This window comes from Phodopus roborovskii, unplaced genomic scaffold (genome assembly GCF_943737965.1).
Source record: "Phodopus roborovskii unplaced genomic scaffold, PHOROB, whole genome shotgun sequence".
Taxonomy (NCBI): Eukaryota; Metazoa; Chordata; class Mammalia; order Rodentia; family Cricetidae; genus Phodopus; species Phodopus roborovskii.
The window spans coordinates 24679909-24963780 of record NW_026125397.1 but is presented as its reverse complement, the minus strand read 5'-3'; the positions used below and the strand labels follow the sequence as shown (position 1 = coordinate 24963780).

At 46.3% G+C, this 283872-nt stretch overlaps 3 protein-coding genes across 3 annotated transcripts; 2 read left to right on the top strand and 1 right to left on the bottom strand.

The window, feature by feature from the left end:
• Nucleotides 1-9694: 9694 nt before the first annotated feature.
• On the bottom strand, nucleotides 9695-35590 carry Snx3 (sorting nexin 3). The gene is made up of 4 exons (XM_051175578.1): nucleotides 35345-35590; nucleotides 15053-15148; nucleotides 12239-12363; nucleotides 9695-10415 (listed from the first exon to the last, which is right to left on the bottom strand). Exons 1-4 carry the CDS (start codon nucleotides 35504-35506, stop codon nucleotides 10310-10312), a joined length of 489 nt encoding a protein of 162 aa, XP_051031535.1. The 5' UTR covers nucleotides 35507-35590; the 3' UTR covers nucleotides 9695-10309.
• A 17570-nt stretch (nucleotides 35591-53160) lies between these two features.
• Afg1l (AFG1 like ATPase) lies at nucleotides 53161-174641 on the top strand. Its single transcript, XM_051175577.1, has 13 exons — nucleotides 53161-53320; nucleotides 69860-70083; nucleotides 80191-80242; nucleotides 88792-88893; nucleotides 89821-89951; nucleotides 97216-97315; nucleotides 108244-108302; nucleotides 133682-133764; nucleotides 147575-147645; nucleotides 147902-148002; nucleotides 172379-172519; nucleotides 173231-173344; nucleotides 174504-174641. Exons 1-13 carry the CDS (start codon nucleotides 53182-53184, stop codon nucleotides 174627-174629), a joined length of 1443 nt encoding a protein of 480 aa, XP_051031534.1. The 5' UTR covers nucleotides 53161-53181; the 3' UTR covers nucleotides 174630-174641.
• Nucleotides 174642-204153: 29512 nt separating this feature from the next.
• Foxo3 (forkhead box O3) lies at nucleotides 204154-277975 on the top strand. Its single transcript, XM_051175576.1, has 3 exons — nucleotides 204154-204393; nucleotides 205399-206128; nucleotides 276549-277975. Exons 2-3 carry the CDS (start codon nucleotides 205511-205513, stop codon nucleotides 277944-277946), a joined length of 2016 nt encoding a protein of 671 aa, XP_051031533.1. The 5' UTR covers nucleotides 204154-204393; nucleotides 205399-205510; the 3' UTR covers nucleotides 277947-277975.
• Nucleotides 277976-283872: the final 5897 nt, after the last annotated feature.

The following is a 283872-nucleotide window of genomic DNA, read 5'->3' as shown; positions in this document are numbered from 1 at the left end:
TGCAGGAACAAAATGCTAGAAATAGACAGCTCAAGAGAGAAAGGATTTATGTTGGGCTCATGGTTTCAGGTCATCGTTGTGGTCCATGGGGGCTGTGGTGAGGCACGATGTCATGGTAATGGAGTGTATGGCAGAGACTACCCACCTCATGGTGACAGGAAGCACAGAGAAGGGAACAGACTGGGAATCCAGTACAACTTTCAAGAAGATGTTCTTATGAATGAACCTCCACCACCTCTCAAGATAGTGCCACCAGCTGAAGGACCAAGTTTGCAACCCTTGAAGCTGTGGGGGACATGCCAAAGACAAGCCATGACACCCCCAAGTCTGGAATGGTGCATCTGTAAGTAAAACAGGATGGGTTCCAAAGCAGGCTTTGAAAACACAGACACCATGAACAGACAGTGTGGGCACTGAGCACTGCTCTGACTCCAGCCAGCCTGGCCAGTGGCTTTCAGAAAAAGAGGGAGCTATTCACCCCATCCAGAACCTCTGAAGAAGTAAGGCAGGGACCAGATGGATACCTCTAATGGCCCACCCTACATTTCCTTGGCCTTTCAAATACAAGCCATAGGGAAATTTATAAATGATGATGAACATCACTTTCAGCCTGGACACACACACACACACACACACACACACACACACACTCACTCAGGTTTCAGCTGGTTTCTAAAGATAGGAAATGAACCTGTTTCCCAATCAGCACCACATCCCTCACACTGTCTTAATTTCACCTACTTTTAGTTTTCACTCTGTCTTAATTGCTCATTATTGCAACTTCAAGGCACAGCAGAGTTCAATGAGGGACTGTCACATTTTGAAAGCCTGCAACTAAACACACCATCTCTGAGAAGTCACAGGGTTTCTCTCTAGAACTTTAGGCCTTTGGTTTGGGAAGGATTTCAACAGAACTGTTAACTTGCCTACAATCTACACTCTCTTTGAATAAAGTGGAACAGACACTGTGGGCCTGCAAGGTGGCTCGTTGGGGAAGGGCACCTGCTGGCTAGAGTTCGATTCCTGGGACTCTGCTTGGTAGGCAGGAACCTTCCTCTGTGGGTTTTCTCTCCCCTTTGCAAGTACATCATGGCATGTGTGTCCCACCAACAGATAGTGTAAAACATAGTTATTATGCTTACGGTCACCTCTCTGGGATGCTTTGCTGGTTTCTGGGTGCTAGGGGGTGCAGGAGTAAAGAGGGAACATCATGAGAGAGCCCGAGGTTCTGGGGACAGAGCTGGTCCTTTACTGGTGCTTCCTTCCTCAGGAGAAGGCAGGCAGGGTCGACAAGCCCCGAAGGCAGGGTTAGCCAACTTGAATTTGTGGGAAGATCACCCTAACTTCCTCTTCCCTTATGAACTAGGTAGCCCAGTCTTATGGATGCATTTTCTCAATTGTGGTTCTTTTTCAAATGCCTCTAGCTGTGTTGACTTGACATAAAACGAACCAGCACAGCCACCAAGTATTGATACTTGAGCCTATGGGGCCGTTTTCATTCAAATTACCGAAGACCCCCATCTCACCTACAGAATCGGGGACAGGGAGGTTGGCTTAAGGAGTGTAGCAGCACATGCCTGTGATTCCAGCCCTCAGGGAAACGGACGCAGGGAGGTAACAAGTTCAAAGCTTGCCTGGGCTACACAGTGTGGAACCCTGTCTTCAAGCAACTGGCTTAAACCACCAAAGACACTTCGGGCTGTGTTTTAATATCCCAAATTCTCTTCCCTGCCCTTTCTCACATATGACATGCAGGCAATCAAACTCCCTGAGTTCTGTGGTGAAGAGCCCCGGTCTGTGACAGTGAGGCCACAGGCTTGCTTCTGAATGGGGGAGATGGAGGGCAGAACGCCTCAGGAAGCGCTTCCTAATCTTCGGGGGGGGGGTGCTAGAAGCAGGGAAAACTGGGAAGTGTCAATCACTGAGCCACACAGGCCTTTGACTGGGGTGGGGCATGAAGCGACTTGCGCGGCTTCTTCAAACCCACAACGCGCCATGGATACTGGCCACAAATGTGGGCAGACAGGCAGGGTGCTAAGGCTCGGCGCACCCAAAGCTGTGTGAGACGGAGACGTGCAATACAGGGCAGCAGAGCGACAGGCACCCCAGCAAAGGACAGCGGTAGGCTGCTGCCCCATCGATCCTCAGGGATCAGCAGTCCTCAAGAGCTGACTCAAGGCCCAGTCGTCCAGGGCCACCACAGACTCTGATGAAACTGGAGACCAAGCCACCACTCATACCTGGATCTATGCTCAGTACCAACACCTGCTGGTGGGTACCACCCAGAGGCAGGGACATTTTCCTAGGACTGTGAGGTCAATGGCACCGTGCCTGAAGACCTGTAGCTTTCCATATAGCCAGGAACATATGTACTGTATAGCCTTAATTATGGATGACATCTTTGGAACATCCCTTCGAATGGCTGTTTTAACCACCCAGATACTTTTTTCTCTTAAGTAAAGTTTATGACCAGGTAAACTTGTAGATCACCTTAAAGATCGGTGAGGACGTTATTTATTTGACCCTCTTGCTTTAGTTCTAAAGTGCTGGGCAAGTCATCTGGATTGTGAAATGACAAGTTAAAAAAATAAATATTTGCTGGGCGGTGGTGGTGCATACCTTTAATCACAGCACTTAGGAGGCAGAGGCAGCTGGATCTCTGTGAGTTTAAGGCCAGCCTGGTCTACAGTGAGTTCCAGGACATCTAGGGCTGTTACAAAGAGAAACCCTGTCTTGAAAAATGAACAAATATTTCAGTTGGGTGCAGAGGCATACAACTTAGGCAGAGGCAGGCAGATCTTTGTGACCAGCCTGGTCTACATAGTGAGTTCAGGCTAGCAGGAGCTACCGAATAAAACAGACCATCCCCCAAACCAAAATAGATATTGCCAAATAAAACTGTATAGGGAAAAATGGTGGGACCCGGGTAGGTTATTTTGTGTCTGTTTTTCAAACAATCTACTGTGTGGAGGGAGGGAACAGAGGAAGCCATGAGTGAGCAAAGTCTTCAGGGACAAGGGCATGGCCATGTAGAGGACTTTAAGGCCTAAAAACCTGTTACCTTGTGGGCCAGGCTCAAGAGGTGGCAGAGCTTTTCCTCAGGGGACTTGAGTGTCTGTGATGACTGATACCAAATAGCGCTCTCCTCTCTTTTACTTACAGCCTATGTCTTGTTAGGGGGCTACAAAGACTCTTGTTAGGGCAGACTGTACCATGTCTAATGATGACCTGAGGGTCCCAGTTGTGGGCATCTGTGTGCCCTCACTGCTCCTAGTCAGAGTTCAGGACTCAAGTCGTCAAACATGTTTTATTTTTATTTACCTAGTAGCTTGATATATTTACTGCACTTATATTTATGATGGTTTACATTTTAATACTTTAAAAATCAATTGATTTAGTGTTGCATTTGGGCAGTTTCCAGGTGCTGGAGGTCTAAGAGATTTGCATAGTCCTTGCTTGCAGCAACAGTGGCTACTGCCTTCTTGGGAATCCCAGTGCAAGTCCCAGGGAAACCACCTGTGCATAGTTGTCCCTATAAGAAATATTTGGCAGCTAAAGAAAGGAGTCTAGAAGTCAGGTGGTGGCGCATGCCTTTAATCCCAGGACTCAGGAGGCAGAGGCAGGTGGATCTCTCTGAGTTCGAGGCCAGCCTGATCCACACAGTGAGTTCCAGGATAGCAGGGCTGTTACATAGAGAAACCCTGTCTTGAAAAAATAAAAACAAAGAAAGGAATTTGGGAGGAAGAAAGTAGAAGGAGAAAGGCCCCTATATACAGCCCCGTTTGCCAGTGGCTGTTAGATGGGAGGTGTGTTTATCAGCTCTCACCTTTAGAGCTGCCATTTAGCAGCTCTGGGGACAAAGGAGGGTGTTCCCACCCTGCACGCCGCCCCGTTCCCTTCCTCCCATTCACCCTCTCTCTCTCTGCCAGTACACCTACCGGGAGGACGAGGGGTATCAAGCATTTTATTGATTGACTGATTGATTGGTTATTTTTAGAGACAGGGTTTCTCTGTGTGATTTATAGAGTGTCCTGGAACTCACTCTATAAACCAGGCTGAGATCCACCTGCCTCTGCCTCCAGAGCGCTGGGATAAAGGGCCTGTGCCACTGGCTTCAAGCACACTTTTGTTTGGTGTAAAATTAGACTAATGTTTCCCCCAAAGAGAGTTAGTTGTTGTTGCATTTCTGACTAAGTACAGATCACAGCTGGAAAAGCACTTGCTTTTGTGAATGGGTTTTTAGGCATTATTCATAGCATTTATACTTCCACAGAGAGCTGCTTTTTTATTTCCTCCCCCCCACCCCCCACACACTTTTGGTTTTGTTTTTTTGAGACAGGATTTCTCTTCGTAGCTCTGGCTGTCCTGGAACTCTTTCTGTAGGCCAGGCTGGCCTCGGATTCGCAGATCTGCCCGACTCTGCTCCCCGAGAGCTGATATTAAAGGTGCTGCACCACCACTGCCCAGCTCCTAAAGTTTTTTAGAAAAGATCTATTTCCAAAGTATGTGTCTGTGTGGGTGTGTGAGTCCAGGTGCCAGCTCCCTTAGAGCTGGAGTTACAGAGGGTTGTGCGCCACTCCAAATGGGAAGCGAACCTGCGTCTCTGAAAGAGCTGTCGCCATTCTTAACCTCAGAGCCATCTCGCCAGCCCTTCATGTCTGATTTTTAGAATCAGTTGCTAATGTATACGAGATTGATGGATCTTAAAATACTATGATAGATGAAGCCAACTTAGGCTGAATGTATCAGGACTGGTTTGATCTGGTGAGCTTCCTCGAAGGTGTTGGGGGAGAACTGCTGTCACCTCCATGGGGGACAAGTTGGCCATAACCATAAAGTGATATTCATAGTTATACTTTTTATTTCCTGTAAGTGTTAGCTGGCTGAGGTGGCAAAGAGCAAGGTCCTGAACAAGGGGCAGCTACATGGTTAACATTCCTGACACTAAGGGCCACTGTCCTACTCCGGAGAGGCAGAGGCCATTGTCTTGGATCCACAGCACACAAAGGGTCAAGCCTGTACCGCAGGTCAAAGTGCTCAGATTACGCCCAAGAAAAGCTTTTTGCAGAAAGACAGCAAATCCCCCGTCAGCTGAAAGGACAAACTTTCTTCACCCCAGAGTCACTGCAATGAAATAACCGGTTAAACATGGTCTGGGTTTACCGAGCATGAAAACAACTGGATTAAAGCATAATCTGGCTCGAAAGGAAATGTACCAAGAAAGCTAAGTAATGATGAGGCCACAGTGAATGGCCATTCCAGTCTACATTTCAGACCAACCCTGCCACCCTCCCCTCGCTTCAGAGTCAGTGCAAAAACTCTCAGGGGTACTGCCTGGAAATGTCGACTCTGTCCTTAAGGCACTCATCTCCTTAAGAGCTCATGTTGGTGCATCCTGGCCAAACTGCCCAGTGCACCTGTGTTAGGAGGCAGCGCCTGCCTCCTGCAAGGCACAGGTGCAGGCTTGAGCATCACCAAGACTAGGGTTTCACTTTCTACTGGCTGTGCGACCTTCGTCAAAGTAAAATTTGCCCCAGCTCTTTTCTTGGCAAAATGAGCAGTCTAAGTTCTGCTCTTTGCATTACCCATGGGCACTTGAGTGTTAACCTACCTTTTCCAGGAGAACACTTACAATCAGTGACTTCTAACTGGTAATCCTAAACACCTGTGATGCGCCTCTCTGGTTTTGACCGGTTTATCTCTCCAGACTTCTTTCTTCTGTCCAGGCAGGACTTGTCCCTTTTGTCAGAGAAGCACTGGGTAATACAAACTCAAGACAGGCCGTAAGAGGGAGGAATGGATGGCAATCTGGCCAGAGTTGGACTGCTTCGCCTTCCTCTGGTGTCTCTGTTTCTGCCTATTTTAGGTTTACCTATTAGTCCTCAACCACCGTGCTTATCCCAGAGCACCACAGGTGTGAACGACGCAGGGAAAGGAACACCATATGTCCAGGTGAGAGCTCAGTATTTACTGGGTTCCTGCCACACACAAACGTATCTCCAAGGTTAAGTGGGTTTTAGGTCTGTGGCCCTCACTCCCCTCCCTGGCTGCAGTTTTAACCCCTTGTTGACAGGAAGGAGGCTGATGGGGAGAACAGGGCGGTGCTGGAGGGGTAACTGCACCTGTCCCTACTTGGAATAAGGCTGTGAAATCTTACTTTGAAGGCCAGGGAAAGGAGAGGTCTGGCTGTTATTTCACGACTATTGTTTTATTTTGTTCTGTATCTTTGCTGTGTCTGGTGGGTTCCTGAACATCATCTTCACACCCCATACTCAGCCCCCATCTGCATTCTCTTCGTTAAAAACACACAGACTCCACTCTTGCATGTGGCTGCACACATGGTGTGGCGCACACGTGTGGGGAACGGAGGACAATTTGGGAGAAGTCGGTTCTCCCCTTCTACCCTGGGAGTCCCTGGGCTTGAACTCATGTACTGAGATTTCGAAGCTAGCTCCTTAACCATGCTGAGCCCACCTGGCTCTGATATGAACCAGGTTGTAGCTCCCTGACCCCTCCCAGCAATCTGGACAGCAGCTGGTTCTCTTAGACGAACCAACCACCCTGAAAGACCCCTTGGGAGCTGTTTGCTCTGTAACCCGACAGCTTTTTGTTTTGCAGTGTGTATTGGAGATCATGCCCCCACCCTTCCCGAGGATTGCCAACCTCATACTCCTCAGAAATAGCACACCTGACTGAACGGCCACCCCGTCCCTCTTCCTGAACCCCGAGTTCCTTTCTGATCCTCACATTTGTGTTATGTTTTACTGTGAGTTTTGATTGACAGTGACTCAAGACCGACTTTGATGAAAGGGCTGGCGTTTGACCTCTCTCGCCCACATTGTCATTGAGTTTACGGGACCACTTCCACCCACAGCACTGACTGACAGTGAAGGCAGCTCTGAATGTGCTTTCGGATTGTGAAATCTGCTCCTAGCCTCCAGGCCAAGGGCATATTTTCCCTGAGTTCAGAATTTGAGAACATTAACAAAAACAATTTCACAAGGTCTGATAATACTTTTTCTTAATTCCCTGTTTTTTATGGTTCGGATAGGCTCTCCTCTCAGGGGGTTTCCTGGAAAACTTTAAAAAAGGCCCTTGACTCAGTCTTAGAGATTAACTGTGATGTTTACTTTCTCGAAGCCAACCTTAAACCCAAACCCCATTCATTGACATCTTTTTCATTCACATTCAGCTGCCACCTTCCCCAACAACTGCATGGAAAGCGTGGTCCTTGCCCACAGGACAGGTCGCCAAGCGTGGGCCCCTTAGATGCAGACATCTTCAGTTATCCATCCCGAGCCCAGTCCATGAAACCTGGGAGGCTGTGTTTTCATCTGTCGAGGGGAATGCTACCTACATAGGATCCTGCACTCACACAGAGCACACTGGGAACACGGGAAACGCACGCTCTATCCACCCAGTTGCAAACTCAACCCTAGGGTGTTGTGCTAATCAACCCTAGCAAGCACTGAGTGTGTAATCTTCAAACATAGCACACTGAACTTATCTGTCCTTCCAAGACACCGATGTATTTTATCTTTTCAATGGCCTTTCTTCTTCTGCTCCTACAGAGGGAGAGTCCTTCAGAGTGACCCATAGCAAAAACACCCTAGGTCACAACCACAGGGCCCTGGTGATAAAAACACCCAAGAAGCCAGGTGCCAACTACACTTGTTATTCTAGATGCCCGGGTAGCAAGTGGCTACAAGGTCAGTTACCAGGATGCAGTCCAGGACTTCCCAAGTTCTAGGCCAGGACTCCACCAACTGAGCAACATCTCCAAGTCCGGCATTAGGTTAGCTACGAGGACGTTTTCCACATCCCAAAGCGGCTGTCCCAGAGACTCCCACAGCTAACTCTGTTAATTATATTTGTGTCGCCAGAACCAAAGGTCTGCAGAGAAACAACTTAAGGGCTAGAAGGGATTGACTTGTGGCTTCAGGGGCTTCGGTCTGCTGCACTGGGGAGGGCACGGTGGTGCCTGGCAGCAGCCATCACAGTGCTGCTGTGCAGGAAGCAGAGCTCAAGTAGGGGCTGGCCCAGTGACCTTCTAGAGCAAGCGCTACTGACTTACTCCTACCAGCTAGGGGTTCACTTCCGGAAGTCTCCTGATCTCCCAACCTACCCAAAACCTCCAATACCCACAGCATTGGCCACACATACCCCTGTCAGTCCCTAAGGGCCCTGTGCTAGGACTGTGAAGTGGACACAGGCCTTTCCTCCCTCAGTCTCCCATCCCAGGCTCTGGAGCCCACGCACCGTGTGCACCACCATGCCTGGCTACAGTCTGGATTTTTAACCTCAAATTTTGCCTGTGTTTAGATGTGAACATGAGGTCAGAGGACCACAGGTGGTAATGAACTCTCCTCCTCCACGTAGGTCCCAAGGGTCAAACTTAAAGACTCCCAGGCTTGGCAGCAAGCACCTCTACTTGATGAGCCATGCTGAGAGTGTCCTTCCTGTAAAGACAGCCTTGATGGTATCACTCCGGCTCACTGAAATCAAATCTGCACGTTCTTTTTGTGGTGTTCGTGTGTTAGATCTGTGTATGGGTGCACTGAGCATTGTGTGTACACATACACCCAAAGCCAAAGCCTGGGTCCTCTTTACTACACTATTTACATACATAAATATGGCATGCTTTCCAATTTCACGTCCTGTGTGCTGGGGTCACTGGCCCCCTGGATTTTCCCTGGGTTCTCGGGATTTGAACTCTAGTCTTTGTGCTGGGGTACCAGGCACTTTACCCCCTTCCCAGTTGCCTTACTTATTTTGTTTTTTATCTTAAACCATGTGTCTCTGAGGGGTTATGCACTTGAGTGCAGCCATCCTTGGAGGCCAGAAGAGGGTGCTGGATTCCCTGGAGCTGAGCTGCTGGATATGTGTGCTGGGGACTGGACCAGGGTTCTTTGTAAGAGCAGCAAATGTTCTTAAGCCATAGAGCCATCTCTTTAACTGTTATTGAAACAGTTTTGTTATGTAGCCCAGGTTAACCCTGGCACTCAATATAATTATCAATCCCCCTGCTTCTGCTCCTTTAAGCTGGGTTACAGGTGTTGACCGTGCCTGGCTGCTTCATACTGTCTTGTAGTGATTCGAACACTACTGTGCTGGTAGATGCCTGTGATCGCAGCATTTGGGAGGCCGAGGCAGGAGGATCACAGTTTGAGGTCAGTCTCCCGAGAAGATGCCCGGGGCTGGAGGACAGCCGATCATAAGGGGTCCCACACTACCTCATGTGCAGATGTGTAGACTAAGACTGGTCGAGACACAGCTATTTTCTGGTCTTGATTCTCATATAAGTCAGCCCCCCCCCCCAAGTTAGAGAGCTCACACCTGCCGCTCAGTACCCTCGCTAAGTTCCCGCAAGTCATTCAGATGTGTGGGGAACATCCGCGGCGAACAGGGCACACTGCCTATCTTAAAAGGCCCTGAGAGAATGACTCGACTCCAAACACTTCTCAAACACAGCCCTTCCCAACAGGCAGTAAGCCTGAGGAATGCTGTTCATGCATCCATCCCTTCCCTGTTGTTTAATGAAAAGGTGCTGGGGCATTTGATATCACCACCCTTTAAAGAGGAGCGGGGTTACGGGAAGGAGAAGTACATAATTAGTTCATAATCCCTCAGTGAGTACAAAGCCATGGAGGAGAAGACAGGCTCTGCAGGCCATGCAATCAGTGTACACCAGAAAGGCATTTCAACTTTTATTTGAAAACAACTTAAATTTTTAGACAAATGATTTTAGTATATAAATTTGAATTTGTTTTTATACAGAATATAAAGATTTCCCTCATTAATCTTCCATGTGAAGGAAATCACGGGCCAGAAGAAAGACACACTCTGCACACTCTGCACACAAAGTACACCTCATGTGTGTGGCACAGCAGCCACCTGGTGCCGCGCACCTTTAACCCTGCACGTAAATTAGGGTCGAGTGGTGACGTCACACACTGAGGGGTTGGGGGGAGAAATATTCTCATCAGTCAGACTCAAGAAGCAAGCATGACACAGAAACTGCAAATAAGACCAAGTCGGCAACTTTAGTTACAACAGTGCAGGTCAATGGGGCTTGTGCGGCTACGGCGCACGGACACATTGAGGAGGAGCTAAGAGAGAGAGGCTCGACGGGGGTCTTCACTAAAGCGAATCAACTTCTTGTCAACTGCCAAAAGGAAACAGGAGAGGAAGGGAGCGTTGAGTGTTAGTATACCCAGGGCATGTTAGACCCGTGTGTGCACAGCATGCTGCGTTAGCTACAACTTCTTCATGGTGTGGATCAGTCACTAACGGTCTCGAGTTTCCAAACTCAGGCGTGCCTTATTTTAGATGGAGTATAGCTTTTATCTATTATTTCATCCTGTAAAAACATGTGGAGACAACGTTCATTCTGGGCCAGAGGATGACCAGCGACCCTGGGAATAAAAAAATACAAACTTTTACTCCCGTGTTGACTAAAGATGGTGTACAAAACAAACACATTTTAAGGTTAGGAAATATGTACAATTTTTAAGTATTATTTTCAAACTACATAAAGCTACAACAGTCTTCTCCTTTGGTCCATAAATGATTTTTAAAATTTTTAGAGGTGGTAAGAGGGTGTAGCAGCTAAAGGTGCTTTTGGCCAAGTCTGATGACCTGAGTTCAATCCCCAGGACCGCACATGATAGAAACAGGAAATGACTCTGCAAATTACCTTCTACAAACACACAAGTAAACATAGTAATAAAAAATAACTCTTAAGACTCTATTTTAAACATACAGGGTCCAAACCAGCAGCCAGCCCATGCCTGTAATCCCAGTACAGGGGAGGCTGAGCAAGGAGGCTCTTAGCTTGGGCAAGCATAAAACATAAAGTGGAAGTAAAACAGGGTGTAGAGTGCAGGGGCTCAATAATAAACAAACACTAAGAAACAGTGTTTCTCTCTGTCTTCCCTCCTAAGTTTTCTTCTGTAACTGGCAACCCAACCTGTATTCAGTCCAAGTTCAGCTTTGCCTTCTCAAAGAGAACAGAGAAGGCTCACAAGAAGGGAACTGCAGGGGTGTGGGGTGAAAGCCTGTCATTTCAGCATCGTGTGGAGAGTTCAAGGCCAGCCTGGGCTACACAGTGAGACCTGTGTGCTACAGTAGGTAACACCTGCTCACCACTCACAGACACCAAACCATCAGTTAAAATGGATGTGTGTGCTCACATAGCAGCATCTGCTAAAATCTGGCTAATATGATAGAACCGAACCCTGATACAGAATCACAGTGGGCACACTTGCTGCCTGCCACAGCCCAGGTCAGAGACAACAATGAGTAGTGCCTGAGAGTTCGTCTGTCCATCTGACTCCCTTCCCTCCTTGACCCTTCTCCTTGCAGACCCAGCTGGGCTTGACCTGAGAGAGAGAGAGAGACAGAGAGACAGACAGACAGAGAGAGAGAGAGAGCCAGCGAGCATACGCACGCGCACGAGCTGGGCAGGTAGTGGTGGCACACCCCTTTAGTCCCAGCACTCAGGAGACAGGTGGATCTCTGACTTTGAGGCCTGCCTGGTCTACAAAGCTAGTTCTAGGACAGCTAGGGACACATAGAGAAACTGTTTCAAATAAGACAAAAACAAAGAAACAAAAAAGAAAACGATATTGGTTTGAGCTTATCAACAGTGAGTAAAAGGCAAACAATACCAAATTTTCTTATACTTTTTCAGAAAACATTTTTCCATGAAAAAAACTTTAAGGTATACTTTTACATAAAACATGCTGATAATATTGCTACTTGCAATAAAAAAAATGATTGCAAATGTATTGTACATTTTATTACTTACACGAGAACATACCTTAAATCAGACAGAGTAAAACAATTTTCTGAATGCCATTTTAAATGTAATTTGCATAAATTATTCAAGAACAACAAATATAAAACACAGGTTAACACAAAAGCCCTCAGTTCAACCACTCAACATGGCGTTCAACTCGCAGAGACTTGTACAAGTCAGGAAATGGCCAGAATGAAAGGCAGCATGGATCTAACAACACTTAAATGACAAGTAGTCTAGGTTGAAGAGATAGCTCAGCAGCAAGAGCACTGGTTGCTCTTGTAGAGGACTTGGGTTCAATTCCCAGTTTGCATGGGGAACAGACACACATGCAGGCAAAACATCCAAACACACAAACTAAACAAACAAACAAACAGTGGCTAGTAGTCATGGAGTGCTGTTCTCTCCATTCCTGGAGGAACGGCAAGCACTACTTACTTGTTTATAAACTGCTCCAGCCCTTGCTTCCTTTCCTCGATGAAACTGTCATCAAATATTCCATCGTCTCCTCTAAAAGGAAGCTGCCGCAAAAACGCTTTCCCAGGGAGCGGGGGAACTACAACCTGCAACAACACGGACACAGTGCGCTCCTGCTGAGGCAGCTCGGGCTTAGTCATTTCTGCGCAGGGCCTGTGTAGCCCAGGGTGGCCTCAGATGCACCATGTAGCTAAGGATCCCCCCCCCCCCCCCCCCCCCCGCTTCACTTCAAGTCTCCTTGCTGGAATCACCATGTGTGCTGCATGCTGGGCCTGTCAGCCTGGGAGCTGGGCTAAGTCAGGGCTTTGTGCAGCCTAGGCAAACACTCTAGACAGAGGGACATGTCCTCAGCTAACTAAAGCTCTTATCAATTTACAGCCAGGAGTAGCAGGGCACACCGTAACTTTAATATGTAGAGGTAGGAGGAAAAGATCTCAGGGTTGTCTTTCAGTTATATATAGTAAGTCTGAGGCCAGCCTGGGCTACGTCGTGACACCGTCTGGAACAAAGAGTTCTTACATTCAAATGTGAGTACAAGAATATGCTTGCACGTGTGGTAAAAAAGAATGGAGAGTGTCTGTTGAGTGTAATGTTGAAAGCTAAAGTATGTTAAAAACAAAGGCTAAAGAATCAAACCATAATGACAAGTACAGGTACTGAATGTCTCCTAGCTTCTAGCTTCTAGCTTAGGCCTTACTTAAAATACAAACACATAGCAGAATAACCCACGTGCACTACTCAAAGCACAATGGTATCGCTCCACAGTGATAAACAAGAATAATAAATACAGAGGCGGCCATGGAAAGCTGCAGAATGTTCACACTGCCTGCAGGAATAATGCAGGTTACAGCTGCATTGGTACAAACGACCACAATCTACAGCCTCACACCGGGCTTGAGACGATCACTTGTACTTGGGAGTTCAAAGGCCAACCTGGGCTACAAGGTGAGCTGAGGCTAGTCTGAGTTATATAGACTTAACTTTCAAAGAGAGTAGGATCAGGAGGCAAAGGCACTTGCTGCCAAGCCTGATGATCTGAGTTCAATGCCCAGTGCCTGCATAGTGAAAGGAGAGCCCACTTCTGCAAGCTGTCCTATGATCTCTGTGGCTCTCATGACAGCATAATACATGTATACACGCACCCAAATGTAGTAACAAATCTAAAGTCATGCGATTCACCAACGTGATGTGATCCTAGGTGTTTAGTCAAGAACAGTAACAACCTAACCATCAAATGATGAATTAATTGGTACAGATTGTGGAAGGGCACTCTTTTATTGAGGTATGAGGCCACTGGGTGCCACTCCTGGGCTTAAAAGGGTAGGTCACCATGCCTGGCTTCATGCTTTTTATTTCTGACTTGTTTTATACAGTTAGAGCTTTTATCTGCAATTAACAATAACCATATGTTGCATTTCTCAATATTTACCCAGATGTTTCAAAGTCTTTTACTAACCTCATTTCCTCACTGGTGGGTATTATGTAGTTTTTGGTAATGAGAAGACTGACTGGCTCGGTACATATTAAACATGTACTCTTCCACTGAGATACACCCCTGGTCTCCAATCATGTTTTTTGTATACATTAGATCTCCTATAAAAACATAAATTAAGCCAGGCATAGTCGCACATGCCTTTAACCCCAGCACTTGGGAGGCAGAGGCAGGTGGATCTCTGTGAGTTCAAGGCCAGCCTGGTCTATAAGAGCTAGTTCCAGGATAGACTCTAAAGCCACCAAAACCCTGTCTCAAAAAGACCAAAACGGTGTGTGTGTGGGTGTGTGTGGGGGGTAATCTTAGTTTACTCAGAGCAGCGTGTGTGTGTAGCTCCCAGGACAAACAGGGTGAGTCTCCATGCTTTACTGACTTCATCAGTCTTCAGATGACCCTGCACACCAGGCACACGTGTGTCCTGATTCCACCTCGCTCTTTCATTTCCTTTCATTTTTATTTTACTGAGCTTCAGAAAGTAACACAGTCTTCACTTACTTCAGTCAACTTTTTCCTGCTACATTCTAGTAACAAAATAAACTCAAAGCTCTTCCAAGAGAAGACAATTCTCAGCAAGATGGACAGTGGCGTCTTTGAAAGTACAGGCAGGAGGGCACTAGTGTGTCACCGTCAGCCTTTAGAGTCTGGGCTGGGGACGTCGCCCCTCATATACAGCACACGTCCTGCTTGTGCCCAACAGCACACGTAAGTAGGTATCCGGCATTCAGGAGGTAAGAGACAGAAACCAAGAGAGCAGTGTCACCCTAAGCTACACAGAGGCCATTCTAGGTCACACAAGACTGTTTAAAAAAAAATAAACAAACACCTGATGCAGGGGCCGGGTGTAGCATGAGAACTTGAGTTCAGATTCCTCACAGGTCAGGTGGACAGCGATGCCAGAGGAAGGCATGGAAAGCCGACCTCCGGCCTTCTTAAGCACACACACACGTACATTATCTGAATACTGACGTATCATATAGTCAGATCAACATTTCATGAAGCTTCTACACACACGTGAGATTATAATAACATGCCCACTGTGAGTCAAACAGAATTGGAAAATACACTGACCCTGAGGAAGAGGAAGGAGGGACTGCATGAAGGCTGCACTACTGAGAAAGAAGGGAACCAGCCCTTGTACTCTCCTGTGCGAACTTACACCAAGTCCTACACCAGCTTTCACCCACTCTAAGATCCCTTCTGGAGAGCTTCAGTTAGAGCTGGCATGTTTTGCTTTCAAGTTACATTGTAACTAAAAGAATTGTTACATTATAAACAAGTCTTACCTTGCTCTCTCTTTCTAGTTCACTTCGAAGCCATTCAAAGTCACTGTATCTTCTTCTAACAGTGGATTCCTTCAGCTTGAAGATAGGAAGATTTGTCTGAAAACAAAACAGTCACTCCTAAGTTAAAGCACATTAAGGCATTTCTGAAAGGGAGGAAGATGTCTGCCACACTGATAACGTGACAAACAGTGACTTCAGTTCTTTTTAAGGTAATCAAGCACACCACTACCAAGCTGTCTCCAGCCCTCCTTTCTGAGATAATTTTGAGACCAGATCCACTAAGTTCCCAGGCTAAGCCCTAACGACCACTCACGGCACCAAGAGTCAGGCCTTGACCTTGCTATCACCCAGGCGGGCCCCACATTAACTCTCCTCTCTGCAGAGCTGGGAATGAACACACAACACAGCTTTGCATGCTGGGTAGAGCCACAGCTCCAGTCCAAAAACAAAGTCTTTTTTGCTTTATCCTTTGAAATTCATGTATCTCGAATGTGTGAGAGGTGGGTGTTCGTGTGGGGGTCTTAACACAGCATCTTTCCTTCTACCTCGTCTGATGCAGGAGGCTCTTGTTTTAGCTTCTAAACTGTCTGTTCCTGACTATCTGGCCTGCACGTTCTGACAGATTCTTAGGGCCCAGCCAGGCCTGCCACCACATCATCTGACTTTTAGCATGGGTTCATGTCTTCAGGTTTGCATGACAAGCACTTTTATTTGTTGAACCATCTCCCTGAACCTCAAATATCTTTTATTGGTTTATTTTAAAATGCCAAAACGGTCAGGGGGAAGTGTTGTGATCTCTGTACTCATCACTAGTAGAAAATTAAGACCCAAACAACATCCCCAAAATAAAAACACCTCCCCCAACATAAACTAGGAGGCTGGAGAGATGGCTCATCAGTTAAGAGCAAGCACTACTCTTGCAGAGGACTCAAGTTTAGTTCCCTGCACCCATTCTGTAAGGGGCTCCAGTATCTTCTTCTGATCTCTGTGGGCACATACCCATATTCACACACATCTTTAAAAGAGGCAAGTAAGGGCTGTAGCTCAGTGACAGAATATGCTCACCCACGTGAATTAAAATTAACTTACAGTGGGTAAGCTAGGCTTACAGAGATGGGTCTTTACAGGAAGAGAACATATTTAAGGTAAGAACTAACTACTGAAAGCTGTCCTCTAACTTCCACATGGGTATTTGGCATGTGCATGTATGTACACACAAATTGGCTGGGGAGCAGCTCACTGATAGAGTGCTTAACTGGAAAGCTAAGGCCCTGGGTTCAAGTGCTAGCAGGGAAAAAAAAAAACCAAGCTACTAAATCCATTAAAATGATTTATGATTTAAAAACTAATAGAAGAAAATTAATTATTTTTAATGTGCATGTAAGAATTAAAATTCTTGTACTCAGGAGGCAAGGCCCGCCTGACATCCACAAAGATGCCTGTCACAAAGTTTATAGAGTTCAGAAATGATTTAATGTAACAAATGGCAAGCTCTATCAAAATTCCACTTAATATTACCCACTTTCTTGGGTGAATTTTATTCTTAATTCAGTATTTGCACTTGGGGAACTATAATCTGTTGAAGAAAGCCTTCCTGCTTTGGAGATCAGGGCATCATGTTGTAGCATCCACTGCTAAGAAAACACTCTTCCTTTGCTAGCCTTAATGCTACCAGTAAATAAATAGCTGTCACTCAGCAGAAGAAAGGTTTTCTATTCAGGGCCTTAAGTTCATTCTGTAGTGGTGTCAATTTTTCCATAGTGTATTAACTTCTACCTTGTATAACTTCGAGCATGGAGCCTCTACAGATGCTATTAGGCATAACAATGTATAGGTTTCAAGCATGAAACCAAATCTCACAAGAGGTTTAAAAGCACTTGAGTTTTCTTTCCCAGGTAACCACAACATTTGTTCATTGTATTAATGACTAGGAGCAAAACTGCACCTAACAAGACTCTTATTATACTAAAAGTCAAACTTATATTTAGAGACTCTGGCTAGATATACAGAGAAGCATTCTCATTCCTCAGAAGGAAAAAACTCTCCCCTGGAGAGCAGGGTGATAATTCCCAGAAAGAAAGCACTGGATTATTTCTCTCTAATTTCACCCATTGGCTTTTTAACCAGGTTCACCCTTCCGCATTAAAATATTAAGTCTTTGTAAGTGTCTAAAGACAGAAAGGTCTTTACAGAGCTGAGCGCTTTCTGCAGGTGAGATTTTACATTCTGAATTCCCTCCTCTCAAATTACTTTACAAAAGGGATTAACTGCTCTCTTTATTCAGTACGTTAAGATCAAGCCTGTGAAAAGAGGTCCCCAAGAATTTTCATACTTCTGGGTACGGAAGTCTATAAAGTTAATCTCTGAAACAACATATCAAGCTTACAGGTACAGTGTTGAGGGGACAGTGCCAATTCGGCTCATTTTCCCTTCCATTCTCCCTTTTGAACTTTTGACACAATCATGATTATATCTGAGTCTCTCTAATTGAGTGAGGAACGGGGGGGGGGGGGGGAAGGGGGGCTCCTCCCTTCTATGTTAACTAGTAGTTTATATATCTAGAAGGGGATCTTTTAGGTGTACTCAGCTGGGTATAATTCTCTTGTACAAGCGCTACTCTGGAGTTCTGACGAAGTCTGGCAGGAACAATGGGCTAGGTGCAGCCAGTGATGGGCGCGCACTTGCACAGTATGCACAAGACGCCTGTAGTGCTCTGAAGTCAAGCACTGAATTCTTATTCCCCACTACATTTAGAATACTGAGCTTGAGTGAGATGCTTGCCAAAGGTTTCCCTAATTAACTGTGGTGGCATCTAGCAATCCCAGAATCAGAGGGCAGGAAGATCAGAAATTCAAAGTCACCCTCAGCAACACAGAAAGTTTTGGGCCAGCCTGTTCTACATGTCTCAAAAATAAAGTTTTCCTGGGGCTGGTTAGATGGCTCAGTATTTGGCAGCACTGGCTGCCCTTCCAAAGGACGCAGAGTTGGTCTCCAGAACACACATGGTAGCTCACAGCATTCTGTAATTCTAGTTCTAGGTGACCCAGAGTCCTCTTCTGGCCTACGTAGACAAATGGTCCACACATGGTCCACACACTCACATGCACATGTATGTGTGAGTGTGTACCCACACACACACACACAGGCAAAACAATCATACATATAAATCTAAAAAAGAAGTTGCCTTGATCACTATTAAGATCACTTTAACTTACTTGATCAAAAGAAAAAAATTGCCAGGTTTTTGTATGAACCACCGAGCTATCACTATTTGATTGCAAACGTTTGGCTACTTTTAAATTATTTAATGCTTATAAATGGCCTGAGTAGGGATAATCCCCCATCTCCAAGTTTTAGAAGACTCGTCTACTGTTTAGCAAGCATTTGTAAGATAACAGTGTTAATATGAATTCGTTATTTAAAATGGCAGTCCTGGCCCTCAGGAAACACCAAGAGAAACAGAAGATAATAATATAAAACTCTGAATGTGTGTGATTAAAACACCCCAAACAGGACTGGGAAGTTGAGTTCACTGATGGAACCTTGCCAATATGTTCAAGGAAGAGATCCCCCAATATCCACACCAAACTACCTATACACAAAAAAAGTTTTAAGGAAAACAACCACAAAAGCAAGAAACTGAGCAATTTGGCCAGGATGATGACAACTGTGACAGGGACTCACATCCGTAGCCCAAGTCAGTTGTGAGTCCTGCTCAGAGCTCTCATCCCTCAGCTCCCTAGTCCCTAGTGTGTGTATTCATTCTACAAGTTCTGTTCTTCTAAAGAGGCCTGGCTAATACAAGGTTATTAGCATGTACCCAGAAGCCAGAGGTACTGGATTTCTTAGTGCCGGAGTTACAGGCAGTTGTGAGCTTCCCAATGAGGGTGCTGGGTCTTCTGGGAGGGCGTATGTGCTCTTTTTTGTTTGTTTGTTTTGTTGCTGTTCCAGACAGGGTTTCTCTGTGTAACTGTTCTGGCTGTCCTGGAATTCACTCTGTAGACCAGGCTGGCCTGGAACTCACAGAGACTCACCTGCCTCTGCTGGGATTAAAGGTGTGCACCTGCCCCCACCCTAGACTGGCACACTCTAGACGAGACCCAAGTGTGTAAGGGAAAGCTGGAAGGCTGGTGTAGGCGTGCACAGCCCTGGCCTTTGTTAAAGACACCTCCTCAAGAGCAAGGGCAGGGAAGGCTGCTCCTTCAGTGCAGTGTGACTGCCAGGAAGGAGCGGCTAGACACATGAAATGATCATGAATGTTTCCCAGGAAAAAAAAGATTAATGTTCGAGACCTGTCTAAACTGATTTAAATACTGGCTACTAACACACATTAAGACATCATATCCACTCAATGATATTTCATTATGCAAAGTTTTTGTGGTTTTGAGACTACATAGCCCAGGCTAGCCTCAAGCCAGTCTGAAGCCCTGGGCTGGTCCTGAACCGTTATTCCTGCAGCAGCCTAAGAGCTAAGATTACAGATGTGTACACATATCTGACCTTAGTATGTGCAATTTAAAGTACTGGGCACCCACTGTCAGCCAAGCCTGGTGACCTGGTGGTGGTCCCTGAGACCCATAGGCAGACAGACAGACAGACACACAGAGAACCCACAGCTGTCGTCCCGTCTCACATTTGTCATGTCACACATGATCACATGTGCATGAAAGCATTGATGCGTGCACAGCAAATAAAAATGTATTAAATTTAAAAAAAAAAAAGATGAAGACAAAGATGGATTGTATCTGCCTAAAATTATGCACGCTAACACAATGATTTAGGGATGAATCTGCCCATGTTACATAGCTCCTATCTTTACTTTGAGAGGCAGCTTTTATGTTTTTGTTTTTTCCTTAAGCAGATTCTGTCTTGCTTTTATCAAATACATTTTTCTATTACCTAAAGAACATCTAGGGTTTCTAAGCACGCAATTCTTTTCTCTGAAAGTCTGTGGTGGAGACAAGCAATGTGCCTGTGTGAGAGACCAGTGTCAGCTTTGGTTACCTACCTCCATCTACTTCCATAGTATTTACTGAGGGGGTGCTCTCGCTAACACGTGGAGACCCGGCCAGCCAGAATCTCCACCACCCGCCTGTGGCTGCCCGTCAGTGCTGGGCCCAGGACACTATCACCACTTCTAGTTCTTTGTCTCAGGTGCTCACGCTCTCCAGAACTTTACCACTGAGCCATTGCCTCCATCCCAATGTGTGTCTGAGTACACGACTGCTGAGGGTAGCTCCATGGCTGGGAGAGAGTCTGCAGGAGCATTGGGAAGGTAGTCTGTGATGCCGCTTTTACATGCTTACTGCACATTTTTAAAGGCTACCTTAAATGTCCTTCCCCTATAATGAGATTGATGACTACCTTATATGCCATCCTAGAGCCTTCATCCAGTAGCTGATGGAAGCAGAAGCAGACACCCACAGCTAAACACTGAGCCGAACTCCTGGAATCCAGTTGCAGATAGGGAAGAGTGATGAGCAAAAGTATTAAGACCATTCTGGGGAAACGCATAGAAACTGCTGACCTGAACAAGGGGGAGGTCATGGACTTCAGTTTGATAGTTCAGGAACCTGCATAAGACTAAACTAGATCTCCTGAACATGGGTGTCATTTGGGGGTGCTTGGGCCGTCTATAGGGCCACTGGCAATGGAACCGTATTTATCCCTAGTACAGAAATGGGCTTTAGGAACCCATTCCCTATGGAGGGATGGATACTCTCTCAGTCTAGATACATGGGGAGGGCCTAGGCCCTGCCCCAAATGATGTGACAGACTCTGATGGTCCCCCATAGGAGCCTCACCCTCCCGGAAGAATGGATGAGGATGGGATGGGGGTGGGAGATGGGAGGATGGGAGAGAGAGGGAACTGGGATTGGTATGTAAAATAAGATTGTTTTAATTTAAATTAAAAAAAAATAAAAACCTGTTCTTTATATTGCTCAAGACTTACGAGAGGACAAAATGACTTCTACTTATCGACACTTTGGACTGAACACAGGTTCTTGCATGCTAAACATACATTTTAGTAATTAGTTATACCACCATATCCATGTGCCTGATTCTAGACACTAATACAGAGAACAGTTTTTACTGCAAAAGGGGCACTCTGCCAGACACCATGTGAATAAACACTGTTTTATGTTCACAGTCTGCTGATTCGGCATATGGTACATGAAGAGGTCTCTGAGTTGAGCGGGCAGAGAAAAGGAAATGGGTGTCTTCCCTGGCCTAGAGGAAATTCGGGTGATGTGCATGCTTCTATGTATTCACTTCCAAGCTGAAAACTGAATTCTTCTTAGATGGTGAAAAGGTGGACTAGATTACAAACCCACAGAACAGAGAAGAAATCTAGGAAAGAAGGCGGGGCATGGTGTTGCATGCCTACAGTCCCGGTGAGGAGTTCCAGGTGATCCTCGGGTGTACAGCAAGTTCAGCAAGTCTGAGACCAGTCTGGGCTACATGTGACCTGTCTCAAAGACCAAGAGAAAACGAGAAGAGCAAGAACAGAAGCCAGAAGTGAATTGTGCAGCACTGCCTTTTGCAGCTAAAGTGCTTCAAACAACACCAGAGAGAAAATGGTCACCATGTTAGTAAAGACCTATGTGCTCTGGACTTTTAATTTGCTGAGGGAGCGTGAGAGGGACAGAAAGTGTATACAGCCACTTTCCCCCACAAAAGCTGTATTATTAATCACGTGGATAAGATCATCGGGACTCTGAATGGAGAGTGGCAGGACAAATTTTTGAAACCACGGTATAGACAGAGATCTAATACAAGCACAGTACGCTGCCCATTACTGCTCTTACTTACACAGGCTGACCTATTGAAGTCAGCAGCTCTCACACACCCTATATGTAACCTGATGATCACTGATACCAAGCAGAAAACCCAGCTTTAAAGTGCAATCAGCTGAATATAGCTTACCAACAGAGAGCAGAAAAATGTTTACCGGGTGTTTCTAGTATTTCTTCAGACAGCGTCGCGTGTACATCTGAAAAGACTGGCAACCACATCAAACGTGCACTTGAGGGACCGCACTATTCAGCCACTCCTAAGAGATGTAAGCGGATGCCGCTCCAGGCTCTCACTCAGCAGTCCCATCTAGAGATAAAGGCTCAGCTCAAGGGCTGAGCTGCCACCTCGCCCTGCAGGGCTCTTGGTGCTTGCTTCCCCCAATCTGGAACCGCATGAATGACCAGAGATATGGTTTATAACCTAGATGAACTCCTAAATATGGCTGGAGAGAAGTCACCTAAGTGAAGAATAAGCTTTTAGTCTGAAGAACCTTTGAAATGGAGATTGTGACTACGCTGAGGTATTTAGTTTCTTTCTTCTTTGTAAAATCTAAGGACATGGCCTTCAGTGATACGATTCCTCGTTATTTTAGGGAAGTATCCTTTATGGTATAACTTCCAAAAAGGACAACAGAGTTTTTTGAACTAGTTGAATGCATTAAGCAAGTAATTCCATAAACCTTTCCCACTCTGTTTATATTCTTCATTTGTGAATTCCCAAGAACACTCATTTGTGAGAAGATGGTAAGGTTTCCTGGGAACAACTTTTAACAGAAGTGTGTGGTTCCACTGTAAAAGAAAATCATGTACACGTTTACAAACAAGCACACAATTCTACAGACTTATGGTGGGAGAACAGGCTACTAATTAACAAGCTAGTTACTATTCTAACCTTCTTTCACATATTTTATATGTGCAAAGCTTTAAAATTTGTATTTAATATGTATCTTTCCAACTTGCCTAACCCTAAGAATAATACCTCAGAGTGACTGCCACCTAGAATCACATTCAAATGGTCTTGGGTAGTGTAGTAGCTACTTTTCTGTTGCTGGGATAAAACACCATGACTAAAAGCAACTTATGGAATAAAGAGTTTGTTTGGGCTTAGGGTTTAAGAGAGCCAAGAGTCCATCACGGCCGGAAGGCTGTGGTGGCAGGAATGGGAATCCTCCCTTTCTGTCTGTCTCCTGTCTCTTCTTGTGTAGACAGGGCTCACAGGGATCGGACTGCCTCTGGCTCAGTGCTGGATTAAAGACACCTAGCCAGAGCTCACGTCAGGGGCCACAGAACAGGGAGAACAAACAGGGAGGGTCTTAAAGCTTTAATCTCAAAGTTCACTCTGGACAGCATGCCTCCTCCATCAAACCTGTACCACCTAACCACCCCGAAAGGGTGAAGTCTGCAAATGCCCTGGGGAATTCAAACCACCAGAGTCGGACTAAGTATCAGCATTTTGAAGGAATGCTAGAGTATGCCGGAGTTGAGAACTGCCAGCCTGGGCTCGCTATATGAAATACAGCAGGGGCCCATGATGCAACTGATTCTGAGAGCGAAGATGAATATGAACAATGTTTTACCTTGGTGAGGACAATGGTCCAGAACACAATGACAACTGTGAGCTAGGAGTGGCATGCAAAAATCATTGCAAGTCTATGTACGATGAAAGAAATGGGTGAGAATATTAGTTAAGTGTCTCTCCCTACCCAATAATCTTAAAATTCTTAGGGACCCACAAAAGGCTTTGAATAGCTAGTACAGTTCTGGAAAAGGGAAAAGTTGGAGGCAACCCACTTTCTGACTTAAGTAATCAAAGCTGTCTGGGATGACCACATAATTCAGTGGGTAAAGGCACTTGCTGCCCAAACCTGACCACGGGAGTCTGACCCTCAGAACTGATTCAGTAAACTCTGACCTCCACATCTGTGACATAGCTCAGGAGGTCAGAGAACATAAATATTTTTAAAAATTTTAAAAAAGGGGGGAGACAAAGAGGGAACCCAGTAAATAGAGCCCAGAAATAAATTTAAAAATATGGTCAAATATTTTTACAAAGGGCAAAAAAAAAAAGGAAACATAGTATAAATAAGTCTAATAAACTGCCTGAAAATTTGGATTTGTTTATTTAAAAGAATGAAACTTAGCCGTTGGTGGTGGTGCACACCTTTAACCCCAGCAATCGGGAGGAGGCAGAGGCAGGCGGATCTCCATGAATTCAAGGCCAGCCTGGTCTACAGAGTGAGTTCCAGGACAGGCTCCAAAGCTACAGAAAAACACTATCTAGAAAAACCAAAAAAAGGAAGGAAGGAAGGAAGGAAGGAAGGAATTTGCCTGGCAAGGTGACTCAGTGGGTAAAAGCATGTTCATGGAACTCTCATGTAAAGGTTCTAGGAGGAGGAAACAGACTCCATCAAATTCCTTAGCTACACAAGTGAACATGGCATGTGCATGCTTCCACATAGAGAGTAGATGGTCCTCTTCGGGCTCCCCTGCACATGCTTTGGAACACACTTCTTCACACAGGTGCACAGATACACCACCCACCCACCAAAAACAGTATGAGTAAGAGCTCTTATCTTCAAAATATGGAGCATAAAAGAAATGTAAAAAATAAAAAGGCTGGGGTAGATCGTAGTAACAGAGCAGTTGCCTAGTACAGGCCTTGAATTTGATCTTTAGTATCATAAAAAGTAGGCAAGAGTTAGTTATAAAAGGGTCAGTTGTAAAACTGCTACAATGCTAGAGTGAGCTGGCCTTTGGAAATTGAGTGAAGGCATAAACAAACTGAAAAGCATTTATCCAGATAAACTACTGGCTGGGCATTGTAAATACTTATAATCCATGTCCTTAGGAGGCTGAAGTAGGAGGACTTGAGGTCAATGTCGACTACACAACATCTGTTCCAACAACATCTCACAACTGATCTACAAGTCAGAAGAGAGAAAGTATGGTATTTTACATTAGGAGTGTCACTACCATCACCATGTCCCATTTGAATCCAATAGTGGCAGGGAAAACAATAAAGTTGCATTTGCGGTATACTCTTAAAAAAAACAAATAGTGTTCTTCAGAACAGAAACTGGGGCGGGCCAATTCTGCAGGAAACCAAGATTGCAGTTCTAAGGCAGTAACAAACCAACAGACCTGCTCAACAGCAGGGAAGCTGGAGTTAACACAGGCACAGCAAGCCTTGGTGAAGTTTCTAACTTGGGTGGCTGGAAAGGCTGTGAGCTTGTATAAAAACATGATAAAGCCTGGAAGTTAGGAGCGTTGGTTACCTACAGAACTACAGTTAAATATGATTCCACAGACAAAGGGTTGAAAAAGACATGAGAATCTTGCTATGTAAAGGCTAGGGGCAAGTTCATGAATTTCCTGAACCTACACGCTGATGATCTCCAAAGGCAGTTTTCCCAGCTCCAGGTATTTAAGTGTAACCTTTGATCAGTGGCTAAACACTAGTGTTAACATGGCCAGGAGACCAGGCTTAAAACCTCTTAAGAAAAAACAAATAATATCCTGTTCACAGAAACAGCAGTTTCTCACTACAGACTTACAGACAAATCCCTAAAATAAATAATGTATATATAGCAGCACTGGGCACGATGTGTCTCTGTTAACTGTGAGGTACCTATGGGGTGGGTTTTCTCTGCCCACAGGCTGGCAATGCTCTGAACTTTGATCACAGGTTGCTTCTGCACTGGGAAGGACACACTGCAGTGGTTAAAAAGAATTAAGAATAAAGGACTGTGGTGATGGTACAAATCTTTCATCTCAGAGCCTGAGAGGTAGAGGCAGGTGGACCTCTGAGTTCCAGGACAGCCAGAGAGAAGAAAGGCGACTGCAGAACGGGCGTGGGTGGGGGACGAAGGAGCTCAGAGCACCATGGGAAGGGTGGGTGCGGGACGAAGGGCTGAAAGGAAGAAGAGGACAGTGTTTAGGAATGCCACCTTGCTGGCACTGATGGCCCTGCACTCTCCCACTCTCAGCAGGTTTGAGCATCAACCTGTACAAGACTGGGTTCACCAACATTCCATCGTGGAGCAGGAAGTCATGAGGCCCTGTATTCTCTGAGGATTTACATGTAGGTAGCTAACAACTGCTGGGGTATGGACAAGGTTCATGAAACCCATCACTCCCCGAGGATCTTTAGCAGTTAATTAATGGCTGCCGAGGAAGGCAGACATTTCTTTGCAATGTGCAGCCAATGGTATGTTGTCCATGTTCCTATAAAGAATCCTTTACCCATGCTCTTGTAAATACTAATTAAACAATAAAATAAATCAGAACAGGAAAGTAGAATGGGACCTCACTGGGAAAAGAAAAGAAAAATAAGAGGGAGGGTAATAGAAAGTGAGTATGATCAAAACATGTTACATATATATGTAAAATATATCATGAAACCCATGATTTAGTAAAATTAATATATGCCAATAAAAATTTTAAAGATAACTGGGTATGGTGGCACATAATTTTAATCCTAGCACTTTGGAGGCAGAGGCAGGTGAATCTCTATGAGTTCCAGGTCAGCCTGGGCTACATAGTGAGATGCTGTCTATGAAATTATAACCTACTGGTGAGGGTCAGAGATGCAGCTCAGTGGTAAACAGCTTGGCTAACTGAGGAAGTCCTTTAGTTTGAGAACTTACTACCCAGCTTCTTATTAGCATTTCCACTAAGCTCAAGAGAATTCAGGTGCCTGGTCTAGAGAGTTAGGCAAGAGAAAGAAAGAAGAAATAGAAAAATAGCAAGCAGGGTGTCCAATCATTGCTATTTGCAGATGACACAGTCCTACTTAAAAGGCTGTACAGTCTGCACCAGGAAGCTCAGATAACACTTTGTGAAGGACAAAATCAGCACACAAAAATAAGTGGCTCCTTAGTACAGCAATAATGAACCCACTGACAAGAAATCAGAAACAAAACCTCACTTAGGATTGCTTAAAAAACCAAAACAAGCCAACTTAGGAATAAGCTAGTTAGCCAGACACACACACCTTTAATCCCAGCACTCTGGCGGCAAAAGGGAGCAGAAGGATCTCTGTGAGTTCAAGGCCAGTGTGGCCTATGTAGTGAGTTCTAGCACAGCCAGAGCTACATTAGTGAGACCCTGCCTTTAAAAGAAAAAGGTGTGTGTGGTGGTGGTGGTGGTGAGCTAGATAAAGATTGCTACAAGAAAACTTTGCAACACCAAAGAAATTGAGACCACCTTTGTTCACAAACTGTCATAATATTGTTGTGAAAATGGTTCTAGTACCAAAGCAAACTACAGAGTTATCAAAATCTCAAAGACAATCTCCACTTCACACACAGCATGAACAATCAGCAACAGTTAAAGCCATCCTTAGTACAGTACTGGACCTTTCCTCACACCAAAGTGACAGAACAGCAGCACCACACCAGCACAAAACCGGACATGCTTCCCATGGGATAAACAGGAGCAAGACAGCCCCACAGCCACACACTGGAAAAAACAATGCTCAACAAACGATGCTGGGAAAATGTATCAGGTATGCACGTGTAACAGATGAAACTCTCTCAGCCTGCACAAAAAACAACTCAAAACTGATCAAATATATTAGACCTGAAACTCAGAAACTGCTAGAGCAGTGGGCTGTGACACAGGCATGCACACGCGCACGCACACACGCACGCACGCACCTGGGGTAGGGGGCAGGGTAGGGGGTGGTGGGGTGCAGAATGAATGCTCTTTCACAAGGGTTTCCTAAGATCATCTGCATATCAGAGAACCACTACACTACAGCAAACACCTGCTAAACATTTCAAGTTCTAGGCAGACACAGACTTTCTGGAAAGGACTCCAACAGCTCGGGAAATGATTCTAATAATTGGCAAGCAGGAGGGAAAGGCGTTGAGAACGGTCTGTAGAATATTTTATGTCTACGTGTATGTGTGTGCACCACACGTGTTCCTGGAGCCTCTGGAGGCCACAAGAAGGCATCTGATGCCCTGGAACTGGAGTTGCATGCACTTTGTGAGCCGACAAAGGGGAAGGAAATGGAGACAGCTATTCAGAGCAATGCGTATGGGAACTAAACTGCACTCCCTGAGGGTGTATTCTTCCTCTGTTGCAAAATTCTGGAATAAAGTAGCAGGGTCCCTTCACCTTTCCCCTGCTTCTGGAACACACCAATTCTCTCATCATCCTCCATCTCCAGCTTGTGCAGACCAGATCTGTTCACTGAGTGGTGTGTACATGCCTCTCAATCACGAGAGCCACAGAAATCTCTGCCCCACCTTCTTCAAGTCAGTACAACCATCACTCCCAGTTCTGACTCTTTCCACCACTCTCCCTCCCTAGAGGAGGCTTCCCAAAGACAGACCTGGTCCACAATGAAGCAACCTTGAGGCTGCACCAGGAGAACAGGAAGTGGCAGCTCTAGGCACATGTCCCACGCCCCCAGTCTAAGAACTCCAATAGTTGAACACCAAAAAGCCAAATCAACCAATCAGTAAAGGGTCAATACACTGGAAAGCCAGCTCCCGTCTCAAAGAAAGAAATATGAGTAACAAATGAAAGAGTTCATCATCCTTAGCCATCAGGAGACTGCAGAGTAAAAGTGCTGAGGGGCATGGGGACGGCTCAGCAGGTAAAGGCACCTGCCCCCACGCCTGACCACCTGCCTTTAATCACCGGAACTACGCGGCGAAAGAAGAGAACAGAGACCTGTAAGTTATCCTCTGACACGCACAGGCAAACCATGGCATATGTGCCCCAAAACCCACATGTGCATTAAACAAATAAATGCTCTGAGATCCTGTCTCACCCCAATCAGAATGGCTGTGAACCCCGGAGTAAAGCTGAGCCCTTACATAGTGAGGGTAGGAATGTGGACGGGTGCAGCCGTACGTGTGTTAGCACAGGGAAGTTCATCCGGGAAGTGAACCAGAAGCAGCTGCACACCCACCCCTGTCCACCGCTGCATGGCGCATGCCTGCTAGTGCGCAGACCCAGCCTAGGTGCACACTAACAGAAGCAGGATAAAGAAATAAAGAAAACGTGGTACTTTCAACACAACAGAATCGAAATGGATTCACAAAGACAAATACCACATTCTCTCACATGGACAACCGAGACCTAAGCCTATCCACGTGCACCTAGGTGGGAAGACGGGAAAAGGGACATCGAGTACAAGGAAAAGGTCTTACGGGGAGGAGTGAACAGAGCGCAGTGGAGAGGCTAAAGGGACCATTCTTCAAAGGGAAGAGAAAGGGAAGGGGACCAAGGAGAAGGAACCCAAAGAAGCAAGGCACGCGGTGACCCAGGCAGGTCCTAAAACCAAGGCGCTGGCAGGGAAGGACACCAGAGGTGCTCCCTCTACTGGCCCACCCCGGCGCTCACCACACTCTGGCCACGCCCACACCACCTCCAGTCCATAGAGTATGTGCGCGAGCTCAGGTGCATACGGAGGCCAGAGGTCAATCTTTTTGTTGTTTTTTGTTTTATTCTAGACAGTTCCTAAGGAGCCATCCCCGATGGAGACAGGAGTCTCACCGGGACCTAGGCCTCAGGTCAAGCTGAGCTGCCCGGTGTGCAAGCTCTAGGGCTCTTCCGTCTCCACCTCCCCAGAGCCATGACGACTAGCATTCTCATGGGTACCAGAAGGCTAGTTCAGTTAGGTACTCTGAGGATGAAGGTGTACAGGGGCCAAGCTTTCTGGGGGCTACGCATCTTTGAGTCAAGCATCTAGCTAATACAGTAACTTGTCAGAGAACTTATACATGTTCATCTACTGGGTGCCTTGGGGGAAAGAAAACTGAGCAATCCAGTCCTGTCCTGTCCTGTCCTAGAATGGTGTAAACTTTAGATAATCTCACTGAACAGCCCAGGCTTGCCTACAATTCACTGTGTAGCCCAGGCTGGCCTCAAACTCCTACCAATCCTCCTGCCAACCTCTCAAGTGCTAGGATTACAGGTTACAGCTGCCATGTCCAAAATGGGTGTGAATTTAATGCAGCAGGCATGCCTTATTTAACTCAATATTCTAAGCAGTCAGTCAAACCGGCCCACAGAAACTTCTTAAATCTAACGTTCTTTTCTTAAACATGAATCTGTCTTTTCTTGACCTCTAGCTTACTTTCCTGACACAGAATAGGCATGCCTAGAACCAAAACCACCTGGTTTAGGTGAATAGTCTATGTCTCTCCTTCTCAAATACCCAAACTGTAGAGGCTGACATTTTTTAACCTAGTGTTTAAATTGCCTCTCCTTCAAAACAAGTTTTCTCTATCTTTGAAAATCCTCCATGGTTTTCTTCACTGTTATTAGGGTCTGCCATTTTTCTTTAACATATTTAATACAACTGTTCCAGAACCAAGGCTTCATTGTACCAGAGGCTGATGGATATGTACACATGTGTACACACACACACTCAGCCACCTCTTCACAGCACAGAAGCTCATCACCTTTACTGCTGTTTTCCTAGGCACATCTTACCTGCTGATGGCAACTTCTCTGTCCCAAGCATGCCAACACTGGAATTAGGGTGTGGATTTAACAAGTTGAATGTATTTTTAAAATAGCCCATTCCAAAATACGTAAAATTATAACCATAGCAGTTCTTGTGCATCAACTGGACAACTTGCTCTGCGTAGGAGACACATTTTGTGCCTCTGTTTCTGAATAATATAGATCTGGGTTTCTAATTACCCAACATAAAGTAACAGGGCTCCTTTTCAACTGTCATCAACTTTATCACTCTTAAGGCCATGTTAGGTCCAATCCCAATCTTCTACCACCCCCGTGAGTGACTCCACTGGATGGAGGTCCCAGAAAAGTCAACTGCAGGGCTGAAGAGATAGCCCAGTGGTTAAGAGTACTTAATGTCCTTGTAGGACCCACATGGCAGTTCACAACCATCTGTAACTCCAGTTCTAGGGGATTCAGCGATCTCTTCTTACCTCTGTGAACCCCAGGCAGGACAGTCACACACAAGTCAACTGCAACTAAACTCAAATGTTCGTTAGAAAATGGACCAGCTGAGTGTGGTGCCACGCCCCTTTAATCCCTGGCCTCAGTGGGCAGGGGGAGGAAGAACCTCCGTGAGTTCAAGACTAGCTAGTTCCAGGACAGCCAGGTCTACACAGAGAAACCCTGTCTCAAAAAAACCAAACAAAAACAAAAACAAACAAACCCCGATTTTCTAAAATATTTTCACCAGGCATGGTAGTGCAGGCCTGTAATATGCCACTTCAGAAATGGAGGCAGAAGGATCAGAAATTAAAAGCCATCTTCAACTACACAGTAAGTTGGATGCCGGCATGGTACACCATGTAAGACCCCGTCTCAGACATCATAATATTAAGTTGATCCTTTAATATAATACTTGCAAATCTTAAATTTTCAAATTTAGTATTAGAAGATTGTTACCCCTCCCTCCCCCAAAAAACCACCAACCTGCCTAGCTGTGATGGTGGTGCACGCCTTTAATCCCAGCACACGAGAAACAGGCAGGCAGATCTCTGAGTTTGAGGCTAGCCTAGTCTACTCAGAGAAAAACAAACTCCCCCCACCCAAAAAGGAGGGGGGGGAATCTTTAGAATGGTGAATACTTATTTATCAAGCTGCTTCTTGAGATAGGATCACACTAAGTAGTCCTGGTTGACCTGGAACTCCTTATGTAGACTAGGCAGCCTCTAAAGTGCTGGGAAAAGGCATGCTGAAATTTAACCACAAGCATCTCCCTTGTTAAAACTCTATCAACCAATGTCGGTATTAAGCTTCAAGCTTGAATACAAGATTCTAAACCTATTTGGTTAGAGGTACTAATCAGTCTGGCTTCTTTTTTATATCTCACTTGCCTCAATGAAGGTATACTTCCATGCCAAGTGGTCTTTTTGATAAGATAATCCATTTTAGCAAATCAACTTACAAGTTAACACACACACAAAAAAAGTAGTTGCCTTTGACTTTCCCTTTAGAAGACATTTATATTTAGAAAGGGCCAGACGTTGGGTGAAAATTGGATGACAGCCATTATAATATCCAATCCTGGAAGGTAGGTGTGACTATCAAGGACCCATTTCATGGGAAGGAAGTACAACTTTTTTTTGTATGTAAATTGTCCTGCTAGGAAATGGTACTTACTCTTTTGACCCCAAGGCTAGCTCAAACCTCAAGAACCACATATCTATTCCTGCTTGATACAATTGTCTCCATGTACTATAGTAGATCTTAAATAACTGAAAAGCCCAGAGTACTAACATAAACTTCATAAGCAGTGGCTGAATTCAATTCTCAATCCTCCACTTAATATGCCAAATAATCCAGACCGAGAGCTCTCCCAGACCTTTAATCATTTACCGTGTTCTCTGCCATACCTACCCATTAGAACAATTTTAAAAAACATTAACACTGTGCCAATTATTTTCAGAAGCTGAGAGATACTAATCAAGTGATCCTAATAGTCTTAAACACTATTCTCAAACGAGGAAAGAAAGATAAATGGAGCTTGGGAAACTTGTATTCTAAAGTGCCACCATCTAGATAAAATTACCCTGTGAATTGGAGCAATTTCAATCAGACCCTGTAAAATTGAACATTTTTCTCAAGACTAGAATTAGAGTAACTATATAAGATAGTTTAAGGACCTGAACTCTGAAAAATAAAAGGGTTTTCTACATGGGAAATTCAATCCCAAAGGCAGTGGAAACTACGGAGAACATCAACAGTTTAGAATAGTAATAAATAAAATTACAAAATGATAGATGTATTCATCTCATGGCCATTCTAACTTTTTTTTTTTTTTTTGTATCCTGGAACTTACTATGTAGATCAGACTGGCCTCAAACTCAGAGACCTGCCTGCCTCTGCCACCCAAGCTCTGGGACTAAGGGCGTGCGCCACTGGTTCATTCTCCCTTAACATGAGGTCATAATTACTTTCAAACATTACACCCTGCTTAGAGAAACCCTTGTGTCTTCCTACTTGGTGTCCCGAGTATTCAGTCAATACATTACACGCTAGAAGAAACTCCAACAGCATTTCTAAGCATTAAAATTCAATTATGTTTTATTATTGGGTGCCAGTATTTCCATTAGTCATTAACACACAACCAAGTGGCTTATAATAAGAATAAACCAGAGTAGGTGTAATTTATCTAACTCACTAATCACTCTTAAAATGACTGTTTTCTATGTACCTGGCCAGGCCATTAACAATTATATCCAAATGTTATGCCCACTATTTAGTAATAAGGTCTCACATATTTTTGGAAAGAGAATTATCACACTAGGACCCATTTAACAATGCACTCAGCAAGATGAGCACTAAGTTATTAAGTGGAGGAAGTGTAGGCGGATTCCCTCAAGTGTATGACAGGAAACGCTAGTTATGGAAGTTTAGAAACAGGAATACCAAGTTTCATGCTAGCGCAAGGGAAAAACATGCTGGTGAGTAAACGTAAAAGAGGAAGTTCTTTTTAGTGACAGGACATATGCTAAAGACAAAAAATTGTCCCCTAAGTTTAAAAAAAAAAATCACCTTAAAAAAAGAATTTCTGAGAGAGAGAGAGAGAGAGATTAAGGAGGACGAGAAGAGGGCATGGAGTTCCAGGTGGTTCCATCATCTATGTGGGTGCTGGGGACCAAACTCAAACCTTCTGCAAGAGCAAAGAGTCCCTAACCACTGAGCCAGCCTTCTCTCTAGCCCCTACAATTACTCCCTTTTAAAACAATCTTGTGCAAGAGTGAACTCCCCTGCAAGGCCCGGCGAGTCTTCTTTAATCCCAGCACTCGGGAGGCAGAGGCAGGCAGATGTCTGTGAGTGCTAGGATAGCCAGAGATTTAAACAAAGAAATCCCGTTTCCAAAAAAAAGAAAAGAAAGAAAAAAAAATTCACTAGTTGTACTACAGCCTGAATTTTGAAGTTTGTAGAGAACAATATATGAATTTGGCTCATATTTTACACATCTGCAGGATGTAAAGAGTAGCTTGAAAGACTGGGCTATTAATTTTAATTTTATAGCCTTGCTGATACACCAGAGATAGTGTACTGGACTCTAATCCCAGCAGTTGGGGCCAGCCTGGTCTACATATGAGCTGGCCTCATGAGCAGGGTGATTTTTTTGTTGTTGTTGTTATTGTTTTTGTTTTTTTCGAGACAGGGTTTCTCAGTGTAGCTTTGGAGCCTGTCCTGGAACCTGCTATGTAGACAGCGCTGGCCTTGAACTCATGAGATTCACCTGGCTGCCTCCAGTGCTGGGATTAAAGGTGTGTACCACCCACGCCCAGCTGGATGATTCTCTTTTTATCCTGGTCTTTATACAAGAATCAATCTTTAGCCTGGCGGTGGTGGTACAGGCCTTTAATCCCAGTACTCCGGAGGCAGAGGCAGGTGAATCTCTGTGAGTTCAAGGCCAGCCTGGTCTACAGAGTGAGTTCCAGGACAGGCTCCAAAGCCACAGAGAAACCATGTCTAAAAAAAAGTGTAAGTTAAGCAACATAAGTATATGTAACACTACTGAGTCACACAACTTAGAATTGACTAGGCTGGCAAATTGTTTACCACAGAAAACGTGCCAGCATTAATCATTAATGAGGAATTAGTTCACTTAAATGCTATTGGTTATTTATTATGATTCCTCTAAAGCCAAAATTATCTTTTGGTTATGGTTATAATTTTTTAAAAAAATAATTTAGTGTTTAGTGGTAAATTGCTACAAATAAAAAAAAAATTCCAAATGTGGGCAAAACCTTTAACCTGAACTGCAGAGAAAATACGGCAAAGCGTTATTTTCATTTAGCATCTTTCAAATCATCTAAATTACTTATTGCCAAAACCCACTAGCTAAGTGGATCTTTCTAGTTCGGCTGCTTCCTTCATTCGGCTTAAGTGACAACGTAGAAATTAAGAGAGCACGACGTTTAAATGGGCAGGTCCCCCTCTCAGGCGCTTGCTAAAAGGTTGCTGAGGTAGGTGACAGTCCCCACACCTAGGCCTTCCACAGGCCGGTAGCCAAGAACGCTAAGGTCAACCATTTCCCGGTGAGTGCAAGCGCTTGGTTCAGCCCTACCCCCCCCCCCAAAAAAAAAAAAAAAAAAAAGAAAAAAAAAACAAAAAAACCCTGCCGGGCTTTCGTGAACTGCCGTCAAGTTGTGCTCGGGCTAGCGTGCGACCCCGGCTGGCGGTCCTGCAGCCCGAGAGAGGCCTGGAAAGTGCAGCAAGCTGGCTTGACCACGTCTTGGTAGGCATCCAGGAAAAAAGAAAAAAAAAAAAAAAGGAGAGGGAGGGCTTCAACTTTGCACACCACCAGCACGCCCTTCCCTCAGTCACACCTAGCTTCCTTCTCCGAGCAGGAGGAGAGCGTTCTGGAAAGATCTTCAGCTCAGACGCCAAGCCCAGAGCAGCGGCTTGGGAGGCGAGCAGAGCTCAGCCCACGCCCTCAGCTTCCAGCACCTTCCCTTCCCTTCCCTTCCCCGCCCGGGGAGCCTGGCTCGCCCCGCGCCCGCCCGGTGGGGCCCGCGGCCGCCGGCCTCACCTTGACCCTGATCTCGTAGGTGGTGAAGCGGCCCCGGCCGACCCCCACGGTCTGCGGGTTGCTCACGTCGATCTCCAGGAAGTTGCTGGGCGGCCCGTAGGCGTCGTTCAGGTTCTGCGGCTTGGTGATCAGCCGCCGGGTGTCCGCCACGGTCTCCGCCATCTCGCTGTCTGTCGCCGCGGCAGCCGCGGGCCCTGGCCTCCGCCTCCGCCGTCTGCCAACGCCGCCGCCGCCGCCGCCGCCGCCCGCCGCGGGGACTCCGGGCTCGCGCGCAGCGCACCGAGGCGAACGAGCACGCAAGGCGGGCGGGCGGGCGAGCGTCCGCTCCCGACGAAGCTCCGCCCCAGCGGCTCGGGCTTCCGCCCTCTGCCCGCGGAGAAGCAGCTGACCGGCCTGCACGCCGCGCCCCGGAGCGCACACCCCGCGGCCGCCTCCGGGCACACACTGCGGGGTGGGGCGGAGGCGCAGCGGCGTCACGGGACTGTGTGCGCCGGAGCGACGGCCGGACTACAATGACCACAATGCACCGGGGGGCGGAGGCGCGCCGCCGCCGCCGCCGGGTAACGCGCAGGCGCGGTAGGCAGAGGCGCTGGAGTGAGTTCCGGTCTCTCGGAATCGGCCTCCGCCGCCGGCGGGGAAGGGACTCCGGAAACGGTTTTAGCTGTCCTGGCGCTTTGAAGGCAGTGGTTGGAAGTGCAGGAATGAAGGACACAAAACTGCGTACACAGCGAGTCCAGTGCCTCACTGCGGTCCCTGGAAAGTCTTTAGTAAACGTCTGTAATCCTAATATTTTTGGGAGTTGGAGACCAGACAGTCAGGAGTTCGAGGTCAGCCCAGGCTATACGAACCCCTGTCTCAAAAAATAACAACAACAACAAAAAAAATCAAACAGGGAGCTGGTGATGTGATTCACTTGGTGCGTTGACTGCCTAGGATTCTTAACGTCCTGGATTCAGTCCCCAGGAAGGACATGAATCCTGGTAAGCTGGTTTTGTTTTTAAATGGCAAATGTGCCTGTATTGCCATTGGGATTCAACTTGGATAAGCCTTTGAACAAAAATGGGGGGGGGGGAACCCCACAGAACTCTGGAGGTAGTGAGGAGGAAGACGGGAAGCTAGGGGAGTGAACCAATGCTTTGTGTCGTCATCCATGGCACCTGAACAAAGCCATTATGTCTCATAGGTAACTTCTCAGACATTCCTTAGAGATCCTTCAGGCCAGCTTACAGAACAATACTGTAGCACGAACATATAGCTAGCAAGTTCCAGACTTAGTTTATTTTCAGAGTGGAGGAGATCTGGAAACATGGTTCAATGATTAAAAGTACTTTCTGTACAAGATGAGGGCCTGAGTTTGCAACAGACTAGGCTTGCCAGTGGCACCCCTGACTACAGCGATCGTGTGTGTGTGTGTGTGTGTGTGTGTGTGTGTGTGTGTGTGTGTGTGTGTGTGTGTGGTGGGGAGACAGGAGAATTGCCAGGGTAGGTTGGCCCACAGCCTGGGTGGGGGGGGGGGTGCATAACAATGAGCTCCAGGTTCATGGAGAGACCCTACCTCAAAGAAATAACCAGGATGTTTGTACAACGTGTTAGTTTACATCACACACATATACACAGTACTCACAGAGGAAAAAACTAGAATTAGAGAATATAGTGGCTGGATGAATAACAATTTTCTTTTTTGTCTTGACAATGCCTAGTTATAATGGAGATGGGAAAAAGTTAAAAGATGCAAGCCAAAAAAGAAAAACAATAAATCCTCATAATTTAATAATAATGACCAACATTATTATCAAATTCCAAGACTCGGAGGGAAAGGGAGATGTATCTAGACTTCAAGGCCAGCCTGGGGTATATATCAAATTCCTGAGTTTACAAAAGACCTTTGCCCCAAAAAGGTGAGTTCAAGATTTAAATGTCAGAAATTAAAGACAGGATCCGAGGTACACGTCAGTGGGTGGAATACCCGCCTAGCTTATAATGGAGCCCTGGGTTTGATCCTAGCAGCACATTAAATGGCTGGAATCCTAGCAGTCAGAAGACTGAGCTGGAGACCGTTGAGGACCAGCTTGAGATTCTATGGAGGCACTGTCTTAAAGGAAATTAGAGAGAACTGAGAAATTGTGTAACCCTGGGGGAAGAGTACATACCTTAAATGATTTGGGAAACAACTGTATCAGTTACTCTGATTTTTGCTGTGATAAAATACCCAACGAGATTCTGGGTGTTGGTGTTGGTGCACGCTTTAATCCCAGCACTAGGGAGGCAGAGGCAGGTGGATCTCTGTGAGTTTTCTAAATGTTGAATGCCTGTGAACACTTTTTACAATTTTACGAACCATTCATATTTCTTTTTTCCATTTGTGATCTATTCAATTTGTTTGTCTTTCCAGACAGGGTTGTAGCCCTGGCTGTCCTGGGAGTCACTCTGTAGACCAGGCTGACCTCAAACTCAGAGATCCTCCAGTCTCTGGCTCCCAAGTGCTGGGATTAAGGGTGTGTGCCACCATCCAACTTATTAAAAAGTTTTTGCCTTATTTATTGAGGCAGAATTTCACTTTACAGCCCTTGTTGGCCTGGAACTCAAGAGCTCTACCTGCCTCTGTACCCAGAATGCTGGGATTAAAGGTGTAGGACACTGCCCTGAAATCTTTTATAGCTTTTGGATTATAAGAAAATGACAAGGACAGCCAAAAAAGAAAAAGACGCTTACTGTTGCACGAGGAGTGTCAGTGTGAGGTCAAACTAAAATGCAGCAAAGACAAGCGGGAATTTACAGTCAAGGAAGCAGAGTAAGGGTGTCAGGGAGTGCATGGATGTCACCGAGAGGAGACGTGGAGCTATGGACACTCCTGCAAGGCTCAGCAGCAGGGTCCTTGCTGTCATCAAGCCAAGGGTTAGACTTCACAGGGAATGACGAAGCTGACCAGGTATCAGGAAGGCTGAGGATCCCTACGCTGACGTAGCAAGGGGTGTTCCTCGGGAATGGGCATGGAAAGCCAAGCTGAGGGCCAGCAGAGAAGAGCTCAAGGATGTGGGGGGTGGTCTGGTTGTGACATCGGTCACTCCATTGGTCACCCAGGCTGGCTTGGCCAATCTGGCTGGCTGGGCGGATGTGCCCTTCCTCCCTCGTTGCTAGCATCCCTCCTGAAGTTGCATGCTGGGTGGAAGAGAATGGCCTTCTCTGAAGGAGGTTCTTCTGCCAACAGTATACGATTAGCCATGACTCCTACCTGAACCTCCAGATAAGCTCTTAGGAGAGTTCAGTGGGGCCTCTCTATAGTTTGTTCACTGCAAGGGGCACTCAGGATTGTTAGAAAGGATGCCCCAAAGGACCCCGAGTTTTAAGGAGCAAGCTCAGGGTTTTCTCTGACCTGCCCCTCCAGTCTCAAATCCTTCCCAAAGCACAGAGACATAAAGGATCTGGAAAGATTAGCCAGCAGAGAGAGAAAAGGCTAAAGGTCTCTTTCTTGTAAGAATAGCTCCAAGAAATCACCTGAGAGGTTTTATCTACATAAAACAACCTTCTGGGGGGAGGGGGTGGAGGTGGGGAGAACCAGATGCCAAATGTTCCGGCACTCAGGAGGTTGCAGCTGGAGGATCATGAGTTTGAGGCCAGTTTAGAACAGCAGAGTAAGTCTCCCGACTCAAAGGGGGTTGGGGGAGTGGGGGGAGCAAGGGCAGATATATTTGGTTAACTGGTGAGATGTGGGGGAGAGTTCCATCTTGTAATCTCTCTGACCGAATAGAAATGTCCTTGTCACAAGAGAACAAAGAGAGACCCTATCTCAAACAAACAAAACAGAAAAGTCCTCCGTAGGACGTTTGGATCCTGTTGGTCATTTTGTAAACAAATATGTAGTCAGCAGACTGTGAGAGTGGGGTGGGTGTGGGCAACAGGAGGGAGGGAAGAAGACACAGCCTGGTCACAGGGACTGAACGGTGAGGCTGCCTTTAATCCCCCAGCACTTGGCTGGGGCTCCTGGACGATTGGGCTTCTAGTGAGTTGGAGGCCATCCTGGGCTACCGAAAACCTGTTTCAAAACCATCAGCAATAAAACAATAAAAGCCCTGTCAAGACTGTGATAAGAGCCACATAGCACAATCTTGAGGAGGGGGTTCAGAACCAGAGTCTGGTATAAACTTGAGCATTTACTATCTCCTGTCCCTGGAGTTGGTTGACTGGTAAAGTGCCTGTGATTTTGGTGTGTCTGTATGAGGGAGAAACATTCCAAAGAAAGGGATTCCAGAATGTAATGGCACACAACTTTAATCCCAGTAAGGGAGGCAGCAGAAAATGACATCTGAGAGTTTGGGGCTGGCTTGTTCTACATAGTGAGTCCTAGGAGAGCCACAGCTATGTTAAGAGACCCCTTCTATAAAAATAAAAAATAAAATATTACAGGAGGCTGGCTTGGCGGTCCACACTTAGAATCCAGTGTTCAGTGTCAGCATGGGTTACTTGAGACCGTGTCTCAAAAGAGCAAACCAGAATAAACCAGCAAATAAAAGTGTGGCCTCTAAGCCTGATGAGCTGAGTTCAACACCTAGGACGAGGTAGAAAGAGAGAGACCAACTCCTGCAAGCTGTCCTCTTACACACACCAACCTTGGCACACATATGCTACCATAAGCAAATGTGTAACCAAAACTAAACCAACTGTGAGCAAACGTTACATTTTACATTTTAATTACCATCCTTTAGAGTTCCATGAAACAAAACTGCCTCTAATCTGCAAGCCCTTTGCCCAAGGACAAATAATAGTTCCTGAAATGCTGGAGACTATTGTTTATGGGAGATAACAAGCCACATGTTTTTCATTCCCCTAAACAAGTTTGCTTGACACACCTACACCGGATGTGCTAGATCACACGTGGACAGGAGGTTCATAGGCTGGAGGTACTTCAGGATGTATGCTTGCCCCTGATTGGACCTGATGGGAAATGCAATGAATTTTGGGTCATTTCCTGGGAACCTGGGTATGGACCTGGTCAGAGCCCACCCACCTGGCCAGTATTTAAAGTTTGCTTCAAATTGGCTTTAAATGATGACAGTGATCTTATTCTTGATGGTGGGATTAACACAACCAAATCAACTAAGTAGCAATATCAACAAAAACTCAAAGTAAATGTATTAGGCCACACCAAAAAAAAAAAAAAAAAAGTAGTAGATCTTGCTAAGGTAATCATGCAGCCAAATTCAAATTAAGCTGCTTATCTAATCCTCCGAGGAACTAGGAAAAAGACCAGGCATAGTTATGCCAGCCCTGGGACGCTGGGATAAGCAAACTGAAAGTTCGAGGCCAGCCTGGACTGCACTCTGACCTCATACTCCTGACTTTCTTTTTAAAGTTGACTTGGAGATTTGTAGAGTTCAGAGCACTAAGAGTTAAAGGGGTAGGGGAGGGGGAAGATGCTCAATTTGAAAGATATGCTTGGGAATGTTGGTGTGGGTTTCTCAACAGAGAGTCACCTCGCCAAAAATCCTCCTAGAAAAAAAAATAAACAAGAAATAAAAACAGTCTAAAGTAAAAAGAAACAAGATGGTGGTGGTACCACGCCGTTAATCCCAGCTCTAGGGAGGCAGAGGCAGGCAGATCTTTGAGTTCAAGGCCAGGCTGGTCTACAGAGTGAGTTCCGGGACATCCAGGGCTGTTTGTTACACAGAGAAACAGAACAAAAGTAAAAAGAAGAAACAATGCTAATTCCAATTACAGGTGTGCTTCATTACAGGTGTGCTTCACTTGTTGCAGGGAGCTGGGATTTGAACTCGTGTCCTTGTTCTTATACAGTAAGAGTTATATCTCCTGAGACATCTCTTCAGCCCCAATAACGACATTCTCTATACTACAGTTCTTTAATAAAAACAAGCTACGCCAGGTTACCAGCTGTCATCTCCTTCGTGCTCTGTCTCCCATCTCTGCTTTGTGAGGAAAGAAAGTAATTTTGAAATAACCTGTTTTTTGTCCATATTCTTGTCTTTCCTGTCTATAAAACTGAACTTCTGTTTTCAGCTCACTGGAACATGTATTCTGTTCTGTGGAATGAAGTACTGCCGATTCTATAACGGAAAAGACAGCCAAGTATTACGGCTAAAGAAGCTTCATGTTTATGCTAGGCACCCATCTTGGTTCCCGTGAGGATTCAGGCATTACGCTGGCAGAACGCACTCAGGCAGTACCGTGGTCAGCTCAGGGGTCCATAGCTGCTACATCACCAGGTAGCCTGCACGCAGGTACAAAGGACCCTTTAAAAAACAACTCCTTCCACTTCGGTCCTCTCTTCCCGCTGGGGCAGACGGGAGTCTCCCTCTTCTCTTCTGTCCTGTATGGTTCTTTGTCCCAGCAGGTTCCGAGGCCCTTGAGCCCAAAATAACCACACAGAGGCTATGTTGATTATAAAACTGTTGGCCTATGTGCATGCATGCGCACACACACAGCTACATTTAATAAAGACAGAGGCATTGTAGAGGTGGCTCAGCAGATAAGAGCCCTTATTGCTCTCGCAGAGATCCTGGGCTTGGTTCCCACACGACAGCCCACAACTCTGAGTTAACTTCAGTCCCGGGGCATATGACCCACTTTTCTGGCCATTTTGGGCATTAGGCATGTACAGGATGTATATATACATACATACATACATACATACATACATACATACATATATATATATGCAGACAAAACACTCATACACACATTTAAAACAAAACAAAACAAAACAAAAAACAAAAACAAAAAACAAAAAGCGGGCGCCCAGTGTTGACCCTGGTCTCCACGTGCAGATGCACAGATGAGCACATACACAATGAAATAGCTAAATAAATTAACAAAAACAAAGGCAGGGAGGTTAACAGTGTTACTCGCAGAGTACCGAGACTTGCGAGCTGTTGAGAGCGTTTGACACTGGAAGTGTCAGACTCATAAGACCTGTATAGACGGCAGAAGAGAAAGGGCGTACGTACACAGAATATGGCTTTGAGGTTATAAGTTGGGGCCTGATCCGCCGTGATTGGGGGTGACCATGGTGGCGTTCAGTGGGGCCCTGAGAGGGATTCCTGAACCATAATGGAAAACAGTGCTAACTTCTTCTGACCCTAACAAAACCTGAGCCTACATCTGATGGAATGTTGGGATACCCCTGGTTTATTACAGAGGTTTGAGGTTCAAACCAGGATTTTTCGTAAGTATATCAACTGGTTGCGGTGCCAGTTCCCGAGACCCCAAAGAAAGACGTGTCCTTAAAGGTCTATATCACTACAGTTTGCGTTAAAGAAAGTCAAATTTTTCTAAATGTGGTTAGTTTCAAAGTAATTTTTTTTATAAATCAACTTGAATACTGCAATGTGAGTAACAAGGTTAAATAAAGGTTCTAATAAGACAAACAGTGACAATTTAAATAAATCAGATGTTTTTGTGGAAGATTACTCTGTGATTTTCTCCAATTATTCATGACATTTCACCCATTCATATTGTGATCTGCTTTAATAGTGGAAGGAAAAAAAAAAAAACTCTTGTCTCCTTGTTTATTCTTTGTTCTCAAGGAGATAAGCTGTTTATAAAGACACGTTATTTGTTATTTAAATCACTTTTACTGAAGTTGTTTATTTCCTTGTTTCAGTTTCTAAAAATATTGCAACAATTGTAATGCTTCTTAGAGATGTCTATTCAGAGTGATTTGTACTGAAATTTTTGCTAAATGGGCACAGGTGCTGGTCTGTAGAACATACTAGAGTGAGTCAAACCCAGCTTGCTGAGGACGGTGAGAGAGACCGACAGTGTCAACTTTTCCAATCGACCTTTTAAAGAAAGTCTTACATACTTGAAAAGGTCTAGTGCTATATGTCCCATTTTATAAGTATTTAATAATAGTAATACTAATAATGATAATAATAAACCAGGCCTCATGCTAAAACCATAAGCAGGAAAATTGTGTAATTTAAATCCAGAAATCTATTTCTTAGAAAATGCCCTTTAATCACTTTGCAGACTTTCAAGATCATAATTATTACATGAAAGTAATTACATTAAAAGATAATTTACCTGGTAGTAAAGTATCAAATTAAGGCTCAAAAGCACCACTTATAAACAGAATTAAATACGTATTTTTAAAAATTGTTGAACAGCAAACATGAAATTATATCTCTCCTACTTCTTTTCTCCTAGCTGTGCACAAAATTACCACCAAGATTAATTTTGGCGGTACTAAGAGGCCACATGAGAGTATGTCATAGAGCCGTATCACACGTTTTACACATCAAGCTAAACGATGGCTTTTCTTAGGTAAGCAGCAGGATTGATGTGTGAAGTCAAACCAAGTGGGTTTGATATCACAAGGGACTTCTGATTATTTCCAAGAAGAACAGTTCCAAATCCAGCTGGGTTGATTTGTCTAAAAAGAAAGTGAAGCCCGCTCTCGTAATTTCCAGTCTGCGTCCCTGCTGAGTGAGCCTGGGTACCGCACACTCGGGTCTGTGGGTGCACGTCTCTCCCTTTGAAGCTGATGAGAATTGCTTGTGCTGAGTGAGATGCATGCTGAGAAAATTGGGCCCTTACGTTGGTGTGTGTCCACATTAGCGGTCTCATGACACTTTCCTGATCTGGTCCCTCCATTTTCCCGGGTCTTGATTTTGGCAGGAGGTGCTCAGCTTTGGAACAAACATTCCTTGAATAACACAGTGTGTGTGATATTCAGGGGTAAAAGTTATTCAGGGTTTGTCATCCTAGACTCTGGCTTGAGAACTTCTTCATGATCTGTGAAGTTGGATAAATAAAACTTCCCCGACTTAAATCTTATCTAAATCATCTCAGATGTCCGTTTGAAAAGCAAAACAAAACCAACCCCTCGTGATTCCTTTGAAGTCTAGGCCAACTCCCTGCTGATTCTGAGTTTAGCCACCTATAGCCAGGAGTATGCTGGGTTCATGAAGTTTTATGATGAGTTATGAAGACTGGCAGCATTTCAGGCTGGCTTCAGTTCCTCTGCATACAGAAAAACACTCAGTTCTTTTTATTACTTGGGGACATCCATTAGATATAAAAATCAGTAAAAACTATAATAGTTACTTTATCAGGGAGCAGTTATCACATTGCATGGTTGTTTTTGTTAAGGGCTTTTTTGTGGTTTGAACCAGACATATTCAAATATTCAGGTTCTGGTCCTCTCTCCCTCTCTAAAATTGAGATTGAGACAGGGTTTCTCTGTGTAGTCTTGGCTGCTTTATAGCTCACTCTTGTAGACCAGGCTGGCCTCGAACACACGGAGATCCGTCTGCCTCTGCTTCCTGAGTGCTGGGATTAAAAGCGTGTGCCCCAGGTCTTGAATCTTGTCCTCCAGCTGTTGGTACTCTTTTGGGATCTGCAGGGCCTGGGCACACAGGGCCTGGCTGTTGGAAGGACATCTTCGGGGAGGCCTTTGAGGGGTGCTGCCCTGCTCGTCCTCTGCACTAAGCTTTTCCTCTTGATCTACTGTCAAGTGAACAGTGAGGCCATGCGCGATCCAGCCACCACTGAGAGAGCCTGTCACCCTGTTTCTCTCTGCTGTGATAAATGGAGACTTCCAAATCCATGACCTAAGCTGAGCCTTCCCTCTTTTAAGTTATCCGGTCTGTTACCTTTTCACAGCAGCAACAAAGTAACGAGTACAGTCTTGCTGTGTAGCCCTGGCTGCCTGGACTCAAGCTCCTCCTGCCTTAGCCTGTAGTTGTAAATGTGTGCCCTGGACCACCCACTTGTTGAAATCTATTTAAATCCCACCGTAGGGTTGGCTCCGTGGTTACCTGAGTTCAGTCTCCAGAACACACATGGCAGGAGGAGAGGACATATTCCAGCAACTTGTCTTCAGGCAACGGCACACAGGTAATTTCAGGAGTGTGTGGGCCCATGTGGGTGTTTGTGAACACACCCACACACAACCACACACATGTTCATAAACACGCTCACACACAAACAAATGTTTCAGAGGAAGAAACGAACTGGGGCTGGAGAGACCGCTCAGCAGTTGAGAGGACCCATTGCTCTTCCAGAATCTTCCAGAAGACCGTGGGTTCGATTTCCAGTACCCACATGGCAGCTTACAACTGTCTATAAGTCTGTCACTCCAGTTCCAGGGGATCTGGCACTGCGACACACATATGCATGTGGGCAAAATCCAGCTGTTGTTGTTGGTTTTGTTTTGTGTGTGTGTGTATGTGTGTGTGTGTGTGTGTGTGTGTGTGTGTGTGTGTGTGTTTGAGACAGGGTTTCTCTGTGTAGCTTTGGAGCCAGTCCTGGAACTCGCTCTGTAGAGCTCACAGAGTTCAAGGCCAGCCTAGTCTACAGAGCAAGTTCCAGGACTGGCTCTGAACTCACAGAGATCCACCTGCCTGAAATTAAAACCACCAACTCCCAGCAAAAACAAATAAATTTTAAAAAGTTAGAAAAAAAAAACCCTCAACCTAAAATACACTGTTGTGTGATTTCAGCCTGTTTATATACTTACATTTTCATACTGTCTACTCAGAGCAACCCAGAAGCAGCGTGCACGCCTCCTGGTTGCTCCCATCGCAAATGTTTCCCATCTTTCGCCTCTTCTCTGGGGCAAATATAGATACACAAGCCATACACACACTTTATATCATCTGTCCGGATTTTCAGTATGAAAAGTATCCCTACAGTTTATTTTTAGATCCATTTATCTTATGTGTTCTGTCTGCGTGTATTGAGAGAGCCAAGCAAACACCATGACAACAGACCCTTAATACCCCGGTTAAAGAACTAGGCTTCAGTTCCAGCTTCCTGAAACCACGCAAGCAGTTTCTAAGGAAGCCACAAATAACAAAATCAACCAACAATACCCCAGGGAGTAGGGAAGTGGAGGACTGCACTGTAGTATCTCAAGGCAATGATCAAATAGGGACAGATCTTGTGACTTATCCAAATATGCCCCCAAATGGAAGAACTGTAGCCCTAGCCAGCCCATGTTAGCCCTGGCCAATCAGAAATGTATTTATGTAACTGTGGCTTGCTTAGCCAATCATAGGTAGGATAATCTAACTGCCCCAAACACCCCTTGGCTATGCTTCAAAGGGGCCTGCCCACTCCTTTGAGGGTGGTCAGCATTTTGTACAGGTGAGTGACCCTGCGTATGCTGGTATATACTACATAAACACTTGCTGATTGCATATGTGAATGGTGATGTCTTGTGGGACTATTCGTAGACCTTAACTGTATGTGTGTGCCACATGCCTGGTGTCCACAGAGGCCAGAAACAGCATTGAATCCCCTAGAGTTACAGAAGTTACAGACGGTTGTGAGCCCCCAGGTGGGTGTTGGGAATTAACCCTGCGTCCTTTGCAAGGATAGCAAGTGCTCTTAATTACTCAGTGGTAGGGGGAGTCATCCTATGTAACAGCTGCTCCCACAAACTTCATATTAATTGTAAATGCTCAGCCAATCAAATTGCTCAGGCGTGTTACTAGATAACTCTTATATTTTAAATTAACCCATATTTCTTTTTTTCCCCCAAAGGGAAGAAGAGATAGTTTATTCTGAAGCCAAACATGAGTCCCGTAGCCTGGGAACACAGATTTATCAGATTGTTCCAGAAAACATGTTCTGATGTGGAATTAGTTTCATGAAGGTTTTATGTAACAGAACAAAGGAAGTCATACATCAAGCCATTTTAAAAAACACATTACTGGAGACATTAGGTAGGCAGATTACAGCAAAATGGGGCCATCTCTGTCATGGGCCTCGGATGGCACTCAGCCTATGAGTCGGTGGGAGCCAAGGGTCTACTTGCTAACCCATTTTCCTTCTCTATTCTCCGCCATGTAGGTTGGTACCTTTTCTCAGGATGGCATGCCCATTTGCTTCTCCAGACTCTGCCCTTCTTCCTTCCCGCATCCTTAGATTGGTTATCCCCATCTGTACTCCCTGCCTGGCTCCTGGCCAGTCAGCTTTTATTAAACCAATTCAAGTGACAAATCTTTGCAGTGTACAAGAGAATTATTCCATAACATCCGGCCATCTCTCCAAACCCTGAAAAGGATTCTTTCGTCTGCCATAGTACACATGCTTTTCAATTCTACTTATCTTCACTGTCGGTAGTTTTCGGAAACTTACCCTGGGCCCTGGCTCTTTTCTGCCTAACATCTATTTTGTTCCCCTTTGATAAGTCCTCCCAAACTGTCCGGGCTGTCCTGGGTCCAAACAATCTCCTGTTTTGCTCCTCAAGCATCCATGAATGTAGGCATAGAAGTCTGAGCCTGGCTTCTGGGTAGCAGATATAACAGCTTATTAAATCATTTTATCTCAGAGATTCCTAGGTTTCTGAGTTTTAGATTGGACTACTATTCTACTGTCCTACTTTTCCTGGGATTATAAATGTATAGAGGCTCATAAAAACAAGATAGTTGGTAACCCACTAATGACATTTTTCAAGACCAAATCATTGAGCCGAGACAGGAGCCACAGCTTGCTTTTATCAGACCTGTTATAAAGAAATTGTGATGGCTCACACCTTTAAATCCCAACATTCGGGAGGCAGAGGCAGGTGGATCTCTGTGAGTTCCAGGCCAGCCTGGTCTACTGAGCAAGTTCTAGGACAGCCTCCAAAGCTACAGAGAAACCCCATTTTGAAAAACAAAGCAAAACAAACAAAAAGACAATAGGGCCAATGCTGTTGAGAAAGGATTAGGTGTGAGGGTTGAGAATCAGAAATTGATTGAAAGTGGCTCCTGGCTTCCCTGTCTGAGCTGGAGTGCATGCAATGAAGGTTGCATGTAATCCCACCCCATGGGAGGCTGAAGCATAAGGGTTACTGCAAGTCCAAGGCCACTGTAGGCTGCATAGCACCAGGCCAGCTAAGGCTACCTGGGGAGTGGAATTACAGGAGGTTGCCGAGTGGGCAGACAGGTGCAGGGCTGGTGAGGTCATGGCTGGTGGAATGCATAGCTGAAATTCCTAGGTTCATCATGGTGAGTCCTTACACTACACACACCATGGGAAGTCCCACTGCCTCTCTGTCCCCTGGTTCTACGAGACGACTAGAAACACTACACGTTGTGTTACACAAGCTGCACAGAACCAGAGGGGCTGGGAGGGTGGCAGCTTTCCAGAACAGGAAGCCAGAAGCCGGCGCAGGGAGCTCAGAGGATAGCGGCACTCTGCGATGGTGATCCACAGATAACGCTGGGAAGAGATCACGCTCAGCTCACCGCTCCTGCTTCTTCCCATCAGTGTCGTGGTGAATCACGGGCGACTCTACAGCTTTCCAGTTGTCCCTAACAGCTGAGAGCTCTTGGGGGTCTTTCAACAATACTCTCTGAATTTTTTACTGAAATATCTCACCCAGTTTTCAAAACATATTCTAATAAGCTAGACTTTATTCCAGGTCCAGGGATTTGGCTGTGACCGGAACAGACACCGGGAGATTAAATTCTAGGGAGAGCAGATAGTAAGCTCATACATTAGCAATGAGGGTACCGTGCTGAGGTGTGGGGCCCAAGGGCCACAGCTGGCCTGGTGTGCACTAGATCAGTCTCCAGTGTTTAGACTGCACTGGGCGTAAGGAGGTGAGTGTGGGTGACATTACACTTTTATGTGAGAGCTAGTAGTTAGTCCTATCCGGGATTCACAAGGAATAATGACACGGGGAAGTAAGCCAAGTAGTCATTTATTTATTACTGAAAACTAGATTCTCCTCTCATACAAGGCTTGCTTGTTTTTTAAGACAGAGTCTCATTATGCAGACCATGCTGACCTTGAACTCACAGAGCTCTGCCTGTTTCTCCCCCCCCACCCCATTGCACCTGGCAGATACCTTTTTTTGAACATGCTTTATTATTTGTATGTTTGCGTGTGTGCGCGCATTTGCCACGGCAAGTGTATAGAGATCAGAGCACAACTTTCAGGAGCTGGTTCTCTCCATCCTACGTGGGTCTCAAGGATGGAACTCAGATCATCAGGCCTGGGAGTAGGCGCCTCCCAACCCCTGAGCCATCTCACCAGGTCTCCCGGTTAGGTATCTTGAAGCGAAGAACATTCCAGGAAGAAAGGCCAGGGCACTGCAAAGATTTAGCTTTAGGAGGCAGGCTTGGTGAACTTCAGGAGCTACAGGAGAGCCAACATAGGGACCAAGAGAGGAAAGCAGGATGGCTAGAGATGAGGACAGAGGACAGAGTATGGGCTCAGAGGGCAAGCAAGGAGACCCGTGAAGGAGGAAAGATTATCTCGGTGATGGGGGCGGCAAGGAATCCCACACCAGGCAACAGACCTCACTTAAGAGATTTATTGGGGAGGGTGCAAAATGGCTGCTTGTGAGTGAGATGGAGACGGGCCAGGCCGTGACGGCAGGCTTTACGGGGATACAGAGCATGTACACAGGGGACCCATGGCCATAGTGGGTGGGGCATGTCATGTCACATTAGCCATTGGTGATGGTCAGGAAGTAGGAAGGGGTGACTTCTGAGGTTGGAGCTTTCTTTCTTTTTGTTGTTAGTGCTCTTAATCACTGAACCATCTCTCCAGCCCCCAGGACTGACATCTTATTAACTTTCTTACTAATAGGTTTTCTGTCTCCCATTAATAGGTTTCTCCACCGACACAGTAAGCCGGAGCAAGCTGAACTGAAAAAAGTATAAGAACAGGTTTATTTGAGCAAAGCAACTCCTGGGTGCGATCGAGGCCGGAGAAGCCACATGCCTGAGCCAGCAGGGAGGTTTGTAGAGCCTGTGCCTGTAGATGAGATGTGATGACATGTCTGCCACAAGCTGGGTTTGTGCCCAAGTGTGAATGTGCCCAGTGTGAGCAGAAGTTGGAATGCTTAGGTGGGGACTTGAGCTGCTGGTAGCAATGCGGAGCGGGGTTGCAATAGTCACTAGGAAATGCTGAACTGGGTGTTTTAGTGCCCTTTCTTTCTTGGAGAGTTTCTGAGAGGGAGGAGTTTGGAGAGGGACAGATAGAGATGGGGCTTTTCGGGTCATACAAGGTCGAGCTGGAGGTTCTAACCAGATACTTACAATGGTTACTAACTTTCTTTTTATTTTATGTGTATGGGTGTTTTGTCTGTCTGTGTGTCTGCATCATGCTTACCCTATGCCCAAAGAGTCCAGAACAGGGTGTCAGATTCTCTGAAACCGGAGTTACAGATGGTTGTGAGCCACCACATGGGTGCTGGGAACTGAACCAGGGACCCTTTTGAAGAGCAGTCAGTGCTCTTAACTGCTGAGCTTGAAAGACAAAAAAAGTAAAGTTAAAGAAACCCCTCACTTGAAATAAAGGACTAACCTGGAAATCAATATCTGTTCATTGGAATTTGCTAACTTCCCCTTACAAGGCCCTGAGATAGATATCAGGATACCAAGAATTCACACTGCCCCTCCTTTCCGTGAATCAGCAGGTGGTAAAATAGGGTCCTTAGGAAACAAAGAGATAGCTGCAACTCTAGATTCCCCAGACAAAATTAATTAGCACACCCCGAGGCCCTAAGGTCTGCTGACCCTAACAGACCATCTGGCCTCAAAGGGTCACGTACTCAATGGACAGAGAGGGTCACACCCCCTCCCTAAGCTTGTGGGTTTGCCTTTAAAAACGCCTGTGCCCCCGGGGGAGAGGGCTTCTCTCTGGCCTGCATGCTGAGGGAGCCTGTTTGTGCAAACGTTTCCTGTTCATTAAAGCCTCTTGCGTGTTGCAGCAACTGGACTGGACATTGAGTTCTTGGGGGAACCGACCGAAACTGGGAGACTCCTCATTCTGAGGGTCTTACAAGCTGTCACTCCAGTTTACAATCTAGTTCTTCAAAATGGACTTTCACTTCTCAGAATACACAGGCACACTCACGCATACTTGGTTTTCTACAAAGTGTCACACAATAATTAGTAATGTTAATGCAGGGAACAGAGGCACATTAGGGAAAGCTAAGCCAAGGTGTGGTGCTGCCTATCGCTGACCCTTCATTGTCCTGGCTCCAGTATGTTCCACAAAGTGGTCTGGCAAGCTATCAGAGCTGTGTGAAACCTCTTCCTGAAAGAGTTTCCTCTCTTTCCTGTTTGGCACTGGGCTTCAGCCTTTTCCTTCTCCCAGCATGAGATTCTTGGGAACATTCCAATTTTAGGGACCATTGTTTCCATAGTATAATGGCCAAAGAGAGGGACGTAAGTGTCTGTCTTTAGACTATCTTCATTTCTGGCAGGGTGGGTACCTACTTTGACAAATTAGCAGGGAAAAGTCTCAAAATTACTCTGCCACATAGACCTCGCTTTTTCCTGTTTCCTTAGAATTCCTCTTCTGGTGAGTGTGGTCTGGCTGCCTGGAATTCCTCTTAGTGTTCTCTTTTCTGGTCACACAACTCAAACTTTGTTTCTCCTTTCTGTACTCCAGACTCACTTTCTTCCTTTTTCTGAGACAGGGTTTCTCTGTGTAGGCTGACTGTCCTGGAACTCACTTTGTAGACCAGGCTGGCCTTGAACCCAGAGATCCGTCTGCCTCCGCCTCCTGAAGTGTGTGTCATCATCACCTGACTGCTGTATACTTTCTTGTTTTCCATAATCCCCTGCTAAAAGATGTGATCCATGGTTGAAGAGTTTTAAATGTATTTTTAAGAGTCTCATGTAGCCCATGCTGACCTATGTTACTATGTAGTTGGATTTCTAACCCTGCTGTAGCCACTTCCTGAGGGCTAGGATTACAGACACGTGCTATTCCTTACTAACCTGGAATCTCAGGCTTCAAGCAAACTGAACAAACACCCTACCAACTGCGCTACGTCTAACGCCCTCCTGGGAAGGTCTTTATCTTTAGTTAAAGGTTGATCTTGTTTAGGCGGGAGAGATGGCTCAGCAGTTAAAAGAATGTAACTTTTGCAGCCAACAAGAGCTTGGTTCCTAGTACCGTTGTCTGGTTCCCAGCCTCCAGCCAGCTATAGGGGATCGATGTCCACTTCTGACCTCCATTTGCAATAATATATATATCTCTTTTTCAAAAGTTAAATCTTCTGGAAGTTAAATCTTACCATTTGTCTGTTGTTGCGTTATTTTCCATCTATTCTAAAGGTTGCCAACCTCAGATGGGGCGATCACTTAGAAGTTTTCCTTGTTTACACCATCCCATGACTGTCCCCAGTTGCCCATCTGGGGCCATTGGCCTTCTTGACCCATTTATAAGCTCCTTCTAAGCATGAGAGCGTGTGCTGCACTGAAAATTAATTCTCCTGTTCAACATGTCAAACAGAAAGTGGCAATCACATTTCAGGTACTCTGCAGAAACCCGTGTTGGACACTGAAAGATCTACGCATTTTTCACACTTAGAAGGTCCAGGAAGCCGGTCCTTGGTCACTCGGGAGGCAGAGGCAGGCGGATCTCTGTGAGTTGGAGACCAGCCTGATGTACAAGAGCGAGTTCCAGGACAGGCTCCAAAGCTACAGAGAAACCCTGTCTCGAGACAGACAGACAGACAGAGACAGACAGACAGAGACAGACAGACAGACAGACAGACAGACAGACAGACAGACAGACAGACAGACAAGGTTCAGGAATTGTTACTAGCTACAGCGGTTTCTTCAGTGCAGGGCGGGGAGTTGGTCCCGGATGGCTCGCAGTGGGGGCGTGGCCTCAAAGCTCACATACCCGCGCCTGTCGGGCTCCGCCCCCTCGGGCGCGCTGCCTGTCGGGGCTTGTAGTCCCCGGCCCCACCGGAAGGCGTGAAGGGCAGGCGTTCGTTCCTGCCCTTCTGCGCTGGAGGTCACCTCTCCGTCTCTCCAGCGCTGCAGTCGTTCTCGGGCGTGGCCTCCAGGAGCGCCACGGCCCCCGGCGGCTGCTCCGTTTTCAATAAAGTTTTCCTCCCGGTGCGGACGGAGCTCAAGATGGCGGCCTCCTGGTCGCCCTTGGTTACCCTGCGCTCCGCGGCGCGCAGCCGGCTGGCCGGGAGAGCTGTGGGGCGCGGGCCGCGGGCAGTTCGAACCCCTCCTCCGGCCCCCGGCCCCGGGCGACCCCTTTGCAAAGGTCAGTGACCGTGCCACGAGCGGGCCGCGCAGGCTCTGGGGTCACCCCGCTCCCCGATCGTTCCCAGCTGCACCAGCTTCGCGGGTTCGAAGGCTCCCGGAGAAGACCTCGTGTCCCTTGACCTTTTTACATTTTTATTTATTTATTTTGATGCCTGGTCCCGAAGGAGCTCTGAGCACCCCAGGTTCCATTCGGGCGTCAGAGGTCAAGCCAGGGGTCGCCCAGGCAGCCGCGAGCTGCAGAGCTCAGGTGTGCAAATGCCTGGCGTGGAGCGAAGGGTGAGCAAGTGTGGCGTGGGTGTCTGGGGGCCCGGCCACCCAACGCCACCCAGGTTCTCATGGCTGATAAAGGGCTTGGCAGCTTCGCCGCCGACCCTGTGGCCCCTCCGGGCTCAAACGAGCACCAGAGCCGCTCCTCACGGTCACATCCTATCCCGAGGTTTCTGTTTGGTCACTGGGCTTACGTTCATTTGTTGGACTGTTGTGTGTTCGCGAATGAGCGGATTGTAGTTTGACTAACCTAGCCCATGAGAATTTGCCAATTGGTTGTTCGAGACGTGGTCTCAGTGTGTGGGCAGGCTGGCCTGCGACTGAGGTCCGCCTGCTTCAGGTTCCCAGAAGTAGCCACTGTGTGCGCCATTGCTTCTCTAGCTCTTAGGGGCCCGATGCGTGTCTGATGGGCTGATGGTTTAGAATGAATGAAGTTACTCTCACGGCCTCCCCGATCCACAACTGTGCTTTTCCTTTTCTCATCTCCAAGTCCCTCTTTGTGTAACCTAGCACGTTGATACAATTTAACGGAGTATATACGTTAATACTGACTTTCATCGTCTCAAAGTAAGCTTCCTTCAGTCACTGAAATCAATACTAGAACTGTTACCCTTAGAGCCTGAGTTCAGTTCCCGGGATGCATATGGTGAAAGGGCAGGGCAACGTGTCCTCTGACACACTCACACACACAGACACACTCACATACACAGACACACACACAGACACAGTCACAGTCACACACACACGCTCACACACACACACACACAGACATTCTCACACACGGTCACAGACACATACACTCTCACACACAATCACACACTCACACACACAGACACTCACACACTCACACACAGACATTCACACAGACACACTCACACACACGGTCACAGACACAGACACTCTCACACACAGTCACACACACAGTCATGCATACACTCACACACAGACACAATCACACACACAGACACATTCACATACACAGACACAATCACACACACACAGTCACACACAGACACATTCACACACACTCACACACACAGACACTCACAGACACATTCACACACAGTTACACACACACAGACATTCACACAGACACACTCACACACACGGTCACAGACACAGACACTCTCACACACAGTCACACACACAGTCATGCATACACTCACACACAGACACAATCACACACACAGACACATTCACATACACAGACACAATCACACACACACAGTCACACACAGACACATTCACACACACTCACACACACAGACACTCACAGACACATTCACACACAGTTACACACACACAGACATTCACACAGACACACTCACACACGGTCACAGACACAGACATTCTCACACACAATCACACACACAGTCACACACACAGCCACACACAGACACAATCACACACACAGCCACACACAGACACATTCACACACACAGACACACTCACACAATCACACACACAGTCACACACAGACACATTCACACACAATCACACACACACAGTCACATTCACACACACAGACACACACTCACACACAGACATACTCACTCACAGACACACACACAGACATACACACACTCACATACACAGACACACACACTGACACACACAGACACACTCACACACACAGACACACTCAACATGCACTCACGTGCACACACACAGACACACACAGATACACACACACATACATAATGCTTACAACTTGGCCTCTGACACACATACAACACTACAACTTGTCCTGTGACAGACAAACACACACACAATGCTTACAACTTGTCCTCTGACACATACACACATACACACTCACACAAACACACACTCACACACAGGTTTTTTAAAGTAAAAACTATTTCCTTCCATTTTCTAAACAAGAGAAAAAATGAAGTTTAAATCTTACCCTTTGAGTCCCCAGGGGGTGGTGGTTATTTAGGATTTACACTTTTATTTTATCTCCATTCATTTTTTTCTCATTTGAAGTTTCATTTAGAAAAAAATCAGCCTAAACAAAGGAAGGACATAAGTGATGGAAAAGAATATAAGGAAAGGAAGGGCAGGCTTTTGCTCTTTGTTGGCACTGCTGTGCTCGAAGGCAAGGTCTCCTGTGCACTAGGCAAGCCCTGTCCCGCTGAGCCCGTCAGTTCTTCTGTTTTGAGATGGGGTCTAAATTGCATCCTGGGCTGGCTTTGAATTCACTCTGCAGTCCAGGTGGGGCTTGAACTCCTCACTCCTGAGCATCTGTATGAGCCTTTGCCTGCATGTGTGCATGTATCCACTAGTGCCTGTAGTGGTTGGAAGAGGGTGTCAGTCGCAGACAGTTATAAGCTGCCGTGTGGGCACTGAGAACTAAGCCTGAGTCCTCTGCAAGAACAGCCAGTGCGCTTAACCATAGAGCCATTTCTTTACCCCCCCCCCCTTTTTTTTTTTTTTTTTTTTTTTTTTTTTTTTTTTTTGAGACAGGGTTTCTCTATGGCTTTGGAGCCTGTCCTGGAACTAGCTCAGTAGACCAGGCAGGTCTTGAACTCAGAGATCTGCCTCCCGAGTGCTGGGACTAAAGGCGTGTGCCACCACCACCTAGCCAGTTTTAAACCTCTTAATGGTTAAAAGGAAGGAGACGTTTATTAGACAGCAGAGTGGCTGTCTGCTTGGGGGCACAGGTGGTAATGGTAACACTTGTTGCCTAATCATAATATCACAGCAGGTTTGAGCCAGCCTGAGCTACATAGTGAGTTCAAGTCCATCTTTGTCTCAGCAAACACCTAACAACAACAACAAAAATCATATTGGTCAGGGTATGGGTAGAAATGTGACAAGTCTTATATTAAATGTAAGGAGATGTGGGAATAAACTGGATCCTAGCCCTTGGAAGGGAGATGGAATTGTGACACGTAACATCTGATAGTTAATTTGATAGCTAGTATGTGAAGAGTTCCCTCCCCCCCCCTTTTTTTTCTTAAAAAAATTATACACAGTCACACACATATATTTGAACCAGGGTCTTAGCTGGAGCTGGCCTGGAACTCACTTGCTATGTAGTTCACTAGGCTGGCCTCAAACTCACAATTCCAGCTGTGGTTACAGGTGTGAGCCACCAGGCTCAGCTGAGCCTTTTCTGTATTCTACGCAGACGGCCAGGCCAGTCGTTTTTCTTGCACTCTGAGTTTCGTTTGTTTGTGTTTTCAGCCAAGTGTGGGAGGAACCGCCTAGGACCCTTCCTGCTTTGTATGGTTCTGAGGGAGAGCAGCCAGAGTCGAAGCTGGGATGGGGAGCTGCCATTGGTTTCAAAGATTTCAAAGAGCAGCTGATGCCAAGGGAGCTGTCCAAGCCTAGAAAGACTCTGTGGAACTTTGGAAGAAATGTGGTCAGATCTGTTTCAGCACCCTGTGCTCCCGGGGGTGGGGTGGGGTGGGGTGGGGTGGGGTCGGGTGGGGGTGGAGGGGTGAGATAGGGCGGGAACTTGGAAGGAAGGTAAGGTCAAGTAGTTGACAAGGCAGTTTGACTAGGCCTAAATTATTGCGTTGGTGAAAGACGGGAGGGACACAGAGATGGCTGCTTCTGCTTGGTAGAAGTGGGAGTCTTGCAGGAGATATGGAGAATCTGTTACCATCAGTGTGCAGTTGCTAGGTTGGGTGCTTAAGGGAAACTGAATCAAAACCGGAAAGGAGCCCAAGAGGAGCAATTACATTTTCTGGCTTTAAAATTTCTTTACAAAACAACTCTGGTCTAAGCAAACACTTAGAACCGCTGAGCCCATCTATCTTCCCAGCCCCAAGGCTCGGTTCTGACTCATTAAACTTGGGGTGTTTGTTAGTGCTTGGCAGATGAGCCTGGCTGGGGCGGGATGCCAGAGGGAGGAAGAAACAGGAAGCAACGTAAAGCAGGATGGAGGCCTTGCCCGGGCAGGTTTGTAGCGTGGAAAGCGGGAAGTCTGAGTCCCAAGGAAGCGTGTTATGGAAAGAATTGGGTGCCAAGAAAAGCAGAGAAGTCATGGAGAGCTAGGGCGCACACCAAAAGGGAGGGCGCTTCTAGGTTTTCCAAAGTATAAAACAATTCTGCCTAAAATCCTGCTTTATTTAAGCTGGCCTAGGAAAAGCGTGTTTCATAGCTGTGTCATATTCAGATCAGAGTGTTTATTCCGTAGCCTCATCCCCATCCTCTGACTCTCACATCTTTCTGGCCCCTCTTCTCTGATGTTCCCTGAGCCTCCTTGTGTATTTGCGAGTGGGTAGGAGCTGATACAGGCTGAGCACCTAACAGTCCTGATCAGTTAGCTGTGCTCTGCACTGACCACTATCCACTGCAGAAAGACGCTTTTCTGACCACGGTTGAGGGTAGCACCAACTTATGGGTATAAATGAACATACTCAGAAGGCAGTTTGACATGGCTGCCTAGCGAAACAACAGCAGTAGGCTCTATCCCCGCCCGGCCGTGGCGAGCCTGCCCCTGTATCTCTTGACTAGACCTATATATAGCGCCAGGGGTGAACTCCCTCCGGTGGAGCCCGCCTCAACTCCGGCAAGGAAGCAGTGGTTACTCCCATGACAGCCGTGCCAAAAGCACTACACCCATCGCATCTCGCCTGGCAGGTCGGTATCGAAGGATTCGGTCCAGCTGTGGGTGACGTTGTTGATGTCTTTCTCCCTTAGTGGCTGGTGTAGCCTCCAGCACTAGTGAGAGCTAGCTGGCAGGGAGGAAGTTTCCTGGTCAGTTGCAATACTGTTTTTTTCTTTTTCCTTCCTTTTTTGTCCTTTTAGAAACTCATTTTTACTTGTGCACAGCTATGGTGTAGAGCGCAATAATTGGACACATGGATATAGTGTGTAATGATGATGTCAAGACAATTACCACTCATTTCTGCTGGGAACCTTCCAACTCCCCTCTGTTACATCTTAATGTGTAGGAAGTTGTGTACTGTAGCCACCCCGCTGTATTTTGATACCCATTACCTGGTTTTCCTATCTCCCTTCATCTCTCGCCTATCAAGCGCCAACTGTTCAACTCTGTGCTTCTGTGGAAACCAATTTTAGCCTCCATGTGTAGGGGAGAACATACAGTAAGCAGTACCTGTCCTTCTGTGCCTGGCTTGTTTCCCTTAGTGCAATGTTATCCAGCTTCGTCCCCGAGCATGTAATTCTCACTGTAGCTCTCTCACACTCCACGTTAAAATCTTCCCTTACCTGTGGATAAATCTATCCAGTTAAAATGAACTTGGTGTAGGAATGTAGCTCAGTAGCCAGACTGCTTATCTAGCATGCACAGTGCCCTAGGTTTCATGCCCCACAAAGACAAAAGTGGAGGCCCACACTTGTAACCCCAGTGTGCTGGAGGCCCACACTTGTAACCCCAGTGTGCTGGAGGCTCACACTTGTAACCCCAGTGTGCTGGAGGCCCACACTTGTAACCCCAGTGTGCTGGAGGCTCACACTTGTAACCCCAGTGTGCTGGAGGTGGAGGAGACCCGAAGCTCACGGTTATAGTCAGCTACAGGGTGAGTCTGAGGCCAGTCCGGGTGGACGATAGCCTGCCTCAGTCAAGCAGCACAACAAAGACATCGGTCATTCTCTTTATTAAGTGAAAGAAAAGAGATCTCTTTAGACCTCATTATCAAATAGTGAGTGAGCAGGGCGAAGCTAAGGAGTTACTCAGTATGCTGGGCCGTGCCCATGATTACTTCAGAATGGTTTTATTCAGATTTTGAGGCAGGATTTTACTGTTTTTTATCATGAAATTTAAAGTACTGTTCTTTTTTTTTTTTTTTTTTCCTTTTGTAACATTGTACACATTGGCACATTTAACATTAACTACCTTCTAGAGGAAAAGAATGATAACCAGGGAGCATTTAGTTTTAATTTTCATAATTTTTCTATTTAAATCAAAAGCAGCCTTTTAAAGACCCTAAATCAGCCTTTTATAAATAAAGTAAATCATCTTGTGATGCATTCCTTGATGATGGCTTATGTTGTTTTTCTAAAGAAAGAGTTTAATTAAGATTTGATTTTCTTTATTCTGCACCTTGTTTACTCATCAGCAAATCAAACCAGGTCTTTAGTGTCACCGAGAAGGCTTGACTTTTCGAGTCCTCATGACCACCTCAGTTCTCAGAAAAGAAACTGAGTATCTATCTTTTGGGTATGATTAGTACCTAACGGAACAGGAGGAGCTGCCTCTGACCCAGGTTAAGCTCTGCCGCCGTAGCAGGACACCGCTGGTCAGTGGCTACTGTTGACAAGTCTGCCAGAATCAAACAAATGTACAAATAACGAAGGGATAATTTGTACACAGTATTTGAATGATGTTTAATAAATATGCATTAAAAATCTAATTACAGTAATGAAGTTTACAGCTGAAATTTTAATCCAGCCCTTTAGAAGTATTAAACGTGCTTTTCCTGATTGTGCATTTTTTTTTCTCACAGCAGTTGGGTAAACATTTTAAACTGGAAATCGAAATGCCTTATAGAGTTTTGATTTCATTTAACTTAGCATGTATTTTTTTTTTTTTCCCTTTGTGGAGAACTGAAGCTTTATGACTCTTTAACTGGTATTTTGGAGAATTTTCCACTGGTTCCGACTTGGGACCAGTGGACGTATGTGCTCCCAGGTGCCTGCTAGCTGACACCTGGCCTGGAGCTTTGACTGACATCTTGGTTCCACTGTGGGTCTATTTCCTCTTCCTTGGAATGGGGCTGGGCAGTCTTTGCCTTTCTTGTTGATCATTGGCTAGGCTCAAACAGCTGTCTTATGAGAGTCCTTTGGAAGCCGTCAGAAATGTGTGGCTGTGCCAGCACTACTGAGCCTCTGATGGCGAAACCCCGGGAACAGTGGCCTCCCCATGCCCAGTGCTGGATCACAGCTGGGAACCACCTAGCTTAATTCAGTTTTTCTCATATCATCCATGGAGCCTCTGTAGATAACCTGGAGAGAGAGAGAGAGAGAGAGAGAGAGAGACTGGCAGACCATCACAGACAAAGACAGAGACTCTGACTGGGAATGCTGTGGGCTTTGGAAACCTCAAAGTCTGCTCTCAGTGACACATCTCCTCCAACAAGGCTACACCACATTGTGCCCAAATGTTTCCTCCAAATGGGGCCAAGCATTCCAATATCTGAGCCTCTGTGGCCTTCCTCAGTCACAGCACCGTCTCAATAGGAGGACAGCTGAGGAGACCATTCTTAGCTTCGGGGCTGGTCTGTTAATACTTTCCAAAAGGTTTTGCCTAGTAGTCATAAGGATGCAGGTCAGACACTGAGGAGGGAACGAAAGATAACCCATGATAATCCAGCTCTGGAACTTCAACATTCCAGCTCTTCTGCAGCCACGAATGAGTCACCCAGCTTTGCAGAATCCTATGTAGAGGTCTGGCCTTTTCCCTGGGAATTCCAGGTCACAGGACTGAGGTTGAACACCTTTGCATATGCTTACTGGACGTTTAAGTAGGCTCTTTCATGATTCATGACGTGAAATTTGCTTTTTCTTTTCTTTTTTTTTTTTTTTTTTCGAGACAGGGTTTCTCTGTATTACTTTGGAGCCTGTCCTGGAACTTGCTCTGCAGACCAGGCTGGCCTTGAACTCACAGAGATCTGCCTGCCTATGCCTCCTGAGTGCTGGGACTAGAGGCTTTTGCCCATTTTCTTCCTTCCTTCCTTCCTTCCTTCCTTCCTTCCTTCCTTCCTTCCTTCCTTCCTTCCCTCCCTCCCTCCCTCCCTCCTTTCTTTCTTTCTTTCTTCTTTTTTCTGTTGCTTTGTCTAAACTCCTGTGTAACCCCCCCCTTCTCTTATAGGGTCTTACCATGTAGTCCTGGCTGCTTTGGAATTTGAGAACCTCTGACCTTAAACTGTAGGGTACTGGGTGGGCACTTGTGTAACAACACCCAGCCTAGTTATAGTTCGTTTGTTTATTTTTGCTGTAGTGGGGAAACCCCCAAAGGTCAGAGCTTTACCTTTATACCCTGCACAGACCTTTTTCTTAGCTCAGAGCTTCCTGTGTGTCCCAGTCCTGGTCCCCCAGTGCCAAGGGATGGAGCATAAACAGCAGGCTTGCATCGCAGCGGGGAAACCATCTCTCTTTGGGGTCTTCAAACAAACCTTCCCAACCTTTGATCTGAAGAGAGAGGAGATGCTAGACTAGAACCCTGCCCTCTGCTTGGGTGGATAATCCTTTTGGCTTTGGTGGTCTCTATCATAGCAACCCTGATGTGTCAGAAAAGACCCATGGCAGTCTGTAAGCTGGGCACTGACAGACTGAGCCCTACGGAGTCTACAGACCTCTCTTAGAGAAATAATCACATATACTTGCCCAGGTATAACTCAGGTCTCTTGGCTTAGGGACAAGCACCTTTACCTTCCAAACAAGCTCAGCCCAGAATAGAAAACCTTATCACTGTGGGTTTTTTTTCTTTTATCAATTTGTAACTACACATTTGTTATTCATTTAAAAAGTACAAGAAGGTACCATATCTGTATAACTCGCTGTTTACCAAGTATCTACAATGCCCAGTAGAGGCAGAATAGACACGATAAGCACACATTATTTGTTGAGTGAGTGAAGTAAGCCTTGGGAGCAATAGGTCATTTGACAAGAAGCAGCTCATACTGGAAACCAAGACTTTAGAGTATACCCCACCAGACACCAACACAACTGCTAGATACTTTGTTTGTGGTGGCTTGTTTGTTCCAGGATGGGGTAGTATATAGCCCAGGTTGCCCTCAAACTTACTAGGTAGCTAAGGACAATCTTTAGCTGCTCATTCCCCTGCCACCCATCTCCTGGGATTCTAGGTCCATGCCACCACATCTAGATTTAATGTAAGTATTTTAAATTCAAAACAAACAGGGAGGCAGGGGTTCTGTCGGCTACCTTCATTCCTCTCTACCGTGTTTTGGAGGCAGGGTCTCACTAAACTGGAGCACATCCTGGCTAGGCTGGCTGGCTGTTAGCTCTTGGGGTCTGCTGGCTCTGCCTCCCCAGCCCTGGGGTTATAGTTTGTGCCCCTCTGTGAGTCCCTCCCTCCCTCCCTCCTTCCTTCTTTTTCATTTTTAAAGACGGGGTTTCTCTGTAGCTTTGGAGCCTGTCCTGGAACTCGCTCTGTGGACCAAGCTGGCCTAGAACTCACTAAGATCGCCTGTCTCTGCCTCCCTCCTCCTGTTTACGTGGCTGCTGGGGACCCTGACTCAGGCCCTCATGAGTCCCTGGAGGCACTTTACCAATGGAGCTGTCTCCTCAGCCCCTGCTTTTCGTGGAAGTATTGATTCTGTAATTAGTTGGAAATAAGTGGTAATTTATAATGCTTTACCTTTCCTTCCTATAATATGCGTCCCTTCTCATATTTTGCTTATGCCTTTGTGAAACATTTTGATGTTTCTCATATAGACCTTGCATAATGGTTGACATTATTTAGACTTTGTTTTTGAGACAGGGTCTCACTATGCAGTCCCTGGCACCGCCTTCCATTTGATTCCAGAGCCACACTGGACTCTGCGTCCACACCCTTGCCTGCGTCCCTGAGTCCTCTGGCTTGCCACTGTGCCTCCGCCGCCCTTCCTTCCCCTGGCGGAATTCCTTCTGGTCCCTTTGATCTCAATAGAAACCATCACTTCCTCTCACCCGCTTCCTTAACTTCCTGACCTGGGCTGCTGTCTTTGCTCTGTGCCCCCCCCCATCCTCCCCCCAAACCTCTGCCCTTCCCCTTGCTACGGTCTTTGTTCAAGTTTGTTTTTCTGAGGGTGCTGTCAATCTCTGTGTAGCCCTGGTCTGTCACCCTGCTTCAGCCTCCTGAGTGTTGGGGTTGTAGACGTGTTCCACACTGGTCTCCCAGCTAACTTCTTACAGTCAAATGCTCAGCAGTTAAGTTCCATGTTGGCAGGTTCCTCCATTTATTGTGGCTACTGATCCTTGGAGTGGCTCTCGTGATCTAAGCTGACATGGTGTCGGCTTCACGGTGGAGGACGGTGTCATCTGTATTTTCCTCTGGAATCTGCAATATGTATGTATTTCCATATACATCAGATTACCCTCCAATTCTTTCACGCCAGCCGTGTGCATAGTCTCACGAGCAGTTCCTCTCTGACCCTGACTCTGGACTTCTAGTCCACAAAGCTGCTCTGGTGTGCTGGAAGAGGTTTGCTCAGCAGTGGTGATGACCCATGACCCTGCTGTGTTACAGGAGACAGAAAGCCAGGTGCTGACTGAGCAGGAAGCCTAAGCAGGGGCTGGGTGAGGTTTGTGCTGAATCAGATGGGCTGAGACAGACTGGGGCTGTCTGTTGTCTGCACAGACTGGTGGCTTTGCTGAGGTGACTGATACCTGCGGAGCTTCCCAGGTCCACATCCTGGCTGGGTCTCTGCTTTGCTGACCTTTTCAGTTGTTTTACTCTTCTGGTGTGAGGAAACCCCACCCCCACCCCTCAGTTCTCTTGTTCTTTGTTTTGCAAAGTCAGAAAATAATTAAATCTTAAGGGTTTAGTTGGTGATTATTAATGCTTTCTTCCACCTTCCAGAATTCCTTCACCTGTGATCCTGTGTTCTTTTTTTTTTTCTCCTTCAGGTTTTTCGAGACAGGGAGGGTTTCTCTGTAGCTTTGGATCCTGTCCTGGAACTTGCTCTGTAGACCAGGCTGGCCTTGAACTCACAGAGATCCGCCTGCCTCTTACTTCCAAGTGCTGGGACTAGAGTCCCACCACATGCGCCACCAACCATGGAGGCTTTTTGTTTATGTTTTATATCTAGGAAAAGAACCCCAGGGTCTTCTCCCCTGCACTGTGGTGGTTTGGATAGGAATGGCCCCCATGGGCTCACAGATTTGAGGGCTTGGTCATTAGGGAGTGGTGCTAGTTGACAGGGATTGGGGGTATGGGGTATGGGAGAAGTATGTCACTGGGGGCAGGCTTTGAGGTTCAAATGCTCAAGCCAGGTGCAGTGCTATTCTGTCCTCCTGCTGCCTGTGGAGCCAACTATAGAAGCCTCAGCTCCTTCTCCAGCACCATGTCTGCCTGTCAGGCTTCCTGCCATGATGATAGTGGGCTAAACCTCTGAACAAGCTAGCCCCAATTAAACATGTTCCTTTACAAGAGTTGCTGTGGTCATGGGATCTCTTCACAGCAATAGGAAATGACCATGGCGTGTGTTTTTGCCTTGCTTCGTGGTGGTCTACGATGCCAGTTGAGGTTGTTAGCATAGTGAAGCCAAACTGGCAAGAAGTGAGCAGATTATTCTGCCATTTTTCCACGTCTTTGGGCTGTACGTCAAATCTAGGGTCACAATATTCCACACTAGTACAGCCTGCCATTTTCCCAGCTCTGTGATCATCACTGATTTCAATGATGTCACCATGCTTCATCACTAAGCTTAGGAATCCAGTGATGACCTTGGGTAAGGCCTGATGAGGACCCCAAGTTTGCCTCTCAGTGTTGATGCTTTTGAGAGCATCTGCCAGCAGCTTCTCTGTTCTTCTGTTTCTTCTTTGAGACGAGGGTTAATGTGGTCCAGGTTGGCTTTGTGTTTACTGTATAATGGAGGTTGCCCTTAAACTCCGGATCCTCTTACTACCTCCTCCCAGGTGCTGAACAGCCCAGCAGTTTCCTTGTGGTTGTGAAGGTTGAATGAGCTGGTATACGGCGGCAAGTACTCAGTAAAGGTTGGCAGTTGTGGCTGCTGCTGCTATTAACTACATGGTCTCTGGCAGTTTGCTTAGCCTTCAGTACTTAGGTACTGTAGTTTTAATCACCCCCTCTGTTTCTGCGCCCACCCCCCCTCCATGTAGCTGAGATGACAGGCATACACCACCTCTGACTAGCTGTGGGGTACTGCGAAGGCTTCCAAACATTTAGCTTGCAGAAAGCTGTGTGTGGCAGAAGATACAACGTTGAGGGCTAGAAAGAGCAACACGGATAAATTAATGGCCCAGAGACTGATACTGGAGTTCAGGCTTCAAGCTGAAGTTCAGAAAAGCAAAGCAGCGGCTCTCTAGCTCTCGCCTCTAGCTCAGGCTGAAAGGGCTGATCCATGCACGAGCTCTTCACCAGGTCTCAAGCTGCTGCCTCTCCTCAGCGTGGCTGGAGAATGGATGCCTCTCTGAGGCCTTGCTTCTGTCTTATATACTTCCCTAATGTTGGGATCAAAGGTGTGAGCTATGATTCTCTTTTAGACTGATTCACTCTTGTGTAGACCTGGGTGGCCTTGGACTCACAGAGATCTCTCTCTTAATCCTGAGTCCTAGGACTAAAGGTGTGTGCCGCCACCTCCTAGCTCCTGGCTGCCGGGATTAAAGGTGTATGCATGGCTTCTATGGCTTGTGGTTGACTTTGCTTTCTGAATCCTCAGTCAAGCTTTAATAAATCATAAATAATACGTCACCACTCTCCCCTTTTTGTTTGTAGATCAATGTACGGAACTTCAGAATGGCATTTCCCCACTGTCCATTTGCAGTACAATAAGACAAATTAATACAAATCAAAATAGTATGGTAGCAGCCTGTCACATAATTTGTGTATACTGGTGCAGGGACAGATTTAATTTAGTGCAGCTTTGGCACAGTCTTTTGTATTTCAGTTTATACAGCTGCTCTCCAAGGCGAGGCTGGCCAGCCGCAGCCGCAGCCTTGAGCGTCTTGCAGAGAGAATCTTTGTTCCTTGGGTGACTAGCTGTGTTCACCTCTTCCTTCCTTAGCTCTCCGCCATTTTCTGTTTCAAAAAAAAAGGGAGAATGTGTACGCACGCATAAGCATGACTGGTAAGTAATAATGAAAGCAATAAGGGATGCTAAGCTTTCCAAAGCTGGTGCCTTGTCTCTAGGCCTTCCTATGGGCAACCTGTGGAAGGGAAATAGTTCACAAATCAAACTGGGGATAGGAAGACCTCGGAGTGGCTGCTGAATCTGGTGATAGTGAGCCCTGGACGGGGGTGGGGGCTTGCCAGAAGCCATCTCATCAAGGTCTGTCATCACAGGCTCAGAGTGAACAGGATGTCACTAGTGGCTGTGACAGGGAGGTAGAAGGTCTTTTGTTGTTATTTTTATTTTTTTTTTTAATAGATGGGAGTTGAAGGATAGGAAAAAAGAATGAATAGAAAGCCTGATGTGGTGATACACACTGCTGAGACTACTTTCCAGCCTGGTCCCGACACCCTTCAGCCTCAAATAAGCACACGGCCACTCTCTTAGTTATAAAACTGTTGACTGATGAGTAGGGCTTCTTATGGGCTAGCTCTGTCATGATTATTAACCCATCAACCCATTTCTACTAATCTATGTATTCCCTCGTGGTCCTGACTTAACGGAGAACCCCTGGTACGTGCTATCCTCCGAGTCTCTCCATGGTGACTCTTCTGGCCATGTCCCTGCCTCCTTTCCCAGAATTCTCCCTGTTCTAGTTTCAACTATTTTCCTGCCTTATTGGCCACACAGTGTTTTATTCATCAACCAACAAGAGAAACATACAGAGAAGGACACCCCCATCACACGCACTGATGATCCCAGTCTCAAGGAGGAGAGCAGGGGGATTGTGAGCTGGAGGATGGTCTGTGCTACATAAGCCTTGCTTCAAAACGCAAGTGAAAGGGAAGAGAACTTCTATTCTCGATTCTTCTTCTAAATCAGCAGTAGGAAGGAGACTGAAGAGATGGTACGGTAGTTAATGAGAGGACAGGAGATTTGAAAAGTTACAAAGACAGAAGATGTGGTGCTGCACACATCTGATCCAGCTCCAGGGAGCAGAGGCAGGTGGAATTCTGTGAGTTCAAGGCCACCCTGGTCTACAGAGTGACACACGGCACATGTGTGGAGGCCAGAGGACAGCTTCCACTGGGCACTTTCTGGGGTCAAGCACACATCATCAGAGTTGGTGGCAAGGGCTTTTGCCAGGTGAGCCATGTTGTTGGCCCAGCATAAGATTTTATGGCGATGGTCATATAGCTACATGTTGCCTAACACATACCAGATTTCTGATCAGGTGAAGGAAAGTAGGTATTCAGTGGGCGACATTGTTTATAGAGTGACACTTTACTTTTTTGGTTTCTGTGACCCTGTCCTCCCTTCCCCCCTCAGTAACTCAACTGTTGCCAGGAGCCTGTCTTGCAAACAGGCATTTCTGTGGATAGGAGCCCCAGGCCTGCTGTGTTAACTAACCTTTGCAGGCTGTGTGCACTTAATGTAATCCTAGAAGGTGGGGGGACGTGGCCAGGGGGATGTTGGGAAATGGGAGTTATATATGGGCATAGGCAAGCTCCTCTCTTCCCGCTTGCCTTTAATAAACTGAGAATTTCAAACTTTGTTATTACGTGTGTGTATGATGTGCATATATGGGGAGGTCAGAGTTCTGGATCAAACTCAGGTCGTCAGGCTTACCCACTAAGCCATCGTGCTGGGCCTAACCTGTATGGAAGAGTTTTGTATATAAAAAGTTGGCAGTATGAGAAATCTCTCATTAAACAGAATGTCAAAGCTTATAGCAGGTCGCTTTTGGTTTTGTTTCTGGTTTCTTCAACACTTTATGAAACCAACCTCCTCTGCCCAGCCCACTGGAACACACACTGAATTTTATGGAAAATTGTGTTACTCGATTCTAGAATTGCAGAGACAGGCATTGGGTAGGCTGCAGTTTTGTCTGTTACCACAAACACTATGGTGATGGATTGCATTGGCATTGGTGGAAGTTATTCTAGGTAGTGGACGATGGTGAGGAGATGGGGGGGGGGGACAATGGCCACCACCAAACAAGAGATGATCAGAGTCCCAGCAAGGGTGTTGTGTGAGGAATGGGTGTGGAATTAAATATTCATAAGGGAGCCCTGTGTAGCCCTGGCTGCCCTGGAACTCACTCTGTAGACCAGGCTGGCCTCAAACTCAGAGATACCTGCCTCTGCCTCCTGAGTGCTGGGATTAACCACCACCTGGCTTCTAAAATCTTTCAATATCAGCTGCAAGTCCAAGAATCAATTAAATGCTGACACTGTCTACTGGGAATGAAGAGCAGATTCCTAAGTGAAGTTGAGTTCTGTTAAGTGGCTTCTTTCATGTGCCAGCTGCAAATGGGGTGCTCTGGTTACCCACACCCCTGCCTGGCAGGTATAGATTCGAGGACTTCTATAGCCTTTCCCACCTTAGGTTTGGTAATTACCTAGAATAGCTCACATAACTCAAGCTTATGACTCACACAGCATGAAGGTCCAACCCCGGGAAGTGAGAGAGAGCATTAGGCAGGCAAACCGCCCTCTCAGAACATAGTTGTGTTCAGTGACTTGGAAGCTCTCAGGCTTCTTTGCGTATGAGTAAATAATTATGAAGCTCAACCTCTGGTCCTCCTGCCCTCCCCAGAGTTCTGTGCACGGGGTTGAAAATTCTGATTGCTCCATCCTTTTGGTTTCCACCCTGTGTGGAAGCTTTCCAAGTCAGGAGGGGATTGCTGTGAATAACTTAAGACATACCACTCAGGGAATTCTTTTGTAAAAGATGTTTTAAAAACAAGAAGCCGGGCGTTAGTGGCATGTGCCTTTAATCCCAGCACTCGGGAGGCAGAGGCAGTCGGATCTCTGTGAGTTCAAGGCCAGCCTGGTCTACAGAGCGAGTTCCAGGACAGGTTCCAAAACCACAGAGAAACCCTGTCTCAAAAAACAAAAAACACACAAGCAAACATGTATGCAGGTGTGCCTGCATTAGTTTATGTGCGGGTTGAGTGTGCAGGTGCCTATAGCAGCCAGAGACTGTTGAATCCCCAGAAACTGGGGTAACAGAGCATTGTGAGTGGCCTGCAATAGACGCTGGGAACTAACCTTCGGGTAGAGCAGTTCATGCTCCTAACTGCTGAGATACTGCTCCTGTTTCGAGACAGCCTTACTTTATTTCTCTGGCTGGCCTAGAACTTGCTATGTAGACCAGGCCAGCATGAAACTCACAGAGTCCTGACTATGTCTGCTTCTTGAGTCCCGAGATTAAAGGTGAATACTACCACACTTGGCCCCTTTAAATTCTTTTAAAGTTGGGTGTGTATGTGTGTGAATTTGTGACTTCAGTGCAGTACTGTCAGCGGCCAGAAGAGGGCATCAGATTCCCCGTCCCCTCCCCTCCCGGAGTTACAGTGGGTGCTGGAAACTTGAGTCGGCTCAGCACTCTTAAACCGCCAGGTCATCTCTCCAGCCCCTACTCAGGCAGGACATTCGAGGCAAAGCTGCCGTCAGTTACGCAGGGAGTTCAGCTGCTACCCGAGACCTCGTCTAAATGAATGCGCGAAGGAATGAGTGAATGAAGTCTAAACTCTTGCACGGTTTTGTTTACAGCCTACACGGTCCAGACATCCGAAGGTGTCCGCCCAACAGCGGCTTCCGAGGCGCATTCAAAAGCTTTGAGTGTTTGCCGCGGACCTCTGGACCACTACGACTTTCTGATCCAAGCTCAGGAGCTGCGGGACGATGAACATCAAAGAAGAGTCATTCAGCGCTTGCAGAAGTTACTGGAGGACCTGAAAGGGTACAGCATAGAGGAGGAAGGGCTCTTCTCAAAGGTGAGGCTCTCGTGTTCTAAGATGGGTTCAGCGCTGCAAGGGCAGCCCCGAAGCTGCCTTAGCTGGGTGGACCCTGTGATGTTCGAACGGCTTCATAAATCGTGTAGCCCCGGCTAAATGAAGCTTCTGTGCGGGTCCCACCCCCCCCCCCATCCCGGAAGGAAGGTGGCGGAAGGAAGGGCTTGCGACCATGACTCCTCCTCTGCTTTGCTATGCTTCTGAGGGACAGAGGAGGGACACTTTGGTGGGCTCCCGAAGCCTCTCCTGCCGACTTCCATGCTGTCCCATCCATTGGCTCAGCCGCCTCCTTGTGACTGGGCAAACACCTCCCATCCCTGCCTTTTGCTGAGCCCTCCCTCCTGCTCCGAGCCCTTTCCCTCCCTTTCAGGACGCTCTCTCTGAACCCGCTTTATGGATCCAGTGAGGCCACGGGTGTATGGGATTTTGTTCCTAAAACTCCTGTAGCATGGAGTGCTTTAGTTACCCTGGATTTCTTCTTCTCTTCTTCTTTTTCCTAAAAAATCAAAACAAAAAAGAAAAACAAAACAAAAACGTGTGTCTGCATGTTGTGTAGCGCATGCGTGTGGAGGCCAGAAGAGGGCGTTAGAGGCCCTGCAATTGGAGTTACAGGTGCTCAAAAGCGGCCGTGTGGGTGCTGGGAACAGAAACTAGGTCCTCTCTAAGCTAAGAGGGGCCAATGCTCTTAACCGCTGAGCGGACTTCTGTGGGCAAGAAGGCACCTGATTGATTCTGTTTCTGAGGCTCAATGCCAGCCTCGCCTGCAGGCTGTCCTGCACCCCGCTGTGGGAGCTGCCTGCAGCATCCCTCGTTCAACTGGAAGGGGGGGGTCACTCATGCTCAGCCCTAACCTTTGGGTGCTTCTCCTGGAAACCCTCCCTGCACTCCTTACCCAGCTAACAACTTTCTGCCTTGATCACTCTTTGGTTTTAAGGCTGCTTTTGCTTTTTTTATTTCTCAGTAGTTAGTTAGTTAATTAGTGGGCAGGGTCTTGCTGTGTAGACCATGCTAATTTCAAACTCTTAGACATTTTTTTCCCCTTTTGGTGGTACTTGGGGATTAAACCCAGGACCCCACACATGCTAGGTAAGTACTCTAACCACCGAGTACCAGGCATACACCTCCACGGCAGGGCTGCCTGTGTGGGTGTAAGCTTCTCCTGGAGATGGATGAGCATTTGCCTCCTGTTCTCTGCGGTGAGGTTTTGCTGAAATTCGGCCACAATAGGAAAATCCATGCTGTGTCCCACTGTGGAAGCCAGCATCGTCGGATGAAGTCTCTTTAATAGTCGCAGAGCTGTACACCCGAGAAAGTTTCCCCAGCTCACTGGCCACCACGCTGATGCTTCCCATTACCCAACCATTCTTTTGTTTAAGGTTATTAGGAAAAGAGTTACGTGTAGCTTGTTTAAATCTGATGACGGGGCTGAAGAGATGGCTCAGTGGTTATGAGCACTTGTGGTTTTCCCAGAGGACCTGAGTTAGGTTCCCAATCCCCTTGTAGGTGGCTCACAACTGCCTGTAACTCCAGTTCTGGGGGGATCTGATGCCCTTTTCTGGACTGTGAGAGCACCTTCTCACACATGGCATGCATTGGTGCAGTTACACACCTGAACATAAAACACACAAGAGCAAACAAAAATCCCAACAGACAAAAACAATAACAAACTTAAAAGAAAACTCCAATGAAAGTAGATTTATTATTTTTTATTTATTTAAGTTAAACTTCCTTCCTTCCTTCCTTTCTTAGACGTGGTCTTACTACGTAGCCCTGGCTGACCTAAAACTTGCTACATAGATCAGGCTGGCCTCAGACTTACAGATGTCTGCCTGCTTCTGCCTCCTGAGTGCTGGAATTAATGGTGTGCACCAGCCAGTAATTTTAGTTTTAAAAAGGTTCTGGAAGGATTTGGGGTGCTAGATCAGTGACAGATATTGCCTAGCATACTGGAGACCCCGGCTTTCATTCCTACTACTGTAAAACGTATGAATAAGCGAACAGACGACAAAAACTGGGGGGGGGGGGAATCATTGTGAGTATTAAAAAAAAGTCATTTTTACTTTGTTATTTTACATATGTGTGAGTTTTGCCTTCATGTTTGTCTGTGTAACACATGCATGAAGTATCTTCAGAGGCCAGAAGAAGGCACCAGATCTCCTGCAGCTATAGTTACCGATGGCCATAAACCACCGTGTGGGAGCTAGGAGTCAAGCCAGGGTCTTGTAGAAGAGCAGCCTGTGCTCTTAACCACTCTCTCATCCATATCTCCAGACCCAAAGTCTTGCTTTTTCTGTAAATAAGAAGGCTTCCACTGATGGAAAGGAATGATGATTCCTCTGTGAGAAATAGATATTGAAAGTAAGACCACACGTGAAAACAGCAAGGAGACACACTTCCGCCATGTAACCAGGCTGCGCGGTGCTTTGCCATTCACTTAATACACTGACTTTGGCATGTTAGGCTGCGGCCGCAAAGTACCTTTAGCTGGGAGAGTATGAAAACATTATGAGAAGCCAGGAAGTTCACGATGAATGCTGGCAAGTTTGGTGACTGCTTCCGGACTATGGATTTTCCTTTTTCTCCCGTGGTGGAAGGTGGAAAATGAACTCCCCTGGTCCACTTTCATAAGGATGTTGATCCCATCCATGATGAGCTGTGGTTTGTTGGGAATTTGGTCCCTAGTGTGACCATGCAGAGATGTGGGGCTTGTAAGAGGTGGGGCTGTCAAGGTCCTTTGTCATCAAGGATGCTTTCCCTGAGAGGGTCTGAGGTTGTTCTCACCAGGGTTGTAAGGGTGAGCCTGGCTGCCAAGTCTTTGTCTTAGGTGTTTTGTTTGTTTTGTTTTTATTTCTTGAGATAGGATCCCTTGTATGCACACTTGTGTGCTGGTGTGCTGGTGTGTGTGTGTGTGTGTGTGTGTCAGGCAGTAGGTCAACATCAGGGCATCTAGCGTCTTCCTCTCTTTCCTCCTTCCCTTCCTCCTTTTGTCTTTTGTTTGGGACAGAGATGGGGGAGGGAGATGGACGACTGTGGGCATCTGTGTGTCACAGTATGCATCTGGAAGACAGGGGGGACTTGTGGGGTATTTTATTTCCTTCCGTTATGTGGGCTCTGGGGACTGAATTCTAATTATCAGAGTTGTCAGCAACTTCCTTTGCCTACTGAGCCATCTCTCTGGCCTTCCACTGTATTTTGGAGACAGTGTCTCTCACTGAATATGGAGCTCTCTGATTGGCTAGATCCACATGCCTCTGCTACCCCAGAGCTGGAATTACAGGTACAGACCACTGTGCCTTGCCATTTATGTGTGTGGTAGGGTTCTGAACTCAGGGCCTCAAGTTTCGGCACAAAGTAGGCTACCAACTAAAGCATCTCCTCAGACTCAAGGCAAAGTCATATATGTAGCTTTAGCTGGGGCCTAAAAATGAGGTGGACGGGTCCCATGTAGTAGCCAGTGTTATTCAGAGCGCCGGACAGTTCTTACTCAGTCACACGAGCAAATGTACAAGCCCTACGTGTGCAAACATGTTTCTCCATGGACGCATATAAACAAACAACAGCCAGGGTAATGAGCGGTCTGAAGTAAACTCAGTCCTATGCACCGTCCCCTCCCCGGGAGGGCACACGTGAGTGTAAGAACTCCCTGTTGTGAAGAGTGAGATCACAGACTCTTGTCTTCTTGAGTTTTCTCGCAAGCACTCAGAACGCTCCTCCGGTTACTTTATACTTGGACCATGTTTCAACACCTTCCCCCCTCCCCCTCTCTTTTTGAGACAGGACCCCTCACTGCAGCTGGGGTTTGCCTGTGGGCTGGACCAGACCCCAGGGAGCATCCTCACTCGCCTCCCTGGCACTACCATCACAGGCGCGCAGTGATGTGCTTGGCTTTTTGTGTGGGTTCTGTGTGTTCTGGGGATTTGAACTCCAGCCCAGGACTCAGACATCTGACACAGGCTGAGAAAACACACAGAGAACCTTTTCCGGTATTTTTAAGTAAGCTACAGACCTATTTCTTTTCAATACAAGGAAGGGAATGTGAATGGTTTCCCCAATGATGTCTGTGGAGTTCTTCTGCCTTAGAGCCGTGACTCTGAGGACTTTGAGTATGGGTCCACTTCTTCCCTTTTCCTCCCCTGCAGTCCTGAGAAATCCCTCCAAGTCTGCACTGCCACGATAAAAGGGAACGCGCCTCCTTCACCTGGCCATGCCTCCCGCAGTAAACATTTGAAGGCGTTCGGAGCATCCCCTCTGCCCCAGGAGCAGCGGACTGTGAGGGATGAGAGCTTGTGGACACGTTGTTACCAAATAAAACGTACAACCAGGTTAATCTGACACACTTAATGTATGCATAATTGTTATTGTGCTGGGAGGTAATTAGGCATAAATGATAAGTAGTCCATGTAAATCACTATAATTAGAATTACTTTTACACAGCCAAATCAAGCCTTTCTGGAGTCAGGGAGGGAGAGAATTAAAGAGCCTTCCATTCTAGCTCTCCATTAATCAGGGCTGTGCAGGCGCAGGGTTTTCTAGTCTCCGTAGCCTGTTTGTAAGGGAGCTCGCCTGGGGTGCCCAACTACAGTCACAATGTAGCCTGTTTGTAAGGGAGCTCGCCTGGGGTGCCCAACTACAGTCACAATGTAGCCTGTTTGTAAGGGAGCTCGCCTGGGGTGCCCAACTACAGTCACAATGTAGCCTGTTTGTAAGGGAGCTCGCCTGGGGTGCCCAACTACAGTCGCTCTTCCAGGATCGGTACCTGCTCAGCAGTGGACCGCATACACCATGGGGAACTCTGAAATGGTCTCCAGGGCCTGCTCCCCCTCCACATCTGGCTTTCTTCATGGGCGCTAGGGATCCGAACTTAAGTCCCCGCGTTTCCCCCCTGAGGCATCTCCCCAGCCATGCTTCAGCCTTTGTACTTCTGCCATTCATCTTTTACTGGTTCATAAATCACTCATTAATTTAAGCAAACGCAGTATTATGTTAAGTGCCACGTCCCACGGGTGAGTACTGGAAGGCTTCTGCTAGGAGTGTTCTGAGGGGTCCGTCCCTCATGAAGACGGGGCATGAGAGGAGGAGCAGTTTATAGGATGGGATGGTTTAATCCCACCCACCCTCCAAAAACAGCCCTACCCAGCCCATATTTCCTGTTGCTGATGGGTTTCTATGCAGTTGTCTTTAAGGGCCTCTAAGATATTATATCCTTTTAGGAATATTAATCTTTTCAAGAATTAGATATTTTCCTTCCAGGAGTTTCTTTTTTAAAATTGCTTTTCACTTACTACATTTTCTTTTGTGTGAACACGTGTGAACATACATATGTGAGTGTATCAGGCTGCACATGTGGAGGGCAGGGGACCACTTTCGAGAGTTAGTTCTCTCCTTCTACCATGTGGACCCCAGAGACTGAGCTTCGCCAAGCTTGGTGACATGTGCCTTTACTCATTGAGCATCTTCTCAGTCTTCAATGACTTCCCTCCTTCCCACCCCCTCTTTCTTAAGATAGGTTGTCTCTGTGTAGTCCTGGCTGTCCTGAAACTCGCTCTGTACGCCAGGCTGGCCTTGAACTCACTGAGATCCACCTGCCTTTACCTCCCAAGAGCTGGGATTATAGGTGTGCGCCACCATGACTGGTTTCTTATGTTTCTCCTCCTCTCCTCCTCAGATTACGTCTGCTTCTTTACTGTGCATTTGTATATGTGGGAATGCACTCCTGTGGAGGTCAACCCATTCTTTCCTCCTACAATATGGGTCCTGGATATTAAAATCAGTTCAGTTGTCAGGCTTGGTGGTCAGCACCTTTACCTCGGAGCTATTTTGTAATCCCAGCAGAAAGATCGGGGATTCTTCCCTGAGTACATAGGGGGTTCAAGGTCAGCCTGAGCTAGATGAAACCCTGCTTCAACAATCAATCAAATCTAAAAAACAAATAAACAACAAACAGAAAAGAAACCCTGAACCATCATACTTCTATCTTCCATGGAGTGTGCAGAGACCAGCAGCTGAATGTATGTTTCAGGACACACTGCCATGACCATGTATGCTAGCGTCTCCGGGAGATGCCAGCTGTGCAGTGTGGAGACTCTGCATGATAGCAGTGGTGGTGGAGGCTACCGTGGAACTGTCCCCATGGAATGACAAAGGGCGGGCCCATAGTCTTTCCCGGGGCCCTTTGTTGTCTGCACACTGGGTTGGCTTGTAAGTGAATCAAAGGAGTGTGGTGTCTCTTCTACGGTCTCCTCTTGTTCATACCATTGGCCACAGAACATTCCTAGCACATGCTGCTTTTTTGTTTCCTTGAGACAAGTCTGGCTGTGTAGTCCAAGTCTGCCTGCCTCCGTCACCCAAGTGCTGGAATTAAAGGCATGCACCACCACACCCAACGTTAGGGACCATCTTATGTTGCCCACAGGCACCTTTGCCAGACACTTTCTTCTCTTGGACTTCTTGGTCCTGTAGAATCAAACCCAAGGGCTGGCATAAAGTAGGCACTTAATGCCCAATCCGTGTTTGTAGAGTGAATGAAGAAAGGAAGAGACAAAATAATTGTGTGCTGATCTGAAGACAGTTGTGGCGGCTCTCTGGGCTTGTCTGTGTGTCTTGTTTCTGTGTCCGTCTTTGGGAACGAGCCCTTGGCGATAGCTGTTGGCCAGTACAGAAGATGCTGGGAAACCCAGTGTAATTCTCCAGTTAAGAACCCTTCAGAGTTCAGAGCAAGGAGGTGTTTGTTTCCATGACTTTGTCTTAAGTTATTTTGATGATTATGTGCATGTGCTGGGCGTCCCGTTGACTAGTGGGAGACAGGGCCCAGGTCAGAATGACCACGGAGGACTCGCTGGAGAACTGCCCTTGTCACTCGTCTCCCAGTGGGACCTAGGAGTGCTCAAACATACTTTACTGCACCGCAGGTCCCAGCACTGGGGAGGGAGAGGAAGGAGGATCAGAGTTTGAAGCTAGCTTGGGTTACCCAGCAAGACCTTGTCTTAAAAGGTTAAAAACTGGGCTGGAGAGATGGCTCAGAGGTTAAGAGCACTCACTGGCTTCTCTTCCTAGAGAACCCAGGTTCAGTTTCCAGCACTCACATGGCAGCTCACAACTGACTAACTCCAGTTCCAAAGGATCTGGCACCTTCACACAGACGTGCACACAGGTAAAACACCAGTGCACACAGAATAAATAAAGAAACTAGCTTTTAAAAAAAAGTTAAAAATTATTTGTTTCTGTATATTCTGGTACAAGCAGAGACTGAGCAGCTGTTTTGTCTGTTCCCTCAGTACAGACAGGGCCTCATGATGCTCACCAGGCTGCTTTCTGGTTCTTGGGCCCCAGTCCTTCTGCATCCGAGTCCTGAGTAGCAAGAACTATAAGTGAGCACCATTAGGCCCAACAAGTCCCTCCCTCCTTCCCTCTACTTTTTCCTCCCTTGCTTGTTTCCTTCCTCCTTTCCCTCTCCCTTCCTCCCTCCCTTCCTTCAGATGCTTAAATCCCACAGTAAAAATCAATTTGAAACCCAAATGACGGGAATCAGTGGGTAGATGAACACACTTGGGCCTTCTCTATGCACGAGGAAAGCTGTGTGGGTTTGAATGTCTGAACTTGCCATGCACTGTCATCCCCTGCAACACCTCTTCTCGATGATGACACTAAGCCAACAGGACTGGGCTTATTTGAGCAAGGGGGACACACTCACTGAAGGTGTCTGGGGTAGTTGACACATCCCTGTTCCATCTACAGCTCCATGACTAGCTTCTAGCTGCTGCTTTGCAAGCCATTTCTTGCATGTGTTTTTTGTAGAATTTGAAAGCCTCTTTATTTAGATACTTAAATAGGCTTAATTATACTAGTAAACTGAGCAAATTGATGTACTTTAGGTTAGGAGGGTTCTTTTGAAAATCAGCTAAAGCCATTAAAAAAAAAAAACATTTTCATTTAAAGAGAGTTTATGGATGCTAACATATAGTTCTGTTTTTTAGTTTTTAAGGATCTGTAGAAACCTGAAGGATATACTTTTATCAAAAGTGGTCCACGTGGAGACTGCTGTAATGCCAGTTTTTAAAAGATGTAATTATGCTCAGCTGGAATCATTGTCTCTGCTCCTGCCATTTGGGGAGATAATAATGCATTGGGGGGGGAGGGAGAAACAGGAAAAGTAATATCCCTGCATTTTAAACAAACTGAAAACAATACTTTTTTATCTTAAGAGCAACACCTTTATTAGGCGGTTGTCCTAATGGAAATCATGCTGGAGTAGTGGGTGGATGTCCCAGAAAGGCAGAAGCCTCTTAACTTAGGGCATCCATGAGAATCACAGTGGATCATTATGGGTAGGATTTTAAAAATGATTTTTTTTTTGAGACAGTGTCTTGCTATTTAGCTCAGACTAGTCTTGCATTTGAGATTTTCCTGCCTCTGCCTTCTGAGTGCTGGGACTGCAAAACATATTTTCCCCCTAAAAATTCACCAAACCAAGCCCAAATTCAGTTTAATTTAAGGAGAGGAGTAAGAAGTGAATATGACCCAAATACACAGTATTACATTTTCAAATAGTTAATAGAATACATCTTAAAATATATAAAGCAATGTAGCATAAATTATACATATAACATACAAAAATCTGACAGGGTACTCTTCTAAAATGCACTGGATCACCGGATAGGAAGTAAAAAAGAAGAGAAGCCCTAAGTGCTGCCTCGTGCCTGCTTAAGTCCCGAACTGGGAGACCTGGCCACTTCACGTGTGAGGAAGTGTTCTGACATGGAGCCGCTCATCCATCCTCAGCACCAGAGGAAAAACTATTCCAGGCCTGGCAGCTCACACCTGATCGACATAGCAAGTTCCAGGTCTGCCAAGGCTATGCACCACAAGGCTATACTGTCTGTAAGCCAGAACCAAAACCAAAACCAACTACAACATTTTGTGTACATTGTGTTTAACACCCCCAGTTAACTAATACGGAACATTGCTTTTAAAAGACTTCTGACATGCAGAATATCCTTAGAGATTATTAGGTTTTATGTTAGGTTTCAAATTTACATTGTTCTAACATTAAGAGTGTAATGCAGCCAGGGATAGTGGCACATGCCTTACTTAATCCCAGCACTCTGGAGGCAGAAGCAGGTGGATCTCTGAGTTCTAAGCCAGCTTGGTTACAAATGGAGTTCCAGGACAGGCTCTAAAGCTACAATGAGAAACCCTGCCTTGAAAAACCACACACACACTCACACTCATACACACTCACACTCATACCCAGTGTAATTTTGTTTGTTTTGTTTTGGCAAGTTGAAAATATAGTTACACAATGTTTCACTCAAAAAAGAAAGAAAGAAAAACTAAGAGATGTTGGCAGGAATGGGAATCTGTTTTCAGCTGAAACTTAAGAAGAGTGACTTGCAGGGGAACAGGAAGTTATACAGATGTTGGAACCAAGGTGGAGAAGATGCGCTTGCCTGACCTGTGGCAGGGTGTGGCCCATGTCCGGAGAAGACGTTAGTAGAGTTAGAATGAGCCTGTGGGTTATAAAGCAGAAGCTAGAGCATTATGGATCAGAGTCTGAGCTGAGTTTTCAGATTTTGCCTTTTAAACCATAGGTGTGGTTACGGACATCCAGGCATCTTCCTGCTTCAGCCTCCTGAGTGCTGGGATAGCAGCCATGCTACCCATCTTAACTGTTCTTAATTACACAGCTCTGTGGCAGTAAATGCCAACATAAATGTGTGTGTTTCTCCTACCTGTCTCTTCCTGTTACTCAAATGCAACACTGTATCTCCTAAACTAATTCCTCACCACGGAGTCCCTCATATGAGGGTCGGAAGTATTTTGTCTTTGTGTGACCAGTTTATTTTACTAACACAATGCCCTCGAGATTTATCTGTGCTATAGCCTATCAAAAATACTTTCCTTTTAAAGACTGTCCAATATTTTGGCTTTGCAGACTTTCACACGAAGTTTTTTCTTTTTCTTTTCTACTTATTGTGTATAATTGCCCCCTGGACGCCCTATATATAGCACAGCTGGGAACCTTGTGTGTATGATTGCTTATGTGTAATTCATTTCATGATAGAAAATTTGTAATTTGTTCTTAATTTGCAGCTTTTTTCAAGGAATAAACCTCCAAAGGGACTGTATGTTTATGGAGACGTTGGTAAGTGTTGAATAAGTCCCGGGGAGGGGGTGGGGGGGGGGGAAGCAGGAGCTTCTGTCAGTCCCAAACTTGGGAGACCTGGATAAGGGGTGTGAGTGGGAGGGAGGGACAGTGAGCTCAGCTTTCACCATCACTTCTCCACCTTGGTAGAATCAGGTACCATGTGAGAGCTTATTGTGCACGAAGAGAGTCGAGCCGGCCTGCAGGACTAGCCTGTGGCTGACTGCACAGACAGATCTTATCACTGTGCCCTGCACTCAGCTGACTTAAAGTTAAGCTTATGCTTTTGCCTTTTTAATTTTCACACAGATTTCTATTCACAATCTAAGCCCATAGGTAGAGTAATGACCTGGTTATCGTTATTGTCATCCCACACTCATCCCGCAAACCGGGTCTTACTAGGCTCCTTTGCGGGTCTCAGTTTAGTGGACTCAAGCGCTGCTCCTGCTTCAGCACCAGCCTGCCCTGCAGTCTCCTTGAAATCAGTTAGGAGATGTGCTTGGGGCGTCCCTGCACTGCTTCCTCAATCTACTAGTTCCATGGGGGCGGACCTGCCTTTCCTTCGCTGCTAGGCTGGTTGTGACTTCTGAGGTGATGTTCCTTTTCACTTACAGCGGGTGCTGGGTGGTGTTTTGTGTGTGCACCCCGGGCACCGCCCGCAGCCCCCTGCACCCCGGGCACCGCCCGCAGGCCCCTGCACCCCGGGCACCGCCCGCAGCTCTCTGCACCCCGGGCACCGCCCGCAGCCCCCTGCACCCCGGGCACCGCCCGCAGCCCCCTGCACCCCGGGCACCGCCCGCAGCCCCCTGCACCCCGGGCACCGCCCGCAGCCTCACTCTGTCCAGCTTTTGTTGTTTGGGAGAGCATTGTACTTCCTGTGCCTTCGCTTTCATGCTCAGTCATTGCAAAAATCGGTTCTTTGTTGTTCCCTAGTCACTTAACCGTAAATAAGATAGTTAGTAAAGATCTGCAAAAGATCTTGAAAAACAAGACTGGTGAAGGTTGCTCCCATAATCTAACTAATTGAGTGGACAGACAGCATGAATAAAGCATCTGAACCCTTGGAAAAACCAGTCACGAATGAGGTTCAGACCTGCGATCCCAACATCAGGAGGAACATGAGCTTGGGGCTAGCCTGGGCTATGTTGTAAGGTCTTGCCTCAAATAAAACAAAACAATGAGGAGGAAGAGAGAGGGAGGGAGGGAGGGAATAGTCTGGGATGTTCAGTGTAGGCTGGGTACATGCTGTTGGTTAAAATACCTTTATAAGGGGCTGGAGGGATGGCTCAGCAGTTAAGAGCACTGACTGTTCTTCCAGAGGGCCTGAGTTCAATTCCCAGCACCCACATGGCAGCTCACAGCTGTCTGTAACTACAGTTCCAGGGGATCTGGCCCCTTCATACCAATGCACATAAAGTCAAATGAATTATTAAAAAAAAAAAAAAAAAAAGCCTTTGTAGTACAGAGGAGAAGAGAGACAAATCCTGAACTAGGAAGTGAGAACTTTTGGTGGCTAGAATCAGTTTAGAATACTCAGAAAAAAAGGTAATAAGAAGTCAAGTTCTCGTTTTTTTTGGGGGGGGGGCTCTCGGCTAGAACGGCCTCAGAATGCCACCCCAAACGCTTACTCTTTGCCATCCCATTTTGGACTTGAGAAATGGTGGTTAGGTCTAGCGAGGTCTCCTGGGAAGGAGGGTGCTCGCTTCCTGGTGCCCCATTGCCACCCTCATCTCCCCCACTGCCCTGTGCTCTGTGGTGCCCGCCCGCCATGCTGTATTCATAGACTTGGGTGTACCCTGTATCCTGGAACCGTCACAAGGTTGGTATTTAAGTTGGTGGACTAACATTACAGTTCAAACTTCAAGAAAACGGTTTTCATCAGTAGAGCTTCCTTAGCTCACCCCATTCAGAGGCTGAAAGCTCTATGGTGATACTTTGTGTCTTCACTCTTGGCACATAGCCAGTCCTGTCACAGCTCTTGCCCAGCAGACCACTGTCAAAGCAGAAATGCGATTCTCACCTCACAGAGAGTAAGAGGTGCTTTTTTTTTTTTTTCTTTCTTTTTTTTTTTTTTTCTGGAGCTAAGTGATCAGCCAGGTTCAGGTTCTCCAAACACCACGCTCCACCGAGGAAATGCTTCCATCAGGTCCTAGCAGTCACAGAACAAAGGAGGCTACAAATCAAATACATTGGCGGGTCCATGGGTCACAGCCAAGCAAGACACCGCTGTAGGTATGAGGCAACATCTGATAACATTCTTAGGGTTTGGGTTAGTGGTCTGTTAATATGTTTAAAGTTTGGACAGTCACAAGGCTGCTGGTGGACACAGGTGTGGCGAATGGGTGGCTTTCAAAGGGCCTAAAAATAGCTGCGAGAATCTGGCTCTGGTTTGTAACATTTTAACTCTCCTTAATCTTGAAGTTTAGTCATTTGGCCTTGCAGAATCTTTAACACAGGTGTAACCTTTTCCTCCTTCCCACCTTCCCTTTCTTCTTCCCTCCTTTTTTTTTGGGGGGGGGGTGGCGCTTAAGTCTTTACTGCTGTGGTGCCAGCAGGGTTAAGGGTTTATCTAGACCATTGGAAGAGAATGCAAGTGAGTCCTTACTGTCTCTGCCCGCAGCAGCCTGGCCCGTCCTGTCCTTACTATCCCTGCCCACAGCAGCCTGGCCCGTCCTGTCCTTACTGTCCCTGCCCGCAGCAGCCTGGCCCGTCCTGTCCTTACTGTCCCTGCCCGCAGCAGCCTGGCTTGCCTACGCTCACGCCGATCTCTGAAGTTGGCAGAATTTAGAGCACAGTTGTGGGGGCCTGGGGGTGGACCCCACTTCCTGCTTTCTCTGCAGGGGAGAGCTGAGCTGGGAGAAGGAACCTCCAGTTTTTTTTGACTCCTAATTGGGGGCTTTCGGTTAATCCCTGGTACTATCCTGCTCTTGAGAAAACACCAGGTTTAATTTATGATTCTTAGAGACTAAAGCAACATTGTGAACTTGGTAGAATTTGGTGTCCGGCGCCTTCCACTTTTTCCCCACGGCCCTCCGACCTTGTTCTCTCCAGTGGACAGGTGCTTTAGGGTGTCTGCCCTGTGCCAGGCAGTGTGTTTTGTGTGTGTGTGCTTTGGAGAGGTACTGAACACATACACAGAGCGGCCATTGCTCACTCACGGGTTTTTTTTCCCTAATTCCATCCGCTCCCCATTCCCTTCAGCCTTCAAGTCCTTGGAGCACCGTTGTCCCTTGTGATGTGATTCTGACTGCTCTAGGCCGCTCACAGGAAGGGAATCATCCAGTATCAGGCTTTTCGTGTCTGGCTTATTTTACGTAACAAGTTACCTTCAAGATTCATCTGTATTGTTCTACACATCAGACATTTCCCCCTAAATTCTTTGTTCTCATACTCCTCCCTTTTCCAAACCCTCAGTATAGTTTAAAATAAACTCTAAGCTATTGGTTTGAAGTGAGAAAATTTGAAGACGGTATAATGAACAAACTAAAAATACTTTTGCAGGGGAAAAAAAAAACAAAACAAAACAATCAATCACAGGTTGTTATCTACCCGTGGGTATCTTGAGTCATTTGTCGTCAGTTGTTGTGAATAATACTACTGAACATTAATGCACATATAGATCTTTGTTTGCATTCTTACTTTCAGTCATTTTATGTTCCCCAAAGTGGGGTTGCTAGATGGAGGTGTACTGTGTTTAATTTGGGGGCCTGCCGTAATATTGCCAAGCAGTAAAGTGTGTCACTGTCATGCCTGCCAGCAAGCAGAGCACCCGAGTTCAGTCTTTATTTTGCTGTTTTGGTTTTTGAGATGGCGTCTTATTTAATCTGAGCTGGGCTCAAACTCAGTGTGGAGCTGAGACTGGGGACTGGCCTCCGAGCCCCGGGATTGTTAGGTATGTGTGCCACAATGCCTCATGGTTAGGTACCGCTATGCTCTGGGACCTCCCAAAGGCCCCTCAAATACCCTCCTGGAGCTAAGGATGGAGATGGCTTTGATATCAGAGACTGGGGTGTGTCCTAGAAAAAACGCCCTTAGGGCACCTCACACAAACGACAGGCTTTGGGCATTTCCCAGCCATTGCTTTCTTTCCTCTCTATATTGTATAGTTGAGATAAGGTTATTTTGTTTCCAATGTTTTCAGTGATTTAGCTTTTGGTTTTTTGATTTCTTGATTTTATTATTTCCTTTCTTACATTTCCTTTGTTTCATTTGCTGCCTTTTCTGACTTTGTAGAATAGGATAAATTCCTATAGATTTTAAAGTGTTGCTTTTTACTATAAGCCTGTGAAGTTATAAAACAAGAGTTGCTTTGGCAGTACTCAGCTTTTCATTTTGTTAGAAGCAGTACAGAGAGACAGAAAGTAATGGGGGTGGGGGTGGAAAGGGGAAGGAGCCCTTCACCCTGGAGTCTGATCGAGGGCTCTGCCAGTCCAGGATCAAGAGTTTCAATCCAATTAACCCTGCTGCGCAGACTGCCTGCATAAGACATTCCCTGCAATTAAAGGCACTTTGTGTAAGAATCAGGCCTGGACGTACCCTTAAGTGTGGGCCTACTCCTGCCCACGTATTTTCTCCTGTTAATTTTAGTTTACGGTTAACTTTCCACTTAGTTCCTGGGATCTGAAGTGTTGCTTTGTCCTGGTCTAATTTAAAGTCCTTGGGCACCTTTAAAACACAACTTCAAACCCCACCAAGTCCTGTACGTGGTTATTGCAAAGACAACGAGGTACGACTCTCCCGCGAGAAGCCGGAGGCCTGTCTCCTGTTCTCCAGGGGCAGCTCTTTCTGTCTTTTAACCCCTGCCCCATGTTTAAAATGTCCTAAGTGGAGGGCTCTAGAAAGAGCTCAGGCTGCTGTGGGAGGGCGTGTGGGGCTGCAAGTTTTACCTACCTACCTGTTGATAAGTTCCTAAACATCTGACTGATTTTATTGTGGTCCCAGAAAACGGTCTGTCTGACTCAATTCCTTTCATATTTCAGAAGCCTAACTATGAGTTAGGGTTGAATGTTATGGAGTAGAATATTTGTTTAACTATGTGGAGATGTGTTGCCGTTTGACCTTGCCTGCCTAAGGCAGCTGACTGACTGGTCTAATAAAGAGCTGAACGGCGAACAGCTAGACAGAGGGAGGGTAGGCAGGGCTGGTGGGCAGAGAGAAAAGGGCAGCCCCCCCAGCCAGCCAGGGGCCAGACAGACAGACAGACAGACAGGAGGAAGCAGGGAACAGGATGAACAGTACACAGATGAGGGAAACCAGCCTCAGAGCAGCACACAGACGAATAGGAGTGGGTTCATTAAAGTTAAATAAAGAAAAGCTAGCTGGAAACAAGTGTAAGTTAAGGCCGAGCACTCACATGACTAATAAGTCTCCATCCGTGCCATGGTTTGGGGGCTGGTGGTCCAAGAAAGCCTGCTACCGTTGACTGTTTCAGGTGTCTGTGAAAACACTATCCACTTCCTGCTGTGCGTAACGTTCTGTGCCTCAGTTTGTCAAATGTTATGGAAATCTGTATTCTCATTGCATTTCTTTTTCTTTTGTCTTTTTCCAACGCCTCCTACATTTACTGCTGATTAGACTGTTCCCCCTTTAGTTTCATTTAATGCTGTGAAGCTCTGTGAGTGACACTATGTTGCTCTTCTCTCCTTTGATATGGACTGGACTCAGGCTCACAGCCCCAGCCTCCTATGATCTGAGCCACAGCGACCCCTGCCATTCTACCTTTTAGATGCACCAATTATCTTATGGAGCATTGTTCTTTATCTTTAGCAATATTCCTGATTACTTGTCCAGTCTGTCTGATATTCCTGTGACCACTGCAGCTTTCTTAGGATGAGTATTTCTGGGGCAGAGCTCAGTCTGCCTTTGTATTTGAGTTTTTGGGCTTTAATTAATTAATTAGCTAATTAACTATGGGTGTTTGGGTGTCAGCGAATCACATGCACATTGCCCCTAAGACCAGAAGAGGGTGTCAGGTCCCTTGGAAGGGATGATGGTGAGCCACCATGTGATGCTGTGAATCGAACCAGAGTCCTTAGGAAGAGCGGCCAGTGCTCCTAACCCTGCACCACCTCTAAAGCCCTCAGTTTTTACTTTTATCCTGTGTGTTTGGGCATCTCGGCCTTTTTACTGGATTATGTGATCAGTACTTAGGGCTGACACTCATCATCTTACATTTGTATTCTTTTCCCCCCAGGGTCTTTGTTAGCTATCAACCCCCCATCCACACACCTTTTGTTACTCTTGTTCTAAGATGGGTTTCATATAGTGCAGCCTGGCCTCTAACTCTTTATATAGCCAAACTAGCCTCAACCTCTCAAGGGCTACGATTACAGGCCTTTACTATACCCATCTTGTTCTTTGTTGTTGTTTTTAATGTAAACATTACTTTATTACTTGACTATCTTCTTCAGTTTGCAAGCACACGTGCATTTGCTACGGTGTATATTGGAGATCAGATAACAACTTAGGAGATTTTATTCTCTCTTTCCACTTTGAGGGGTGGGAGTGGGGGCGGGGATGGGGAGGGGTGGAGTGGGGAGGAGAGGGACGCAAGGGTTTAACTCTAGTTGCCAGGTATGCTGTGTGTCCTAACCTGCCGGGCCGGCCTATTTGCCCCCTTCTTAGTTTCTGAAGACTGTTTTATATATTCATATTATTCATATGATCAGTGCTTTTTGTGTCTTTGGTATTTATATTTTACCGTCTTCCTATGTGCTCTCACAGCATGTGTCACTGAGCCATGTGCTAACACCTTTCCATTTCCCTCACCTCCCGCAGAACAATGTGTACGCTGATGATTGGCTACAGCTCACCTACTTATTATTAACCCTGTCATAAACACTTAGCAATTTGTCTCACATTTTCTTGAGGCGGGGTCTTGCTGTAGTCCACGGTGGCCTTGAACTCCTAGCGTAGCCCAGCTCGATGAGGAACTCATATTGATCCCAGGTGTTCCTGTTGTTCCCAGAGCACCTGCAGTCAGTAGCATCTTATCCATGTGGACATTCAGCAAATCTATTGATTAAGTGAATACTTATTGTATTTAAGTAAGAGCTTGAATATTTATGTAACCTAATATTTTATTTTTCTTTTTTCAAGACAGGGTTTCTCTGTAGCTTTGGAGGCTGTCCTGGAACTCGCTCTGTAGACCAGGCTGGCCTCGAACTCACAGAGATCACCTGCTTCTGCCTCCCAAGTGCTGGGATTAAAGGTTTGTGTAAAGGTGTGTGCCACCAACGCCTAGCATTTTTTTTTTGGGGGGGGAGACATATAACTCAGGCTAGCTTCCAGCTCACATGATGATCTTCTCCATTTTAAGATCATTTGACAGAGTTCACACAAATATCAAGTTCAAGTGTATGTTCTTTGCTGGGTTAGTGTTAGATGCAGTGGAATCTGAAAGTTTACTGCTTTGCATTTTTGGTAAATGTAATGATTGAGGATCTGCTGTTGCTTATTCTACCAGGAGTACTGCACTGAAGACTTGCAGAGTCACTTTTCAATTTAAGTGAGACTTTTCTGGAAAAGTCTGACTAGGAGCTGGATTTCCACATACAAAGGACCTGGCATTGAGATGGCATGGACTTGGGGGCTGGAGAGTTGGCTCAGGGGTTAAGGGATTGTTGCTCTTGCAAAGGACCTGAGTTCAATTCCCAGCATCCACATGGTGGCTCACAACCATCAGTAACTCCAGTCACAAGAGGAATCCTACACCCTCTTCTAGCCTCCAAGGAAACTGCATGCACGTGGTTTATAGACACACATGCAAACAAAACAACCACACACATAAAATTTAAAAAAAAAAAAAAAAAAAAAAAAAAGGAAGAAAGGAAGCTGGGCCGTGGTGGTGTACGGCTTTTATCTCAGCACTACTGGAGGCAGAGACAGGAAGATCTCTGTGAGTTTGAGGCCATCGTGGTCTACTGAGCCAGTTTCAAGACAGCCTCCAAAGCTACAGAGAAACCCTGTCTCGAAAAACCAAAGAAAAATAAAATAAAACAAAAAGAAATGTCATGGGTTTAATATATCCTGGAGTAGAGAAAAGCCCAAAGATGAGTCTATATCTTCCTGTTTGCTAAGATGCCCTTGAATTTTAGTAATTGCATCTCCTGATTTGATGTGTGTGTGTGTGTGTGTGTGTGTGTGTGTGTGTGTGAGAGAGAGAGAGAGAGAGAGAGAGAGAGAGGCCCTGCTGAGCTGTCCTGCCAGCTTCTCTCTTCACTTTTAATTTCAGAATTTCCCATAGTTCCTGATAGATAGTAATGCCAGTAGATTAACTCATTCTGGTCTTTTAGACAGAAGAAAGACAGCTAGAAACCATGCCAGGCTATGCCTTACCTCTCCATGTTGACTAAAAGCAGGATTATGACGAAAACAGGGAACATCAATCTTTTAAAGCCAGTTCAGTAGGAAACGCCTCCCCCGACCCAGCAGAGCGCAGCAATGCACGAAGTCTCATTATCTCAAAGCTAATGAACAATCATTAGTGTAATCAGCACATGCCATTTAACGGCATTCTTAATTTTTTTTTTTTTATTTTTATTTTTCAGGTACAGGGAAAACAATGGTGATGGACATGTTTTATACCTATGTGGAGATGAAGAGGAAAAAACGGGTCCATTTTCATGGCTTCATGCTAGATGTGCACAGAAGTAAGTTAGCGAGTGACCCCAAGCAGCCAGTGGTCTTTCAGTGTGATGGCCACAAAATCAATTTTCCTTTTCAGTGATTGACCGTATGTGCTGGGGAAAAAAAATCAGGCTCTTGCTTGAAGTAAGATTTTCTTTGGTATCTTTTGCTTCGCGTATATGGAAAATGAGAATGCACCTCCAGGTTGTTCTTTTGTTTGTTAGTTTGTTTTCTGAGACAGGGTTTCTCTGTAGCTTTGGAGCCTGTCCTGGAACTCACTCTGTAGTGGGATTAAATCGTGCGCCTCACCAGGTTTCTCGATTCTTTTCTGAGACAGCCTGACCCTTCTGCATGATCTTCCACTGGCAGGATTCACGTGTGCTCCGTCTTGCCCATGTCTTGGTGTGTGTAGATTATTTCATTGTCTGCACGGTTTGCCTATCATCTGTACCTCCCTAGAGTAGGAGCACTGCTTTTCGCCCGGCACGTTCAGTGTTTTGTGTAAATTTGGTGAGTGAGCAGTGGTGGGTTGAATGTCCTGGGTTGGAGTCATTGGATACTCTTGGACAAGATGCGTTCTTCACAGGCCGGTTTCCTGACCCTACTCTCATCACTTAAACCCAGGACCAATTCCACTTTGCTGATGTGTCCACCTGCCTTTCCCTGCCGTCCATAAAGTAATAAAATGATCCAGCCATGAGACGGAATGACCTTGACTCACCCTTAAAGTTTTGAGACTGTAATGTTTGAATAACTTGTTTTGAAGCAGAGAAAGTACAGTGCTTTTCAATAATCAAACTGTGATGATTGAACGATTGAACTCCATTACACGTGGGGTTTAAATTTAATTTTCATGTCCAGGTTAAATTTCAGAGATTAGAAATACATTCTAGTTCCTTAACATGTTCTATTAATATAATATTTTTGTCTGTTTCATTCATGTATCTAAGGAATACATCGCCTTAAACAGAGCTTGCCAAAAAGGAAGGCAGGATTCATGACTAAGTCCTATGACCCGATAGCTCCCATAGCCGAAGAAATCAGCCAAGAAGCTTGTCTCCTATGTTTTGATGAATTTCAGGTAACATTGGGGGTTTTCTTTTTTTGTTACATTTAGACTTTTTTATTATTTTAAGTTGTATGTGTGCACTACGTGGTTGTGTATGAGTGTGCGGGTGCTCGCCAAGGCCAGAGGCACTGGGTCACCTGCAACTGTGTTTGCAGTTTGCGATTGTGCACTGCCTGATGCACTGGGTCACCTGGAGCTGTGTTTGCAGTTTGCGATTGTGCACTGCCTGAGGCACTGGGTCACCTGGAGCTGTGTTTGCAGTTTTCGATTGTGCACTGCCTGATGGGTTCAGGGAATGGGACTAAGTGTTCCTATTTGAGAAGGCTGACTAATGGGGAGAAGGAATCAAGAATGAACACCTACGTTGCGTTGCTAATGTTTAATCAGGCCCAGCTTACCAGAGACAACAAGAGGGTTTCCCTGTACAAGCTGAGTGTCGTAGTTACTGTTCTATTGCTGTGAGAGAGCAAGGCGACTTATAGGAGGGAGAATTTACTGGGGGCTTGATTGCAGTTTGAGAGCATTGACCCATGGTCACCATTGTGGGGAGCGTGGCGTGGCGGCAGGCAGGTGTGTGGGAGCAGTAGCGGAGAGCTGACAAGTAGACACAAACTAGGGCTTTAAACCTCAAAGCCCTCCTCCAATGAGGCCACCCCTCCTAATCCTCCCTGAATAGGGACGATTCTCATTCAAGCCACCCGAGGCCCCGAAGGATGAGGGGTGTGTATTGTCACCTGCTGCGACATGACATCCACACTTGGTTTGATAGTTGCCCCGGTGGCCTGGTTTCTTGTCACAGGTCCTTTTCTGTTCCACCCCTAAATAGACTACGCCTGCCTATAAGCAGGTAATCCGAAAGCGTGTCAGAAACCTTGGACCCGTGTTTCTTATGAATTTGATCTAACCGGGGGACACTTGTAGAGGGACCCTGTTAGACCAGAGCACCTCTGTCTCTATCTGTAATAGGTACTGTATTTTCCAATGAAAGCCTTTGGTGGTTGAGGTCTTGCCTCAAGGCATGTTTCCCATTGCCCAGTCCGGGCAAGGCCTCTCTTTAACAAAGCTCTTCTAAGTAGCCGCAGTTTCGTGCACATCCTGCTCATCCATCGCCTTGCTTGTTTATCTGTTTCTAGACAGGGTCACTGGGTGGCTCCAGCTGGCTTGGGGCTCTATACAGACCAGGCTGGCCTCGGACTCACACAGATCATTTCTGTGTACTAACCTCCTGAGTGTTGTGTGCATCTCCACAGCTGGCCATGTATTCATTTACGATTTCATCTGCCTGTATGCACCACGTGCATGCTTGTGCTTTCAGAGGCAGAAGAGGGTGCCAGGTCCCCTGGAACTGAGTTACAGACCACTGTGAGCTGTCGTGTGGGTGCTGGGAACTGAGCCCAGGTCCTCTGGAAGAGCCGATGATGTGCAAACCTTCATTTTTTGTTTTTAAGATTTATTTATCTTTATTTTAGCTGTGTGAGTGTTTGCCCGCATGCAATCGAGTCCACTGCAGGTGTGCCTGGCGCTTTCAGAGGACACCAGATCCCCTGAACTGCAGTTACAGATGGTTGTGAGCCACCGTGTGGGTGGTGGGGACCAGAGCAGCCAGCGCTCTTGGCCGCTCAGCCGCTCAGCCATCTCTCCAGGCCCTGTCCACAGCTTTAAATGCGCTCATGTTCTTTTCTTGGCTTCTGAACTTCATTCTAATTCTTCTCTAAGCTGCCTGCTCTGTTCTTTGCTCTCCTTTCTCCTTGTAACCCCATGAATGCCATGCTATGCTGAGCCTCCCCCACCCCCGCAATGAAAAGCTCATTGCTTTTGAATTCAGCCTCACTTGAAAACGTCAGGACGTGAGCAGATCACGCCACGTTCTCTGCCAGCATATAACACAAATGGCCTCTAGCCCATTTCCAGACAGAGTCCTTTTTGTCCGAAACCTCATGAGCAGTCTTTATTGTCTATATTTTGGCGTTCTGGTCTTCTAAACTCCTGCCTGGATGGTCCCTTAAGCTTTGCCTACAGCATTGTCGCATAAAGATTGCTCGCCTTGTGTTTAATAGCTGTACCTCTCGAGCAGAGTCAGCGTCTTAGAACCCGAAGACTAAAACCTCAGCCACATTTCTCCTATCAACATCCCGAGGTGTCTGATCTCTTTTCATTGTTAATAGGCAAAAATGCTCTTATTATTTAAATTATATTATTTGTGCGGTAATATACATTTTCTCCTTTGATTTTTTTTTTTTTTTTTTTTTTTTTTTTTTTACTAAGCTGGTCTTTCGTGAACTGTTTGAGGTGTTGCTTATTTATCTGTTGGGCTGATCCATTACTTCTGTTGTGTAGACTCTGTCTTTTCCCTTCATTTTGGAGCCGTAGATGAACCTACAGCTTCATGCTCACTGGACGAGTCAGCCCCTCATGTATGCTCAAGGATGTTGGCTACTGTTTCCTGGGTGCTTTCTGTGTGCCCATGTGTTTGTTTTGGTTTCGGTTTTCTTTGTGTCAAGGCCTCTCTATGTGGCCCTGGGTGTCCTGGAACTTACTTATAGACCAGGTTGGCCTCGAACTCAAAGAGATTAATTTCCCTCTGCCTCCTGAGTGCTGGGATTAAAGTTGTGCTCCATCATGTCTGGCCCCTATGATTTGTTTTTTTATAAACAAAATATTTTGTAGTTGGCTTTCTCTTTTATTCTCTGCCTTTGGGGCCTTAGGGCCCTGCCACCTAGCTCCCAAATAAATACATAGAGATTTATTCTTATTTTTTGAATGCCTGGCTTTAGCTTGGCTTATTTTTTAGCCAGCTTTTCTTTCTCTTTTCTTTCTTTCTTTTTTTTTTTTTTCACTTTCTTTCTTTCTTTTTTTGTTTGTTTTTTCAAGACAGGATTTCTCTGTGGCTTTGGAGCCTGTCCTGGAACTTCCTCTGTAGACCAGGCTGGCCTCGAACTCACAGAGATCCGCCTGCCTCTGCCTCCCCAGTGCTGGGATTAATGTCATGCACCACCCACGCCCAGCTAGCCAGCTTTTCTTCACTTAAATTATCCCATCTACCATTGTCTTGGGGCTTTTACCTTTCCTTATTCTGTGTAACTTTCTTCCCTTCTTACTCCGCAGCGGCTGTGTGGCTGGGCTCTCCTCTCCTTTTCTAACCCCTCTCTCTCTTCACCTACCTCTTCTCCTATTCTCTGCCTGGAATCCCCACTTGTTTTCCTTTCCTGCTTCACCATTGGCCGTTCAGCTCTTTATTAGACCATCAGGTGCTTTAGACAGGCAAAGGAACACAGCTTCACAGAGTTAAACAAATGCAACATAAAAGAATGCAACACATCTTTGCATCATTAAACAAATGTTCTGCAGCATAGATGAATGTACCATGTCTTAAGCTAATTCCAGAACAATATTTTAATTTTTAATTGTGTACATGTGTGCACTTAAGTGTGAGTGTTTGTGACCTCCAGAAGAAACCAGGGATCCCCTGGAGCTGTTATTATAGGCAGCTATGAGCTATCTGACCTGAGTTCTGGGAACTAAGTAGGGTCCTCTGGAAGAACAAAAATTGCTCTTGACCACTAACTCTAATGCCTTTCTTCTTTTTCTTTTTTGAACTTGTTTTTATTGAGCTGTATATTTTAATGCCTTTGTTCTTAAACTCTGTACTGTGATTAAAACCAAGATTCTATATAACAATGCATTATTAATATGGAATTATAAGAGCTTATATACTATACATACATAATAACTCTAGTACATTTCTTCAGAGTTTGACCTATGTCTTAGTAAAGTTTTGCAACTAGGTATTGCTGCTGCTTTCATTATATTGGTGAGAAAATGGAGAATCAGAGAGGGTATGTAACTGAGCTGTGGTTTAAATCCAGCATCCTGGCTCTGATTCCTAGCAGCTATGTTATGTATTTTCCTTAGTTCACAAAATCTTGTATTATGTGGTTAGCTTCTGGCTGTAGAGTAAGGTGGGATTTGGGGGTGTTTAAACAGAACCTCAAAACCCAGAAGTCATCCTTAAGCTTGCTGGATCGAGTAGAAACAGAAGTCATCCTTAAGCCTGGGGTAACACTCGCTGGATGGAGTAGAAGAGTATTTAGCTGCTTCATTCTTTTTTTTCCTTAAATAAAATTATTTTTCATTTTACACACCAACCCCGCCCTCCCCTCCCCTCCTATCCCCTATCCACTCAGAGGGGGTATGGCCTTCCTTGGGAAGTCAGCAAAGTCTGGCATACTCAATTGAGGCAGGACCCCCGCTGCCTCCTTCGTCCAGGCTGAGCAAGGTGTCCCTCCATAGGGAATGGGCTCACGTAGGTGCTTCATTCTTAGTGATGACATGTCTGTAAGCACCGGGTCACGTTTAAAACTGGAGCATGGTACCAGTCCTGCTGTTCTTGCGCTTTATTATTGCCTCTAGGGTGATGCTTATGAGTGTAATGCCTTTTTGTAGGGAGACAATGGGGATTCCTGCTGCTTACAAGCAAGGACATGCACTTTCTTTCCGGTTCTTGAGTTGAAGGAGTTTTAAGGCCCTACCTTGGAAGCATTTAGCTCACATTTTGCAGGGCACATTCTTTCTTCGTCCTCTTCCCCAAGCATGACACCTCACATCTCAGATACACTTCTTTGATGTGAGTCTCTTCTTAAGTGCGTTTTAGTGGCCGAAATGAAAGAATACCTCATTCTTGACGTTTTCTTTCCAGTTTTTATTGTACCTGCTAAGCCATTTGTGATTCTGAAAACAGAATTCCAAAGGAAGACGTGTCTTACTAACAAGGTATTTAAAAAGCATGCCGATAAGCAGCATGCTGTGTAAAATTCTCCTCTATAAGCCATCTGTATCACTCACTCAGCAGATACTGTTAGCCGTTTTTATAAAGCAGGAGCGCTATTAAAAACTGCTAATAAAAAGTAGGTGCTTGTTTTTGTGCTAATCCTAATTACTGATAATGCATGCCTATGTTTGTCACTCACTCCATGGCACTGCACCAATCAGTGGGTGACTGAGCCTCAAGCATTTACACATGTAAATGAATTACTTTTCTTCTTGTTCTCTTATTTAAGTGAGTCAGGATGGAAGGCAACTCTAGGTCATAAAGATCTCTTCTCTTTAATGCTAATGGAACGTCTCTACTCTCTGCTCACAGAGTACCCTTATTGGTAATCTGCAGCCTTGTCTTTTGTTCCCGGTGGTAATGAAATGCTGGGTGCCGAACACCCCAGCTCTCCAAGAATGCGGAGCCAATTGTCTTCTGTTTGCTTATACTGTAAAATTACTGTTCCCCAGCAAACCCGGACAAGTGCGGGGCCAAGATCAAAGAGTACACATTGGCATCCAGCTGCACCGATGACTCCTGCTTTATTAATTAGTCATAGCTTCTCCAAGTTAACTTTCTCAGCTCGCACAGTGTAAAAACAGCCAAGTGGAACTGGACCACAAGCCTTGACTGTTTGTTCCCATCCTTTTCTGGGTTAAGCTTTTGCAGCGTATCAGCTGAATATTCCTCTCTGAACCTCAGGGTATGAAAGCTAGTTTTCAGTTTTCATTCCAAAACCTGTTACGGGAATAGTCAAAGAACTACCCTCATTTTCTGATATCAGGTAACATTTCGTTGTTTTTTTTTTTTTTTTTTTTTAAAGGAAGTGTATGGAGAGGCTAGGACTGGCTTTAAAATCTAATTTAAAAATGCGGTTGCCACTGAATTTTGCAAGCTTGTTCTGTCCCCTCATCAGCAATGCCACTGGTGTTTAAGCTTGTGAAAGGACCTTCCCTATGAATGTTTCTGTGGAAGCAAAGTTCATCCATGGTCCCGAACTCCGTGTCTGAACACCACCAGCAACTGCTTCTCTTCTCGTGAACGCTTGAGGTTCCTGAAGCCTTCTTAGTAGAAAGCTTTCTCAGTAGGTTCTCCTAGCCACTGTTTTCAGGGCAGTGCTTGAGACAGAAAGACCCTTCCCCTGCCCCTCCTGGCTTTGTTTTGTTGAGGTGGGGAGGAAGCCCTTCGCTGTCTCATAAGATCCTGGCCATAAGGAGGGATGCAATTTAGACCCATGGTAAGTTGGAGTTTCTTGATCAGATAGGAAGATTTCCAGGAGTTCCTGTATCCTCTATCAGTGGGAAAATACGAATGGGTAAGGCAAACTTTACTGAGGGTCTTTGAAATGCGTGGGTAGAGAAGGTCGACGCACTCCTATGCCGGGACATTCATGAACCCTGTCTGTGGGCAGGGTGTCTTCAGCCAGCGCTTAGGTTGCATGTGAAGTTTCCCTCTCTCGATTGCTGATTTCGCTGTGAGCTGTAAAAGCCTCTTAAAGAAAAAGAGTTGCCATTAAGTGGTCTTTTGATGAATTCGAACACGAAATAATTTCAGAAGAGATGAATGGCTGTGTTCTTTCTCGGTTGCCTAGCGTGGTTTTGCCTGCACTGCGTCTTGTTTAGCTGCCTGCAGGGTGCATTTCTAGTTTCGCCGGAGGTCATCGTTTTAAGGCACCACTTGGGAGGGACAGGTTTATTTTTATTTTAATTTTTTTAGCAGGAATATTTGTGTTTGCAGGGTTAGCAGAGGCTGGCGTGCTGGAAGTGACTGCATCGTCTTTGGATTATTCATGGACAGTAATAGAAGGCACTTAAAAAGAACAATGAAATTGCTTATTTCTGTGATGGGCCATCTGTTGAATTGTTTTGTGCAACAATTGCACAATAGTATCTATGTCATATCATTCTATTTTCAACAGCAGCTGATTATGTCTCACTGGCTACTTGTCCTTATTTCTAAAGTCCCATGGCCATTAAAAGTCGCCTCTCGGGGGACCTTTGTCAGAAAGGTATTAGAAACTGCAAATAGCCTGTATATGTTAACATGGTTGCTCTTTCTCCTCCCGCCCCCCCCCCCCCCGCGTGTGTGTTGGGGGTGTGTAGAGGGTGGCAGTATAATGCCAGAGTTGGTCGTGTTCTAATTAATTGGATTTCCTAAGTGTTCAGGACGGTTTTCTGTGCTTTCCACATGGAGTTGATAAAGAAGTCACCACAGAACCATTTGATGATTTGGTAGACATGACTGATTTGCAGAAAGGAGGCGTGAGCCTAAGAGACTGTTCGATGGCCTTTCCTGCTTTTAATTATCTACTCTTTTCTTCATGGTGGTAATTAGAATTTTTCTCCTGGAATTCGCTTCCATCTAAAAAAAAAAAATAAATAAAATAAAAAAATAAAAAAGAGCCATTAGCAAATGTGTTAGAGCAGAAGTGAAATTAAAATAAAACAAATGTGTTGTTGCCCACAGGTCACTGACATTGCCGACGCCATGATTCTGAAACAGCTTTTTGAAAATCTGTTCAAAAACGGGGTCGTCGTTGTGGCAACATCCAACAGACCACCGGAAGGTAAAACAAACAATGTGTCTTCCACATCCAATTAGATAAGAAGCTTTCAAAGGCCCACATTTCTGGAGGAATTTTCTTGTGTTTGTCAGTCTGATGACTTCACCTACCCTTGGTTTTATAACTGGCTTAATCTGAAAATTCAGTCTGAATTTGTAGCTTTAAACAATTTCTATTTTTAGCAAGTCCAGTAGCTCCCCATGTTGTATGTCCCCCAACACTAGACACGTGGTAGGTGCCTGTAAAAAAAACGCTGGTGTTCCTAGCTCACTTATGCCATGAAAGAAAGCTCCATCAAATGAAAAATTCTTACCCACTTTCATGGGTAGTTTTTTTTTTTTTTTTTAAACTACTTCACTTAATTTAGCATTTCTAGGGTACTTTCGGCTTATTAGGAAAGTATTTAAACATTAAAAAAACAAGTCGTAGTTAGACAAAAGTAACATGTAAAAAACTTTTTTTTTTTTTTTTTTTTTTTTTTGAGCTCATCATGTGGTCACTTAAAGGTGAGGAATCCAAAATAATGTTTTCCTGGGACCTGCCAAGGCCTTGCTCTGAGGGAGGGGCCTGGACTTACCTTGCTGGTTGTACAACCCAGCCCTCCCTTTTACCTTTCTCTCTATTTTCTCACACAGCAGGCAGGCACGGATGCCCCTCCATATTTGACTTCTTTATCGTGCGTTTGGTTCATTGTCTGGGCTCCGTTTCGCCAGGGAGGGTACGGATGTCTTTCATCTCGGTGTGTGGATGAATGTGCTCTCGGCCTGGGCGTGACTGTGGAGCATGTATTTCTGCAGGGATCTCTGGCTGTGTGGAGAACAGACCGCGGATGAGTTTTTGAGGCCCAGCAGGGTTGGGAGGGGAGGGCCAGTGGTGGGAAGTGGTGGTCAGATGCTGTCTCCATCACAGGCAGAGTCAACGGTGCTTCTGGGCGGAAAAACACCGACAGAGCAGGCAGTCTACCACCGGGCTATATCTCCCCATCCTTCAAGAGCTTTTTAAAGTGAAATTACTGGGTGGGCATGCCAGCACTTACGAGGCAGAGGCAGGTGGATCTCTAAAAGTTCAAGGCCAGCCTAGTGAGACCAAAACCAAAACCAAAACAACAACAAAAAAAATTGGGAGGTGTTGAGAGTTGTGGTTTTAATGAGAATGGCATCCATAGACACACACATGCACACACACACACACACACACACACACACACACACACACACGCACGCACGCACGCACACACGCAAGCGTGTGGGCACGCACACGTTTAGTTCTCGGTTGGTAGACCGTTGGGAAGGATCAGGAGGTGTGGTCTTGCTGGAGGAGGTGTGTCTCTGGGGGTGGGCTTTGAGATTTCAAAAGCCCACAGCCGACCCACAGTCTCTCTCTGCCTGTGGATCAGGATGTAAAACTCTCATCTACTTCTCCAGCACCATGACTGCCTGCCTGCCGCCACACTTCCTGCCGCGATGATAATGGACGAAATCTCTGAAACTGTAATCAAACCGTCAATGAAATGTTTTCCTTTAAAAGAGTTGCCTTGGTCATGGTGTCTCCTCACAGCAATAGAGCACTAGTTAGGACAAGAGTATCGGAGGGAGACACGTGATGTGGACCTATGGCTTCCAGATATATGTGTGCCTTGGTGCACATTCACCCCCTCCACCCCCCCCACACATGTGCAGATAACGTTAAACACATATGATACTGGGTCAACTACGAGAAGCTGATGATTGCCTCTACCGTAGCTGATCTGACAATGTGATTAGGGTTGACTTTCCACACTGACGAAGCTATGGTCGTAAGTAGAGAAGGGCTAGAATCATCCTGGAGGTTCTGTAGCAAAGACTGTTGAGGAAGAGTAGTGCTTGGCGGTGCAGCAGTTTTCGTGTGGTAAGGCAAGGCAGACAGTCACAGGAGAGGTGGAGGGACACTTTGGAGCACAGATGCTGTAGGCATGAACAAGGTCCCCGGGCTGTCAGATAGCGCGAAGAAACTGAGCTGGAGAAGACCCAAAGTTCAGGATGCAGAATGGCAGCAGTTGGACACCGGTCAGCTGACAGCCTCTTCCTCAAGCGCTAGATCTCCTGTTGGCAGGAGGACAGAAATCATCTCCACGTGCTGATTTTTAAAAATGTTTTTTAATTTTGCTTTTTTAAAAGACAGGCTTCTATCTGTAGTCCTGGCTGTCCCGGAACTCACCCTGTAGACCAGTCTGGTCTCGAATTCAGGTATCTGCCTGCCTCTGCCTCCTAAGTGTTGGGATTGAAGGCGTGCGCCATCACACCTGGCTCCAGGCTGGCTTTTAACCTGTGGTCTTCCGTCCTCTGCTTCCTGAGTGCTGGGATCAAACAGTTTAATAATTTAATGTAAAGACATGGTGGTGTGCACTTATAATTCCACGACCCAGGACACTGTGTGCAAGTTAGAGGCCAGCCTGGGCTGTAGGTTAGCCTGGTTTATAAGGGAGACACTATCTCAACAAAACAACAAAGCGCCCCCCCCAACCCCAAATTAAAACACTTAATGCAAAGAATATGGCACCTAAATGAATGTGGACATGCTTACTCACATGTGTGAGCTCACTTGTGTGCGTGCATAGCTTTATTGGTAAGGAAAGAGACAGAATAATGATATTAGGAAGAGACAAAACGATGGGATGCGGGGCAGAGCTGTGGCTCGCGGGCTGGGGAGAGAGACTGACGGCAAAGGGGCAACAGGAAAATATTTCTTGGCGTTTTAGAAGTGTTCTGTATCTTGACCGTAGTGGTGGTTATAGCTGTTAAAACTCACAAAACTATACTCTAGAACAGTTCATTTTTATCACATGTAAATTAAGAAAATCTGCATTGGCTTGTTTCTCCTTGATGGCTGTGAATGATCAAGGTCTAACTGCCCCGTTAAAGGTTGCTTTCTTTTCCAGCCACGAGAATACAAGCAGCTTTTCTGTAGGTTATAGCTTTGGTCCAGGGCCCCCAGGTAGTGTTGACATTGAGAAGATAGGCGTAGCCATTGGGTAGAGCAGCATGTGCCTGTAACCCAGCACTGAGGTGGGGGAGAACGGGGTTGAGCGTGGGTCTGAGGCTAACCCTCCTCCGTAATGAGTTCCAGGCCAGCCAGGGTGACAAAGTGAGACCTTTTCCTCTTCACCCCCATGGACGGCAGGTCCTCAGATGACCTTGCCAGCTGGGGAAAGCAAGCTCTTGGCAGATATTTGGGCAATGATAAGTGGCTAGAAAGAGCAGTGTATTGGAGGGGCTTGGAAGGCAGAAGGGACTAGAAAGTCGGGGTGCAGGATGGAGCCAGAGGTACAAGCTAGACTTTTCTAAGGCAACAGTAAGGGTTTGAATTTCACTGTAAGAAATAACGTGAGCCTGCCTGAAGCTCACCTCAAGCAGGACGGGCAGGGTCCCAGTTGGAAAGGTCGCTTTGGTTATAATTTGAAGAAGGGGTTTCTGGGTAGACCCGTTGGGAAGCGACTGTCTTGGTGCCAGACAATGGTTCTCCAGTGGGGACTGTGTGGCTGGGAGGAGATTTCCAAATGTCTGACTGTTCTACCCAAGAGGGCGCCTTGGCAGGCGCAGTTCTGAGGCTGGGACTACTGCCAGAGACATTGTCAGTGCGGGGCTATTCTCCACGCAAGAACCACACGGACAGACATTGTCAGTGCGGAGCTAGTCTCCACGCAAGAACCACACGGACAGACAGACATTGTCAGTGCGGAGCTATTCTCCATGCAAGAACCACACGGACAGACATATCAGGAGAACGCAGACTCAGAAACCTGCCGTGGCGTGACCGTAGTGGGTTTGTAGAGAACAAGGAGAAAATAAACCCACCATTTAAAACTTCAGGTGCACAACTCTCATATTTTATGTTCTAAAGTGAAGTTTTTCTGTTTTCATAACATTCCAAGTTTTTCTAGTTTTGTGATTTTTTTTCCAGTAAGGGGAAAAAAGAAAAATAAAAAAAAAGTAATAAGAATTAATTGGATGGTGACCCAACAAGTTAACGGTTCAGTAGATCAAATTAGTTAAAAATTCAAAATTAACTTAATGATTAATCTTGAGAACTCTGTTCAAAACATAGGAAGCCGGTTTGAAAGGAAGCAGCCGGTAAGCCCAATGGCTGCCCACGTTGTTGCTATGATGTGGGTACTGAAAAGAAAGCAGCCCTACGGAGCCCGAGCCTGGAGTGGCACACAGGAGGTTAGGGCTTCTGTTTGTGACTTTAAAAGCTCACAAACATTATCACTGTTAGTTTATGTGTGTGGGCGGTTTGCATGCTTGTGTGCCTGTGTACCACTGGCATGTTTGGTGCCATTGGAGGCCAGTGCATTCTCTGAAACTGGAGTTACAGGTAGTTGTGAGCCCCTGTGTGGGTGTTGGGAACAGAGCTCAGGTCCCCTGCGAGAACAGCCAGTGAACAAACAGCCAGCGCTCTTAACCGCTGAGCTACCTTTCCAGCCTCCCCCACCCAACCTTTTTATAATATTAAAAAAATTAAAAATCTTATGTGAGTGTCTGAATACGCATGCATGTGCCCTCAAGTGCATGCCGAAATGTTCCTGCGGACTGCCTATAACATTTTTCATATTTAAAAAGGAATTCTTTGATAATTTAATGCAGTTTATTTTGAACTTATTCACCCCAGGTCCAGTCATTCTCCAGTAAGCCAAGACCATGTGAAAATACACAGATTAATGGTTACGGGCTAATAATTAAGAGAGAAGTAGCCAGTATGAAGCCAGTACGTATATAAATCAGCCTAAGTCCTTGTGTGTTTATTTGGCGTGAAGCGGCTGTGGGACCTCCTTTGTGTTCTCTCTTTAAATAGTTCACTGACTCTAGTTTGTGCTGCCCATAACATATTTCTGGGTGTGGGACCTTCCATTGGAAGGAAAACGGATTCTCTCATCCTTAGAGGCCATCGCTTGCCCATAGCTCACAGGGAAGGAGCAGCCAGCGGCTTGTGAACCCCTAGGACTCCGTGCTCTCACACAGATCTTGTGCAGACGCCCACAGCTGCGGTGAGTTCATGAGTGCAGCTGCCCTGCCAGGTCCAGAAGACACAGTTTTGTTCTCATCTCCCCTGAGCTCTGGCTCTTACAATCTTCCCACTCCCTTTTCTGAGGCAGCCCCTTAGTTTTGGGGAGGAGATGGGCTACGGATCCTAATCGTGGCTGAGTATTGATGTTTAATAAGGATCAGGAGAAACAATTAGGCCGAATAGATGTTTATTCAGGGAGAAACAACTCACAGCATAGACAGATGAACACCAGCAGGTTCCTGGTCCCAAGGATGCCTCCAGATGTGCTCCTGTCCCCTTGCTGCTGCAAGCAAGTGAGTTCTCCGAGCCCTCTCCTGGGCCTTAGTTCCCCCAGGTCAGGTCCGGCCCTGTCCCCACCCACAATGGGCGTGGTCTATGCCACAGGCATCTTACTGCACCTGAGGATGGCCCGGTACCCTTTCTCTGCCTGCACTGAGAGCAACCACATATCTTATCTGAATTCCGGAACTACTTGGAAACATGATCCGAACCGCAGAGGTGCACTGCGCTTACACAAACAGGAAACGCTAAATATGATGACTGAAGGCAAAAGAGCAACCCCTTTTTAAAATAGATGAGTGAACAGAACAAAGAGAGGTAAGTTTCAGTAAGCTGCAGCTTTATTTTCTTTGCAAGTCAGAAGCTGGGCATGGTGGTCCATGCCTGTAATCCCAGCACCAGGGAGGACGAGTCAGGATGATGCTAAATTTGAGGCCACAATGGGTTACATACATAGCAAGGTTCTGTCTCAGGGGAAAGAAAATCAGGAAAACATAGACCGCACGAAGAAAAAAGATTTAAGATTAAAAAAAGGCAACAAATTGAATCGAAAGCTCATTTACTGAAATAAAGCTGATGAAGTCTTCGAGGCACCAAAGTGTGGAAATGAAACTATGGGAAGCAAAATGAGTGATGTTTGGAAGATGTTACAAGTTTGGCAGAGTAGATAGGACCAGACGACGACGAGAAGAAAAGAGTGGAGGTCAGTCCCCGGGAGAGCTAAAGTGTGATGGGCGTGTGACTGTAGGAAGGAGGAAAGTCACCTGGGACAGTAACTCTGACCCCTGCTGAGGGGAGTTGTAGACGCTCAGTGATGAAGTCATCATTTTGTGTGGCCCAGGATAGTTTCAAACTTGGGCTCTTCCTGTCTCAGCCTTCCAGATGCTAGAATTACAGATATGAGACACTCTGAACAGCCTTCCTTTAGGATTTAAAATATGCCTTTTACTCTCTAAATTCCTAGAAAAGAAAAAGATAAAGGAGGCTTCTCAGAGCAAAATCTGTAAAACACCCAAAATGTGTGAGTAAAAACTGTGGACCGAGGCTGACCGCCCAGTGGCGGTAAGTCCCAGTGGGCGGCGTTTCTCCTCTAACCCCCCTCTTGGGCTAAGCCGGCTCCTAGCTAAATGACCTTCTTCCAGATGACAGTAGAGTCAGCACAATTATCTGATGGCTGTGGAGAATGAAAAAAGCAGACAGATTCCCGAGGAAGAGAACTTAGAGGGGGCCCCGTAACGCGATTGCCGCATTGGCGTCTTGGGCTCTGTTTGCAAACCCACAGATTTTATGGCCTGAACAATCAGACTAAAGACTGAGGTGCGGAGCTCTGCTCCTCGGGAGAACTAGACTGGGATAGCTTCACGTTCTGTGTACGAACCCTACTTGAACCCTGGACTTCCAAACCCACGCGGCAGCAAGATGTCTCATCTCTGTCCTTAAGTAGGTTGGACTAGAATCACCTACAGATTAGCATAGCACATCTCTGAGTTTGTCTGTGAAGGTATTTCCAGGCACAATTAACGAAGGGGGAAAACCCAAAGCTTTTGGGGCCCAGCTGACGTGAAATATGGCACAAGCTTGGAGTTTGGGTGCCATTCCTCTGGCCATGATGGGCTGTGGTTTTTAAAATGTTTCTCTCTCTCTCTCTCTCTCTCTCTCTCTCTCTCTCTCTGTTTCTCTCTCTCTCTTTTGGTTGTGAGCCTAGCCTTTAACAGCTGAGCCATCTCTCCATCCCTTCTCTCTCTCTTTTTTTAATTATTTTTATTTTATGTGTATTAGTGGTTGCCCACATGTATGTCTGTCTGTGTGAGGGTGTCAGATCCCCTGTTACAGACAGTTTGTGAGCTGTCATGTGGGTGCTGGGAATTGAACCCAGGTCCCCTCGAAGTGCTCTTAACCAATGAGCCAGTCAGTGGTGGCACACACCTTTAATCCCGGGACTCAAGAGACAATCAGACGGATTTCTGTTAGTTCAAGGCCACACTGAGCTATACAAAATTGATCCCGCCTAAAAGAGAACAAACAGCTCACACGAAGGTGACCTCAGCATCTGGCATCCCAGGGTTTGAGAGGCATAAAAGGAGGATAAAATTGTTCATGTGAGAGTGAGTCTCTAGCCTCGCTGAGGAGAGCCTAGCAGTCTGAGTGAATCTGAGGAGCAGTGACATCGGGAGCAGTCTGAGGATCGCCCCTTTGGTCTGAGCTGAGGTGACCGGCTGCTTTGCTATTCTGATCTTCCACCTGAAGTTTGAACGCCACTATCTGTCTCTGGGTCTCTTATTAATCATGCTACAGGACTTTAGTCTTATTATTGAAGGAAACCAAATACTGTGCTGTGGGTGGTGGGTAGAAGCATTCCAGTTTACTGTATTGACCCGACATTGTGCAGAAATTTACAGCCATATTGATTGGTCTGGAAATGTTAATTTTTCTCACTTGTGCAGATGAAATGTAGTATATTAACCATGTAAGGCCTTACCTATCTGGGTTCATTACAGGAACTAATAAAACATTTTCTAAATAACGAAAGAGAAAAGCAAAATCGCTGTTGCTGCTTAAATGGTCTAGAAGCGCCATTTAAAGAAAACTATGATAAAATAATAATATCTTAGAAGGATAAATCATATTGACTCCAGAGAGCCACATAAATATTTTATGTCAGGGCATATTTTCTTGTCTTATAGGAAAATTCTATTGAATTACCTTTCTTACATTCCTTTCTTACTCTAACCCAGTTTGCACATGTGTAAATAGGCATTGTTCGCACTCTTGGTTTTGAAACTTGAATTTTAAGGGAGAGATCTTTTCTCCAAATGCATCTCCGCAGCATCGATGTGCTTTGTCATTACTTAAAAACACTCTTTGCATGCATTTTGTCTTTAAGTATTATTGCAGTTCTTTACTCTGCAGAGTTTAGAGTCCTCATGCCATTCTCTACAAAGTGAGTATCCCGCAGGCCCGGTCCTTTGTCTTACACAACCTTACACAACCAAGTGTTCATTTAACTCTGCTCAGAAATGATTTAAAAAAAAAATCACAGGCAAGAACTGGTGAATTTTTAACTGGTATTTAGTAAATACTAGCAACTGTTGATATAAGTATAATATGAAATCTTTGCATCTAAGAAAGTTAAAACCAAGCGTGAAAGGCTTTGTAGCTTAATAACACTTCCGGAGACAGATCTATTGTGTAGCAATTAGCATAATATTTGGATTGCGGAGAAACTTCAGTTTAATGACTATAGCCCCTTTCCATCACACGTTCCATGAAAGCCTAAAGATTTTCAAGCGAACGTATTTCTGCTTAGGATTCTGCTTAGAAAATGCCCCTCAGAGCGTAACGTTTGAATCTCATGTCTTTGCAAAGGCTGAGTTTTAAAAATGTAACCCTTTGAAACGTTAACTCTGCCAGGCTTACCTACTGCCATTCTCCTTTAGCTTTGCTGACAGTGGAAATCTTCCACTAACAGCAAGTGAGCCTTCGCTGCTTTCCTGGGCCTCAGCATGTCAAAGGTGCATGCTTCTCAGTCAGCCTTAAAAAAAGACAAGACACCTTTAATCCCTGCTCTAGCAGAGGTGGGCAGATCTGCTCGAGGCTGAGTGGGTCTGTATGGTGAGTTCCTTCCACAACAGCCATCCAGGGCTGCAGAGCTAGACCCTGTCTCAAACAACAACAAAGAAAGAAAGAAAGAAAAAAAAAAAAAAAAAACCTTAAAACAACTCCTTAGCTTTGTTCCAGACTGTTGATGTTCATACATACTCACTACTTTTGATATATTTTTATAAAAAGATTTGCAGTACATAATAGAAATGACACATCTTAAAAACTGTCAATACGTGGGGGTTATGTAAATATAATACTCACACATTAGAAATTAAAAAATTAAATTCATTGTTTAAACCATCAGCACAGCCATGTATCAAATACTTATGCTTCTTCCCAAACTTTCCTGTGTCCCTTCGTCATCACTCACCGTGGGCCCCGCCTTCTCCTGGCATCACTCACCGTGGGCCCCGCCTTCTCCCGGCATCACTCACCGTGGGCCCCGCCTTCTCCCGGCATCACTCACCGTGGGCCCCGCCTTCTCCCGGCATCACTCACCGTGGGCCCCGCCTTCGTTCCTCAAGGAACCACTTGCTTTTGCTGCTATGGATGGGCTTGTCTTTTTGTCTTTTCTCTAGTTTTACATCAAGGGCACTACCTAGTGTATATTGTTTTGGGTCAGAGCCTCACCAGCATTATTTTACCTTTTGTGGTGTCCCTGTATTAAAATTGAGATGTGCGTGAACTGAAGCCTCTCCTTGACTGCCACATAAGTGTGTCTCCTGAGTATGTATATGTGTGTCATCCTGAGTGTTGCAGTTAATGTGTGTCCTCAACCTGAGTACTGTGGTTACATATGTGTGCCTTCTGAGTACTATGGTTACATATGTGTGCCTCCTGAGTACTGTGGTTACATATGTGTGCCTTCTGAGTACTGTGGTTACATATGTGTGCCTCCTGAGTACTGTGGTTACATATGTGTGCCTCCTGAGTACTGCATTACATATGTGTGCCTCCTGAGTACTGCATTACATATGTGTGCCTCCTGAGTACTATGGTTACATATGTGTGCCTCCTGAGTACTGTGGTTACATATGTGTGCCTCCTGAGTACTGCATTACATATGTGTGCCTCCTGAGTACTGCATTACATATGTGTGCCTCCTGAGTACTATGGTTACATATGTGTGCCTCCTGAGTACTGTGGTTACATATGTGTGCCTCCTGAGTACTGTGGTTACATATGTGTGTCTCCTGAGTACTGTGGTTACATATGTGTGCCTCCTGAGTACTATGGTTACATATGTGTGTCTCCTGAGTACTGTGGTTACATATGTGTGCCTCCTGAGTACTGTGGTTACATATGTGCACCGCTCTGTTTGGCAAAAGTCTTCCTTTTAATCAGATATATGGCATTTGTACAAATTCAGGAGCAGTTTTGTCAATTAATGTGTTTTCTAAAAGGGTTAATTTTACATGACTTTTAATGAATTACTGAGAATTTACAGGACAAGAAAAGATGATCCTTTCCTGATTCAACCCACTGTATTCAAGAGCTAAATACTTTTAGGTGTGTCCCCTCCTCCTCCTCTGCCTTCTCTTCCTTCTCTTTTTTTGTTTTTCAAGACAGGGTTTCTCTGTGTAGCATTGGCTATGCTGGAACTGTGTCTGTAGACCAGGCTGGCCTTGAACTCAGAGAGATCTGCCTGCCTCTGCACACTCCTGTGTGCTGGGATTAAAGGCGTGCAGTACCATGCCCAGCTCTGTATCATCTTCTTGTACTGGATGATGACCGAGGGCTCTGGAAGGCATGTCTTTATGGTCCTCACTGCCCCTTCCCCCCACTTAAAGCCATTAGCTGGGATGCTTCAGATTTCCTCTCTGTGATTGCTGATTTTTCTTCCATTAAAAATGGAGTGAGTCTTAGTACTGTCTGAATAGAAATCATTTTGGACATTTTTTTCTTGTGCTTCCTTAGTCAGTAGAAAGCCTCATTTGTCAAACTAAAAGATAAAGTATCATTGTGATTGAAGCTAAGTAAAAAGCTCATGCATTTGTTTGTTTCAGATCTCTATAAAAATGGACTCCAGAGGGCTAACTTTGTACCATTTATAGCTGTCCTGAAGGTAAGGAGAAATCATTTGCTTATCCATTGACTGAGATATGCAAGGGATCTCTGAGTGATTCTGTAGGAACATCTTGGTCTTGCATCAAGCAGAATTCATTTTCATATTGAGACAAGACCAGAAATATATATTTAAAAAACAATATTCCCCCATGTGTACATGGGGAAAATTATAAATATAGCCCAAATTATTTCCTAGCTGAAACATTTGGTAGTTTACATTTTATAAATCTTAATTTAAGGTTTGCTCATAAATATTATAGCAGAATGTTTAAACTTATACATTTATTTCTGAAAAAAAAATGTTTGGTGTTCTTTGTTTCCTTCAGGCTAATGGCCATTATTAACATGTTTTCGTAGCTATTAAAGTTGCTATTCTAGAACACCATTATTACAAAAATATTCTAATATATTTAAATGTGATTGCCATCAAGTTATCATGAAATTATGTCAAGTTGAGGCACATAAATAGTTTAAATATTTGTGTGTATCATTGCTGCATAGAGTTTAAAATAGTCTTCATTACAATATCATTAAGAATAAAATAGCCTCCTTTTTTACTGTTAATTTTAAGTAATTCCTACATGATTATTCACTAATTCTATATCATATCCATATTTCTTGAAAACCTACTGTGTGCAAAATGCCACACCAGTCAGAGTTAGTAATAGAATTATGAAATAGCAGACTTTTTTCCTTCCTTCTGTCCTTCCTTTCTCTTACTTTCTTTCTCTCTTTTTTCTTCGTTTTGTTTTTTGAGACAGACTTTCTCTGTGTAACAGTCCTGACTGTCCTGGAACTCACTCTGTAGACCAGGCTGGCCTTAAATTCACAGAGATCTGCCTGTCTCTGCCTCCTGAGTGTTGGGATTAAAGTTATGTGCCACCATTGCTTGGCTGAAATAGGGGATTTTTATCTCCTGGTCTTTATAATCTAGTCAAGAATGTAAAATGTACACAAACACTAAAGCATAAAGCAAAGTATATAGTTCCCAAATGAAGTACAATTATGTGCCAAATGTAATTTACCTATTTTTAGGTATTTAAATATCCTCAGTCCATAGCAACATATCTGAAAAAGAATAAAGTTTTACTTAGCAAAAACTAAACTTCAAAATTCCTTCCTATAAAGGAGTGGAAATGGCTTCAAGTACTCCTAAACACACAGTCACACAATCTCTTTGACATACACTTTAGCTGGATTATTGTTGGTGCCGGCACTAAGAAGAATTCAAACATCTGTTTCCATGTCCGATTTGTGGTTCCTGAGGATTTTAATTTCTCTGAGATATTTATAGATTGGGAGAAAGTGCTTTCAGAAGACCCAAACTGTCAGTAATGTCTCCCTTTAATATCCATGCTTTACACACAGGGAGAGGTAGATTTCCTGTATATTCCAAAGTAATATGCTGTACAAAGACACCAAAATACAAACAAGAAAAAAAAATTGGTACCTAAAATAGTATCTTCATATGATAAGCTATAGAAAGAGAAGGCTCACAGAACTTTGTCTATATTTTTTTTTTTGGAGGGGGAGAGACTGTAAACCTTGTTTCCCTTTTTGGCCAGTAATTTATCATAATTCAATACACAACACCATCAATAGACAACTAAACTGACTGAATTGAATTTCATTTTCATTTCATTTTCTGCTCTTATTTTTTCTGAAGAGAGAACAGCAGAGATGAATGATCCATAATTTCAAATTGAGCATGAACTGACATGCCCAAGAATCAAAGATTGCATTAGAAAATATCGAAAATGTCCAGTTCATTCAAAAGATGCCATATTTGCACCAGAACACAGTTGAGTGGAAAGATGCTAAAGATGGTTCTACTGGAACTCCTGTCTTTGTGCTGGCCAGTGTTTGGTCAACCTGGCACAGACTGGGGTCACTAGGATGAGTGAAAGGCGGCCTCGATCAGAGTGGCTGGGTGACGTGCCTGTGGGGCATGTGCTAGTTGCTAATTGATATAAGAGGGCCCAGCCCACTGTGGGGGGCACCGTCCCCAAGGCTGTATAAAAAAGCTGGCCAGCATGCTTCTCTTCACAAAGGCCAAATAAACCCTTTTCTTCCTTGAGATGCCATTGCAACAGAAAGCAAAGTAGGACATTGTGTTTGCATGAAGATTCTTTTGTGAGTGAAGATGGCTTCACCCTTAACTGAATGACATCTTGCTTATTTACGGTTGATAGTATTGGATTCTCATTTTGGCCCAGTCAGAAATGTGTAGCAGAAATCCACTTTAAAACACACAGAGGGGCTGGCAGTGTAGCTGACTGGATAAAGGCCCTGCTGGCAGGCGAGAGCCAACCCCAGGAATTGTTCTCTGACCTCCACATACCATGGCACCTGTGCATGATGCATGCAGGCACACACACACACACACACACACACACACTTACACATACACACACTCACACACACACATTCATACACACACACTGATACACACACTCTCACATACACTCACACACATATACACACTCATACACTCACACTCACACACATACACACACACTTACACACACTCACACACATACACACACACACACTCACATACAAAACCTTGTTTGTTTTTTTTACACACAAAGGCATATAGGAAGGAAGGCTCTGGAGCAGGAAGGAAGGAAAGACTTGACTAGTTACTCAGAGTACATGATGAGTTCCCTGACTCAGAGAACAAAACAAGATATGGTTTTTACTATCTTAAGAGAAATGAAAAAGTCATATTTCTAACACTGTGAAGGAGATGAATTGGATCTAAGATCAGAAGAAAAGTGAGCGGGTAGAAATGAAAGCAAAGGGGAATTGTTGAAGTGGAAACTATTTCAGAGACACCACCAGATCAGGAAAGCAGGTAGGGTATTGACATTCACTTGATTTGTGTGCGTGTGCCATGTTTGTGAGTGTGCATGGAATGTTTTTGCTGTTTGTTCATGATGGACTTGAGCTCATCCTCCTGCCTCAGCTTCCTGAGTCACTCATCATAATCATATGTCTGGAGAATAAAGACCTAAGGTTAAAAAAGAAAACAGGTTTCATAAAACAGAAAAGTCCAGATTTTAGTGTTCACTGTGTATTTGCCTAACTCCATCAAGAATAATAAATTTTTCTGTTGTATAATTTTACTCCAAGATCAAGCAAAACTCTATTGTCAGTAAGAAAAGAAATTAGTGGGGAAAAATCCTACAGTTGCTAAGAGATCTGCACGTTCTAAGTAGATACATAATAAAGCAGAGTGCAATTGTTCTTACAGTGTTATATTACAAGGTGTCAGGGCTGGACTCAGTGGTTAAGAGCGCAGCCTGCTCTTCCAGGGTACCCAGGTTCAATTCCCAGCAGCCACATGACTGCTCACATCCATCTGGAACTGTAGTGCACGGCACAGATGTGTACAGACATACATTCAGTCAAAATGTGGCACTAATTCTAACCATTACTAATAATAAAAACTCAGAGACAGATATTGGGGTTAAAGCTGAAGATCAGAAAAGCAAAGCAGCCAACCACTAGAGAGTCCTCACCTCCAGCAATGCTCAGATCAAAAGGCAGATCCTGTCCTCAGACTTGAGACTGCATCTGTCTCCACCAAACCTCAGACTGCCCTGAGCTCCTGTCTCCTCCAGCCTTATGTTCCTCTCTAGTGCTGGGATTAAAGGTGTGGGGATCCCAAGTGCTGAGATCACTATGTGCGAGCTGTTTCTCTTTTAGACAGATTCAGTCTCGTGTAGCCCAGAGTGGCTGGGATTAAAGGTGGGTACCACCACTGCCTGGCCTCTGTGGCTAACTAGTGTGGCTAGCTTTGCACTCTGATTTCAGGCCAGCTGTATCTGTTAGATTGTAAGCAAAATATCACCGTAGCAAAACATCCATACTCATAAAATTAAATAATCAAAAACATATATGGCACCCTGTCAGCTGGGTCATCATACAAACCTAGAACCCCCAGACATGCCAGATGTGCTGACATCTGTAATGCTGTAATGCTGGCACTCAGGAGTTGAGGAAGTGGGTCCCCATATTCAAGGCTAGCCTGGACTACATAGTGAGACTCTGTCCCCAACAGGCCAGTGGAAAAATAAATAAATCCCTGCTATGTTTCAGAGCCACTTAAATTAAAAACTCCACAGATATGTATTTTTGAACATATGATAATGTAGGAATTACAGTCTTCATGAAATTTCTTAAAGCAAATTGCTTTTTAAAATTTCACACCATCAGTCAAATGAATAACTTATAAATAGAGATATTACAGTAAAATAATCGGTGGTGGTTGAATTGAATCTGATTAAACATTTCAGGAATAACATTTTTATCATGTCATGTGAGCACTTCTGTAATTGGATTAAGTACGGGGCGCTGAAGTACATGGCAAAGAGACCTTGGCCTGAATGAGGAGCTCAAGCAGAGAAAGCGGCAAATGTCAGGACTCCCCAAAGAGTATATGATGCTTACATTGGGACTTAAAGTCAAACGTTACCAGAAAAAGCAGAAGAGCATCGATCAAAGAAGGAGAGCATTTGGAAAGGTTGAAGCCATGATGATTGTAAATTTAAAATGTGATTAATAATTAGTTCATTAATATTTTATGAACTAGTTATTACTATTCTTCTGTTTACTCCAGGCTTTGAGGATTTGTGTAAGACTTAGATTCCCTCTTCTTACCTCTAAATAAAAACAAGATGTATTCAGTGTTACATGCAAACAAGAAGAACCATGTATCACTTAGTGCTTTTTTTTTGGGGGGGGGGAGATAGTCCTGGTTGTTCTGGAACTCACTTTGTAGACCAGGATGGCCTCAAACTCGATGAAATCCACCTGCCTCTGCCTCCCAAGTTCTGGGATTAAAGACACAGTGTGGTATTTATTTGTTGTGGTATTTATAAAAACTAGGGGATTCTAAAGTATGTGTAACATTGTTACATTGTTAAAGCAGTTGCCAGTGTCTGCACAGCCTTGGTCTTTACTGTTAAATGTGTCTGCCCCTAGCCTCTAGACTGTGATATTTTACAGATACTGTTTGTACCCAGGTCAGCATACAGAAGGTAACTGCACCTGGCCTGTTACCTGCTTTTGTGATAAAGGCTTATTAAAAAGCATCATGCTCATTTCTTTGTGTGTTGTTTGTAGCTCTTTTCACTATAGCAACAGAGTTGAGACCCGAAGCCTAAAATATTTACATTCTATTTACATTCTGTCCTTTTCCAGACAGTGTATGGACCCTCATTGATAATATGTGTGATGAACAAACAGCTACTTAAAATAATATGTATAAACAGCATGTTTTTTCCCTAGGAAATGGTATTTGTTAATGTGACAAAAATCCTGTGTGATTGATAGATAGAGATAGATAGAGAGTAGGGAGCTTGGTGGGTCAAAAGCCAAGAGCGTGGCCAGTATCAATTTGCAGATAATTCTATAACTTGAGATGATTGTTTTGTTAGAATAAAATGAAAATATTATTTTCACTCATACATATGTACATACATACACACACGCGCACACATATATACATACAAAAATACAAACATACATGTATTCACATGCATACAAAGATATATACCTACATACATAATACTTGTATTTATTTGCAGTCTTGGGGATTGATTCCAGGCACTTGTACATGTTGGTCAAATATTCTACTTCTAAGCCATATCTATAGCCCTAGTTTTCACATCTAGTGTTTTGTTATTTATTTATTTACTCCAGGCTGGCCCAAATCTCACTGTGTAACCCAGGCCGGCCCAAACTTGCAGCAAATCCTCTTGCCTCAGGTTCTTAAGTGCTAAGATTAGAGATGTGAGCCATTGTACCCAGTAATTTTATACAGATTAAAATAATAACACATCTTAAGTGCACAGTGATTGAATATTATTCATTCCATACAATCTGTGTTATCCTTCATATTTAAAATGATTTTAAAGGTATAGAGGACTAACTGATACTTTGACAGAAGAATTGATTTTTGTTGTTGTTAACTCCAAATTGCACTAATATTAGTCTTGAGGGTTAGGTTGACTGGCAATCATTTCCAGTCCCATCTGATCAGGTTCTGGAAACAGGTGACAGTTTCGACCTGCCTTTTATATTTGGGTAAATGTTCTGTTCACTCCACCACTTACCTACCACAGACTGTTTTGTTTGAATCACTCGTGTGTGATCTTTCTTTTTTGGATTTTCATCATCAGTTTAGCTCTAGAACAGCTCTAAAACAACACCCCCATGGGAAACGCCCTGTGCAGTAGTCTTTGCCAGCACCAGTAGCTTTCTGACTGTCTTTTACCATGACAACAAACTGTCTCTTTTTGGAACTCTTTATTTCCTCTTAGAGTTAGAGTTTAGGGAATTGACTACCGGGATGCTAACCATAAGCTGGTGGACAGAAACCAGCAGAGGCCAGCAGAGGGTCCTACAGTGTAATTTTCTTTTTCGCTGACACCATTTAGAAAATGAAATTAGAGAATAGTAAGGTCCTATCATTAACTCTTTGGAGTTTTCCATTTCTGGCAAAAATGTTGCTCACTTGGAAGCATTGTATTATGACTTGATTTAGTGTGAGTTGATTTTAAATATGAAATGCATAGATGCTTAATAATCGAAGGGAGTAACAGTTTTGTTGTTACTAAGCTTGTACTATTTAATATTCAGGAATGATTATATATCCTCTACTTGGTAATGTTTCTGGATTGCTTTGTTTTCTCGATCAAAAGCATTTAAAAAAAGAAGATGTATATTGGTCTTTGTGATTTTGTTTTCCGAGGGTCTTTTCTTGAGGGCTCGTACCCTGCTAATGATCACGTTGAGGATGAGGTCTGTGCTGTGGTCTGCAGTTGTCACCTTGTCCTTCTATGGTTGAGAGCTGTTGAGAGTGACCTGAGTGAGTTCCTGGTGACTTTTGGCACAGGAGCTCTCAGTGTGTTAGCCTAGGGGTTAGTGTCCATCTATGTGACCTCCAGTGAACTGTCACCCAAGCCAGCCTTCCAGGGGTCACCCTTTGTGGGTGGGCAGGATGATGTCTTTACTTTAATACTGAACACAGAAATAAATAGAGGAGAGCATATGTAGCAGACTGGACTCTAGGATTCAAGATAATTCTGGCTTCCCACTATTAGAGTTCATTTGGACCCTATTGGGTGTCTGATGTCTTACAAGAGAAAAGAGTGATCATTTGATGTGTAATGCATTTCTGTGATTAGCGACTCTTAGATCTAAGGAAAGTAAGGAAATTGACCCAAGGTCTCATCATCTATGAACTTATTTTGTATGTGCTTAAGAAAAATAGACTTAAAATAACTGAAAAAATATTGATAGCAGCAATTAAACTTCATTGGTAACATGTGTTTTTGTTTTGTGTTCTTGGAATGGATAAATAGGATTAAAAATTAAAAATTGTTTTGATGTAACTTTATATCTTTACCCCCCAAATGAATACTTAGTGTTAGAAAGCCTGTGGAAAAGTAATTTGGGGTACATGCTTTGAAAAATAATTTTCCTGTCTCGTAAAATGAAAATGAAGATTTTTCTATAAAACGTATTAGTTATATACTTGTTTTTAGCTGAAATACAAGCAGCTGTGTCTTACATATAAAGTGTGTAGCTTAGGACTCGAATTCTTTTCCTTGAATAAATAGTTATTTTCAGTTTAATTACAAAAAAATCGGTTCTGTCGTGACAAAAATGGTTTGAAGGACGTGCGTCTTAAATATGAATTAGTGGCTTCTTTGCATCATGAGATAATAGTTTAATTACACATGGCAATTTTCTTGGCTAGTGATGTAATGTGAAATAGAACTCTCCTTTTCCACTCCCTTAAAACTCGAGCCAATTAAAAGAACTTTTGAGCTCTTTGTCACAGGCCACCATGGAGGTCTGCGGAGAAGGACTTTAATCCAATAAACATTTCATTTAGATCATGAAAAGAAAGCCTGGGGAGATACTCCTTTAAAATAGGGTGTTACTATGAGTCCGCCCATGAGGAGATGCGAGGAATTTGCCAAATTAACCAAGAGGTCCTCATATTTAACGCACAAACGTGTCAAAACTAACAGGATCATTATTTAATTTGCTTGAACTCTACATTGAGGAAACTCTGAAAAGCCACAACTGTTTTCTTCAAAGCTTGCACTGTGGGGCTGGATGGACAGGGCACAGGGAGGTTGTGAGAAATCCAGATAGCACTTAGCCCTGGCCGGAGCTGGTCAGAAGAGGGAATAGATAATTAGGCATAATTAGCGGGTATGAATCGTTGTCTCTCTGCCCTTAGCTTGAATAAATTTTGAAGAAAAAAAAACCCTCATGGTGCAAAGCCTTTGATGTAGGAAGAGTCATTGTGGCTTGGCAGCATAAAGGCAGCGTTTTATACTTTTGACATAATGGTTGTGGTACAGAAAGAATGAATGGGCCCTACAACCCCCCCCCCCCCCGTCTGCTTTTTACCAAGGACTTTTGGATTCTCTTGAAATAAAAAAAATAAAAAAAAAAAAAATGCATCACAAGTTTTCAGTTGTCCCTAATGAGGTAGCGGACCTCATCAGGGAGCAGAGGGAGCCATCTTTAGCTTTGTTTAAATCGTAACCACTGTTTTTTTTTTTGTTGTTGTTGTTGTTGTTTTGTTTTTCCTTAAGTCAACACATTTCCCAACTCCTTAACTTGCACCTCTAGAAAAATAATAAAAGAATAGTGCACAGGAAAGCCAAACAGAAAAATTAAGCAAAATTCATCACACAGAGGAGAACACATTTTTGTGTTTTCAGACCCTCCTGATTTGATGATTTTTTTTTTCTGCTTTAAAATCAGTGACTTTCTAGTAAGATTGTTTATAAGAAAGATAATAAGAAGCCATACAGGGAATAGCTTTCGATTCCTTTCTGCAGAGAACGTACCCTAAAATTGAAATGGCACAAAGAGGACTGGCAGAGAGTGGTCTACTAGTGACAGGGTTAAGCTTTTACATGAGGTCAGTTTGGCTAAAATATTATCAGTGCATTTACTGTAAACTTTGTGTTATTTTTGAGTGAAGTACAGGTCTGGGGACCCGGCTCTGTGTCCACAGTAGTCTGTGCAGTGTCACTTTACCCCTGGCAAGAAGAGCTTGTCCCTGGGAAAGCATTGTGTTTACTTGGAGACGTTGAGTGACCAGGGACAGCCGAATCACCTAAAACCTAGTGTTAATATATATTGTTAGTTGATTTATGCTCACTTTGATGGCTCCAAAATATTTTCAAATCAGTCCTCAGCAAAATTAAAAGAGTCACTTGAGAACTCAAAAGTAACCTATATGTTGAGCAAGGGCAGGGGAAGCTGAGGAGACTTAGAATATCCAGGCTCAGAGGCGCCATCCCTCAGTCTCCTAGTTCTGATACATTTCCAACAGCCCCCATCCGCATTCAGCATCCGTTGGGAAAAAAAGAAAAAAAAAAAAAACCTATCTGTCAGATATCTAAGTGCCCAGATTGCATCCCTGTTAATATTCTTCTTTCAACATATCTTAGTTGTAATTTAGTCATCAGCAATCCATTCCTTCGTGTGTAATCTACGAATCAATTTTTGTAAGTGTCACTTTGCTTAAGGATAGCTTTCTTATGACGTTGTGATTCCAGCTAGACTTCTTTCAAGCCACAGTGATCTGAGATGCTTTTGGCTACTTAACCCACTTTGCATATTGTGCCATTTGTGGAATAAAGTAGCCTTTTATGCTTGAAGTTGATTTGAACTCTGAAAGGCAACACCTGAACATCTCACAAAACTGGGTAATTATGGCTGATTGTGTTTTTCAGGTATAGGTCACAGGAAACTCATTTGGGGTAAAGTATGTACAAAGCTAAGAAATATGCAGATTTCCTGTTGTAGGATTGTGTAAAAATTATTTACAGTTAATACTTGCATAAAGGTTAGAAAGGTTGATGAAGTGATATTTAGTTTTGCTTTCCTATTCACTGCATGTCAGAATGTAATTATGACTGATTCATGAAACTGTCTTAGAAACGAACCATCTTTATTAAAATGCTGATCAAGATAGGAGCTGACAGTAATAAAGAATAGAACATTTTAGTCTTGTTGCTTTTGAATGATTGCTAATTACCCCAGAGGTCATGTATAGTGCTTGGTAGGATTCATTGACATTATTTCTTTTAAGTCTGCTGTTTCAACAACATCTGAGCATGAAGACACAAACTGTGCTCAGTGAACAATAGTTTGGCCAAGTTCTCCAGGCTCCAGATGCCTAAGATATTTGTTTTCCTGCTATGTGAATTTGGTTTTTCTCTGTCAAAATCTTAATTATACTAGGGGTGTTTGGCACAAACTACTTCGTGTGTTCGTTTGCTGTTGACTGTGCGTACATCTATCTACGTTTCCCATTTTTAAGTCGGTTTCAGGCAGTATATATAGGTTATTGAGACACTGTTGTCTCATAACATCTGTAAGCATATAAAATTAACAAAGGCCCGAACATGCATTGGGCTATAAGTTAGAATCCGTAGAAAGAACTTATTAATGCGTAGTTAGAATATACTCTTGCTATCAGTAGCTAGTGCTTAATTTGATTTTTGTTTTTATTTAAAAAAAAAAAAGAACTTTGTCATTGCCTTTAAAGATGTGTAGGAATCTATATAGTCTATTTGTTAATCCGTAATACTTGGCAGGAGACCTATATTAGCAAAACTTGGTTATCTGGTTAAACTCTTCATAACATCTAAATAACCTTTAAAATTCTTCATAACCCAAAGTAGTAATGTGTGTGTGTGTGTGTGCATGTGTGCATACAGACCACACGACCACCCCAATCTTCTCACACATCCGTGCACTTTCCGTATGACAGAAACACCAAGAGATTACAGAAGTCATCATTGAATTGAACTCGGCGATCAGTGTTTAAAAGGCATGAAGTTGGGAGGAAGGGTAAGGGGTGGATCATCTGGGAGGGAGGTGGGGGGCTAACGGGAGAAATACGAGCAGAATGTACTGCATGTGTGTGTGAAATTCTCAGAGAGTTAATATAATTTCTTTCTTTCCTTCCTCCTCCTCCTCTTCCTCTTCTAATGAAAGCCGCCATCTTTGTGAACCTGGCTCTGTCACTGACTGTCAAGTCCCTTAAATCTTGAGATTTCTTTTCACCTGCAAGTGAAGGGTTACACTACAAGATTTGCAGGCCCTTGTAATGCCATGACTTTCTAAGGTCAAGTTTAGAAGTGTACTTATTTTTTTTTTTTTTTTTTTTGGCTGTGTTGTATTTCTTTCTCTGAGCAGGGTTCTAAATGTGGTGTTAAGGGTCTAAGCTAGCTAGTCTACCAAAGTCCGACTGCACCGCGTAGCAAATAATGTTCCTTGTGAAATAAAACAAAGTAATATTTTGATTTCAGCATGCATTTACTCATTAGGTGCTTAGTCACTGGAGATGCTAATGTTGCTGGTATGTAAATCCTGCCATTGAGGAAATTAGGATTTTGTAGTACAAAAGAAATACAAGTAGCTATATTTTTGGTTGTGAGCCTAGCCTTTAGCGGCGGAGCCATCTCTCCAGCCCACAAGTAACTAGACTATAGGAAAGAACTATACTGTACTACAGAGGGAATGACGAAGTGTTCATTGGCGGCATTGCTACCAATGGTGTAAAATACAGCATAGTACATACAAATCTCAAAACAAAAATCGCTTTAGTGCTGGCCATTGTGAAGGACAAGTGGCAGGCACAGGAATGGAGCGAACCCTGGATGGATCTGTGGGGCTGCAGACTGTGGACTGTGGGGCTGTGGGCTGCGGACTGTGGACTGTGGACTGTGGGGCTGCGGACTGTGGACTGCGGACTGTGGACTGTGGACTGTGGACTGTGGGGCTGCGGACTGTGGACTGTGGACTGTGGGGCTGCGGACTGTGGACTGTGGGGCTGCGGACTGTGGGGCTGAGGACTGTGGGGCTGTGGACTGTGGGGCTGCGGACTGTGGACTGTGGACTGTGGGGCTGCGGACTGCGGACTGTGGACTGTGGACTGCGGACTGTGGACTGTGGACTGTGGGGCTGCGGACTGCGGACTGTGGACTGTGGGGCTGCGGACTGCAGACTGTGGACTGTGGACTGTGGGGCTGCGGACTGCGGACTGTGGACTGTGGGGCTGCGGACTGCGGACTGTGGACTGTGGGGCTGCGGACTGCGGACTGTGGACTGTGGACTGTGGGGCTGCGGACTGCGGACTGTGGACTGTGGGGCTGCGGACTGTGGACTGTGGACTGTGGGGCTGCGGACTGTGGACTGTGGGGCTGCGGACTGTGGACTGTGGACTGTGGGGCTGCGGACTGTGGACTGTGGACTATGGGGCTGTGGACTGCGGACTGTGGACTGTGGGGCTGCGGGCTGTGGGGCTGCGGGCTGTGGGGCTGCGGACTGTGGACTGTGGGGCTGCGGGCTGCGGACTGTGGACTGTGGACTGTGGACTGTGGGGCTGCGGACTGTAGATTGTGGGGCTGCGGACTGTGGGACTGCGGACTGTGGACTGTGGACTGTGGACTGTGGGGCTGCGGACTGTGGACTGTGGACTGTGGGGCTGTGGACTGTGGGGCTGTGGACTGTGGGGCTGTGGACTGTGGGGCTGCGGACTGTGGACTGCGGACTGTGGACTGTGGGGCTGCGGACTGCGGACTGTGGACTGTGGGGCTGCGGGCTGCGGACTGTGGACTGTGGACTGTGGACTGTGGGGCTGCGGACTGAGGACTGTGGGGCTGCGGACTGTGGACTGTGGACTGTGGACTGTGGGGCTGTGGACTGTGGACTGTGGACTGCGGACTGTGGGGCTGTGGACTGTGGGGCTGTGGACTGTGGGGCTGTGGACTGTGGACTGTGGACTGCGGACTGTGGACTGTGGGGCTGTGGACTGTGGGGCTGCGGACTGTGGACTGCGGACTGTGGACTGTGGACTGAGGACTGTGGGGCTGTGGACTGTGGGGCTGCGGACTGTGGACTGTGGACTGCGGACTGTGGACTGCGGACTGTGGGGCTGTGGACTGTGGGGCTGCGGACTGTGGACTGTGGACTGTGGACTGTGGACTGCGGACTGTGGACTGCAGACTGTGGACTGTGGGGCTGCGGACTGTTGGGCTGCGGACTGTGGACTGTGGGGCTGTGGGCTGTGGGGCTGCGGACTGTGGACTGTGGACTGCGGACTGTGGGGCTGTGGACTGTGGGGCTGTGGACTGTGGACTGCGGACTGTGGACTGTGGACTGCGGACTGTGGGGCTGCGGACTGTGGACTGTGGACTGCGGACTGTGGACTGCGGACTGTGGACTGTAGACTGTGGACTGTGGACTGCGGACTGTGGACTGTGGACTGCGGACTGTGGACTGCGGACTGTGGACTGTAGACTGTGGACTGTGGACTGCGGACTGTGGACTGCGGACTGTGGACTGTAGACTGTGGACTGCGGACTGTGGGGCTGTGGACTGTGGGGCTGCGGACTGTGGACTGTGGACTGTGGACTGTGGACTGCGGACTGTGGGGCTGTGGACTGTGGGGCTGCGGACTGCAGAGTGATCTTCCACATTGCTTCCTTCTTTTGTTGGCTTCTTGCCAGTTCACACAGCCCCTAGTCTGGGGGATGGTACTCCAGTTGGAACGAAGTGAAGATTTCCCTATGAAAACTGGATAAGACTTAAAGGAAGAAAGGGAGATCAGGACAGGGGTGGGGGGAGCTAAAAATAATAAGAGTAGGTATGTGAGAAGCTGCCGGACTTGGGACTAAGTTAGGAATAGAGAGGCAGCTGAGGACAGCAGAACAAGGCAAATGTAGCCGCTCTTCCTACAGGGGCAGCAAGAATGAGCAGCAGTCTAAGTTGTAACCAGATGCTTAAAAAGCCCATTGAACATGGGAGTTCCTAAGTGTGTATGGAAGACTGGCTGCCGAGGGAGGCATATTGTGCTAAGTATACTGTGACCTGGAGAGTATCTGGGGTAGCACAGGGGATAGCCTTGGACAATGAGGACAGACATTGGGCCTCAAATTCATACCGTACTAGTCTCTACCAATGAGGGCCAGTATAGAAAAATGCTTTGCCATGTATGCTCACAGAGTGTGAAGGGACTTTGGAAACACGTATCCCACAACAATATTGTAGACTATGGCCAACTGAGAATTATATCTGCTGTCCTTTTCCTCAACATGGCCCAGCTAGCTGCAGAACTGGAATTAGAATCTAGACTTCTTCTTCTTTAATAAGAGTTCCTTCCACCAAACCATGTTGCACAATGTATGTGTGTGTGAGTGAGTGTGTGTGCACACACACGTGTGTGTGCATGCGTGTGTGAGTGAGTGTGTGTGAGTGTGTGTGAGCAGGTGTGTGTGCGCGCGCACACATGTGTGTGAGTGTGCACATGAGATGCGTGTGTGAGTGAATGTGTGTGTGAGTGTGTGTTAGTGTGTGTGTGAGTAGGTGTGTGTGTGTGTGGTGTGTGTGCATACTCATTATATTTGCATATGTCTTACATTACCACCTTTGGGCAGAATTAATTATTTTGCATTGTTTTGTCAATCTGGAATTCTTTATTTTTGTTGTGTAATCTGCCTTATTCATGTAGCTGTGGCCTCACACATGGTGAGTTGAATAGAGTGAGACTCAAAACTTGTTTTTAGCTAATAGCTTAAAATTATCCCTCAGTTTCTTTTGGTAGGAATAACTATTGGATTGACTAAAGTTGCCTCTTTTCATCTTCAGATAAAAGCGCTAATGAACAATGACAGAGAAAAAAATTGGACAAATGAAAAGAAGAGAGAGAAACTGGAGTTTAGAATTCACCACAAACCTTTGTTAGTCAAGTCCGCAGGGATGAGCAGAGGCCATTTTTAAAGCTAAATATTTCCTGGGATCTAGTTTCTTCATGATGTCAGAGAATGACTGTAAGAATTGCATGCTATGAGTTTGCACATTCCTAATACAATCAGCAGAGTATTATGTTTTGTTTGTGTTGGGTGGGCAAGTTCTTTCTTATCTTGGTTATTTACATAGAAGAAGGAAAAATGTTTAGGTAAATTACTGGCTGTGAAAACTCTAGATTTTTAAAAGTGACTTATTCTGGGAGGTTCCTGTCACCCAGAAGATATCTTGTAGAATTTCTTTTTGTGGGAGAAAATAAAGGTTATTTCTATGTTTGATAGAACAGCTATTGCAAAAAAAATTATTGGGGATACAGTCTTTATACCCTGTTGTATATTATTTTATTTTTGTTTTTGCTGCCAAGATTGAGGACACTGGTTTTCTTGGCTAATGCGAACAGTGGAGTATTAGCTACAATTATATATTGACACAGAGCTGGCGATGTGTAATTGTGATTCCAGCAAGATGGGCAGCTGTCAGCTTTATCTCATCATCACTGTTAGGGGACAACGCATAGGGAGTCTGAAGATCTTCTCTCTTGTAAAATTTCACTGGTGGCAAACAAATGTATCCTTGATGTAGTACGTATGTAAGCGGGTGTGTGTGTGTGTGTGTGTGTGTGTGTGTTCTGTGTGTATGTGTGTAAGAAAGAGAGCGAGTTTACTAAGTAACAGAAGCCCCCTTTCCCATCCTCCACTCTACCTCATCGCTCCTTGAGGAGAGTCGCTAGGGTGGCCTTGGAAAGGTGTACCTGTCCCTGGTTCAAGCCATCTTCTGGTCCACCATCAGGACTTCCTGGTCAAGGTGAACTGAAATCCCTCTGAAACCATGAGCCTAAATAAGCTCCCCCCCCCTTTAAGTTGTTTCTGTCACATATCTGTCACAGGACCTGCCTTGGACTTGCTCTTGTCACGTCTGGATAGCATGACATTAAAGCATGTAATTGGCAGGAAAGGACATACATGCACGTGGAGGTGTGGAGGCGTGTCTGAATGAAGAGAGGAGCAATGTACCGTTAAAGCCAGAGCAGTCCCATTAAAGAGTTGGTTTAAGTTCTCTATAATTTCTCACTATATTTAGAGATAACAAATACTGTATTTTATGAGTCCAAATACTTTTTAAACATTTATTTATCTTTATCAGTTTTTCTATGGTGATTTGCCTGCATGAGTTTAAGTGCACCACATGTATTCAATGTCCTTGGAGGCCAGAAGAGAGTGTCAGATACCCTGGAACTGGGTGAAGGTTGTAAAGCTTCCACGCAGGTCCTGGCAGTCAAATCTGGGACCTCTACAGGAGCAGCAAGCGCTCTTAACTGCTGAGACATCTCTCCAGCCCCCTCTAAATATTAGGAAAGAAGTCAGCCTGTCTAAGAAAGAGGAAAGACAAAGTAAATCATTAACATCCCCAGCAAGACCTCTAATAGACCCCAGAGCCGCTCCAGACTGATGTAGCAGACTACAGAGCCGCTCCCGGCCTTCAGTCCAATTTAAAAATTGCTGCAGTCTTAACATATCTGACATTGTCCAAAAGTTCAAAGCTCAGGTCTTTTCTGACTCCTAGCTGTGAGTCCTTCCTTGTCAAATCAAAACTATGAGTTACATATTCCCAATCCATGACAGCACAGAACAAATATTCCCAGTCCCAAGGGGAGGAACTGGAGGGCACAAGAGAGGATAGGGCCAGAGCAAGATTAAAACTCAGCGCGGGGAGCAGCGAGCCCCACGGATCCGTTCCAACACCCAGGGCGCTCTGAGTTATGATCTGGGCCAAATCGAGCTAACAGCCCAGCGCTCAGGTCCTGGCATTTCTGGCATTTGCAACCCATGTGGACCCTGTCTTGGGCAGGCTCTTCTCCCGCTGGCCTGGGATCTCCCCCATTTTGTTACCGTCTTTTCGATTAATACATATTAATATCATAATGAGTTTCGTCATGACATTCTCACACACATGTGTGCTGTGTTTAGATCTTCTTTTCCCACTGCCGTCCCTTCCCAACTCTTTCTTCCCTCCCAGCTGGTTCTACTTTCGTGGTCTCCTTTTCAGTTTTAAATTTTTACTTATTTTTTGCCACCTCACTGGGTGTCACTAGGGCTGCTGTCAGAGGAGCGCAGGACGCTTTCCCAGTGGCTAAATGCCTTTCTTCCTGGTCCCACTCACCCACCATGAGCTGAAATCCTCAGGGAGGGGCGGGGTCTCCCGAGCTCCTCCCCTGTCTGCGCCAGGATGTGGTCGGTGGGTCCAGTCTTTGTAGTGCATTTGCCATTATGCATCCCTCATTCCCTCCCGCTCCTCTCCCTCACCTTTGGCGATGATCCCTGGGCCTTACAGAAGGCTGAGCACGGGACAGTCTCTCGTTCTCAACACTTAGCCAGCGTGGGTCTCTGCATTCACCACTGCCCTCTCCACAAAGAAGCTTCTCCGTCTGCAATGGACACGTGGCTAACCTGTGCGTGTAAGCATAGTTACGGAGAAGGCCTTTTGTTCGGTACATCATGCCCATTTAGCAGAACATCAGCAGTAGCCTATGAAGTCCTTAACCCAGGGTTCCCTCGTGAGGAGTAGGACTTAAATCCAGCCATAAAATGGCTTATCACCTCTGGAACAGCACATCTGGCCTGGCTGGTGCTGTGAGCAGGGTCCACAGCTAAGCAATAGTGCCTGTAGAGATTCTCTCCCAGCAGTCGGCATGGCCTCTCCCAGGACTATGAGTGAGGGCTGGCCAGCAGGGAGGGAGTTTTCAGGCTGGTCCCAGATGGATGGATGGCTGTCTTGCAGCCAAAGTATGCGATATCTTCAGCAACAGGGTCAGTCTTTCATCTGGTTCTGATGGGCAACCAACAGCGTTCACTCGTAGCGTCTCGGACTTTGATGCATAGCCTACGGCTTCTGGCAGCAGCCGTATCTACTCACACAGGGGACAGCCTTCGAACCATTTGCGGCTTTAAAACTTGCCCAGTATGTGTTTCCTCATGGCTTCTTCATACGTCGTTAGTTTTGTTGGCCCTCTGTGCTATGCTCCCTGAGCCTCTGTGTCCCACCCTATTCCCGGCTTACACCCCTGCTTCTCAATTCCCGCCCACTGTCTATCAAATGTGCCCCAGGGCTCCTCTCCGTGCAGCCCTAAGAAGTGATTTCCATCTTCCCATACTTGTTGAGGCTGGTATTCAAATGCATGGTGCAATTCGGGGAAAGTCTCCTGGGTTCCTGGGAGGAATCTCTTCTGCAGGGTTTGGCTGGAATACTTTGTAGCTGTCTGTTAGGTTCTTTGACCTATGCTGTCCTTTAACTGTAATGCTTCAGCTTGTTTTTGTTTATTTGTTTTGTTTGTTTGTTTGTTTGAATGGCACATCTGTTGTCATAATCGACGCCAGAAGTGAGTGACCCAACATTGCTGTCTTGGGGTTAATCTGTGACTGTGTACCTTGCAGAATTTGTGAAGCTGGGAACACTGGTGTTGGGTACATGTTTGCTTAGAACTGTAATGTCTTGGTGATTGGTCGCTCCCCAATTATAACAAATGATTTTTTTTTTTTTTTAAACTCCCTTCTGGTCAGTTTTGGTTTTAGGTCTGTTTTCCCTGCTCATGTCCTAGCTTCATCTGCTCAGAACACCATGTTCTGTCATTTTACTCTAAGGTAGTGCCTGCCTTTGGTGAGGCAAAGGAAGGATAGATGGGCCCTGTTTCTAATTCAATCTGCCAGTCTAGGTCTATTGTTTCAGGGGATTCTCGTCATTACTATGCAGGGTTACTATAGGAAAAAGTGTATGTTCATTTTAGAAAGGAGAGAAATTCTGAAACTAGTTATTGAAAAGTCAGTTCCCTGTATTGCAAGGTAGAAGATAGACAGACAGATAAGCAAATAGATATATAGATAGACATATATATATATATATATATATGATCATTAGACAGATTGATATGTAGGTAGATGATAAATTAGATAGGGAAATAGATATATTAGACACACAGATAGATGATACATTAGATCAATGATTGATATAGATAGAAAGAAAGAAAAATCACACAGCTATAATTGGCAAAGGAAATCAGTCTATCAAATTGAGAAATAAGCCCACGGTTCCGGAGGAAACATGGTAGGTAACTTGAAGCAAATATCTGAATTTACCAGACCATCTGAACCATCATTAACTGCCTAGACACCTAGGAAGTGCCTTGCAGATCTGAAATAAGTATTGAGTTTGGTGGGGAATTGTTAAGTTGCAAGTGCACACTTTGAAATATAAAACAATGTGTCATATTTATGAAATGTAAGAAGCATCTTTAGTATGTTCTGAAAAGTCAGTCACAAAATTTACATGTGTGAGAGCGTTTCAAGGAAGCAGAGTCCCTGTTTAAAAACCAATTATGAGGGGATGGGAGCTGGCACAGAGGATAAATCTGAGTTTGAACACCCAGAAGCCTTGTAAAAGTCGGCTGTCATGTCTGCCAATAATCCCAGCCCTTGGGAAGCAGAGATGGGAATCCTGGGGCAAGCTGGTTAGTGCCACTAGGACGAATTGGCAAGGTCTGGGCTCAGCAAGAGGGTCTGCCTCAGGAAATAAAGCAGAGAGCCATCAGGGAAGACACCAAACATGAACTTCAGGCCTTGACACTCACGTGTGTATTCATGTTTACCCACACACATGCATACGTGTACATGGACACATTCACACACACATCGAAATCATTGACAAACCAGTGGTACTACATGCTTATAATCCCAACACTTAGGAAGCTGAGACAGGTGGATTACCAAATTGAGCCAATACGGGCTAAGTAATGAGTTCAGGGCTATCCCATGCTGCACAGTGGGATTCTGAACTAAACAGACAGACAGGTTCAATTGTAATTCTACAAGCCAGCAGCAGATAGAATTACAGGGGTGTTCACATGCCACTGGTGTGAACTCTTGTGAGTGTAGATCCGTGCAGCCACCTCGGGAAGCTGCTGCCACCCGTGGAGTCGTGGAGGCCAAGCATATTGTCACTCTGTGCTCTAACAGTCCCTGCAAGAGCAGGGGCACACCGCAGCAGAAGCCACATGTGAGGACGTTTGTTGCTCCGTGGTTGGTAAAGGTGAATAACTGGATGATGCCTGGGCTCCGTGCTCAGCAGAGCGTGCCTATAATCCCAGTGTTGGGAGGTGGAGGCAGCAGGCTCAGGACTCATGATCCTCTGATCATCTTCATTACATTACGTGGTGAGGTAGAGGTCAGCCTGGGCTGCAAGAGACCCTCTTCAGAAACCGGAAGCCAGAAGTAAACAAACAACGAAGTAAAGAGTAAAGCCACACTAGCATGAATCTGTTTGGGCAGACTCAAGAAGAAACGGTGATAGAGCAACAGATAAACCAGTGACACACAATGCCCGCACAAACGTGAAAGAAGGCCCTTGTGAGGGAGCGGATTCTGTGGTCCCGAGTTGGGCCGGCCTCCCGTGGTGCTGCAGTCAGGCTCTGGCAGGGGATGCCAGGACTGCAGAGACTCTAGTGATGTTTTATGTAGACTGAGTGCATTGCATCTTAATGACAAGAGGCAAAGCTGTGCAGAAGTTTATGTATTTGCACTTTTAACCATGTTGCTGGAGAGGCGGCTCAGTTAGGTAAGAAGAGAGCAACCTTGAAAGCCTAATTTGGATCTTTGGTGCCTGCACAAAAAAACTGGGTGTGGACACATGTGCTTGTGACCCCAGCAATGTGGGGGAGGAAAATGGATGATCAGCAGGACATGCTGCCTGGAAACCAACAAGGTTTGGGGACAGACACTGTGCCACTGGAATCAGCTGGAGTCACAGAGGAGGACACACAGCATCTTCATCTGGCTTCTGCACCAGTGTGCACCCCGCGACGGTGCACACCCTCCTCAGCACACCCGCTCTGGAGAGCTCTCTCTCTTCCTCTCTCTCACATACACACACATGCACACACACGCACACACACACACACACGCACACACACACGCATGCGCACAGGCACACACGCATACACACACGCATGCACACACACACGTTAGAAGCATCAGGACGTGGCTATCTTAAATGAGACCAGCTGTTGGAGTGTAAAGGCACCTCAGAAAAACTGAAGATGTCCCCACTCCTCACCTTTCTGTTCTGGGCTCAGCTTCTCCCATGTACTTGTCACTTACTTGCGCAAGTCTGTTCTTAACATAAAAATAATATAGTATGTCATAAAGCTTTACTGTATCCACACCTGTAGTTATTTTATTCTCATAGACCTTTAAGATATCAAAAATATCTGAGCTTAGAATCATGTATATAATCATCTGTTTCTCACCGCTGTTTGAGGCAAGGTTTTAGACTCACTATGAGGCTTTAAGCCTCGGACTGCTGGAATTACAGGCATGGGACACGACATCTGGTTTATGTGGTGCCGGACATAGAACCCAGAGTCTCCTCCAAGCCAGGCGAGCACTCTACCAACTGAGCTACACCCTTAACCTGTGTGTGTGTGTGTGTTAAGATTTTTTTTTATGTATATGGGTGTTTTTTCTACTTTTATATCTTTGTACCACCTGTGTGCCTGGGCCCTCAAAGGCTAGAGAAAAGGGCTTGAGATCCCCTAGAACTGTCACCTTCTGGGTGCTGGGTAGGGATCCAACCCCTTGGAAAAGCAGCCAGTGATGCTCTTAACTCCAGTCCCCCATTATTTCTTTATATCTAGGAAAATCATGAAGGATGTAAGTTATTAGCGGACTTAAAAAAAAAAAGGAATAGAATATTTGTTTTTTTAATTTTTTTATTTTTGAAGACAAAAATCTCACTATGTAGACCCTGCTGTCCTGGAACTCAGAGGCATCTGCGTATCTCTTCCTGAGTTCTTCTACGTTTATGCTTTTAAATAGTGCCCAAAGGTAGGTAGGTGTGTGTATGTGTGTGTGTTTGTGTGTGTGTGTTTAGTAGTAAGAATGGATCATGTTTTTTAGTTCAGTAAGATAAAGTTTCAGGAAGAATTAAGCAGTAGGACTTAGTTATTAGATATTTCATTTTCTGGAACAGGGTAGTCTCATTCGTCCCCCCCCCACCCCCCCACCCCCCCCCCCCCCCCACCCCCCCCCCCCCCCCGCGCTAACTAATGGGTAAAACGTGCCAAAGCTCTGATGGTTTTCATCCTGCAACTTTTATTTAACAGTCACCTAGGTAACAGAAACTAACTTCAGCTGCTGTTCCCTCCCTCCCTCCCTCCCTCCCTCCCTCTCTTCCTTTTTACACTAAGCTGTTCATTTTAAAAGAAAATGTATGTGAAGTTTAGGCACATTTCTCAGTCTTTTCTTTAGAGGTCAGTGAAGATTTTCTTCACTGAGTTTGTGCTTCCTTTGCTCCTCCTGGGGAAGAATGAACGACTGTCCTCTTTTCAGTCCCCTGGGAGGACCAGGCACCTGGACATGTTAGGCAATCCTGGACCCCTGAGCTCTGACCCCAGTATCATCTGGGAATGGAGTAGAAGCCATAGAAAGTAACATTGTGAGGTGCAGGGTTGCCTAAAGGCTACAATATGACAGTAGATTTGAGGACAAGGTCAGTTGCTGAGGTAGTGACTTTATTAATATATGTTTCTTTCCAAAGTCAGAGGCCTTTGGCTCATGCTGTCTGAAGTATGTAATCTCCTTCCTTTGCTCCCCCAGATCATCCTAATTGCATCCTCAGATTTTTAAATTGTATTTGTCCTTTGTACATAAATACACAAACTATTTGGAAATAAATTTCCCTTGGAGGCTGATTGGTACGGTGCTTATGCGTGATGCCAGTGCCGTTAGGAGGTCATGGGATTTGCAAAGGTACTCAGAAACTAGGGAGTTTCTGAGAAACCAGACCCCTTAGGCTTATCCTCAACTTGGGGATAGTACAGCCTTTACCTCTTTGCAAAGGGCTTTGAAGAGTGCAGGCCAGGAGAAGTGCAAACAATCTGAAAATTTGACGTTTATTTTTCTCTAAAAATATAAACTGGGAGTTAGTCTCTTGCTGACAATTAAGAGCTCGCATCCCAGGCTTTGGGTACAGCTCTGAGCTGCTGATTAGGTCTTCCTGGTGGTGATTACTGAAAGCACAAATGCAATCATTTGCTGCGGCTTTAATCACTCACATGTTTGAGAAGTTAGTTACCCAGAAAGAGAGATTGAAGCTTGTATAACTTCCATTAGCCTTATTTTTTAATAGCAAAAGAAAAAAAATAGGAAATAAAAAATAAAGAGAGAAAAAGTGAGAAACAGAGAAGAAATTATGACTGAAGCAGGAAGATTGGGTCCTAAATTATGGTTGAAGAGAGATGCAGAACCTGGCAAACACCCTGTGGCGAGCAGACAGGTTCTGCAGCAGAGGGAGCAGATGAATGGCTGCCCTCGCTGACTGTCCAGGACAGGCTTCCTCAGTGACGAGGACAAGGGCTGGCTCTGTAACTGTGCACACTCTTCCTTTGAGCTGGTGGCTTAAGCCCTCACTGTCACGAACTGAAAGGACATCCTTTGAAATGTTTCTTGACATAGCCTAAAACCCTGCTGTTCAATGAGTACATATGCTTGTATGTATGCACGCGTGTGCCCTCTTGTACAGGGAGATGTTGCAAGGTTCATGAGCTTTGTAAAAAGGCATTTGGAGCGAGGGTGTGTGTGCGTGCATGCCTGTGTGCATGTGTGCGTGCGTGAGTGTGCATGCATGTGTGCACGTGAATGTGTGAATGTGCATGCCTGTGTGCACGTGTATGTGTGAGTGTGCATGCATGTGTGCACGTGTATTGTGAGTGTGCATGCATGTGTGCACGTGCGCGCATGTGTGCATGCGTGAGTGTGTGCATGCGTGAGTGTGTGGATGCATGTGTGTGCACGTGTGTGCATGTGTGCGTGTGTGCATACATGTGTGCATACATGTGTGCACGTGTATGTGCGTGTGTGCATGCGTGAGTGTATGCATGCATGTGTGTGTGATTTACATGTACACATGCGGCCAGGAGGTAGGGAATAATAAATGCAGGAAGGGTTGGTGATACAGGATGACAGAGGATGCTGAAGATAGCAATGACGAGGGCAGTGACAAGTATTTAGAAATGAGGGGCGAATCTGCAGAAAGTGTCGCTGTTGTGTGATTTTAAATGTTACCACACATGTCTGACCCAGTTCGCGGACCACAGATCCATAAAGCATTCCTTCTGGTAGCTTCCACCTTCTTATTCCATAGTTATGGCAGTCGGCTGTTGTTTTGTTTTGTTGTTTGTTTTTCAAGTCAGGGTTTCTCTGTGTAACTTTGGCTGTCCTGGAACTCAGAGAGATCAGAGATCCGCCCGCCTCTGCCTCCCCTCCACAAGTGCTGGGGTTAAAGGTGTGCACCACCACAAAACCTTGTGGTTGAAAGAAAATTGGCTATTTTAAGAGTTAAGCAGAAACGCAAATGTAGGTACTCGAAGAAATTTGCTCACAGTACAGTTTGGGAAGTTTCAGGAAAACATAATGCAAAACTTACTTTTAAATTAAATTATTATTTTATTGGCTTTGAATATATTTAATATTGCAACTTCAGTTTTATGAATCTTACATGAGTTAAATTTTTTTTTGTTCTAAGCTCATATAACTTCATTGGAACATCTCAGGAATTATATATATATATATATATATATATATATATATATATTATATTTATAATTAAGGTGTATATGTATACATACACACATATATATGCAGAAAGCTTAAAAATTCCAAGTCATCCTTTGTTTTTTGTTTGTTGGTTGGTTGGTTGGTTGGTTGTCAGGGCCATTTCTCCAAAATGTTTATTGTTTTTTAACAACAAAACGTAACAAAATGTAAGTATAAGATAAAACAAAAACCATCACTTCAAAGTTGGACAAGGCAACCCAACAGAAGGAAAAGAGCCCCAAAGAAGGCACAAGAATCAGACACACACTCATTCACGCACTCAGGAGTCCCAGAAAAACACAGGACTGAAAGCTAAAATATGTGTGCACAGGAAGGAGCTGCTGCAGGCCCTGCCGGCCCTGTGCTTGCTGATCCAGTCTCCGACTTGACATGTGCTTTGCTCGCTTGGTTTAGAAGGCCTTGTTCTCCTGGTGTCCTCCATCCCCTCGGGCTCTTACACTTCTTCTGCCTGTCTTCTGCAGGGTTCCCTGAGCCCTGAGGGGGGATTCTGATGGAGACATCCCATTTAGGGATGAGTGTTCAAGAAGTGGTTCTCTCTCCGTAATGTTTGGCTGTGGGTCTCTGCATCTGGAAAGCTGCTCTGATGATGGCTGAATAAGGCACTCATCTATGAGTAAAGTAGAATGTCATTAGGAGTCATTTTGTCTCGCTTGCATTTATTATTATTATTATTATTATTGTTGTCATTATTGTTATAGACCAGTGGTGTTGTTTTATTCTAGGTTCCCTGGGCTATCTAGTCTCTGGTTCTTGGTCACTCAAACAATGTTGAGTATGGGTTCCATCTCATGGAGTGGGTTGGTCTTAAGTCAAATCTATTCCTTGTTTTAAAAGATGTTTTCTGTTTGTACTGTAGGAATATTGCAATACAGTCCAGCTAGATTCTGGGATAGATTATCGGAAAAGGGAACTCACCCCTGCAGGAAAACTCTACTACCTGTAAGTGTTTTCTCTCTCTCTCTGTGTATGTATGTGTTTAATTTTCCAAGCTTATAATTTAATAACTTATCAGAAAAAGATTAAGAAAATTAGGACCTGAAAGACTACTTCTGAATTTCATAATTTTTAAACAAAATGTTAAGATGTTAACTTCTTTATACTGCCTTAGCCCGTGCATATTTGCATCGTTTCTAATGTGTGATTGGGTGAGACCCTAATTAGGTTTTTGGGGAGATGACAGATGGTTAGGAAGTAATGAGTGTCCCCTCAAAATAGGCTGTGAGATTAAAAGAGTATCTCCAATGTGCTAAAAAGGAATTAATTATTTGTGGACATCTCCTGACAAGTGTTCCATCTCCGTCCCCCCAAATGGTTGCTATGTTTTGTCAGACAATCTGTCTGTGTTTGCTGTCGTTGATTGACTCCCATGCAGAACGGATGTAAAATGTATCCCATATGCAAACGAAACAGGGTATCTCCTGAAGCCCTTTGGAAGCTTCTCCCTAGTAGGAGCGGTTTATGGTAATAGATGTATTCAGCGCATGCAGTTAACGCTGAGAAAACAAATGGAGTTTGTGTGAAAACGTCACTCGTGGGAAGCCCGGGAAGGAAAGATGCTCTGAGGAGGCAACTGCTGGCCGTGTGTGCCGACGACATTCGGTGCGTGTGGGATCGCGGGGGCCACGTCACGGGCCTAAGTGTCGTTTAACTCAAAGGCATGTTGCTGGGAATTTAAATTTTGATGACAACGTGCATATGAAAGGTTGAGAAAACTTCCTGTCTTTGCTGCCTTGTAAGCACAAGCACTTACTGTTTTTGAAGCCGAGATTAGCCAGGAAAATCACGTAATTAAAGTTGCATACTTTACAACATACCAAAGGGACTGTTGTGGCTTATATTCAGATTCCGGCAATTGTTACAGAAGCATCTGTATCCCCTGAGTACTCAGTCTTTAAAGTACTTTATAATTTAAAACAATTCCCCCAACACCATTGTCTGCTGTCTTCTGGGCGCTTTCTCACAGATTCTTTTATCTGGAGGACCCCTGGGTCTTCCGTTTTTCTGACATTCATAACCTTTCCCTGACTTGTTACCTATTACTTGTTGTTTCAGATATACGGTATTAATCAATAAGTGGTTATTTCTTTTATTCTTTTTTTTCAAAAGGAACAGTTCTTATTTCCTGTATTTACTCAAAGTACCCTATTATGGAAGAACTAAGATGTTTCTTAGTGAGGAACTTCTCTCTCTCTCTCTCTCTCTCTCTCTCTCTCTCTCTGTCTCTCTCTCTCTCTCTCAAAATCAGGTCATCAGCATTTACAGCAAGCACATCTTACCCTCTGAGCCATCTTGTCTGCTCACAAAGCAAGGCAGTTCTAGCGCAGTGAACTAAGAAGACACGCAGTGGGAGAATGCATACTCATGCTAGCACCTCAGAGTCCAGGGAACCCTGAACTACAGCAGCGTAGGAGGCTTAGGGTGCACCCTGTACTCTGTCGCACGAGCCCTGGGGTAGAAGTAAGGGAACAATCCCCTTAGGTCTGCTCTAATTGGATTTCTTTTGTCTTCCTTTTATGGTATGGAAGATTGAACCCAAGGCCCCACAGACACCGGGCAAACACTATACCTCTAAACTAGACCCAAGCTCCATCATTTACTTTTTATTTATTAGTTTTAAAAGCTTTACTTTTGTTACTTAAATTACATGCATGGATTTGTGTTGGGGTTGAGTTTGGGTGTGAGGATACAGGCACCCTGTAGGCCAGAGCGTCAGACCCCTCAGGCCAGAGTCACAGTGGTTGTGGGCTGCTTGCAGTGGGGGAACCTCCTGCCTCAGCCTTCTGATAGCTGAGATTGCTGGCCCGGTGCCCCCAGTCACAGATCATTTCACATCTGTAGAACAAGTTACTACATCCCCCCCCCCTTATGTTATCCTTTTTCCCTGTTAAAACATGTTTCTCCGGATTACTCTGCAGCTAAAATCTGAAATCTGTTTCTGAATGTGTGGGTCTAGACTACTCCCTTGGCAATTTTACTAGAGTTCAAATGCCCGCAAAACAGAAGCCTAGCTTCTCTCTAGGGGACATCAACCACTGTTGGATTTCTTTACAAACAGAATCCCGTACTCGATCCTTAATTGGATAGAAATATTCAGACAAGATGGGTGGTGTCTAGAAATACCCATTAGCTCAGCACTTCACATTTCCAAAGACTATGAAAAATGTCCCAGGCTAATACTAAAAATCACCAGGGAGTTCAAGCGCCCTGCTCAGCTGACATGGAACAACGTCTGTGGTTGAGAACGTCACCTGCGTCCTCAGAACTGTGCACACAGGTGCTGCCTGTTTGCCTGGAGTCCTGTGGAGCTAGAAATCTCGGGGTGTGATGTTTGTTTCATTGTGTGTGTGCGTGCTCAGTGTGTGTGTTCATGGGCACACCCGTGGAGGAGGTCAGGGGACAGTCTTGGCTGTCAGCTCGTGTCTTCTGCTTTGTTTGTGTCAGGGTTATCGCGGTAAAATAAGGATCAGGATAAACAAATAGGCGGAATAGATGTTTATTCAGGGAGAAATAACTTACAACCTAGACAGATGAACACCAGGAAATTCAACCCGATCCTCTCCTGTCCGAGTCACGCCAGAAAGACTTTCCTGGCCCCCTCCGACCTCCTTCCACAGGTCACCCCGCCCATGGCTCCACCCCCAATGGGCGTGGTCAGTGCCACAGACGGACTATCTCACTACACAGGGTCACGTTTGCTGCTGTGCTGCCGGATGCTTGGTGACTAGCCTTCAGGGGGACCCCACTGTGAGGAAGGTGACAACCATCTGTTGAGACCCAGGCAACTCCATTAAACTTCGGACCTCCCATTTGCGTCTGGGAGGCCACTTGGACCGCTGACTCATTTCGAACCGTATGGAGCTTGTCAGGCATGACCTGTCTCAGGCTTTCTCAAGAATTTACCTGCCCGGATGAGCTCTGGGGGACTGGCAGCATTTGGTTTGTCATTTTGTATATGCAGTGACCACATCTTCCCAGCAGGAGGCGCAGCTTTGGAGGGGACCATGGGATACAGCTGTCATTTCTACAACAGGAGGCTCCACTGGTCTCCTGAAGACTGGGTTTCAGGTCACCTCCGCCTAAAGCTTGCTGTTTGGTTTTCATTCGCTTTTAGGAACTGAGTTGTGTGTGTGTGTGTGTGCGTGCGTGCGTGCGTGCGTGCGTGCGTGCGTGCGTGTGTGTGTGTGTGTGTGTGTGTGTGTGTTTCCTGCTAAGTCTGTGGAAGGATCTAGAATGGAGTGTTTCTTATTCACACAACAGATCTTCTCCAGATTCACATACAACCCCTATTCTCTGTACAGCAGTCATGGCCTCATGAAAGATTTGATTTCATGCTCTTCTCAATTGTGTGTGTGTGTGTGTGTGTGTGTGTGTGTTTAGTACACACACACACATCCATTCTTTGAACGGATTTCAAAAGTAAGTTTTGTCTTAAATACTTTTCCGGTGGAACCCTCATCTCACAGCAACTTTCAGTTTCCCACTCCAGAAATACCTCTTTCAAGAAGATAATCATTTTGGTGGCTTTATCTTTGAATACCAGTTTTTAAAAAGTAACAATTAGCTGGTTAGGGAAAAAAAAAAAAAGAAAAGAAAAAAGAAAAAAGAAAAAAAAAAAAAGAAAGAAAGAAAAGCCCCACAGTGTCCTACTGCTAGAGCTCTGTTTAAGGAAAACAGACCTGAAAACTAAGGATGAAGTTCATGCCAACACACCCCGTCTCCACAGTTGAAAGCATCCTGCCTCTTGCCTGTGACAAAGATACTCTGTCTTACCCTTCAGCTGCAGGGACCACATCAGAAGGGCAAGAATGATTCTTAGCTTCATCACCACACCTTCCCTTGGCATCACTTCTTCTAGACTTAAAATTTCAATTTAATTAATACATTTTACGTGTTTGGGTATTTTGCCTACATGTAGTCTGGGCATCACATGCATGCCTAGTGTTCTCAGAGGCCAGGAGAGGGCGTCAGATTTCCGGGAACTGGGGTTAGAGATGGTTGTGAGCCACCGTGTGGGTGTTAGGCACTGAACCTTGGTCCTCTTGAAGAGCAGCCAGTGCCCTTAATCACTGAGCCACCTCTCTGGCCCTTTAATCTTGATTATAAATTATGTGTATGAGTGAGTGTGGTGCCTAGAAGCCGGAGTTACAGGCCATTGTAAGCTGCCCCACATGGGTGCTGCCAATCCAACTCACGTCCTCTGCAAGAACAGTATGTGCTCCTAACAGCTAACCCATCTCCCTAGCCAAACTTGGGCCAAGTTCTAGTTTCTGCCCAGAACGGTGCCACTTTCTGGGTTGGAAGGTGTCGGGGACATCTTGGGACCATTTCACCACACCCCATAATCACATTACAGGTGTTTGTGTCCCAGAGGTTGGTAATTGTAGTTTGAATCTCGACCTTTGTCAGTTAGACAAGTTTCTATTGCCTATTTATTCTGGCCCTTAATCTCTTTCAGTAGTTTGTAGTTTCCAGTATACAATATGCTCGACAGTTCTGTTAAATCCATTTGTTAGTGTTTATTCTTTCCATGCTCTATAAATGAATTTCCCCCGATTTCATTTTTCAGTGTCTTTATTAGTGCTATAAAACGCAACAGATTCCTGCAGCTTGACCTTGCTGAACTAGTTTATTAGTTTCTTAGTAGAGTTCCTGGAGCTTTCTAAACACAAGATAATGGGATCCACAAGAACTGTTCGATCTGCTCTCTGCAAGCAGGGCATTTTTTTTTTTTTCTTATCTGATTCCCCGTCACACATCTGAGCTCCAGTACATATAGTACAAGATGGCATATGTGATGATGGGCCTTACCGTGTTTCTGGCTTTAGAGGCGATGACTTCATTTTCACCATTAATTATGCCATTGTCTCTGGGTTTTTCATAGATGTCCATTATCAGTTAATAATATTCTTTTTGTTGGTTTGTTGAACATTTTTGTCACGTTAGATTTTGTGAAATGCATTTTCTGCTTTTACTAAGGTAATTGTGTGATTTGGAGCCATTGTTACATTAACACACTTCATGCTACTAATTGATTTTTAGATTTTTAGATTAGCCTTGCATTTCTGGAATAAATATTGTCATACTTGTCAGATTTCCATCCCTGAGCAAAGCGTCTGAGTGAAACCACTTAGCAGAAGGAGATTCCCAAATCAGCCCACGGTTTCCCAGGTTCCCATCTGTGTGTGGTTGGCACCACACTGCCTTAGGGCCTGCGTCAAGGCTGGACGCCGAGGCTGGGAGTGGGGTGGGGCCAAGGCAGGAAAGCGGGGAGTAGGAGGGTGATGCAAAAGCATCGTTGTCTTGATGACTTATTTGAGGGCACTCCGTGGGCCCCCTCCACGCCCCACGAGTGCCATGCGCTGGGCACCACACCTTTATCTTAAGTTTAACAGCACTGGAAGAGAGACCGGGTGCTGGGTGCTCTTGAGCTCCAGACTGCAGCAATCATGGCGTAGAATCCCCTTTGTGCTTTGCTCAGGTCGGCTGGCCGGTACTCTATTGGGACTTTTGTGTTTGCAGTCAGAAGAGCTGTGCATCCTTGGCTTTCTTTCCTGGACATGTTTCTGCCTGGTTTTGATAGCAGGATAGTGCTGGCCTCCCGAGTTTGGAAGCACCCCCTTCTCTCCTACACGCCCTTCTAGGGTCAGTTGATGGTTCATTTGTATCTTTCTAGGAGTTCGTCCATTTCATCTAGGCTAGCTGCTGTGTTTGTTTGCAGCTGTTCATGGGGCAGGTTGAATGTCCTTGTCCAAAATGCTTGGGAACAGAAGTGTTTCAGATTTTGGAGTTGGTTTTTGTTTCGTTTTTGGAATGCTTGTGTAAAGTTTATGATTGAAGGTCCCTAAGCCGAAGTGTAGACTTTCAGTTTAGAATTAATGTGATGATTTTATAGTCCACGTCGTTTCATCGAGGTGGAATGTAACACCCTGTCTGTCATGGCTACCTTAATGCACAAGTCCACGCTGCAAACGTACGTGGTTACAAATATCAGCTTCCTACTTCATATCCTGCAGGACATAATCACACAAATTATTTTTCAAGTTTTTAGCTGTTAAAACCACAGAAGTGTTCTATTTGACATAATTTGGATGTACACTTAAGTAGTAATTAATTGCACATTAACTCAAGGGCCACTGAATGAGAAATTAATACCAAGTGTGTGAAAGTATTTGGAATGCCACCTAACAAGTGGTGCACTGTGACAATCTCTCCTGTCCAGACGTCCACACCCGCTACACCAGTCTGTTCAGCACATCTCCTTTCCTCCATTGAACTGTGTGTGGCAGGGACGCCTCACACCACAGGACACTCAGGCTTGTCACAGAATAAAGCTGGTCCTTCATTTCCCGCTCAACCAACCACACTGGCCAAAGTATCCAGCTGTAGATCATACAGCGTAGATGTGCACCATGTGAGCAGGTCCTGTGTGGGCAGGTCCTGTGTGGGCAGGTCCTGTGTGGGCAGGTCCTGTGTGGGCAGGTCCTTACTGTCATCCCCCCCCTGCACTCACTCTGAGCCCCCAGGCTGCTCTGCGTTTACAGGTCCCCCTGCCTTCCCCTCTTCTCTTTTGGGGTCCTAGACATGAGCTACCATGCCCAGCTCAGGTTTCTTAGCATTCTTCAGCTTGTTATTTCATCTTCAAACAGATCACAGATTGGACAGAAAGTCAGTCTGTGGGACAAGAAAAACTGACCTGGCAGAAGTCCCGGGTCCTTAGTTACTTGCTAGGAACTTTTTTAAAAAACCGCTTAAAACCCTGTCGCCTTTCTCCCTCATTATTCAACTTCTTCTTGTCTTCATTGTTTTTAAAACAATGAAATTATACAAAAGGGATTTTTTAAAAATGTATCAAAGCACAGTTCTGCATGCTAGTTAGGCTCCTGGCTTCTTCTAGGCAAACAGATGCGACACTTTATGTGGAGACCGAGATCGGTGAAGCCCTGCAACTTGAGGAGGTCCTACTTTCTGCATTATATACAGGTCAAGATCAACGGAGCCAGGGAAATTATCCACCAGGTGACTGAGAAGGTTGGGAATGTGGAGACTGAAACGGATCTTCGAACAGTCAATTAAGCCACTGCGTGACTGAGAAGATAAACTGAAGGATAAAAACCCACTTGAACAACCGATTCTGTTATGTAAGACACACCTACAGGATTTGAAACGTGACCAAGTCTGTTTCGTATTAAGGCGAACATAAACCAACCTAATTTTAGACCTGCCCCCAGCCCCAGATTACGTTTGGTGTAAGGACAAAGAAGCCATACAGCCTGAAAGCCCAAGGAATCGGTAGAGTGCAGAGTCTGCCAGGAGAGTTTGGCAAAGAACTCCAAGAGGAAGGAGAAATTTCCCTGTCCAATCAACGTTGGCTCTCTGGTGTAGAGAGCACGGAGCACCAGGGCCTGAGGAAAGCGGGTCCCATTCTACTTGTTGATACCTTCAGACGCTGTTGATTTCTGAAAGGGGGGCAAAAGCAAAGCGTGGTTATCACTCTGTCCCCTTGAGTCAATCCTAATGAGGTGGGAGGTTCTTGAAGAAATTAATTTCCATTTAAATTCATGTCTGACCCTCCTCCAAAAACCTCCAAGTGTTTGGGAATTTTTGTTGAGAATTTCAAATGATCCAGCAATAATAAGCTCATTTTCTGCATGTTCTGTTTCCTTGAGGCTAACTTTTATGTTGGATGCCTGGTTTCAGCTGCAACCCGCCCCTCCCCCCCAATTAGAATGACTGATGAATTTCTTTGCTGTTTACTGATTTAATGTGGAGAAGATAAGTCACAATTCTATACTTCCAAAGCAATCGGGCTTTTAATCCAGGTACTGTACTCAGGGTTCCTATGGGAGCTGGTGCCAGATTTCTTGGCAACCGAAGAGTGGTTGATTCCAGAGCTTTTCTGACTTAAAGACACAGTGGTACTGCTCAACAGGAAATAGAGAGCGGCCCCTCAGCCCTGCTCCTGAGAGGAAGGACTGGGACAGGAGCAGTGACATGCGGCGGGTTCCAGGGCATTGCAGAGCAGAAGGAAGGGGCTGTGTTGTGCTCAGCTCCCTTGCCCCAGGGGAGAGGGGCAGCTTTGGGAAAGGGATGGCTTTGCTTCACATCAGAAGAGATCCCAATGCTCTTTCTCTGTCAACTTTTGATTAGCTGTGGACAGATTTTCTTTCCTTGCATCTCATCTTCTCAAAGGCCTAGAATATAGTACACAGTAGTGTCTTGTCTCACTGTGCGCAATTACCCAGAGTCCAGCAGTCTCGAGAGACCGGAAGCAAGTCCTGCAGCTGCAGAGTGTTTGGCCCCTGCTCCTTCTCTGCTTCCTTCCAGAGAGGAAGGGAACGCTCTTCGAGCATCGGGTCTTCCTGCCCGTCATTTTGATGCTGCTCTCCTTCTTCAGGAGATGCCTCTTTATGGCTAAAATAGGACTACATAAAACTCTACGGGATATTTGCTTCATTAAGGTGTGGGACATATATTTTTGTAGCTCTAAGAGAAAACTCAGCCAAGCTTGTTTGGGCGATGTGTAGGTTAGGTGTGTGTATAAGTGTGTGAACACATTTGTACAGGTGCACATGTACGTGTGGGTGGGTGGGTGGGGGGCAGAAGTCCACGTCAGATGTCTTCTTCAGCTTCTCTCCATCTTTTTTTCTTCTTCTTCTTCTTCTTCTTCTTCTCCACACAAGCTATTCACTGAACCTAGAGCTCAGCAATCCACTAGACTGGCTGTTTAGCAAGTCCCGAGGACCATCATGCTTCCCACCGCAGTGTTGGGATTGCAGGTGTCTGCCACCATGCTCACGCTTTTGCGTGGATGCTGAGCGCTCTCTCTCCAGCCCGCAAACCTCCTAACGAGGCTCTTGGGAGGTCGAGCCTCCAGCCTTCTGCCGTGGAGTGTGGGCACCATTTCTATTCTCCAAAACCCAACCCTCTTTTGTTGTAAGGTCTTTAGGGAAAAGGCACAGTGTAACATAAATTTGCAAAAGTTTGTTTAGAACTCGTATGAGGTCCTGGAGAAATGCCTTCATGTTTTGTCTTTCCGGAGGACCCTAGTTTGGTTCCCGACATCCGTATTGGGTGGCTCACAACTGCCTGTAACTCCAGCTCCAGAGGGTTCAGCGCCTTCTTCTGGCCTCTGTGAGCTCACGCAGCTCCCCAACACACAGACATCGATGAAAATAATAAAAATAAATCTTACAAACACCAAAACTAAGCAAAAAAAAAAAAAACTATCAAATCCTGGTCTTTCATTACAGCCGCATGGGTACAGTTGTATTCCTGAATAAAGAGTCAACCACTAGGCTGTCTCTTCAGCACTCACCCTTGGCTGCTTTTAAGCAGGAAATCTCAAATATACAACATTATTTTTAAAACTCCAACCAGAGAAAATGCATTCAAATTCAAACAAGAAAAGAGTATTTGTTATCTGCCGTGGCAAACCGGAGTAGCAGCAACGACTCTATCAGAGTTCAGAGGCGAAATCTCTCAGAGGGATGATAATATTCCCTTAAATAAAACAGGGTCACCGAGCTACTCAGGCTTCACAAGAGAAACGGTTTAAAGGATGACTTATTTGGCCCTGTGGTTTCGGAGGCTTCTGTTTCACTGCTCTTGAGTCTGTTGTTTCAAGGCATATGGTAAAGCAGAACACCATGGTGGTAGGAGCCTGGACATGTGACTGAGTACCTCACCTCATGATCCATCCTCCAACCAAACCCACACCCTAACACTGTTCTTACGCCCGTCACGGTTTTAATCCACTAACATGTCAATGCATCCATGGAGTCAAAGTTGTACTTCTCACATGCCCGCCAGCCGGCAGAGAGCCTGAGAGGACCGTTTCCTGCCCAAACCCTAGCGCCATCCTCTTTCCTTAGCTTCCAAGGGCTGGCATCACATAACACAACACCACGCTTGGCATGATCTTTCTTTGTAGTTATTGCTTAGTAAGGAGGTACAATGGGCCCCTTACCAACTGGGCCACCTTTTCGTGCGACTTCTTAAGTGTCCTCTGAGAGTGGTTCTGTTGGAGTTTTTATGTAGTGACACATTTTTATATGGTATGGCATAAATATTGCTATAGTGCTCCCAGGTTGGCCAGACTTTTATATATATACATACATACGTACATACATACATACATACACATATATATTCTATTGTACAGACAGTTTATGCCTTTGTGTTTTCGGACTGGATAGGTGACACAGTTCTGAATCTGCATCGTCCCTTCTGTGAATGGGACTATGATGTCACCTCGACAGCGAGAATGAGAGGAACTCACTGCTGTGTGGAAATCTAACAGACGACAGCTCTTGCTGTTTCGCCCCGGACACTGCAAGGTTTAGAATCGCCTAAGGTTTTCGTTACAAGTGCAAGACATACTCAAAGCTGTTTAAATTTGATTTGGAAATGTATGATAGGTAACTAGGCCTCTTAGACTAATATAATTGGGTAATTATAAAGTTGTTTTGTCTCTTTATTTTTCTAATGTACACTTAAAAAAAAAAAAGAAGGTTAATGTAGCCTGGCAAGATGGCTCGGTGGGTAAAGCACTTGCTGTGTAAACCTGATGGCCCAGCTTTGAGCCCCCCCCCCCCCCCCGAGTCCATGTAAAGGTGGGAGAGGAGAACAGGTCTCCATGTGGCCTGCATGTGTGCTCCGTGGCCTGCATGTGTGTTCCGTGGCCCGCATGTGCTGCATATACACATCCTATGTATATCACAGTAATGCACATAGAAATTTAAGACTGCTTACAGAAACCCTATACATCTCTTTGAAACAGGAAAGCCTGGGGTCAGAGTAGAGTGTGGGAAGATGACGGTTTTCTGACTGTTGCTAAGGAATTTGAGAGTATCTGTTTATGGTAAGAATTCCTTTCCTGCTACCCTTCTTTCTTTTATATCAATCCGGTGAAGTAAGAAACGCCAGAGCATGTAGTAGCCACCCACTCTGCCTGCTGTAAGGCAGGGTGAAGATGAGGTTCCTATCTTCTGCACCAGGGAAACTTAATGCTGAGGCCAAGTGCATGTTAATAGATGTCTGTCGTTTTGGGCTACGTAACACAGATACCTTTTTTATATTTTGGAACTTCGGAGTATCTGTTTATGGTAGTGTAATAAAATTCTTATAAGATAATGTTGAAATAAAAACCACTTTGTGCTGGATGTGGTGGTACAGTTTTGTGATTTTAATCACTCAGGAGATGGAGGCAAGAGGATTGCAAGTTATAGGCTAGCCTAGGCTACATGGTAGGACCCTGTCTCAAAACAACAAAATAAAATGCAACACGAAATACTAACCTTGTTATGAAGGAGAGAGGGGCTTGTGTATGTGTGTGTGTATGTGTGTGTGTGTGTGTGAATGTGTGAGTGTATGTGTGTAGGTGTATGCATTTGTGTGTGAGTATGTGTGTGTGACTCTGTGTGTATGTGTGTGTGTGTGTGTTGCTAAGGATTTAACCCAGGGCCTTGCCGTGACAGGCAGGTCCTGTCCTGATGAATTACACCCCTATTCTGCTTGCTCCCTTCTGTCTGCCTTGACAAGCATGTCTTTAGGACCAGTGAGATGGCTCAGTGAGTAAAGGTGTTTGCTAAGAAAGCCTGTTGGCCTGAGTTCACTTCCCGGAACCCATGGCAAACTGACTCCCAAAGCTGGCCTTTGATCTCACATGCACACTGTGGCATATGGATGCTCCCCAACATGCATAGGTAGTAAGAAGTAAAATAAAGTAAATTTAAGTAGATCATTAGCCAAGCACCCTGGAGGTCGAGGCAGGAGGAACACAAGTAGTTCAAGGACAGCCCGGGCTTGTAGTGTAGCTGGAGAGGTGGCTCAGCTGCTAAAAAGCCAGGCACAGAGTTGCACTTATGCAATCCCAATGCTGGGGGAGGGGGAGGCCAAGCTCAGGGACAGGCAGCCCTAAAGTTCATGGTGGGTCAGCCTGGTCACCTGGGGAATGGTTGTCACCCAGGTGTCAGCCTCTGACTTCCACATACAATGTACTGTACATCTGTACATACACATGCACACATGCATGCGTACACACATGCATGCACACACACATGCATGCTTACACACGTACATGCATACATGCACACACGCGGATGCATACACACGAGCACACATGCATGCTTACACACACGCACACATGCATGCACACACACATACTACTTCTAGAACAAACAAACAAACCTGTGTGCGTCCATACACCACTGCATGGTAGGAATTGTTCCGAATGAATTCCAAGAGAGACCTCTGAATACCCATGTGGCTGATGTGACACTGACACTGGTTTCGTGGTAACTTTCAATTTCCTTTGCGGGGCTGGTAAGTGTTTGCTGCCAAACCTGAGGACCCACATGGTAAAAGGAGAACAGCAACTCCCAGGCATTTCTCTCTGGCCTCCACCTGCGTGCGAGTGCAGTGAAAAACAAACTAATAAATTGGGGCGAGTGTCTCTCTGAGTCATTCTTTATCTAGTAATTTTAATGTGGCTTAATTTAAAGGTCTTATAGGACGTTGTGAAAGTCAAGTAGCACTCCTTCTGGAGTCAGCCATGGCAAGTGATATTTCTGAGACCCACAGAGGTGGGTGGCTGCTGGCCCTCCTGACGGCTGCGATACTGCATTTGTAAGTTGTTGCATCTGCTACAGTTGAGGGACTCTGTGGCTCCATGTCAAATGCCAGCAGCCCACTAAGAAAAACCTAGTTTCAACTTAATCTTAATGACTAATTCTCAACAAGACACTATTAAAGCGATGTCAGCTGCTTCCACAATTAGCTAAGATTGATTTGTGTCAAAATTAAGCATATTGGTTAGGTCATCTTGTGTAAACTTGTGTAAATTTGCTTGTAGGATTAGAGGAAACTCAGATTTTCACTTAAAGGGTTTTGTGTTTTGTTTTTTGTTTTTGTTTTTGAATGACCTTCCTTTTACCAGTTATTTTCTTCAATAGACGTCAATAGACTGATAAATTATCAACCCTTCTTTGGAAAAAAGAAAAGTGAGAAGAAAAAAGGCCACAACGTTTCTTTATGCATGGTCCTTAAGCATATGGTGTTCCTAATTAGAATACAAAGGCTGTGTGATAGGCTCACTCCATAGCTGCTGCAATAAGGCAGCATCACAGAAGGAGGGGACTTGGGGGACGAGGACCCTTTTGAGGGAAAGCGGTCTGTGCTTGTCCTTGTGCTCACAGGAGCCTGCCCTATTTGTCTTCAGAGCCACAGAGTCTGATAAAGTTTCCCGTGTGCAGACCAAGTTGGTATCTGGAAGCTAGCAATTTTATTCTGAGTGCTCCATCCTCTCCGCCAGCAGCTTGGCTTGTTTTTTCTAAAAACACCCTCAATGCTTCGTTTCACGTGTCCCCTCTCAGGGGAGATTTCAAAGGGCACTTGCTGGATGCTTGACTGCCTTGCCTATTTGCTCTTGTTTGGCGTGCAAGCGAGAGTCAGACGCTTTCTTCTCATTGTGTACACATAGTATTAATGGATTTACTCTGCCTGCATCGCCTCATTACTGGAAACATCTAGAAGCTCAGAAGTCTTTCAATGTATGCAAATAAGGCAGGGTCGTCTACCTGAGAGTTAATATTCTCTGCTTTTAAGTGTGTTCTAAATCTAATGTTTGTATTTAGAGCATATCACCCTGTTCTCTCATTTTATGGGCAAAAAGCTAAGCGGGCTCAGGCAGCTGTTTGATGTTGGCTTCAAGTGTTATTAATTTCATATTCTATTATTCTTTTCACTGTAGCACAAGTGATGCTGATGTGGAGGCTGTCATGGATAAGTTGTTTGATGAGCTGGCCCAGAAACAAAACGATTGTACGTAAGTTAATTTCTCTTGAAAGAGAATACATTTAGAACACAATGCCCAATCTCCACTGACCAATTAATAAGTTCCATTGCTGTATATGGGTTGATGCCACGCTCAAGTGGTAGTCATTGTATCAGCATTTTGTCTAATTTATGTGTTGAATCATGTGCTATTATTCATCAAGCTATGCATTTCCTATCTGTAAGAGATGAATTTTATAGTAATTATCCAGACAAGATTGAGTCTTTGTTCATGTTCCCATAGTAACTAGACCAAGGATTCTAAAAGTGCAAGGCAGAGAGCTGCGGCTGAATAAAGCCTGTGGAACCGTTGCCGACTGCACGTTTGAAGAGCTGTGTGAGAAAGTAAGTAGCCAGGCCTGGCCAGACTGGTTGGCCTTTTCACATGTTAAATTACTTCATGTTTCCCTTCAGCCTGTTTCAGATTTAAAAATGCTATTCACAGAGTCAGAACTGAGGTAAAAGTCTCAACACAGGAAATGTTCATCTGTTTGCCAAGCAATTTTTATAGGTACTGGCACAAAAATCTGCTCTTTGAAGGGCTTTCAAAAAAAAAAAAAAACTCGAGATGCAGAGGCAACTGTCAACTGTTGCCGGAAGCAGAAGCAAAATCAGTAAAAGTCCCATGTGAGGGAAATAAAAAAGCTGAGGCAAGTCTGGCTGGCAAGATGGGTGTTGCAGCCAAGCCCCACCTCCCGAGTTAGATCCCCCAGCCCATACTGCAGAAGAGACAACAACTCCCATAAGTTGCCTTCTGGCCTGTGGGTGGAATTAGTGGATAAATGGAATAAAATACTTTCTACAAAGAGAAAAAAATTAGGTGAGATTGGTGTGTGGGGAAAAGAGGCGTAGTGTTACCTTCATCTAAGGAAGTGTGGCACTAAGAATTGTCATTCCCCAAATTCAGTGTCCAGCTGCTGTGCTGTATCTGAGCTGCTTGGGCCAGGTGAAGGGAAGTCAACTTATAAAGCATCATAAATAATCATAAATAATCTATCTTACAGAGGAAGTTTACACACACACACACACACACACACACACACACACACACACACCCCTTAGAGAGTCTTTGCAGATCCGTTATAGATATGGATTGTGTCTTCAAATTCCAGACTTCTCCGTGCTCGGTAGAATAAGTAACTTCACACATGGTTGCTCAGTTGAGCATCGTCCCTTGGTCTCTGATTTCTTACTTTAGCTAACTACACAAGAGCTGTTTGGAGGCAAAGGGAAGGTCATTGTCACTTGTGCCTGCTGAGTAGTATGAGTGTGTTTCTCAAAGCCAGCTGACTTACTCCTGGCAGGCACAAATTTGTCACCTTTAAGCCAGAGATGAATCCAGCCTGCAGTTGTGGGGCCTTTAGAAGGAAAACAATTAGGATTAGTTAAGAGCAGTTGGTGGAGACCCCAACCCCTGACTCCTACCGTGGCTGATGTGGTGAGGCTTCCCACTTCTGCCAGCAGCACGCCAGCACTAAGGTCCTGGTCACCTGTGTGGCGAGGAGAGAATCTACCTGTGCTCCTGTTTAAGTCTGACTCTTGTGAAGGACGGAGTTCCTCCTCTGTCTGCAGTAAGACATCCTGTGAGGAGAGGGGACAGGCAGGGAGATGGAGTCCTCCACGAGGCCAGTGTGCTCTCTCGGAACAGACTGAGTGTCTTCACTACCTTTCAGGACACTTGGTATCAGCGAGCGGCCAGTTAGAATCCCAAGTCCCTTATCATCTTTTCACTGCATTGGTGGGTGATGGGAAGAAGGTTGGCTAGGACTTAGTATTGAAAATTGAAAATAAGGCCAATATAACTCACTTTTAATTGACAAAAGTTTGGATTGGTTGAGTAATAGCTATGAATTAAACTCTCAGAATCAACAATAACAAGATTTCCATTTATTTTTGGCATAACTGTCTTGTCAAAATTCTAGAACAATAAACCCTAACCCTAACCCTAACCCTAACCCTGACTCTAACCCTAACCATCCTCCACTTCATGCCTTGGTTGTTCAGTTGCATGGAAAACCTTTCTATAAAACACTGCAGGGTCTCATGTGTTTCTGGGTGTCACCTTAATGTATGGACATTCCAGTTGTTTTTGTCTGGCGATTCTGTGGTGTCACTACAGATTTTCCCTTCCTCTGGTTAGATAGACTCTTCATCTACCAGTTACATGCGTGGGTAACTGGATTCTTTCCGGAATCAGACAAATGCTGAGTAGCTGACATGACATTGTCACGAGGCATGCGTTTAGTCCCTCATTGTTAAGCTTTCTATGAAGGACATCTGAAGGAGGGCAAAATTTTTAAGTGGTCAGTTCCTTGCTACTATTTTCTTATTATGGTGATTTTGCATTTCTTTGCAGCCTTATAATTGTGGCAATTCAGAGACTGAATGGTTGCATGAAGAGGATCCTTGAAATCATTCAACTTCAGATTTAGCCTAAAACTCTTAATTAGTTATAATGATTTTATGAGCCAGACTACATAGCTGCCAAAAGATGTTCAGTAAAGATAAAAACAACACATCCAACCTAGGTATTTGAGTAAACATCTGGGTGGTCGGTTCCAGCTTTGGATTGCATAAGCTAGTTTCCGGAAGGCCTGGAACCCACTCAGCCGTGGCTACTGGCATCATCGTGGGGTGGGGGGGTGGGGGGGTGGGGGTGGGGAGAAATCACCCTGCCAGCAGCAGCAAATGGCCTGACAGTCTATAATGATGAGTTCTGACCCACGGGGGCGGGGCGGGGGTAACATTTTTGTAGACATCTATCAATCAGTATGTTAGGTAATAAGGTGAAAGAAGGTCTTAACTTGAGGTCCTTGGCATGTTCCATAAGTAAACCAGACAGGCCCAGGGCCGTCCACCCCTACAGTCCTCTCTCTTCCAAGCACAGCCTCACACGTGTGGCCCTACAGATCGATCGACATGGGCTTTCTTGACAGCCTCTCTCTTCACCATTCTGATTCAGCACTGTGGTGCTCAGGAAACCCATCCAAACTCGGAGAGCCCTCGGCACCGTATAAAAACAATAGCTAACAGTCACGCTGGGGTGCTATTCTAGGCATTCTTTACACATTAGTTTGTTCAATACCGTGAGCAGCGGGGCTCTGATTGTCCCATTATATAGGTGGAGAAATGCAGGCATCGTGACGTTAATTAACGTTCCTCGGGTCAGACAGATAGTAAGGCAGCAGGCGGGCTTGAACATCTCGCTGGTTTGGGAGCTAGATGCTATGTCCTTTGCCTCTACATCACAGCTGGGAATGTCTGGGCAGGTTCTGCCTCAGCTCATTAGTAGAATTCCAGTTCTGCTGGGGAGTCCACTCAGAGTCTTTGCATATTTCCATGTCTGGGGAAAACTTGGAGGCTTTGGTAGAGCATGAAGCCAGAAGGGAAGCAGATACCTCCAGTCCTGAGAGGCCCTTCCCTGCTATGGTATGGAAGGTGGTGGGAATGCCTTCTGAGAAGACCGTGGAGGAGGGAGGGAGGGCAGGGGTGTCCGATGGTCTCTGTTCCTGCCATTCCCTTCCCGGCAGAGCTGCCGGATGGGGTACACTCACTTTCCGGATCAGAGGTGCGGCACGTCTAGTAGTTATTTATATCAGAGTCCATGATCATCATAGACCTGTGGGGGGGGGTCGCTGCAAGCCCCTAGGAGTCCTGAAAGCCACACACACAGACTCCCTGCAATTCTCACTGGGGTGAGGTCTCCAGTAATGGTGATAGACAAGTGATAGGCAAAAGCTGCTGAATTAAGACAGTGGCACCAAACCATGCTGTGTCCCTCATGGCTGGGTACTCACTGAGAGAGAGCGAGAGCGAGAGAGAGCGAGAGAGAGAGAGAGCGAGAGAGAGAGAGAGAGAGAGCGAGAGAGAGAGAGAGAGAGAGAGAGAGAGAGAGAGACAGAGAGAGAGAGAGAGAGAGAGAGCGAGAGAGAGAGAGAGCGAGAGAGAGCGAGAGAGAGAGAGAGAGAGAGCGAGAGAGAGAGAGCGAGAGAGAGAGAGAGAGACAGAGAGAGAGAGAGAGAGAGCGAGAGAGAGAGAGAGAGCGAGAGAGAGCGAGAGAGAGAGAGAGAGAGAGAGAGAGAGAGAGCGAGAGAGAGAGAGAGAGAGAGAGAGAGAGAGAGGGAGAGAGAGAGAGAGAGAGCGAGAGAGAGAGAGAGAGAGAGAGAGAGGGAGAGAGAGAGAGAGAGAGAGAGCGAGAGCGAGAGAGAGAGAGAGAGAGAGAGAGAGAAGCTGAACCAAGCAGAGACAGCTCCATGGAAGCCGAGTCACCACAGGGCAATAAAAGTGGTTAATTTCATTAAGTTCAACTTTGAGAACATGTGCTCTCAATATGTTTTTTGTGAGGAAATGAGAGGTAAGCCTTTATGAGACATTCCCATATACCAAATATCATGGCTGCCTTGAGGGACCCCCCCCCCCCAGATTACCAGTTCTTATGGAAAAGACTGAGTGGCAGACTGGTTTTCAGCTTGGCAGACATTTCGTCACAGTGCTTGACAGACACGTCTTGGAACTGAGTAAAGACTGCCATCTCATGTGAAACATCAGATATTTGTTACCAGTGATGCGGTTTCAGCAAATGGGTAAAAGTTACGGTTTTGGCACTAGTCTCTGCCATCGTGATACCAACAGCTTCCCGGTTCTCGAACATCTTTTTTCTGGTGAGACCGATGGTGATCTCAACAAATGCAAAACTACAGGAGTTTAGGGATGGGTAGGGTAGGGGAAGCAGGGTTGGAACAGTGTCTCTCTGTGATTTGGCTGGCCTTGAACTCCTTGTCCTCCTGTTCAGCCTTCCTAGGTCTGAAATCACTGATGTTCTCTCCCCTGTATAGCTAACTGTCTTGGTAATTACATAATTAAACATTTCAACATTTGGAAGATCTATTTATTGGAACAACACTTCCCAATAACTGGTGCAAACTGTTATAAAGTTATACATGGTAGAAGAAAAATGCAGAAAGATCTAACAGAAAATAATAATGCAAAAAGTATGAGCTGGGCATGATGTGACATGCCTGCAGTTCGAGCATTTGGGAGGCTGCATCAGGAGGATTGGGAGGGCCAGGTCGAGCCACACCTTAGACTCTTCCTCAAAAAGCTAGGGACAGGCGTGAACGTCATGGCTCAACAGATAGCCACTAGTCATGTGACCTGACTGGATTCATAAATCCACATGTCAGAGAGAGAGAACCAACTCCAGTGAGTCGTCCTCTGACTTCCATATGTATGTATGAGTGATATTAATAAGTGTAATTTAAACACACACATACACACCATGCACACGCACACACTTACTTATGCACAGCAGGACTGTTTCAGATTCTACTGTACAACTAACGTTTTAAAAACTACCTCTTGTCAATTTCTTTACACAATTTAAATAGACTTAAATGTTAGGTCAGTTTAGGTTTACAGCAAAAATGAGAGGAAGCTGTGTGCGGTGGTGTACACTTGAAATCTCTACACCCAGGAGACGGAGACAGGGGGATCACTGAGTTTGAGGTGAGTTTAGACTACACAGTGAATTCTAGGTTTGCCTGTGCCGCGGTGAGATATTTCCTCAGACAGCCGAAAAAAGGCAAGGAAGGGAAGGAAGAGAAAAAGAGAGAGAAATTGAGAGTTGTAAGCGCCCACACTTACCGGGCCAATGTCACCTGATACGGCCATGAGGAATTGAATCAGGCCAGGTTGGAGGGGCCACAGTACAAGCGAGACTGTGACAATGTCATTGAGAGCCACCAGGTTTTTTACATCTGTATCAGACACAGAGTGCAAAGGCAATCGCCAGGATCGATACAGTTGCAGTTGCTGGGATACAGTGACGTTTGCAAGCCACACAGGGTACAGGAGATGAATGTCTAAGACCAGCTGTCCTGTTGAGTTTTCATGCTTCCTTAACTACTAAGGGGACAAACAGAGAAACACAGAGTGGCCTCAACTCTTCACAGCCTGAGGGAGTGCACCAGTCTCTCAGGAACTGGAAGGTATACCCTGCCCCAGGAGCCATGGACTCCAGCCTGGAAAACCTATGATGCCTGCCTCTCAGGGCAGCTAGGCTGGGCCAATGCCATGGTTCCCTGCAGGTATCATAGTGCAGAGTGTTAGTTACATCTGCTTCCAAATCTAGCTTCTGTTGTTACTGACACTATCTATTAAAATGTTTGCTACAGGTAACAAACAAATACCAGATACATGTTTCATGTCATTACTATTGTATAGATTGAGCTGGACTCTGTACAGTATTATTAAGTTTCTACTTTATTCACACTTCCTTATTTCGGCTGCATGTCCCTTCTCTGTTCTAGGACGCCATTGGCATCTGAGGCTATCATCTCCTTAGTTCTTAACTGTCAAGTTTCTGAGACTTCCCTCATCTCTGATGGCCTTGACAGTTTTGAGGTGCCCTAGCCTGCCAGGCATTTGGTGGTGGAATGGTGTTTCTCATGAAGCCTCCCTGACAGCCTTCGTCACAGTTATTCTCAGTAGTGCTGGCCAGTTCTTCCACACAAAGGTTGGCCTTTCTTCCAATCCAGTTTCCTCTTGGGAAGGGGCTGCTTGTTGTCTTTATGGCATCAGAGAATAACCCTGTAATTATCTGGAAAGGCTATTAAACATACCTTTGATACCTTTGCGACCACCGACCCATACAACCAAATTATAACTAGTTTTTAAATGCTATGGGTTTAATGTAATGGTTTTTTACCACTGTGGATTCCAATGGATTTATACAGTTCAGATTTTCCTCAGTTTAAATTTGTAATATATTAGTAACAGGTTAGGAGAGAGAACCCATGCCCAAAAAAAAAAAAAAAAAAAAAAAAAGCCCCTGAGAGTCTTTGATTATTAAGAGAACAGAGGGCTTGAACCACAGCACCAGGGATCCACTTGCATTACAGTTAAACTTTTGTGACCCAAAAATGAAAGAATCATTTTCAGAGAGAGCAAGCCAAAGCTGAATTCTAAAGGCTTAATGAGTAAACTGGCTATTCCTGAATTTTCCCTTTGAGAAATGTAATTTTTACACCTGCAGAAAATTGGCTCCTCAATCAATAACTGCGTTCACAGGTAACTATTTGCAAGAGCACTTCATTATCTGTGGTTTTAAAAATGACGGGTGGCCAGGTGTGTTTGCAGAAAGTCTGCGCAGAAAATGTATCAATCAGTGCATATGCATGGCTATCTGTGGACGTTCACTGTCCCCTTCCTGCGTTCCCTCCTTCCTCCATCCCTGTCTCTCTCTTTCTTGCTCACTCACTTGCCCTTAGTGCTCACGGAATAGATGTCTATGAGAAGCAGATTTATGCACTGGCCTTCAACTGTCTGTTAGTCCCAGTTAAATCATATTAGCTTACCAAATAGGATCTTCTAGAGAATTCTTGAATGGAACCCTCCCTCCCTCCACTTCTGTTTCGTTTGGTTTTATCCCTAACGAAGCCACTGGTTGGGGACTCCTTCTGGTTTGTGCCTATCTTGGCACACTGTCAGGAAATACTAAAGGATGAATAGCTTTTATCTGTGTTATTTGGCCAAGACTGCAGGCTGGTAGACTTTGGCTGCTCCAGTGGTGATTAGCAGCAGGATGAAGGCATCGAACAGCTGGCTGAGGCAGCCCAGGAATCTCTGTGGCCCTCTCTCCTCCCAGCAGGCCATTCTTGAGGGATGCCATGTTTCTTACCTATGCTGACTCCTGACATAGCCATGCTATAAATCAGGTGGCTAGCCAACTTCCCTAGAGCAGAAGCAGCAGGTAAGCCTGAAAGCCCGAAGTGGCATCACAGAGACCACAATGGAAACCGGGTCTGCCTCTCGTAGGAATATGAATCCAATGCCATGTGTTTTGTTCCCGTCTGTTTGAAGAGTCACAGTTGCAGTGTTAGAAGGCACCGTGTACCTGTTTCTCTCACTTGTTTGCCAGTGAGCATCTTCTGAAACCATGGCCTTCATATGTCTTCAGCATGACTTTGGGGATGCACTCTAACCCACAGAAAGGAAGGGGAGACACGTTCAGGTGGTGTAGGTGTCATCCCTTACAGTGGTAGAGGGTTTGGGAGTAAATTTGCTTACCCCGGAGACCATTGCCATGGTTTCTCCCTCCAGGGTTTTGTGTTGCTGTGGAGAACAGAGCTGTAAATGACAGATCTGACTGAGAGGAATCTAGAGCCAGGAGGGTTGTTACACTCCATATTGATGGGACAGCTTCTATCGACCAGACCACTTGTCAATGGTATCTGTAAATCCCGAACAGAAGTCTTAACAACTGGTCTAATGTCATGGCCAATCAAAAGCACAGTGAAAGAAAGGATTGAATGTGGTGAGCTTATCATTTTTATAGGTTTTTGTTGTTGTTGTTGTTGTTTTAACCTGAAGGCAGATCTCAGTTTATCTTAAAGTTAGCTAAAATTCAATAGAGGAGCCACGGAGGAACAATCAAATGACCTCAGTAACCGAAAATCTAGAAAAGGGAGAAACAGGCACACAAAAACAGTCTTGGAAGATCTTCTTATAAACGGTGCTCACATCTCAGGCAAGCCTTGGACTCGATGGGCGTAGCAGACAGCTTACAGTCTGGGGCTGACTCAACTAATTACCTGCAAAATGGGAACACCGAAATAAATCAGTACATCTAATGATCCCACATCTGCACGTGCCAGATAACCCCAAACCACCAGGTGTAGGCCAGTGCCAGAAAAAACGACTCATTTTCAAAACAAAAGGTAACCAACAGAGACTTACCCTGAGGTGATACAGGTGTTGGAATTCCTGGTAATCAGAAAGTTGGAAATCAGAAGGCAAAGTTTCTTGCCATGTGTGAAGACAAGAGTTCAGACTCTGATTCCATTACCTTCATGGGAACTAGTGGGTGTGGCAGCTGCCTGTAACCCTTGCACTGAGGAGGTGGAGACCTGGGATTTCTGGGACAAGCTAGCTGTCTAGACCAGCTGAGCTAGAGACTCTTACCTCAGTAAAGAAAGTAGAATGCAGCTGAAGAAGACACCCAACATCAATCTCTTAACTCCACATATGTGACCATACACTTGTATGTGCACTACCATAGATGTGCGTGCACGTGCGTGCACACACACACACACACACACACACACACACACACACACACACACAGACCTGCCTAATACCAGAGTTAAGATGACAGGAAAGCTGCTGATAGGTCAGCTAGGTCAGCATGGAGGGAGACTCAGGCCCCTTTCCTCGGCTTGCACGAGGCTGGAGTAGAAGGATCCCATGGTCTACAGAGTGATTTACAAGACAGCCAGGGCTACACAGTGCCTCACTAGACTCTGTCTCAAGAACAAAACAACAGCCAAACATTAAAGAAAACAAAAATTATGTAGTCTTGAAAGCTGGAAGGGGTAAGGAGGTAGCTCAGGAAAGCTATGCAAGCACACAAAACTAAGATAGATCCTAAGAGCTCATGTGAGAAAGCCAGGCTTGGTGGCATGTGGCCGTGACCCCAGCAGGAAGGAGGCAGAGACGGGCAGCTCCAGAACCCCAGCTGGGGAGTAGTGCTGTCTGGGTGGATTTTCCCACTTCAGTTAACTTAATCTAGAAAATCCCTTGCAAAACGACAGCTGTGAAGTCAAAGCAGTGAGGGTCTCCAGGTTAGCGTCTCTCTGAGTCGTCTCCAGGTTAGCGTCTCTCTGAGTCGTCTCTCTCCAGATTAGCGTCTCTCTGAGTCTCTCTCTCCAGGTTAGCGTCTCTCTGAGTCGTCTCTCTCCAGGTTAGCATCTCTCTGAGTCGTCTCTCTCCAGGTTAGCGTCTCTCTGAGTCTCTCTGAGTTATCTCTCTCCACCCAGAAAAAGGTTTTCAGTGTTGAGATGGGATGGGCTAAGTCTGTCCAGGGTTTTTTTGAATGTTTTCATAAAATTTTGGTTGCAGATAATTCAAGGTTGTCTTGTTGGCAAGAGGATGGGGTGAATAATTCTATTCACAACATTATTCATGGTTTGAAGGGTTCGGCCTTTGTAAGCTCAGCAGCGGCATGGAGTGGCATTCAGCCTTGCTGAGCTGAACCGGCGTCTTTACCCAGGCTTCTCGTGATGTGGAGAGCAGAATGGGAGGGAGGGTAATAGCTCTTAGATGCCCACTTCATTTCCAGTTCTGATTGCACTTTTCAAATACCTGAGCCTAAGAGCATTCAGTTTGTCCCCAGTGGACCCTCTCGAAGGAAGCCAAACAAACAACAGAAAACCCAGACTGTTTAGCCAACAAACAAAACTCAAGCGACTGGACCTCTGCACGTCCATGGCTTTGTTCAGACGTTTGCATCCTGGGACTTAAATTAAGTTCTTCGTTATCCCCGTCTTTCCCCTTAACACACACACACACACACACACACACACACACACACACACACGAGCACACTGCCAAACGTCACTGACCTTGCCACTAACCCCTGATTCCCAAAAAGGAATTAGCAGTGACTCACCTCACAGTTCACACACGTGTGCAAGCCCACTGCCCTTGGGGCCGGAACCTGACCTTGCACCCTGTGGGTAGTCTTCCAGGCTTCTGGAAAGACCCCAAAGCCAGCCAGCCACACTCCCCGTACTGCCTTCCCTCTCACAGACACAGCAAATGCTGCCCTCTGCTGTGAGATGCCCAGGAGGCTGGGCCATGCAAGTGGCCAAGTGCAGGTACTGACTACCCTAGAGATGTCCTGCTAACACGTTACATTTAGAAATGGAGGGGGGGGGGATGGGAACATTTCGTTGTTGGCTTCGCACATCGTTATCCACTGTGGTCCCTGCATTCAGACACCATTGTCCTCTGTGTGGGACACTCACAAAAATAGTCAGCCAGCTAATAAAATAGCATTCTGAGTGGAAAGGGGCAGCGCTGTCATTGCATGGTTTTAGTACATGAGTGTGAAATAATTCTAGCACACTTGGGCTGTTTCCCTTTCCCTTGCCAGTAAGTTTTTCAGCCTCTGCTCAGTTGTTAATATCCAGACTCATATTTCCCAGAAAAGTAGCTGCTTATTAGGCTGTGCTAGTTCCTGGTTGTCTTAGAGAGGTAACTCTACGTGTTTAAAGGATCACCTTTACACCGTAGCCCTTAAGGAGATTGAAGCAGAGATGTTGCTCAGTGGTAGAGAGCTTGCAAGCATGTGGGAGGTTCTGCCTGGAACCCCCAGCTCTGGCCAGCCCATCAATAAAACTAAAATGTCATTGCACTGGCCAGTGAGGCCTCGGGTGACGCTGAGATGGAACATGTGTTTAGTATCCACCAGGTCCCAGATGTATCCCTGCCTCCACACCTTACTCTCTCCTGAAAACACCCAAACCACACATACCAGTGAAGTAACTGTAGAAGCAATCACGTACATAGATGGTATGTCTCAGTAAAGGCTTGTTGTTTGTGTTTCTGGATGTGGGGAGCACAGATAAAAATGACGGGTAGAACAGATCGCACTGGTCAACTCCTGTGACATATTCCCATCTTTCTAGAACCTGGTTTGCCAAAGGTAGGTAGTGGCCTGAAGAACAAGGGAGCCATGAGGAATGGAATCTAGTGATCCAAAGTGTTGTGGTGGTTTCTAAAAAATGACAGGAAACACCTCAGGTCATAAACTTCCAGACTAAGAGAGCTAGCGGGAGGGTGTGGGAGCCAGCACCTCCACGCCCTTATTCCCAGCCTCTCGTGAACTCTGGGGTGCCCCCCTGACTGTGTCTCACACCACAGCTGAGCACTCAAGCTCCCTAAACAGCCAGGCAGGACGCTCTCTCTCTACAAGAGCCCGAGTGCCTGAGCAACTATGTGTGAGCCACACAGCATTTTCTTTTTGTCGTATGGATGAACCCAGATTGTTGTCCCTAAGAGGGTGACCCTCAACCCCTCTGAAGTTTAGATGTGTGTGAAGCACCTGGGTACCCCATCCTGGCCAGCCGGCTGTTGAAGGGGCTGTGGTGACTTGCCTGACCTGAGGTGGTTCTATAACTCAGCCGTGCGGTTTTGCTGCGTCCCATGTGTTATCTTGGGTTGCACGGTGCTGATAGCCACTGGTGACTGAGAGCAGTGATAACCGTGTGCTCATTCTTCACATCCCTTTATGAAAGAGCATTATAAAATGCATTCAAGCTCGCCACGTGCGTGCAGTACCCCCGGAGGCCAGAGGGGGGTGTGAGATCCCTGGAGCTGGAGTTCCCGGTGGTTGTGAGTGTCCCCTGTCCCCAGGAAGAGCAGTACCACTCCACTGCCAGCCCCTTTCTACACTGTTCTTCCTACACTGCCTGTCTTCCTCCTCCCTTCCCCCTCCCCCCCCAGGCTGTATAAACTCAGTGCTTTCCTGGGGCCATTGGATCCCACCCCCACCCCCACCCCCACCCCAAACTGGAAGTGCTCCCAGGGCTAAACTCAGCAGCACGGTGCTTGTCACATTGGAGGCTCCTGGAGCAGGCTGGTGTGCCTTGTGTCCTGAGGAGGTTGTCCATCCCAGGGCCTCCAGAAATCGGGCTCCCATAGAAACGGGGGAGTTCTTTGTCGCACAAGGCCAGCCTGGGTGGGGGAGTGGGGGTCGGGTTACCACTAGCATACCACCTTCACCTTTCATCTGGTCATTGACTCCCCAGGAGTACTGTGTTAAGTACTAATAGGGGATAGATGAGCAGCCTTGGGCAGAACTTGCCTCCTGCCCTTGAAATGACATCCATCCAGGACGAGCTCCTCAGCACTCCCAAGAACACCTCTGGATAGAGTTCGTGAGGGCTGGGAGAATGTGAAGTATTCCCCAGCTGGCTCCTACGGGGCGTCATATTCTTAGATTTGACTCTTGGGGAAACACTTACTCTACAAATACATTTCAGTGCTTTGTTTTCTAATTACAGATTTGGAATTTGACGGCTATAAGTTGTTTAACATCAACTCATATGGTATCTTTGGCTTGTTTTGAGAGGGGCACGCTCACCCTAACTCCCATCAAGCATTTGTCCCCAGGGTACTTGAGGAGCCGAGGTAGTTGCCATTTCTGTGTAAACAAAGCAAGATGCCACACACACTTATTTAATGAGATGCTCTCAGGGTACCACGGCAAGGGACTCATAAAGGAAAGACTGTACAGATGAAGAGTGACTCAGGCTGGTATAATCTAGACAGAGCTTGAAGTGATAATCATCCCACTTGAGCTAACATAATGGGGCAGGGCGAGCTTTAGAGTAAGAACGGGGAAGAAGGACGCTGACAGCTCCTTTGCGGATGCTGAAGTGGCCGAGGCAGAGGGCAGCCTGGGGGTGGGTGGGGCAGTTCACACTGGCGGCAGCAGCGTGGAGAGAACCCTCACTCCTGGCATCAGGGTCGGAACCGAAGCAGACAGCTGTGCTGTTTCTCACACAGGAGAAGGCAGACAGCGAGCAGTCTCTTTATTCCTCAAAGTTTGTCAGGGAAGCTGCTACGTATAATGCAGCTGTATACTCTGGGTAATTAAGGAAAACAAACGCTCTTTGCAAACTCATTATAGATTTAAAGTTCCTTAAGTTTCCATCAGGTTTCCACAGAAACAAAGAGTTTGAGACAATAGTGGAGAATGAGTGGATTTTAATTGTTCCTGTCTAGAAAATTATCCAGATAACCAGCCGCATCAAAGACTATTAAACTTTTTAATTGCTCAGGTAGAGAAACGGAGAATGTCATCATTATCCATCAGAAGAATCCGCTGTAGATAATGCTACTTGAATAACATACTCAAGGGTACTAGTAACTGAAGTGCCATTTAGTACTCAGAAGTAATCATGCGCTTTAATTATTCATAGGGCACAATGCATGATTCCACAATACCAATTATGGTTTCGGCAAGTATATGCTGTGGCTTACTTGCACAGGAGGATGAGCTAGTGCAAAATAAAAGCATAAGTATTTGCAATCGCCATAGTGTCCTGTGTATGCAAGTTAGTTATACAATGAAGTGGTCAAAGGGTCAATGTGATTTACAGAATTCTTATAGGAGTTACCATGCACCTCACTCAAGTTGTAATTAAGTTTCTAGAAGTCACACACACACACACACACACACACACAGAGTTTTACCTAACCCATGCTGACCTCAAACCTATTTATTACATATCGAAGGATGACCTTGAACTCCTGATCCTCTAGCCCTTACTTCCTAAATGCTGAGATTACTAACCTGTGCAGCTATGCACAGTTGGAAGAAGTCTTGCTGACAGCGTTTGTGTTTATAACTTACGCAAGACTTTGTTCCTTTGTGCTAGGGACTGAAGCTGCTAAGACAGAACTGAGCCTCTGAGCCTCTCAGTCTCATACAGTAATAGGAGATTTGTTACTTCTCAAGTTTTCCAGTGCAATCACACACTACTGAATGTCAGTGTGGGCTCTGAGAAGTGCTTAGTGAACCCTGTAGAATGTGCTCACAGAAACATAGGCCCTCCAGGAGAATCTATTGTCCCTGAGCTACAAACCTGCACAGTGTTATCACTGCTGAATACAAACCACACACATAGCACTGTGTGTGTGTGTGTGTGTGTGTGTGTGTGTGTGTGTAAGATACTACGACAGAGGAAGTTTTCAGTTCCTTCATAGTTTTACGGACCCCTATTGAATGTGCCCAGCCATAGACCAAAAGCATCATCACATGGTATTAGTGCTGGGTGTTTTACACATTGACTTTACATTAGTATTAGGGAATATGCAAGGAACTAAAGAGCTGAGAATGAAGACAAGCAAAGAATCTTTTTTATTCAGAATTAGTAAAGATTTGGGCTGGCTACACAGCTTAGCAGGTAAAGGCATGTGTGGGAGCCAGGGAACCCTGAGTCTGACCCCTGTAGCCCATGTAAGGTGGAAAGAGAGAATCAACTCCACAAGTTCTCTTCTGACCTCCATATACATACTCAGACACCACACACACACACACACACACACACACCACACACACACCACACACACACACACACCACACACACACACGTACACACACACACCACACACACACCATACACACACACACACACCACACACACACACACCATACACACACACACACACCACACACACACATACACACACACACACACCACACACACATACACACCACACACACACACCACACACACACACATACACACACATACCACACACACACCACACACACACCATACACACACACACACACACCACACACACATATACCACACACACACACACCACACACACACACACACGTACACACACACACCACACACACACCATACACACACACACCACACACACACACCACACACACACACCATACACACACACACACACACCACACACACACATACACACCACACACACCACACACACACATACACACACACATACCACACACACACACACGTACACACACACACACACACACACACGTATACAATGTTAAAATTATAAACAGGAATTAGTAAAGACATTTAGCATTGCTTAACATCCTTATTCTGTCTTATTCTCTTTTGTCATAATGCACTTTACTCCTTTCTCTTTTTGTAAGATACAGAGTTTTTTGAATGAAGCTCCTCAGACACAACTCTTAATCCATCAGCAGGCAGCAGCTGACTCCTTCCCACTTATATATTTTGAGCGCAACAGGCATCTCAACACAATTATAAACTTGCATTATGCTTTGTTCCCTCAGCTTTTTATGTGTGTTTCCATATTATAAATTATGTTTCATGAACACCACTATTGGTGGGAACATTTGTGTCCATGTATCTCCTGGTTCACTCGTTCCTCCATTAGCTGTCAAGAGTGCTTACATAGCTCTGTGTTACGAGTAGGGTTCCCCCCCCCCCCCCCCGCCGGTCAGGTCCCGCCGCCGCGCCAGCCCCACATAACACACAGAGACTCTGTATTAATATAATTCTGTTGGCCTGTTACTAGTTTCTTATCGGCTAGCTCTGTCAATGGATTTCAATCACTCTGCTGTGCTATTTTCTAGCGGTACAGTGACTAGGTCAAGTTTGCCCCTTACAAAGGGCTCTTCATCGAGTCTGGCACATTTTTCTCTGGAACAAGTGAGTGAACTTACTCCTCAGTGGGATGGGGGCCTGCTTACATGCTTGCCTACATGGAGCAGCAGCTTGCTTTCTTTCGTAAAACTGATATGGGAAAAAATGGCCTGTCAGTCTTATTTTGTGTTCGTTTGATTAGGGACCTGGAGTAGTGTGAACCTTGCTTCACTTATCAATACCCCTTATACTTTATGTAGCTTTTTTTGTTCTATGAACTGTTGATTCAGTTTTTACACCCATATTTCTGTTGGATTGCTCTTAAAAGTTGACGTATTCCAGTCATCTCTGATCTTCCCCAATGCCCTCTTCAAGTCATTTTTCTCTTTCTTTGCAGCACCCTGCTTTGAGTCTGCCATTTCCAAGTCTTCTTGCGTTCTATCAGGATGCTACATGCTTTTCTAACTTTTTTTCCACTTGATCCCCATGTGTAATAGATCATAAGCTTTATTTCTGGGAAAAACGTATACTGCGGCATAAACATTCAAAGGCAATACAGAAGCAAATGGCATCAAGTAAATCACAGGATATATATTTACATATCCTAACCAGTGACATAGAACTAAAACATCTAGACCATGTTTTTCCACATGTGCGGAACTTGTTAATGACTGAGAAGACCGATCTCTGTAGTGGCGCTCTCTAGTGAGTGCAATGTGTCCTTTAGCTATTGTTGCATAGTAAATCACCCCCAAACTCAGAGGATTAAAACAATAAGCATGTATTCCTGCTCAGCTGGGATCTTCTTTTGGTCTCTGCTGGGCTAGCTTTGGCATCTGCGGTTTTGCTCACCTGAGTTGGACTCTTGTCTGTCTGGGGGCCTGCCAGCTTTATGCTGGTCCAGGGTGCTTTCTCACCAAGACAATTAGTCACCTTTCTGAGTTTTCTACTTCTGCACGGTTGACCTAGGCACGCTAAAACCTTAGGTGCTGAGATCTCAGCTCACAACTTGAAGCTGTCTTGAGCCTCTTTCTAATGGCCACGGGTTACAAAGTCTACCCAGGTCGAAAAGTGGGCAGATTCCCCCACTTCATGTTCTGATAAGCTCGGTAATCACAATCCAAAGTAGGTGTAAACAGGCAGGGAAGACCACCTGGGGCCGTTTCCAGGCTCAGACCACCCCACACACCGTCTTCCATTTATCCAAAAGATGTCAGATATTTTCAGTTATCACTTTCTAGAGGATTTTTAAAATTAATACATTTGAAGGCTTCCAAGTATTTGAAGAAAACGCGGGATTAAGTGGCAGCGATATCTACATATCGTCTCCTGTAGTGTCGCACCTCAAAAGTGATGCCGTCTGTGTGGCCTACAGGACTGTGTAAGGTAATCTAATAGCATCAATATGTGATTCAGTAAACCCATCGGATTTCTGTATATTACAGAATGAAAATTATGAGGTGGCACATGTGTGTAATCTCAGTACCCAGGAGGCAGAAACAGATGGATTTCTTTGAGTTTGAGGCCAGTCTGATTGACAGAGCAAATCCCGAGCCACCAGAGCTACACAGTGAGATCCTGTACATGTCTGTGTGTGTGTGTGTATGTGTGTGTGTGTGTGTGTGATGACTAGTTAAGAACAAAGGGGTCTGTAGGAGTGGGAGGGAGGATAATGGGTGAATATAGTCATAGTACACTGCATAAATGTATAAATTGTCAAAAAAATAAATAAAATGCAAGAAATAACAAAAATCACAACAGAAAAACAAATTACAAAGCTGTTTTAAAATATATCTAATTGATGAAACTCTCCAAATGAGACCTTCTCAGCTCAGCAGTCAGAAACTTGCCTCTACAAACTCTACTTTGTAAGACTGAACCCATCTTGTCATGGCTAAAAGTAGCTTCTAATAAACAGTCTTCCAATTATACTAGAAGAAAACTTAAAGAAAAAAAAAAAAAAAAAAAAAAAAAAAACCTAGGCAAGGGCTTACTCTAATGCTAGTCTCAAACCAATGATAGTTCAAGCAATTCTCCTGACCCAGACTCAGAGTAATCGGGGTTACAGGTGTCTGCCACTGCGTCCAGGCTGGAGAGAAGTTTGCTTTCCCCTCTAGCCCCCTTGGAAGAGGGTAGATTTCATAAGGAAATGTGACTCGGGGACTTCAATGGGGAAATACCCAAGAACGAGGTCAGGCTAGAGATGCAATTCATTGGCAAAGTGTCACCACGTGTGCACAGGCCCTGGGCCCATCCCAGCTTCGCAGGAACCAGGCTGGTGTGCACTCTTGTAACCAAGCATATGAGGCAGACACAGATGATCATAAGCTCTGCCTCAACTACATAGTGAGTTTGAGCCCAGACTGGGCTACACGAGAGCGCGTTTCAAAGCAGAAAACAGAGGAAACAAGGAAAACATTGGGACCGCCCATACTTCGAATAATGGTAGACCCTAACACACAGGGCTCTCCCGAGTAGGACATGGAGAAGCCTAAGAAATAAATGTTAGGATAGGCTAACAGGCAACACCCATATCTCAGAGAATTAAGAAATCATCGTGTGCTTCCGGCTCACATCACTGCCCAGTGCAGTCTGTTCTTCTCGGGCTGTGACTGTGTTCTCCACCCAGCTTTAAGTCCTCGAAAGTCTTTGTGGCTGCAGGGCTTTCCCGTCCTGCTGGCCTGTGTCTGAGGCGGGCCTGGGCTTGACCTCACCACCAGAGCAGACCTGTGTCTAAGGCAGGCCAGGGGGGCGCTTAACCAAGGTGTTGGGGAAGGGGAAAGCATGCACACTCCAGACCTTTTTAAATTGAGGTGAGCGGAGCCTGCTTTTAGGAGCTCAGTTTTCTCAGTTTAGTGGGTCAGAAATGAAGAAATGAGAGAGAGGAGCTGTCAAGTGCCCCCATTTCTGACGGAGCGTGGAGCAGCTTCACTTTGGAGCAAATGATGGTTCAGAGGTTTGGCCAGGCCGTGGGTGTCAGCCATTTTGAGCTGAGTCCCAGAAAACATGTGAACTTGGATTATATTATTCTATAAGTTTTTTCTGCTATGAAATATTAGGTACAGAAATGGACAAACTGGGTGACAGGACAGTGGGCGAGAGGGGACAGGACAGTGACACCTGTAACTCCTGCACAACTGCTAGGAGAGTGTGTGCGTGTATGCGTGTGTGTGCGTGCGTGTGTGCGTGTGTGTGTGTGTGTGTGTGTGTGTGTGAGACAGGATGGTGACAACTGTAACTCCAGAGAGTGGAGCACAAACTGCTAGGAGACTGTGTGCATGTATGCGTGTGTGTGCGCGTGTGCGTGCATGTGTGCGTGCGTGCGTGCGTGTGCATGTGTGTGTGTGTGAGACAGGACAGTGACACCTGTAACTCCAGAGAGTGGAGCACAAACTGCTAGGAGAGTGTGTGCGTGTGTGTGTGTGTGTGTGTGTGTGTGTGTGTTCAGGGACATTTTACGACAAAGAAAAACTGCATTTGGGAATTTTAGAAAAGACTTTAGAACTTTAGAAAGAATTTAGCCTTAAAAGAGATGGCTCGCCTAGTTCAGAGGAAGCAGAAAGGGAAAAAGAGATATCTCAATACTATAATAACAATGACAGTAACAACGACATCAACAATAACAACAACAAATAGCTAGTTGGAGTCTGAGCTTGGCAGTACATACCTGTAATGCAGGAGGATTACAAGTTTGGGGCCAGCCTGTGCAACATAAAGAGTCTCCATCAGAAAAGGGGGGGGCAAAAAAATCCTATTGGAAATTCGAGAACTGTAAAATGCAACCACCAAACCTTAACCAAGTTAAGAACTCAGCAGAGGGAGGGCTGGCCAGCTGGCCAGGGGAAGAGGCATGTGATAGCTAACTGAGGAGCTGACTTCAGTCCGGAACCCTTGCTGAACTGTGAAGGCTGACTGAATCCCTGGACCCTGCCACTGGGTCGTACCCTCTGTGTAACAGTTGGATGTAACTATTTAACTTCATCTCATATCACACTGCAAAGGGAAAAAATTTTCACTTATACTTTCTTCTCTTTTATTTAATTCAAAAGCAAAAGTTTGGATTAGTTTGGACACTGGGTTCAAGAGCTTTTAAAAGACAGTATTTCCCCCCATTTTTAAGGACTCACACATGATACCAGCGAATAGAAAGCCTTGTGTCCCATTGCAGGACAGCTACTGCATAATGATTGCACAACCGAGTGCTGAAAAATGGCCGACTCCTGGCTTTGGCTATGACTTTAATTATAGGGGTAGGCGACAAGATTAAACGGTGAAAGTGCTTCCATCATTTGGACACTCAGTGTAGAGTTTGTTCATTTCATAATTATGCCAGCAAACACGACTGTATATGTTATAATTTAGAAATCCCATTTTATAGTTTGCCTGTTCTAAGGTGAAATAATGCATTGAATAATCTGGGAGTTGGGACATGTTTTTCTTTTTAAAGTCCTTGAGAAAAACTTCATATCTACGGAATAAGAAGGAAGGAAAATGGAACATGAAAGGAAAAGATGGAAGCATGCACAGATGAGGGAGAGGAATGTTGTGGTGAAAATGACCTCACTTCTTAAGAAACGTGCGCTTTTGCTGTTAAAAGTCAGGCAAGTTCACGGGGGCTGGAGACTTAAAAGGATAACAAAGGTTAAATGGACATTTCACTCTACTACCCAGAGATGATCACTTTTGACATTTGGATCTTTGAGCTTTATCTGTGTAGACCTTGCCTGTGTGTGTGCCAGGACGCACAGCAAAGACCCGCTGTAGAACAGAGAGTTAGGACCAAGAGAGCTGTGAGTGTGAGCGAGAGTGTGTCAGTGAGTGAGTGTGTGTGAGAGCGAGAGAGTGTCAGTGAGTGTGTGTGAGAGCGAGAGAGTGTCAGTGAGTGAGTGTGTGTGTGAGCGAGTGTGTCAGTGAGTGTGTGAGTGTGTGTCAGTGAGTGTGAGCGAGAGTGTGTCAGTGAGTGAGTGTGAGTGAGAGTGAGTCAGTGAGTGAGTGTGTGTGAGTGTGTGTCAGTGAGTGAGTGTGTCAATGTGTCACTGAGTGAATTGTGTGTGAGTGTCAGTGAGTGAGTATGTGTGTGTCAGTGAGTGTGTGTGAGTGAGTGTGTCAGTGAGTGTGTGAGAGAGTGTGTATGTGAGTGTGTATGTGAGTGTGTATGTGAGTGTGTCAGTGAGTGTGTCAGTGAGTGTGTCAGTGAGTGTGTGTGAGAGCGAGAGAGTGTCAGTGAGTGTGTCAGTGAGTGAGTGTGTGGGAGCGAGTGTGTCAGCGAGTGAGTGAGAGTGTGTGTCAGTGAGTGAGTGTGTCAGTGTGTCACTGAGTGAATTGTGTGTGAGTGTCAGTGAGTGTGTGTGAGAGTGTGTCAGTGAGTGTGTGTGAGTGAGTGAATGAGTGTGTGTGAGTGTGTATGTGAGTGTGTCAGTGAGTGAGTGAGTGTGTCAGTGTGTCAGTGAGTGAGTGTGAGTGAGTGTGTCGGTGAGTGAGTGTGTCAGTGTGTCACTGAGTGAATTGTGAGTGTGTGATTGTGTGAGTGTGTGTGAGTGTGTATGAGTGTGTGTTTGTGTGTGTTGTTACTCTGGCTCCCCTGGCTGGCGTGCACTTTATCACTCCATCTCCTTACTAATTTATTTCACAAGTATCCAGTGTCCCCACACCCTAAGTGCAGTGTGGGCCTGGGCCCCTCCCCCTCTGGGTGATGCTAAGGTTTTAGCGAATAAAGGAGGACAGGGTCTGCTTGCACCCGCGCGTGACTTCATGGGCAGAGACTCTGAGGGGTCAGCAGGAAGGGGCAGCATCTCTTCTGGCGACAGTTGGGGTCAGCACAGCTGCTCTGGTCGCTCACGGAGGCTGCCTGGCCTCAGGACCTGAGGAGAGGGCTCCTGACTTGTCCCTGGCTGACTGTGGCATGCTGGGTAGTGCACTCTGTGCCCTCTGGCAGCCACCAGCATCTCCTGAGCACTTACTCGGCAGTCAGGACGCTACCCCCTCCCCCCCAGGACAAGCCTGCTAGATAGAATCTCCTTCACAGATGAGTAAACTGAGCACGCAGGCACGCTCAAGGTCACGTGACGGCAAGAACCAGCCAACAGCTCCAAACCCTCCATTTTCCTGTCGGATGAAACTTACCACTTATAATTAATAAGCACCCATGTAGCTCACTAGATTTAGTCCTGAGTTTCCTTGTAAGTGCTTCGTTATGGGCACTTAAACCACAAGGCCACTATGAAAAATATTTACCAGTAGAAAATCCACTTTGCTTCCTTTTTTGTTTTCGAGATGGCTCTGGCTGTCCTGGAACTCCCTCTGTAGACCAGGCTGGCCCCTCGGGCTGGCAGTACTGGGATTAAAGGCCAGTGCCACCCACCACACCCGCCACACCTGGCCAGTTGTCATGTTTTTAATTTTTTTTTTTTTTTTTGAGAGACAGTCTCCAGCATCCCAGGCTGACCTCAAGCTCACTCTGTAGCCCCAGATGACTTTGACTTGGTCCTGCTGAGCTTATGGGTGCTTATTAACTAGAAGTGACACCCATGGGTCACGGTGCCTGCAGTGCTGGGGTGGAACTCGGGCTTTTGTGTGTGCAGCAATCACTCCACTCACGGAGCTCCAAGCCAGCCCAGAAGTTTCCACTTTATATTTTAAATCCACCACGGTACTGGAGCTTACTTCCTTGGGGAAAGTCTCGACTAATTAGTGCATTTCATTTTTCTTTCTGGTGTTTCTAAAGAACAAATGAAATCTTGCTCTCTATCTGTGGCCTAGCCTGGGGTTTTAATGTGGTAAAATAAAACAGAACATTGACTTTCCTATTGTGACCATGGGGCAGATCCACGCAGATCCATGGGGCCATCAGCACTGTCCTCTTGAGCCCTTTCCCAGGCTGCTGGAACTAAAGAGCAACCCCCCCCCCCATGAGTGTTGTTTGTGAAGGAAAGAGATCCCATATTACACTTACCTTCTTGATGTGAGTGAGTGCATAATTGTTTTCCGGATGTGAGGGAGGGGACAGTAGCTAATATAATGGCAAATGCAGAAGCCTACTACTGACAAAGGTGTGTAATTTGTAAAACAGCTGAGTGGGCACAATTCTGATTTCCCGTCGCCCTCGGCACCCCAGCGCACCTCTGATAATGCTTTCCTTGGGCGTGTGTGTTTGCGTTGCTAAAAATCACATCCGTGCACAAAATGCCAGCTTAATTATAAGAACCAGTGCCAAGCGTGAGGTTTTACATTTTCTTTTTACATATGCTTTCTGATTTGCAGATGAGACAATTCTAACCGATTTCTAAAGAGTGGAATAGGTTTGGAGTGGTAGGGTTGTGAGTGCCCCTCTGTCACACTGAGACACCCTTTGGCCTTTCCCTGTCCCCTGTGGCCACTGCCCACCCCCCTGCCCTCTATACCCCCCCCCCCAAGTGGTGATTGCATGGCCTCCCAAGGTCCTTGCTGTAATTTTAATATCAGGCAAATGTACCAGGTTTCCTGCCAGAGTTAGGGTTTCTATGCTACAATACCATGACCAAAAGGCAAGTTGGGGAGGAAGGGGTTTATTCAATTTACACTTCCAGGCTGCTGTTCCTCACCAAAGTCAGCTCAGGAACTCACACAGGGCAGGTGTCTGGAGGCAGGAGCTGATTCAGAGGCCACAGAAGGGAGCTGCTTACTGGCTTGCTCAGCCCACCTTCTTATAGAACCCAGGACCATCAGCCCAGGGATGGCACCACCCACCATGGACTGGGCCCTCCCCCATGGAGAAAATGCCTCACAGCTGGATCTCACAGAGGCATTTCCTCAGCTGAGGCTCCTCCCTCTCTGATGACTCCAGCTTCTGTCAAGCTGACACACAAAACCAGCCAGTACACTTTCCTATGGTTTGGGGCACAGGCAGGGGTCATTGGGAATGACATTTATCTACACACTTGGCCTCAGCTAAATCACTTAAGCTCAAAACAGTAATCGTGAAAATGGCCGAGCCAGGTAGAGTAATGCATACGCCGTACGTCTGGAGGCTGAGGCAGTTGGATTACTAAGAGTTTCAGGGCAGCCTGAGTTAGATAGTGAGCTCCCAGCCAGCCTAGGCTACATTGACCCTTTTCTCAAAAGCAACAACAAAAATGGTTTAGACTTGCCAGGCGTTGGTGGCACACACTTTTATCCCCCACCCCCCCAGAAGGCAGAGGCAGGTGATCTCTGAATTCAAGGACAGTCTGGCCTACAGCGAGAGTTCCAGGACGGCCAGGGCCACACAGGAAACTCTGTCTTGGAAACAAAAACAAAAACAGGTTTAGACTCTGAGGCATGCCCCAGCCCCTACGTTGTGTTTTTACCCATAATTCTGTGAGGCAGAAGTGAATGACTATGTTCCACGTGGGCCAGCTGAGGAACAGAAAGACCGTATAACAAGCCTCAGGTGCCCAGTTAGTAAGTAGGAGTCAAAGCAGGCACAGCCAGTTTTTCTCAACAGGAGGGGCCCTTGGGAGAGCATGGGGTTAAGGCAGAAGCTCCCCACACAAAGCCTGCATCTCCTCCCTGTCTCAACAGGGTTAGGCAAAGGCCCGTCGATGGAGGCCCCAAGCAGGGGAGGTTGAGGGACAGCAAGGGCCCATTGTAGCCATGTGTCATGTGCATGCTGTGTCCTTTCCTTATTCTCAACAACCACCAGCAGCCCAGTCACCCCAAAGTCACCATCTAAGTCACCCCGTGACATGCTTCCAGTTAAACAAGAGCAAAGAAGACCACGACCCCCCCCCCCTTCTCTGTTTTAATTCTAGCCACTTGGAGCCAGTGACTATTTGGAACTATCAAAGAATTTTGATACGGTATTTGTACGAAACATTCCACAGTTTTCACTGGCAAAGCGGACTCAAGCGAGGCGATTCATAACTCTCATCGATAACTTCTATGACTACAAGGTAAGGATGGGCTCCATTTTCACGGGACTGTGAAGTCAGATGTCCTGGGTCAGAATCCTGGCTGTACCAATTCCTTTACTGCTGTGCCTCAGTTTCCCCATGGGGGGGCTAACAGTATCTGTCCCCTGTGGTCGTTGTGAGGACCACACAGGTTGGTCCCTGTAACGTGCTTGAAACCACATTTGAGCCACGCTGAATGCGGTGTACTTCCTATTAAAAACAGCGGCGGCTAGCGTCAGGCTCCACCGAAAGTCTGCTGCTACGTGAATGCCCCTTCCTATAAGTAGGGGCTGTGTGCACCAGACTGAGGGCTCAGTGCACGTCTGAGCTGAATGACAGGGGACCCTTTGCCTTGTTGAAATGTTTCCCTACGGTCTCCCCAGCCTCACCGCAAACCGTAGCAGTAAAGGTAAGAGCACTGTGGAAGGACCCTGGGATCCGGGCTGCGGCTGCCACAGGCCTGGCTTCCCTGTAAATAGACAGCTCCTTCTGTTAGTGTCACAGCGTGGTCTAAGACTTGCAGAAACGTTGAAAAGTGCTGTGTGTGAGGTTTTCAAATCACCGCTTAACTACAAACTACTAGGAGAAAACAAAACAAAACAAAAAACCCCACAGACATCTTGAAGCAAAGACCCACGCTCACTGTGTGGCGAGCAGGTAAAATCCCTGTGAGATTCTTCTTTCCCACCCTGTACTCCTTTCCTGGTTCAGGTGCGCATAATTTGCTGTGCGTCGGCTCCTATCCCCAGCTTGTTCTCGATTCAACACCATGACAGTGAGTTGGAGCAGAGCAGGATACTGATGGACGACTTGGGGCTGGACCAGGTGGGTGATAGTAACAATTGTGGTTTTGCAGAAGGAGCTGTTGAGTTGATGTCTTCTAGCCAACTCCATCTCAGAATGGGCACATTCAGAGGTGCTGGTCTAGAGGCCCTGTTGAGGGTGCAGGACCAACGCTCCATTTTCACACAGTAGAAACAGCGTCTCAGCTGCAAGTCCCAGCTGAGGAAAAAAATCCATGGCCTCGGGAATGTTGATTGTCAAAAAGCAACACCTGTGTGCAGTCATTGCACCTGAGGAGCTGGTCAGTCAGATAGTTTCTCATCACAGACCTTTGAAATCCCTCTAAGGGTCAGGCTCCAGACTTAACGCCCAACATGGAGAAATCAGGGGATGTGACCTGAGGTTCTAGAGTCACAGTGATGTGGCTTAGAAGTGGTGAGCTTTTTTCTGTAAGAACTCAAGAGCAAACCCCCAAGGAGAGAAAGAAGAATCCTCATAACCACAAGCCCATGATGGTGTTCCTAGTCCCAGGGTGTTTGTTGACTGGCTTCACGGCGGGAGGGGTCCCCAACATACTCCTCAGCAAGGAGGCCAACATCCCAATAGCTAAGGACCAAAAGCGGCTCTAGTCTTTGCAAACTTCTTCAAGCAGGGTGGACCCATAGGACCTTTCGGTCACTCAGTCTACAAAAGGCTCTTCAGGCATCTGTCCCTGGGCCTTACTAACTTACTAGAGCTTGTGGGATTCATTTTTGGGTTGTTAAGACAGGCACTGCTTTGAACTTGCAACCTTCCTGTGGATTTCTGTGATTATAGGATATGTCACCATGCCCAGCAAAACTATCATTTTTTTTTGTTTGTTTTTGCCATTAACTACTTTTGAAGAGAGATTTCTTTCCAGCTTGTTCTCATAGCTTGCAGAGAACATCCTTCTAAGCAAAACCTTTTAGTTTCTGTTCCAGTTTTGATCTGATATTTTTCTTTTCTTTTTTCCTTCCTGGTTCTGTTGATTACCTATTAGTTTAGATCAGGTAACAGTTTAGTCCCATGTAAGAGATTGTGTGTATGTGTGTGTGGGGGGGGATATATTATCTAAGCAGATAAGCCTGAAGGTGTTTTCAGCCCGGGTTTGGTCCACAAGTGTTCGTCTGGAGTAGCCGGTTTTCACTGGGGCTTGCTTGCTTTGTCTGCTCTGTCTCAGGACTCAGCAGGACTCTCCATGTTCACTGGAGAAGAGGAAATCTTCGCATTTCAACGCACGATTTCCCGCCTCACAGAGATGCAAACTGAGCAGTACTGGATCGAAGGGGACAGAAGCAAGAAGTAAGGTCACTTTCACCTGTGACATGAATAAAAACAGTGCTGCGAGACGGCACTGTGAGACTTGACGAAATCATCTCTCCATCATCCATTCTGCCCTTTGTCCTCCAGACTCCGGTCATCTGAGGCAGTGGACGATGACACTGAATCTGGCCTTTGTAGAACCACGTTTCGCCCGTCTATTTGGACTCATTTCTACGTCGTGAAATGGAATCATCACTCCTGGAGATTACTATAAAAGCTGACATGTTAGCACCGGACTGAATCATGGACATGCAAACACACAGTGAATGCTGGCTGCCTGGGTAATCTCAGTTTTGGCTGCACTGTAGTCTCACCTTAGAAATACACTTGCTATAAGGTGCAGGTGGAGTTCCGCTTTGCAGTTCGAAACAAAGAAAGCTTCTGGACATATGAACTGAAGGGGAAAGCATCTTGCGTTGGCCTCTGTCTTCCTGTTGGCTGCTTATGAATTGCACTCACACCCAGGGCTTCGGGTTTCCTCTGTGCTACAGAGAATCGGCGTCTAAGCCATAGATAGATCCAGGCTGAGTACGTGGGTTACAAACCCATCGAGGAAGTGGGAAATTCCAACTAACAGCCGGGTCTCCCCTCTGCCAGCCAAGGAGGGCAGGTACCCAGGACAGGACGTGACTGACTGCGGGAGCTCGGGAGGAGGCGGAGCCACAGCAGCAGCAGAGTGGACCCACACTGCAGTGTTCATTGCCCGCCCTTGATGCTGAGACTGCAAAAAGCTGGACCTCGTAGGAAACAGGAGAGCACGCTTGACAAATCCATAAATAAAAGCTGATTTCTTCTTCACGGAGTTTCTCTGAGTCATTTAAGTAAAACCTGTCTCTTCTAGGTATTATCACAAAAGGAGACTTGGGTTGTGGTTATGGGGGTGGGGTGACTCCGCAGTTAAGAATGCTTGCTGAGGGCGGGAGGGGTAGCTGAGACTCTAAAGACTAGACTCACAACCAAAAGTATAAGAATGTTTGCTGATCTCTCAGAGGACCCGAGCTCGGTTCCCAGCACCATGTCGGATAGCTCAACCCACCTGTAACTCCAACCCCAAAGGATTTGATGCCCTCTCCCAGCCTTCAAGGGCATTCACATGCTCATGTCATGTACCCACATAGGCAAACCTCCATACAAATAAATAAATAATAATAAAAAAAAAAACAAGTTATTTTAAAAAGAGAAAGCGAATCTGAAGTTCTGGCCCAGTGAGATGGCTCACCAGACAAAAGAGCTGCACACAACCCTGACAATCTGAGTTCAAACCTTGGAACCCACAGTTGGTTCTCAATGTTGTCCTCTGACTATCATACTTATGCTTGTACTTAACATACACACATGTACATAATAAATGGAGTAAATTTTAAAAAGACCTTCTTAATCCCTCTTCAGAAAAGAAAAGCCATGAAACCCCCAACATGACATGAAAATGAACTGTTTGGGGAGTAGTCTAACAATCATATGCCTATCAGTGTAAATAGGTTCTTTGAGGCTATCTGTCATCTAATAATCTGCCCACATCATTCTACTTTTGAGACTAACTTTTTATGTCAAGAAGATGGATGAGTAGAGTACCCATGCATGGAAAAAAAAGTTTGAATTTGGCTTCTGAAAGTTAAATGTGGTGTAACAGTTTATGTATGTACATACAGACGGGTGGTGGACAGACAGGTGGATGGACTGGATGGATGGGTGGGTGGGTGGGTGGGTGGATAGTTGGGTGGATGGGTGGGTGGAAGGATGGATGGATGGCTGGGTGAATGGATAGGTAGGTACATAGATTTTTGCGGTACTTGCTACCAAACTCAGTGCATTCGCCTGTGCCAGGTAAATGCTCCACCACTGAGCTGCCTCACTCAGGCACACTCTAGTCCTGTGTCATTATTGGGGAGCCAACAGTCCCAATGAAAACTCCACATACAGGCGAGGACACCTCCTTGCCCAGTGTGGCAGTTGAATGTAATTAGCCCCATAAGCTCAAAGGGAGTGAGTGCCATTATTAGGAGGTGTGGCTTTGTCGGAGTAGGAATGACCTTGTTGGAGGAAGTGCATCCCTGTGGGGCGGGCTTTGAGGTCTCCTATGCTCAAGCTATGCCCAGTGTCTCAGTTCCCTTCCTGTTGCCTCTCAGCTCCTTGTCCAGCACCATGCCTGCCAGCACACCACAATATCCCACCATGATGATAAATGGCTGAACCTCTGAACTGAAAGCCACCAAATTAAATGTTTCCCTTTATGATGTTGCTGTTGTCATGGCGTCTCTTCACAGCAATAGAAACCCTGACTAAGACACCTAGTCACATCAACCAAATCAACCTAGTGACCAATGTGTGTGTGACCAGTATCACAGCCAGATTGCCCTCACATCTGAGGTCAGTTATTTGGAATACAATTTCATTTTTCATTAATCAATGGTGTAATATCGACTCCCAGTGCTATTAGATAGCCTTTTAAAATACTGTGACTGAAGGGTGAACGGCAGTAAAGCTCCGCCCACATTGCAGGGTGTGCCCTCTCCTGTTCCCACCCCTCCAGCCCCAGGACCCTTCCCCAGCTCCCTAGGCCTACTGGGAGGGGCTTTCTGAGCCTGGAGTTGGGAGCAGAGAGGAAGGCTCTACCTCCTTATCAGGAAGTTCTGCATATGATCCATCTTCATCCAGGCCTCTTCTCCACAGTCAGCCTTACAAAACAGCATGCAAGAAAAAGAAAGAAAAACAGCCAGACCGAAAGGAAAACAGAGGTTGGGTGTCGTCCTTCACCCACATTCTCAGGACTGGGAGGATTCTTAATGCAGTGTTTGGAGGATATTTGCATATTTATAATTTTATATCTTTGGGCCAGCACTACAGCCTAAACAGAAAATTCGTTTAAGTTTCATGTAAACCTACACATAGCCCAAAGGTAATTTTTTTTTGTGGTATTTCTAGTGTACCTGAGTTTTAAAGATATTTATTTATGTGCATGGGTGTTTCACCTGCATGTAACTGTGCACCATGTGCTGGGCATGTCTGAGACCTTCAAAGCCTGAAGAGAGAGAGCATCAGATCCCTTAGAACTGGAGTTACAGACAGTTGTGAGATGGCATGTGAATGCTGGGAACTGAACCCAGGTCCTCCAGCAGAGCAGTCAGTGCTCTTAACTGCCGGGCCATCTCTTCAGCCCCTATGCCTGCATTTTGACTACGATGTGAGGTGAGACATGGGATTTTCCATTTGATGTGACAGTCAGCATACCAGGTTGTGGAACACCTCAGGGTTTAAATTTTTAGTTAGGGATACTCCACCTGCAACGCAGAAGTGCAGCACAGGACAGCCCACACTGGGAAGCTGCTAAGTTCCCAGCCTGCCAGTCTTTTCCCTGGGGCTTCAGATCAACCAGGGGCCCATGTTCTCCCTGAAGTGCTTGGTGTGTGTGTGTGTGTGTGTGTGTGTAACAGACCATGAGCTTATTTGCTGGTGACAATCATGAGGTAGATAATATGGAAGACCTACATAGTTTAACTCATTTCTGAGTCCAAAGCACTACTGATTTACTTTTATGCGTTCCCAGTGGGATTTTGCATTTTTATTACAAGGAAATGCTTTAATCCATCTGAACCCTGCCCCCCCCCAATATCTCTGCTCTCACCCGGTACTTACAGGTATGAAAATAATAGAAGTTTTAAATTATTTACAATTTTAAAACAATCTCTACATTTAACATAAATCAATGGATATGTACACATTTGCTTATTTAAGAGTCACGTGGCGCTTATATGTGCTAAAATTCTTCGTAAACAAACTCATTTGATCCTAGTGACTCTCCTCTGAGATAAAGGTGCTGTTACCCCTGTTTTACAGACAGGGAAACTGAGGCCAGGAAACAAAACCAGAGCAGGGAAGGATGCAGACACTAACTAGACAGTCCATTTCCCAGTCCCTGTCGTGTAAAATCCACTCCCGCAGCCTCTCCAGACCAGGTCTGAGTGGGGCTCAGTGAGTCTGTGACTTCGGTGTTTGGGTGTGTCTCACCTGGTGTCTAAAGGATTGTCAAATGATTGTTAAAATTAACACCCCCACCTGGGCTGGCATCCCCAGAGGAGCCTCCGAGCTTAATGGTAGCCTCAGGCAGATGTTTGTAGGCCTTAGGGGATCTTCCAGAGGTTGCCTCCTCTCAGGGGGGTACTTTGCAGATCCCAGCAGGGACTATGGGAGTCTGGATCCAGGAAACTCTTTTTCTGTCGATTTTCACTCTGTGACCTGGAATACACCCCTGCTCTTAGCTTCGATTTTCCTCTGCCGCACTGCACTAAAGAAAGCAATAGAAAGCTCGTGGCAGATGGTAGCGGCTTAACTGGATAATAGGCTAACAATCGTGATCAGATTGCTCTAATCAGATGCTCAACCCACGGCTATTGTGCGTTATCGATCTTTGAGAAATGCGAGGCTGAAGACAGCCCACTCCAGCGGCTTCTTACAGAGGAGCAACGACCACAGTACCCAGGCGCACTCAAGGATGCAAGGCCCTGGCTGAGATGCTGGGGATGTCCTTAAACCCTAATCCATTCTTTCAGCACAGCTGAATACAGAAATAGTTTTATGGTTAGTGGACTGCGGCCATTTCCCATGAAGAGGGCACCATCTTGTGGCCGGTGCGGTGAACTGACAGGGGACAGTCTAGGATTGTGGGCTGGGAAATCTCAGTGCTGCTTATTCCCAGGCCAGGGCGACCTCCAGAGAGTCCGGTATCCTCAGAGATGGAGAGCCTAGCGCCCACGTTCTTTAACTCTCCCCGTGGAATCCTGATTTTCAGCAGGGTGGGTCTGTCCGGAGATGATGCAGCCAGCAAGCACGTGGGGCTGGCTCTGCAGCCCGGGGCCCTTGACTCCTTGATTGAGGAGTGAGTGTTTTTAAGCCAACCCTGTGGTACTCACGGGTCTTGATGCCCAGATCACAAACACAGGATGCTATCTCAAGGCCTCTCCGTGCCTCTCCCTCCCGGAGGCCCCTGGTGTGCTTCCTCACCCGTGGTAGCAACAGAACAGAACCAGACAGCGCCTTCTGATTTGCAGAGCAGTCTCCTGCCCTGTGTTCACCAGCAGTATGCTCAGTGGTAGGAGGCGCGCTCATGCCCTCCTAGAGGGAAGGCATGCCCAAGAGAGCATCTTCTCAACTTGGAAAACTGTTGACTTAATTCTAAAAATAGTAAGTAAAGTATGCCTTACATAGATATTATTTTAAATGTATCGTTTTCTTTGAGACAGCCAGCCCACCTGACATCAAACTTCTGCAGCCAAGGAAACATTTGCTTTTTCATTCCTAACGTGGTGATCTGGGTCTGTGCGCCCCGAGTTCTGGGCCCAAAGCCTTTGAGAGCCACAGTCGTCCTGAGATAGGAGTTCCTCTCTCTTTGGTAAGCTTAACCTTCATTTCCGAGGGAGAAACACTGCCCTCTGCTCTCAGTCTCCAAGACCGGCTGTCCCAAAACGACTAAAAGCAACAACACTGTTTCCCTGTCTGAACACTGGGCTTGGGAGACGCAACTGGAGTCTCGGCCTCCCCGGACCCGCGCTGCTTAGGCTTTTGTCGACACAAACTGTAGTCATCCAGGAGGGAACCTCAATGGATAAACCGCCTCCATTAGATCCATCTGTAGACGTTTCCTTGATTAATGATTGATGTGGGAGGGCCCAGCCCACTGTGGGCGGTGCCACCCGTGGGAAGGTGGTCCAAGATTATGTAAGAAAGCTGGCTGAGCAAGCCATGCTGAGTAAGCCGCGTTTGCTCGAGTGCTGTTTCAGTTCCTGGGGTGCCTTGGCTTCTCTTCATGATACGCTGTAAAATGGAATAAACCCTTCCTCCCCCCCCCACACCCCCAGCTTGCTTTAGGTCATGATGTTTAGCACAGCAATAGAAGACACATTAGGACACACCCCTTCTTAAAATCACACATGTGCCATGTAGCTTATGGAAGCATTGCCCGGAAGAACGAAGCGTCTTATTGCTTCTTTTGTGTCGCTGCACCAGAATGCCCCGGACTGGGTTGTTACCACCGGCTTATTTCTGCCCAGGCTGAGCAGTCCATGGCAGAGGTATTGCATCCCGTGAGGGCTTTTGCTCTGCATCGCCCTATGGTGGATTTTAAAATGGCAGTTGTGAGACCCACACTCAGGGTTAGAGAAGGTACTATCACACACAGTATCTTTGTCGTACTCTTTACTTTTATTTTTTCAGATTTACATATTTCATATGTAGAAGGGTTTACCTGGATGTATGTATGTGCACACATACATGTGTGTCTGGTGCCAGAGGAAGTCAGAAGAGGGATTTAGATCCCCTGGAGCTGGAGTTATGGATGGCTGAGTCATCATGTAGGAGCTGGGAATAAACCCGAGTCCTCTCAAGAGCAGGTGCTCTTACCCTCTGGTTACAAAGACCACGGAGGCCAGCTGTCCCCCAAATGCGTCTCCACCCCGCCTCCCTCCAGCCTCCAGTCCTTCACTGTCTGCTACCAAATCCAGCATGGCTCCCAAGAGAGAATGAAGAAAGGCACAGACACACAGAGAAGCAGAGATTCTGCAGGCTGCGCGGGCTAAGGCAGAAACCACAGCACCTGAGAACTGCAGCAAAAGGCCAGGTCACTGCACACAGCTGAATGAGGGGGCGGGGTCACTGCACACAGCTGAGTGAGGGGGCGTGGTCACTGCACACAGCTGAGGAGTGGGGGGCGGGGTCACTGCACACAGCTGAGTGAGGGGGCGTGGTCACTGCACCCAGCTGAGGAGTGAGGGGGCGGGGTCACTGCACCCAGCTGAGGAGTGAGGGGGCGGGGTCACTGCACACAGCTGAGTGAGGGGGCGTGGTCACTGCACACAGCTGAGTGAGGGGACGTGGTCACTGCACACAGCTGATTGGGGGTCGGGGTCACTGCACACAGCTGAGGAGTGGGGGCGGGGTCACTGCACCCAGCTGAGGAGTGGGGGCGGGGTCACTGCACCCAGCTGAGGAGTGAGGGGGCGGGGTCACTGCACACAGATCTACATGTACCACTGAGCCATGTACTTTAAGTGGTTGGATTTTATATGTGACTCTACATCGGTGAAGTTGTTAAAAAATAGTATATAAATATTCACTAACCATGCATGCGTGCACTCACTCTCATTTATATTTGTGCACCCTTCTCAAAGGTCCAGGCAAGGCCACAGCACTGTGACTAGGAGAAACTTCCGTCAAGATGGATTCAGTCTTTTAGGAACACACGGACTGAATACAGCAAGCATCCAGAGTGCCCTACCCGGGGACATGGAAGGAATCAGAAGGTGGAGATGGCAGGGAGAACACTGTTGGGAGGAAGGTATAGAGTGCTAAGCTCCAACCGTCTTACTGGTTAAAGGTGTATTGCGTGCTAATAAGTCCAGTGCTTGCTAAGTGCCGAGAGACATGGCCAGTCGCTCTGGGAGCTCAGGAGGGGAGGCTAGAATAGACTAGAATAGTATTTTCTGAATGTCTAAAGAGACTTGACAATTCCTATTTAGAATCCAAAATTCAGAGGGCAGAGTGTAAAAAACTGCAGCTCTCATCAAAATGTACCCTTCATCCTGCACTAATAACCTATCATATTTTTAACCAAACTCTGTAGCATGCAGAATATTAAATTTATTTGCTAAAGAAGTATCAGCTGATTTCTGTTGATTAGAATAACATAGTCTGTAGAATTAAAAAATAATTGCGTGTACTTTTGTAGTACTGACATAATCAGATTTCACAACACAAAATAAGCATCAAACCTTATACTAAAACAATATTAAGTTTAGGACAAAATAGACCCAGTGTTTGGCTGAGTTCAGGTCCCAGCATAGCTCCATAGTTGTGTATGTCCTGGTCACACCTGAAGATGGATGGGAAGGTTTGCCTGTGGCACAGACAGGGAGAGCCACCAGTTTACCAGTGAAAGAGAGGGTCAGGGCAAGGCTGTCTTGGTTGTGATAGCTCAAGTAAAAGACCCAGGGTGCTCTGAGGCCAGCCAAGGACAGGCAGGCCCACCTTTGTGCTGCGGTCAGTGTGGCTAGCTTGGAGAAGCCCAAGGCATGGGTCTGAGGGGCTGAACCCTCCTTGACCTTAGACCCAGAAGAACCTTGCTCTCCTAGGCTCTGTCGTGGCCTCAGGTGCCATCTCCCACTGGTTTCAGTCTCCTTCACTGTACCTCAAGGCTGGAAATGAAGCTCTAGGGTTGTGGGAGTGAGAAGTCTTCAGACCTGTCCTGTCCCATAGCCTGTCCCATTAAAAGAGTTGCAGGTGGCTAGACGCAGTGGCAAATGCCTGTCATAAAGGGGAGGAGGGGCTAAGACAGAAGGATCCCCACAGGTCTGAGGTCGTGTGTGTCATCGTCCCCCATCCCCTCCCCCCGCCATCCCGTCCTGTGTCCCCCCCCTCCCGCCCCGCAGTCTGTTTTTCAGTGAGGGCTTGTTCGCTCTTTGGATCCAGATCTGGGTTACATGCAGTCCTCACATTGACAGCTGGGGGGCAGTATGACTTCCTTACACAGTTTTCCTCCTAGCTGGACTGCATATCAAACAGTAGTGTTAGCCATGGATGCTTTTTTGCAGGATGATTAGTAAGGCTAGCTTATTATTTAGTTTCTTGCCTCCCAACCTAGTGTTTCATTAGAAACATCTGGGATGAGAATATAGACTGTCTATGTGCCAAACTCAAACCCTGTATCTTCAGGGAAACAAGATACTTTAAGAGGAGTGTAGAGGAGGATGTGCCAGCCTGGGCAGTGGCTGCCAGCAGGGCTGGGGGGGCACAATACGGGGTACTGGGTGGTCCCTGGTTTGGCAGAAGAATGCACATGAAATGACATTTGGTTTCACAATGTATTTCTAAAGTTGGAAATGAAGATTGTTCTGCACATAGATTTTTTTCCAACCACATGGCCCTCTCAGTCCGTGTTACCACAACATTGTCTGACTGCCTTCATCCCCAGGGAAGTGTGGCTCTACCATGCTGAGACCTGACAATGGCACCTTAATTTGTCCCCTTAGCTAGCAAGGGATCACCTCACAACGATATTTTGTGTCACTGGACATCATGGGTGTGGTTATTAAAGGCAAGAGCTTTAAATCACAGAATCCGCAGAACCTTTCACAAGGGAGAGGAGAGCTATGGCCATAGCATTACAATCTTGTACCACCAGAGACATTTTCAATTGTTCTCTGAAAGAGGATCCGAAGAAGGTTTGGACTTAAAGAATTTGGTGCTTTCCCTCGGGGGACAGTACAGAGAAAACTTAGGTGCTCTGACTTGCTGGCTATCCTGCACAAGTGGCTCACTACCATGCTGCTAACAGCACATCCTAAAACCAGACCCTTGGCTGTGCTGACTCCTACTACAAGGAGGGCTGTAACATGATAAATAAAAGACCCAGAGACAGGTAGGAATTGGGGTTCAAGCTGCAAGCTGAAGGCCAGAAAAGCAAAGCAGCCGGCCTCTAGTTCTCACCTCTAACTCAGACTGAAAGGGCTGATCCTGTCTCTGCGAGTTCTCACCTCAGACTGCTGCCTCTCCTCAGCGTGGCTGGAGAGCCAATGCCTTCCTGTCCTCAATGTGTTTGGAGAATTAATGCCAGCTCTGAGACCCTGCTCCTGTCTTAATGCCTCTCTAGTGCTGGGATCAAAGGCGTGAGCTCTGTTACTCTTTTAGTTTGGTTCAATCTTGTGTAGCCCTGGGTGACCTTGAGCTCAGAGAGATCCGTCTGCCTTTGTCTCCCGAGTCCTGGCATTGAAGGTATGTGTCACTACTTATTGTCTTCTATGGCTAACTCGTATGATTGCTTTGCTATTTTGATCTCCAGTGCCTTTAATAAGTTATAAACAATATATCACCACAGGGCATTCTGAGCAGGCTTGGAAATATTGCCATGAGACGTGATCTATGGCCAAAAATTGTGTCAAGCAGCATTGGCAAGAATTCCACCCCTGTGACAAAAGGGAGACCAGAGAGTTCTTCACGAATGCATTTGATGACTTCGGTAAAGTGGACCAATGCCTTGGAAAACACAAACTTGAGACTCACACAGTATGACACAGACAGTCGGGAAAGTCCTAGAACGGATCAGAACCAGTAACTTAAACTTCCTGGAAAAGAAGTCTCCAGGCTCAGGTGACTTCCCTGGAGAAGTCCTTGAGTGGAGGGACACTTCCCTTGTCTCAGGAAGCTGGAGTCACTCTGACATTAAAGCCAGCAACAACAATAGACAAACAAACAAACAAAAAAATGAAACTAAAGCGTAATGTCCCTCACGAGTCTAAACACAAAAGCTGTAAACAAAATACTAGCAAATATAACCAGCAACATATGCAAGAGTTATAAATCGTGTTCAGTAATGCATTCTTATAGTCTTAGCACTTGGGAGGCTGAGGCAGGAGGATCACAAGTAGGAAGTTAGTCTGGGTCATGTAGACTTTGTTTCAAAAAAAAAAAAGTTATGTATCATAACCAAGAAAATATTGTCAGAGTGCAAAGCTAATTCAGTAATGGAAAACAATTAGTGTAGAAAAGTCCAGAGACCTACAAGGATGACCCCAACTAACAATGTAAACAACAGTGGAAAGGCTACCTTAAATGCCCTTCCCTGATAATGAGATTGATAACTAACTTCTATGTCATCCTAGAGCCTTCCTCTAGTAGCTGATGGAAACAGAAGCAAACACCCACAAATAAACACTGAGCCCAACTCCTGGAATACAGTTGCAAAGAGGGAGGAGTGATAAGAAAAGGGGTCCAGACCAGGCTGGAGAAACCCACAGAGACAGCTGACCTGAACAAGGGGGAGCTAATGGGCGCTCAGACTGATAGCTGGGAATCCAGCATGGGACTGACTCAGATCCCCTGACCGTGGGTCTCAGCTAGAAGGCCTGAGCAGTCTAAGGGACCTCAAACAGTGGAACCAGGATGTATTCCTGATGCACAAAAGGACTTTGGGAGCCCATTCCCCATGGAGGGATACTCCCTTAACCTAGAGTCAGGAGGGGGGGGGCTAGTCCCTACTCCAAATGACTTGACAGATTTAGATGATCCCTCCTAGAAGGCATCACCCTCCCTGTGGAGTGAGGGGGTGAGATGGGAGGATGGGAGGGAGAGGGAGCTGGGATCAATATGTAAAATAAGAAAAATAATAATTAAAAAATAAAAAACAGTGTAACCCACAGAATAATCCAATCAATGTATTTGATAAGATTCAATATGCATTCATGATAAGAATATTCTGTGGGGCTAGGAGAGGGCTCAGTGGTAAGAGCATATAACACACATATAATACACACAAATAAAAAAGATGGGGACCTTAAACTCTTAGGAAACAATTGAAAGAAGGAAGCAAGCCTGTAGCTCTCCTCACAGGGGCGGGGGTGGGTAGGGTCAGGGGATGGGAGGGGGAAGGTGGGGTGGGTGGGTCAGTGAGGTGGGTGGGGGTGCGTGGGGTGGAGGTAATAGCTGATGCTGTCACTGTCAGATCATACAGGGAAAGGACATGTACTCCAGACTCTTCCTTGACTCGAAGTTCTGCAGACAGAGTGGGCAACAAAAGGAAACAGAGGGTAAACAGACAGAAAGGAAGACGTTAGGACCAATTCTCAAATAGTGTGATTACTAAGGATAAAATCCCAGAGTATCTGCAAATAAAAAGGTTTATAAAGTGGATAAGCAAAGTCAAGTCATACAAAATGAGCATTAAAACCAATTATGTCTCCTTATATTAATGTGTAATGAATACACAGACACTAAAGTTAAAATATAATAGAGATGAGAGATGGAGGCAGTTTGAGGTGCTCCCCAGACTGTGTGCTCCTACCCCTGCAGTGCTCCTGTCCCTACAGAACCCGAGCCAGAGCCGCAACCCGAGCATAAACCCAAACCTGAACCCTAGCCCGAGCCCGAGCCCGAGCCCGAGCCTGAACCCGAACCCGAACCCCAACCTCGAATTCGAGCCTAAAAAGGAGCCCGTGCCCGAACCGGACCCCGAACCTGAGCCAGAGCCCGAACCCGAGCCTGAACCCGAACCCGAACCCCAACCCCAACCCCAACCCGAAGCTTAACCCTAACCCTAACCCTAACCCTAACCCTAACCCTAACCCGAGCCTGAGCCCGAGCCCGAACCAAACATGACTAGCAAAAAAGTCAGTGAAATGATTCCTTATGATAGTCTGCTGTACTCATAGATTGTTGCCTAGCCCAGCTGTCATCAGAGAGGCTTCACTCGGCAACTGATGGAAACAAATATGAGACTCACAGTCAAACATTAGGCTGAGCTCTGGGAATCCTATGTAAGAGGGGTGGGAACGATTAAGGCAGCCAGAGAGACCAAGGACCCCACAAGAAAACGCACAGAATCAACTAACCTGGGCTCATAGGAGCTCACAAAGACTGAACCAACAAGTAAGCCTGCATGGGGCTGACCTAGGCACTCTGCATATATGTTATAACTGTGTAGCTTCTTGTGGGACCCCTAACAGTGGGAGCAGGGGCTGTCTCTGACTCTGTTATCTGTGTTTGGGACCCTTCCCTCCTACTGGGTTACCTCAACCAGCTTTAATAGGAGAGGAGGTGCCTAGTCTCACTGTGACCTGCCAAGCCATGGCTCGCTGATATACATGGAAGGTCTTCCCTTTTCTGAAGAGAATGGGGCTGTGGAGGTTGAGGGGAGAGAGGGGGAAATGTGATCCGGCTAGAGGGGGGGAGTTAATTAGTTAATAAGAAAAGAGATTTGTGCCATTCTTAGTTTTCGCTCTGAGGTCTGTTTGCCACCGAAGTCCCCATGCTTGGTGCTGCTGGACTAAGCATCTACAACAGTTAGCCCAAACATTTCTGTCCTTCTCCAAGCTGACTTGGTCACAGTGTTTCATCACAGCGACAGACGGGTGGCCAAGACACACTGTTCAGTACGGTGTTTGAGTCATGCCAGCGTCCCTGTGCTAATGTGCTGTGTTTCACAAGGTGCCAGCACTATGGGAAACTGAGTTAGCTCGGGCGACCTCTATCAGTGTTATTCTTACTACTGTGTGCTAACGGACACAACTCAAAAGTTTAATTTTTAAAATTATATTTAAAACAAGTGTTTTCTAAAAGTTATATTTGAAACGGAAATGCTTGGCTCATGAAGGCATAGTGGCACTTGCATTTAATCCCATCACTTGAGGCCAAAGCAAGAGGGTCCCTGTGAGTTCAAGGCCAGCTTGGTTTACACAGTGAGTTCCAGGCCAGCCAGGGCTACATAGTGAGACCCTGACTCGAGGAGTTGGGGTGGGCGAAGAAAACCAGTATGGTAGGTGTGTGGGGTGTCAGTATAGACGAATGAGTTTTGGCTCCTGCTACAGACAGAAAGGCTGGGCTGTACCTCTTCTTTCTCTGGTCTTGCCGGCTCCTCCGGTGATGTCAGGATTGCAGGTGTGCAGCACTCACTATGCCTACGGGTCCCTCGGGGTTTGGGGGTCATAGTGCTGGGAAATTATCATAATCGGTAGAGGGCTTGCTCAGCATCAAGCCCTGGATTCAATCCCCAGCACCAGATAGCTGAGCACTCCGGAGGTGGAGGCATCCTCCACCTCATAGCTAGTGCACGCCCCCTGGGGGACAGGGTACTGAAGGATAATATACTATGCATTCCAAATTACTTACACCTGTAACTATGGATGAATCAGGAGGACTGCTGTGAATTCAAGGCCAGCTTGGACTACATGAGAAAACCCTGTACACACATACACATATACATGATATACATACATGCATACATACACATGCATACATGCATACATGCACACACATACATACATACACATGCACACATGCACACACATACATGCATGCACACATACATACACGTACATGCATACATGCACACACATACATACATACACATGCATGCATACTAATATTGATGTAGTTCTCTAGAATCGTGGGTAGGAGAGCCACAGGACTGCCAGGAGAGCAGGGGTCTTTCTCTCCCCTGCCTCTCCCTTTCCCACGATCCCATCAGGCCTTGCTAATTAATCCCAGTGTGGCAGGAAGTCGAAAGCAGAACTTTTCGTGACTGACTGCTCGGCTCCCAGCCACAAGATGGCAGGAGAAGATCAGAAACCCAGCCGGTCCCTGAGGAACCCTCTCAGCTAGTGACCGCCCGCTTGCTCTTCAGGGTGGGTGACCATGTGGGAAGACGCTTTTCTCTCTCTCCTTTTTTCTATTTTTCTTGGTAAAAGCCATCTGAGGTGCACAGTGAAACAAGTGGACACTTGGGAATTGGATCATGAAAGTTACCGACAGGAAATGGGCACTGTGATGTACTTTCTTGCTTTGCCGCTCCGTTGTGACCAGCCCCACTGTGATAAAGCCAGTGAGAATGAGCCTGGCAGCTATTTGTGTCCAGAAAATGGTGTCGTGTGCCACGCTGCCTGTCCCCACCCTGTACCACAGATGCAGTAGCCATGGACTGACTCCTTGGGGACGTGCCAAGCGTACTAGGGATGCCAGTGTCATCCCTAGTCTGGTGACCCAGAGTCTACACTCAAGCAAAGCCAACCCTTGGCAGGTGCCAGTCAAGGAGAAGACTATTTTCCAGGGAGATGCATTGAGACCTGGGAGGTGTGGCTGAGGTTTCAGAGTGGTTTCCACAGAGCCTGGCTGTCTGGACCGCTCCACTTCCGCCGGAACCAAGGCAACTTTGACCTGGAGGACACACAGGCAGTGGTTGGAGGGGGAAGCAACCCTTCATCAGAGGGACTTTCACGTCACCATGTGGGAATAATGGATTCCTTCACCCTGGTCCATTGGGATGAATTTAGCCCTTTCTGAGTATGTCCGAGTGTCCCCGTCACGGCAAGTTAGGGTCCTGTTTTAGAGGTGACTCATCGCACTAGCAATTGCTGAGGGGTGTGGCCTCTGGCCAGCCCGCTGGGGGCTTTGACATCGTAATGTGTATGGTGTTTTCGTGATGGTTTGCACTATGCAATGTAACTCCATGTTTGCCTTTCAATCAGGCAGTTCCTAAGACTTCCCCACCTGGCGCCTCCCAGTGCTTCATGGGTAGAAAACCTTAGGAGCCACTGCTTACCGGAATGGACACTAGAGAGAGGAGGGAGAGGGCTCAGAGTTGGTCTGAGGGATCCAGAGGTCCGGGGGCAGCCGTGGTGCAGTCTCAGATGGCTCTAGGACAGAGTACAAAAACCTGGATACCGATCTGGGCTCTGTCAGTGGGAGCGGTTTCTGGAATGGGCCTCTTGCGCAAGCCTGATGCTTTACAAGAAAAGGATTTGAGAATGAAAGAAGGGATGCAGCTAGTACAGCACCCTGGAAGGCTGCAATCAAACACACGGGTCAGCTGCTGCCTGCAGCACATGGCTGGAGGCCCCTGGCATGCGGCCAAATGCACATAGAGATATCCTCAATGCTGGCCATTTTACAAAGATCAGGAGGGCATTGGCACTCCGCAGCAGCCAGAGTAGGGCACACACAGCTAACGGGTTAATGACGATCCACACTCACAAAGAGATGGACGTCAAGCAACTCTCTGGATGCTTCCAGCAAGGATGGCAGGATCCAGTGGCGCCGGAAGTGTGCGGATAGCATTAGATGCAGTTGCAAAGCAGACCAACCCACCCTAGTTAATTGCAGGCTTCACACAGGCAAGCGCTTGCTGAGGTCCTCCACTGGTAGGCTCCGTGTCGTATCCCAAGACGGTTTTGAAGTTTTATGCTTCCAGGAGAAAAAGATCCGGATTGCGAGGCTCGTTCATCTCTGGGGTGAGTCACTGTTCAGTAACTATTCAGTTTCTCAAAGTTATGCAAGATTGGAGTGGAGAGGTGGGCCTGATGGTAAAACCCAGAGTACAAGAGTTCATAAAGCTCATCTCTGTTTCAAAAGGGGCGTTCTGCCAGGTGTGGCGGTGCATGTCATCTGTAAGCCTAAACCTGGGGGTGTGCTGAAGTAGGAGATAGCAGGTTGAAATCAGCCAGGGCTATTTAGTGAGGCCCTGTCTCCAAAAATCAAAATAAATAATAAACAGGATCTATCTTCTCTAGCTTATTCTTTTTGGTGCAATGGGTACAGTTCAGCTAAGACAGATGCACAGAGCCTAGTGTCCTCTGAGCAGAATTCGAGGTGCTTGTATTTTTTCCTTAGCTTTATTTCTTTAAGATTTTATTTTATTTTATGTGCATTGGTGTTTTGTCTGAATTTATATCTGTGTGAAGGTGTTGGATCCCCTGAAACAGACAGTTATGAGCTGGTTGCTGGGAATTGAACTCGGGTCCTCTGGAAGAGCAGTCAGTGTTCTTAACTGCTGAGCCATCTCTAGCCCCCTTAGCTTTGTTTCTAATGAAAGGAAGTAAGGACATAGAAACAGAGAGACTTGGCAGTCATGTAGAAAATGTCCTTTAGAACCTTTTTCCCCAAGTCTTTTTACATATAAGACCCTCTTCTGGTGTTAAAGGTGCCCAGTGTTCTCATAACAGTGTGGTTCTGCCTTGTGTCCATTGAGAGAGGGGAACAAGCCGGACTGTCCTGCAGCCAAGACTTTAAGAGTAGAAGTCATGTTGAATTCTGGTAACTGTAAAGTTTTCTTCCCTCTTTGCACAGAGGCATACTGGCATGTTTTATCGTGGCCACAATTGCCTTAGGCACCTGCGAAGGGTTTCATACATGCAGTGCAACTTTCTACAGCTCCCATGATACCCTGATCTGATAAAAGGCCATAGGCTGCTTTTCTTGATATCTCTGTGGACTGGGCCCGTGGCTTAACAGTGGAGAGAGAGAGTCTGTGTGTCCTGCTACATCACAGGTGTGGGGAGAGGCCCGGGGTCCCCCCAACCTGATCCCTCATGTTCTCTTCCCGTTCTGTCCTCAGTCCACCCACAAGATTTCTTCTATTTCCTCTTCCCAGGGAGATCCACCCCCCCCCCACACACACCTCCTGAGACCTCCTTCTTACCTAGCCTCTCTGGGGCTGTGGATTGTAACATGGTTATCCTTTACAGCTAGTGTCCACTTATAAGCACATACCACGTTTGTCTTTCTGGGTCTGTGTTACCTCACTCAGGATGATTTTTTTCTAGTTCTGTCAATTTGCCTTCAACTTTCATGACGTCGTTGTTTTTTAACAGCTGAGTATTACTCCATTGTGTAAATGTACCATATTTTCTTTATCCATTCTTCAGTTGAGGGGCATCGAGGCTGTTTCCAATAAAGCTTCTCTGAACACAGTTGAATAAGTGTCCTTATGGTGTGGTGGAGCTTCCTTTGGGTATATGCCCAGGAGGGGTAAAGCTGAGTCTGCCATATTGATCTCCAAAGTGTCTGTATAAGTTTGCACTCCCACTAGCAATGGAGGAGTGTTCCCCTTGCTCCACATCCTCGCCAGCACGAGCTATCATTTGTATTTTGATCAGCTGCTGTAAGATGGTATCTCAGAGTTGTTTTGATTGTTATTTCCCTGATAGCTAAGAATGTTAAACATTTCTTTAAGTATATCTCAACCACTTGAGATTTTTCTGTTGAGAATTCTCTGTTTAGAACTGTACCCCATTTTTAAAAATTGTATTATTTGGTATTTTGATAGTTTCTCGGGTTCTTTATATATGCTGGAGGTCAGCCCTCTGTGAGATGTGGGGTTGGTGGAGATATTTTCCCATTCTGTGGGCTGCCATTTTGTCTTTGGCAGCATCCTTTGCCTTACAGAAGCTTCTCAGTTTCAGGAGGCCCCATTTATTACTTGTAGGTCTCAGTGTCTGTGCTCCTGGTGTTATTTATAGTCAGGAAGTTGTCTTCTGTGTCAATGTATTCAAGCTTTCTCTTCTATCAGGATCAGCACATCTGGATTTATACTGAGGTCTTTGATCCACTTACACTTGAGTTTTGTGCATGGTGATAGATGTGGATCTATCTGGATTCCTCTATGTAATTTTGGCTTGTCAAAATCAGGCATCTGTATGTGTTTGGACTTATTTCTGTGTCTTCAGTTCAGTATCATTGATCCACCTGTCTGGTTTTATGGTGATAACATGTGGTTTTCATTACTATAGGTCTATAGTAGAGCTTGGAATCGGGGATGGTGATCCCTCCAGATGATACTTTATTGTACAGAGATGTTTTGGCTATCCTGGGTATTTTGTTTTTCCATATAAAGTTGAGTATTGTTCTTTCAAGGTCTGTGAAGAATTGTGCTGGGATTTTGATGGGATTGCATCGAATCTGTAGATTGTTTTTGGTAAGATTGCCATTTTCACTGTGTTGATCCTACTGATCCATGGTCATGGGAGACCCTTCCATCTTCTGGGTTTTTGAAGAGGAGGGAAGTGAGACTTGGGGAAGGATGCACCAGGTGAGCTGAGGGTGAAGCAGAGTGCCCCAGCAAGAGCTCTGGTCCAGAGTTCTCTCCACAGTGAGGCCTCACCTGGCCCCAGCAGACTTTTTTTTTTTTTTTTTTTTTTTTTTTTTTTAAGACTGAGACCAAACAGAACCAACTGGTTTAGTCAAGAGCAAGCCTTTGGGAGGAAGCCTTTATGGCCAGAGAAGTGTGCTGACCCATGGGAATCGGATACAGATGAGGCCACAGTTAGGGGTTCGCTGACTGTGGGAGGGACTGTGGACCACGTGTGACATGTTTCAACCCGATCAGAGGATGATGAAGGCAGCAGAAGGCAGGGTGAGGCTTTGAGGTGACGTGAGGAGAATGTGATCCATATAGTTGGCCAGGCCTTCCGTTTCCTAAGTGAGGAGAACCTTATCTCCTTTACGGGGATATTGGATTTCACCAAGACTGAAGACATGCAGATGCTTCTTCTACATGCTCTGTTTCCGTACAGGTACTGAATACATAATAGCTAAATGTGATTGTTCCAGCCCATTGCTCCTAAAGAAGAAAACACAACAGGGAAATAACCCAACTTTGTACAGTTTGTGTGTGTGTGTGTGTGTGATGTGTGTGTAAATGTCTGTCTGTGATGTGTGTATGTGTAAATGTAAATGTGCCTGTATGTGTGATGTGTGTTGGGGCGGTGTGTGTGTGTGTGTGTGCATGTGTGTGTTAATGTGACTGTGAATTTTTTGTGCATGTGTGTGTGTAAATGTGACTGTGGTGTGTGTTTGTGATGTGTGTGTAAATGTCTGTGATGTGTATATGTGTAAATGTAAATGTGCCTGTATGTGTGATGTGTGTTGGGGCGATGTGTGTGTGTGTGTGTGTGCGTGTGTGTGTAGATGTGACTGTGGTGTGTGTTTGTGATATGTATGTGGTGTGATGTGTGTGGCTCAGACAATTTGGTGGAGATGGTTCTCCCCTCTCACTTCCCTCCTGAGTCCTAAGAGTCACGCTCACATCACCAGGCTTTGTAACAAGTACCTTTACATACTGAGTGCTTCACTGGTCACCAGTGTTCTCCGTAATCAGCCATTAAGCTGGACCAGCAGCATAAGATGAAAACTGTTTGGCAGTTTTCTATATGTATGCTGTATTTCTTGCTGCAAGGAAGGGGGAGTATATGTTGGTGAAGACTAGAGGACTTCCTCAAGTGTAAAAAAACTAGTAAAAAAACAAAAATACATGCCTTAAAAAACAGCTTGATATCTTTGTTTCATGTTGGGTAACCTGTAATTTAAGGCCAATAAACTTGTTTTATATCTAAGAGAAAGAAATTTCCTCAGGAAAGGTGACATTATGGGTTTAGAAGGAAATTTCTAAGCTGCCTCACATTACCATCTACTAAGTATGTGTTGGATGCAGTTGATTAAACTTTGGCCTGACCACTTTAATTTACACGTACAACTGTGACAGAGACAAAGGACCCAACTTAACACACCTGTAGACTGCTTTTAATTCCCTGGAGAAAGAAGTGCTCTTTAACTGTTTACTTGGGGAGTGCTCAGTTTAGAAGGACAATTTATCAATACTACCAAATTTATGGGATGGGGGGTTCAGGGGCCCTGTGATCTCCTTTAGACTGGACCTCTGATTTCTTCCAAATCCAGTCTGAACGAAGCAGTTAAAGGAACTGTGTGTTGTCAATTAATCCAGAGAGTTTTCAGGTGTGGGATGACACATTGGTTTCCGAGAAAGGTCAGCTTGTTGGGATCCAAACCCCATGCATTCCATGTGAAAACTTCTGATCAGAGTTGTCATGACAACCCACTCCTTCTTCAGGGATGTATTTTTGTGACCAACAAGTGAAGAAAATAAAAGGCCCACTCATCTTTTTTATGGGTTGTCAAAAATACCTACATTCCAAGGGCTTTCCGTCCTTGAAAGGACGGCGAGACCTGATTCTGAATGACTCCATACAGGTGACCAGTCCCCAGACATTCGGGGGCCCTGGGAGTGCACCCATTTACAGAACTATTCACTCAGCTTCATTGTCTGTTTCAAATATAGAAGTTTAGAGTCCCCTTCCATGAAAAACTAAGCCTTCGTACGATACAGCAGAGGACTGAGAGTCTACAAGGGCTCCGAGTGCCATGTGAGTGTGGGAGTGTGGGAAAGTGGTCTTTCATAAAATATCTCCAGTTTGGGGGACCTGACACTTCCTCCTCACGTTATGTCTTACTTGGTGATTCTGTCACCCATTTCAATGGTAGCGCTGCTCCTCAGACTCCCGTGCCAGGGTTTTACTATTACGTAGGCATGGTGTCTATCTGGGCAGCCTAACATCTTTAAACTGACACCAACATCAGACATACCGATTTGGCTAAACTTCATTTTTCCTCCATCACCTTCTCGTTTATAGGCTTACTCCATCTCAAGCTGTGGTTACAGGAAGAACAACAATCAGACTTAATGTCCTTTGGGCCCCAAGTCACACCCCATGGGGGCTTTAGTGTCAGACAACTCCTGAAAACTTGGTATTAGTGCACACACCAAATTGCACCAGAGAGGCACAACTTACTCCGAAGAGCAATGGGTATGTCCGCAAGGTCTTGAAGTAGCATGTAATCTGTAACTAAGGTTCCAACAGCCGGGCATTTAAATAGATCTAACAAGTGACCAGGGACACTTGCTCCTTTCTTAAGATGAGGAATGAAATAAAAAGCAGATCACGTACTTACCAGGTCCATTGCCTGCTGGTCTGCTCCGGAAACTACACTAACACTGACTGTAGCGATCTGTTCCATGAATCGGGCAAAGGCCTGGAGATTGAAATAAAGACAAGACAGCGGGTCATTCGTTCAATGGCAATGTCGGAACACCAAATGCTGAATGCCGTTTATTGAGGGGATGGAATGGGCTTAAATACCGACTTATAGCACAGTGGAAAATTACAGGAATTTTAGACTTAGCTCCTCCTCATGAGGTGTGTGTTGTCACACAGTGTGTGTTATCAAAACAGGGAGAGTACCAACAAGGAGTTCCAGCCAACAGCTTCAGGCTTGCTCAAGATGCTCGGGGGTCCATGCAGGGCCCTACAACTGACTTCTGTCTTCTCAGCTCCTGTCTTACACTAAGGGTTTTCACAGTTACACTTCTAAGACTGGATTTCAAAAGAAAACTTGAACATTTTGTTTCTTTCCTTTAGTGGTCAAACAGTAACAAAATGTGTCCAACTGTGCTCCATGTCTTCCCAGATCTAAAATCCAGCTGGGAAATAAGAAGGGAGAAGCTAGATCTGAGTGTAGAGGCCCAAGCCTGTAATTCCAGCACTCAGGAGGTTAGGTGAGGAGGATGGCAAGTCTGAGGCCAGCCGGGCTATACATAGCTAGACCCAGTGACAGAACAAAACAATCCAGTTTTCATTTCTTAGACTTTCAAACTTCTCATTTATTTATTTATTTATTTAGAGACCGCGCTTTTCCGTGTAACCCTGGCTGTCTTGGAACTCACTCTGTAGACCAGGCTTGGGTGTCCACAAGCACTGCCAGCCTTCGCCACTGTCTTTAAACAGATGAGTGCATTTGCTTGTCTCATGCCTTTGGCTCTGTCAGCATTTATGCAGAGCCCAGAGTCCTTGTTTGTTGTTTTCTGGACAGCAGCTTCTGTAATTGACACTGTTTTTTTGTGAGGCTTCTTCGAGGTCTGGGTCCAGGATAACTTTCTGGAGAGGGTTTGTGCTTATTCTGATAGCTGCTTAGAGTATCACGCACAGGAACTGATGCTGCTTGATAGCTACATACCCTCACGGTCTTGCCTCATCGTCTTACCAGCCTGCCACAGGTGTGACTTCTCAGGGAAGGGCATCTTTCTGCACTGATATCAGCACAGGCTCAGGTTTTCTCAGTCTTCTGCAAAGCAGACCACTTTTATACGCATCTTTACTACAGTTCCTTGGGAGCCAGCTTTATGGGCAAAATGTGTATCATTCTGTCAATCTCAGGCAAGCCTGGGGACTTCTTCCTTCCTTCCTTTCTTTGAAATAAGCTTTGTTTCTGATTTTCTTGCTTTCTTGTCAGCCCAGTGGTTCATCCTTAAAATTAAGAAAATATTAGTTTTCTGTTTATTTTTGGTTTTGTTGTCTATCAAGTTTAGTTTCTGAGTATTTCTTTACCCTATTGAACTGAAGTTCTTTAAACACAAGGCTAGATAATGCAGTCAGATGCTAAGCAGAGGTTTGGGTTTTTCTTAAGCTTAACAGAATTTTTATTTTTTTTAAAAGATTATGTGTAGGTACATGAGTATACATGTGGGTATGTGCATATGACTGCAGGTGCCTTCAGATGCCTAGGGTTTCAGATCTCCTGGAGCTGTCTTGCCGTTACAAGTGGACTGATGTGGTGCTGGGAATTGAACCCCAGTCCTTTGCAAAAGCAGCAAGAGCTCTTAACTGCTGAGCCATCTCCAGCCCTGGGTGTGGTTTTTAAAGTCCTTCAGTTTACACATACACACACACACACACACACACACACACACACACACACACCCAGGCCCCATGCTGGCCTCAAACTGTTGATCCTTCTGGCCCAGGACCCAGAGTCCTGGGATTACAGGCGTATGTTACTTCAGGCAGCTCTTCCCCTTTACTTTCTATTGAGAACAAACTTCCAGTCCAGATGTGAGACAGCGGCCAAAGAGGGCAGGGTGACAGTGCGTTGGCTAAGGAGCTAACAGAAATAAAAGGGAGGGAGGAGGGACGGGAAGGAGGCAGGCAGGCTTGATTTGCTGCGTGTTGGGGTGTAAACAGCCCACAGTGTCTATTCCAAACTACAACACAACTGTGTCCACGAGCTGCAATGTACTAAGTCCCACCGGCGGTAGAATGTCAGGTTCAAGCTGGGGTGGGGCGGGGGGCAATTTAATGCTCAGAGACCAGGGAGTGCGCACAATGAGGGGACCATCTCTAACAGAGCGAGTTTGGAAGCAGAGGCCAGATGACGACAGTGTAGGAGGCTGCTGTCACTGGATTTTCTAATAATTCAAGAGTTGTAGATCCGTCTCTCAGGTAAAGCCTCTTTGTAAAATACTGGCAACAGTATCAGAAAACACCCGCAAGGACACCAAACAGCCACATGGGGGCAGAGTTGGCCAGACCACCCACAGCTCTGGGCTGGCTGTGGAAGTGCGGGTTTGGGGGTGGGGTGTCCTGTGGCTCCTTTGACCCCAGCTACTTTTGGTAAATGCCCTATGGCAGGGCTGCAGCTCCTTCTCTCTGGGCCTGTGACCAGGGAAGCAAAGCAAGGCTGAGACCTGCCTTGGGTTCAGATACTGAACCAGATTCTGAGGCAGCCCCTCACTGTGTGACCCGAGGCAAATTCCTATAAAATGGGAGGGATACCTCTATAAATTCCTATAAAATGGGAGGGATACCTCTATCCTGGCAGGTAGTTCTGAGGACAAACTGAGGTGGGGTATGTGTGTGGGTGAGTGTGTATGTGAGTGTGTCTGTGAGTGCATGTGTGTATATGTGAGTGTGTGTGTGTGCGAGTGCGTGTGTGTGTGAGTGCATGAGTGCATGTGTGTAAGTGTGAGTGCATGTGTGTGAGTGTATGTGTGTGAGTGTGAGTGCATGTGTGTGCATGTGTGTGAGTATGCATGTGTGAGTGCATGTGTGTAAGTGTGAGTGCATGTGTGTGAGTGTGAGTGCATGTGTGTAAGTGTGAGTTCATGTGTGTGTGAGTGCATGCGTGTGAGTGTGAGTGCATGTGTGTGCATGTGTGTGTGAGTGCATGTGTGCGAGTATGCATGTGTGTATGTGCATGTGTGTAAGTGTGAGTGCATGCGTGTGAGTGAGTGCATGTGTGTGTGCATGTGTGTGTGTGTACCTGCCTCCTTGAGTGGAACAGCCCTCTTCTTGTGCCAGTGGACACAGGAGCATGAGGCAGAGGGGGTGATCCCTGCATCAGGGTCTCCATTGACCCAGCCTTTGATTTTGCCTGGCAAATGTTGAAAGAAAACCTTCAAAGCCAGACTCTGCCCTCAGAATGTAAATGAAGTTGGCGCAAAAATGGAGCTTGGCTATCTTCTATGTTTCAAAAACAACTTTTAAACATTTATTTATTTAGCATGTGAATACATCTACATGGGGGACAAGCCTTTCATGGTGGGCATGTGGAGATCAGAGGTCAGACAATGTGCAGAAATCAGTTTCTCATAGGTGTAAAGGCCAAAAGCCGCCAGACTTGGCAGAAAGCACGCACGGCTCTAGCTGAGCCGTCCCGGTGCCCCATCCTTGTGTTAGAGCACCCCCTTAGTACAGTGCGGTGGAACCCAAATGCTTTCGGTCCATATTGTCACTTAGCCCAATCTGGAGCCAGGACTCTAGGAATGAAAACACCCCCAAAGTCAAGGGCTGGTAAATGGAGGAGTCAGACCGAGCTCACAAGCGTGGACTTGCAATTTTCTCATCGTTCAGTGCTGTGGAACCAATCTCCTAAGAGCTCTGCAGGGCTTAACCTGCAACTAAGTGCTCAGGTCAGGGGTCAGAGCACACTGTGACAGCAAAGGTTAGCTGTTCTTACCTCCTAATACCAAAGCGGAACTCAGCTCAATTTACCATCCTCCTAATTTTTAATAATATATTTATTTTAGTTTTTAATTTCACATACCAATCCAAGTCCTCCTTCCCCTCATCCTGCTCCCCCCACCGTTTCCCTCACCCCATCCCCTGTCCCCTCCTCAGATAGGGTATGGCCTCCTGTGGTGAATCAGAGAAATCTGTCCCATCACTACCATGAGGCCTGACCAAGGCTCTTCCCCCTGTCTAGTCTGAGCAAGGTATCTCTCCTAGCAAATGGGCTCCAAAAAACCCAGTTCATGTACTAGGGACAGATCCTGGACCCACTGCCAGTGTGGCCTCATAAACTGCCCAGTCCACCCATCGCCACCGTCCTGTGCAGGTTCCACAGCTGTCAGTCCGGAGTTGGTGATCTCTCACTAGCTCTGGCCAGCTGTCCCTGTGGGTTTCCCCAGCAGGGTCTTGGCCCTTTTGCTCATATCGTCACTGTCAACATCCCATTTTATCTGAGGGAATCACTCCCTGGTGGTGCCCGGGCTCCCGGTGCTCTTAAATGCATATTTGCCCTCCAGATGAACTACAGGCTGGGGAGGCTTTCCAGGGCGTCATCAGGTCATGCCTGTGGCAGGAAGCGGGAAGCAAGAGGGTAGGAGGTGTAGGTCCTCTTGGAGAGCCAGCGATGACAAAGATTGCCCGGGGTGACACCCACAGGACAACCGCTCTGTGCTTTGGTCCATGATGTTCAACAAAGACGTTTCACGGTGACAGGTTTGCTGAGAAGACAGAGGAAGGACAGGGCTGGGGAGCAGCCACAGGCCTGAATGTTGGGGACGTTCTCCTTTATAGCTGGGTCACGTGTTTGTTGAGATAACCTAGACGCCAACTCAGAACAAAAGCAAGCGTGCTCTGTCACACGTGGTGCTCAGCAGCAGGAGAATGTGGGCTCTGGGGTTAGAGGAACACCATGGCCTGCCATGGGGAGGGTTGTGCTAGGTGTACAGCAGTGGTCCCCGAGGAAGCCGAGCCTGCACCTCTTCCCAGCCCCCTCACAGCGAGGTCTTCAGATGCTTTTATTCACCGTTCTTAGGTTACATCTAAATGTTTTTCCTCTAGTAGTTGAATTTACAGGAGAGTGGATAATCACCACCTTAAATCATTCATGGAAATAAACAAGAGGTGGGTACGTTGTCACATACCTGTAATCACTACTCAGGAGTTACAATGATCAGAAGTTCAAGGCCAACCTTAGCTATATAGTGAGTTCAAGGCCAGCCAGGGCTACAAGAGACCCTGTCTTAAATGTAAAAACGGAAGCTGTCTACCTTAAAGATAACCTGGGCATTCAACTGTGTAACCACTCACCATGCTTCCTCGGCTTTCTATAATAATAAGGTTTAGATGGAAACCAAGGTCGTGGGAGGAAATGGAGATAGATAGACAGGAGATCTACAGAGGGCAGGTGAAGGGAAGGGTATTGGGGAATATTCAACTATGTAAAGATGTGTTGCATTTGTTTAATTACAGAAAGATATATTGCTGTTTTACCTTGCCTGCCTAATGCACCTGATTGGTCTAATAGAAAGCTGAACAGCCAATAGCGAGGGAGGAGGGACAGGCAGACCTTCTGAGCAGGGAGAGTTAAGCAAGAAGAGCAGTGTAGGCTTAAAGAAAGAAAGAAAAAGAGACACCAGGGACAGTCAGTCACTGAGGAAGGAGGAAAATGGGACACAGAATGAAAGAAAGGTCAAAAAGCCACGAGGCAAAACACAGGGGAATAGAAATATTAAGTTGAAAAAGCTAATGGGAAGCCTAAGCTAAGGCTGAGCATTCATAATGGATAATACATCTCCGTGTCTTTATTTGGAAGCTGGTTGAAGGCCCAAAGAAAACTCCAGCTACAGAAAGGGAACCATATCTGAGGTTCAGTGTGTTGTCAAAGTTTCTCTGGGTGAACCTCACACATCGGACACCCAACACTTTATGCATGTCCTTGATTTGCCTTGCACGGATTTCAAACTTGAAATATTTAACGTTTAAACATTTCTTATGGCACCAGTTAAGACTCCAAGTCTTTGAGATAAATGGCATCGTGTGCCTGGTCCCCATTCCCTACTCTCCGGGTCAGAATGCTTGCAATGAATCCAGACTGTTATACTGTCCAGTTTTGGACGCTCTTAGGATATGCACTCTGTAAATGAACACTCAGCACGTTTATAGAGAAAATCTAATGGCTCAGAGCCCAGCCAGTGTTAACACATTCTTTTTACTTTTGCAGGTCTACACTAATGGAACGGACTGCTTAGATTTACAGAAGCATCGATTTCTTTCATAGGATGCTTTTTTTTTTTTTTTTTTTTTTTTTTTTTTCAGTAAGGAAATCTTTGGAGTTTGCGTTGCACATTACAAAGCCCTTCTGGACATGGAAACAGAACCCAACACCAGGCTATGGGTAATAACTCTAACCTCTCCACAAATCCCCATCTGCATTTGGAACACGGGCACTAGACGCTGAGTTTGAGACCCCACATCATTATCTACGTTGCCAGGCTGGAAACTACAATCAGGTTCGGGGTTTCTTATCGGAGCAGACAGGGGCGGATCTTAAGGTAGCTGGCCAACCTAGAAGGCAAAATTCCTTTCTTCAGCTTCCCTTCCCAAAGTCAAGCGGAGGTGACTGGAAATGCATTTATTTGTACGTGAGCCGAGCCACGCGCTGCCTTAAAAGACTGGGCTTATTCGGAGCAAGGGCACCGACCACGCAGGCTGCCGAGTCCACCTCGTGCTCCAGGTGTGTGCACCAGTGTGTCCCCAGGCTCCAGGTGTGTGCACCAGTGTGTCCCTAAGGCTGCGGCTTTGTTCTCGTGAACGCGGGAGCCCGAACAGCGCGCAGGGGCGGCAGAGTCTCTCGGGCTGGCGCCTGTCGTGTCCGCAGCAGCCGGGACGGCGCGCGAACCTCGCCGCCCCGACGCGCGGCCCGAGCCCTGCGGCTCTGCGCGAAGAGCCTGCCGGCCAGCCGGGCCGCCTCGCCAAGCAGCGCTCGCGGAGGCCGCAGCGCCCGGGCCTCAGCTCACCGCGTCCCTCCGCCGACGCGGGCGGCCCCACGCGCCAGCCCCGCGTTCCATCTCAGAAATTACACACACATACACGTGCGCTGGTAAACAAGCGCGCGAGCCGCCGGGGCCGCGCGTCCCGGCCGAGTCCGTGCAGCGCGCCCCCCCCTCCCGCACGCACGTGTCGCTCGGCTCCGCCTGCGGGCTTCTGCACACCCGGGCCCCGCCCCGCCCCAGGCCCCGCCCCGCGCCCCTCCCGGGACCCGAGGCCCTAGCGCACGCCGCACTGGCAGGCTCCGCTGGCCGAGGTTGTGCAAGTTCCCTGCCCCGGCGGAGCGTGCCGCTCAGGTCCGCCGCCTTCCTCCGCGCCCCCGCCACCGCGCGATCGCCCCTGTCCTCCCGCCGTCCGCTGTCTCCCGGAGCGCCCTGGCTCTCCGCCTCCTCCCTCCCTCCCAACTCTACTCGATTGTTTATTATTTGCTGGGGGCGGGGGCGACGGGCAGAGAGGGGGCGTCTGGGGCCCGGAGACTGGCGGCGGCGGCCAGTCAGCGCGCGGCGTGGCTTGACGAGGGAGCGGCGCAGCGAATGGCGACGCGGCGCAGGGCTCCGGGGTCACGCGCGTGTGGAGGCGATGACATCATCTGTTTGCACGCGTCGAACTAGCTTGGTGCAGGGGCGGGCCCGCACGTCACTTGAGTGGCAGGTGGCGCGCACAGCCTGGGGGCCGGAGTCCCAGGGTAGGCGGCCTTTGCAGGAGCGTCTCGGCTGCTCGTCTTTTGCGTCCTGGGTTGTTATTGTGGGAGCTCTGACTTTTAATCCGCAGAGCCCGGGACGATCTTGCTTTGAAAGACACACGTGAACCACAACGGGTAGGCTTTTGGTGTGCATGCCGCGTGCGGGCCAGGAAAGCACACCCGCGCGGCCTTAGAGGCACAGGCCGGGGATAAGCGCTTGTGAAGGTGCTGGTTAGAGCCTAAAGACTTAAAAGAGAAGTAAACAAATCAAGCGTGTAGTCGGCGGCTTTACCACAGTGAAACTGTTGCCCGCTTCCAGCTCGGCGTCTGCCCCTGCTGTCAGAGCCCGGGGCGCACTGCACTTTCCTTCCTGAGTTCACACTTTTCCCGCTTTGCCTCGGAATCCGTGGAAAGCGAAGCACGGCCGTGGCCGCGCGCCGGTCCACACCTCCTGGCGCCCGCCGCGATCTCCGCTGGCCGGTGTTTCCGCGCGCGCTTCCAGCCTTGTCTCGGGTGTTAGCTGGTGTCAGGTTCTAACGAGGAACCAGATGACCAGAGCGGGCTCCGAACCCGGCGCGCAGGCCACACGCTGGCCCTGGAGCGGAGAGGGCGCGCGCTGCGCTGCACCGCCGTCCCGGGCCAGCGGCCGCTGGAGTGGCCGGGCGCGAGGGGCACCCTCAGTGGGCGGCGGGGCTGCGGGAGCCGGCGGAGCCCCAGCCCAGCCCGCCCGCCCGCCCCCACTCCCGCAGCCCCGCGCAGGCGCGGCTGAGCACGCACGCACGGCAGCTCTGGCGGCCCCCGCCCCTGCCCTCCCCCTGGGCGGGGACCCGCCCCGCCGTCAGCCTAGGTTGAGGCTCGCTGCGTGTGTCTATAACTTTGTGCTGCTGCCGCGGCCGCCCTGCTCGTGGAAGGGAGGAGGAGGGATGTGCAAGGCGGCGGCGCGCAGGCTGACAGGAGGTTCCTCCCGCGGGCTGCGGCGGCGGCGGCCCGAGCGTCCCCTCGTCGCGGTGCCCAGGGCTCGCTCGGAATCGTGCGTCCTCCCGCCTCGTCCCTGAAGGGAAGGAGCCGAGGTAGGCGCCGGGGCTGTGCGGCGGGGCGGCCGCCTTCCCGGTGACTCCGGATCTGTTTCCGAGCTGGGCCAGGCGCTTCCCTTTCCCCCTCCCCGTGACTCGGAGTACTCTCCCCCCTCTCCCGCGGGTGTCTTTAAAGGACTTGAGGGAAGGGGGGACCTGTCAAGATGGCAGCAGCGGGAGCCAGGAGGTGGTGGACGTGCTGGTCCGGGGTTTCTGGCAGCCCGAGCGATTTGGCGCTCCCCGACCTGTTGGAAGATTTATGTTCCTCCCACTTGCTTCCTCCCTGCCGATTCTGGCCGGGAAGGGGGCGGAGGGCCCCGCGGTGGCCGCTCCAGCGGAGTCGGCCCTGCGTCCCTTGTTGGAAGTGACCCTGGCCAGTCTGTGCCCAGACCCCCACGCTCGCCTTGCTGGCCCTCGGGTGGAGAGGAAGGGACGGGAGTTGCTGCGCCACCCTAGGCTCGGGCCACTCGTCTGGGAGGGGTGTGCTGGGAAGCGGGGCGGGGGAGGTGGGGTGGGGGGAGGACTCGCAGGCCCTGGAAGGAGAGGAGCCCAGGACTCTTCTGACTTGGGCTGCGCCCGGGCGGGAGGCACTTGAGCGGGCCGGAGCGAAACATAAACAAACGCACGCCCGCCCTCCCGCCCTCCCGCCCGCCCGCCGCCGGGGTCTGGACGCTGCCCACTCACAGGCGCAGGCGCCCTCCCGCCCCCCGCCCCCGCCCCTGCGCCCTCCCCCGGCCCCGCCACCCAGCCCGGGAGAGACCTGCGGAGCTGGCGGCGGCAGCGGGGGAGGGGGCTGCCCCGCGCGCGGCCGTCGATTCGCTTGCGTCTCCCGGGCGGCCTGGCCAGGGGGCGGCGTCTGCAGCGCCAGGTTCGCGGGACGCACGTCCCCAGCCAGGGCCGCCCGTTCCAGGAGGCGGCGGCGGTGGCGGCGGCGGCGGGAGAGGAGTCTCGGAGGACCAGGCTCCCGCACGGGATAACCAACTCTCTCTTGGCGCTTCCTAGGCAGCCGGAGCCCGAGCCTTCGCGGCGCCCCGATCTTCTCCCTCCTCACCCAGCCTGGGCACGAGAGGACCGCGAGAGAGCCCGAGCCGCGGGCGGCGGGCAGGCGGCGAAGATGGCAGAGGCACCGGCCTCCCCGGTCCCGCTCTCTCCGCTGGAAGTGGAGCTGGATCCAGAGTTTGAGCCCCAGAGTCGGCCGCGCTCCTGTACGTGGCCCCTGCAGAGGCCGGAGCTGCAGGCGAGCCCGGCCAAGCCCTCGGGGGAGACGGCCGCAGACTCCATGATCCCCGAGGAGGACGACGATGAAGACGACGAGGACAGCGGCGGCCGAGCCAGCTCGGCCATGGTGATCGGTGGCGGCTTGAGCAGCACTCTGGGCGCTGGGTTACTCCTCGAAGACTCGGCCAGGTTGCTGGCTCCCGGAGGGCCGGACCTCGGTTCCGGGCCAGCGTCCACTGCGGGCGCGCTGAGCGGGGGCACACAAACGCCGCTGCAGCCTCAGCAGCCACTGGCACCGCCGCAGCCGGGGGCGGCTGGGGGCTCCGGGCAGCCGAGGAAATGCTCCTCGCGGCGGAATGCCTGGGGGAACCTGTCCTACGCCGACCTGATCACCCGTGCCATCGAGAGCTCCCCGGACAAACGACTCACTTTGTCCCAGATCTACGAGTGGATGGTGCGCTGCGTGCCCTACTTCAAGGATAAGGGCGACAGCAACAGTTCTGCAGGCTGGAAGGTAGGTACCTACCAGGGGCTGGCGACTGGCAGGTCCTGCCAGGCGCGTATTATGGAAGCGAATTCTGCTGGAGCCCTGAGAGGGTTGGGGGTGGGGGGCGCTCTCTTGTGAGACTTGTTGGGGTGGGGGGGAGGCGGGGGCGGCGGCAGATGGAGGAGGAAAGTCAGGGGATGGCCTCAAGAGTGGGAAAAGGAGGATCCCGAGCATGCCTTGGGCATGCCTAGGTGAGGAGGCTGTAGGCAGGGGACTAGAGAGGTAAGGATGGGGACATTTGTACTTGCTGGATTACTCCGACCGCGGTGGGGAGGTAGGTCCTCAGCTAACTTTGGAATAGAGGGAATGGAAATGGGATGCAGCTAGGACAGTGTGGGAGGAGGGAAGGGGCGTGTGTGGGGGGAGTGTTTGGGACTGCGTTCAAGTCAGTGGCTGGAGCATGATGCTAGAAACGGAATGTGGATCCTTGGGTCCAACTTGTGCCCGTGGGTGTTTGCACCAACAGGCAAATCGATCCCATTAGAAAAAGCAATGGCTGCAGACTTTTTCCTGGCCGGCTTTCACACCTTTCCTGCTTACACACCCTTATTCTTTAGAGATGTCACTCCAGCAAGCCTGCAGGCAGGTAGCCTCTAAAATGCTCTGGGGCTTGGAACAGGCTAGGTTTGTCACCCAAAACTGTTCTGGCTACACCTGCTGCCAATGTCATGCGGTATGGACTCTGGTCTGAGCTTTTACCTATGTTCCAGGGAGAGCAGGGTTGATAGATAGCAGGGTTGGGCCGTGATGGCTTCTACCTATAAATGAGCTGGAGAGAGACTTGTGTTCCTTTTCAACCTCTTAGGGCACCCAACACGTGGTAGGGTGAGAGGTGAGGAAAGGCTGTGATGTGATGTGATGACTTCCTGTTCCCCTGCTGGGCTGCCATGCTCTTCTGGGCACCTCCAGGCCCATTCCCCCCAGCTGCGTCCACATCACTGGAGTTGTCACTTGCAGCTTCCTTTTATTGGCAGTTTTCTTCCTCACGTTGCTGTCGTGGTGCTCAGAGACTTCTGGGTTGTAGGTTTTTAGGTGTACGAAGTGACAGTTCATTTTCTGGACAGCTGAAACAAAGCTTACTGAAAAGCCTTGCAGATGGAGTGCCATCTAAGAAGTGTCCTGTCCCCAGGAGGCTTGCTAGGATGGTTTAAACGCAAAATGTGTGCTTTGATAGCATTACACAAACCTGTCTCCTTTCAGATGACTCAAATGCTGATGTTACAGGTCTTATATTTGATCTGATTTTATTGATTGATTTCCAAAGGATTGACACTAGTGTGAGGTGAGGGTTGTTTGCAGAAGGGGTTGGGCTTCTGTTTCAAAGCATTGCTGATGTGATAGCCTTGAACCCTGCTTTGAAAGGGATGGAAGGGTTTATGTCCTTGGACGTTGTCTGCAAGGTGTGTGTAGAACTGGGCAAAGTGCAGTTGGGAGTTTGGAATATGTCTCAAAAATTTCATACTTGAAATTAAATCCTACGTATTTGAATTTAGCTATAGACTATTAAGGGTTACTTAACTGTAATAACTAGTATAGGAAAGGGTTTTTAACCTTTCCTGATTAGTGTCTTGTGTGTGTGAGGGTATTACAGAATATGTGTGTGAGAGACTGTGAGAATGTGTGTGTATGTGTGAGAGAGAGAGAAGTATAAGTGGATGAGAGTGAGTGTGTGTGTGTGTGAGAGAGAGAGAGTGTGTGTGTGTGTGTGTGTGTGTGTGTAAGTAAAAGGATAACTTTTGTGTGGCTCTCCTTTTACCGTGTGTATCCTGGGAGTTGAACTCAGATCCTTAGTCTTAGTGGCAAATGCCTTAACTCGCTGAGCCATCTCCCTGGCCCTCTCATTTTTAGGATTACAAAAGCAATTTAGTTCGGTAAGGAGTGTTTCTTGTTATTTTGTTTATAAAAATAATACCAGTGTTGTATGTTTGAATTGTTACTTTTTTTTTAAAGATTTACTTCAGAAAGTGGCTACTGAAAGTAACCACAAATTGAGTTTGGTCCATGTTTTCAGAAAGATTTCAGGATTTCAGTAGATCCAAGGGACATAGCCATACGTGGCTTTATAACTTTTATTTGTCTCGAAGTTTTTTTTTTTCCCCCATTGCTATCTTTGTCTGACTAATGCCATATGAAATACTATAAATAGAATATTTCAAGGCTTATTATGTGTTTCAGGGTATTTGTTTTATAATTATTCTTATTTTAATTCTAAGAATATATGTCAAGTAATCCTTGAAGACTTGAAGGAATATAATTTAGTTGAAGTTTTTGTAAGTTGACCTTCATCAAAAGAAACAGCCATGTAGGGATGTCCATATCTTTAATGATGGAGAGAGAAGACCCTTTGAACGAGAGCTGGTTTTATCCATGACTAACAGCCAGTCTCTTTTGTTTGTTTGCTGGTTTAGTGGGGTTGAAGAAGAGGGAAAGGGGAGAGGCCAGGAGCGAACTGTGGTCCTTCTCCATGCATCTGGCTTTAGGAACTCACCCCTGTAATGAGTAGTCATTTTGGAAATCTGCACTTTAATTGTGAGTTACTCTTTAGAATGTTTGGCTTCTAAAAATGTCTAGAATTCAGGCTAACTTGCGGACATTTGCACACAGGGCACGTATGCAGGGTCTTAAACTGAATTCTCTTGTGACTTTTTGGGCCAGAACATCATGTGATTCTCCAGCTACAATTATCACTTTAAGATTACAGAATGAAGCTGGGTGTAATGGCACATGCCTTTATTCACAGCACTCGGGAAGCAGATGCAGGCGGTCTCTGAGTTTGAGGCCAGCCTGATATACATGGTAAGTTCCCGGAGTATTTAGTAGCAAGACTGTCTCGGAAAAGAAAAAAAAAGATAAATTACAGAATTAAAGAATTAAGAAAGAGGCCTTGAAAGCTAGAATTTAGACCAGTCATTTCCAGCACTGGCTTACTTTTTAGAATCACCTGGGAGCAATTGAAAGTTTGTCATTTGGCTCATGTGTGACAGCCTCAGCACTTTCTGGCATCGGTTCCTTGGGTGATCCTAGTGTATAGCCAGGAGTAGCACTTGGTCTTTCAAGAGGTTGAAAACTATTCGCAGATCACAAGAAGTACAAGGCTAATTCGTAGCTGCAGGTCTAGAGGTCTTGGTCTCTGGGCTTTCTCAGACTATTTTCTTTAAATTGGTCTTGTAAAATGTTGCTTTTCTGAGAGGCACAGTGGCCCCCCACCCCAGACACTGGTTATTTAAGTAAGCATCAGGAGGAGGGGTGAGCAGTGAGCAAAGGTGTCATATTTGGGTAGCTGTATGCTCTGCCATCCATCAGCCTGGTTTCTTAGGAAGACTGGAATAGCGCAAATGGCAAGATAGCATTTTAACAAAAGAGGAAGCCCTTGCCCAATGCTGTGTCTGGGAGGATGGTGGCTGTCTCCCAGGCTCCCTTGCCTCAGCCGTTACAGTCTGAACAATCAGATGTGGTTAGGGCAAGGTTACTGTTCCTTTATTCAGATCGCATTTCCTTGAAGGGCTCAGTAGCGGGTCCACTCAGGTCCCCTTGTATTGGGAGACTCTAGGGTTTACTAGGAGCCCCTGTTGATCATTTACTCCTTTTCCCAGATCCCCATGTGCACTCATTTCTTATGGGTTAGGGCAGGGTCACACTAAGCAGCCCAGGGTTTCTGTGGGGTAGCTACGGTGTGAAGACTTCTGGTGTGAAGACTTCTGCTTTAGCGCAGAAGGCAAACCTTCCAAGTCCTAGCCTTTCATGGGAAGGTATTGCCGAGCCAAAAAACAAACAAAAGATGGGGGTTAGCCTGCCCTGCCCATAAGGCCTCCAGGGAGGAGCCCCAGACCTGGGGAGACGGCAACATTCAGACACCAAAGGGCCAGTTAAGCAGTGTGTGAAGAATCTGACTTCTCCTGCGCCTTGCTGGTTCTGTAATTTCCTCTAGCGGTGCTCTTGGTCAGTGAGTCTGATAGCACACTTCCTCTTTCTACAGCAGTCCTGCACGGGGGAGTGCTTCCCTCTTTTGCAGAGCTGTGTCATTGACCTATAAGTGAAGAAATCGGACATTTTAGACTTTGATCTTTGACCTCATGTAACAGAAAGACTCTTCGGAAAGAAGCTTTAAGTGTGTGTGTTTCATGTGTTTATCTCCTCAGAAAATGAAACTACAGCAGTCTTATTTTTAGGAGACTTTAGGAGTGTTCTATTTTAGGGAAATGATACCATAGAACATGTTGAAAGATGAACTTTTTAGGGCTTTGCTTCTGATTCGTATTTAAACACACCAGATAGTTTTATCTGGAAGGTAATGAAAAGGCCTTGCCTACTAAAATAAATAAATAAATCATCATTCATTTACTTGGATTGGAAAAACAAAAAGACTTAGCATACATCCACCCAAACCTCTTGATGGTAATGCCTGGTAGGCCCATGCATTTTGGTGAATTCCGTACTTATTCATCGCTGGCAACCCAGAGTCCAGATTTCTAGGGCTGGAGAGAAAATGGCATTTACTTTGTTTTAATATCTTTCCTTTGGGAGACAAACTTGATTCCTTTCCTGACTTATTTATTTCCTTTATATGCTTCACAAATGAGGAGTCTAGGACCCAGCTTGCCTTATGGCTGCTACAGGAAGAGCTAGGGGAGCAGCCATGCACAAGTGTGTTACCATCCATCGATGTTGGTAGTGGCATTGCCTCCCATTTCACTCACCCAGCGTGCATTTATTAAAAGCGTGCTGTGCACCGGGCGCTCTGCCCAGCCCCAGGGAAACATACGGTGGTAGTACTAGGCAGGTAAATTTCCAGTTCACAGGGGTTTGTGTCCTAGAGGGGAGAGACAGGCCGCTACCAGCTCGCTCTTGGCCTCACTCTTGGCATCCTGCATGTCTGTATTTCTACTTTTCTGCGTGCCCCGCCCCTGCTGAGAGGTTGTGGCTCAGGGCAGAGGCTCTGGCTCTCTGCAGACCACTTTGAGCTTGCTGTATAGAAGCAAGGCCTCTGCAGCATGGGACCTCGAGTTTCAGCCTGTTTGAGAGGAGCCTGAGTTGCCCAAAGTCCGCCTGTATTGGAGCCACCTGCAGCCTTGCACTGACGTGAAGTCTTCGTCTCTGGTGTGGGGAGGCCAGGCCTCTGAGGGCGTGGGACCTGAGAGAGCTGAGTCATCTGCACTGCTTTTCATTTAGGTTCATAACTAAGAGGGGTCTTAAACACTCCGCTTCATTCTCCTGGGCTAGGAGCACATGCGTGACAGGGTTGAGTTGCTAGGCTTGTCGGGGTGTGGTTAAAGTGTGTCCATGGGGGTTCGGGGCACCACAGCCCGCCTTGTAGCCTGCTGCTGGCCACTGTGGTTTCACAGCTGCTCAGTGCAGTTTGCTTTCAGTGCAGTTTGCTTTCAGTGCAGTTTGCTTTCGGTTCTGCAAGGGCCTACTTCATTTGCCATCTCTGGCTCCTCCTCCTCCCTCGAGGCTGACTCTCACAGGAGTGGCTGGCTGGTTTCCCCCTCCCTCACTGGCTTGCCTTGCTGAAGAAGTCCTCCCAGACTTCCTTGCCCAGCTCACACGGCCTGCGACTTACTCCTGCCTGGTTCTTCATATCTGCCCTTGACTGACTCTCAGATATTCGCAGTGTTAGAGACGAGAAGGCATGTGCTCTGTCTGACACTAGGAGGTGGCTCTTGGTTCCTTGTGTCCTCAGCCCATGAGGGTGGCCTTCTTCTGAGATTCTTGTTGCTGAAAGTTGAAACTGTGACTCAGGGCTGAGCCGTCGAGGTGACCTGTGAAGGTGTCCGCAGCCTTGACCCTCTTGGCTTTGATGTTGACATGATGTGGTGTGAAGGTGGAGTTTCTAGCAGTGTTTGCTTCTTACTCTTAAAGCCCCTGAAAACTACAATTCACACCAGAAGCGGTTGGGAATGTGAGGGATGACGTTCCATTAAGGGAAAGACGTCTGGAGAGTCACTAACAGTTGTTAGCGGGAAGTTTCCGCCCTCTCTTCATAGAAGTGAGGCCAGTCAGTGAAATGAAGTTGTTTGTAATCTTCTGTATGTTGGGACCTAAGCCTTGGATGCACTGAAAGCTTTATGTCCCTCCCCTGGGAAATAAGTCACCTGTGAAGGAAGAGGGGCTTGCAGTTGTCCCCAAGGGCCAGCTACTTCAGGGCCAGCCTACAGCTTTTCTGAGCAAGTGGCTTAGATAGAAGAGCCAGGTTCTGATTACATCACTGCCAGAAAGTCTCTGTAACTTCAGTCATTGTATTCATGGCCCCAACCACTTTCATCCCCTTCCTGCTTAGATCCCCGTGGAGGGCTGGCTGTTCTGGGTCTGGCCTGGTGGGGAGCAGATGCTGGCCTGGAGGATATCGCAGGCTAGGCTGGTTTACAAGTGTCCTACTTCTCAAGGGTGATTTGGGCTTCTAATTTTGAGATCTGTTTCCTTTTTTCCTCCTCAGTGCCCAGTGACTATTATGGGATAACATTGCAGGGTGAAACAGACTACCTTCTCTGCTTGGCCATGGTCCTTGTAGCATCTGTGCTGAGCTCGGCCTGTGGAGGAGAGGCCGGGTTATATCGCCTTCTCTGCTTGGCCATGGTCCTTGTAGCATCTGTGCTGTGCTCGGCCTGTGGTGGAGAGGCCGGGTTATATCGGGGCCCCTACCCTTGAGTTGCCAGATGTACCCTACTCTGGTAGTTCGGAAGTGATCACAGGCAAGGAAGGCATAGGGCACAGTTGCGGCGGGCCAGGCCAAGGCAGGGATTCCGCACCCACACCCACAGCAAACACATTTGTTTCCCTCTGGAAGGAGCGATTGACAGGATCCACGGGGAAGAATTTGGTCGTTTCTTCAGAAGTTGTTCACTTCATTGAAGGCCTGTGTGTGCGTGCGTGCGTGTGTAGGGAGAATCCATATTGTATTTCCCATTGCAGTCTATATAGCTCTTAAAATGCTAATTTAGTTCCCGAAGCCGTTGAGAATCTAAATTGAGAGCCAGCAGAGGGAGCGCCCAGGTCCTTCCGCTGATCCTGAGTATGTCTTTCTCCAGTAAAGCTAAGATGTCTTGATGTAAAGAACTCTCTAGCGCTCCATAGCTGAGCGCTATCATTTGAAAAGCGTAGCTTGAGACGGGGATTAAAGACCTAAAAGTCACTTTTTAAAAGAAAACCGTGGTTTCCTAAGACCCATGGTTACGTCTATCTACAACATTACATGAGAATTTTTATATAATTTTCTAAGAGTCCCAGGCTGCCCTTAAACTTGCAGTCTTCCCAGCTCAGGTACTGAAGATTGGGGTCCCATGCCTGTCTGCTACTCTCCATGAGTATGCTTTCAACTCCAGATGTTCTCATTGCCTTTCGTTCTTTAGCATGTCTATCTGGTCCTGATATTTATTGGTAGCAATACTCATTTATACCTAATACCAAGGGCCTGGGGAGATGGCTTAATTGTAAATGCTTACCATGCAAGCATGAGGACTCAGTTTGACCCTCGAGAGTCCATGTAAAGCTGGCCTAGTAGTCTGGGAAGAAGGCATGGGTGAGAGCGCCTGCTCTCTAGCAGGAGGATCTGAGTTCAAATCCCAGCAGAAGGCCAGGACACGGCTGCCTGTGCCCCTAAACCAAGAGCTCCCTGGCCTGCTTAGTCCACAGAGGATAACTGCCACACTCCCAGCCTTTGACATGTGTGTTCATGAGCACAATGCCTGCCCGCTGGTGTGTGGTGAGCACTTGCAACCTCAGCAATGGGAGGTAGAGGCAGGCAGATCTAGGCACCTCTGGCCAGGCAGCCTAGCCCTAGCAGGTCAGCCCCATCATATGTCAACAAAAAAGGTATGAAAAAGCAGACCGGGTACATCTGAAAAGTGACAAACTAGGTTCACTCTGGCCACCTCGTACATATCCGTTGAAGATGTATGCCTAACATAAATCATGTTAAAATCCGTAGAATATCCCATTTTGGTACTTTTTGGGTTGTGGTACTTTGATATTTCCCGAGCTTTCCCGGAGTCCTGTGGACCTGAACATTATTTCTAGTTGCGTTTTGTTAGTTGGGAGTCTGGGGAGACTGTTAACTCTGAGCCTCATAATAACTCTGTGGTACCGTAATTTGTCATCCCCTTCCACCTGTGATAATAGTTTTTATTTAGATTTGGTGAGTGTAGTGGTTTGTCATGCATTTCCACGACTCATGCCTACCTGGAATGTCAGACCTTGGTGGAAACAAGGTGATTCTGACTTGCTGAGCACTTACGGTGGGGCCAACTGTGTGATTTTTGTTTTTCGTTTACTTATGTTTATCATTGATCCTACAAGGTAAATAAATCCCAGGAGAGGGAAATAGTTTAAGATTGTTGACGGTAATTTATTTGGGATTAAGACCTAGCCTAACTTTGAGGCTCTTGACCTTTCTTTTATGCTCTTCTGGCTCCTGGAGTGTGCGTGGGATTCAGTAATTCAAAAGTCAAACAGCGGCCACTTGGAAGTATTTGCATGCTGTTTGTGGTGTTCTTTACCTAGATCACCAGTGGTGCTCACGGTAATCCTGCAGAGTGCTCCTGACCACGTATCTTTGGAGCTGTGACTGATGGCACCTAATACCTCTCTGAGCTGCTGTCTTAGTGACTTTCCCATTGCTGCAAAGAGACCATGACCAAGTTAACTTATAGAATAACGCCTTTAGTGACTTCAAGTCGCAGAGAGTCCCCCATAACCAGCATGGCAGCAGACAGGCAGGAACGGCGCTAGAGAGCTTGCATCTTGAGACACAACTACAAGACAAAGCGAGAGCTGACTGGGAATGGCATAGGCTTTTGAAGGCTCAAAGCTCTCATCAGTGATACAGCTTTAGCAAGGCCACACCTTCTAATCCTTCCCAAACAGTTCCACCAACTGGGAACATACATACATACATACATACATACATACATACATACATACATAATGAACCTATGGAGCCTTTCTCATTCAAACCTGCACAGCTGGTGAGGAGTGAAGATGGGCCATGGTTTAGCTGCTTTCCCCGGATATTTTCATGGACTGAAAAACTCAAGGAATCTGTACATGCCTGAGCCTTCAGTGGGAGGGTGAGAAAACTTGAGACCTTTGCTTTATATCTGTAGATTTGGCGGTTTTGCCTTAAGGTTCATTGTGGGTCACATACAGAGTGCACTGTTTAGAGATGACTGAGCGATAATGATACATACTGTGTAGGACAGCTTCTACTTCTGAGGGACCTCGGCCTCCAGACAACAGGACACCTGTGCAGGTGGACTGGTAACAGACAGCACAGTTCCAGGAAAAAGTAGGTTTTAAGGAAAAAATAATAATAAAAAAGTTTACAAGTTCCTGGCAGAAGTTTGGCTTCAGAATCAGATTTCATAATTAAAGGTATTAAAAATGTTTTTCTGAGGAGGTTGACTCTTGCAGTGCATTATTAGTGGGTTTAGAGGCAGGCTGCCAAGGGAGAGACAGAGCCGTTACATAATGTACATTGCCAGTCAGGTTAGCTTTATCTCTACTGACAGTCGGCTGCTTTTTGTCTTCAAGTACTGTGACTGAGCAGATCCCAAAGTGCTGGTTTCAGTTGGCTGCAGAAATGTGTTGGCCATGTGCTAACAGACTAGAACGGCAAGCAGAATGCTGAATGTCGCATGTTACTCTGGATATGCTAGAGGAAACGTAGGCTGGGCTTTCACAGTCAAGGTACATGCTGGCATCTAGAGAGTTTCCAGGTGGTAACTGAGCCCCTTTGATAAGTGTGAGTGCATGGGTTAGTTCTGCCTGATAACTTGGGCATCCAGCATGCAAACAGGGTGGGGTGAAGGGCGAAGGGCGGAGGGCAGGCCGCTGAGATGGCGGGTGCCAGTGCCCATGCTAGAGCGCACAACTCTGGGTGTAAAGGGGACATAAAATTACATTCACTTGAGGTTGTTGAGAGTCTTGGAAACTGGTGTTGTGCTCGAATGGAGGGCTGGGGTCTGTCAGTGCTAGAGTACTCTCCTAGTAGGCAAATACAGAAAAGTGCAGTCAAAGTATTCGCTCAAGTCAGTCAAACCTCAGAGTTGCTTTTTTCCCTGCAATATTTTATTAAATTTAAAACTGGCATTCTTTCATTTTTAAAGTCTCCTGCTCGCCACTTTCTCTTGATTTTTTGTTTTAGTTCTTCTTAATATTAATATTCATTAAGTGTATTTAATATGAAGTTATGATAATTTTCTTCCTTGTTATAATAGTTTTCCAATGTAAAGCACTTTGTCCTAGATTTGTTCTAGATGTCTCCATTTGAACTTTTGGGGTCTGTGTAAGTGAGTGAGTGTGTGTGTGAGTGTGAGTGTGTGCATGTGCAGTGTGTGAGTGAGTGAGTGTGTGTGTATGTGAGCATGTGCAGTGAGTGTGAGTGTGTGTGAGTGTATGAGCATGTACAGTGTGTGAGTTGTGTGGGTGAGTGTGGGTGAGTGTATGTGTGTGAGTGTGTGTGACAGTGTGTGTGTGAGTGTCTGTTTGTGCGTGTGTGAGAGACAGGGTCTTAGTATGTTGTTCAATCTGGCTCCGAGTTGAGACTCTGCTCCCACAGCTTCCTGAGCGCTGAGATTAGAGGCCTGTCCCGCCACTCCCAACTTCTATTTGAACTTTTCATAATATATTCACACTGTAAAAATCCCCAGTTAAAAAGTTTGCTGTTGCCATAGTCCTTTTAGCACGCATTCCTTTAGCTAGTTGTTTTGGGCGTTCGAGCCAATGTTCATTTCCAAATTAAGAATTTGTATAATGTCTCTCTCACTTTTCATACTTTTTCATTGGGCTCTGGTTTTTTTTTTTTTTTTTCCTTGTTTTCTCCTTTGGTCAGTTGAGAAGGACTGTCTTGTCCTTTTTTCTGGATAGCCCCATCAACAACGTTAGTTTGCTGTACATCAAATATTCATTTTGTGCAAATAAATAATAGCCCACACACAGGCTGAAACAGTTTGAAACAAGTCATTGCTGAGTGAAATTGAAGCTGTGAGTTAAAGCATTTGTCTGAACTTTTTGAGGAAAAACAGGAAGGTAGATCAGCTGCACCGTTTATGTAACCCATGAAGCAGGACCTGGAGGAACAGACAACTGAAGACATCCTGGTCCTGATGGTTTTAGAGCCGGTCTTCCCTGAGGTGTTCTGGGTGCAGTGGTTTAACGTACTGGGGCTCTTAGCTCAGGTAGCCAACTTCTTGGATGAGCTGGTATACTGTTTCTTAAAATTAGTGTCCTAGATCAGGCCTTCTATCTCCACCCAAACCAGTAAAGATAAGTTTACAGCCTCCTGTTTGAATGGTGTGTGTCCTCTGCTGAACTGAGCTATCTCAGTCAGTCCTAGTTGGTTTCTTCCTTGCTAGGAATGACCCTTAGATGGGAAGGCTCTGATTTTTGTCGGTATTTTAGCTTTATCACACCCAGTTGCTAAGGTAATATTTGGCCCTCGACTTGGGCAAGGGTTGGTAGGTGTTCTTTGAAAGGTGGGGAAGAGATTTATTCTAATAACCTCATAAAATCAGAGACTGCTTCTAGTTACGGGACAAAGTTATAAGTTCAAGAATTTGTTTAGATAGTTTTAGGGAAAATACTAGATCAGGTACATCTTTCGTGTAGCCCAGAGAAACAAGCCTGAGCTGGCCACTGAAGATGTCCTGGGCCTGATTGTTAAGGCAGCCTGTGGCAGATGCTGATGTGCTCACTTATGGACACCCACCCCAAGTCAGTGAGGCACTGTGTGTTAAACTAGGGAGCCTATCTTGTGTTAGTGGAAACTAGTGACTTCTAAAATAACTTTGAAAAATTACCAACTAAATTTTTAAATTAAAAAATTGCAATTCCCATTTGAAGATTTAAGGGGGGGGGGCTATATGTTATAGCCAGATCTTAACTGATCAACCTGTTTTAGTTTTCCATGAAGTAAAAATATACCTAGAAGTTTACTCGTTATTGGTCTTGGTTTTTGGAGACGGGATCTAACTCTGTTGGGATGTCCTTGAACTTGCTGGTGGTCCTCCTGCCTCAGCTTTGCAAGTGTGTTAGGTTACAGGCAGGACTATGCCTGGGGTTTGGATTTGGCCTATGGATGTGACTTGCCCCAAAAGTCCTTGCTTTTTCAGGTGATCTGCTGTCTTGTTCTTGGAATAATGATAATTTTAGACTCAAACAAGATCATAAAGCCGACAAAAGGCATGTCCTTGCTTGTTATGTCATGCATTTTTATTGCTGGAGAAGAAAATACATTGATTTTATTGTTTACATCACATGATTTTACAACTTATTTGTTGGAATTGTCGGAGCATTGCTGGGTGACCATTTGAACTCCACAGTGCTTGCAGAGTTCTTAAATCTATCTCCCCACCCCTTAAAAAAGAAAACAAAACTATTTTGCTGAGTGGGATAATTTATTGCTCTGGCACATGGTTCCAAGGTTGAACCTTCAGATAATTTGCAGAAAGCTCAAGCTCCTTTGCCTCCAGTTTGTGACCATTTGCTCTTCTGGAGAAAGTACACCTTGTTATAGAAGGGTTTCCTGATAGGCTCTTGGACAGTTACCAAGTCTTCGGCAAGTGAGGGCACACTTTAGCTGTGTTTTAGAATCAGCCAGAGAGCCATAGGAACAACGGATAGGAATGTTACAACCTCCAGCTGTGCAGCCTCAGCATCTGTAGTTCTTAATCTTCCCTCATGGCTATAATGTGTAGCCGGGGTGAGAACTATGATCCTAGAGAAATGAGAGAGATTGTGGAAGTCATTGGCTAGTTCAGTAATGGTGCTTTGGACCCCTTTACCCTCCCTTCTCTGTGGGAAGATTACAAGATAGAGTTGGCCCCCTGGGAGCTCTGGGTGGAGAGAGATGTGAAGAGCTGATCTAAGGCTCTTGAGCAAGGTATCATTCCTTAACAAGCTGTATTTAACTCCAATCTCTTCTTTCTTTTGTATAATTGTTAAGTGGCTTAAAGTTCCCACCTCCCCCTTGTTGTTTTTCTCAGCTCTATTGGACCCTACTTACCTTAACTTAGATGCCTGCAGGAACTTGTAAGGAGAGATGGTACTATTTGGAAACATTGTATAAGACTTGAAAATCGAGAAGCCTTAACTTGTTTCTTTTGAAAATTGTTAACTTGTTTCTTTTGAGAAGCGTTAACTTGTTTCTTTTGAGAAGCGTTAACTTGTTTCTTTTGAGAAGCATTAACTTGTTTCTTTTGAGAAGCCTACTGTGGTATAGCTTTGGGCTCTGCCACACTGTCACTGAGCTGTTGGCCATCATAGTGTGGTTCTCGGACCAACAGTGCTGATATCACATAGACACATGTTGCAAATGCAGATCCTCAGGCCCATCCCAGAGTCACTAACTCAGAAATTCTGGACAGCAGTCTGTGTTTTAACAAATCCTCTGGCAGTGCTGCTGTAAGCCAAGGTTTCAGAACTAGGCTTTTAAAAAAAATATTTTTAAGTTTTTTTTGTAAGTTTTGCTTGCTTATATGTATGGGTACCACAGGAATTCCTGGCAGAGGTGAGAGGGGGTTGTCAGATGCCCCGGAACTGGAGCTATAGATGGTTGTGAGCTGCCAGGTGGGTTCTGGGAATTGAACCTATGTCCTCTGGAGGAACGGCCAACTCTATTAACTTCTGAGACATTCCTCCAGCCTCAGGAAGTCTTCTGAAGTCATTTGCTAAATGCATAGAATGCTTGTGATGACTAATAAGTCAGAATTATAATTCTCATGCCACTTTGGTTTATGAATCCTGGCATAGGAAAAAAATGAATAGACATCATGTGATAAGAGTCAGTGGATTGCAACAAAGCTGGGCCCCTTGAGTGTTGTAGACCAACCTTTGTTTCCTTGTATCTTTTTACAAAGGCAGGGACCAGCCTCCTTCATAGTTAGGGGAACAAGGGAAACTAATAGGGCATATAAAGAAAACTAGTGTTTGTCCTGAGATTGTTTTAGATTGGATTCTGGTTGTTTAATGGTCTTTCTTGTTTATTTGTTTGTTTTCTTGCCTTTTGGGGAATGTCCCCAGTTTGAAGACCAGCATGAGGCCAGGGAGTGGCCTCTGACTCATCCCCAGACAGCCAAGAGATGTGTGGGAAAACGATAAGATTAAAATGTGCTGTGTGTAATCAGGGAGAGAAGGGAGAGGGGCAGCTCTGGCGATGAAGTCAGGAATGAGCAGGTGACATCTGTCTTGGCTCCGGATCCTAAATGGTGCCTGGCCTACTTCACAAGGTGAAGCCAGGGGTAGATGGAATTTATTGCTGCCTCCTAGTATCATTGGATTTGTAGTCCATTAAGCAGGGCCTCCTCGTCAGCCATATCAGACATAGCGGATGGCTTTAGGGGTATAAATAGAGAGAGAATAGTGGGGTGGACAGGGTTAGAAGATCATTTCAGGGCCTCTTCCATACTAGTTGGGGTTATACATCTCTCTGTGTTCCTAGCATGCATACCAGGTCTGGTAGTCCTGGGGATCCTGACCTTGAGTGCTGACCTTCCAGATGGCAGTGTTCTGGGCTTCCTTAGGGAGTGGGGAGGGCTGGCAGACCTCTCTCCTGACTCCTCAGGGTCCTTGAAGGTCAAGAAGATGGTGTTTGGTGTTGGAACACCATCAGGAGGACAGGCACGGGAGAGGCTTTTATCTGAGCTAGATCTGAGGAGTCTTCATAGGCATGTTCTGAATACTGTCAGCAGCATCTGTCCCTGACTCCAGGTGAGTCTAGGGGCGTCTAAAGGTCAGAAGTGGTGGGAACCTGCAGTGCTTGGAACGGTGGTGATTTCCTTCCAAAGTTACCACTGCTCACAGAAGAACATGTAAACATGGCTTCCACCTGGCTTCCGAAAACATAGACCTCTGTTGGCATGGTTTGAGAACAAAAAAAAAAAAAAAAAAAAAAATCAATGTGTTTTGAAAGGTTCTGGCACCAAGGATTCATTTACTAAGGAATTAGGTTCTTTCCATCAAAACACCAGGATCATAAGAGAACGCTTGCCTGGCAGTAGTGTAGAGGGACCCTGAGACCTTGGTTCCCATGGACTTATCTGAAGATGGCCATGAAGGAAATTATCTACTCTCTGAGGCTTCCAAGGAAGCCCTTGGCTTTGAGAAGGTCCCTGAGTCCCTGCTTCTACATGCTCCGAGGTTGTAGAGTGCCACACCATTTATGTAGCGGGCAACACCACCATAACCCTTCAGCCTGAGTTGGTGTGAGTGGGTGTGAATGCACACTCACAGCCTTTCGGGTTGTCTATCGTCCCTATGACGGTAACTCAAAGGACCGCCATCCAACACCTCATAGTGTGTCGGTGTAAGGAGCTTACTAGCTCTTCTTCTAGATGCAGCCTGAGGAAGAATAGGGAAACAAGCTGGGAGACATTGGAAGTGGGGTGTGGGCACAGTGTCATCTACTTTAACAAAACTCCAGAGTCAGTAATTTATCCAAGCTTCAGAGACTCTGATTTCTCAGGTATTGATCTTACGGTAACTGCCTGAGACCTCTGAGGGTGGTCTTTTGTATCGTATCTCTTCTTCTGGTTTACAAGAAGAGAAAGTGGAGTCTGCAGGGTATGCTGTCACTTTCAGAGCCCATCAGAAGAGTCTCGGGTGTTAGGGTGTAGACAAGTGTCCACATGGAATGCAGGCTTTCGGGCACGTCATTCGGGGAAGTGTGGTCGATTATTTTTAGGCCTGGCACTCTCCAGTGTGCTCATTTTCCTCGAGGCTTCAGTGCAGATGCAGATGATGGAAGAAGGCTGGCCTGGTCATCTCTGCAGGTTCAGAAATGAGATGGAGAGAGACTTTCACTCCAGATTGCATCTAAACTTGCTTTTGGTGGCTTTCTCATCCCTCTTCCTTCATTTTCCTCATCCTCCACTTTCCCTCTTCTTCGTCTTCTCTTCCGTGCAGGGGAGGCCTAGGTATGACTGGACACCTTGCACGAAAGGCGGTGGGACACTTAGTGCCATTAGGTCTAGCTCTTTCTCATTCTTTCTTTTGGGTTCTCCTGACATGGCAGGTCAGGACGCTATGTGTGGTGGTGGTTTACAAAGGTGACTGCAGTGAACCCTGGTGACGGAGGGAGACCGTGGTGACTCCTGCACAGAAGTCCAGGAGCATGGCAGATGGTCCCATATACATTCCTTGGCAGAGCCTGAAGGGTTGATTAGAACTGTGTGACTTTAACAAACTATTAGGGGCAACGGGGCTGGGTTTAGAAAAGTTAAATCGTTATGTAATTTCTTCAAAGGACATTGTTGGATGATACATGTGTGCTCAGAGTTAGGTGCTGCCATTAATGACCCCACTTTGTAATTTAAGTGCAAGTCGATCTTCCAGCTTCTGTTGTGGAATCATTGAACCTGGGAGGGATGTGAAGCATTGCGCTTCCCCCATGCTGGGAAGAGGAGGAAGCTGAATTATTTTGTGGTTTTTGGGAATAGATAATAATAGTAAGGTCTGTTTTCACAGATGACCTTTCAAGGAGTTTAGAGTTAGGAGTCAAGATGGGGAAAGCATTCTTCCTACAGCCTAACCCTCACAGAGTCCCGGTGCTGGGTAGGGGATGATGAAAGAAAGGGAATGGGGATTTTGTGCCATCTCCCCCTATTGTAATTCCTCCTATGAGAAATGATCTACAGCTTAACTGCCACCGCGTTGTTAAAAGAACACGGCTGTCTGGTGTTTCTCACCTGTGTGAGAAAAGCGGAGAGAGAAATCTTTCTCAATACAACATATAGGTCCAAAGAAAAGCCTTAAAACAGCACATGCTAATTTTGGAATGTTGTATAAATAAGAGTTCTGTCAATGATACGGGGTAAGTTTTACAGCTTTCCCAACTCTCCCAGGAGAAAGGAGAAAGCCTCTTTCCCTGCTGGGTGAGGAGGGAAGCAAGTGCCTGCTAGCCTCCTGTAACTGGGGTGTGAGGGTCCTGGCATCTTGCCTTTCTGATGGAAGCAGGCTCCAGGGAGCTAAGGTGAAGGGCTGCACCAAGGTGCAGTCAGGGTTCCTTATGAGGTCACACCTGCAGGTCTTTGTATCTGCTTACAAAATTCAGAAGCCTTTCGCTCGGCCTCGGAAGTGGTTGAACTTTAAAAAAAAAAAAAAAAAAAAAAAAAAAAGGTATGCTCCTTTGTAAGTAAAACAGGAATGTCCTAAAGAGAAAACAGCCATTTGTCAAACAATAATGCCTGGGCCCTGCTTAGCCTCACCCCTTAGTGTCTGTTGCTGAGGTGAGCACCCCTGGGGAGCACTAGCGGTGAGTTCTTTTGTTTTTTAGGGCAACCTTGTTGATTTGCTTTCTCCCAATGCCTTATATTCAAGTAGGAGGTGGGAAGCCCAGCCTGACTCAGAAAGGGTGGCACACAGGTCAGGGTTAGAGGTGAGGCCAGGACCCTTGTCCTCACTCTCAGGGCACAAGCTTCTTCACACCTGGTGTTCTGACGTCACATCCATCGCAACTGGCCCCTGTCCTTTGGTTTCTGGGAGGACTGCTCTGAGAAGCAAATGAATGATGTTAAATTAATGATGAGACCCTGAGCTGTGGCATGCGTGCCAGGTGCCATCAGCTTTCCCCTCCCCAGCCCCCACTTAGAAATTGAAACTCAGAGACGCGAAGACCTTGTGTGAAACCACACAGCGAGTCTGCTCCCAACTGTTCATTGATTGGGTGCGCACCAGCAGTTTTTACTCATTTGAGACAGTGTGTACTCCAGGGTCTTGAGATAGCCCACCTGTCTCGTGACGAAGCCTGTGCCTGTCAGGACATCATTCTCATTGCAGACATCACCACCCTGTACCCTGGGGAAGAACAAGACTCTTGCTATGCCCAGTGTGGAGGCATAGCATAAAATGTACCCAAGGGAGGTTTTGATCTGGGGTACCAAGTGCTGGCTTTAGACCTGTTAGACCTGAGGAATTCTTGCCTGGTGTCAACTCTATTCCAGGATGACTGTGTGTGTGTGTGTGTGTGTAGTCCCTGTACCTGAGGTGTGGGCACGCAATGACTTGGATGAGCATGCTGCTTATTGTTGTGCCTACCAGGAGTCCCTGGGCCTCCAAGGAAGTGACTCCCAACTGCAAAAGCAAAGGGTTTTCTATTGTTAAGAACCAAACAGGCTGGGACCTCACTCAGTTGGAAGAGTAAGGCCCCTGCTTACAATTGCAAAGTGTTTCTAAAAGGAAAAGGGGAAAGGGAGACTTGAGAGTCCTAGTCTCAGCTCACAGGGTTTCCAAGGTTACAGAGATTTTACAGAGTACAAAGTTTCTTTACAAGGTCATCATGGATCAAAATGAATAGTAACTGTCATCCGTTTAGGCAAGACTGATTAGCACACCTGTGGGGGGGGGTTCTTTTTTTTTAATGATTGACAGGCTCAGTGTCCTTGTTCTCAAGATAATGGGGCAGGGAGGTTGCTGGTGGGCTCAGGCTTTCTTTTTTATCTCCTGAGAACAGTATGTGGGCTCTGGTCCTGTACTTTGCAGTAGGGAGTTATCTACTGGCTGGGATTCCTGTTCTCTCTAGTTTTTCCTTCTTGCCATAAGCCCTAATTTATACCTTTTAGTTATTAAATTTCCATCACATTTACTAGAGTACCTGTACCTGAGATGTGGGCACATGACATGGATTAATAGCTTTAACTGGTAGCTCTTTGCCACAAAGGAAAATTTGCAGTTCTTCAGATCTTGGTCCTGGGAATCTGAGAATTTGATCCTCAGAAACAACTTTGTGTAACTCTTAATGTCTGATTGCTGATGCTAAGCTCTTCTTGGACGCTGGAGAAGTTTGTCATTTTGTGAACTGAGGGATTTTTTTTTTTTTTTTTTTTTTTTTTTTTTTTGCTTTTTTGCCGGAGCGCAACCTGCCACTTCTAGTCACTTCGTACTAGGAGGGAACTTCAGTCTTAACCCCGATTATTAAGAGACATGTGACAAACAAGAAGTCTAATGCTGTGGTGAGTTAAATCTGTGTACACTTTGAAGATACAGTGACAGTGTATCAGATTGTCTGCACTTAACTCCTGTGAGTAGTTTTGTTAGTCCCACAGGTGGCTGAATGTTCTGGTCCCTCAGTAGTAACTGGTGACATTGCTATTGATTTCTGTAGCTGGACTCGGGTCAAGGCCAAAGGAAAATATCCATCCATGTCCAGGGTTCTCCTGAGTTGGTTACTGGGGACAGGGTGTGAGGGTTTGGTACCTGGGCCACAGCTATGATCATTCACCTATCACTTCACTCACTCAACATGCAGTACTGTGTGGGATGGTTACAGACTCAGAAATAGGCTTTGTTTGTTTTTTGTTTGCTTGTTTTTCCCTTCTAGAGATCCAGGCTGTCCTTAATCTCCTGCATCCAAGTGATGCTCCTGTCCTCCTGCATCCAAGTGATGCTCCTGTCCTCCTGCATCCAAGCAATGCTCCTGTCCTCCTGCATCCAAGCGATGCTCCTGTCCTCCTGCATCCTCCTGTCCTCCTGCATCCAAGTGATGCTCCTGTCCTCCTGCATCCAAGTGATGCTCCTGTCCTCCTGCATCCAAGTGATGCTTCTGTCTCAGCTTCCTGAGTAGCTGGGGCCACTCTGTTCAACTTTGCCTTTTCTTAAAAGTACAGACTCTCACTATGTAACCCTGGCTGGCTTGGAACTCACCATATGCAGAGCAGGCTAGCCTCTCACTCACAGAGATCTTCTGCCTACCTCCACTTTGTGAATACTAGAATTAAAGGTGTGCCCTCTGAGCCCATCCTGCTTTGCCTTCTGACTGGTGCAGTCTTATGAATGGCAGGCCTCTGCAGGGTCGGCAAGGTTTCTTGGGAAACTGCTCTCATCTTGACTAGAAAGAAGGGCAGTCATATTGAGTTATCCATTGTGACATGTCTCATTTATTAGTTTTTACCTCTGATAATAAAATTCCTGACAACACAGTGTAGTGGTTTTTTGTTCGTTCGTTTCTTGTTGTTGAGAGCAGACCCGCTTGGTGACCATGATACTGGGAACTGGGTGTTACCCTCCATTCACTTTGGCTCTGCTATTAGTTTGTGTGACCATGAAAGAATACTGAGTCTGCTTTCTTATCAGATAACCCAGCTCATCCCTAACAGGAGCCCTCTAATAGGAGGCAGAAGGCACGAGTCTTGCTCCGGTTTGTACAGATGAAGTTGAAGCATAATTCCCTTCGCAGAGTCCCTAAGCCAGGCCCTTTTGAAATGAGAAGCTGGGTCCCTGATCTGTGTTGTAGTTCTTGCTTGGCAGTTGTCTTTGCCCGAATGCTCAAACCCTGAAGAATCTTGGCTAGCTTACTGTCCCAGCTTTTGGAGAACAGAGGTTTCCCTCTTGGAGTTTACCTTCTGCTGGAAACCCTTACAACCAAAGCCTCAAAGCTTTCAGGCCACTAGACCTGCGCATACACACACAGTGTTGTGTAGAATGGGGTGTGTATGTGGGGGGATGTGGGGTGGGGTGTTTTTGGACCTTTCACTCTGCAAGAGACCATATCCATCCCCTCCCCAGCACTTCAGCAGAACGAGGCTGGCTGCTTTTCCCTCCCGAGACAGCTGGGAGCCTCTCAAGGTGTGCCCCATGCATTTCTCCATCCAGAGATGTCTTTCACCTCCTATTAGAGTGCTTAGTGGCTATTCAGGCCACATTAAGAAAAGCTATCATTGTTATTCTGTTAGCCTGTAGCCTCTCTGGTTTTAGTCAAATGAAAATCCAAGCCGCTTTAAGTACACATTGGGCTCAGTATCATCTAAACTCCAGAGGCTGCTGTAGAGCCAAGGGTGTGTCGGCCCAGGCTTTGTATGGCTACTGCCCTCAGGCGCCCTTCTGGGGTGTGTAGCAGAAAGATGAGGGGCAGGTGTCTGGCTTTCATCTCATCCGCTCTCCATTTTCTTGGCAGCTTGACTCAAGCACCGGTAGAGTTCTGCCATCCCTGGGTGGACTTGACCCGTGCACGAAAAGCAAAGACACGTTTCCAAGGTTGTGTTGATTTCAAACTTACTTTGCCGGTGCCCCTTCTTGTGCCACAGTGGCAACTTGGGAAAATACTTTCTGCTAAGTGGCAAAGCTGAATGGTCAAGGACTATGTATTCCTTAGTAAGGTTAACGGATTTGTCTGTCGGTAACAAAGCAGGATCTGCTGAGTGACAAGTTTTCCAGTGGCAGCATGGCCTTCTCTTACAGAGATTTTTCTTTAAGACTCTGTGAAGAAAACATTGATGTAGCAGATGCAATTCTCATTGTAAAAAAATTGGTTTTCTAAGGTAGTGATCCAGTTCATTTGAGCATTCAATTCCTCTGTGGTTTTACATGTTTTCCTTGTAATCCCTTTCTGGCATCCCAGGAATTTGATTGGGTGTGTATGAATTTAGACATCAGTGCCTGGGTCTTGACAGATGAAGCCACTTGTATGGATCAGGGAGGAAACTGCTTACAGGTGGGCACGCTGCGGAGCTAGAAGAGTTTGAGAGGAACACATGCACACACAGAGGAGAGAGAGTTGTACATTTGCTCTTAAAGTCAAGGCTGTGCTTGGCTTGAGCCGTGATTTTTCTCCTCTCGGTTGTAGACCAGAATGTGTTTCTGTAGACAGACAAGGCATTGTTTAAGGTGGCATGCTTGCCAGCTTTGACGTTGTCATCAGAAACCCTTGGTGAAATGTCCATTTCTCTGGGGCTGTCTGTACTTGGTTGATTTGCTGATTTGGTTGTACATTTGGTTCTGGAACCTGGAACTTTTCCCTTTTTGCCCACCCTTGTTGCATTGCCCATGGGGCATTCACACGACATTTCCATTGAAAACCTGAGGACTCCTGCACTCACCCTGGTTCGGACCAGTGTTTTCAGACTCCTGATGCACAGAGCACAGAAGACTCCCGGTCTCCCGTTCCCCCTCCAGCTTCCAGCTTTTCTCAGTGTAGCTGAGGGCTGTCCTCGCTAAGAGCTGCTGTTTAAGGTGGAGCGAAGAATGTGTCTCCTAATTTAAGAGTTCCTAAGCTATTTTAACATAGAGAAAGGCTCCAAATTCTTCCATGGTCTGCTCACCTGTTGCATTGCTGGGACCCCAAGAATGTGTTGTGTTGTTTTTAAACTGATAAATCCAATAAAGTCAAAGATAAGGCCCTTTAAAGCAAATTATTTTAAACTGTTCATATTTATTGTGTAGTCTATCTGGTGGCCAATGGAAACTGAGGCAGAAGGTTTGTGAGTTTGAGGCCAGTCCATAAGTCCAATTTCCAGTCAGTCTGGGCTACAGTGTGAGACTTCGTCTCAAAGGAAAGAAAAAAAAATTTTTTTTTTTTTTTTGGTAAATTTCTCGGCACCTGGCTTGTTCCTTTTGCTAGTTTGTTTATTCATTTGCATTGACCGGATGTAGGTGGGGTCCCCCCCCACTAAACTGTATGAAAAATTAAGATCTATGAAATGATAAATTGAGGTTGTTGAACAATTAGCTGTCTTTAATGAACTGTTACATTTTATAATTTTTAATGAATGGGTTATATTATTTTAGGAATTCAGTTGTAGATAGCTTTACAAGCAGGGGCTAAGAAGCAGCTTTGAACATCAGACAGCTTGCCTCTGTCGAGCTATGCTGCAGCGCCCTGCTGGCAGGGAAACAGTAGGCCCTGGGGAGCAGACACAGAGCAGCTTGGCTGGGCCTTGCCCTCACTCCAGAGCCTTAGCCGAGTCTCCGCTGTTTGGGGATTATTTTCTGAAGGGCAGGGGCCAGGAGGAAGGAGGTAAGCAGACTCTGCTGCTCACTGTAGTTTGTCCTGGTGTGGTGTGGAGAAGAGAGGTCACCTGCAGAAGCTCACCAGTGCAATTCCCCGGGACTTTTCCTCAGGCCTGCTTTGAGTTTGGGAGGACAGGAGGGGCTCGCCACAGATCTGATCTGAGAAGTGGGTGGCTTCTTCATGAGCCCACAAGTAGCTCCTTCCTCTGATGCAGCTTTCCTTCAGAAAATGGTTGATTATTTTTTTTTTTAAAGCCATTTAAAAATTACTTTCTGTGATTTTTCTTGGCCACAGGCAGCCCACAGTTGAGAGCTTGGTGATGTAAGAAAGCACTACTTGCCTGGGTGCTGGAAGTCTCATCCAGGCCAGGCCTTGGCTGCCCGGAGCTACATAGACACAGGCATGACCTGGATCTTTGTTTACTTCCTCTCCAAGAGCTGGGGACATTCAGTCCTAAGAAGGACCATGTGCTTGCACAAACACTCCTGCCAGAGCCTCTTAGGCCTTAGTTCCTGCCTGTCTTGGAAAGTGCCACATCCCTTAGGCAGAACTTTTGCTCTTAGAGTGCATACCTTGTTCCCCTGAAGTGCACTCTGTTCCAAGATTCCAGTGCAGGCTTGCAAAGCCTCTCCCTTCCTCCAGTCCAGCCTGAAGCCTCCCATTCAGGCATGGATTGCTTCTCCCCAGTGCGGACTTCTGTGTCTAACATCCGGAAAGCAGGGCTTTCCTTACATGCTGGTGAGAAGCGGAAAGGGCCCTTGGACTTATATAGCTCTGCCTTCTCTGTAGTCCCTTCCAATGGCTGGTGCTGCTAGAATTTCAATTTGATGATTAAAACAAAAGCGTTGGCTGTTGCCAGGATGCTGTTGCAAAAGCAAGCAGGTTTTTTGTTTTTGTTTTTGTTTTTTTGTTTTTTTAAACTTTCAATCCTTATTGTGTTATTGGCGTTTTGAACTTTATTCTCAATCAAAGGCTGTCATGTTCTATACAGTATCATAAGCCAGTGTTCATACAGAACTATGAAGGCTGGGACTCATTATCAGGATTTAATTTGAATTATTTTTTGAGGAATAATAATAATATTTGGAGAAAAAAAGGAAGTAAATTTATTTAGAGAATACAACAAACAACAAGCAAGAGTTATGAATGAAGAATCAAGGCATATTTTGTCAGAATTTCAGATGTGTTTCTCACAGATTCAAATATGATTTAAAACCCTACAGCTTTTCTCAGCTCGGTATTGGAAGTGTGCCTTATTTATGAATACTATTATGTTACAGTGGTTAGCCTGCCGGGATCTTTGGAATTCATTCTGACTCAGCCTTCATTGACAGAAACTGCTGTTGGGCCCAGAATGGTAGTCTGGCTTGTGAGGCGGAAGGCATTATGGTGCCCCACACAACTGTTAGAAAGGAAGGCCTGCTTGGGTAAGGTTAGGGAAGTGGGGGTGGAGTATTAGATTATTCTATTTTAAAAGCTCAGTGTAGTGGGGACTCATGTTCAGAGTCATCTTATTAATGTTGTACTAATAAAATAGAAACTGTCATAAAAATGTTTGGAGGAGAAAAAGGAAGAGTCACATTAAGTTAGAGGTGTCCCGTGTCCCTTGAGGGCATACAGCAGCCATCCTACAACTAAGTGTCTTCGGAGGCACGTGGAGCATCTTGTTCCTTTGGAAATCGCAGAGGTCCTGCATAATATGGAAGTTGGATTAAACAAACTTTACATGGTTGTTTATTTTCTGTACTAAACAGGACTTCTCCGGGCAGTCCTGACTCAAAAGAAATTCCATCACATCCTCCTGTTAGAAACATAGGAGCCAGTGAAATCCAAAATCCTGAGGAGCCAGGAAGAGTAGGAGGACCAAACCCCACATTAAACTGAAAACCCAAGTTCACTTTTCGGTCAGGTTTTCAGGGAGAAGCATATGAGAATTACAGTTTCCTCATAGTGCTTGGGCAGCTTGAAATAGCGTTCTGAATTGGCAGTAAACTAGACATCCAGGTTATTGAGGTTTTTCCCATGATTGAGCAGATTATTCTTTAGGGAGGCAGAGCAAAGTCAAGCTCCGTTTCCCCAAGCCCGGGTTTGGATCTGCGGTTATGCAGAGTTACTTTTGGCTTCATTTGCCTTGAAAGAAAAACAGTGTTAGCCTTAGAAACGTGTATGTACACCTTCTAAAGCACTGCTTCTCTTATGTATGTATGTATGTATGTATGTATGTATGTATGTATGTATGTGTGTATGTGTGTATGTGTATGTATGTCTGGGGAAGTTATGGTACGCTAATGTAAAGAGAACAGTTCCCAGCAGAGTAATACAGGAGCTGATGCAGAGCATGGGCAGATCTCAGAAAGGGGCTGGGGACACCCTACATCACTATAAACTCCAGGATCTGTTTCTGTTAGATTCTAGAAAGGTAGCACTAACTATGGTGAGTGCAGATCTCAGTGACTCCGTGTGGGAGAGGGCTGTTTGCAGAAAAGGCATTTGTGGGGAGAAAGGGAAATCTGGTGTGTTATTGTGGTGGTAGCTACACTGATGTGTGTACACTTGCTGCTGCCATCTAACTACAGTGCATTTACTTCCTTTTCGTATGCGTTATACCCGATAAAGAGATTTAAAATGAAAAAGAGGATTAGGAGTGGCTGGAATTTCTTTGTGTAATTTAAGAAGAGGAGGACATTTTAGAACTGTTTTTACAACAAGATACTCAACACTTCTGCAGGGTCAGTTCACTTGTGCCCCAGATTCTTTTTTTTCTTTCTTTCTTTCTTTTTTTTTCTTTAATTTGTCATCCTGAGACACTTTCCATCTCTCTTCCTTTCCTCTTCATTCCATGATTTAAACAGTAGAAGGTCTTCCATCTACAGGCCTTAGTAATAAGCAAGAATATAGCTTATTGTAAATTGACACCCCTGCCCCCCTTTTAAGGATGGGTTCTGATAGTGTTGGGGATTTTCTGGAGAAGACAGGTAGTGGAAAGACAGTGCAGTGTGTGTTCTTTAGATGGCTGTGCTATGGTCTCACACCTGTCTAAGCAACTGTTCATATTCAAAGGAAATGTCAGGCCTGTAGCTGCTGGCACCTGTGTACCACAGCTGTGGCCCCAGTTGCACATGGCTGAGTGGTCTCGGTCTTTGAGAAGACATTTGTTGAAAGGCATTGAGTATGGCCGCCGTGGCAGTAACTGAGGGGGTAGGGGGAAGGAGGGTTGCTCCTGTACGAGGTCTGCTGGTGTTTAGTCTCTGTCTTCATACCATTAGAATTCAGTGTGTCTCCCCAGTGCATCCGCAGAGACATGGATGTGTGCGTAGGGATGTATAATTCAGTGGCCAATTGGATCATCTAGGGAGTGGGAATATTACCACCAAGTGTTCGTTTTTAAAGTTCGGATCCGCTGTGTCCAGTCAGCGTCGGCTTCTGAAGAACTAGCTTGCTCTTAGTGGAGCGTGCTAGCTGGATTCAGAGCAGGGATTTTTTTTCCCCCCCTCAGGAGAGAGGGCTGAACATTAAAGTCACAAGATGTTCTTTCATTTCCTAGTGTATCGAAAGATGTTGATTGTGAAATCGGGTGTGTGGGTAATTTAGCTCTCATTGGTTTTTAAATAGAGGCGGGTGAGAGGAGCTTATTAGAAGGTTAACTGGCCTTAAGGAAAGTTAAATATTGGCACGAGATGGAAAAGTAAACAGTTTTTTTTTTCCCCCCTTGCTGTCTCGTTTCTTTGACTTTCCTTCTTGCCGTTAGAGCTCTGAGGAGAGATGCCCCCCCCCTTCTTGTTTCTCCCTTTCCCAAAGTTGTTCAAAAGGTCATTTTAAGTAGGATCAAAGGCAGCGTGTGGCTCCCTGCTTAAGTAGAGTATTTGTTTACAAAAAGATGAAAACAGGTGCAATTTAAAAGACTTGAGAGAGAGATCTCTGCTTCTGCCTCTGGAGAGCTGTGGAATGCGGAGAACCTCCCGTTCTCCCAAGGTTTAGACTATGGAGAACAAGCTAGGTACCCTTCCTGCCAATCACAGTAGGGGAGGGTCTCGGGGTGAACTCTCCAGCCCCAGGCAGCCCTCCTGACTTCCTTGGATTTTTCCTGATTTTAGTCCTTTGGGTTTGTGCTATATTGTTTCTGTCTTACTGCTTTCTGAACTGGAAAGCTATAGATGGAGGGTCCCTCATTCTGTGGCAATGATGGCCTTGAGTCTCATGAACCTGTGGGTCTGGAGTGTCTCAGTTGACTAAATTGGGGAAGGGCCAGGGCAGGACAGCCAGGCACTGGCATGCCTGTTTGTCCCCACGTCAGCTTTATTGAATCTGGCAGGGTTCTAGCTCTTTCCAAACATGAGTTTGCCAGCCCTGTGCTATATGATAAGGATTGGCTATGCTCGAGCCAAGGTTTGTAGGGCCGGTACTCTCCATGTCTTTATGTCCTTAAGAGACCTTCAGAGCCCGTGCATCGGGCTCTGTTGGGAATGTGTGCTTTGTGTTTCACGGACATTTTCCAGGCATCACTAGTAAGAGCAATGAGTGCTGTCTGTTCTCAAGGGCAGACATCTTTTTCCTGGGCTACACCTCTGCCCACCCTCTTACCATCTCCCCCGAGCAGCTGGGGTTTGCAAACCCTTGTCAAACCACAAGTTGATGAGTCCAAAAATGCCGGTCCATTTCTGCGGAATTTGTGACAAGTATGAGCACACTGGTGTTTTAGGTAGAGTTGTGAAATTTAGGTAGAGTATTGGAAGTATTTCTGAAAGAGGGGAAAGTAGGAAAAAAAATACTTTTCACTTCAACAGTCACCTCTCCCCTCTTGAACTTGAGATAGAGTTCAATGATCATATTTAAAAAGTTGGTAATTATCATATTACATTGATTTTCTAAGCAGGACCAAGGTTTTGTTTTCTGAGAACCCAATGAAAACCAGTAGGTGCCAGAGACTCCCTTACCCTTTCACGGAAGCTGTTTAAGGATGGTTCTTTGTAGTTCCTCTGATTTTTTAGCTACTGCTATCTTCCCTTTCTCAGGAAGTTATTCTCCTGGAAGACAGGTAGTTTGTCAGCAAACCCTAACGATGGAGACCTTGCCCTGGGCAGGAGGCAATAACTGTGGGTCTGTGTCTTCCTGTCTGAGCCTATCCCAGCACCACAGTGGCCCCTGATTGCACATGGGTGTGAGTGGTCTTCTAGTTGCTACCTACCGACTTACCCTCCTCTCCACCTGGTCCCCACCCACCCTCAACCCTTTGCAGACAGGGGCTTTCTATGTGGCCAGGCTCACCTCAAACTCTTGACCTCCTGCCTCAGCCTCCCAAGTGCCAGAGCACTCTCCTGTGCTTGGGCGGGGACGGGACGTGATGTCTGCCTCCTGCTGTTTTAGATCGTTAGTTAGTGATGAGTGTCATAATTTTGTTAGAAATTGGTTTGTGTTAACAGGACAAGTACTTGAAGATTCGTGTAAGGTAAGTATGTTTGTGGTGGCTGTCCAGGCTGCTTCCATGGGTCAGGCTGCTTCCCTCCTATTGTTTAAGCCTATACTCAGTTTTCTGTCCTAAAAATGGTCCTTTATACTTGGAAGAATGTCTTCCGTGTTTACAATCTAAGTGCATATTATCTTAGCTCTAGAGGCCAGTGCTTATTGTCCGAGTTTCTCCTCTCTGTCCTTGTCCCCCCTCACCGTGAAAGTATTTTATAATACCATTTTTGCTATCATTCGCCAAAGATTCTAAAGGATAATGGGCCCATTTAAGAAAGTTGTGTCGACTCTGCCTTAAAACAGTTTTAGCAAACAGTGTGACCAAGCACACTTTGTATATAATCTGCCTACGATTCCAGGGTCTTTTGTTTAGTATATGAAATTTGAAAGAAAAAAATGTTCAAAGCAAAAGCAGAAATGTGGACTCCTAAGCTATAATAGAAAACGTCCAGATTAGTTAGGAGTTGATGGGTGAACAGCCCATCAGGTATGTTTTGTTAGCAGAGAAGGAAAATGTATTTACAAAGGATTGGAGGGTTTGAGTAAGGCGTGGGAATTGGAGACAAGTGGGAAAGAGGAAGATAAATGTGTAGGTACAGTTGTGGGGTTGGGGGAGTCTCTAAGAAAACTAGCCCAGTTACACGTGTTATTTAAAAAGTGATGTGTGTTTGAATGAGTTTGCGTTGGAAAAGAGCTCCAGATCATGCCGCCGTCAGAGCTTCGAGGCTGTGACAGCACACTGAAACACTGCAGCCATATCAAGTCCTGCAGCAAAGAAACCTGGTTTTGCAGAATTTAACGTAGCACATTCCAAACGGCTTTAGGGGATTTGAGGTTGGCACGGGGCAGAAAAGTAGCAGAATACACTTTGGGACTCGAAATGCTAGGCTAGGTAACCTAGAGTCCTTTCCAAATGGAAGAACCTTCCTGAAGTGTGGGTGATGGGTGTTCTGAGAAGCCTCAGGGCCAGAGAGTAAGGACGCCCTAGCCCCTGGGGGGTGGGGAGCGGTCTCCTGGTCCAGAGAAGCTGCAGGGCTGCGAGCGGGTTTCACTGGGTTATGTAGGCGACACATCAGATTTGGGTGGCGTGAGGTTTTACTGTACGCAGAGGTGAAAGAGAACACCAGACCTTAGTGTGTTCATTTGAGCAGGCAGCGGCCTTGTCTATTTCTCCATCCCCATTAAATCCAGAGGCGCAGGCTGGAAGCAGCCATCAGTGACGGAGCTTAGAGAGCACTCTTCAGCCGCAAGGATGCTCACTTCAGAAAAGTTGCCCCCTTAAACAAACTGTGCTGCTGGTATTGCACGTCAGTTTCCAGGGGCTGCTTGTGGGGCTCGCGGCCCTTCTGGATGACGGCAACGTGGTATTGTGTCGTTCCCAGGCTGAACATCAGATGGCAAGACAAGGCGAAGAGATTGGGGCTTGGACTCCATCACGGGGCTCCAATCCCCAACAGTGCTTTGATTAGGCACCCAATTTTTCATATACTTGAAGATGTTTTTTTCTTTTTTTTTAATGCAGACATCCTGTGGGATTTTTTTGTCCCTGACACTATGCACCTGTGTGTAGCCAAGTCCAGCTGCAGTAATGCGACGTAGCCAGTGAGCTATTTCAGGATCAGACCTCATGTTTCTCTAAGTTTTAATAAGCTCTTAGGCGTGCCTGACTCTTGAGATGTAGCAGGTTCCAGCCCATGCCATCTACTAGAGCACTAAAGACAGACCAAAGTTAGAATGCAAACTTTAGGGTTCTTAAGTAGTTATTTCTCCTTTGCTGACACTAAGAAGGCGTTTATTAAACACTGTCTCCTAAACTCATCATCGCTAAAGCAAATTTATGAGTATTTAACCTAAAACAAGGAAGACAAATTCACTTAGAAAATAAACCCTCCGCTGTTTGATTTGAGGCAGTGCTTCCTCTGGGAGGGTTCAGCTCTCTCTCTCTCTCTCTCTCTCTCTCTCTCTCTCTCTCTCTCTTTCTCTCTCTCTCTCTGGTTCCTGCTTTCCCTCACCTGGCTGGAGTCTCCCCCCACCCCCACCCGGGGTGGAGTGGGGAGGGGAACCTCTGTCTTCCTGTCTTGAGTCACCCAGAGCAGGTCTGGGTTGCCCAGGTTCTGCTGACTCATTGCTACCCAGTTCTGCTGATAGGACATTTGCAGCATGGGGATGACTGGGGATTACCAAGCAGTTGCTAAGTGATAAACTCAAGCAAGGCCCTCCAGAAGGAGTGACTGGGACACACTCACCCATTACTCTGTCTGCGCTGAGGGTTGCTGGGAAGAAGGAATAAATACAAACTAAAGTTTTCTCCCAAACAATAATACAGGGTGAATTAGAAGTATGATTCCAAAAGCTTTGGGGCTGTACGCATTTGGGTGTGTGTGTGTGCACACTACATAGTGTGTGGTGATTGACTTACTGGAAACTTAACTATGGAAATAGATTTGGGGAAGGACTTTAAATGTGTTCTGGGAAAGCTCCCGTCTATGGAATTGGTTTAGTAGGCGCGTGGCTCCCAGGAATGCTCAGCTAGATTTATGTAGTGAGGTGTGGCCGGTTGATTGTCTCATCCTGACACTACAGTCTGGGTAGTGGTTGATGACGTAGCCTATGCCAAGTGCTCCCCCCCCCCCTACCGTACCCGATGGCTTTGTACTCAGCTTGTTATGGTGGCCAGCAAGAGAGAACTCATTCCCATCCCTGTATGCTCCTCTCTCTGGTTTTCTCCTCTCCTTATGGCGCCATGTTAAGATGGATCCGGCTGATTTTGGGGAATGGTTATCACCCTAACAGGAGATGGGAGATTTTAGGGGACAGTGTGCAAAACCCATTCTATCCCGTAACAAAGAAAAAGGCCATTCTTCCAAAGAAAGTGACTGGCAGAACCTGGCATTTCCCATTTCAAGTTTGTTTTGGAGACAGGATCTTATAACCCAGCCTGGCCTCGATCTCCCTATGTAGCCAAAAAAATGACCTTAATCCTCCTGCCTCCACCTACCAAGTAGTAGGATTACAGGCGTGCACCAGCACACCCAGTTCACGTAGAGCCAGGGGTCAAACCCCTAGCTTCGTGCAAACCAGGAACGCATGTGAGCAGCTCAGCCACACTTCCAGCTTCCCTTGGAGGAGTGTGAGGAGCCCTTCGTTTACCCAGCCACCTGCTGACCTGCTGTGTAGCTAAAGCACCATTGATGCTTGCAGTGATGAGGGCAGATGAAGTGCCCACTTGCTCAGGGACATCCTTCTCACTCTCCTGGCTCTCTTAACAGCAGCGATCTGAACATTCCAGTGTCTAGAACATTCTCTTGCAGTTTTGGTCTAGAAAGGAAAATGTGTATCGCATGTCAAAATGGTCATTCTTGAGTCCCACTTCCAAAACTAACTTTTGATACAAAGAGGATGCAGAGAAGAAACTACTATCAGGGACAGGGACAGCCGTTTTAACAGCTTCAGATAGAGCGTTTTCAGTGGACCTGGCCTGCATTGTCTTTCTCAGACCAACTGGACAGTCATTTCTTTCAGGGCAATAGATGAGCGTTGAATGTTTACTTTAGAGGTTCGTGTTTAGTCTTGACTTTGAAGTAAAAATTTATCTGCATTATACATTATAGTTTTTAAAATGTATTTAAAGAGATTTTTTTTTTTTTTTGCAGTGGTCTTAGAAATGTCTATGGGTAACTAGTTGACCAAGAACTTGAGGGGTAGGGTCTTGAGCTACTCTGAAAGAATGTAGTTGACGATGGCTGTGAGAATCGGGTTTTGAACTTAGGCATATCTGAAAAGAGGGACCACAATTGAGAAAATGCCTCTGTAAGACTGGCCTGTGGGACATTTTCTTAATTAGCGATTAACGTGGGAGGGCTTATCCTGTTGTGTGTGCGTTCATCCCCATCCCAGGTGCGTGGTGCTGGGGTATATAAGGAAACGTGCTAAGCAAGCCAGTAAGCAGCCCTTCTCCAGGACCTCTGCATCAGCTCCTGCCTCTGGGTGCCAGCCCCGTATGAACGCCTGCCTTGACCTCCTTCTAAGATGAACTGTGGTGAGGAAGTGTAAGCAAAACAAAATTTCCCTCCCAAAGTTGCTCTTGGTCCTGGTATTTCATTACAGCAACAGAAAGCCTGCTTAAGACGGTGATCAAATGCACGTGGCAGTGGCAGCATTAGAACCTGGCTCCCGGGATGATACGTGCTTCTGAGTGATTACTAGGGGTCAAGTCAGCTTTTTGCAGAATTATTGGGGCAAGGAGGAAAGCTAGGAAAGTACTTTCCTCTTAGGTCAGGTTTATCACACATTTTAGGGAAGGTTTGTCCATAACATAGAAAGTATGATGGGAGGAAGTGACTCTTGGTGAACAACTGAGGATTGCTTTGCCGTGTACGTGGTGGTAAATGAAGGAAGCAAGTACGGATTACCATACCTTTGTGTTCTTCTTGAGCTCGGATGGCATTTAACAGGTACACTTTTGCCGAAGTGAGTGAGTTAAAGTGTAGAAACTTCCAGTGACCTAGTATGTGATCTACTCTGCACCCTTACACTAAACACGTACAGACTTTCTTTTTCTTGTTGCCATAGCATTTACATTAGACACAATAAGTAATCTAGAGATGATTAGCGCATACAGGAGGACGTATGCAAGATCACATGTAACTAGTATGTTATTTTATGTCAGACGCTTGAGTGTCTGCAGTTTTATCTGCCAGGGAGTGTGGGGTCTTGGAACTGCTAGAAGACTATTGATTTTGACGCTGACTTGCTTATGAGCAAGGAATAATCAGTTCAGGTTCAGTTTTCATTGTTGTGTTTGAACAACAAATGAATGTTACAGTTTCAGAGTCTGTACTAGAACCAAAGGTGAACAACAGCTTTGTACATACAGCCAAAGAAACGGCTACTCTGGCTGCTTAGGCCCTCCAGGTTTTGGGGCTGGTTTTGTTGCTGTTGTTTCTGCTGGTTTGATCTGAGCCGGATTTAGTCCTGGCTCATCCCTATGGAGATGCCCTTATTTGCCAGGTCTTAGTGCCACGTGTGGGTGGTGTTTTTAAGTCCTTTTTCATGTTGTATGTGGCTTACCTGTGAATATGATGGCACAGTGGAAAAGAGCAAAACACATTCCAGTCAGATGTTCCTGTTTTTGTTCGATTTTCTTATCCAGTTCCACTACCTTAAGATGCGGCCTCTGGCTTTGCTAATTATTTTATTTTTGGCTTGTTTTTGTCCAAAGTAAACTTTTAGTTGAAGTCAGTGAAGTGTGTGTTTATATATATGGTTCTTCACTCACACAGTTACATTGTTGCATTAGCTGTGTATGATCCGTACCTCGAGAGCTGCAGGTTTCTCAGAGGAAGAAGCAGCCTTTGGATGAGTACATTTTTGCTTAAGGTGATGCTTTGGGTAAATAAGTGTTGAATTACAGGTCAGGCTTTTGTTAATTCATACATTGTTCAGAGATAGTTTGGGGTTTTAGCGCAGGAGATATTGGGGTAACTAGAGAAGACTAAAGGAAGAAGTCACAAGATCAGTAACAATGTAAAAGGAGATGCCTTCAAATCACTTCAAAGACCACAAAAAATGTTCACGATTGTGACAATGCTTGTTAATTTACTGCATTGCAGGTTGTTATTGGTAAAAGCTGTGTGTGTGTGTCTGTGTGTGTCTGTGTGTGTGTGTGTGTGTGTGTGTGTGTGTGTGTGTTGGGGAGGGTTATGAACAAATGAAAGAAAATTAAGATAGTGCCACAGAGAAATTCTTGTGAAACACAAGAGTTACACATCTAAAATGGAGGAGCAGGGTGAGGAAAGACTGGATTTGTTACTGTCTGTTACTGAGTTGTGTGCTGGGGGGCCTCTCTGAGTTTCCTTCTCAGTTGCCAGTGTTTTGGTGTCCTCTTGCCTACGAATCCAGAAACTGGAGTTGAGGGATTTCCTGTAAAGTCTCTCCACACCACCCTTACCTCTGTCCCCTACTGCACGCTGCTCTGGCTCTGCTTCCCAAGGGCAGTTTGTTGGCAAGGCTGTCAGAGAGGGCAGTGTCCTCAGCATAGTGATCAGCCCCCTGCGGTTGTGATCTCCCTGCTCTGGATTCTCCACACACTGTGGTGTTGGCAACTGGTGGAGAAACATCAGAAGAGGAAAGCCATCTGGGATCTCACCAGCCTGTCCTACTTTAAGGGTTAGTGACCAGTTGCAGATTGAAAATTGAGGAAAAGTGTGTTTCAACTACCCCCAGCACATGACAGTTCAGAAGCCTCATCCACGCTGGCTATTTGACTGCTGCGTGCTGTTTTCCTTTATGTTGGGGTTGCATAGTTATGGACTGAGGATGTTGTTCGGTCAGTACAGGGCTTGGCAGCACGCACTAGGCCCTGGATGTGAGCATAGCACCACAGTAATTTGGGTGTGGTGGCACACACTTGGAAGGTAGAGGCAGAAGGACTCGAAATTCAAGGTCACCCTTGGCTACCTAGATGCTAGCCTGGGCCTCTGGGGACCCAGAGACCTGCTGGAGTTAGAGACAAGTTGGAGTCTGTAACGTTTACAGTTTTTCCACCCGCCGCCCGGTCTTGTCCCACCGCGCCAGCCCCAAATAACACACTGAGACTCTGTATTAGATATAATTCTGTTGGCCCGGTTACTTGTTTCTTATCGGCTAGCTCTGCCTTAAGTATTAACCCATTTCTGCTGATCTATGTATTTTCTCTTACCGGGGAGCCGGCGGCATACTGCTTTCTCCCGACTCTCCATCTTGGCTCCTCGTTACTCCTTCCTCTTTCCTCCTTGTCTCCTAGTCCCTCCTATCTTCCTTTCCTATTGGCCAACAGTGCTTTATTCATTAACCAGAATGAGAAACATATATACATAATGACATCTCCCATCAGGAGTCCTTCTAGAAGACGTGGCTGATCTAACCAGCAGGTGTCTGTGTTGATTTTTAAAATTTGTTGTGTTCTACTTAAAAAGCAAGCAAGCAAGCAAACAAACAAACAAAACCACAGCAGTTGAATCTGGGGACTGTTGGAGTTTTCAGAAGCCAGGAGGTATTGTTATAAATTATTAACTTGTATGTTTTGTCTTTGTACCTAAGGAATGAAGGAATGCCTGTTTTTATTGAGTCCCTACAAGCTGTTGTCTGCCTTCCCTTCTTGAGAAGCTTGCCTTGGCACTGTGTTTTCTGACTATGGAAAGGCTACATGTTTTGAAATCTTGCTTAGTATGTCTCTGTTTATATGCTCAGATGGCCATGGGTAAACTCTGCTCAGTTTGTAAAGTACAGGGGTGTGGTCTCTACTTTTCTACTATGTAACAATAGTGGTATGTAAGGGCACTCCCTTAAATATACTGTGCTTCTCCTTAGGAGCTAATTAGAAATTGTATTTACATAATAGCTACTGTTAGGCTGGATGATGGCGCACACCTTTAATCCCAGGGCTTCGGAAACAGAAGCGGGCAGATCTCTGAGTTTGAGGCCATCCTGATCTACAAAGTGAGTTCCAGGACAGCCAGGGCCATACAGAGAAACCCTGTTTCCAAAACAAACAACACAGAAAGAAGACAGTAAATATCCTACAAGCTAGCCCCAACACTGTGTGTGTGTAAGTGGAAAAGAATTTACATCCTCTTCTTGGGTTTCAGTGCCTTGATAAATTTAACATTTGTAAGTAAACTCTTTTTGAAGAGACATAGAATCAGTCTCTCCTCTCTCATTAGTTGCTGGAGTAGTTCATACACAGCAGTTTTGAGCCAGGGGTTGGAGAGATGGCCCAGCGGTTGAGACTGCATGCTCTTGCAGAGGACCCACCCACAAGAGGAGCCGTAATCCAGTGCCTCCTCCTGACCTTTGAGGCCACTAGGGGTACACATGCTGCACATACATACATGTAGGCAAAACACTCACACACATAAAATAAAACCTAAAACAACAGCGGAAGAAAACAATAGGCAGTGTGCTGTGGCCAGCTTCCAAGGTTTGTTAGCTACACTTGGGGCTCTCAAGAATCTCTTTGTTTGGTCTCACCTTAATCCAAGTGGACAGCTACGTGATGCAGAAGAAGAGGTTCCTAGAGATTAGTTCTTAAATGTCTTTAAGGTCAGCTTGTTGTCATCTCAGTTCCATAGAGCTGTGCTTGATAACTGGTAAGCTGGGTAAATAGATTATCTCTAAGCCTTGCTGTTTTTAGCCTTACTCCTCCCAAAATGAATGATGAACCCTCAAAACACTTCTAAAAGGCTTTGTTAGTTTTTGCTTTCTTCCCTACAATTTAGAGACTAGCAAGCTCTCAGGGGTTGTTCCCAGGAGATGACAGAGGGTAAAGACGGGTTTGTTGCCTCTGAAGTACTGTACATCATGGATGGAGAGGCACCAAGAAACTCATGGGTTCTAGTGCAGTTTTAGGTGTTTTGTAGCTGAGCATCCTTGGGCCTAGTTCCGAAGTACCGATTGCCTTAGCTATGTTGCTTTTAAGGTGTGGGTGAAGAAGAAGAGATTGCAGGTGGTGGTCAGAAGGGAGGTGGCAGGCTGGTGGTCCCAGATGGGCAAGTGAGTTCGTCTCGTTCCACACAACCGTGGTGCTGTGGTTAAATGCACGAAGAAGGCGCTGGTGTTTCCGGGTCGGCTACGTGGGCAGCAGTGACTGCCATGCAGTTTGGTCTTTTTACCCGCTCCCTTCTTCAGATCACACTTGACTAGTGGGTGTGTCATTTCCGGTCCTTCAGCTGTAACTTTGGGCTCAACAACACACATGGAGACACCCCTAACATGATGACCCTCGGGGACTTTAGTGTTAACACGGGGCTTCTTGGCTAGGTCAGAGTCCTTTCATTAAATTTAGGGAATTAAAATCTCTCTCCCTCCCTCCCTCCCCAAAGGAAGCTGAGGAACTTTCTAACTTCCATGATGTATGAATTTGTTAAGGCTTGTTTGTCTGTACATATTGATTTAGCTGCAGTGAGAGTTTCTTTGCCCTGTGTCTCTTATAGAGACAACACTGGATATTTTAAGTGAATTGCTTTAATAGGGCAAGGATTAGATGGATTGTGATTTATTGGTTATTCTATCAGAAAACTTTATTATTTAACAATCCTTACTATCACAGCTTCTCTCTCTCTCTCTCTCACTTACTCTCTCTCTCTCTCTCTCTCTCTCTCTCTCTCTCTCTCACACACACACACACACTTTACAGTAACTGGGGTGAAGCTAAGAGACCTGTTAAGTGGCTTTCATTCTCACTAGCCCAGGAATTCACAGTAAGTACAGTAACCCTGCCGCACACGCAGGAGGCTCGATGGACTCGGGAGTGTTCTTGAGTTTATAAAGGAGAGTCATGAGATGGTCCTCTCAGCTTAATGGGCTGAGCCTCCTCACCTCTGTGCTCCCACTCAAGGGGAAAGAATGGGGTCTGTGTGTGGTGGTTGATTTGCAAGTAGGTATCAGCTGAGAGACTTCTGAAGCCTGCAAGCGCCAGCATGTATCCAGTGCTTGGACATGGCATTGTTCCCCTCCCCCACAGCATGGAAAGGTAAAGACTCTTCCTCAACAGCCCTGCTCTTTTTGTAGAATTTGGATGATGTTATAGTGAAACAAAATTGCTTTTTAAAGATAGCAGTCTGTTTGGAAGTCCACCTGTGGCAAAAATTTTAATCAGATTTATTGTTATAATTTAAAAGCAACCAATTCAAAGATACAATTTGAGTGTTTTGTTTGTTTTATGAGGCAGGGTTTCTCTGTGTAGCCCTGGTTGTCCTGGAACTCTGTAGAGCAGGATGGCCTAGACCTCAGAGATCCCCCTGCCTCTGCCTCCCAAGCGCTGCTGGGATCAAAGGTGTGCAGCCACCGCACCCAGCTACTGTTTGAGTTTTTAAAAGTACACAGTAGTGTAACTAAGGTTGCAGTTAATGTTACAAACATCACACACATTTGGGTCTGCCCAGGTCTTTGCTGTCAGCCCCCTCCGCAGCTCCCTGACCCTGGCAAATGCCAAGCTGCTGTGATACTTTCTAGAATTTCACCCAAATGGAATCATACTCTGTGTAACTGTTTGTGGTAACAGCTTCCACTTAGCATAGAGCTTTTGCGATTCATCCATGCCTTTTATCAGTGGATCATTTCTTCTTAATGGCTAAGGAGTGTGCCATCTTATGGCTGTTCCATTATACAGCTCACCACAATGCTGTGTCCGTTCATCAGTAGATGGGCACTGGACTAGTTCCTAGCTTTTCATTGTTATGGGTAAGCTGCCATGAACACTTACAGATATTTATTCCTTTTGGGGGAATAAGACTCTAACTATAAGGCTGTTGAGCCATAGGTACAGGGTGTGTTCTTAAGTTATCACCAGACTCTTCCAGAGTGGACGTCTCTACTGTCTTACACTTCCACCAGCAACACAGAGTTCAGTTTTCCCTTCAGTCGGTCTGCATTTACCATGACCAACGTCGTCCTTTGTTGAATGTAGTGTTCGAGGTGTCTAGTTAAATAGCTTTTTTTGTGTGTGTGTGTACACGTATGGAAGTGTGAAGACAATTTGTGGAAATTGGTTCTCTGCTCCTCTGTGGATTCCAGAGGTCAAATTCAGGCTGTCAGCTTTGGCAGCAAGCACCTTTATCTATTGGGCCACCTCATGACCCACTTTTTGTAATTTATGTATCTCCCTTAAAATGAAGAGCCTGTTGAAGCTTTTTAGTTTTCATGTGCATTGATGGTTTTGCCTGCCTGTCTGTCTACACGAGGATGTCAAATCACTTGGAGTTGGGACAGGCAGTTGTGAGCTGCCATGTGCCAGCTGGGAACTGAACCCAGGTCCTCGGGAAGAACAGTGAGCGCTCTTCACCAGTGCCTGAGCCATCTCTCCAGACCCTCCCAGTGCCTGAGCCATCTCTCCAGACCCTCCCAGTGCCTGAGCCATCTCTCCAGACCCTCTTTTTTTTTTTTTTTTTTTTTTTTTTTTAATGAGAAAGGGATTCCAGGTTCTGCCTGCACAGCATCACAGTTGGTTTATTTTCTGTTTGTGACCTGAAAAGGCAACACCTGAGTTTTCAGTATTGAATAATTGTTCCATTCCATTTGTTTGGTCACCAAGAAATGTTTATTAAATCCCCTTGAGTGCTTCATGTCTGGGCAGACAGCACCTCTCTTTAGAACTGCTTTTAGCAGTTGGAATATGCTAAACAAATGCAATAAAAATAGTTTTGCTTTTCTGGTTACAATGTGGGATTCTTAGATTCTTCACTCCTGCTCCGTCCAATGTTCGGAAACGGAAAGTAGAGGACGGAGTAAGTTGACCTCGTTCCCGTCGATGGCCATCTGTTTATCCCTATTCAAGAATAACAAAATTTGTAAGCATTTGTATATAAAAGCTTCTTCAAAAGTTGAAGTTTAAGATTGGTGTTTATGTGTATTTGTGTGGGTGTGCATGCCATGCCATGGTGTCCATGTACACATCTGAAGACAGACAGCCTGCAGGAGTTAGTTCTATTGTCACTTTGAGTCCTAGAGGTTGAGCTCACATCAGCACTCTGGACTGGAATTACCAAGCCATCTTGCCAGTCCAGTTTTTTTTTTTTTTTTTTTAATTACTAAAAATAATTAATGGGCAGAAACATACTTGCACCACTTTTGAGACAGATCTTCCTGTAGTCTGTTGCAGTAGGAAGCTGATTAAAAGTAAGGAGCTAGACCTACATACGGACAGGCTGTATTGCTATGTCTGATGTCATGAGGGTGTGATTAATAGTCTGTAAGAGTTTTGGTTTGGTGTCTTACTCTTAGATTTCCCCTAAGCTTGGTTTCAAAGCCTGACAGACACTGGTACTACCCTTCTCCAGGCTTCCTTCATTTTCTAAACTTGCCTGGGATCTTACAGACCAGATTCATGGGGTAGGGCTAGTTTGCCTTGACTCAAAGGGAGTTTCCGTGGCTCTTTCTTCATGTCTAGTTAAATAACGTTTGTTGGCTGGAAATGTGTTTCATTCCAAACCATTTTTAACAAGGACTTCTGTTAGACCTTTAAGTTAATAAAGCCTTTGATTATAATTTTGGGGTCAGAAAAACAAGCCATTCTTGACTTCAGAAACTCAGAAATATGCTGCTGGCTTAAGGTCTGGGTATCGTGGTGCCTTTTGATTTATTTTACATGTGGCAGTTTTGTCCTTACCGTTTTAATAATATGTAGTAGTAGTTGTTGTTTCTTACCCTTTTCCTTAAAAAGGAGAATTTCTTCAGAAGGGAAATGTGTTGGTGATGGCACCATTTTACTCTGTGTGGGATTCAGAGAGTTTCCCTGCTCTGTACCAGACATGTGTTCCTTTCTCCCCTGCCATGGTGGGGGCCTGTGGTTTCTGCTGAAGCCGGGGTCATTTATGGTAGGAAGCCAAGTCTGTGGATGTGAACATCCAGGCATTATTTACTATGGAAAAAATAATAATTTGTTTATGGTAATAACAGTTTTCTTCGTCAGCAGCGGCTGCTGCAGGAAGCTTATTGCTAAAAGACTTCCAGTTGCAGTTTTTAATCCGGGTGGGAATAAAGGAGGCCGGAGTCAATGCTATCAGGGTTTCCACTTGCATTGTAGGTTGTTTTGATTGAGGCCTGCTTGGCTATCCTTATCACGTGATGCTTATTTCTTCTGCCCCTCGGTACTCTGCCCACAGCCTTCCACAGAGCCTAAAATGTATGCACTTCTTGGATGTCCAAATGAATGACAACAGAAAAGACTGCCTATTAAAGTGTTTTGTTCATATTTTCACTTCCAAAAGGAATTTTGAGGGTAACCAGTATTTTAATTGTGAAAGTTGGATTGTTTTGTTTGGATAGAGTCTATGTTCTTGTGAAACTGGGTTTATGGAATTGGATCGGGGAAAAATGGAGTATATAATTGGGTACATCCTGTACTGCCTAATGAATCACTGGGCTGGTGTAATGGCCATTAGCACTTTGCAAGCCAGGCTTGTGAGCCCTTGCCCTTCCTGAAAGACTAGGAGTTGCCTGTGAGGAGCAGCATTCATCTGGATGCTGGTCAGTCGTCGTGGGCTCAGGAATTGGCTTGCCGGCTGCCTGCTGTTTGTGTCACAGGGGCATCAGATGTCATCGGATCAAACCAAGAACTTCTTTGGTCATTCCTAAGGTCACGGCAGAAGTCACAGTTCAAAATATAAATCACAGGGCAACATCCAGAATCGATTTGTTATGCGTACATGAACTTGTGCAGTGAAAAAACTCTTAGGATGAATCTTTGATCCCATTGATGAGTTTCCTTCAACCCACTACAGACCTCTTAAAAGTAAACGGTAGAATAAAAATGCCAGGGAAAGTAAAACCCAAGCCCAGGGCCAAAGTCAGGGTTCATGTGGGCCCGACCTCATAAAATGATCGAGTCTTTTAAGTGTTCAGGATTCCTGGGGATGCAGACAGACCTGCTGACAGGGGAGAAGGAAGCAGAAGCTGGCTGGCGTGCCTGCAGCACCCCAGCTTGTTCTGACCCGAGTCCTGTCAAAGACTTGGATTTCCCTTGTTGACAGTAGCCAGTTAAGTGACTCTGAGACTCATGACTAATTTCTGAACACCTTTCGGCCGTAACATAGAAACATTTTGGTTTGGTTTCTGAGGTTTTTTGTTTGTTTTTGTTTTGTTTTGTTTTGTTTTGAGACAGGGTCTTACTATGTAGCTCAGGCTATCCTGAAACTCACTATGTAGACTGTGTGGACCAGGTTGACCTCACACTCACAGGGATCCACCTGCCTCTGCCTCTCAGGTGCTGGGATTACAGATGTCCGCCGCCACGCCCGGCTGTATAGAAGCAGGTTCGATTCCTTTCCAGCCCCAGGCTTTAGCTTTGCTCTGAGGTCCAGCCTCAGCTCTTAGTCATCTGCCGTGTGTCAGGTTTGATGCCCCTTATGTAATGTTGCCCAGTGGCCATTGGTGTGGAATTGAAGTGTCACTTATCAGCTGTGTGACCTTGGACAAGTCAGTCTCTTTGGCACCCCGTCCCCCTTTACAATAGCACAGGGATAGAGCTGGCTCCCTGTATTAGGAGGCTGATGGGAGGGTTAAAAGACGATCATGGTTATAAAGTGGGTGGCATAAAGCCTGTCAAATTACAACTTCCCATAAACTTCAGCTGCTATTATTAGGTGCGGAGTGTGTCATTAACCTTTTCTCTTCCAGCTTGTTGGTCAGGAACGCCTTAACCCTTTGTGTATCAGTCGGATCTTGAGTAATTGATGGGTGATTTGCAGGTGGAATGAGATGGGATGCAGAGTCCTTACCAGGCTGCCAGCGGGGCCCCTTCACCTCAGGAGGCACTGCAGACTCGGTAGCCACCCTGATCTTTCTGTGTGGGTACCCTAAGGACCTTCCTCCACAGAAGTGCTGGGGCTCACAGCATCACCCCGTTTCTGAGGTGCCGTTTGAGCCCTCTGGCTTTGGGTATGTGGTGGGCATGTCATTTGGGGGCTGTGCTAGATCTGAGCGTCAAGTATCTCGTCCGATTCTGACAGACTTGGATTCCATTCTCTTCCTCATGACTAGGGACAGAGGCGGCTTCAGATCTGAATGGATCTGCTGAGTTTCTCCTGTCTCTGGTCTCCATCCTCCTCTCCCACCACAGCCCGGCCCCGGCATCATCCTCAGCCTACTCATGCTCTTGAAGACTATTTGTTCTGGAGTGTAGATGAATTCACACCCAAGACTGACTAGTTAGGAGTACAGGTCTTCCTTCCTCCTGTCTGTCAGAAGCTTACAGCAAGGCTCCTCGGAGTCTAAGCCAGTGACTCTTAGTGACTATAGCTTTGCCCCCAGGAGCTCTGGACACTTTGTGAGCCACGCACGCTAACCAATGAGAAGAGGTGATGTTGTAAAGTACAGTGTGGAGAGCCTGGGGTTCTGCTAATCACAGGATAGTTCAACAGCAGAGTTACCAGACTCAGTGGTCTGCACACCAGGTTCCAGAGCAGCCAAGGCTCCTTAGTGAGACTCTGTCCCAAAAATAAACAAATGCCAGCAGGCACTTCATGGTCAGTTTCCCAGCATGGGGGAAGGGAGGGGATAGTGGAGGTGGTTTGTGACTCCTGACAGGCCCTTCAGTGGAGATCAGCAGGCTCCCCCCCCCCCATAGTCTTCTGTCCGTCTGTCCTGTGAGCACTTATTTGTGCCTGTCAGAGGGGAAGGGAGATGAAGCGCCTCCCCCACAGTGGTTTCCCTGGGATCACATCAGAAGAGGGAGCCTGTCCCCCTAAGAAGCATTATGTGGGTTTGCTGAGCTCAGCTTTAACCCCACCATGTTTTTTTTTTTTTTTCTTTTAACATATCTGCTTCTTTTGATTTTTCACTATTCCCTTGTTCCCCTAGTCTGTCTCACTCCCTACCTGCTCCCACACACTAAGGGGGAGCCTAAGAGGCTGAGAGGATCTCACACACCCAGTTACCTCAGATCTCACTCGGATCCCCGTCTTACTTGCTTTCTCCGAGCAAGAGCGGCGGTAGCGACGGCAACAGGCACAAATTAAATGATTCGAGTTGCCTGATGTCTGTGAGAGCACGGACACCTGTGAGCTGTTTGGGCATTCTTTAGAAGCTTGAACATAAGATCCCTTTAAAAGACTGGAAGTGTTCCCCTCCACGAGTGGCCGTAGAATCAGCAGGAGGCAGTCTAAATTGGGGTGGGTTCCCTGGTTGTCTTGGCTCTCCCAGAGGACTGGAGCATGTTCAGAAGCCTGCCAGGATGTGTTTCACTGTTCTGTGTTTGTGTGTGTGCTTGCTAACAGAAGTCAGGAGATGATTGGGCAGTTGTTACTTTCCTCCTCAGTGGGTCCCAGGGATCTGAGTCTGTCAGGATTGGCAGCCAGTGCCTTTACCCTTGAGCCATCTTGCAAGCACCAGAATCGCTTTTTAGCATCTGAGATTGGAAAGGCTCTGATGGAACCCCATGGCTAGCTAGCTCTTGGGAAGTAGCAGGCCGGGTGTGGAAGAGCCCTATGTCTTTGGATCTTCTCTGGTGAACTTGTGAGCCGGCCTCCTTTCTTGAATTCTGGGTCGTTGGTCACTGGGCTGGAGTTACAGGGTGTTACTGTAAGAAGAAACTACTTGGGCAGGTGATTTTCGGGGAGCCCATCTGTACGAGCAAGCCTCCTTCTTGGTTTCTGACCTCCATCTGTCCCTCCACATTGCCCCACGGGCTTGGCTCCTTCAGCTTTGGAAAAGCTTGCCTTACCCTGCAGAGTAAGCTCTGTCACTGTCACACATTTGCTGTCCTGAAGCTTTTGCTTATGGGTCTCCTACTGGACTGAAACCACACCCTTCTTTCAGGAAGACCAAAAACAAACAAACAGATGATAAAATGCATGGCCAGTGATCTTTGTGGAAAATATAAAGTTGTATCAAAGTAAATGCCAACTATATGTGTATTTCCCTAAGGAGTGAATCATCTCAACTATTAGAATGGAGTGGGAGGAAAGACATTGAGCCATATTACAACTGGGCTCCACAGCAAATGTCTCCCTCGTTTGCTTACTGCTGGTTATTTCCAGTTGTTTCCTTCAGCAGTTGATGCAAGAGTTTCTTTTCCTGGTCTAAAAAACAAAGAATCTGGAAGGTTTTGTTCTCTGTTAACCAGATTTAGAAGTGATAGAGAAAAATAATATCCTTGCTAAGTTGTTGAATTGGTTGCAGTAATTGCTGGTACCAAGATTCTGGCATCTGGATTACATACAGACTGATGAGAACATCTTAAAATGGTGTAAACGGTGGAGAGCCATGTTCTCTGTGAACCCAACGGGAGTTCCATCAACCCAATGGTAGAGACCCATGTTCTCCATGAACCCAATGATGGAGACCCATGTTCTCCATGAACCTAGTGATGGAGACACATGTTTTTCATGAACCCAAGTGATGTTTTAAGAATGTTCTAGAAGAGAAATTTCTTCACAGGCTTGGTAAACAAAGTCCAAGTTTGTATGCCCAAGCCATGAGGAGCCAAGCCAGGAAGCATCACACACACACACACACACACACACACACACACACACACACACACACACACACCTGCATCAGCCCCTGCTTTCAGGATCCTTCCCTGTGTGAGTTCCTGCCCTGACTTCCTTCTATGATGAACAGTGATGTGGAAGCGTGAGCCGAATAAACCCTTTCCTCCCCAAGTTCCTTTTGGTCATGATGTTTCATTGCAGCAACAGAAGCCCTGAGTACAGGACCTTTAGGTGAAGAAGGTGGATGAGCTTCCTGGGGTCAGGGTTTGTGTCTTTATATTGCCCTGTATTTCATGGGCAGAAGAAGCAGAGGCCGACCCTGGTTCATGGAAGTTAGGTCACAAGAGGTTTGTGGGAAGGGACCAGGGACAGATAGATGAGTCTTGCTATTGAGTTTCTTTGTTTGGTTGCACCCCCTTCAAGTCCTTTTGAATGCATTCAAGATTTGAAGGAGGAGGCTGCATCACCATGCAGAGCAGAACAGTGAAACTGAGTGAGCTTAAACCCACACTGCAGCCAGGGGGGGAGGGAGAGATAGCACCCTGCCCAGGGAATGTGGAAAGGTCGCCGCTTTCTGCCCTCGTTTGGCGCCGATGGTGAAGAGCCTGGGATGAGCCTTGTCTGTGCTCCTCTGGCTTCTGGTGGTCTTGAGGTCAGGTAGTGGCGAAGCTTGGACTTTGAGCTTTGGCCTAGGCTGCAGTGTGAACGTGATGCCTTGGGGAGGTCCTTGAACATACATGCCCTATTACTTGCCCTCTGCTCTCATTTCTCACTGGTAACACCTGAATTAAGGATTGAGTGGGGGTCATGAGCAGTTAAGAAAAAGGGCTGTATGATTTTCTGGTACTTTCTTCTTGTGGGTCTCATGATGATTATTTTGAAAATGTCCAGTTTGGGGGGTTTGTCCACAGATGCAGCAAGTCAAATCAAACAGAATTAATAAAACCATATTTAATGAACACGGCAAAGCAGACGACCGAAGCAACTCGCCATCTCATGGCAGGTCTGTAGGCGTGGTCTTGAGCAGCTCCGGGGGAGGAGCTGACTGACCATTGGCTAGCTTCCTGAGGGGCGGGGTCTGGCATGGAAAGAGTGGGTGGGGCCATTCCCAGCTGAACATCTGGGTGGGGTTTAAATAGGGGCATGAACCCTTGAGTGGAGATCCCCAACATCTAAGACAGGCAATGGGGAGAGGTTTGGTAGTTGAGTGTTTGGGGGAGATTCCTTGGTCTGTTATTTCTTTTGTAATTATTACTGTCTTGCTTTGTTGGATTGTAAAAGTCAGAGACGATGAAGAGAAGCAGTCTTTTGGGAAGGCTGAGAAGGAAGCAGAAGCTTTAGTTAGGTAATACTTTTTCAGAACAGAACTTCTCTTTTAGGATTATTGCTTCATAATCTTTAAACGTCCCTTCTCTTTGCAGGCGGCATTAAATGAGAGAGATTTTTACTTTTTAGTGTGGTTTGCTCAGCTTTTTTTGTTTTTGTTTTTTGGGGGTTTTTGGTTTTGGGGGTTTTTTGTTTTTTGTTATTGTTGTTGTTTGGCCTTTTGTTTGTTTGTTTGGTTTTTGGTTTTTGATTAACTCATGTCTCTAAGTACCTCTGGTTGGAATTTAGTTAATAAGCCAGTGGGAAGGCCTTCTCATGCATAAATTTCTGTGGGAATTTGGATTCAGATATATTTGTTTGGCTATATACATTCCTCTTCTCCAGTGTCGATGTGTCTTCAAAGGTCCCTCTGAGATTTCTGGGGGACTCCATAGTCCTTTGAAGATCTTAAATTTTACAAACATGATCAGTTGTCTTACATATATTGTTCTAGAAGCCCTTGCTTCCTTTTCCTCCCCCTCTGCCACCAAGATCATCATATTCTTTCTCAAGGACCACACACACACACACACACACACACACACACACACACACAGAGAGAGAGAGAGAGAGAGAGAGAGAGAGAGAGAGAGAGAGAGAGAGCAGACTTTTTATGTAGGTTTCCTCTGGCTTTAAAGCAATTAAGTGCCCTTGTCTTTAAAGGGGAACTCAGATGACCGTCTGTGAAGTGTGGTCGTCTGCCTAAAGAGCCTCCGGACCCTCCTGTCCTGCCCTTTCTCCTCCTGCTCCTTAGAGTAGTCCTTCAGGCTTGCCTAAAGGGAAGGGTCCCCCAGACTTCTGCAGAAGAATCAGCACAGGACTCTTTAAGAGTGGAGCAGAGTGGAGCACTGGCTGTTAGAGTCTCTGTTTACTATCCACCTGATGTTATGTAAAATGACTTGTCCTTGTGAAAAATGTGTAGAAGAAACAGAAGAGAAAGTCCGATTTTGTCATTTGTTGTTGTGTCATTTTATAATTACTTTTTTTTTTTTTTTTTTTAGCAGTGTACCCTCTCTTGGTGTTGACTCAGCCTCTGACAGGCAGGCTCTGTGGTTTGTCCCAGTACCATTCTCCCCTTCCCAGGTCTCAAAAGCAAGGTGCTAGGTGTGAACTCTTTGCCAATCTTAATCCACCCCACTGATAACTCTGAGTGTTGAACTTACGCACTTATTTCGCGCATAAGTATTTCGAGCTTCCTTGAAATATTCAAACATAATACAAAATCAAACGGCTGTCAAGATTTTACCCCCTGTGCTTAGACCCCCCCTCTTGTTTTAGCTTTATTGGGGGTTTTAAAGTAAACATTAGCCTGAGTTACTTAACTCTCTATGTGTACACCTTGAAAAAATGTGGCTGTATTTTTCAGCAGCCACATTGCCATTGTGCAACTAAACATAGTTATTTATTTTTTTACTGGTATAATAGAATACTTAATGTATAATTTTTTTTAAGTCAAATTTGGGTTAGGTTTGATCTTAACACTCAGGAGGCAGAGGCAAGTGGATCTTTGAGTTCAAGGCTAGCATGGTCTGTGTGGTCACAGGACAGCCAGATAGTGAAACCCTGGCTCAAGGAATACAGAATTTTTGTTGTTGTTGTTTTGTGGTTGTTTGTTTGTTTGTTTGAGACAGTCTCACTATGTAGCTCTGGCTGTCCTGGAAGTCACTAGACCAGGCTGGCCTCGAACTCAGAGAGCAACTTCCCTCCACCTCTCTCCACCCCCCTCTGCCTCTCAAGCGCTAGGATTAAAGATCTGTGCCCCTACACCTGACCAAGAAATACTATAAAAATGTAAAATTCATAGCCATTCGAAGAAAAAGGATTAATCAAAGGCCACTCTTGTTGTGGGGCACTGTGCCTCTTCTGAGCAGGGACAGTTCCTTGCCACAGGCACCTCTTTGCCGTTGAGAGCCTCAGGAACAGGTGAGCCGCCTTGCACAGTGCCCTACATTCAGGGTGTATCGTTTTCCTCTCTCACCTGAATTTCCTGAGCCTGGAAATGAACTCTGGAAGCCCGAATGCATTCGAGTCCAGCCTTTTTAATTACAAGTGCTGTGTATCCCCCATTGTACCACAACAGGAAAAACCTCCCTGGTTTTACTCGATAAAAGTAACAGATACTCCCGGACGCTGAACGGAGCTGAGCGCTCTGGACTTCGAAGTCTTAGCTGCCTTGATGGGCAGCCTTTCAGAGGGACCATGAGATGGAGTGTGATAGTGGCTCAGGGCTTAACCAGGGCGATGGGGCCTGGAAAGCCATGGGAAGTTAGCAGGCTGAAAGAGTTGGTGAGAAGTGTACTGTTCCTTTGCACCTGGCTTTATCCCGTGAGGCATCTTATTGAGCAGTCCCTCTCTCTTTACCCACTGGGTGTCTTCTAACTTGATGCCTGTTAGTGCGCTTGGATCAGAACGGTCTCTGTGCACCCCCACGTCTCCCGAGCGAGGCTGGAGGCAGAAGAGGCAGCTCGAACCCTCCTGAAATAGTGGCCCATTCGTGCCCAGGAGCCCTGACTTCCTGTTCTTCCTGACAGCCTTCTGAGCAGATAGCTTTCAGGCGGGCAGGGCATGTGAGCGTTCCAGGGGACAGGGTGCCTCTTAGTTTTTCATTTGAAGCGATGATCCGGAGAAGGACTCCACATCTTACTTACCAGGAATGAAGCTGGGAATTTAAAATGGCTGTGGGTGCTTTGTTGAGACACCTTTTGGAGAGGTGTGTTACAGGGTTTTTTCCTGGTGTCTGTTCCTCACCAAGTTAGCGTCTCCTGGGAATTGCCTTTTCCCATAGGAAGGTGAAAATCTCAGCTGGAGAATGGTCTCTCGGGATCATAAGCTGAGAATTTAAACAGGGGGAATTTCTTTGGTGTGTTGTGGGTGCAGTATCCGCCGAGCACGGTGTTCACTGCTGCAGCTCAGGGTTAACCGTGGTGCGCACACATACTGACTGAGTAACAGAGCGAGTTGTTGTAATGCTGTTTGTTATTGTTGAGAAGACAGAAGTAATGGCAGTGAGCAACCCTGAGCCTGACTTCGTGAGGAACGGACTCAAGTACAAGAGACCGGGGAGAAGCGGGATTTGACTTATTAGCTGATTTCTTAAAAAGATTGTGTGTAGCCTACGAGACCATGAACAAACTAGATTTGTTTAAAAGGACAGGTATCCCTATTTTTCTGTGAAAACCAATAAAAATTACCGGGACAACAAACGATGTGTCTGCTGCCCGCGGGGTCACAGCCTTCCATCATTAAAACTCTGCCCCTTTGTGCACGCAGCACAATGCGCTCTTTGATACGGGGCACCACACTCATGTCGAGGACAGTCACGTGCTGCGTTTTCTTTTTCAGAGATTAAGGACACGATCCTTTCTCTGTTTCCAGTTTTAAATGGCGTTGAGGGGAGAGATTGGGCTGATGAATGGCTTTTGTCTATACCTTTGTGCTCTTCTTTGCTTTTCTTACAAGGGAGTCAGTTTGGTCCCAGCCTCTTAAGAGGAAAAACTGAACGTCAGTCACAGATGACTGCAGACAACCCTCCCTCCGACTGACTAGGTCATTCGGATTTTTATCACATAAGGGAATGTTGACTACCAGGTAGCCTGTGGCTTTTTTACGTGCCACTGGACCTGGTCCTGCTGCTAAGTTGCTGTGTGGGCCCTGGAGGAGATCCGCCCAGGCTCAACATACTGCTCTGTACATTACCCATTGCCCTTGGGGGACACTCCTGTGTGCTACAGTTTCTTCCTCAGCAAAACTAGTTAATAGTGCATCATAAAACATGGACGAAAGCTAAATGCTAGCAACTTTTAATGTAAGTTCATTTAGGGACACCGTTCGGGTATTGAGGATGGAAGATGGGAAGATGCTTTCTTTTTGGGTGGCAAGATGTTACCCCGGGTGACTCAAGATTCTAGAGACTCAATTGAGCCAGAGGTTAAAGGAAGCTGTCGCCTCATACCAGTATAAGCCCCCCAAGAAGGGAAAAGCTGCGCCTTGGGCCACAGGCCTGACCGCGCCGTATTCCCTTTTGCCCTGCTACATCTCCCTGCTAATTTCCTGAGCTGTCTCAGGATGGTTGTGGTTGTACACACGGGGATTCCCCCCCCCCCCCCACACACACACACTCTGCTGGGTCTTTACAGAAGCAGCCAGCTGCAGTAGACTGAAAAGTTCTCTGTGAGGGGTCTGGAACAGTAGAATTTTTTTTCTAGAAGATTATGGGCCAAGTTAGTTATAATAACTCAGTCCTTAGAGACAAGGAAAGGGTTTTTTGTTTTTGTTTTTTTGAGCAGAGCTGTGTATAATATTTGGTTCCCTTGATGAGACATCCGCAGAAGAAGAAAGCTATCTCCACTCTGGCGCGGCTGTCTGTGTTGTGTGCTAACCATGTTACCTTTCCTGCAGCCCCTCAGTTCTGCACTCAGACGGTTGGTCTGATCCTGGGTTCATAAGCTGCCTCTAAAATGTGACTGGCACACTAGTGTGCCAGTCTCTCTCTGCCTTGTATACCCTGGAAGAATCTGAGAGCACAGAGGCCCTGGGCAACCTCAGCCTGGCAGCTGGGTGTGAACCACCTGGGTGTGAATCCCATGTTCGGAGTGACTGTGGAATGGGGGATTCTGGGTGTTGAGAGGGCTCTCCAGGAACTGGAGTTACAGGTGGTTGTGAGACACCTTGTGGGTACTGGGAACCAAAACTAGGTCCCCTGTTAGAGAAGCCAGTGCTTTTAACCTCTGAGCCATCTCCCCAGCCCCTCTGTTACCTGTTCTCATGGCCGTTTATTGTTGAATTTTACATTTAAGTTTGATGTAGTCCCTAGACACATTCAGCATAGTTTCTTGAGGTTCCTCAAGGCAGGTTGTGTAGGGCACAATTGCAAGATCCACAAGCCTGGACCGAGCACAGGGCTGGTCCTGAAGTTTACTTCCTGTGGTCTTAAAATTGCTGTGGACTTAAAATCCTCTAAATCTAGAGTCAGGCTTGGCTGAAGGTACATGCCTGTGATTTCAGCATTGAGGAGGCAGAGGCTTGAGCCTATGGGTTCAAGACCAACCGAGATAGCAGAATAATGAGTCCTAAGCCTGCCGGGGTTATATAAATAATATAGAGATCAAAACAAAACACCAAAAGCAAACAAACTTAATCTAGTTCTTGATTCTCTTCCTCGGAATAGGAGGTGAGCAAAGCTGGCTGATAATCAGATAATGTGCTGGCCTCTGAGCATTGCATTTATGTGCATCTAAACAGTACTCAAAGGGGAAAGCCTGTATATCTGAGCATTGCATGCATATGCGCGTAAACAGTACTCAAAGTGTAAGCCTGTTATGATACCTCCTACCTGACAGTGTGTCCCTGATCGCCTACCTCCGCCGCCAACTCCTTCATATTCTCCTAGACCTAATGTTGTCTTCATTAACCTTTTTCTCACTCCGGTTGAATGATTATGTTAAAATTTTGTTGTGTATTTCAGAAGTTGTCAAAATAACATTTTGACATCTTTATGAATATAATAAGATGTTACTCGCTAAGTGTAAAACCAATGAGACAGGAGATTATGTTTTAATTATATGAAGTTAACATGTTGCAGAGACAGAAGAGGTAAAATGATTAAGTTCGGGAGCTGGGGAAGCAGCTCTTCTGAGTATATGATGACCCGAGTCTAGTCCTCAGTGCCACATAAATGCCGGGCGTGATGATGTACAGCTGTGATCCCTGTGTTGGAGAGGGGGACACAGATAGATCCCTGAGGCGCCCTGACCAGCCAGGCTAGCCCAGTTGGTGCACTGGAGGCCGACAATAAACTCTGCCTCAAAAAGAAATAGAATGCATACCTGCTGGTGATATCCATGGTTGCCCTCTGACCTCCCTGTGCACAGCACACGTACATGCACACACCATCCACATGTACATATGTCATGAAAATGGAGTAGGAGTAACTTGTGCCTTGTTTTTCCACATTTTCAGCAATGTCATTCCACAAGGGCTTCTGGCTGTACTTTGCACACATCCATCCACACGGCATCTGTAGATGTGTAGGGAGGGAGTGTAGTGGACTGTGGGACAGTCTGGGAATTCCGATGCACCCTGTTGAGAAACCGCTCAGGCCCTCGGGCCCTCGTGAAGGATGGGATCTGAGGCACCCTGGACCTTCTGTCCCTACTTGAGCCAGAGCATTCCCTCTTTCTTTTGCTGGATGCCTTAAATCTTACGCAAGATTGAGACCAAGGCCAGGAAGTCGTGGTGCAAGCCTAACCCAATGGGCAGAGGTAGGCGGACCCAAAGCAATACAGAGAAACCCTGCCTCAAAATAAACAAACAAACAAATAAAGTAAGTTGATTGATTGATTAACTAATTAATTCATTTGAGAAAATGATTTTGGTGCAGAATAAAAGTTAGAAAATGAGTGGTATAGAGAAAAGAATATGCCTTGGGGTGCAGGTAGGAACCATGGATCCAGAGTGTGGCTGGGTGACGTACAAGTCACTTTGCTGTTCAGAACACCTAGTGTCTCTATCTGAAATGACAGGTTTGAGCTAGGAAACAGTCACAAAATTCTTAAGCCTCTTTTGTCTTAGGATGTTATTCAGGTTGTGTCAAAAATAAGCAACTACATAAAAAGAGAGCTGTGACCCCGCAGGCTCCCAGTTCTCTGCAGGACAACAGAAGCCCAAGTAAGCATCAGGCTGGAGTGGCTGTCTCTTTTAACTTGCAGTTTGTTTTCTATTAATTGTGTGTCGCCCAGACACAAAACCAGTGGCTCCGTGGCTCAGTGTCGTGGCTGCGTTCACGTCCACAGACCACCTGGAGCTAGTGCTGTCTGGATGGCCTCAGCTGAAGGGTAGGCTTCCCCTGGAACACTATCTGCACAGGATGCCTGACCTGAAGGCTGGGGGTCACACTCTGCTCCCCAAAGCTTCTGTGGGTGAAGGCTCTAAGAGCCAAGTTGGCTGCCGTTCGGTCATTAGCTTTTGACTTTGGGAACAAGCTTTGATCTCTAGGTGTACGAACTCTGTGGTAATACTATAAGGGAAGCCAAGATGCTTTCTTATTGTACTCTAATCTCAGAGCGTTCCCCTCAGTGAGTTTCTTAGCTTAGGGAGGGTGTGCTGGGAGACCCCCCTGAAAGGGGCAGTTGGAGCTGGACTCTGCTTTGGACCTATGTGGAGTTGTTCCCTGGTTAATCTGAACAGTTCGTTCCACTGCCCACTCCTATTCCCCCAAACCCATGCAGCTACTGCTGCGGCTCAGATACTTCCCTTCTATAGTCATTTGAATACTGAAGTGCGCTAACTCGCTCAGAAATCTATTGGTTTTAAGTGGACAGATTTTGAATGATTGATCCATTGTGGCCTTAGCTTCATCTGTGGCATAAAGCCATGCATTTTACTTTCTCTGCTACGTTAGGATGTAGGCATCGAACTCTCAGTCATCCTGGAGTATAGAAAGAGCAGAAACTTAACTCCATGGTCTCGGAGTGTATCGGAGTATACGGATTACTGGGCGAGCTGCATCAGAAGCGAGCCCCATACATGCACCCGGGACCTAGGACAGTTTCAGAAGTCCCTGACATGGCCACCTGCTTCCAGACTACGGCACGGCGGGACCCGAAGAGCACACAGCCAGCCTTGAAACGGGCAGGCAGCAGTGTTCAGGTTCATATTTAGGATGGACGCGTATGTGGGCTGAATTGAAATGGGAACCTCTACGCTAGTTAGCCATGTTCCTCATGCAGGCACCTGTGTTTGGGTGTAGAATGCTGTAGCAGCAATGTTCAATTTGGGTCACACATGCTGAGCCATATGTTTCTATGACGACTTAAGTACATATAAAATAAATACTTCACTAGTAACAAATACCAGCTTTTCATATATTTTCCATTTTTTCAGCTATTAGAAAAATATGTAGACACATACGCATCATTTTCAGTTATATAAACTTGTATTATGCATTAGGTAGCATAAGTAGGGCATTTACAGTTTCATATACAATTGGTATATATGAAATTTGACTGATACATAATACATGTAGTATGTATAATGTATGTAGTAGGGCTGTGGCTGGTACCGTACAACACCAAACAGAATAAGGAACACTCAACAATCAAAATCTCTTATGTTTTCTTGTAAAAAGGTGTGCTTTTGTGCTTTAAGGAAAAGGAAAAGTATTTGTACCATGGATTCATATATTATTCATCATGCTAAGACCTGCCAAACCTGGCTTCATGACACAAGCCTGCAATCTTCAGTCACTCCAGAGGCAGAAGCCAAAACATCACAGGTTCAAGGGCAGCCTGGACAACTTAATGAGCTCTTGTCTAAAAAGTAAATAGAGGACAGATGCTTGCTTAGCCCTAGGTTCAGTCCTCTGTGCCAATCAAAACAAAGGAAAGACCCAAGATGGAGACAGGTGGGCTGACGGGTGGACCATTCTGAAAAGAACACACAGCACCTGGAGTCTAAATCTTTCAATAACTTAGGGCTGGACGTGCCGTCCAGCCAGACAATAGCACAGTTGTTGACTTCTGAGAAATAAGATGGTAGAACCACTTATGATACCACATTAATTTGGGGGACGCTGCCTCTGGTCTGCACACGGGGCATTCTTATTGATACAATAATGAGAATTACAGAAAATCAGCAGCAAAACCCAGTGTACCCAGACGGGGAATGGTCCAGTATTTGTTCTGTTTCTCCTGATGAAGACAGACTCAGCTTTCTCTCCCCAGTGCTGAGCTTGCAAATGACAGTCTTGAAAAATTAGAAGTGTTGGTGTGGCAATAGATGAAACTATCACTCTAACTCTGGATGGTGATGGGATAAGCCGTGGGTGGGGGTGTCCCCAGTCCTGTCCAGCTGAGTCCTGAGTCCGGTTGTGATCCCGTGAAGTCATTGTTAAATGGCTCAGCTTGTTGGTTTTGGTTTCTGCACGCAGTGTGAGCTCATCTTCAGGAATCCACAACAGAATGTGAATTTTACAGTGTCTAACAAGCACACCTGTTTCCTAGCTCTAAGAACCTCTATGTGAGGGCTGAAGAGATAGGTCAGTGGTTAAGAGGACCCAGGTTCAGTTCCTAGCTCTTACGTGCTGTCTCACAACTGTCTGTAACTCCAGTTCTGACAGCTGAGCAAAACATCCACACACAGAAGATAAATACATTAATAATAAAATCTTTTTTTTAAAAAAAAAGAACTGTGTGTCCTTTTCCTTCTGGATCCAATGATAATGATGTCAACAGTTTTTTTGTTTTTTTTTTTTTTTAGATTCTCTTTCCATGCTCAGCATGGTGGTGTGTGCCTTTAATCTATAGGAGTTCAAGACCAGCCTGGTCAACATGTTGGGTTCTAAGGCTACCCAGTGAGACCCTGTCTCAAAAAATGACAGATGCACGTTTCCCCCGGGAATTTTGGCAGCCTGTCTGTTACTGGAAAGCCTGCCTTAGGGATTCTGCTACACTCAGGTTTTTATAGTGTTACTCCACAGAGTATGACTTCACTTTGAGCTCATTCTCGCCATGTTATTGCGTAAACAATAGGTTCTTCATCCCTAGCCAGCTTGGCCTTTCCAGATTTAATGTAAATTCGGCTGGCCAGAGGCAGAGTGGCCTGGATCAGGCTCGTAGTTCACTGACATCACTTGTTTGGGAGTTTTGAGAGCCCTTCAGGACCCGTGCCCACTCTCCAGCATGCCTAACCACTGCTGTAAGGTTGGCACGAAGCCAGGGAGCCAGCTAGATTAGCAGAATGCATAAGAAACCAGTCGCTGCTGTTGTGTTTTGTTCCTGTTTGCCTTTCATTTGTAACCCTGCTTGTGACCGCCAAATCCGCTGAGTCTGTCGTTACTGGCTTCCCCCTCAGAACTGGTGAGGCTTTGGGGCCACGTCTAGGATTATAGTATATCCTGCTTCTGGTGCCATTAGAAGATGACAGTGCTCAGCACTTACACAGTTACTCCTTAAAGGCTACTTTTTGTTCTCATTAAAATTTGTTTTTAAAATTAGTTTTTTTTTTAAGTTTTTATGTGTGTGTTTTGCCTGCGTGTGTATGTGCACCTGGTGCCTGTGGGGGGTACTGGATCCCGTGGGACTGGAGTTTAGGGAGCAACATGTGGGTGCTAGGAACCAAACCCAGGCCTTCTGCAAGAGTGGCAAGTGCTGTTCGCCACCAGCCATCAGATGAGTCATGAATGTGCCTGACCTGTAGGTGGGAGAGTGTTAGGCGCCAAAAGGCCTTTTCTGCTTGGTGTTTCTATTGTGTTATCTTAATATGAACACAAACTTCCAATCACTGTTAAACACTTAGACATCTATAGTTTGCTGTCTTGTTATAAATGTATTTATATGCATAGAGGAATTATATGCATGTGTGTCAGTATGGTGTTGCTAGGCCTATCGGGGATTAGGTTTGGGCATGCACCTTTTTGGTTTTTTTTTTTTTTTTTTTTTTTTTTTATTCCATTTTATTTTGTATATGTTAGTGCCTGTGGAGTCCAGATGACAACTGCAGATGTCATTCTTTCAGAATTGTTTTGTTTCTCAGACATGGTCTCATCTGAGAGTTGGGGCTCACCAATTAGGCAGACTGGCCAATGAGCCCTAGCAGACTCACCTCTGCCCCCCAGCGCTAGGATTACAGGTGAGTGTTGCCAACACCTGTCTTCTTACATAGTGCTGGGGACCAAATTCAAGACCTGACATTCATACAGTAGGCACAAATCACTGAGCTCTCCTCTGCCCCAGACTACCCCTAGGGTTAGGGTTAGGGTTAGGGTTGTGAATTCCTTTCCTATAAAAGGTTGGCTTCAATTGGGTGTGGTAAAGCATAGCTTAAGTCCCAGGTACTCAGGAGGCTAGGGCAGAGGCTCTCTTGAGCTCAGGAGTTCAAACCCTGTCTGGGCAACACAACAAATCCATCTGGAAAAGTAGGAGATGATGGAAATGCTTTGTATAGCACTTTTCCGTCTCAACAAGTGGCCCCCTCCTTATGGCCGTCCAAACACAAGTCCCCAGAGGAAGGAAGGCAGCTTGAAGAGGACTTTACTCTTGGACAGATTGGTGGCCTTTCATTCCCTTCTGGACAAGTTCCACAAGCGCTTCTGCACCTAGAACGCAAGTAGACGGCTACATCTTACTCTAGAGAAGGGGGAACAGTCTTCTGGGCCCCGCTTAGAATCCGGTTTTGCTAGAACAGAGCAGAGTGGTCTGTTCTACCAAAAGCAGATATATATATATAAAAGCATATATATATATATATAAAACACTTTTTTTTCTGCAGTATTTGGATGTGTGGTTGGTTTGAAGCTTGAGAATGACTGTAAGAGAACTCATTGTCTGACTTGAATGGGTAAATGCTTCTGAAGTGTAAGATAAACTGTTTATCTGACTGTTCCTCACTGACTCCATTGCAGAAGGTAGGCTGCATTGACGGTGAGCATGTGGGAACGGGGTGCCTTCTTCGCTGACGCCAGCCTTTCCGTGTGTCTGCCACTCCACTGGCATAGTTTAGTCCAGAGGGGAGAAGGACTTAATTGAGGCTGAAAGAAGGTAGTTGTGGTTCTCTTTATTCAGTTCTCCCCTTGTTTGTTATTTGTTCTCATGTGGTTTATCCATATTTCATACATTCCCCCCCCCCACAGATGGAGGGACTTGGGGAGTGCACGCACACACACTGCCAAGGGTTTCCAGGCCAAAGGTCTGTGTCAGGTGTGTTTTGGTTTTTGTTTTGTTTTGAGGCATTGTCTCTCACTGGACATGGGGCTTGCCAGTGAGCTCCAGGGATTTCTATCTCCATCTTTCCTGTACCCAGATTTCACATGGATGCTGGGGCTCAATCTGAGGGCTCCATTCATGGTTGGGTTTAAATAACCAACACAGCACCATGTAAAAAGAAAGAACTGGCAAGTGGGACATAGAGAAGTCACAGGATTCTGTAAAGTCCAAATGATACCTAAATCTTAACACACACACACACACACACACACACACACACACACACACACACACACACCTTTTTAGACCTCATATACACACAGTAATAACCCAAAAGCTCTTTACCCCACTGTGGCTTAAGTTGGTGTGTTGTCCAACTCTTTTGGCAGTTAACCGAGGCTGGAAACACTCAAGATTGGCAGCTTCCACGCAGTTGCTGATTCTTCTCTCTCCAGCACAGGCTGGCTCTCTGGATGCTGTTGTGTCTGGAATGCGTTGCTCTGGCCTGCTGCTGAAGTCCAGTGGGCCAGCCCTGGTTTCTCCTCGATGCCTGCTTTCCTTTCCATGCATGTCCACAAATAGCATCACAGCAAATTAAAGTAATTTTCTGATTGATGTAAGGAGTAACCAAAGAAAGCTTGTATTTGGTGCCAAAATATCTCACAGTGTAAGCAGAGTGCAAGTACTGGCCCATTTTATGGCATTTTAGTTGATAATTGGTTCTCCAAGAGCACATTATTTGACTATGTGGCAGCAGTCCAGTGTCATTCCAGAGGCATCGGACAAGCAGATGCAAACCATCACTATAGTAAATGTACTCTTCCTTTTGCCAAGTGGAAGTAGGCTATTCAGGAGGAAAGGGAAGGGAATAGGAAAATACCATTTTTTTTTTTTCCGAACCAGAACACGTCTGGCTTGTCAGTAGTTTAAAGCTGTGGTGCATAAAATCATCAGGTTTTTCTCTTTTGTAGCAAAGGCTGTGCTAAAAAAAGTTAATCTTTTAGAAACTTACAGTGAGTATATAATGAATATTACATGTATTTGTTATTGGGTTATAGAAACTTCCTCCTACCGTTTTCTTTAGATCCCAGACTTCTAAATTCTATCAGAAGAATGGAAAGGGATCTATGTGAAGTCTAGTTATATGGAAGAAGGGGCAATCCTGCGTTTCCACATTTATGACATGTCTTAGGGACATGGTCACTGTGCCTGGGGGACAGATGGATATTAAGTAGAGAGCAGCCTTTGGATAAATCAAGAACAAAAGAGATTCCCTACCCAGTGCTCCAGGATGAGCATCTGGACCCTATACAAATGTGATAAGCGTTTGGGTCATGTGGTGGTTTAAGTAAGAATGGCTCTCACGGGCTCATATATCTGAGTACTTGGTCACTCCCCAGCACTATTTGAAAGGATTAGAAGGGTGAAGGGGTGTGGCCTTGGAGGAAATGTGCACTGTGGGGGGGGGTGGCTTTGAGGTTTCAAAAGCAGCTCTGTGTGTGTGTGTGTGTGTGTGTGTGTGTGTCTTCCTCTCTCTCTCTCTCTGTCTGTCTGTCTGTCTGACTCTGTCTCTCTGTCTCTGTCTCTCTCTCTGCCGATCAGGACTTAGCTCTCAGCTACCGTTCTAGTCCCATGTGCGCTGCCATGCTCCCCTCCATGACGATAAAGGACTGAGCCTCTGAAACTGTCCCCAGCCACGTTCTTTCCTGTGTAAGAGTTGCCTTGCTCGTGGTATCTCTTCGCAGCAATGGAACAGTGACCGAGGCAAGTGAGATTTGCCCTGAGATTGAGTGCCCAGTGGTCAGGACATGGGCCTGGGGCTGCTCTCTACCCTGTAGGTAAGGCGTGACCTTGGCTGATGCGTCTATGAGGAGGCTACATCGAGCAGCAGCTGACTGAGATGGTGGGCAGATTACCTGCAGCAACAGGGCGGCGTTCTGAGGCTGCTTCTTCCCTTCCTCCTGCCCTATTCAGGGTTTGCTGTCACAGAGAGCCAGGCTAGGGCACCACAAAGTGCATGAGGCTGGAAAAGTTCTGTGCAGCGCCTTCTCTTGCAGTTAAGGAAGCAGTGGGCTGCTGAGAGCTTCAGGGACCTCACGTGGGGCTTTCTTGCCCATGAGGCCCTGGGGTCAGAAGCTCAGGAACTTCCTAGTCCCTCAGCAGGGCTGAATCCCCGCAGAACTGGCATTATTGTACTCTCACTCCTAAGAAGAAAAAAATCAGCAGTTATTTTGTTTGTAGTTCAACATTAGATATTTTGGAATGCGGTGTTGGTTTCCTTTTGCGGCTTCTTTCAGCTTGACTCATGGTGTTGGAATAACCAACACAGACACTTGGAGGATTGTCTGTTCCCAGGTGCACACATTTGCCCGTTGCGTGAGTGCCTGCCCAAACCTTTCCCTTTATTTAGTTCAGAAGTCTTCCCCTCTCCCAGTCTTCTGGTGCGTGCCACCATTTGATGGTGCCCGCCCGCTGGCGTATATTTCAGAGCTACAAAAAAAAAAAAAAAAAAAAAAAAAAAAAAAAGAAAAAGCACATGTTACTTTTGAACTCAGGTTTCCTGAGTTGTAACATCCAAAGAGCTGGAAATAGTTGTATTTGTGGGATGCTGAAGCCAGTACATTTGATGGGAAGGGAGTGAGTGGTTGTGAACTAATCGGTCTTCCCCTGGTTTCAGCTGTCTTTGGGGCCATCAGGTCGAAACCCCGCCCCGCCACGCCTCGCCACGCCACGCCCCGCCACGCCCCACCTCCACAGCCATGCCCCGCCCCACCTCACCTCCACAGCCATCCCTTGTTGTGCTTGAGCCATCAGTGGTTTCTGTTGCTGCAGGTTTTGACGCCAAAAGAGGAGCAGTTGCATTTGCAACACTAGTGGAGCTATCTGCAGAGCTTCTGATTGAGGTTAAACAGAAGCATCCCGACTATTGTCACTTGGCAGGCAGAGCACATCATATTTTAAGACTCACATAGTTTTAAAACAGGCTAATCCTTTTCTGGCTTAATAATAGGCCAGTTACATGTTTTAAATAGTATGAAGTGGGGTCCCTGTTTCAGATTAAGCTTCATCCTGGCAGTCCAGGGCACTAGCAGACATTTGCCTGATGTGTCTGGCTTGAGGATCTGTGGCACAGTGCCAGCTCTTTGAGGACCAGACGGAAGGCGTCCCAAGGACGGCCAGGTAATACTGAGGGCTCGGTAATACTGCCCTGACTTAGTTGGGGGCTAATTTTCCCTCCTCAGCCATTCAAGACCTTCATTGAGAAAACCATGGTAGAAGAGCTTTGGAGTTAGCCAACAGGCTGAATCTGCAGCCCCCACCTTCCTGGGCAGACTGCTAACGTCTCTGCCGCTCAGCTTCCTGTGTGTGGGGAAGAGGGAATGAGTTGGGATTGCAGGCCAGGCACAGCGCAATGGTCCTGGTAGTCAGCAAACACTTCATTTCCTTCAGGCTGCAGGTGAAATACACACTGCCCTAAATTCCCTATCTTGTGTGCTTGCTTGGAGTAGGCTTGGAGCCGTGGTTTGTTATTTGTGATTTTGAGTCAGCGCCTCTGAGTAATGAAGGCCCCATAGATGGACTGAGAGACAGCTCTTATCCCAGACAGATCTTAGCTGCCTTCTGCCAAGGCCTTCCTCCCGTCCCTTTAGTAGAACCTTCAGTCTATGCTAGAATATGTCATCATTTCTACATACCCTGGGTGAGACTTGTGGACTGGAAAGCAACCTGAATGCTGCTGCTTCAGACTTAACGCTGGAAGCTTACTCACGGCACCTGGGAAGCTCTGACTGTCAACACATCTCATCCAGAAATGCAATTCAGATCTGTTTGTGGCTCTGGCCCCTTCCCACTAATTCAGAATTAAACCAGACTATTTTGAGTACTCACTATAAACCAGGCTCCATTCTCTCTCTCTGTCTCTCTCTCTCCCTCCCTCCCTCCCTCCCTCACTCTCTCCCTCACTCTCTCCCTTCCTCCCTCCCTCCCTCCCTCTTCTCTCTCTCTCTGTGTGTGTGTGTGTGTGTGTGTGTGTGTGTATGTGTGTTAGGCTTTATCTGTCTCCTACACCCTGTACTCAAGGCCAGGAAATCTGAATTTGCTTCAGCCCTGTTACCACTTACTGGCTGACTGAATTTAGGTGTGGCCTATGGTTTTGTTCTCATTTTTTCACTATAAAGTTATGGCTGCTGTAACCCAGTCCCACATTTTCCCCGACACCCTTTACACCAAGCTTCCTGCCCTGACTGCTTGTCTAACATTAGGAAAGGGAGCCTAAACGTTCTGGCATGTTCCTTAGTTCTAGATGAGTATTTCTAATGCCCATTTCTCCTCCATTTCTACACAAAATGTTTCCAAACTGGAAAAGAATGCAGCTTTTTTTTTTTTTTTAATCTCAGGTAAAGATTGAGTTAATAAAATTATTTTGTTGTGCATTGCAAAGTAAGTGTCAAGAGTGTTCTGTGGTCCCTTGGCTTTTAACCCTTTGGCACACTGATCTTATATGGTAGATAAGCATGGTTCTGAAGGGGTTTCAGGAGCAAGTAGTTACCATGTCCCTCAAGGGAGAGGGACACAGTTTGTAACCCTCAGGGGAGACGTGCATGGGACAGAAGAGTTGGCCAGGTGCTGCCATTTAGCCTGCTTTGTGGAGAGACATGTGGACAGTGTACCTAAGGCTGCTGCTGGGACCTGGACTGTGGAGAGGGAGGCTTGGGGGGGAGGGGGAGGAGGGCGCTGCAAGGAGTGGGCGTAGGCAGCGGTTGCGAGGCTGCCAGGGGGGTGGATGCGTGTGCCGGAGTGCAAGTCTGGCTGAGAGGAATGGAATGTTCCCTCTTGCCCTCCAAGAGCAGAAACAGCTGTGGAATAGCTTGAAAAGACAATTGCTCGCTGAAAAACTAACATATATTCTTATGATCTTAAAATAAAGTTCACACTCAAAACCCCAACACCACTGTGGTAGTGTGTTGGCTCTCTACAGGGTTAAGGAGAGCTCACCTCCCAGCTAGGATTTTCTCTCCAGTCTCTTCTCCAGCCAGCCCTTCACCTGGCTGGTGGAAGGCTGTCTAGAGTGAAATGTTCTGCTCATCCGATGGCTGTTTGAGTCCTACTGTCACTGGCTCGATGCATGAAAACTTAAAAATATGTTTCCAGAGGACATCTGTGGGTAGAGAATTACTGTCAGCAAATTTAACGGGAAATCTTGTTTCTAGCTGGAAATGCAATCCTTCGGCCAAGTTCCCAATGGTATTTATTTTAGAACATCGCTGTTTTTTACGGTCCTTCAATGGTTTAAACTTTTAACACTGTAGTCAGGAGCAAGAGTAGAAACAGACGAACTTGTTGATTGTGCAACCCTCTTAATGATAGTTTGTTACATTTTTATCAAGCTGAAAGGCTTCTTATTTATATTCATTCTTGGCCACTGTAGATAGTAATATGAGATAATTTTTTTCTTTTTTCTGCTCCCACACTTCAGGTTTGTGTCCATATACTTGGCTTTGCTTTTACCCACCATGTTAGTCCCATCTGTCCCAGAGAGAGAGACTCTGGAGAGGGGACCGCTGAGTCCCCAGCTGTATCTGCCACAGTGAGGGTGGGTTCCTTCCTGCCCTGCCCTCCCGCTGCTTGCTGCCAGGTACCGGGCAGAAGGGAAGCTGTCTGCACAGAATGAGGTCAAGGATCCTTCTGCACACCCTGTCATTTGTAACAAAGAGCTGATCTGGCCTTGGTTCCAAACAATTACTTTTACCCCCTGCCTGCTTTGGAAGAAGCCACTCACCCCGGCTCTAGTCTCTGACCCCAGTCTTGGAAACTCAAAGGATATTGCTTCTCTGCTCCATACCTGGGCCATTGGGAGTCAGTAAGGCTAACCACTGAGCCAGTTGGCAAAATGCTTGGGGGACTTTTGGTGGTTACAAATCGGGACAACTGGGGGTTAAAATTCCCAGGCCTCACCACAGGTACTGAATCAGAGCTCTGGGGATGGGACATGGGTGAGGGAAGTCTCCCTGGGAGATTGAAATGACCAGCCAGAGAGGAGAATTGCTTGTCTGGAGGTGCCTTTGAGAGGCCCTCTGAGCCAGCCCTGGGCACTTCCAGGCAGCTCTCCCTACATCCGATCCTGTGGGCTCCGCTGTGACTCGCCAGCCTCTGTGGGTGTCTGTGAGTCACCGTTTACACTGAACTGTCTTCGAAGCCTTAGCCACCTACCTTCGGTTCACCTGTGGAATGCAGGTATTGAACAACTGTGTTCTAGATTGTCAGTGCCCAAAAGACAAGCCCTGAGACAAACTTAAAACACAGATTCTGCAAAAGAGCAGATGAGCAGTTTTGGAAATCAGCCATTCCCAGTGTCTCTGAAGTCCATTCTAAAGGCCAGTGGGCTTCTGAGTTGACAACCCACCATAACACATTCTGTTACTCTGTAGGCAGCCCAGAAAGGGGGGGGGGGGAGAAGGAGGAGGGACTATCTTCTTTGCAAAAAAAAAAAAAAAAAAAAAAGTAGGGCTTTCAAGAGTTAAATTACACAACATTTTTATTTTTAAAGCAAGTAGATTTCCCTTTGCTGTTGCGGAGAACGATAAATTGATACCACATGTGGCTTCCAGACAAGCCCTCTCTGTTCCAGGGAAAGCACATGCAGCTGGTGTCTGGGTTAGTAGTCCCCACAAGGTAAACACACCGTGGGAGGAGTTGAAGCAGATGCAGGGTAGTAGCACTTAAGAAGTGTCCAGAACTGGCAGGGCACCTTAGAAACTCAAGTTTGTAACTCTTCCTGGGAAGACAGCAGCCTCTCCCCTTTTGATCTAAAGCACCCGGAAACAGTGAGCTGAGGTCTGCTACGTCGCAGCTTCTGTGTGTGGGCCCTGACCGTTGTTGAGAGCTGTGCTTAGCACTCAGCTGAGTAGGGGTACATGCCGAGCTTCACGTGATCCTCACAAGGATCCCAGAGGCAGAGAGAGGGCATCTGATCCTGGCTTCTCATGGGGAAAGCGGAGGTTCAGATCACAGGCTGAGCTCGGAGCTCTGGGGTCTGTCTCAGCATCGCCGTCTTCCCGCGTGACCGCCTTCTCTTGCTTGCTGTATTACCCACCCTTGCTGTACGTGAGTGGTAGATACTCTGCAACTCCAGGCGGCTTCTTCCCAATTCCCATTCTGTTTTTGAGTCTGCCTGTCGTCACAATGATTTGGCGCACATATGTATGTACGTATGTGTGTGTGTGTGTGTGTGTGTGTGTGTATGTACATATACATATATACATACATCATGGGCACCTTACCATCAGCAAGGAATGTATTTTGCAACAGAAAACTGTTCATTACATCAAGAGAATAATGATCAGATTCTAATCGGAGCAGTCATCCTTGTACTGTCTTAGGTGGGTGGGACAAAGGGACCTTTGGGCGGTGGCCCACATAGCACAGTCAGCATGACTGTGAAATGCCAACCCCACACACCTATTGCACATGTCTGCTGGAGCAGTATGTCACTAATTGCAGCTACAATCAAGTGGGGACCAGGTTTGCCGGCTCGATGATGAGTTAACCACATCTAGAGGGGGCTTGGCTCCGGTGCAGACCTGTTCGATAGAGGCTGTTTCATAGAAGTGGAGGTTGACACAAAATGAGATGGGATTTATCCTTAGCTCCTAAACTGTAGACCTCTCTTGAGGTTTTATGAATCTTGGTGTTCAAACAGAGGGGAAGCTGGTAGGTTTGCCCGTGAAGTGGCTGTTTCTTCCTAGAGACTCTCTCTCTCTCTCTCTCTCTCTCTCTCTCTCTCTCTCTCTCTCTCTCTCTCTCTCTCTCTCTCTCTGTCTCTCTGTCTGTCTCTCTCCTAACTCATCAGAACCTTGATTTGTCAATAGCTGGGGCTGCTCACGAGGTCTTCTGGGCAACTGTAGTAAATGTGACAGAATGGCCAAGAAAACCTGTCCCTAGTTTTCTGGCCAAGTAAGTGAACCTCACAGTGTATTTCAAATTGTATATGTAAGTAGGATTAGAGAAATCATACTTGATAGAAATAGAGTTTCTTCAAACCATTCCTTTGCTACCTTCAGCTACCATTCTCCACTAATGTAAAACCTTAGAAATTTAGAAAATTTCTTATGATACATAAATTAATGGAAAACCACAGTTTGGTTGTCATGGTACAGATTGGGTTTGTTTTGCTTTTCAAGAGAGGGTTTCTCTATGTAGCCCTGGCTATCCCGAGAGGCTCTGTAGACCAGGCTGACTTTGAATTTTTGAGATTTGCCTGCCTCTGTCTCCTGAATGCTGGGATTAAAAGTGTGTGTGTGCGCATATCCACTGCCCAGCACAGTAGGATATTTTTAATGGTAGTTTTCTTGAGTTAAAAGTGAGGAGGGGAATCTTATAGAACCTTGTTTTTTGTTTTTGTTACCAGAGAGGGTATAGAGCAAACTATCTCAGTACTGATACTTTACACAGCCTTTTTTTTTTTTTTTAAATCTTTCTCATTTGGATAAAACCAGGTAGAAAGCTAATCATTACACTTCTGAACTCTGAGATACATTTGTAGCATCTAGCTTTTGAACAGTACGGCCGGTGAGGTTTGTTTGCTGGCTATTCTCAGTGCCCACCTTCGATGATGGACTTTATAAATGGAAGGTGTCCAGACAGCATGGAGAGAGGCTGCTGGGATTGACCTATCAGGGCCGTGTGGCCCAGTTTCTGTTGTTTTAGTAATAAAGTATCTGGAAAAACCTGTCTGAGCACCATAGATAATGAGCCTCGGGGAATGTATTCTGCCATTAGTAAACCTCTAAAATCAGAGTCCAGTAAAGACTGGCCACCAGAGCCGTTCTCTCCTTACTATAGGTGGGAACCCCAGGGGTCCCATTTGTTAGTGGGGTCATACTGCCTCTCCTCAGGAAGGGGACGCCACAAGAACAAAATGCCTTTTTTTTTTTAAACAAAGATTAGGGAAAGACCTCTAAATTTCAAAGTGTATCATAAATAAAATCACAGTAGGATTTTATGTTTTGTGTTTTTTTTTTTTTTTTTTCTTAAAGCAGAATTGTTTGAGTGCTTTTCTCGAACTGTTGGTACAAGCACCTAAGTTGCGACTTCTCGTTGACTTGCCGGTAGCCGAGTGAAGGGTCACACAAGAAGTGTTGCATGAGAGTTGGCAAACATGCTCCCCGTTCCCTGATGGCTGGCCTCAGCCATATGGTGAGGGTAGAGGCAATGAGTGTTAAGACTCAGCTCACTAGCCATCAGTGCTATGCTCTGGCGGACCTTCAGATGGCCACTTTGTAATTAGGGACCAGGGCAGGAGGCCAGTCTTCATAACCCATCCCTGCAATGACTCCCTGTGGAGCTGGCCTTCCATGCCAGGCGTCCAGGCCCTCACAGAAGCTTCATATCTCTAATTTTAGCCGCTTGTAATTGCAGAAAATTACACGTATGCTTTCATTGGGGGGTAAGAGTCATAGATGGCCATCGGGAAATCCATATAATCTTCTGTTGGTCTTTTGGTAGGTTTTGGAATTGGTAACAGTAAGATACATTTTAAAAAGTATGGTTCCCTATTATACAGGATCACTGAATAGCTAAGACTGCTCATTTTTGTAAACGCTCGGTATTCTCGGAATGCGCTGCAGAGAGGACTGATGTGTGGGGTAATGAGGGAGATACCGGCATTGCACCCCTAGGCCTCAGGACCAGCTTGCTTTGCACCCTGAAGTTTGTGTTTATGTTTTTACTGGATGCATTGAATTACCCATGCTCTTTGTTGCAAGTGCGTCTCAGGAATGTTACCCACATCATAGAAAACAAAATGTGTCCTGTTTCAAAGAAATAAAACTTCTGAACCGTTAGTACACCTGTCATTATTCGTGAAGGGAGCAGGGTATGCAGCCTTCTGGGCAGCGCCTGCTCCATTGGGTTCTCAGGGTGCGGGGTCCTAGTGGCAGTTATGGAAATCCAGCCATGACCATAATGCTGATGGTGTTTACCCAGCCCGAACGGCAGTCCCTTCTTGGATAGGAATGTACATTAGAAATGCTGTGTGTTTTGAGTTATTTACTTATAACAAAATCCTGTTTACTTTCTGTGTTTTAAAAACAATCTGGTAGAACACATGTATTTGTATCCTCTACGTAAATACAGTTGATGGTTGCCAATTCTTTTAAAATGTGACTTTTAGAATTGTTCGTGTTTAATGTGCAGTATTAGGCAATGTCTTTTTGCCTAAAACTAACTTGCCAATAAAAACTCATCTGGCCTGCAGGTGCTACTCCAGATGTGGCGATAGCATCAGTTCTGTTCTGCTACACCACATAGGCATTTTACAGATCAGGATGATCTTTCTCCAGGCTCTTAGCTCTCTTCCCTGTGGACCTGCACTTCATAAGAGGAGGGGAAAAACCTGAATGCATAGCATGGCTGGCGTCTGAAGTGCATTATCATCTATCATTGTTATGCCGTCCCTGACAGGGAGGGGTGGTTGGATGTTATCATGGCCGTGATGGAGATGGAAACCTGCTGTTGCTGCAGACAGATGAAATGATTTGTTTGGGGTCACATGGTTGGCCAGTGGCAGAGACAGGGCTGGGCGTGGTTATCCTTGACAACTGGCTGTATCCAGGAGTTCAAATCATTACAACTTTAAGGGGGTTTGCCCTACTTTAAAGGGGGGGGCTGTCTTTTGTTTAGATCTATAGAAAACTTGTAAAAGTGCAGAACACACATGCGTGCACCATCAAGTGTCCCCTCTTAACACCCTACAATCCTGGTACAAGTGTCACAGTGGATGAGCCAACATTTATCATTATTATGAGCTAAAGTCTATACATGCTAATCAGATTTCCCTTTTTTATTTGTTTTTTTTTTTTTTTTCTGTGATGGGATCCCATGCAGGGTGCATTAGCTGTGGTTTCTGTGTTCCCTTCGGCTCCTTTGACTGTGGTGATTCTGGGAGTACTAAACAGGCTTCTGTAACTGACCCTTAAGTGGGAGTTGTGTTGTTGTTGTCTGGGAAAAGACGGATGGAAAAGCTGCCCTTTTCGGTGTATTTTATCTAGGATGCACAGTGTACTGGTCCCTGTTAATGTAGGCTTGGCCACCCAGCTGACATAGCATCTGTCAGATTTCTGCACTAGAGATTACCTCCCCCCCCCCTTTCATACTGTACTCTTCGGAAGGAAGTTACTCACCCCACACTTCTGAGGGTGCGGAGTGTATGTATAAATGATGCGGATCTTCTAAGTGAGAGACTTACTCCTTCGCTGCCCCTGGAGCCCTGCAGTGCTGCATGGTGATATTGTGGCAGAATGAACCCTAGAGGGGACAAGTAGAATTCGCACTCTCTGATAGGAGTCTTTAGGAAGTAACTGCTGGCCCTGTACTTGTGAGCCAAGGACTATAAGAGAAGAAAATCTCCACCAGGTGACTAGTTTCTCAGGGATCCCGAAGGCTTATTGCAAAGTATGGAGAGGGGGTGATATGGAAATAAATTATCTGTGTCAACTGTAGTATATAGGAAATATGATTACAGGCTGAGTGTGGTGCACACCTTTAATCCCAGCATTACAGTGGAGCTAGAGGCGGGTGGATCTCGAAGTTCGAGACTAGCCTGCTCCACAGAGCTGTTTCTAGGACAGCCAGAACTACACAGAGAAATAATCTATCTCAAGAAACTAAAGAAAAATAAAAATGTAATCACAGGAAGTACAACAAAACTTGGGACTTTGGAAAAAGTGTCAGAGAGCATCTGTGTTTCTAGTATGTTACCTCCCTCCCCCCCAACACACACACACACACACACACACACACACACACACACACACACACACACACACAAAGCTTCCCATTGAACTTCGGCTTTGTTCCAAGTCACAAAGATGTTTGTTATTTTAAAAAATTAAAAATGCTAGCCCATGAAATTGAAGCTGACCTGGCAAGGTGGTTCGGTGGGCAAAGCTTTGCCGCTAAACTGATGACCTGACTTCAGTTCCGGGTGCCCACATAGTAGAAGGAAGGTACCCGCTTCTACAAGTTGCCCTCCGATGCCCATGTGCATGTACGGCACCCTCCCATTTCCCCCCAAAAAATGATGTTGGCTTTTTGTTTTCCGAAACGAATTGAGGGTCTCCATGAATGTCTGTTTGGGACTGGACCATCCTGGCTCACACTGTCCGTTTTCCCTTTCTCTATAGAACTCTATCCGGCACAACCTGTCGCTGCACAGCCGATTCATGCGTGTTCAGAATGAGGGGACCGGCAAGAGCTCTTGGTGGATCATCAACCCTGATGGAGGAAAGAGTGGGAAGGCCCCGCGGCGACGGGCTGTCTCAATGGACAACAGCAACAAATACACCAAGAGCCGCGGCCGAGCGGCCAAGAAGAAGGCGGCCCTGCAGGCCGCCCCGGAGCCGGACGACAGCCCTTCCCAGCTCTCCAAGTGGCCTGGCAGCCCCACATCCCGCAGCAGCGATGAGCTGGATGCGTGGACAGACTTCCGCTCGCGCACCAATTCCAACGCCAGCACAGTTAGTGGCCGCCTGTCGCCCATCCTGGCAAGCACAGAGTTGGATGATGGCCAGGACGATGACTTGCCACTGTCCCCCATGCTCTACAACAGCTCTGCCAGCCTGTCACCCTCTGTGAGCAAGCCGTGTACTGTGGAGCTCCCACGGCTGACTGACATGGCGGGCACCATGAATCTGAACGACGGGCTGTCTGACAACCTCATGGACGACCTGCTAGATAACATCACGCTCCCACCATCCCAGCCATCCCCGCCCGGGGCGGGCCTTATGCAGCGGAGCTCCAGCTTCCCATACACCGCCAAGAGCTCTGGCCTGGGCTCCCCAACCAGCTCCTTCAACAGTACCGTGTTTGGGCCCTCGTCTCTGAACTCCATGCGCCAGTCACCCATGCAGACCATCCAAGAGAACAAGCCAGCCACCTTTTCTTCCATGTCACACTACGGTACCCAGACACTCCAAGACCTGCTCACTTCAGACTCACTCAGCCACAGCGATGTCATGATGACCCAGTCAGACCCTTTGATGTCTCAGGCTAGCTCGGCCGTGTCTGCCCAGAACGCCCGCCGGAATGTGATGCTTCGCAGCGACCCGATGATGTCCTTTGCTGCCCAGCCTACCCAGGGGGGTCTGGCCAATCAGAACTTGCTCCACCACCAGCACCAAACCCAGGGTGCTCTTGGTGGCAGCTGTGGCTTGTCAAATTCTGTCAACATGGGCTTGAGTGACTCCAGCAGCCTTGGGTCAGCCAAACACCAGCAGCAGACTCACGTCGGCCAGTCTATGCAAACCCTCTCGGACTCCCTCTCAGGCTCCTCACTGTTCTCAGCTAATGCAGGCCTTCCCGTAATGGGCCCCGATAAGTTCCCCAGTGACTTGGACCTGGACATGTTCAACGGGAGCTTGGAATGTGACATGGAGTCCATTATCCGTAGTGAACTCATGGACGCCGATGGGTTGGATTTTAACTTTGATTCCCTCATCTCCACGCAGAACGTGGTTGGTTTGAACGTGGGGACCTTCAGTGGTGCTAAGCAGGCCTCGTCTCAGAGCTGGGTGCCAGGCTGAAGGACCCACTGAGGCAAAGGAAGTGGGCAAGGCAGGTCAGTGCCCTCCATGAGAACGGCAAACAGGCAGGGGTGGTATGGACCACTGTCCCGGTGAGACGGTTCATCGGTTTTAACGGAAACGTGGGCGGGGCTCGCAGCTGTCGGTAGTAAAAAGAACGCCTGTGTGGAGCTAAGACCCAGGTTCTCCCGCTCTGTGGGCGGAGGGATGAAAGGCAGGGAAGGGAGAGGCTGAGGTCACGGGTCAAGGGGAAGCATACCAGCCCAAGGAGTTTCTTAAAAAACTCGCCGCGGCCTGCTCCGGCTTCGTCTTCTGTGTGATGGCTGGCTCTTCACCCCCTAGAAAAGTAATCTGCATGACTTCCGTTAACTGTAGGTATATTTGTGCTAGATTATTCTTCACAGAGTAAGACGTCATTGTTGGTGCCCAGGGTTAAATCATTTTTAAAAAGCAAATTAGGTTGAAAAAATCCATGTTTTTTATATAGGCGTGTGTTCTTTTGTGCAAGTGTTTCTCGACCTATAAATGATGTCAGGTACGGGGTGACATAGTTATGGATGGTGACAGCTTTTGAAACTTTTATTTCATGATTTTAACTGCGTTTGACACTCAGCAGTTAGTTCTCATCAGCATTGACTGTCTAAACATTTCTAAGGTGGTTACCAGGGGCATTAGGTTACCACAAAGTAGGGTGCCACAGCGTACTCAGGGAAGACACGGAGCGTTCCCCATTCCTGCGTTGAGCCGGTATCCGGAGTCCCCTCCCTGGCATGTACCTGTGTTTGACTGCAGCCCACTCACGCATGGGTGCTCCTGGGAGTGTTAACGGCATGTCCTCAGGTCCCTGATATTGTGGGAGCCGTTCTGCTAGGCCCAAGTTGGGAAGAAAGATGGGAGCGGTGGGAGGAGCCAGGCAGCTTCTCTTGGGTTGCCGTGGTTTGATGCAGGTGCTGAGACCTAGGGAGAGAAGCAGTGGCCTAGGACAGGTGGGACGCTCCTGTAATCCCAGCACCTGGGAGGCAGAGAAAGAGAGGCGTGCATTTGAAGCTAGCCTGGGCTACAGAATGAGGCGCCCAGGGCCCGGTCCCCACTCACTCTCCCCGTTTACACGAGGAAGGTCTGGTCCTGCCATTCCATAGGGCTACCGCCAGAATCGAGCGTGCAAGCCTGTGAAGGGGTTTTGTGAGACGTACGACCCAAAGTGAGCAAGCCGGGAACCACAGAGGTTAATTACTTTGTCCCGGTCATAGGTCATAGTCATAGGTCATGGCAGTTCTGTTGTTGTTGTTGTAGATGGGTTTTGTTTGTTTGTTTGTTTGTTTACTCTCTGGAACCCTTTTTCTGGATTAGGGAGGGGCCTCTGGCTGTTTGATTCTGCTGACTGGTCTGTTTCTGTCTGTGCCTCAGACACCCAGCTCCCGGTTCCTTCTTTTCTCATTACAATCTCAGCAAGCTGCTTGCTTTACCTCCTTCAGATGCTAGGAGAAAGAGAACAGGAACTCAAAGCCCTAACCCCAGGCTTGTTAACCCTGCTCCCTGGGGTAGGAATTACAAGGGTCTCCTGTGGCGAGCTCACTGAAGCCCTCCCTGGGTAGCTCTCAGAGCACTCTAAAGCATCTCAGTTTTCTCAGGCACAAGTGGGCTCCTGCTGGAAACCCAGACATCTGCTACCATCTAATAGCCCCGAGCTGGTAAAAAAATAAACTGTAATGGAACCTAAGGGGGGGGGGGTTGACATTGCCAGCCAGTTACTACCAGGCCTGAATGTGGGCCAGAGGCTTGACTTTAGAAATGTAGATATGCAAATTTTGGAAGAATAAATGGTTTGTCTTCCTTGAAGAAGAATGTGATTTCTAAAGATACAAGAAAGTTTAATTTATTCGTCACTATTAGAAGTTACTTCCTAGCTTCCTAGAAAGAGTTATATGAAAGTGTGCTGTCAGTTCTTGTCTGTTTCCAGATTTCCCCTCTAGTTGAATAGCATGCTGTGTGCGTTTTATTAAAAAAAAAAAAAAAAAAAAGTATGAAAATCTGCTGTGGGAGATTTAAATATATGATGAATTTTAATTTTATTAGTGATGAATTTCTAATTTGGAGACAGTGCATTTCATCATTATGCCCCAATGAAGCTTCAGGTTGTTATTTGCCTTTTTAGAACATTTTAAGGGAGGTGGATTTGATGGGGTTGGGTTTTTCTGTTAAAAGTAAAGTGAGAGCTGGCAAGGTGGTTTAGCAGGAAGAAGGTTCTGCCCAATAAGGCAGGGGCTGAGCTGGAGCCCCAGGGTCCACAGAAGGAAAGAGCCAGCTCCCGAAAGTTGTCCTTCGACTTCCACACATTGTACACATTATACACTCGATAATAAAACAAAGGGCATGTTACAGCTGGACACGGCACAGACAGTCCCAGCTTGGAGAGGCTAAGGCAGGAAGATCAGGGATTTAAAGCATGGGAATGAACATAGGGAGACCCTTTCTAAAGCAACACAAAACAGACTGTAGACAAATTTACTCAGTTTTCCTGAAAACAGCCCTAAGAGGAGTAACAGGTCTGGTTTCCTGGTGGAAAATTCCCATCCTGTTTTAGAATGAACTCTGTCAACCATCAGGAGCACAGTGTGACCCAGAAAGGACCAGGGGTTGTTTTGCTTTGTTTTTGCTTTGTTTTGTTTTAACTTTTCAGCTTAACTTGTTTGCACTTTATTAAAGGTTTCTCTTAAAATTGGGAAAAAGGCCTAAAGGCAGCCTCTCAATTTCACGTCCCCTGGTCAGTCACCCCTTCTTCCTGCCTCCAGACTGGTGTGCAGTGTGCCAACACAAGGTCACATGGCCCCACTGTGGAGGATGGAGCAGCTCTGGTCTGGTGACATTTTTACTGGAGAGCCTCTGACAGAGGCGTCTCTGGAGTCCTGCATGCGTGCAGCATTCACTTGAGGGCCCGGAGCAAAGTTCCGTCTGCTGGGCTATCTGCTGCGTGTTCTGTGGGTGGGTAGGACACCATCATCCCAGGTGCTGATGGAGAAGGTGGGCGTGGCTGTCACCTGAGTGTCCAGTGAGCCCTCTAACTCCCTGTCACACTAGAACACTGCTTAAATCTCACCATTGTCTTAATGTGGACTCTTAAACTCACAAGTTCTTTCCCTGTTCTTCCTTTTTTAGTATTTGGAAACCCTTCGAGGGAGAAATCAGGATGTAGTTTTATATGTAAACTACTTTATGATGAAAGCTGGGAAACACCCACCAGGGGAAGTTTAGATGGAGGTGGCGGGGGAGGGGGTTGCCCTCCCCACTTCTCTGCCATCAGCCACGTGAGCGTTAAGTCTGTGAGAATTTGGGGCGTCTGTCGGTCAATGGAAAGCAGAAGCATCGCCTTTTAAATGTGTGTGTAGTGAGTACCATTTAAACTTGAAACCTGCCCGGTCTGTAAATGGTCTTGCTGGGATGAACGGTGAGGATAGAACGAGAAAGAACTGGCTGTATACATGTGTGGAGTTAGAATTTAGGATTGATGCATAGGCTTCTTGTCCAAAGAGGCAAGTCTGTTCTGCCAGTTTGACTAATGTTTGGTTATTCTGATTCTGTGGTGTCTTTAACGTTATCTCTGTTAGGAGATAACTCTAACAAAATGTAGGCAATATTGGCTACCTGGGTTACATTTTCTTTATATCAGTCACTTCATTTTAGGGAACTTAACATAAAGTAAACACAGATTGTAGCGTTCTGTGTAGAGACTGAACCCTGTTGTCTGCCTCGGGTTACAGTATACCTGCCCAAAGGCCAGCCTGTCATCCATGGTTACACCTACTGGATCTTTGGAAGTGGGATGGTCTGTTTTGTTTATCTTTCAAGACAAGGCTTCTCTGCGTAGCCCTGGCTGTCCTGCAATTCTCTCTGTAGACCAGGCTGGCCTGGAATTCAGGGAATGACCTACCTCTGCCTCCAGAGTGCTGGGAGCCACCATCCGGCTCTGACTGGATCCTTTTAGTGTTGATGACAGTAAAGGAAAATTAGTAACTATTCAGTGTTTCCTAAATTTGTTCAATACCTCCAATCAAACCTTCTTTTCTTGAGGAAACCCCAGCACAAGCAGCCTTCCCTCTGGGTGTTTGCGGGAGTCGGCTGTGGCCTCTCCTGACTCGCTGGGTGTTTCATATACCTCTGCAGGATATGAAGTGCTCAAAACAGCTAGGATTCACTGAATGGGGTTCTTCTGAATATCTACCAGCCTGGGAGAGAGAAGTGAACTGAACTGCCCTGCCCCTGGAGGGAGGGATTCAGCGGTGGTAGCAACTGCTCATCCTGCTGTAAGGCTGCCTTCCTGGGGAGTTTGAGCCACAGACCCACGCAGTCTGACTACCTTCGCGTGCTGGAATCTCTTGGTTAGTCCTGCACACAATTCCATTGTTACATATTTTCCACATATTCTTCCTGTGAGCATAAAAATAAAGGCCCTGCTATTCCAGGAGCTCCATGCAGATGGGTCAGAGTTCAGGCTGAGCCAGGTGCTGGCTTCTTGTTAGAAATCCCGCAGGACCTTTCCTTTCGTTCACACTTGGCTTCTCAGGCCAGTCGCTGGGCTTGGATATGAACCTCCCACTTCAGCACATTGTCCCTGGGCTCCGCTCTGAGGGGGCCATGTGAGTTAAAACACCTCTCCGAAGCTCCCTCGGGTTGCTCGAGCTTTTCATGGCTGTGTGCATCAAGTCTCAACAGGCTTACTTAGACAGCGGGGCAAACGTTTATGCTTCCCGTACAGGGCTAGCTTTGATAAGAACTATTACAACTGTTACGTGGGATTTGTCACTTTTTAAAGAAGTTACTTGATGTTTATTGCAATTTTAAATGGCCCTGTAATTTCTCACACAGACTCTAGGAAGAAACAGAGACAGTCTTACACTGTTGGCAAATGCAGCTGCTTTCTTTGACAACTAATGCTAGTTTAGGTTTCTCTTCGGGCCTGTTTGGTGAAACCTTTGCTTTCTGGAGCTATGCATGCCTTGGAAGCCTGATTGTCACATTGGGGACATGCATTAGAGAGGCTGCTGTTTTCCACTTTCAAAAGGAACTTCTGCCACAGATGGACTGGGAAGGTCCCAGGGCTTACCAGAGTGTTCCATCAGCATCTCCGAAGGAGGGCCCAGGGGGCCCACCCTTCCCGAGGCCTCAGTTGCAGTAAGGACCAGGCTGCTGTTCCATTGCTTGTAGGGAACCTGCATCTTCCATCGTCACCATCCCTGCCGGGCATCTCAGACCACTCAGAGATGCAGAGGTACCTCCACCCCCCTGGGGCTTTTGTGGAAATTAAGGATACTGAGATGTGGGGCTCACAGTGGTCTGGCTTCTAAAAGCTGGTGGTTACCGGTGAGGCACAACACGTTTTGGGCGTCAATCACTGTACTGTAGGCTGCAAGTCTCGCTGGGTGACCATCTGAGAGGCAAGGCTGTCTCCAAGGCTGCCCTAGTGCTGAGCAGCGGGCCAGGGGAAGCACCGTCCCGTCCCAGGACTCGGGGAACGGGGCTGCAAGGATCTATCTGATGTCTTTTGTTTTCCTTCTCTCCCAGCAAGAGATATGGACCTTAGTCTGTAATGATAGATTTTCTATTTGTTTGTTGACCTTTAAGCCCGTGATGCTCATTTGCTGAAAGATGAGAATCTTTGGTCATGAAGTCTCAGGATAATTCCCGTGTTTCTAGACGACGGGCTCTAGTTGTCGGTCTTGATGGAGTGAAGGTTTGCGTGCACTGTGGCCCCTCTTCCTCTCCTCCCCCCCCTTTTTGTTCCGTGATAGTTTTTCAGTCTTCCTCTCTGATGAGAGCAGTTCGGGCCATACATTTTCTTTTTTCACCTAAATGTTTATATCCCTGTGTAGCGTCTGATTTGGTTCCTTGGGGGAATTAATAGCCAAGGAGACCCTGGCCAGAGGCATTC

Excerpts from the sequence above, each read along its gene's own strand:
- Snx3 (XM_051175578.1), bottom strand. The coding sequence starts at position 35,506 with ATGGCGGAGACCGTGGCGGACACCCGGCGGCTGATCACCAAGCCGCAG. Across the intron at positions 12,364-15,052 it reads AACTAGAAAGAGAGAGCAAG|GTTGTAGTTCCCCCGCTCCC; the intron begins GTAAGACTTGTT and ends GTGTTGTTGCAG. Across the intron at positions 10,416-12,238 it reads CTGGAGCAGTTTATAAACAA|GGTCGCTGGTCATCCTCTGG; the intron begins GTAAGTAGTGCT and ends TTTTATTCCCAG.
- Afg1l (XM_051175577.1), top strand. The coding sequence starts at position 53,182 with ATGGCGGCCTCCTGGTCGCCCTTGGTTACCCTGCGCTCCGCGGCGCGC. Across the intron at positions 53,321-69,859 it reads CGGGCGACCCCTTTGCAAAG|CCTACACGGTCCAGACATCC; the intron begins GTCAGTGACCGT and ends TTTTGTTTACAG. Across the intron at positions 147,646-147,901 it reads GGCCCAGAAACAAAACGATT|TAACTAGACCAAGGATTCTA; the intron begins GTACGTAAGTTA and ends ATGTTCCCATAG.
- Foxo3 (XM_051175576.1), top strand. The coding sequence starts at position 205,511 with ATGGCAGAGGCACCGGCCTCCCCGGTCCCGCTCTCTCCGCTGGAAGTG. Across the intron at positions 206,129-276,548 it reads ACAGTTCTGCAGGCTGGAAG|AACTCTATCCGGCACAACCT; the intron begins GTAGGTACCTAC and ends CTTTCTCTATAG.